Source organism: Achroia grisella, unplaced genomic scaffold (genome assembly GCF_030625045.1).
Source record: "Achroia grisella isolate CSIRO2021 unplaced genomic scaffold, CSIRO_AGI_Agris_v1 utg478, whole genome shotgun sequence".
Taxonomy (NCBI): domain Eukaryota; kingdom Metazoa; phylum Arthropoda; class Insecta; order Lepidoptera; family Pyralidae; genus Achroia; species Achroia grisella.
Genome location: NW_026712882.1, coordinates 3,486,182 through 3,744,159, shown reverse-complemented (window position 1 = coordinate 3,744,159; position 257,978 = coordinate 3,486,182). Strand labels below are relative to the sequence as shown.

The 257,978-nt window shown below is 35.4% G+C and overlaps 4 protein-coding genes, 1 long non-coding RNA gene and 3 other non-coding genes across 8 annotated transcripts; 6 read left to right on the top strand and 2 right to left on the bottom strand.

Moving 5' to 3' along the window:
• Positions 1 to 6,576: 6,576 nt before the first annotated feature.
• On the top strand, positions 6,577 to 6,648 carry Trnag-ucc (transfer RNA glycine (anticodon UCC)). The gene has a single exon. It is a non-coding gene; the product is annotated as a tRNA-Gly (tRNA).
• A 47,451-nt stretch (positions 6,649 to 54,099) lies between these two features.
• On the bottom strand, positions 54,100 to 55,596 carry LOC131845630 (uncharacterized). The gene has a single exon (XM_059194710.1). The coding sequence runs from the start codon at positions 55,594 to 55,596 to the stop codon at positions 54,100 to 54,102; it is 1,497 nt and encodes a 498-aa protein (XP_059050693.1).
• Positions 55,597 to 76,417: 20,821 nt separating this feature from the next.
• On the top strand, positions 76,418 to 80,530 carry LOC131845629 (uncharacterized protein K02A2.6-like). Its single transcript, XM_059194709.1, has 2 exons — positions 76,418 to 77,481; positions 77,737 to 80,530. Exons 1-2 carry the CDS (start codon positions 76,418 to 76,420, stop codon positions 80,528 to 80,530), a joined length of 3,858 nt encoding a protein of 1,285 aa, XP_059050692.1.
• A 16,006-nt stretch (positions 80,531 to 96,536) lies between these two features.
• On the bottom strand, positions 96,537 to 97,548 carry LOC131845596 (uncharacterized). The gene has a single exon (XM_059194673.1). The coding sequence runs from the start codon at positions 97,539 to 97,541 to the stop codon at positions 96,546 to 96,548; it is 996 nt and encodes a 331-aa protein (XP_059050656.1). The 5' UTR covers positions 97,542 to 97,548; the 3' UTR covers positions 96,537 to 96,545.
• A 26,889-nt stretch (positions 97,549 to 124,437) lies between these two features.
• Trnag-gcc (transfer RNA glycine (anticodon GCC)) lies at positions 124,438 to 124,508 on the top strand. Its single transcript has one exon. It is a non-coding gene; the product is annotated as a tRNA-Gly (tRNA).
• A 9,247-nt stretch (positions 124,509 to 133,755) lies between these two features.
• LOC131845597 (uncharacterized) lies at positions 133,756 to 221,629 on the top strand. Its single transcript, XR_009357641.1, has 3 exons — positions 133,756 to 134,205; positions 176,035 to 176,087; positions 221,601 to 221,629. It is a non-coding gene; the product is annotated as an uncharacterized LOC131845597 (long non-coding RNA).
• On the top strand, positions 143,324 to 147,989 carry LOC131845595 (uncharacterized protein K02A2.6-like). The gene is given in 2 exon segments (XM_059194672.1): positions 143,324 to 146,527; positions 146,529 to 147,989. Coding segments are annotated over 2 exon segments (4,221 nt in total). The 5' UTR covers positions 143,324 to 143,462; the 3' UTR covers positions 147,685 to 147,989.
• A 13,068-nt stretch (positions 221,630 to 234,697) lies between the features above and the next one.
• On the top strand, positions 234,698 to 234,859 carry LOC131845704 (U1 spliceosomal RNA). Its single transcript, XR_009357646.1, has one exon. It is a non-coding gene; the product is annotated as a U1 spliceosomal RNA (small nuclear RNA).
• The last annotated feature ends 23,119 nt before the right edge of the window (positions 234,860 to 257,978 follow it).

Below are 257,978 nucleotides of genomic sequence, written 5' to 3'. Positions count from 1 at the left end.
CCATCGCACCGCTCGCCATCGACAGGGAATTCATCCCCACACGCTGGAACCTAAGTGGTCTCGGACAGTGCGGTTTCAGAGGAGCTTCCTCCCGCGTACACTTAGATTGTGGAATGAACTACCTGCCGAGGTTTTCTCGAGAGATTACAGCATGGGGTTTTTCAAGATGGGTATATTAAGGTTTCTTAAGGGTCGGCAACGCGTATGTGACACCCCTGGTGTTTCAGGCGTCCATAGGCTACGGTAACCGTTTACCATCAGATGGGCCGTATGCTTGTTTGCCACCTAAGTGGTATAAAAAAAAAAAATTCTCGTTAAGGTTACCGTGAATATTTTTTTCTCAGTATATATTAAAGTTAGCTTTATTAAGAAACATATAAAATGAGCATGTCTATGTTTATTACTCTATAAGTGTATTATAATATATTTTATATATTTTTTTGTGATATTAGAACCCGTACAGAACGAACGAAACGTACGTTGTTTGGAGGTGGGATTTTATACAAACTTCCTAATTGATCCCTTCCAAAATGTCTATGGATTATTTTTTTTTTATTAAAAGCAATATAAACACATGCGAACACAGTGACAGACCATTTGGTATACAATTATTGAAAGGTATTGTAGATGAACACACGGTAATTTACGCAAATTATTTATTTACAAGCTTTTGCCCGCGGCTTCGCTCGCGTTAATTTATCCCCTTAGGGGTGGAATTTATCAAAATCCTTTCTTAGGGGATGCCTATGTCACAGTAGCTTTATGCATGCAAAGTCTCAGCCGGATTGGTTTAAAATTGATAAAGTTTCATATAAACTTTCGTCCCCTATTTTATCCCTTTGGGGGTAGAATTGATCAAAATCCTTTCTTAGCGGATGCCTACGTCATAACATCTACCTGCATGCTAAATTTCAGCCCGATCCGTCTAGTGGTTTGGGCTGTGCGTTGATAAATCACTATATCAGTCACCTTTGAGTTATATATATGTAGATTTAGGTTACCTTATATGTGGTACCATGGTGTACAATACAATACAACAAACAAATAACCGGATTGTAATTAGATTTAACCTTGTTACAGCAAAAATGACCAAATTGCACACTCGAGACCAATATTATTACATTTTTTTTATTCTTCTATGGTGGCAAATAAGCATACGGCCCATCTGATGGTAAATGGTTACCATAGCCTATGGACGCCTGAAACACCAGGGGTGTCACGTGTGCGTTGTCGACCTTAAACAGTACAATTTTCTAGAAAAAAATCAACTATAGTAAATGCTTAGAGTCAATTCAAATAGTGACATTATTAAATATTTATTTATAAAATTACATGCTCTCAGTATTACAGTACAATACCAAAGCACTCACCAAGGAATAAACATATGCAATACATACACTAATAATAATAATGATAACAATAAGATCATAAAAAAAAAAACAAAATTAAAAATTTAATAATAAAAACAGCAACTATTCAAATTACAATAATTTGTGACCGCTCTGTGAAACTCTGTGGCATATGTTTAGTAGTGACATAGCTGTAAATTAATAAACATCCTGTGGCTATATTTGAACATGTATGTTCAATAAAAATCAAAACTCATGTTATCGGTCGTTTTGAGAAGCAAACAGCGATTACATCAATCACTGTCGAGCGCCGGTTGACATAGAATATCGTGTTTATTTGTGATAATGTAATCAATAACTAGATTATCTCCTTTTCGGTTAGATTTACATGATGTTTGCTAACACGTGTAGAGGCAGGCGGCTGAAGCATGTGTTGACAGAATAGGTAATAACAATTGTATTGTTGATAGCTCCGGATTATTTGAACAGTAGTTATAGGAACAGACAGTGTCTGAATTTGTTGCAAATATACCATTAGAGATAAGAAGTTACCACGTAGCAACACTCCATTCAGGGTTATCGTTTGATTTATTTTTATAATATTAAATTACATACATAAGTACTTAATATATTAATAGTTACTAAAAAGTTAGACCTCCCCCCCACCCACAGATGGGGAAGAAGATGCTTAGTAATGTCGATTAATAGCCCCTTTCCTAGTAATGTACCATGTCAGCTTGACCTCAACGCGGTTTCCTGGTAAATTGCCATTTGCCAAGTTTCTCTCATTGCCCAAAATGATACCGGCACCCGAAAGGTGAATTCATTGAATGCTAAAAAAATCTCTCTCTCTCTCTCTCTTAGAAAGCACAAACTGGCGCATCATTACAATTTAATTAAATTTTACATTTTCTTTCGTATAACAATACCATTGCGTTCCCCCAACAGAATGCATTACAAAGAATCTCTCAAATAGTTATGGATTACAAACAGGAATTAGCATCCAAATTAAAATCCATTCTATAAATTATACAGCTACCAGAGCACGAAGAACAATATAGTTCACCCTTCGCCGTTCGGGAATAAGGAAACCAATTAAAAACGCGCACTAAACGTCATCTAACTGTTGAATATGAATGGTGAACTGGGAGACTCCACCACGCACTCGGACAGATGCGATCTGTCCGCAATTACGCCACAAAAGAATCAATTACACGCCGCGGCGCCGCAAAGCAGAAGGAAAACAATATTGCACTCACAACGGTTAGGCTCTTCAGCGTTTCCGTACCTTACCTTGCAATATGATAGTATTCAGAGTTTCTAGACTGGGCTGTTGAAATTCATTTTGCACACTAAGTTCTTGTCCATCGACGTCTTTAGCCAATACAAAATAACTTTGGTTTATAACGAAATAAGATTAAAAACTTTCACCACGTTTTTATTTTTCATGGATATATTCCAATATTGTATGAGGTGGCTGATGGAGTAAAGCACAGACTTATTGATACCAGAGAAAGGAAGATCGAAATAAATGTATTGACTAACTTGTAGTCAATATCATAAGAAGCAACTGAAGGACTAAAACATAGAAATTGAGGCCAGGAAAAGAAAGTAAAATAAAGTTCAAAGTAAAATCTACACATGTGTAATTTGCAGTAATTTAACAAATTATAACACAACTGACAATTAATAATAATAATCCTGAACAGTTAACACAGCGCCATCTAGTTCCAAGCAAAGCAGAGCTTGTATTATGCTAGACAACTGATAGATATATATCGCTTTTTATAAATACATACATAATATACATGGAAAATACTCAGACACGGTCTACACTACATGAGTTGTGATTGTAAAATATAATGTTCCATTATGTATGCAACATTTGCAAATGTTTGCAGCGTGCGAGAAATCGAACCTGCATCCATCGGAAGTAAAGAGGAGTGTTAAACCACTACACCACCGACGTCATCAATTAACTAACAGCACGTATTAGCAAATTACCATATTTATAAATAAATTTCTTAATTCTCTGGTTGTGTCTTGTACATACATAGTGCTGTCACGTCTCGCGAGTTCGGCCCTCATCTCTTTGAGGTGCAGATCAAAGCATACGCGCTTCTATTAGCCCTGATTACAGAGGCGCACTCGACGCCCCGCTACCTACAGCGTTTATATCGCGAGATAAAGTGTTGCCAACAACATATTAAAGAAAAAAAGAAAATTTTTAGCAATTTAACTAATTTATAACCGCGAAAGTTTGTGAGTATGGATAGATGGATATTTGTTACTCTTTCACGCAAAAGGTACTGAACGGATTTCGATAAAACTTTATATCACTACTTATACATCAGAATAACACATATAGGCTACAAATTTCATGAGGATGGAACTTCGGACTCAGCTAGTTGCAAATTATTTAGGTACTCTTTTGTAGTTCAAGTATTAACGAATTGAAAATGAATAGCCACTCTAAAAATATTGAAAAAGGTCTGTTTAAGTATGTAATACTATGTTATCTGTGGTTTAAGTAATTAATAATTATTTGAGTAACACTTCCAAAGACATATTGAGTAAATGATTTGTAACAAGTCGAAACTGCAAGTATAGAAGAAGTGTAGGTATAGTATATAATATAATATCTCATGAGAATTCACACAGCGTTATCTAGTTCCAAGTACTAGACAACCGATATGAATACAACGATACATTTTTTTTAAATACATACATAATATACATAGAAAACACCCAGATTTGTATAAACTATCATACTCGGCCTGGACAAGACACGCCACAGACAGAATGAAGTGGAAAATTACGCAAGAGACGTACATTCAGTAGTGGAAGAAGAGAGAGCTCATACTCATGAATACAAATGTTTGTACCGTGCTCAACAGCTAGACCACCGAGGCCGTCAATTTGTAATCATATTTGTTTACCAAATCTATATAATAATAGTAAAAATTATTAACAACAACCTTAAATAAATTTGACTCTAGTCTCCGCATTTAGTCTCGCATCTAGGCAGTTATGTGTGACCTGAGACTACTAAAGTTCCAGCCAAGCTCCTTCCAGAAGCGGAAGCATTTTGTTGTCTTCGCAGACTTTACGGAGTGACCTCACCGTTCTGAGCATTTGTGTTCATTGTGTGGCCAATGCTACGCACTCCAGGATTACGTTTTTCTGATCTGCCGCTTCCTTTTTTGGCGACGTCCTTTTGGCCTATTTTTTTCTTTTCAATTATCCTGTACAGGTGTTCCTTTGTACTTTTTTTTATTTATTTATCTATTTTTTCAGGATTACGTTAGCGGTCGTTTCTTCGGCTTCAAAGCAGCCACGACAAAGGGGACAGACCCCTTGTAGCACCTATTGTATACAAGTGTTTGTTTAGGGACAGTGGCTGCTGGATAGTTGTCCCTATTTTTATTTTAAGGTTTGACTTATTTAGGTACAGAAGGCTGTCTATTTAGATTCAGTAGGCGTTTTATCTACTGAAGGAGGTTCAAATTTACCAACGTTAGTGGTAAATTCACTAAGTAGGCAACACTGACGGGTAGTCACAAGCGTGTACCAGGACTACTAGATCCCATTGTCTCCCCGCGGTCGTCTACAGGTTAAGACGCTTTGTAGTGTCATTGCAATTTTAATTAGCTTTGATAGCGCAGCTGTACTTTGATATATTTCTTGAATGGCAATTTACAGGTTGAGACGAGCACTTCAACGTTGATGGCAAGTATGCAACAGCGAGGTACACATCTCCACTTAAATTTATTTTATCTAGCGCCCTCTTAAATTAATATTATTAAGAAAAAATCAAGAATTGGTAGATATTTAGTAAAAATCGTAAAATATTAAAAAGTTATATATATATAAGTTCTAGATTACATGTTTATCTAGCTCATGTGCTGTAACTTAAGTATCTGAAATTCTCGTGTTAGTTACTATACTCGTCCAAAACTTGACCGAAATTTATGAAACTTTATATGCATATTCAATAGGTCTGAGAATCGGTTATTACCTATTTTTCATAACCCTAATTGTTAAGGGTGACTCATCCCAAAAAATGTTTTTTTCATTTTTTCGAAAAAATATTTTTTTTTACTTTTTTTTTCAACCTTTCTTTTCTACCAATCCCAATTTTTTAATAGAGAGATTTTTATTTATATGAAAAAACTATTAATTGACACCGCATACGTTCGGTGTTAGTTATCATCATCATCTGCTTCATCCTTATCCCATTTATTTGGGGTCGGCGTAATATGTTTTTCGCTTCCATTCATCCCTGTTCGCAGTCATCGCGTTATTTACTTCCTTTCTTACCATATCATCTTTCACACAGTCCATCCATCTCTTTTTTGGCCTTCCTCTGCCCTTATAACCATCCACATTCATTTGTAACATCTTTCTTAAAATATTATCCTCGTTCCTACGCATTACATGTCCATACCATGATAGACGATTACTCTTCAACCTCTCTGACACCGGTGCCACTTTCATATAAATATGTATTCATTCTTTATCTTATCCATTCTTGTCACACCACACATCCACCTCAACATTCTCATTTCAGTTGCATACAGTCGTCTTTCATCCGTCGCCTTTCGCTGTTTCGCCGTTCGATGTTAGTTAATAGTATTATAAATATTGAAATTTGTAAATTTATTTAAAATATTATGTGTAGGTGTTTTATATACCTACTATAGTATACTAACGACCTGATATAGCTTCGTACAAGTGTACAAATTACAAATCATTGAATTTCTCTATTTTCCTGTACTATAATATGTCCCCTCCGATCGATGCCCCGTCCAATTCAAACGGGGATCGAAATTATGACGGCCTGAGCCGAGGTTCGAACCCCTAGTGGTGCCCTCAGGCTAAAATCGTATCCGTCAGGCAGGAGTTGGCCTTCAGCCGCTCCATAAGTCCTTCCGCGGGTTTGGAGTGCCATCTGCACTCGCCCCATAACGTCCGGTGAAGCTGTAAAGGCCAGCTACGGCCAACAGCATTAGAGTAGTCCGAAAAAAAAAACAATAATATGTATGTATTACATATATAAATACATACATTATTCCTCTTGCATTAAAATTCGTTGCACAATTAATTATTATTTATTATTATTATATATTATTACACTACTTTACACTACAGATAACATAATATTACAGTAACACGTAGCTATACTGTCATAATAAAGAGAATCGTATTTTCGCAATCTAGTCATGTGGCGTTGGTGGTGTAATGGTCAGCATAGTTGCCTTCCAAGCAGTTGATCCGGGTTCGATTCCCGGCCAACGCACACTTTTTGTTAATTTTTTTAATTCATATGTATATGTTTTGTATGTTTTTATATTTCAATTATGTGATTGTATTAATAAAAACAAGTTAAATTTTGACATTCTTCTTGTTTTATTTTATTTGCCATTGTTATGGGATGCGTGCTTTTTGTGCGAATGTATTTTATTACCTAAATTTTAATTACTTTTACAGACTTAGGACCCGTTTCGTTCACAGATAAGATACATAATTATGATATCTGTGATATTACATAGTTTCGATAATAATCCACACGGAAAAAATAATTAACAAAATTCTGGATTAGAAAGATTCTCGTTCTGCAGGCAATAAATCGGTATAAGTATAATTATTATTCGGTAATTAAATAAATTTGTATAGAAAAAAAAAGCATATTATTTATATCAATGCAAATCAAATAAAAAATATTTATATAATGTGCAAAATTAAGGCACTGTAGCGGTTTCTTCGAGTCACCAACAGATGGCGTTACTTGTATCCATTTGTTGTATTAAGTGAGATAATGACGCTACTCTGGTTGAATTGGATTTCGTTTTAATAAGTTCTATAGTTAAATTCTAATATATAGTTATTCATTTTAAATTGAATTGATTTTGAATAGCTTCAAATGTATATTAATAATGTAGAGAAAACATTTGCTTATTTTCTTGTTTCTTTATTTATTTATTTACTTATTGACTTCAAACTAAGCGAGCCTTACAGCTTCCCAATATGCACGCATAGGAAAAAATGTCCAAATAAATAGAACCTAAAATTAAAAAGCTTAAAAAAATATATAATATGATGACTAAAATATATTATTAAAAGGGGTCCCTATATACTGGCAGCGTTCCCTCTTTGAATAGCTAGACTAAGTCTTTGTTCAAGGTAGCTGCCAGCTCTTCGGTCTTCTGTGATGTCGACTAACTTTTCGTTATTTCTTTGAAAAGTCAAACAAAAAAAAATATATTAAAATAATAATAACCGACAATTTTACGTGTTATTTAGGAAATCCATTGCCATTCTGCCATTTATAATACAAACTCAAAGATACTAGGCCGATTTTAAAAATACTTCCGTCAGCAGGCAGGCAGATTATCTATATAATATATCTATATTATATATATTATATCTTGTGATGAGACAACATTCTGAATAAGCGGTAGATTTAAAAAAACAATTGTTGACTATTCAAAAGTGCTTATATTAAGTTTATTTGAATAAAGATTTCTATTTCTATTTCATCACAAGAAGAACGAGAAAGAGACTTGCGTGTTGCTCTTTTAAATAATTATTTTTAAGTTGAAACGTGTGAATACAAACTACCAACTAGCACTAATTTATTAGAGCAACAATCATCTAACTGGTGGAGTAACTCTGTTTAAGTTTAAGTTTAATTTAACTAAGAGTAAATCTGTTTTTTTATTCTACCGCTCATTCGGAATGCAAATTTATCACAAGAAGAATAAGTAAGAAACTTGTGTGTTGCTATTTTAAATAAATATTGATTTAATTATACTTAATTCACAACAAGGATTAGGCATGCGACAATCAACATAGAAATCACTACGTACTTAATCTCTGTTGATGAGAAGCTTTCCGAATTAGCGGTAGATTAAAATCCTTTTATAATAATACTAAGATACCTTCGAATTCACACAACCAGTAGCCACCCTATTCCGTGCACTCTCCGCGAAGGCGTAGCAATTAGGTGCAAATTGCGCGGAATCGAACCCTGTTTACCTCGAACGGAAATTGTGTGTACTGTCAATATAAGGCGACTGCGCCCTAGCGGAATATCCGCAGTCGATTCCATATTACATTTTGTGTAAGTATATTTATTTATTAGGGAGGATAGACGCACGATGATGTCATGAAAATTATTATTGAGGGGAAAATAGAAGGAAAGAGGGGGAGGGGAAGACCAAGGAATAGCCACATCGAACAAATTGAGGACAAAATGGGAGTCGTGTCGTATCAAGAATTAAAGAGCATGATGGAAGATCGCGGAAAGTGGCGAGAGCTCCACCGACAAGAGCGTAGCTCTTAAATTATGAATGAATGATTTGTATCAGTTGTCTAGTGCCTATAACATAAGCTTTAGCGAGCTTAACTCGGGTCTAGATGGCGCTGTGTAAATTGTCCTGAGATTATTACATATATATGTACAAAAAATTTAAGTCATGAATCTCGTCGCGAATGAAGTGGCAGATACAGCTAGTATATTATTAAAGAAACACCACAAACTAGGGCCAGGAAGGAAAATCCATAGACACTATAGAATGAAGTGACAATTTACAATGTGATGTTCGAAATATAAATCTTCATTATTACATAGTATAAAACAAAGTCGCTTTCGCTGTCTGTCCGTCCCTATATATGTTTATATCTTTAAAACTACGCAACGGATTTTGAAGCGGTTTTTTTAAATAAATAGAATGATTCAAGAGGAAGGTTTATATATATAATACATGTACACCCGTGCGAAGCCGGGCGAGTAGCTAGTTATAAATGTAACAGACTAACTAACTGGCTTGTATTCCAGATACGTAGAGTAAAAAACAAACTTTCATAAATCGTTTACGTACAGTTTTCACTGCATCATATTCTATATATATATGTCTAGTTGTGTGTAGAGTTCACTGGTACCCAGTATGTCTGTCTGTCTGGTTGTGGAGTGTTTGCGGCCAGGAATTAGCGTTGCATGTCGTTTAGCGTTCACGGTCTCAGCACACATATTCTGAAATATTCTTTCAGTATATTACCAATATTTTTTTTGTTCCTAACATATCACATGACGGTAGATTTGACATATCATAAGAGTCTGTAATAGACCTACATGAATAAAGATATTTTGAATTTGAATCAATATATCTAATGGTATCCTCTGAACCATACGATACAGACGTAAAATTAAATGTAAAAGTATTTAATTATAATTATTCATATCATCATGAATAATTATAATTGATTTATTTTTATCTATTTATTAAAGGAAAACCAAGGCTATTCAAGTACATCTTAAATAAAATCAATATATACATATGTCATAGTCAGCCACTGACAGGCTTTCACTAATAACAATAGACTAATTCTTAAAAAATTTACATCACTACGTACGTACGTATAATAAAATATTGTGTCGCCTAAGTTGATGATGTGTGGTCCAGCGGTTTAGCACATCGCATGTCGCGGGTTCGATTCCTCGCGCAGTACAAATTCGGTCTGGATGTTTTTAATGAATATTATATATGTATTTACAAAAAAAATGTATATAACCATTTGTATCAGTTATTTAGTACCCATAACAAAGACTCTGCTTAGCATGGGACTAGATGACGATGTGTAAATTGTCCTGCGATATTATTATTATATAAATTCCAACTGTTAGGTTAAAATAGAAGATACCCAGACTAATACAAACAATCATATTCATGAATAGTAATATTTGTGCCGTGCGAGGAATCGATCCCACGCCCATTGGTAGTAAACATAAATATATTTTTATCAAGTTACTAGCTGACTCCGCAAACGTTGTTTATATTAATTAAAATCGTTATTAAAAATGGAGGTTATGATAGAAGGGGGAAAATTTAGGGTTGTCTGTTAGGCTCATTCGGAAAGCTGTCTCATCACAAGAAGAACGAGCAAGAAACTTGCGTGTTGCTTTTTTAATAACAGATATATGCCGCAGTCTCAAGAAGCTTCCAGAATACAGCTGCGAGATGGTAGAAGTCGTGAGCGGCCGCCGCGGGCCCGACCTACATCCTTTCACTGTATTTGCTGTATCTCTGTTTGACATCGCAATCCTCAGCTGATATGACTCGAGCGTGGCTTCAATGCATAAAGACGACTTAGTATACATTTTATATTGTTAACAGATTAATTTGTTTGTTTGTTTTCTTGTCAATATGCTCCGATCAATATACGGTTGAGTGCAATGATTGCTGGCGCATCGGTCATACTCGTAAACGGGTGCTGCTTGTGAAATGATCTGTTCGGGTTACGAACACTGATCAGACTATTTGCTTTAACAATAGCATATGCTGATGGTCACTCTATTCTCGCAAATTTGAATTTAAAAATGAATCTCTATTATTGTAAACATGTACAACATTTATTTGAAAAGAATACGAGCTGAGTTTCTTGTCAGTTCTTCTCATCTCGAAATCATTCCGAACTGATGGTAGATTTGACATATCATAAGAGTCTGTAATAGACCTACATGAATAAAGATATTTTGAATTTGAATTTGAATTTGTCACTGTAATGGCGCTGTATTATTGTAAGTCAGTTCTTCTCATCTCGAAATCATTCCGAACTGACGGTAGATTTGACATATCATAAGAGTCTGTAATAGACCTACATGAATAAAGATATTTTGAATTTGATTTTGTCACTGTAATGGCGCTGTATTATTGTAAGTCAGTTCTTCTCATCTCGAAATAATTCCGAACTGACAGTAGCTTTGACAAATCATAAGAGTCTGTAATAGACCTATATGAATAAAGATATTTTGAATTTGAATTTGTCACTGTAATGGCGCTGTATTATTGTAAGTCAGTTCTTCTCATCTCGAAATCATTCCGAACTGACGGTAGATTTGACATATCATAAAAATTTGTCACTGTAATGTCGAATAGAGTACCTACTTATTAATCAGATGGACCTTTCCCCTGACAACGATTATAATCCGTTGACAGTTTCCATGGTCTAGTGGATTAGCGCACCGCCTTCTGATGAACGTGTTTGATTCCTCGCACTTACAAACATTTGTATTAATTTACAATGCACAAACGAAAAGAAATAGATGCAAATTTAAAGATACAAAAAACTTTTTTATCATCATTTCTTTGATGATGTACAGACAGGAAAAGTCTTGGGGTCTCGTCTCGTAACACGCGGGGTCAATTGCACTTACAACTCTTTCTACCAGATTAATTTTATATATATACTATGTAAATTGACATATAGCGTAGTTCCCGCAGCTAGGTGGCGCTGCAAGATACATAGGGGGTAAAAATTGAACAAGAAGGGTTGATGCTCGTGTCCAGTGGCGTGGTTTAGGAGAGGCCTATGTCCAGCAGTGGACTGCAGTGGGCTGATGATAACGATGATGTTACCCTTACTAATATTATAAATGCGAAAGTAACCCTGTCTGTCTGTCTGTCTCGCTTTCACGCAAAATTACTCAACCGATTTAAATGAAATTAATTGTCTAGACCCTGATAATGAATATAGGCTACATTTGAATGTGAATAAAGGGTTGTAACGGGTTGAAAGGGGAGATGAAAGTATGTATGGAAATTGCATTTTTGAAGCTAGAACAATGAAACTTTTAAAATCGCTTAGATTATTGATTTTATTTTTTCTTTATTTGGTCAAAGTCACTATAAAACTCAGACGAAGTCGCGGGCACAGCTAGTCATGTATATATTTAGAAAAGTATGTATTTAATTATTTGCGTCAGTTGTGTAGTTCTAGTTGTCAAGCTAAAAAGATTATGTTATGGTTAGTAACCATCCAACAAATGTTATCAATACATAGATATTTTTTTTTGTAGGCACATACGTAATATACATAGAAAACACTCAAACCAACACAAACAATCACACTCATGAATACAAATGTACCGTGCGAAGAATCAAACCCGCGATCGAAGAATAGCAGGGTGCTGAACCGCTAGATCATTGGAGCCGTAACTAATTTATATAATTTACACATATAAGTCCATTTTCCAAATTATTTAACTTCTAATTATGATTTTGTCCCATTCGGTGTTGAGACCCTTGGTCCGTGGGGTCCTAGCGCTATAAGACTTTTCAAAGAAATAACGAAAAGGTTAGTCGACATCACAGAAGACCGAAGAGCTGGCAGCTACCTCGGACAAAGAATTAGTCTAGCTATTCAAAGAGGGAACGCTGCTAGTATCTTCGGAACTTTGCCTAAAGGGACCCCTTTTAATAATATATTTTAGTTATTATATTATATTTTTAAATCTTTTTAATTTTAGGTTCTCAGTTGTACAATGAAGTTATGTAAAAAAAATTTATATATTTTATGTAATGTTTGGTTACCATATTATTGCCTTAATTATTTTAGATCTATTCGTAAATAAATAATAATTTAACTTCCTGACGTCATAAGAGATCTGTAGAATCATTTTTTATAAGTATAGAGCTATGCATGTACTGCAGAATTTTCTTTAGAATGGTGATCGGCGTTTGAGTGCAAAGAGCGTAGCTATCGAGTGCCTCAAGAGAGCTCCATGAGAGCCAATTAGTTTGTACTATATCTAGCTATGTTAAGCTAACGTCGTCTATCGTCAGGCTTTGAATTCTAATAAAATACTGAAAGCAAGACTCGTGAAATGTTAAAGCTGCTAATTAGTAATAAGAAATTTTGTAGAAATGAAAAACTGTTTTGGTACTTATATATATATACTAGCTGTTCCCGGCAAACGTTGTTTTGCCTTAAAATAAAAAAAAATTTAGGGGTGAACTACCACTAACATTTAAGGGATGAAAATAGATGTTCGCCGATTCTCAGACCTACTCAATACGCTCACAAAATTTCATGAGAATCGGTCAAGCCGTTTCGGAGGAGTATGGGAACGAAAACTGTCACACGAGAATTTTATGTATAAGATAATTACGTACAAGCATGAAGACGAAACTTGTTTGATGTTCCATGACGAAGAACAGGCCAAACAGGCTCCTATTTTATCCTATATTGAGTCTACTCAACGGTGTAGTTAGTCACTTTCCAGATCTAGACATATTTGCTTGTGATTTGCTGGAGTTACGTAGGAAGTCTCATAGTGGCAGTAGATTATTGTAGTATGGAAAAAGTTGTAGAAAAAGTTTGTATGTAGTATGGAAAATTATGATTATTATTATTTCTTGTGTACTGTATGTATTAGTAATTAGTGTTTTATAAATGTGTGTCATATATAAAGTTTGAAATTTGACGCGTTCATTATTTATACGTTTAATTAGTAAAAGTCACGGGATCTTACTACGTTTTATATTTATTTGCTGAGTTCCCAATTTCGGCAGTGCTTTAACCACCATGATCACGGGTACACTGATATCGGGAAATATCGGGAACTCAGCAAATAAATATAAAACGTGGTAAGATCCCAATATCTTCAGAAGTGGGCATATTGGGAAACTGTAAAGCTTACTTTGTGTGACGTAAATACATATAAATAAACTAAACTAACTATACATATAACCAGCAAGGTGGACCGACGATCTGGTCAAGATCGCTGGAAGGCATTGGATGCGATCAGCGCAGGACCGATCGTCGTGGAGATCTTTGGGGGAGGCCTATGTCCAGCAGTGGACGTCTTCCGGGCTGAGATGATGAACCTAATATTACCTACTAAAAATATTATATTATTATTAAATATTTTTATTACAATTAATATTACATAAGTATGTAAGTATATGTATATATTTTTGTGTATATATATATTATTGTCTATATATTTCTTTGTGACGCGTATTATTTATTATATCTACATATTTCCACCACTTCGCAATTCCTCTCAGTAACTCAAAGGTTGACTGGAAGAAATCCCTCTTCTGGGATAAGTCCGCCATTGTACGCATTTTTTTTAAGTCAATTGTGTCCTTTTATTTATAATATTATTGTACAATAAAGTATTACAAACAAACAAGTATTAAACCTATGTAATATTAATTGCGTATCCACAGTTAATTTGCAATTAACTGTGCCTCGTCATCGGAATCACTCGAAATATGACAAGCGTAGACAAGTGACTTTCAAAACAAAACAAGCAAGACAAAAACGAGTGTACGCAACAATTCGCCCTAACTACTTCAAGTTGCCTCACCACCACCGCCACCCCTACTCACCCCACTAAAAAGCCATTACCGCGCCTTTGATCTGCGCCGCGCTTTGATTCCACCGCTCCTATTGCCCTCTCATAATGTGATCTTTGGACGTCCATTGTGCAGCGCGGTGCATGGAACACCTGGCTCTCGACATGTATAATCAGATATTTTTGTCGGCCTCGGTGGTCCAGCGGTTTAGCACACCGCCTAACTTCTGGTCGCGGGTTCATTGCACGGCACAAATATTTGTATTCATGAGTACGATTGTTTGTATCGGCCTGGGTGTTTTTATGTATAGTATGTATGTATTTAGGAAAAAAAGTTTTTGTATCAGTTATCTATTATAGTACCCTACACAAGCTTTAGCTAGCTTAACTTGAGTCTATAGAATGTATTTTTCATATATATTATTAACTAGTTGTACCCGCCACTTCGTCCGCTTAGAATTTAACTTTATTTTTCTAAAATAAAAGTAGCCTTATTACATCACCTACCTGCCAAAAAAAGTCCCGTCGAAATTGGTCCAGCCATTTCAGAGATCAGCCGGAACAAACAGACAGAGAGACAGACAAAAAATATTAATATTTGTAAAAAATATTATTTTGGTGTACGTACCGTATTTATATTCATATGCATGTAGTAAAAAACGGTCGTTTTAATATTACAAACAGACACTCCAATTTGATTTATATGTATAGATATTGACATGCATATATAGTTTTCCCTATTATTCGCATCTCTGGACATCGTTCGCAGAGACCTTCGCGCCTTTTCCTCTGTCTGCAGCGCCTTTAGTCAACTGGTCAGGCGGACAGTCAACTAGTTTACCATTCGGAATATATAAAAAAATCAATCTTTTTAGTTAATTAGTTGTGTCTAATGCCATTTTGTGTTTTGTCAGTATTCTTAGCACACATACAGTCAAAACTGACAGAAAATTTCACTCATTATCAGTGTCTGGTGTAAACGTCATTCACTTATTTTAACTGCCCCTTCAGATAGTGCTGCAAAGGCAATTTGCTCACTACCAGTGATATAGTGTTTAGTTACGGAGTAAAATTGAAAAAAAATGTTTGGGATAAAGATAAAAAAGATTGCTAAGTATATTGGTTTGTACTGAAATGTCATACAAAGTACATAGCTACGATTACACATACGGCCTTTTGAAGTTGAAAGATAAAAAAGATTGCTAAGTATATTGGTTTGAACTGAAATGTCATACAAAGTACCTAGCTATGACTGCACATACGGCCTTTTGAAGTTGATACCATTGCATAGTGCATTTGTGCCAAGTGAAAATTAGTCCTCAACAGGAGTTCTCTATACTCTTTGAATTCTCTATGGTGCGGGTATCTGAAAGGCGAACAAATGTACTTGTGTGATCGCGAGCGGTTTTAACTGCTCTATACGAGCGGATTTCTAATTAACTACTCTAATTATCATGGATTTCTATTTAGAATACCAATTGGGTTATGGTTCAAATTTCTGTTTACGGACAAATGTAAATAGTTGATAATGATTAGGTACATATAGCGAGTTGTCTATTGGGAATAGCTTTCAGATATACGTACTTATATGTTAGGTATTTTGATGGCTTCAGTGGTCTAGCGGTTTAGCACATCGCTCTATTTCCCATGGTCGCGGGTTCGAGTCATCGCACGGTGTGAACATTTGCATTCATGAGTACGATTGTTTGTCTACGTCTGGGTGTTTTCTAAGTATTTATATCAATTGTTAAGTACCCATAACATAAGTTTTGACTAGATGGCGCTGTGTTAATTGTCCAGCGATATTTATTTATTATTTTTGGGGACTTTTTTGTAAGGGTTATTTTATTAGTGTGTCTTTTTTTGTAAGACTTAAAAATATTCCTATGTGGAACTTCATTCGTTAGCAGTTCTATTCTTACACTAGCTGTTACATGCGACGTCCGCTTGTTATATAATAACAAGCGGACGAATAAATGAATTTTCTAAAATAAAAGTGGCTCTAAGGTCTAAAGATAGTAGTAGTAGTACTAGTAGTAGTAGTAGTATAGTAATATAGTATAGTATCTAAAGATAGTAGTAAAGATAGTCCAAGGTACTATTCATAACATATATATTTATTGTTATTATCTTCTGTCATATAGTACCAATATTACTTTTACCTATACAAGGGTAAAATTATTCCATCTCTGATCGCCTTACCAATGTTACTTTGACTCAAATTCAAATTCAAATTCAAAATATCTTTATTCATGTAGGTCTATTACAGACTTTCATGATATGTCAAATCTCCCGTCAGTTCGGAATGATTTCGAGATGAGAAGAACTGACATGAAACTCAGCTTCTATTCTTTTCAAATAAATGTTGTACATGTTTACAATAATACAGATTCACACAGACTATTAAATTTGTTTTGACTTCCACGATGCAGACACAGTCTAGTGTAGGGTCATAGATAAAATATTACTTATATTACGTTTTAGAAATATAAGTTACTCTCACACAGACTAATAAATTTGTTTTGACTTCCACGATGCACAGTCTAGTGTGGGTAATAGATAAAATATAAATTAAGTCTCCGAAATATAAGTTACTCCAGTTATTCTTATAATCGATTATATTTACTCATCCCTAACAGTAGATTCATGTGAAATGTACAAAGGCCCGATTATAATATTTTCATGGTCCGTTTGTTTGACTTTTGTTGTAACAACGTTTTTATCTTTGAGCCTCGACTCACGAAAGGTAAACTTTGATGTGAGCAACATCTATACGTACTAATATTATAAGTGAGGAAATCTGACTGTCCGTTTGGTAATTTCTACCATTGAACGGTAAAATCGTAATAATGCTAGTAATATCCATGGACAATTCACCAACGCCATCTAGTCTCATGCCAAACTGAGTTTTTGTTATGGATACTGGACAACTGATATAAATAATTAGATATTTTTTTGTAATACATATATACATATATATAATATACATATATAACCAGACCGAAACAAACAATCATACTCGTGAATACAAATGTTTGTAGTTTATGTTGTATATTATCTTAATTAAATAATAATTTCTTTCAAGCGATTGCGGAACCATTATCTTAACATATAATTTTGTATACTATCATATATTATCTTTTATATATTTTTCTCTTTAGCATTAAGTTTATTCATTTTTACTATAAGGCGAATCATATATATATTTTTGTGTATATTTGTAGGAATATTTATGTATTTACATGTGTATATATATATATTTATTCATGTATGTTCTATAAAATATTATAATATTGTTTGCACCACCAACAACTTATCTCTGCACAACTCATGGTTGCCTGGTAGAAAATGCCATCAGGTGTCTGCCATATGTACTTTTTACCTGTGTATGACGTGCATTAAAGTTATTTAAATAAAAAAAAAAATAATGGTTTAATCGAAATAAAATGATATTATATTAAATTGCGATTGTATCACAATTGTTTGCAAGTAGATCAGGGATCACCAAATGTGACCCCTGATGAGAATTCCAAAGAGTTTATTGTTTCAAACGTTTATTGTGATTGTTTTACAAATATAATATCGATATATGGTAGACGCATACAAGGGGGTATCTTGCCAAAAATATGTATGTACCGTCTTACGAGCCTCAATGCTATGTTCGCACTGATGTGTGCCGCTTCCTCTGTTTTTTTTTTCGGACTACTCTAATGCTTTTGGCCTTTACAGCTTCACTGGACGTTAGGGGCGAGTGCAGATGGCACTCCAAACCCGCGGAAGGACTTATGGAGCGGCTGAAGGCCAACTCCTGCCTCCTCCTCTGTCCATCTGCCGTCTATATAGCGTGAACAACACTATTTAAGAATCACAAAAAGCTGGCAACATGGGTAATGAAAAAATTTGCCTTCAAGAAAAAACTATAGTTACATTTTCATGTACACTAGTGAACAAATTTCGAATAATTTTGTTATGCAGTTAGATCGTTTTTTTTAAACACAGAACAATTCACACGTCGACATATAGTGCTTAGCTAAGCAGAGGTTCTGTTACGATGATAACAAATAAACATACGGCCGATCTGATGGTAAACGGTTACCGTAGCCTTTGGACTCCTGAGACACTAGGGATGTCACGTGCGCGTTGCCAACTCTTAAGAAACTTTAATATACCGTTCTTGAAAACCCTATGCTGTAGTCTCGTGAGAAAACCTGGGCAGGTAGTTTATTCTACTATTTCTCTCTCAGAAACTGCACTGTCCGAGACCACTTAGGTTTCAGCGTGTAGGATGTCGATGGCGAGCGGTGCAATGGTTCTTATTATAATGTTTGTTAACCGTTTTAGAAGTTAAGGTTTTTGAAAGTTACAAGTGTTCTACTTTCTTTCTTGATTGGTCACCAGAATATGTTGTTGGTTCAGGAGCCAATGGTTTCTTTTTTGTAGAACAGGGGACAAATGAACTTGCGATTTGTCTGATGGTAAGTGATTACCGCGCTGCCCATGAGCATCCGCAACACCAGGGGAATTGCAAGTGCATTGCTGGCCTTTTAAGAAGGAATAAGCTCTTTTCTTGAAGGTTTCAATACTGTATCGGTTCGGAAATACCATTGCTGGAAGGTGATTCTACAATGTGGTTTTGCGTGGCAAGAAGTTTCTAGAAAACCGCACTGTGGGGGATCGCCATTCATCCAGATGATCAAGATGGTATTTTAGCAGAGATGTTATAGATATGAAATTTCGGATAGGGATAGGTTTCGGATAAATATTATTATACCGGATACGGATATAGATGGGGATACGAAAATTATTTCGGAGCATCCGGTAGTTTCGGATAATTTCGGTTTTGGATATTATGGTTTAAAGAATTTCAAAAGTAAAATACAAATAGCTAATAAAATGGTTACATAACGTGTCTCAATTAGGCTCCGCCTCTATCCGATATTGTCCGAAACTTTTATTTCGGATTCGGTTACGATTACGGATATTTTTTTATATCGGATATCCGATAGTTTAGGTTACGGTTACGGAGCTCCTTAACATCCCTGTATTTTAGTTTCTGGCGGGTGCGTCCCGCGGGCATCGTCACGGGATACACCTAGTATCGTATAATAGATGAAATGCTCAATGACACAAATCCTCGCAAAGTAGGGTTGCCAAGTACAAATTTAAGAAACCAGGTTTGAAAATTAAAAAAAACCAGGACTATCCAGTTTAAAAACAGAACGCAGTAATAGTGTTGCAATAGTATATTAATATATAGTAAAATTCAAGTAATTCATATAATCAGGTTTTTGATAAAAATATACTGTTCAAAATCAGTAATTAAGAGGCGCGCGTGTTTTAAAAACCAAGTCGCTGATAAATAACTAGTCAGGACTTCCCAGGACCCTTCAAAGGTTGGACATGTCCAGGGAAAACAGTACGGTTGGCAACCCTACCACAAAGCGTCGTCCTGAGATAACTTTCCGAGTGATCAGTCACAGAGATGAGATGAGTCCCTCATTCTTTCATCTTCGATTTTCGTTGCGAAGGTAAGGCTTTATCTGTCTATCTATATGTCATGTAGATACACAATAGCTTCGTTATTATAACAAAAATCTTTAGATTTAATACATGAAGACCTCGGTGGTTTAGTGGTTTAGCACACCACTTTACTTCCTATGGTCGCGGGTTCGATTCCCCTCACGGTACATATTTTTTGTGTATATCTATTTTCTATATATGATATGTTTTTAAAATATATATTTATAGCAGTTGTCTAGCAGTCGTAAGTAATGTTCTGCTTAGTTTGGGACTAGATGGCGCTATGTGAATTGTCCAGGGTTATTATTATTATATAAATGTAAATCAATATATAATATACATACATAGAAAACACCCAGATCGATACAAAGTCATATTCATACAAATGTTTGCACTGTGCGAGGAAACGAACCCGCGACCATCGGAAGTAAAGCAGTGAGCGCTAAACCACCGTAGAGTAACTTAATTAAGTAGTTTCAGTTAAGTTTTCCCCTTGGCCTTGGCCTTTTTTTTTTAAATAATGGGATTGCGCTTGGTCTTACCTCATCTGATGGTAAATGATGGCAAGACATAGGATGTAGCGCGCTTACCCAGAATATATCTATTCACCATAAACTTGAAGAATTCGGGGTTGTATTTCTCCTGAGCCGAGGTTCGAACCCCTAGCGGTGCCCTCAGACAAAAGTCGTATCCGTCAGGCGGGAGTTGGCCTTCAGCCGCTCCATAAGTCCTTCCGCGGGTTTGGAGTGCCATCTGCACTCGCCCCCTATCGTCCGGTGAAGCTGTAAAGGCCAGCTGCGGTCAACAGCATTAGAGTAGTCCGAAAAAAAAAGTTAAGATCATTTCTATTTACTAAATAATATAATAATAATAATCATTTATTCCGCATAACAAAGAGTACAGAGTAAAAAAGAAAACTTAAAAACTAACTTTCTAGAAACTTTTTGCCTCGCACAACCACATTGTGGAATCACCTTCCAGCAATGGTATTTCCGAACCGATACGATATTGAAACCTTCAAGAAAAGAGCTTATTCCTTTTTAAAAGGCCGACAACGTACTTGCAATTCTCTTGGTGTTGCGGGTGCTCATGGGCGGCGGTAATCACTTACCATCAGGTGAGCCGCATGCACGTTTGTCCCCTGTGTTATAAAAAAAAAAACTAATAATTCGCTATGCTGAAAACGCTTCCACTCAGCTGGTGCCGCAGCGTGTCACTACAGCGCTGATTTTCAGTGGAGCCACATGAAAAAAAAAAGAAATAGCACTCGTGATGAATTCAAATATATAAAATGAAGAATGAGTTAAATGGATGAATTATAAGTATGTGTGACAAATAGAAGAAAAATATATAAGGATAAAAAAGTGTTGATAGAAAAACTTTAGCTTGATATATTTATTTATTTAATCAATATATATGTATATATAACTACTGTATGTGAAGCGGCTGAAAAAGCCCAAATATGTAAATACAGGGGTCTAGGCTCCGAATATGATTTTGTCCCATTCGGTGTCGAGACCCTTGGTCCGTGGGGTCCTAGCGCTATAAGACTTTTCAAAGAAATAACGAAAAGGTTAGTCGACATCACAGAAGACCGAAGAGCTGGCAGCTACCTTGGACAAAGAATTAGTCTAGCCATTCAAAGAGGGAACGCTGCCAGTATCTTCGGAACGTTGCCTAAAGGGACCCCTTTTAATAATATATTTTAGTCATCATATTTTATTTTTTTTAAGCTTTTTAATTTTAGGTTCTTAGTTGTACAATTAGGTTATGTAAATACTAGTAATAAATTTATAACTACTGTATTTATCTGCCACGTTTAGGATATAGTGTTTAGTGAATAAATAAACATTACGATGTAAATCATTCATGTATAAAACGTAACACGATCAAAACATGTTTACCTGAATTTTCAAAGGGCATGAACACGTCTGAACACGTTTCCAAGTTGAAAGTTCGGCGGCAGTGTTGCCATATATGTTTTCACAAGTCCTCTAATAGGACCTTGGAAAATGAATATACATATCTTTAAGTAACTTTAAAACATTAGTAAATTACGCCGTTTTTTGTATTTGATACCTCAGATCTACGTTATTTATAAACCGATTTTAGGAATTCCTCTTCTTTTGAAAGGATTCCGATACATTTAGACTGTTTGTACGAGACATAAAAACTTCTTTGTATTTATTTTAAATTTCGAACGCGGTGCGCATTCATTTGTTTTACGAATAAAAAATATTGTTAGAGATGTAAAAATTCCATCATGGCGTTTTATTTATCTCCACAAATTTTCAACTATGATTTATACACTGTTTCTATATATATAATATCATTATAATTCAGTTATTAATTAGTTTAAAGCAGGGATGTAGGGAGCTCCGTAACCGTAACAAAAACTATCGGATATCCGATATAAAAAATATTTCGTAACCGTCACCGAATCCGAAATAAAAGTTACGGATAATATCGGATAGGGGCGGAGCCCAATTGAGACACGTCATGTAACCATTTTATTAGCTATTTGTATTTTACTTTTGAAATTCTTTAAAAAAATAATAGCCGTAACCGAAACTATCCGAAACTAACGGATAATCCGAAATAATTTCATATCCACATCCGTATCCGGTATAATAATCATTCCTATATCCGAAACCTATTATTATCCGATATTTCATATCCATAAAATCCCTGGTTAAAATATATTAAACGGGGCGGAATTTGAGCCCGCGCATATCGTAGGACGTTTTTCAACACACTTCATTTAAAATAAACTCAACTAAGCCCAAGTCAAAGGCGAGAGCGTAATATGCCGAGTGTGTTATATACGCACGTACTTATTACATCGTAGGACGTTTTTCAACACATTTTATTTAAAATAAACTCAACTAAGCCCGAGTCAAAGGCGACAGCGTAATATGCCGAGTGTGTTATATACTCACGTACATATATCGTAGGACGTTTTTCAACACACTTTATTTAAAATATACTCAACTAAGCCCGAGCCAAAGGCGAGAGCGTAATATGCCGAGTGTGTTATATACGCATGTACATATATCGTGGGACGTTTTTCAACACTCTTCATTTAAAATAAACTCAACTAAGCTCCAACCAAAGGCGAGAGCGTAATATGCCGAGTGTGTTATATACGCACGTAGATATATCGTAGGACGTTTTTCAACACACTTTATTTAAAATATACTCAACTAAGCCCGAGTCAAAAGCGAGAGCGTAATATGCCGAGTGTGTTATATACGCACGTATATCGTAGGACGTTCAACACACTTGAATTAAAATAAACTCAACCATAAAACTGTTATACACCATTGCTTTTACGCCGTTTTATATTTTCAAATCAGCGCGCTGCCTATTGGCCTACTGAGGCGGTTTTGATAAAAAAAAAAGCAAATAGCACGGTTGTGGAACCTCACTATTTGTGTTTATAACGCACCCGTGTTTTATGAACTGTATTAGTATTTTGTAAGCGCATTATCAAGTTATTTCACTCATAGCTTCACTCACTCGTGTCACTTGTCAAATATAAAGTTCCTATTGAGCTATCAAGTTCGCTTACATTTCTAAAAAATAACTAGTGTCTGTTTTACCTCCATCCCGCTCTCGAGTGTGTGGCGCTGCAGTCGCTATCGAGTTTTACAGAAATCCAATATATGTACAATCAGACCGCGGATTCTGCTTTCGAATTTTTTTTATTTTTGTAGCTGTGCCGTGGTCGAGTGGAATAAGTAGTCATGCTCACTAAAATGTTCAGACATGTGGTGGCGTGGTCAGCGGGGTCATTGGGCTCCCTAAAATATGGTCGAGCGCAGTGATGGCTAGCTCATCCGTCATACTCGTGAACGAGTGCTGCTTGTATAGGACTGGTCTGCTCTTATCACTACGCCTGATTTAATTTTATTGTATATTTATATTTGACCCAAAAAATTAGTGCTGGTTGGTAGTTTGTATTCACACGTTTCGACTTGTAAATGTAAACTTGCAAGGATTATTTAAAACAAGTTTCTTGCTCGTTCTTTTTGTGATGGGACAGCTTTCCGAACGAGTGGTAGATAAAAAACAAATTGTTATGTCTATTAAAAAGTGCTTAAATTAAATTTATTTGAATAAATGATTTTCTATTCTATTCTTTACTTTTTATAGCTCTACTGTTTTGAATATAACCGGCGAAATTAGATAGACTTTAGGAGAAAGTGTGTTGAAAATTATATAGGAGTTAACAAGTTAAGTTATATACCATTATAAAATTTTAAGTTTCCCGCTAAAATTCCATACTGATAAACTTTGTAAGGGTTGGCGTATTGTTAGTTAAATTTGTGATTATAATTTAGTTTTTTTTCTAGACCACTAGAATTCTACTAGCCTACTAAATATCTTTTACCCACCAAACGGGGTACATAATCTCCCATTTTAGTGGTAAAACTAATAAGATGACAACACTATTCAACGTTCAGCAAAAGAAAGTTTGCAGTGGAAAAACAGACATGCCCGAGCGATCTGCGCCGCTACCTCATCAGGGATTCCCTTTGCTGTTCCCTCCCCCCGCGCACCCCCGATGAGGCCCTCTCAAAAGAAACCTTACTGGCTGAATTCCTGCTTTTGAATTTGGAAAAAGAATACGTAGAACGGTTTTTGAAATGCGAATGGCGGGAAAGTCGGTCAATGATTGTCTATATCAGCCAGTCCTCGAAATAGAAATAATTTTTTTTTATATTTAACTACCTGACCCCGCATATGTTTTGCTATATAAATTAAAATCGCTATTAATAAATAGGGTTGATGATAGAAGGGTGAAAATTTAGGGTTGTATGTAGTTTTTAATGCCACATCTATATACCTATAAATAAAATTTGAGTGTATGTTTGTAATATTGAAACAACCGTTTTTTACTACATGCATATGAATATAAATACGGTACACACACCAAAATAACATTTTTTACAGCTTTTGTCTGTCTGTTGGTCTGTTTGTTCCGGCTAATCTCTGATGTGTTTGGACCGATTTTGACGGGACTTTTATTGGCAGGTAGCTGATGTAATAAGGATACTCCTTATTACAGTAACTTAGGCTACTTTTATAAAAGAAAATTAAAGTTAAATTCCTAATTTGTCATCATGACTAGCTGTGCCCGGGACTTCTTCCGCGTGGAACAGTGACCTTGGATATCTTTTAAATTATTTAGCCTAATTATAAAAAAAGTTAATCGTTCTAGTTTGAAAATTGACGAATTTCCATATAAACTTTCATCCCCTATTTTACCCCCTTAAGGGAAAAAATTCTATAAACTTTTAATGACATATTTATTTATATTTAATCAACAGCCTGAGAAATAAGTATCAAGCATCTACCTTTAAAAATGATGATACATCCATACAGCCTTTCATCTCTCATTAAAATCCACTTACAACCCGCTTTTCGCATTAAAAATAGCCTATGTCCTTTCTCAGCGCATCAGATAAACAGACAGACATATACTTTCGCATATATTATATTAAAAAACAATTAATATAATAATAATCTCAGGACAATTCACACAGCGCCATCTAGATCCAAGTTAAGCTAGCTAAAGCTAAAGTAAGATTATTAATTCCAGTCAGTAAAATGACATTTCCAGTGTTGCAGGTTTTTAGTCCCAAATAAATAGTGATGTGGTAGAATGGAGTTTTTACAAATAAAAGGTAGTCGAGATTACATTTTTTTTATTCAATATCAATTTGCCTTTATATAAATAAAAATTCTAGTATTAATTTTTCTGAATCTCTTTTTACATTTTTTCCCAGCTTTTGTAATAATGTTATAGTGAGAAATTTTAATATGCTGGTAAGGTCCATCATCATCATCATCATCATCGCGGAAGACGTCCGCTGCTGGACATAGGCCTCCCCCAAAGATCTCCACGACGATCGGTCCTGCGCTGCTCGCATCCAATGCCTTCCTGGTAAGGTCCATATTCATGTTTAATACGATATGTATTATATATTAAAAATAAAAAAAAAAAAGGTTTTGATACCTAATACAATAAAGCATGACTAAAAGTCTAAGTCTATTGATTGCTGAACATCACTATTGTCATCTATGGTCACCCTTTTTTGTATCAGTGACAGTTGCACTTGTCATTTAACTGACTGGAATTAATAATCGTACTTTAGTGTTCTGTGCATGAATTACGTTTCCGTGCGGTAAGCGATCTTATAAAATTGGATGTTGGGCTAGCAACTCGGCGAGGAGAGGTGTGAGTGGTAATAGAAATATGAAAAGGACAAAACATAACATTCTATCATTAAATATTTTATGTGTCAGGTCAATCATTTGTTTATCAAGATTATTTTGATATATGAAGAGCTAACGTTTATATAACTATGTAAGGTGATTTTATATTGTAAGTAGCTTTGACGTAGTCTAGTGTTTTGAGTAGTCATGCTCACTAAAATGTCCAGACTTGTGGCGGCGTGGTGGGCCGGGTCATTGGGCTCCCTAAAATATGGTCGAGCGCAGTGATGGCTGGCTCATCCGTCATACTCGTGAACGAGTGCTGCTTGTAGGGACTGGTCTGCTCTAATCACTATGACTGATTTCCTCTTATTAATTGTTTAACCAGTTGGTTATATATTCAATACTTTTTCTATTTGAGTATTTAATTGAATTAGTGCTAATTGGTGGTTTGTATTCACACACTTAAACTTAAAAATGTAAAGTAATAACAAAAATATTTAAAAGAGCAACACGCAAGTTTCTTGCTCGTTCTTCTTGTGATGAGACAGCTTTCCGAACGAGCGGTAGATTAAAAAATGTAATGACTATTCAAAAGTGCTTCAATGTAAGTTTATTTGAATAAATGATTTTCTATTCTATTCTATTCTTATAAACGTACCATCCTTCTATTGCTAGGCGAAACGCAGCAGTGAATCACTCTAAAGAAACACCATACAAATCGCTATCTCGCATACTATATAACAACACAACAAATCTATATGACACTTAAATTTTTCTTATTGAATAATGTAGTAAGTATAATATAATAGAATTTAACAAAAAAATTTCCAAACTTGATTTTAGATAATAAAGTTACATTTTTACCACAAACTTATTTTTTAATTAATTATTGACATTTATTTATTTCCATTTATATTTTAACGGATACAAATACATATTTTACATAGAAAATACCCAGACCGATACAAAAAATCATACTCATGAATACAAATGTTTGTGCCTCGCGAGGAATCGAACCCGCGACCATCGGAAGTAAGGCGGTGTGCTTAACCACGAAACCACTGAGGCCGTCATGAAGTATCATAAAGAATGGAAATACATGTATACATTTCTTGAAGATCGATTCCTTAAAGATTGCCTGATGTATCGTTTCAGACGTTATGCACCCCTAGTGTTAACTTCCCTCAATATTGTCTATCTCTCTTGCACTTTATAAAATGTATATCTTTATACTATTCGCTGCAAACGTCATTGCGTGGCGCATTGTCTGCTACATATCTCCGTTGAACTTTGAACTCTTGTTCTTATTGTTTTAAGAGTGGATTTGAAATGTTGCGGAATCGTGAAAAGGAAATTGGCATTTACAACAACAGTAGAAAAGCCAGTTTTCCACAGCAGAATTTGAAAATGGAATTCGAATGTGAATCGCGACCACGTTAATCTTGCAGGAAGGGGATTATCACAAGAGTTTTTATTACATATAGCATAAGGTTGCAAATAGAGTTGACATAGTATTTTATGACCGCAAAATTACAAGCTTTTTTGTACGAAACATGCCGGCAGCCGCATTCGTTGACATGTACCGGCACGCGAACGTTTTTGTTCCATTTTCAGTTTTTTAAAAATAATACCTTTTTCGTAATATGGTATTCGATTTTTGAATTTATTTGTGGAGTGAATGGTAGTCGTTAATTTTTCTTAAATAGTGCAATTTTTGTATTGTTTGTGAAAGAAAAAATTAAAAATAGTGGCCTGTTATTTGTATACGAGTTAGTTAAGTAAATTCAATTATATAACTTAAGTGTAGTCATATAATAGTGTAGTTAACCTTAAATTGAGTGTTTTATTAAATTAACTTTGTATTAACCGGATAAACAATACTAAGGTATTTATAACAAATTTATATTTTTTTCTAATACAAATTTTGCTTTATAAAGTAACTTTTCTATTGGCATGAAAATTATAGTGGTTTTTGTCTGAAAAAGGTAGCGTTGCACCGGAAGTGCGTGGGTCGTTGACCTCGGTTGCTATGGTAACAGCGGCGGTCGCCATGTGCGCCAGCCTTCGGTCCCTGTAAGGGGCTGATTGCAACAATTTGTTTTGGGGCGCTTTCAGAGGTTTCAATTTGGTTTAAGGGTAAATATTGTGTTCTATATTACGACATCATCTATACATATAAATAAAACTGTCTGTTTGTAATATCGAAATAACCTTTTTTTACTACATGCATATGAATATAAATACGGTACATACACCAAAATATATTTTTTTACAATTTTTGTCTGTCTGTCTGTTTGTTCCGGCTAATCTCTGAAATGGCTGAACCGATTTTGACGGGACTTTTTTTGGCAGGTAGCTGATGTTATAAGGAGTAACTTAGGCTACTTTTATTTTAGAAAATTAAAGTTAAATTATATCATGAAAATGTTTGTACCGTGCGAGGTTCCCGCGACCATCGGAAATAAAGCGGTGTGCTAATCGCTGGACCTCCGAGGCCGTCCATAAGTGTACAATAAAAAACCGATTTTAGAATCGTAAACAAAAATTGAAGAAAGTAATTAAAACTCAGATATAACAATATCATCCGATGTCTGCATGTTGGTTACTAATAGATGGGGTTGTCGGGGGTGTGTTCCACCCTAACGATTTATAACTTTATTATAATAATAATAAATAACTCTGGACAATTCACACAGCGCCATCTAGAGCTAAGTTAACCTAGCTAAAGCTTGTGTTATGGGTAATAGACAACTGATACAAATACATAGATTTTTTTGTAAATACATAGAAAACACCCAGGCCGGATAAAAACAATCACATGAATACAAATGGTTGCACCGTGCAAGGAACCCGCGACCATCGGAAATAAAGCGGTGTGCTAACCGCTGGACCACCGAGGCCGTCCCTAAGCGTACAATAAAAAACCGATTTTAAAATCGTAAATAAAAATTGAAGAAAGTAATTAAAATTCAGATATAACAATATCATCTGCTGCCTGCACACAGTTGGTTACAAATAGTTGGGGTTGTCGGGGAGTGTTCCACCTAGGGTTGCCAACTTTTTTTGACACAAAAGGTGGCAACCCTTGGTTTGGATAGGAAAAAAAAATTTTTTTTCAATTTTTTTTAGCATTAAAAATGTATTTTTATGCTTTCAACAAAAGAGCTTTGACAAATGTCACAACTCACAATTGACATCTAACATTTCGTTCAGTAATTATAAATCGTTAAGTAAGTACCCATAAGACCGGAGGACGCAGTGTGGGAAGGCCTCCAGCAAGGTGGACCGACGATCTGGTCAAGATTGCTGGAAGGCATTGGATGCGAGCTGCGCAGGACCGATCACCGGCCGTGGAGATCTTTGGAGGAGGCCTATGTCCAGCAGTGGACGTCTTCCGGGCTGAGATGATGATGACGACGATGAGGTACCCATAATCTCAGGACAATTCACACAGCGCCATCTAGTCCCAAGTTAAGCTATCTAAAGCTTGTGTTACGGGTACTAGATAACTGATACAAATACATAGATATTTTTGTAAATACATTATACATAGAAAACACCCAGACCGATACAAACAATCATACTCATGAATACAAATGTTTGTGCCGTGCGAGGAATCGAACCCGCGACCATCGGACGTAAAGCGGTGTGCTAGACCGCTAGACCACCGAGGTCGTCAATCGTAATGAGTATTTTATTTTACGCATCACAGTAAACGTTGAAAATAAACTATTTTTGCATACCTTATGTACTATAAAAGTATAATTACCAAAAATAAAGTAGGATACGTTATTATAAAGTATGGTTGGCAACCCTAGGGGTGTTCCACCCTAACGATTTATAACTTTATTGCACTCTATATAGTGATTGTATTATGAACTCGGTGTGAACACTGTTTACTTGTGATTTACAACGTTTATTGTGATTAACTGAGCAATAAACGGTTACCGAGTACCGTTTGGTATCTTTTATTACTCATATTAAAGGTTTACTGACATAGTGCTAGTATGTTGTAAAAAAACGGTAATTATATAAAAATGTTACGGATGTTTACTTGTAAACTTTCGTGTTTAATATACATTACTAGCTGTATTAGCTACAAAATTTAGGGTTGGACTACCCCTAACATTTAGGGGGATGAAAAATAGATGTTGCTCGATTCTCAGACCTACTCAATACGCTCACAAAACTTCATGAAAATCGGTCACGCCGTTTCGGAGGAGTATGGGAACGAAAACTGTGACACGAGAATTTTATATATAAGATTTAAATTATTAACCGGGTCTTAACACGAATAATTTTATGGCAAATAAAGGTATTTATTTCTCTCGACGTTTCGACTAGGTTGCACTAGCCGTGGTCACGAGCTGACTGGAGTAACAGCGATGTCAATGTAGATAGGTGACAGCAGTTTTTTCTTCATCTACCGTCACTAGATTGTTTAACGAAAGTTCGCAACACACAGCACTCACGGGTATATTATTGTTTTTTCTCATATATCTTTATACTTGACATAATATCAACGGGGGGCGAAAGCGATTGTTAGCATGTCAGGTTGACCTCCACGCGGTTCCCCCCGGAAACCATCTTTTTAAATTCCTGGTGAATTTGCCGTGATGGGTTAACTGACCTGACCTCATACTCATCTTATCGTCTTCCACTGGTGCCCCGCCAGCGTATACAGTTAGCGCAAGCGAGTGTACCATTCCATTATCATCCCTTAAAAAATCCACTTGTGCGGGAATTGAATCCGTAAGAAAATAAGGCAGTATGCTAAACCACTAAACAACCGAGATTTGTTTATATCTGTACTAGCGTTGCCAGACGTACCGTATTTCTTGGGACGTCCCGTATTTTAGGCTTAGTTTAAAATGTCCCGGCGGGACTGACTCTGTCCCGTATTCGAATAGTACACCGTTTTTTATTATTAAATCGATTGATCTACGCTAGACAATATTCACGCACGCAACGTTGGTACCCCTAATTTAATAAAAAGCGAGTTGAGTTTTTAATTACGATTTTAATTGTATTGATTTTTATAAATATGTTAAAACCAATAAAAATATGTTAAAACTGACTTGCTCCTCAGAAAAGTATATAAAAAAATAAAGGAATGTCACTATATAATTTTGTTTTTTATTGGTCCCGGGTAAAAAACTAAATTCCCGTATTTTTTTGCCTATTTAAGCATTTGCCCCTTATAGGCTGAAAAGAAATCTAGCAACTCTAATCTCTACATCTAATAAAATAGAGTTGATTGTTGGCTGAATCTATCTATCTTACATCTACCTTACAGTAGAGCATATATTCAACGTTCCTATACTCGCAATTGACGACCTAATGAATATATTATCAAGGACCTATCCTTGCTAATATTATAAATACGAAAGCAACTTTGTCTATCTGTCTGTCGCGCCTTAACTCGACAACTACTGAACGGATTTAAATAAAATTTGGTACGCACACACGCATAGACAGTTTAGACCCTTAGAAAGGACATAGGCTACTTTTTAGGGAAGACGAAAATGGGGTTGTAAGGGGTTGTAAGGGGTTGAAAGGGGTTGAAAGGGGATATAAAAGGTTGTACGGAAATACTGCGGTGCTACCGCTGCCTTCTCACGGGGCATGTGGGACAGCGGTGCACCGCGAGAGAGGACTGCGGCGACATGTGCTTCCGCTGCGGACAGGCCGGTCACATATTATGGTATTGCGCGGCGGCTGGTCGCGACGCTGACCACCGGATAGGCAGCGGCAAGCAATGCCGCGCTCCTAAGGTCCGTGCACCCGCGCCGGCCGGCGGAAGTGGAGGGGAGAGGATGGACACCTAGGTTGAAATCTAATCCAACCAGGACCACAGAGCGGCAGATAGGTAGGGCCATCCAAAGCTCCAAGAAGGAAAGTGCCCGAGTGGGGCGCCCGGCGTATACCCCGTGGCGCCTTGGGGTGTTCATCCTAGCTCAGGGCGGGGAAGCGGAAGAATGTTGTTCCTGCGGCCTCGCCCGTCATGGGCTGAGAGGTATACCATCAGGTTTTTAGCCGGTAGGAGTCCGGCAGTACCCATTCGCTCCCTACTAGGTCTCCATGTCGGATTTTCCTGAAAAAAGCAAAAAGGTTGTACGGAAATATCTTAATTTTTAAAACTAAATATTTGACTCTTATTTTTAGACTGTTGATTAAATATACATAAATATTTTCAAAACATTCAAAGTTTGTTAAAAAAATACTACAAGGGGAATCAAATTATGTTATTTTAGGGGATGAAAGTTTGTATGTGAAGACGTCAAACTATATGTTTTATTTATAAAAATAATTTAAAATGTTGTCAGATTGTGACCTTCACGCAGACGAAGTCTCGGCCACAGCTAGTTTACTATAATAACGTTATATTCGTAGCTGAGTGCGTTCACCCTGTATTTTCTTAGCCTTATTATTTAATGTAGCAACCCCCAATAAATCGATGGCGGGTGTCTGGCGCCGTGGTACCTATTCTGGTTTTATTGTCTAGATATATTTTACTCTTAGGGTAATTCTTTTGACGGGGGGGAAAGGGGAAAGGGGATTGTTAGTAATGTGGATTGATTATCTCATTGCTAGCAATGTACCATGTCAGGTGAGGTCAACCTGACATGGTACATACTCAAGTCTCAATTAGGCTCCGTCTCTATCCGATATTATCCGAAACTTTTATTTCGGATTCGTTTACGGTTACGATTACGGACCTCCCTAGCATCCCTGGTAGAAACCAACATGCGAGGGGTGAGGGGATTGTTAGTAATGTGGACTCATGACCCTCTTACTAGCAATGTACCATGTCAGGTTGACCTCCACGCGGTTCCCCCTGGAAACCATCGTGATACATTCTTGGTGAATTTGTCACGAGGCTAACTGACCTGACCTCATGCTCATCTTATCATCCACTGGTGCTCCGCCATCGTAAACCGTTAGCGCAGGCGAGAGCACCATTCCATTATCACCGTAAAAAAAAAATATCCTTTGACGAGTATTCATTTTATTAAATGACTAGCTGAGCCCGCGGTTTCACCTGCATGAATAGCATAGAATAGAAAATCATTTATTCAAATCTTTGTCCAAGAAGATTATAGTTTTACTGAGGTCGTGTCCTCCTGTACATCTGCATCAGAGAAGTCAGCTCTGGTTAAATCATAATAAAGATAATATTTATTTATTGCCAGAACAAATAATAGATACAAATTTGAGTTCGTACACTGTTTGTTGAACAAAAACTATAAAAAAAGGAACCTCTTAAACTACGTATAAAATAGCAACAGTAGTACCTCACACTGTGTATTCTGGACAAAAGCTGCTGACTCAGCTGATGCTGTGAGCGTAACGTTCACACGTACGCTGCACAGCGCTGATTTTCAGTCAGTCCCTCTCATTTAATGAAATATAAAAATTATGCGAGCTGCTTAACAGTCCAAGAATTGAATTGTATGTAATGTCTTGGTCCATCTGCTTCTTAATATTGTTCCACCAAGTGTCGCGTGGCCTGCTCCTACCTCTGATCAAGCTGCCCCTACCTCTGATCGAGTTGCCCATACCTCTGATCGAGCTGCCCCTACCTCTGATCGAGCTGCCCCTACCTCTGATCGAGATGCCCATACCTCTGATCGAGCTGCCCCTACCACTGATCGAGCTGCCCCTACCTCTGATCGAGATGCCCATACCTCTGATCGAGCTGCCCCTACCACTGATCGAGCTGCCCCTACCTCTGTTCGAGTTTGGAATCATGAGCACTTTTTTAACCACATCATCACAGCATCTGTGAATATGGCCATACCAGCGTAAGCGACTTTCTCTAACTTTTTCTACGATAGAAGCTACTTTGAAGGAACCTCTAATGTACTCGTTGCGGACTTTATCTAGGCGTGTCACACCACCAGACCATCTCAGCATTTTCATCTCATTCGTGTGCAGTTGTTGTTCGTGGACGATTTTCATAGTCCAGCATTCTGCTCCGTAGGTAAAGACTGGTCGCATAACTCTCTTATATACTTTCCCATTGATCGTAACGGGCACTTTATTCAAATAAACTTCATTTAAGCACTTTTGAATAGTCATAGTTATCATTCTTTTAATCTACCGCTCATTCAGAAAGCTGTCTCATCACAAGATGAACGAGCAAGAAACTTGAAAGTATAGCCTATATGTTATTTTGATATTTGAGCTATATTACTGTAAAGTTTCATCAAAATCCATTCAGTAGTTTATGCGTGAAAGAGTAGAAAAAATCCATCCATCCATACTCACAAACTTTCAGGTTTATAATATTAGTAAAATAAGGTATTTACCTCTCACTACTGACCACGGTCACGACCTGACTGCAGTAACAGCGATTTCAATGTACTTACCATAAATCTATTCGTGTTGAAACGTTTAACTATAATAGTAGTCAATGTGTTCCCTCTAATATGGTTGAGTGCAATGATGGCTGGGTTATCCGTCATACTCGTGAACGGGTGTTGCTTGTGAGGACTGATCTGTTTGGTTTAGGAACATTAGACTTTTTGCTTTCGCAATAGCATATGCTGGGTCCCACTCTATTCTCTTTTAAACATGTACAACATTTATTTGAAAAGAATACGAGTTGAGTTTCTTGTCAGTTCTTCTCATCTCGAAATCATTCCGAACGGACGGTAGATTTGACATATCATAAGAGTCTGTGATAGACCTACATGAATAAAATAAAAAAAAGTGATGCTATTGTTAGTATTGTTATATTAATTTAAAACTATTTTCTGTCTCTTAGCATTCATTTTTTAGGAATATACTTTTTTTTTTTTATAAAAGTAACTCCAATTCATGATGGTCCGTGGGTGAGATAGATGACGATGCGGTGGAGTGCGTCGAGTGACGTTCAGTGTGTGTAGGCGTGAACGCGGGGCCCGCGGGGCCCGGGGAACGTAACACCTTCGCACTCGGCGGGATTCCCGCGGGATCGATCCGCTTTCAGGGTTGCCACCTTAGAAATAGAAATAATCTTTATTCAAATAAACTTAATATAAGCACTTTTGAATAGTTACATTTTTCTTATTCTACCGCTCATTCGGAATGCACACTCATCACAAGAAGAATGAGCAAGAAACTTATGTGTTGCTTTTTTTTAATCTTTTTACTAGAATTTGTTTAAAATTAAAATATCCTTTTTCGAGTCTTTTATAGACACTTATGATAAGTAAAATCCATCAGTTTCTAATGTAAGAAGAACCGAGAGGAAGACGAGAAATTCAGCACGAAATTTTTGTATGACTGGGGATTCTTAGTAATGAGGATAGTAGCCACATTACTAGCAATATACTATATCAGGCCGACATTCGCGCGGTCTTTTCTGGAAACTTCTAATCAATTTCTGGTAAATTCGCCAAGATGGGCAAACTGACATGACTTTACGTTCATCCTATCATCCTCCACTGGTGTTCTGCCAGCGTATATCGCTGCCTCAGCTCGTGTTACATCTCCCTACGTGCGTAGCAAGGATGCCAACCTTACAAAGACTAACAAGTTATTTCTCCGTACGCCAGTTTTCACATTCAACCTTCCCTTTAGTTAGCCCTTAGTTAATGCCCCAAACTGGTCTTTCTTATAATAGTAACTTTCTATCTTAAATTAGTCCTAAGCTTAGTTTTAGTAACCCGCTCTGAGAGGCTGCTAATCTAGGTACTCGGGGATAGGCTCCGAATCCCCAAACTTTATCCCCCTACAGGGGTGTTGAAGACAGGAGTCAGTCAGCCCTACGCCCGTACCAGAGATCATCAGCAGTGTTCTTCCCCCCATCCTGGTAAGGTTGGCAACCTTACCAGGATGGGGGGATGAACAAACTGACATGACTACGCTCATCCTATCCTCCACTGGCGCTCTGCCAGCGTATATCATTAGCGTATCCGGATGCACCATTCCAATATCATCTCTGAAAAAAATCGAATTAGGTGTTATTTTTCGGAAATATATTACATTATTGTGTGTTCTTGTAAACACATGTATGCAGCGCTTACCACTTACTGTCAAGTCCTTCGACCTCTTTATCATTGCAAGTATACAAAAATAAATTACAGTGACAAATAATTGCGTGATAAAAAGCCGTTGATAGAATAGAATAGAATAGAAGAATAGAAAATCATTTATTCAAATAAACTTAATTTAAGAACTCACTCAATTTAAGATAATTAATTATGTATATAAAAATAAATGAAAAAGAAAATCAGCCAATGTATTATATAGTTTTAATAACATATTGTAACAATATTTAAATAAGTTTTCTTTTCATAACAATCAGAAAATTTATGAGGGGTTTTTTTTTATAAAGAAAGTACCTGTTACATATGATGATTCTTCTCGTGATAAATCATTGATATATGTTCATTGAAAAGTAAAGTTAATACACAAGTTTATAAAAAATGTTATATAATGTTAGAATTTGTGGCAACCCTATCCACCCCAGCTTAGTAATCGCGCCGCCTGCACCCTTTTACTTATTATAATTTTATATTAAACGGCGCAGCCCTGAGTCTTTTTATGTTATACCTCGGATAGACATTTTTAATGTGCGATCCAGTCCGCCCTGTCTGCGATATCCTCAATTTTACCCCAATGCCACGAGACGGGTTAAAATATGCGTTATTAAAATAATTTTCTTGTAATATCCAGATCACATCCCTCAGGGGTAGGTATAGGACCGATCCTTATACACAAATTTCAATTAATTAACGTAAGAAGAGAATTGTTAAGAGAAAGAAAGGGAATTATAATAATAATAATATCTCAGAACAATTTACACAGCGCCATCTAGTCCCAAGCTAAGCAGAGCTTGTGTTATGGGTACTAGACAACTGATATAAATACATGGATGCATTTTTTTTTGTAAATAAATACATATATTATACATAAAACAACCAGACCGATACAAACAATCATACTTCATCTTGAATATAAATGTTTGTACCGTGCGAGGAATCGAATCCGCGACCATCGGATAGTAAAGCGGTATGCTAAACCACTAGAACACCGTGTCTGTCAAATTGTTTTGTAAAAATAAAACTGTTAGTAATATGGTTTCTCCCAAATTTGAATTTTAATAACTGTTTATTACTGTAAACATGTACATTTATTTGAAAAGAATACGAAAGAATTGATATTTGACATTTATTTATTCAGTAACAATTTATATTGTGTTTGAAATTATACAATTTTTGCTTGTCAGTTCTTCTCATCTCGAAATCATTCCGAACTGCCGGTAGATTTGACATATCATAAGAGTCTGTAATAGACTTACGTGAATAAAGATATTTTGAATTTGAATTTGAATTATGGATTGGTGATCCCATTGCTAGCAATGCACCATGTCAGTTTAATGTCCACACGATTCCCTCTTTAAACCATCGTGATAAATCCTTGGTGAATTGGTCAGGATGGAATAACTGACCTGACCTCATGTTCATTTTATCATCCTTCACTGGTGCCTTGGCAGCGTTAATCTTTAGCGTAGGCAAGGCAGGCAGTGCATGATTCCATACATCATCATTGCCTTGTCGGCGCAGTACGTCATCCTATTCAACTGATCTCTATCGGCCGTCATATCTGAGCATACCTTCCTTTTATCTTTCATACAATAAATCTTCTGTTTGGTCGTTCTCTCCTTTTCCATCAATCTATGTTAATTATAATCTTAATAATGTATTCATAACTATACAAAAGCGAAAGTTTGTTAGCATGAATTTTTGTTACTCTTTCACACAAAAACTCCTGAACGAATTTTGATGGAACTTTACTGTAATATAGCTTATGCAGCAGAATAACACATAGACTATATTTTTATTGAAATTTAATGCGGGTGAAAACGGGGGCGGATTCCATTCTCAAAAAAAAAAATTCGTACCTTTATACTTGCAATTGTCGCTCTAAACAAACTCTTCCCCCAGGACTCGCTCGCTTTCTCCACCCCGTAGTTGGTTTTCGCAGAAACGGTGTAACATTATCCGAACAATTACGAGGTGTGAAGCTTTAAAGTAAGTGACACAGTATACCGCGCGGTCGCTGACAGGTGTCGCTGCCTCGGCTCATGTTACCTCGCCCTACGCCCGTAGCAAGGCTGCCAACCTTACAAAGACTAACAAGTTACTTCGCCGTACGTCGGTTTTCATATTCAACATTCCCTTTTATCGTGTTGTCCCTTAGCTGGTCGTTCCTATAATAGTAACTTTTTATCTTAAATTAGTCCCTTGATTAATTTAATTAACATGTCCTAAGAGACTGTTAATCTAGTTATCCGGGGGTAGGACCTGAATCCTCAAACTTTACGTGAGTAAAAACGTAGGGGGCTACGAGGGTGCTGAAGACAGAAGTCAGTCAGCCCTACGCCCCTACCAGGGGTGCCAACCTTACCAGGATTACTAAGAAAACAGAAGAATCGTATAAATATGAGATTAGTCGTTTTTGTACGAGGACGTGTGCACCCTTATACAAGGTTGTACAAATTTTGAGTTATAAAATTATATTAAAATACGATGAAGTTCAGTATATAAGACTCGGCCATACGCTAATTTTCCTATTTAACCTTCCCTCTTACCCTGCATTAAGCCTTATAATGGCCCCCGACTGGTCTTTCTTATAATAGTAATTTTCTATCTTCCAATAACTTAGTTTAAATCAGTTTTAGTCCCCCGCCCTAAGAAAGGCTGCTAATCTAGTTACCCGGAGGTTGTTGTCCCCGGAGTTGATGTCGGGGCAAAGGGGTTCGACCCGAGGTCTCGACCGCAGAAGAGGAGAGTCAGATATTACTCTCCTCTTCTGCACTCCTCGTCTCTTCTGCGCTACGCCCGTAGCAGGATGCCAACCTTACCAGGATAACAAACGATACATAAGATCTCTACAAATACGAGATAGTTCTGTACAACTCTCATGCGAGTGTGTACGAGATTTTGAAAGAAAATATAATAAAATACTATGATGTTCAGTACATAATAGTAATAATATCTCAGAACAATTTACACAGCGCTATATACATAATATATAAAGGAAACACCCAAAACAATCATCCTTATGAATGCAAATATTTGCATTGTGCTAGGAATCGAACTTGCGATCACCGAAAGCAAAGCGGCGTGCTAAACTGTTAGAAGGTCGAATAACAAAAATGCTCCTGGACAATTCAAATGGTTGCTTATTGTACGTATCATCATACATACGAGTAATGTTTTTATTATAAAAAATCAAGGATAAAATTTTATTTTCCAATTATAGAATTTAGCTCCAAAATTGTTCGACTATTGTAACCTATTCATTCCACCATCCTCCGTTTGTACGGACGGAATTTCATGATTGTCATACGCACAAAAGCAATCTATTATTTTAGAAAATATTAAAAATGTCATTCAGAAATGGCCACCCGCGCAGTTGTGTTGACCGATGCATATTTGATAGGGACGGGACGGGCGATTTTCGTTTACTATCCAATCGTAATTGCCTCACATGTGGCTCTTTGTAAATTACCATGTAAATAATCCAGTTTGTTCCGGATATTTCTGGACAAAACCGGTTTCATCCGGTACCAATTACACTAATAAGATAATTGGATTCGATTTACAGGAGCAATCTGTTTTGTTTCACTTTGCAAGTGTTTTAATTTGATGCTGCAAAGACTCCGTTTGTTCAGATTAGTATTTGTATACCTGTTTGCGATCGCAAATAAAAGAAAATAAATAAATAAAATTATTCATATCAAAAATTAAGAATTACCTTGTAAATAATCAGTTTTTTCCGGTATTTCTGGACAAAACCGGTTTCATCCGGTACCAATTACACTATTAAGATAATTGTATTCGATTTACAGGAGCAATCTGTTTTGTTTCACTTTGCAAGTGTTTTGATTTGATGCTGCAAAGACTCCGTTTGTTCAGATTAGTATTTGTATACCTGTTTGCGATGTAAAATAAAAGAAAATAAATAAATAAAATTATTCATATACAAAATTAAGAATTACCCTGTAAATAATCAGTTTGTTCCGGATATTTCTGGACAAAACCAGTTCCATCCGGTACCAATTACACTATTAAGATAATTGTATTCGATTCATCATCTACAATGAAGGATTACCTTGTAAATAATCTAGTTTGTTCCGGATATTTCTGGACAAAACCAGTTCCATCCGGTACCAATTACACTATTAAGATAATTGTATTCGATTCACCATCTACAATGAAGGATTACCATGTAAATAATCTAGTTTGTTCCGGATATTTCTGGACAAAACCGGTTTCATCCGGTAGCAATTACACTATTAAGATAATTGTATTCTATTCACCATCTACAATGAAGGATTACCTTGTAAATAATCTAGTTTGTTCCGGATATTTCTGGACAAAACCGGTTTCATCCGGTAGCAATTACACTATTAAGATAATTGTATTCGATTCACCATCTACAATGAAGGATTACCATGTAAATAATCCAGTTTGTTCCGGATATTTCTGGACGAAACCGGTTTCATCCGGTACACAAATAAGATTGTGTATTCGATTTACAGGAGTAATCTGTTTCGTTTTGCTTTGTTAGTGTTTTAATTGGATGTCACAAAGAACTCTGTTTGTTTAAATTAGTAATATGTACTATACTATGATTGTATCACATATATCACGGTGTTCTGCGAATTGTTCGGATTTATAGCAGCTGGTGAGTTTCATTCTTCCATCACAATAACCCGCCAGACACCAAAATATCCAGTGTATCAAGATGGCTTGATCCTCTGGATGAATAGCCATCTGCCACCGTAGGTTTTTCAGAAAATGTTTCCATATCACCACATTGACACACACACACAGCAGTGACATAATGTTATATTGAGACTTAAATATTGTATCTGTTTCTTCTTTTTTTTTTATATATATACTTTTTAATATACAATCGATTTGTTTACATAAAAATTTTAAATTAGTGTAAAAAGTGAAGTTATGTGTATATGTATATAGTAGATATAGAACCTTAGCTAAGTTCATTTTTGTAACTGTTTTTTTTTGCACAATAAACTTATTATTATTATTATTACATTGGAATCACCTTCCGGGAATGGTATTTCCGACTCGATAAAATAAACCCTCAAGATATGTTTCTTAAAAGGTGGGTAAAGCACTTGCAATTCCCCTGATGTTATGGGTGCTCATGAGTAGCGGTAATCACTAATCAGGTGTGCCACAAGCTAGTTAGCTTAAACAACTTATTAAATACTAGCTTTTGCACGCGGCTTCGCTCGCGTTAATTTATCTCCTTGGGGTGGAATTTATCCTTTCTTAGCGGATGCCTACGTCATAACATCTACCTGCATGCCAAATTTCAGCCCGATCCGTCCAGTGGTTTGGGCTGTGCGTTGATAGATCACTATGTCAGTCACCTTTGAGTTATATATATTTAGGTAGACTAGCTGTGCCCGCGGTTTAAATTTAATAAAAACATAGCCTATGTCTTAATTTGATGCATAAGCTATATTACTGTAAAGTTTCATCAAAATCAGTTCATTAGTTTTTGCGTGAAAGAATAACAAACATCCATAATCACAAACTTTCGCGTTTATAATATTACGAGCTACTCGCCCTGGCTTCGCACGGGTACATATATTATATAAACCTTCCTCTTGAATCACTCTATCTATTAAAATAACCACTTCAAAATCCGTTGCGTAGTTTTAAAGATTTAAGGGGGTCTTCCTATGTGATGGGTTGAAAAAATCGATTTTTTTTTTTCATAAATTGCTCCCTTAACATGTCTAGAATACGGTAGTAAAGCGATTTTAGAAAATTCGAAGTCGTTTTAAAGATACAGCAGGTAAAAGAAAGAGCGGTTCGGAGCGGTGAGTTGGCAGTTAGAGACCGGGCCTATTGTGTACCGTCGGCTTTATACCTGGCCTCCCTTTTATTAATATATTTGTTAATATATTGACTTCGGGCTGTTAAAAAGGATAAAACCAATAAAGGAATAGGAGGAAAAGGAGCAGGTAAACTTACTGATAAAGTTATCCAAGAAATTACAAAATTCTACGGATTAGCAATTCGACGCCATCCAGATTCGCTTGAAGATATGAGAAAGGAAGTTTGGGCAACGTACTATCACAAATGTTCTTCTGATGAAAACCCTCAGCATCAATTTTGTCCAGAAGGCGAAGACAGTTGGTGTAAATGGCGTAAGGCTGAAGCTAATAATGAACTGGACCAATTTCATCACGATAAACCACCTCTAATTCCGCAAGTCCAAGAAGCTATCAAACCGGTTTTCGAAGATTTATGGAAAGACACAAAACAATAACGAATCTTTGAATTCTTTGATTTGGACTTTCGCTCCTAAACATCTTCATTCTGGTCCCAAAGTTGTTGAAATTGCTAGCTACTTAGCAGTTATTATCTTTAATGAAGGTTTTCAAGGTATTTTAAAAGTTATGTCGATTATGGGATGCCCTGTTGGTCGTGAAGCCCAAGCGTATGTTGAGAAACGGGATGAAAAGCGAATCTTACGCTCTGAGCGGCGCGTAAGTGATGTCGTTAAACAAGCCAGGATTGACTCAAGAGCTGAACAATCTGCTTTAAAAGAGTTTCACGAGGAAGAGGAAGGAATACTCTATGGACCAGGCATCGCCGATTGAGAGTAAGTTGATATTTTAATAGTTTTTAACGGACTTGAAACTTTAAACGCGTTTTTCTCAAAACTGTGTTTTTCAAACTTTCCTCCATTGTATCTCAGAAACGGCTGGACCGAATTACTTGAAATTTACAGGGCACACTCAATATATGTAAACGCATGGAATGAACTATTATCAATCGAAAATTTTCAAAACTTCGATTTTTTTATAGCAAAAAACAAAAAAAAAACGCCTAATTTGCAACTTTTATTTCAAATGTCTATCAAAAATCCAATTTTTTTTATATTCATTTGATTATAGGTCATTCCGTGCTTTTAAGCCTACAAATTAAAACGCCTTTTTTTTTTTTTTTTTCAGATAAGCCGATCAGCCGGAATCGTGGAGGAAGTGGGAGCTCTTTTTTTCGAGGCGGGGGTGTTCAGAGCGCTGTAACTCTAGTTTGACTGAATATTTTTAGCTGAAATTTTATATTTATACTGTCCAAATATGTGTTAATAAATGATAAAAAACTTGAAGCTCTAAATATTTACTGGTCGTAGAAAAAAAATCCTAAAATATCCCTAAAAAACAGGCCGTCACATAGGAAGACCCCCTTAAGCACACATAGGGACAGACAGCGACAGCGACTTTATTTTATACTATGTAGTGATTAAGATATTCATATCTAAAATTAAGAATAATAATAATAATAATAAAGACATTTATTCAGCATTACAGTATTCATAGATGCTATCTATCTTATATACTATACAACTTAAAAGCTAAAAGCTAAAACATACTAGTAACGCTGAATGTGAATCACAACTATTATATTCATGGATTAATTTAAGGCGTTTTGGGAACACAAGTTGCATATAAACCACTTCACTTAATAACGTAAACAACATCGCATGAATACTAAGGACGTAATCGGATACAATAATTTATCACAACAGCCTCCCGGCGATCGTGTACCGTCAGGAGATGAATATGGCAGCTGACAGGGCCCGATATGGCAGAATACCCGCCCTTTAGGTTTAACATAATTGGCTACCTTAATCTAAGGGAGTTAGATTAAAAATTGCATAATCCGACACTGAAGTAATTATAATATTAAACCTGGACTGTACACAGTGCCATCTAGTTCTAAGTAATGCTTGTGCCATTAGCATTGGGATGGTCGTGGGTTCGATTCCTCTTAGATGTTATTAAATTAATAGTAATGTCATTTAAATTGTAAGTTATTGACAATTATTTGTGTAGGCATTTCGTGAAAGTATGGATGTTTGTTACGCTTTCACGCAAAAACTACTGAACCGATCATCATGAAATTTTGTACACATGTTCTTGGGGGTATTAGAATGAACATAGGATACTTTTTATTTAATAAACATGCGAGCAAAACCGCGGGTAAAAGCTAGTAATATTATAAACGCGAAAGTTTGTGAGTATTATTTACATTTCAGTTTGTTTCTCTTACACGCAAAGATTACTGAACGGATTTTGATGAAACTTTACAGTATTATAGGTTATACATCAAAATAACAGATAGGCTATAATTTTAAAAGATATTATGTAAATTGGGCGAAATATAATGAGAAATGTCAAGTAAGTGTGATACAGACGAAGTTAGTGTCAGATGTGTTAGGGTCAGATCGTGTATTATAATTTTACAGAGGAATGCATACTTGTATTTTAACAGTATTTTTACCCTCGTATCCGTCAGGCGGGAGTTGGCCTTCAGCCGCTCCATAAGTCCTTCCGCGGGTTTGGAGTGCCATCTGCACTCGCCCCCTAACGTCCGGTGAAGCTGTAAAAGCCAGATACGGCCAACAGCATTAGAGTAGTCCGAAAAAGAAAAGTATTTTTACGTGATCTAGCACACCGCTTTTTGATGCTCGCGGGATCGATTCCTTGTACTGTACAAATATTTATCTTTATGAGTGTGATTCTTTGTACCGGTCTGGGTGTTTTCTATGTATATTATGTACATATTTATTTTTTTATAAATATTTATATCAGTTTTTTTTATGGATGATAATGGAATGGTGCATTCGCTTGCGCTAACGGTTTACGCTGGCGGGGCACCAGTGGAGGATGTTAAGATGAGCATGAGGTCAGGTCAGTTAGTCCATTGTGATAAATTCACCAAGAATTTATCATGATGGTTTCCAGGGGGAACCGCGTGAAGGTCAACCTGATTTGATACGCCATCAGTTCACATTACTAACAATTCCCATTCCCCCCTATATACATCAGTTGTATAGTACCCATAATACAAGCTCTGCTTAGCATGGCACTGGATGGGGCTCTGTGAATTAAAAAAAAATGTAACAGGGATAGCAGCAGTGAAGGTATGTATCTATGTACGGTGGCAACCGTCGTAGTATAAAAAATGTATCATCATCATTACATATGTTAGAATTTACATCATTATTGTAGAAAAAATTCCGATATATTAAAAATATATTAAAAGAAGGTATTTTGTTTTTAGTACTAATGAAGTACCCAATGTAAGGATTATTACGAATATTGTAAATAGCGCCATCTAGTATTTATAGACCAATCTACTACACTGACTTTGGTCTATAAATACGGAGGTCGGTAGTTGAATAATCCTCTTTCGTTCCGTGAGCCGCGGCATTCAGTCGACGAGCGCAGAGCGTGCCAGTTGTGTTTTGGATATTAAAGTGAATTGTACTAGCAATGGTTTTATCCCGGTCTTAGTTGGGCCTGGGGGGAGGCTGCAAGTAGTGAAGGTGAGTGTTAATGCATTATAAAAGGGCCTTTTAAACCTACACCCATGTACACAAGTCACGGGCGCTACTTGGGGTTTCCCTTGCGGTAGCCGGCTTCAAAGCCTCAGTCGTCCGTTATAATAAGTGCACACACATAGTATAAAACAAAGTCACTGTCGCTGTCCGTCCCTACACATGCTTAAATCTTTAAAACTACGCAACAGATTTTGAACCGGTTTGTTTAATACATAGAGCGATTCAAGAGGAAGGTTTATATGTATAATACATGTACACCCGTGCGAAGCTGGTGTATATATAAAAAAATTGAGAAAAGTTTTGTTTGTAATTTTATTTTTAAATGAGCTTTCATCCCCTTCCGTTTGTCGCGTTAATTTCCTTGCAAGCCTAATTACACATAAGCTTATTTGCGCCGCGGTGCAAGGTGAGGCGGCGCGACGGTGAGGTGTCAAGTGTGACTTGTCACGAAGCCTTTTTGAATTTTTTCAAGGGTAAACTTCGTGCTTATTCGTTAAACTGACTTGTAGCTTCAGAGCTATATTTACGGTCATTTTATAAAAGTTTCTGAATTAATATAACAATATTTATAATATTTTTTTTACAGGAGGATAAAGTGACATTTAATTAAATTTTTAGAAATATTTTGTCAGTATGACCCGTAACTCTGTATTATGATACAAAAGAATTTCGAGAATATAAATAAATAAATTATAGTAATAATATATTAGGATAATCACCCCATTTTAGGGGTTTTCTAACTTTGGCTCAATCTGTCGTACTTCCGATCCCCATTTGAATTGGACGATCGCAGGTATAGAGCAAGCTGGTGCATCCCTCCATTATCATCCATACTATAGCCCTTGGCCTAGCGTGGTAGGTGCGTTCGACAGGCGGAGGTGTGAGTTGCACTTTAGGGGTTTTCTAACTTTGGCTCAATCTGTCGTGATTTTAATCCCCGTATGATTTGGACGATCGTAGGGAAAGACCAGGTAGGTGCACCCATCCATTATCATCCATACTATAGCACTTCGCCTAGCGTGGTAGGTGCATTCGACAGGCGGAGGTGTGAGTTGCACTTTAGGGCTTTTCTAACTTTGGCTCAATCTGTCGTGATTTTAATCCACGTATGATTTGGACGATCGTAGGGAAAGAGCAGGCCGGTGCACCTTTCCATTACTATCCATGCTTTGGCTCCAGGCCTAGCGTGGAAGGTGCATTGGACAGGCGGAGGTGTGAGTTGCACCTTAGGGGTTTTCTAACTTTGGCTCAATCTGTCGTGATTTTAATCCCCGTATGATTTGGACGATCGTAGGGAAAGACCAGGTAGGTGCACCCATCCATTATCATCCATATTATAGCCTTGGCCTAGCGTGGTAGGTGCATTCGACAGGCGGAGGTGTGACCAGCACCTTAGGGGTTTTCTAACTTCGGCCCAATCTGTCGTACTTTGGATTTTCGTTTGATTTGGATGATCACAGGGATAGAGCAAGCAGGTGCACCTTTCCATTACTATCTATGCTGTGGCTCCAGGCCTACCATGGTAAGTGAATTCGTCGGAGGTGTGAGTTCTTAATAGCGGTTCCGTATCAAAGAGATGCTGGATCGCAATTAAGAATCTCACAACGACATTAATTAAAGACCTCTTTCGAAATTCCAGCGCCGCGTTCGCGTCGCGTTCCTCGCAAACTAGCCTTTAGTGTTGGGGAAATTTGTTTTAATTAAGAAATTTGCGAGTTGTTGTGGAAATCGTTAATGGTCTCCTTAAGTCGTAGATTTGTGGGAACGTTTGGTAATGTTTTGAGCAAAAAGATGCGAAATTATTTATCTTAAATGTACATATTTAAGATAAATAATTTCATATCTTTTATATATTACTAGCTTTTGCCTGCGGCTTCGCTCGCGTTAATTTGTCCCCTTACGGGTGGAATTTATCAAAATTCTTTCTTAAGGGATGCCTACGTCATAGTAGTGCATGCAAAGTCTCAGCCCGATCGGTTTAAAATTGACAAAGTTTCATAAAAACTTTCATTCCTTATTTTATCCCCTTGGGGGTAGAATTAATCAAAATCCTTTCGTAGCGGATGCCTACGTTATAACATCTACTTGCATGCCAAATTTCAGCCCGATCAGTAATAGATAGAGTGATTCCAAAGGAAGGTTTATGTGTATAGTACATACTATAATTGTTGTTATAATGTAATATGTAAGTAATACATTAGTAATTGTTGTTTTAATGAATGCATATGAAAGTTACATTAAACTATACATAAAAAATTACAAAATTTGTGAATCTGTCTGTTTATTTTTGCTAATCGCTAAAACGACTGGACCGACTTTGACGGTATTTTCACTAGCAAATAGCTAATATTGTTAGGAATAACTTATATTACTTTTAGTTTACAAATTTTATTTATGGTAATGTCACGCGTACGAAGTCGTTGGTAAATAAGCTTGGTAAAGTTTATAAAAGGCACATGTAGAATATAATTTAGAAAATATAAAAATTTTAATTGACCTTACCAAGATCGAACCTAGTACCTCATTAACTCGCACAACGAGCGGCCCACGTTAATACATTGCATAATTTACGCAAATAATTTAATGTAAACGAAACAATGAAACGAATCTTATATTTTCCAATTAACTGTATAAACGCTGAGGATCCCGAATAAGCTGTGCTAATTCATAAAAATGTCCACGGCGAAACGAAGAAAAAGTCCTTTGGTCCTGTCGCCGGCTTAATTAAACAAATAATGGGCGTAATGAGGGCCAGGACAATAAGCCATTATGGCTTAAAATTGACCTCGAGCCATGCAACTTGCCTTTTTGTGGACTTTATCAGGGTGGAGTTTGTTTTATTTGTACCAGAAGAGGCTCCGCTTTGTTTTGGACGCTCTTCATTTTCTGTTATCCCAAACAGTTTGTTATTTCTTTTAATAATAATACCCCTGAACCATTTACACAGCGACATTTAGTTTCAAGGTAACTTTTTAAACATAGGGGACAAACGAGCTTGCGGCTCACCTGATGGTAAGCGATTACAGCCGCCCATGAGCACCCGCAACACCAGGGGAATTGCAAGTACGTTATCGGCCTTTTAAAAAGGAATAAGCTATTTTCCTGAAGGTTTCAATATCGTATCGGTTCGGAAATTGCGGGAAGGTGATTCCACAATGTGGTTGTTCGTGGTAAAAAGTTTCTAGAAAACTGCACTGTAGAGGACCGCTATTCATCCAGATGATCACGATGGTATTTAGTTTGTGGCGGGTGGTACTGTGGTGAGACTCAGCAGCTGGTATTAATCCGAACAATTCCTCAGAACACTCTCCGTGATATATGCGGTAGAAAATGTATAGAGATGAATGGCGTTCCTTCACGAACGCCATTCATCTCGGTCAGGATTTATTTTTTGGAATTATTAATAATTAATTTAATTTTACATGTTACTTGTTATGTTAAATTGTCCAATGCCAATTAATAATCTTCGCCAATAGTATTATTAGATTCAATTCTTTCATTATCCAATTTTAACAAGTAGGTTGTATTGGGAAGTTTCAGAAATGATACGTCGATGCAGCAGTACTTTTATTTTATTCCTTTTTCAAATTACACTCCACATAAATTGCGTCGCTGTACATTCACGTCTGGTCGTCTCGGTCGCCTCGAACAGACTGAGAGCAGCCCGCTCTCTCATTGTTCCCGGCCTATTTATCTCTATTCCTATTGGTGGCGGCATCATCGTGACGTCACCAACATCATATGACTCGCTAGGGTTCCAAATTTGAAATGTAAGTAGTTTGTGAGTATGGAAGTTTCAGAAATGATACGTCGATACAGCAGTACTTTTATTTAATTCCTTTTTCAAATTACACTCCACATAAATTACGTCACTGTACATTCACGTGTGGTCGTCTCGGTCGCCTCGAACAGACTGAGAGCAGCCCGCTCTCTCCTTGTACCCGGCCTCTTTATCTCTATTCCTATTGGTGGCGGCTTCGTCGTGACGTCACCAACATCACATGACTCGCTAGGGTTCCAAATTTGAAATGTAAGTAGTTTGTGAGTATGGAAGTTTCAGAAATGATACGTCGATGCAGCAGTACTTTTAATTTATTCCTTTTTCAAATTACACTCCACATAAATTTCGTCGCTGTACATTCACGTCCGGTCGTCTCGGTCGCCTCGAACAGACTGAGAGCAGCCCGCTCTCTCCTTGTTCCCGGCCTGTTTATCTCTATTCCTATTGGTGGCGGCATCATCGTGACGTCACCAACATCACATGACTCGCTAGGGTTCCAAATTTGAAATGTAAGTAGTTTGTGAGTATGGAAGTTTCAGAAATGATACGTCGATGCAGCAGTACTTTTATTTTATTCCTTTTTCAAATTACACTCCACATAAATTGCGTCGCTGTACATTCACGTGTGGTCGTCTCGGTCGCCTCAAACAGACTGAGAGCAGCCCGCTCTCTCCTTGTACCCGGCCTCTTTATCTCTATTCCTATTGGTGGCGGCATAATCGTGACGTCATCAACATCACGTGACTCGTTATGGTTACTACTACGTTATGGTTTTAAATTTGAAATGTAAGTAACAAATTAGTGAATTGAGTGTTCTTTATGTATTGAAGCTAACATTTATAAACAGAACTTGTGTTATGGGTACTAGACAGCTGATTTTTTTTTTTTTTTTTTCTCTTTATTTTTTTTTTTGGGATTTTTGTGCACATAATGTGACGATGACAATCCCATCGTACCTATACTAATTAACAAAAATAAACTAAAAAAACTTAATCTAATATGTTACCATCCAGAGCAATAACTTGGCTGCATCGGAAGCTGGTTCTGCCAATATTTCATGGAATACTCCTACGTCTAACCTATTTAACATTAAAGCTTGGATGGTATATTCTCTTTTATATGCGTTACGAACACATTCCATTAAAATATGATGCAGATCTTCTTCTTTTCCACAAGCTTCACAATTAGGGGATATCTTTTTTTTCATTAAATAAGCAAATTTATTTAATGGAATGTGTCCGGAACGCAGTCTATTCGCAATAACAATGTGCTGCCTATTAATCTTTGTGAGTGCGAACCATGGAATACGAGGAGGCTGGCACTGTATCGTTTTATACCATATGCCCTTTGACTTAGATCTTTCATCAAAATATTCTTTCCAGCTTTTATAGCACTTTTTTTTATACTTGCTTAGTATCTCTGAATAGTCTGGTAACACATCAATAATTACTCCTTCAGAGCAGGCTTTTTTGGCCAAAGTATCAGCCTTCTCGTTTCCCTGTAGACCCACATGAGCTGGGAGCCACTGCAATGCCAATGTCACATTTTTAATCCTAAAATTATTAATTTTATCTAAAATTTTGTATGCTGTTGATATTCCTCTATATCCGGAAGCGCATTTTAAAATATGGAATAGGGCACTTTTGCTATCCGTACATATGACAATATTACTTACATTTAAACAGTTCAGACAATATGAAAGTGCCATTGAAATTGCAATGAGTTCCGCCGTCATAATCGAGATATTGTTTTTTATTTTATACATTTCGTATGTGTTTCTATCAGGATCGTAATAGGCAGCACCAAGACCGTTGGTAGATTTTGATCCATCTGTAAAAATATATTGCCAATCACCGTATTTCGTATTTAGTTCTTTCAATACCTCATATTTTAATTGATTAATTTCATAGTCACCTTTTGAACTTTTTATACTATCTACCTCAGTTTTAATTATATTTTTAATATTAAAATTTGTAACCCATGTACTCAGAGTAAACATTTCCAGAGGATCAGATGTCGATATATTCTCTTGTATGGTTTCATTTGAGCAGATTGTCAAAAGAGGTTTTCTCTTTCTATTCCAATATCTATTGTCACATAGTTCACTGAGATTTGAAATTAGTGCAGCCGTTACTTTTGTGGTCCATGACTGAGATTTTAAACAGAATTTATATGCAAGGAACTGTCTTCTGATAAACAAAGGTGGAATACCCAGTTCACATTCCATGACATGTGTTGGTGTGGTTTTAATAAAGCCGCCTATAATCCTTAATGCTTGATTTTGAACAACATCTAATTTGGTCGTATGGCATTTAGCAGCGTTGTCATAGAGTGGGCTCGCATAATCAAACCTACTCCTAATTAATGCTATGTATAATCGTCGTAGATGTACAGGATGCATTCCCCATCCAGATCCCACTAGAACTTTAAGTAAAGTTAAAAATTTTTGTCCCTTTTCCCGGATTTCTTTAATATGCTTTCCCCATCGTAATGACTTATCTAACCATAGACCTAGATATTTAACATTTTGCGCATCCTTTAATGTTTGGTCATTGACAAGTAGTTCTAAAGTTTGTTTCTTATTGCCTCGACTAAAATAGCAGACCTTTGATTTGTTAGCTGACAATTCGAGTCCCAATTCACCTAGTATATTGGCCAATATATTCAAGCAGCTCTGGATGTTTCTTATGCTATCTAAAAAATTATATGCTGTTGCATATAGTACAAAGTCATCTGCATATTGACAGATATAAATTTGTTCCATTCTCTTACAGATTTCTATGGTAGCTATATTAAATAATAAGGGGGATAAAGGGTCTCCTTGAGGGATCCCTTTACTAGTCCATCGTATATGCATTTTACCTTCATCTTCGTCGCTTCTAATCATAAGGTGCCTTTCTTTTAATATTTCCCAGATGTAAGTACACATTTTACGCCCTACTGACAATTCGTCTAGTATATGTACTATTTTTTCTATTAAAATGTTATTATATGCTCCTTCTATATCCAAGAAACAGGCTATTGTTGGTACATTCGTAGAGAATCCAATTTGTATCTGAGTAATCAATCTGGTGAGACAATCCAAACATGATTGAGCTTTTCTAAATCCGGTAGTATTTACAGACATAATTTTGTTTTTCTCCACGAACCATTCAAGACGTTTTACAATCATTAGATGGAAAGTTTTACACAGGCAAGACACTAGTGTGATTGGTCTTAGTTGTTCTTTAGTCGCTTCATTGGATTTTGGAATTGGTATAATGAGCACGTCTCTCCATTGTGAAGGGACGGATCCTGATCGATAAATATGATTGTATATTTTTAGTAAATGTGTCTTAGCTACATCAGGTAGGTTGTAAATCATAGAATATGAGACTTGATCGGTACCTGGAGCCGTATCTTTACTCTTTAAACAATTGAATAATTCTGCAGTTGTAAAGTCAGCGTCGAGATTAGAATTAAAGCCGTTTAATACTGGTGGCGGGGGTGATACCGAATCAGGAGCTAATGTAGCTAGTAGTTTTAACTTTGCTTGTTCTGAAGAGTATGCCTTCTTTTGTTTTAAACCCTTCATCCACCTCATTTTTCGCCACATATCTGCGACTGACGTGGTATCCTGTAAACTATTGCAAAATTTTTGCCAATGCAGAGATTTTGCTCGTCTTATAAGTCGTTGCGCTTCTGAAACTTTCTGTTGCCATATAGATAGGTTTCTAGGTGTAGAATTCCGTCTTAATTGTTTCAGTGCCAATCTGCGTTCAGCTATTGCTTTAGATATTTCTGGGTTCCAGTATGATTTTGGTTCAAATTTATTTGCGGGGTCCATGCTATATTTTTTTATAGGTATCGATTTGTCAGCAGCCTCGTTGATTACTTTTAGTAGAATATCATACATATTTTGTACATTCATACCTACGTCTATATCAACTAACGTGTTATTTATTACATCTTTATATCTTACCCAATCAGCGCATTTAAAATTTCGTTTATTAATTATATTTGTTTTGTCTCTATACTTAAAGTTAATTTTAATAATCAAATGATCGCTTCCTAGGCCTTCATTAGTCACTTTCCAGTTTGAATTTATTGCGATATCTGTAGTACAGAAAGTTATATCGGGAGCTGTTTGCTGAAGGGAGCCATTAACTACTTTTACTCGTGTAGGGTTGCCGTCATTAATTGAAATATATCCATTATCAAGGGAGCTATCGAATAATTGTGTACCTCTTGTATCAGTTTTACATGACCAATTTGAATGGTGCCCATTAAAATCACCAAGTACAATTGAGTTGGTGGAGAAACATGAAAATATGCTATCCCAATCAAACTGAGAAGTACGTACAGAAGGTGGGCAATATATAGATATAATATTTTTAATAAGTTTACAATTCATTATTTTAATGTTAATAAGTTCTATGCCATTATTCGCTATATCTATTGGATTTATCATTGCTTTTATTGATTTATGACATAGCACAGCTACCCCACCGTAAGAATCATCCCTGTCTTTTCTAAAAATATTATACGCCGATATATTAAAGGCCGATTCTGGTTCTAACCAAGTTTCGCTAATCACTGCTATGTGAATTTTTTCCCTATTTAACAATAGATCAAAATCTACCAACTTAGGTCGTATACTTTGTGAATTCCATTGTAAGATATTAATATCACATTTACTATTGGTGTATCTAGCCATTATTAAACATTTTGTATATTTTATTAATGACATCTCCCTCACTGATAACACTCATAACATAACACATTATTTCTTCCACTATGCTCTTAGTACACATTATAATTTTTTCTTCACATGCTTTTTCGGATAAAATTATTTGTTGCATTTTACGCAATATCTTGATAATCATTGGAACTTTATGTTTTCTATTACTTTCCTTATCATCGTCATTGTTATTCGTTCGCGTCTCAGTGACTGTGTCATCTAATTCAACTTCCCTATTAATTGATTTTAGGTTTCTTTTATTTTTCTTCTTTTTAGGTTTATTTCCTGTCTTGTATGTTATATTTGGTGTTCTTTCATCTGTATTGTTGTCCGAGTCATTTGTTTCCTCATTAACTGTAAATTGATCAATATTAAATTCCTTCGTCATGAGTGCATCACGGTATGATCTATTTAAAGTAGAAGATATATTGTCTGGTATCGAATTAACAGTAGTGAGATTTTGTTTCCTTGTTGTTTTAAGTTTTTGTTGGGCATATAAATTGAGAGCTTGTTTGTAGATACAGTTATTTTTGCTCATTAACTTTCTAATTTCCTGTTCCTTTATAAATAGCGGACATCCTTTGTCAAGTGCCATGTGAGAGCCATTGCAGTTTATACATACAAATTGTGTAGTCTCACAGTTATCATGAGATCCTCCACATTTGGGGCATTTTACTTTATTTGTAGGACAAGCTCGTTTTACGTGGCCAAATTTCCAACATCCCGAGCATTGGGAGACTGGGAATGTATATGTTTCCACCTTGAACCGGCAGCCGTATCCATAAATATACGAGGGCAAAGATGGACTTCGGAAACAAAGACGTATTACTTCGCTGTTAACCCATTGACCCTTGTCTGTTAATCGTTTGAGCCTTCTTACAGATATAATTTCTTGTTCGCTTTCAAATAATTTAAGAATTTCGTCTTCTCCTATATCGAGGTCGATGTCTTTAACTACACCATATGTAAAATAAACTTGATTTGACCATTGGCATCTATAATTCAATTCCATAAACTTTTGACAATTTAACAACTTCTCTGCATCTTCTTTATCCTTAAAGGATATAATTAAGCGGTAAGGTCCCTTATACTTAATTCTCAATATATTAGTAATATTTTCAGACTTTAATAACTTTGCCATTCCTATTTGTTTGGGCAGTATATCTTTCGAAGATACAATAATTTCAAAGTTGTCGGTAACATTTTCTTGATTTTTGTTGTTTGACAAACTACGCAGTAATCGTTTTGGTTTTCTAGTAACGGTAATAAATCCATCTTCGTCAGCATCTTTGCTGCCGCTGCTGTCTTCCCTTAACCTTTTTTCCACTTGCCGCTGTATCTCACTATGTACTAACACGGTTTCGTCTACCTGTTCACACTCATTAGTCGCCATATCTTCGCATACGTCACTGTGAACTAACGATTGAATTGAGCTAACGCTCTGTGACCGCACGAAACTATCCATTATCACAAACACAGCTGCACCGATGCATTAGCAACCGGTATACAAAATATGTAAGTAAAATAGATAATAATCAGCGAGCTATGCGCACGTGTGCCTGTCTCAGTCGCCGGCACGGCACTGTAGACAGCTGATATAAATACTTGTTGTTACTGGCTAATGTATGGAACTGTACTTTTTATTCTAAATTTGTATTTGAATATATATATATAACTAGCTGTTTCCGCGACTTCATCCGCCTGTAATTTAACTTTATGTTTCTGAAATAAAGTTAGCCTAAGTTACTCCTTATTACAGCTACCGGCCAAAGTCCCATCAAAATCGGTCCAGCCATTTCAGAGATTAGCCGGAACAGACAGACAGACAGACAATAATTGTAAAAATGTTATTTTGGTGTATGTACCGAGATATTCATATGCAAGTAGTAAAAAATGGTTATTTCAATATTACAAACAGACACTCCAATTTTAATTATATGTATAGATAAGACGGTACAGTGTCCGACTAGTTCCCAGTCTACATAAAAAAAAAGGAATCTCAGCTATAATTTCTTGCGGGAAAATCTTGCCTTCATCCTGTTATTTGGGGTTGGATCGATAGGTAAAATTCTCTGACGTCATACCAGATCCATCGTCATACTCGTTGAATCTGATCTTAAGTGTCAAACTTAAATTATAAGTCATTACATGGTGACGCTATCACCATGTAACGACTTCAATATACGAGCTCAGTGTAAACAAGCGACAAATTGTTTTACAACCTTCAGTCGGTTTGTGTTCAAAACAACTTGATACCTCACCTTATGAATTATATTTTTATTTATTTATTTATTACATTTATTACAGCACACATCTCAACACAATAAAAACGATGCCGACAGCTGCATATAAATTATTATATAATATCTTATATAATCATTTATATGCAGCTAATAAAAACAATTCATTAAATTAGAGATGAAATCATTATATACAAAGAAAAAAAAAAATAAAAGAACAACATAGTAACAAACAAATAATAATAATAAAAAAACCAATAATAATAATAAAGTAAAAAATGCATTTCCTATCCACCACTGCGGAGCATCGCCACCGCGTCACTGTACTGATGTGTGTGTAAGGGGCCCATCTCAGCATTATGCCATGACAAAAGCCACGACGCTGATTTTCAATGGAATTCAAATGTGCATATAATATAATTAATTTAATACAATATCATATATAATAGACTACATACATAGTTTAAAGGGTATGTATACTTAAATAGAATTACTATTGTATATTTGATGTATGTATGTATTTTATTTATATTTATCTATAGCTTTATATATATTGTATGTACTAGCTTTTGCCCCCGGCTTCGCTCGCGTTATCCCCTTAGGGGTGGAATTTGTCAAAATTCTTTCTTAGGGGATGCCTACGTCATAGTAGTGCTTTATACATGCAAAGTCGCAGCCCTATCGGTTTAAAATTCATAAAGTTTCATACAAACTTTCACCCCCTATTTTATCCCTTTGGGGGTAGAATTAATCAAAATCCTTTCTTAGCGGATGCCTACGTCATAACATCTACCTGCATGGCAAATTTTAGCCCGATCCGTCCTGTGGTTTAGGCTGTGCGTTGATAGATCACTACGTCAGTCACCTTTGAGTTATATATATTTAGATGTACGTACAGCTATATCAAGCAAGTTAAAGAAAAATTGGAGTCGTGTCGTATCAACAGCTAAAAGGACTGATAGAAGATCGTGGAAGGTGGCGGGAGCTCAACCGACAAGAGCACAGCTCTTATATTATGATTGAATGAATGTATTTGTATATGTATGTTTATATGTTAAAATTTTCATAAGTATATATACACATATATATATATTAGTGGATGGATATATATTTTAGTTTACGCTGGCGGGGCAGAAGTGAATAATAATATGAACATGAGGTCAGGTCAGTTAGCCCATTGTAACAAATTCTTCAGGAATTTATCACGATGGTTTCCAGAGGAAGTGGAGGTTAATTTGACCATACATTGCTAGCAGTAGAGTTATTAGTTCTCATTACTAACAATCCCCTTCCGATCGAATATATATATATATATTTTTTTATGGATGATAATGGAATGGTGCACTCACCTGCGCTAACGGTTTACGCTGGCGGGGCTCCAGTGGAGGATGATAAGATGAGCTTGAGGTCAGGTCAGTTAGCACATCGTGACAAATTCACCGAGAACTTATCACGATGGTTTCCAGGGGGAACCGTGTGGAGGTCGACCTAACATGGTACATTCCTAGCAATGGAAGTTACTAGTTCCCATTACTAACAATTCCCTTTCCCCTATACAATATATTAGGATGGTTTTTATTCGAGTTCTTGTTTGAATAAAATCTTCTGAAAGAACATAGTTTAACTATTATGTTATCTGTGGTTTAACTCACTAATGCTTACTATCCATTTACGTGAGTATACATCAAGTGTCGCAACAATACCCTGCCACTAGTCGGTGACACTCCTGACACCGACACTGAATCAAATGATAGATCAATTACTGCCGCAGTCACGCGCGGCACGTATTTTTTATTTAGCAAAAAGATAGTCACTACAAATTGCACTTTTGTTGCAGATTAGTTCGGCCGGCGTCACAGTAACAGCGATAAAAGGTAAAGCTATGTTTAATTTATCTATTTCTCAATATTAATCTGTGTGTTTTATACTAGCAACTAGCTTTTGCCCGTGGCTTCGCTCGCGTTAAGAAGTATTATTATTAGGTATAGTTTTTGCGGCTTTAGTACCTTCATACAAATTTTCATCACGTATTTTATCGCCTTAGGGGTGGAATTTATCAAAATCCTTTCTTAGGGGATGCCTACGTCATAGTAGCTTTAAGTATGCAAAGTCTTAGCCCGATCGGTTTGAAATTGTCAAAGTTTCATACAAACTTTCATCGCCTATTTTATCCCCTTGGGAGTAGAATTAATCAAAATCCTTTCTTAGCGGATGCCTACGTCATAACATCTACCTGCATGCCAAATTTCAGCCCGATCCGTCCAGTGGTTTGGGCTGTGCGTTGATAGATCACTATGTCAGTCACCTATGAGTTATATATAAATAATTTGAAAGAATATGTGAAAGAAAGAAATAAATTATTATTATTATTATATATTTAGAAGATATGACAGAGAACTAAAGTCACTGATATAGCTCTTGGAATTTGCACATTTGTCGCAGAACCGATGGTCGCTTGAGTTAACTGAGCTAGTGGAGCCTAGAAGCTACTGGTGACCGTGAATTAACAAACGTAGCGTAGGAAACTTGTTTTGTAGACTGTATTTCAATGAAAACTGAGATAAGGCAGTGAAATTACAAGGTACGGATCCTTGTATCATGGATTCTGCGGAATGGCCACGTTTAAGAGGTATGACGAGCGGCCTTCATGACGTGATGTAGTAGTCTCCAAATATATGGTTGGAATTTTCCACATCATATCAACGCAAATAGTTAAGCTATATCCCATAACTATTTGCTATTTTGTCGAAATTTAGTAGCTCGTAGGCAGCGCGCTGATTTAAAAAAGTAAAACGCTGAGGAAGTGCCAAAATGAACAAAATATAATATGATGATTTTTCTGTTTCCTCGTTAATGTGTTGAAAAACGTTGTACAATATACGTGCATATTTAACACACTTAGCTCTATTACGCCCTCAGCTCGGACTGAAATTTCACCTCATGTGTTTTTATCATAGCGTACTTATTTTTTAACATAGGTGAGCGGGGGCACGTTGTTGCAGGGGTAGGAAGTTACACGCGTTTTTACCGGGATTTTAAACTCTTTGATGGATATAATTTGACTCATTTGTGTTGTTATAACGTCGTGCACTAGATAAAAACTATCAATGACCTGCCAAGCGCAAAGGAGCTAGGTTGTGTGCTTGTGTCTCGATTTCAACCAAGTAAGTAAAAAAATCTTTTACGAAATTTTTGATTCCTGATGTCTATATCTTTTATTTCCTCAAAATTTTTAACCTTGAACGTTCATTACATATCTACCTTGAATTTGCAATATTATTTTATTCTGATATTGATATACATTAATGATGACTTCAATTTATATTATATTGTGAAGTTGAAAGAAATGATACGTCGATGCAGCGGTACTTTATTCAAATTTCTTTTAGGAAATGATACGTTACCTGATTACCTGATATTTATTTCTCTTTCAAATTACACTCCACATAAATTGGTATTACTCAATTCCACGTCTGGTCTTCTCGGTTGGCTTGAATAGAAAAAAGGTCGCTCTTTTCTCCTTCCTCTGTGTGTAATAGTGGTGACAAGACGGTGGCACCATCAATAACTTGTGACATTACAAATTAGTCAAATCATTACTCTAAATGTATATATTAATAATAATAATAATAATAATAATAATTATTATTATTATTGATTTGAAACAATTAGATATACAAAAAACACTTTACATCACCCTTCAAAAAGCTGCCATCTTAAATACTTGTCGTACAGTCCGAAAATTTCTAGAAATCGATGAAAATGATATAACACCAGTCACACCAGGCACACAATAAGTACACACACACTCACGCATACATACACGCGCACACACACATACACACACTCTGCACTTACTTGGTTTCGGCCCGTAAGTGTGGAGAAAACCAGCAATAGCTGAGAAAAAATAAAGAATAACAATAATAATAATAATCTTAGGACAATTCACACAGCGCCATCTAGACCCAAGTTAAGCTAGCTAAAGCTTGTGTTATGGGTCCTAGACAACTGATACAAATACATAGATATATTTTTTTTTTCGTAAATACATACATATTATACATAGAAAATACCCAGACCGATACAAACAATCATACTCATGAATAATAATAATATATTGAAGCTAACAATTAAAGCATGTTACGATATAGCTTTTTTTTTGGACTACTCTAATGCTGTTGGCCGCAGCAGGCCTTAACAGCTTCAACGGACGATAGGGAGCGAGTGCAGATGGCACTCCAAACCTGCAGAAGGACTTATTGAGCGGCTGACCAACTTCCGCCTGACGGGTACGACTTTAGTATGAGGGCACCGCTTGGGGTTCGAACCTCGGCTCAGGCCGTCGTAATATATAAGACTAGTCATAATATAAAATACATAAAATAAAAAGCTATTTATTGCCTAAAATGACAAGAATGTTACATGCATTTACTAATTATTTATATAATTGAGTAACAGGACCTATACAAACCTAAAAAAAAATGTTTTGAGAATAATATCCTGCAACTTTAGCTCAGGCCGTCATTAGCTTGATTCTTTTTTGAATTGGACAGGAGATCGATCGGAGGGCATAGTATAGCTTTCAGTACGCAAAGTCTGAATTGCCCAAGGCAGGGGCGCTCAACCCCACTTCATTACGGCATGCCCTCCAAATTGCAATGCACGTGTGCTGCGTGCACAACGCTCCCCTGCCTCCACTGTCCGCTCGGTGTCACCCCGCTGTACCGCGATTTCCCCTGCCATCTTACTAGTGTCATAAGAATATTGTTTCGTTAAAGTTAGTTAGTCATAGTCATTGACATTGTTGATAATATACTTGTAACAATACCATGACACAATTTGATAATAATTATTTATGAATAGAATAGAAAATCATTTATTCAAATAAACTTACATTGAAGCACTTTTGAATAGTCATTACATTTTTTTTAATCTACCGCTCGTTCGGAAAGCTGTCATCACAAGAAGAACGAGCAAGAAACTTGCGTGTTGCTCTTTTAAATAATTTTATTATTACATTACATTTCTAAGTTTAAGTGTGTGAATACAAACCACCAATTAGCACTAATTCAATTAAATACTCAAATAGAAAAAATATTGAATATATAACCAACTGGTTAAACAATTAATAAGAGGAAATCAGTCATAGTGATTAGAGCAGACCGCTACGCTTTGATATTTCTAAAATCAATCAATTAAATCAAGAAAGCAATGAGAAAATAAAATTATAACGTTGTATGCTAATAAACTAATTATTTACTTGATATGTTGTCATCTATGAATTCGTCTATCCTGTAATAGGCTTTCTTACATAAAAATTGTTTAATATAAGATTTGAATTGCCTCTCTGTCAGATTTAATGCAGATTCTGGCAGTTTATTATAAAATCTTATGCAATTACCATAGAATGAATTACTGATTTTGTGCAGACAATCAATGACAATGGGGTGTAACTGTTGATACATATATTATATATTATTAGATATATATATGTTGTTATACAAATTAATGTAATAATAAACTCTTTATGGTACACATAGAATACAATGAATATAAATACGATACGTACACCAAAATAATATTCTTTACAATTTTTGGCTGTCTGTCTGTTTGTTCCGGCTAATCTCTGAAATGGCTGGACCGATTTTGATGGGATTTTCTTTTGGCAGGTAGCTGATGTATTATAGTAAGGAGTAATTTAGGCTACTTTTATTTTTGACAAATATCTTTTATTGAAAAAAAATTAAGTCAATTTCCACACGGATAAAGTCGCGAGTACAGCTAGTCTATCCTAATACTTTAGAGCTGAAGAGTTTGTTTGTTTCTTTGTTTGAACGCGCTAATTTCACGGAACTACTGGTTCGAATTGAAATTTTGGTTTTGTACACTATAGATACACTCATGACATACAACCATTTGCATTATGCGGGGATCCAAACCCACGACTATCGGAATGCGTGTAATAACTGACACATTTTATTCATAATTTTTATCTTTACTTTCCTTCTTCTCTTTTACTTTTCTATAGAATGTATATAATAATAGAAGAATTTGGATGTAATGGGCATGTAATGCGTAGGAATGAAGATCATATCCTAAGGACGGTGTTACATATGAATGTGGATGGTTATAAAGGTAGAGGAAGACCGAAAAAGAGATGGATGGACTGTGTGAAAGATGATATGGTGAGAAAGGGAGTAAATAACGGAATGACTGCGAACAGAGATGAATGGAAGAGAAAAACATATTACGACGACCATAGATAAATGGGATAAGGAAGAAGCAGATGATGAATAGAAGAATTTGGATATTTTCAAATTCTTCTATTATTATAGAAAAAATAACTTATAGTTAAACACTTTTGAATAGTCTTTTATTTTTTAAACTACAACTCATTCAAAAATTCTCATCACAAGACGAGCAAGAAACTTGCGTGTTGCTCTTTTAAATAATGTTGTACATTTCCAGTACAATCAAACAAGATGGAGATGGGAGGGGATAGTCATTAGAATTCTCAAAGAAAAGAACAAGTGCTGTTCAAATAATATATTCCGAGGAGTCTGAAGCATTATAATATTGACTCCGAAACGTTTCCGCGCGTCGGAGTGCTGCGTTTAAGTCGCAATTTGCATAATTTTCAGCTCTGAAACGGTCGGGTATACAATCCTGGTGCCATATCTCAGAATTCTGCGGGTTTATCTTTGTACTCGGTATAGTCGGTGATAAAAAGTGTAAATCTTAAGAATTGGTCTTGTACGTTCGTTGGCGCAGATTTTATATATTAATACGTGTGGTGCAATCGACTGACTGATATTTTTAAATTTATATATTACAACTTAGTTGTTTTGCCTTAAAATAAAAAAAAAATAGGGGTGGACTACCCCTAACATTTAGGGGGATGAAAAATAGATGTTGGCCGATTTTCGGACCTACTCAATACGCTCACAAAATTTCATGAGAATCGATCAAGCCGTTTCGGAGGAGTATGGGAACGAAAACTGTGACACGAGAATTTTATATATAAGATTACAACTGTTCTTTTTATATGTCACTAGCTACTCGCACCGGCTTCGCACGGGTGTACATGTATTATATATATATACTATTATCTTGAATCACTCTATCTATTAAAAAAACCGCATCAAAATCCGTTGCCAAAGATTTAAGCATACTTAGGGACGGACAGACAGCGACAGCGACTTTGTTGTCTTATTGTCTTATTAGTTTACATTGCATTGCAATCATATATTTTAACATTATTTGGGAAGGAAAGGGGATTGCTAGTAATGTGGATGGGTGATCTTATTACTTGCTTGCTTATTGTGATTATCCTGGAAACCATTGTAATAAATTCTAAGTGAATCTGTCAGGATGACTGACCTGACGTCATGCTCGTCTTATCATCCTCCACTGGTGCCCCGCCAGCGTAAACCGTTAGCGCAGCGGGTACACCATTCCATTGTCATCCATAAAAAAATACTGTTTAATTTTTTTATTTGATTTCTGTATGACTTTCTCAAAAATATAATAATTTCTACACCCAAAATTTCAGTTTTTTTTTATATACACTATAAGTTTTGTATAAAAATGAATTTCCTCTTCATTACGTACATGGCAGCACAATAACTAACTCTCTGGTAGCTCCCTTGTTTTTGCGGTGCGGCAATATCAAAAGTTGTCAATCAAAACTCATTCATTGGAAGGGACTGAGCCGTTGTAAGTTGATTTCCACTGAGGATTGAGGGTGTACAGAGCATCTTGTAGATACACGTAGATAGACTTACCCCATGTTATTGGAGTCATAGATAAATATAAATTCATACAGCTTCAATTATGATAAAATTAACTAAAGAGGAAACTTGTCTAGGCGATCTATTTTTCTTTTAATTAGATAGATAGATAGATAAATTCTTAAATAACAATTACAGACACAGAACATACATGAGATACAGAAAAAACACGAATTAATAAAAGAAATGTAGATGACTTTATGTGCCGCAAAAGTGAAAAGGTAGCCAACTCAGCATAATGCTACAGATAACTCTGCAGCGCTGATATTCTGTTGGCTCCTTACTTATACTATACTTATTACTAAAAAAAATTACGTAAATATTAAACTTCGAGCTCTTTATCAAAATATATAAACTTTAATAAACTGTAAATAATGTGATAAATTATGTGATTAAACTACTTATACTACATAAATACTATAACAAGTATTACACACATATTGATGTGGTGAAAGGCTCCGCGAGACTGATGATGACGAAGATGATGCAAGACAATGCTTGCGGACTAAGTTCCCATAAACAGTTAGTAATAGAGCTCCGCAGATAAATTAATTGAATTAATTAAAAGAAAAGTAGATTTATTCAATACATATAAATAAAATTGGAGTGTCTGTTTGTAATATTGAAATAACCGTTTTTTACTGCATATAGATTAAAACAATCGTCTATAGAGTAAAAACAGAGGAATAACAGCAATATGGTCAATTAATTTTTAAAACGTTTAATATTTTTTTCTATAAACAGCTAAATGCCACATCACTATTTAAGTACCACAAGCTGGCAACATAGATTATGTAAATTTTGTCTCTAAGTTAAAAAAACAATACAAGTCTAACACTATTTGAAAGATATAGTTAAAGTTTTAGTGTAACAGATTCCCGCCGACCGACACCCTACAGAGGTCCTATATCACAATTTAGTGTACCCTGCACGGAGCCCTGTGTAGCTTTATAGTTAATGACGACAAATTGACGCGTCTCAGTGATATATATGACCCCATACAATTCTTACGTTGGATGAAAACTAAGAACTAGCTTGAGTGATATATATTCATTTGTTGCGTTACATTTCATGTTTTTCAAGAGACTATAAAAGGAGGAATTTCTAAATTTTACTAATTTATTTATTTACCTCATGAGGTAAATAAATAAATTAGTAAAAACATGTTTAGGTTATAAGAACAAAAGGAGTAATTTCTAAATTTAATTGATTTAATTTAATTTATTATTTACCTCATGTTTCATATTTAGATTATAAGAACAAAAGGAGTAATGTCTAAATTTAATTGATTTAATTTTATTTATTTATTTACCTCATGTTTCATCAGGTTTTAAGTTTGAATGTTTTTTTTTATATTGATTACCGCAGAGTTTTGTTTTATCTTAATCCTTTTTGATGATTCCTATTGTATTTGAAAACTGGTGATTCTCAGGTAGTATACTTGAGATGAAATTATTTTGATTCAAATAGTTATCGCGGCGATATCCATAACATACTATATGTAGTACTTTAAATAAATTACAGTCGGAGAAAAACCCGTTTAAAAAAAGAAATAAATTTAAATTTATTCTGTTCTTTTAGTATTTACAAAATGTTTTAAGCAAACAAGTCAACTGTTGATAAACAAATAATTTATTCAAAGTATGACAGAACGGAACGGAACCTATGTTGCAGTATTTCAAAATCAAAAATAATTTATTCATGCAGGACATTTTAGCCACTTATAAACGTCGAGTTTTTTGTGTTAATATTTTTTCTCTACCGCCCAGTTCAGTATACAGATTTAATTGAGAACAACTGCCATTAAACTTGCCATCAGACAGTTCTTGAAATTTCTTTATTTACCCCCATAAGGACCACTAAATTTTGTACGTAATTTCTCAAGAAAATAGGTTAGCTATCCGCAACGCGACGAGCAAGTCGAAATACGCAATAATTTCATAAAAAAAACGTCTACAAACGCATAATTAGTGAGGACCTTGTTTAGAGGTCCGTTTGAAGTGTCTTTAATAATAATTGGAGAGTCTGCGAGTTGGAGTGTCCTCTGAAAGTAATTAAAAATATTACTCTGATTAGTTTCAAATACGATTTGGATGTTTCGAGAAGAAATAAAGAGGCTCAGAACTTATAAATTGCTCTACGATTAATTACTTTAGTAGACTGAACTCAAACTTTAAATTACTAATTACTAGCCGCGTAATTTTGTCTGCATCACACTTACTTATTGCTTATACTTATGTAATAATAAAATATACTCTTTATTGTGCACATAAAATACAATAAGTAAATCAGTAAATAAAAAATTAATTACAAAAAGCAAAAAGCTATAAGCAATTTCTTACAGACAACCTGCTAACAAGCAATAGGACTAACGTACATAGAAGAGGTAGATGGCACATACAAAACACTATAATTATTATATGAATAAGATATACATATATAGATATATATAAATAAACTTACACAAATACATGCTCACCCAACGAAAGAGGATTATTCAATTTTTTTTTTCGGACTACTCTAATGCTGTTGGCCGCAGCTAGCCTTTACAGCTTCACCGGACGATAGGGGGCGAGTGCAGATGGCACTCCAAACCCGCGGAAGGACTTATGGAGCGGCTGAAGGCCAACTCCTGCCTGACGGATACGACTTTAGTCTGAGGGCACCACTAGGGGTTCGAACCTCGGCTCAGGCCGTCGTAATTTCGATCCCCGTTTGAATTGGACGGGGGATCGATCGGAGATGGACGGGGGATTGGGGGACCTCCGTATTTACAGACCGAAGTCAGCGTAGTTGGTCGGTCTATGAATACTAGATGGCGCTATTTACAATATTTGTAATAATCTTTACATTGGGTACTTCATTAGTACTAAACACAAACTACCTTCTTTTAATATCTTTTTAAGATTTTGGGGGTTTTCTACAATATTGATGTGAAATCTAACACATGTGCTTCACAAGAGGCGGCCTTGCGCTTAAGGTAGAGTATATGCTTATAGACAGCCTGTATGTACCTATATATATATATATATAAAGGTATTTATACCAGTCTTGTACCTACAGCAGCTTTGTTTAGCTTAAGAGAAGATGGCGCTGTGTGAGTTATCCTGGATTGTTATTATGGTCCGCGAGCCAAGAACAGGTCAATTTCTTTCGGGTTTAAAATTTCTAAGTCAATTTCCCCCGGGTCTAAAACTATTGTAAAGTTAACACAACTATGAAGACTAGTGAAAGTCAGATGCGGTTCCGAGGGTAGGTTGTGGAGCACAGACGTAAAAGAGCCTCTGTCTCACTGACTATTATTATTTAAAGAGCAATAACATAATGCAATGTCAATACTGACTGTCACTGGACTGTCAGTGGTTGCGAATATTTTATAGATATCGCGTTCAATTTTTTTTAATATAAAACAAAAAAGCGAGCCGTACATTTGACGGGCTCGGTGCCCGCGGGGCGCCATCTTCGCGCGCACTACACAAGAAATACTTCGCCTCAACTGTTTCCAATTTACATAATATTTGCATTTTTATTCCAAAGACTCCTTTATTTATAAAAGTTTCTTATATTTGCGCGGACGTCTCTGTTGATGCATAATTATCACATTTGCCGAGACTTGTTGTGAGATGTATGCAAAATGAATCCCTGATTGACAATTGTTTCGTTTCATTTGCAATATTGTATTATACTATTATATTTATATTTATTCATTTATTCCTTATCAGTATAGCTATATCACTGTAAAGTTTCATCAAAATCCGTTCAGTAGTTTTTGCGTGAAAGAACAAACATCACATACTCACAAACTTTCGCGTTCATAATATTATTAAGCTAAGATTTGTGTTCACTCTATCATTATATAGTATAAAACAAAGTCGGTGTCACTGTCAGTCCGTCCCTATGTAGCATACATAAATCTTTAAAACTACGCAACGGATTTTGAAGCGGTTTTTTTTAAATATTATATGTAGATAGAATCGTATAACGATTAGCACTGTCTCTGGCCCTAAAAACCCGTCGTTGCAGTGTTGCTATATAAAAATAATATTTTAGGCCACACATGGTACAACCGCGCTTGAAATATATTTTGAACTAGGTTTTGCCCGCGGCGTCGCTCTTGTTTTTTTATCCCCTTAGGCTGGAATTTATCAAAATCCTTTCTTAGGCAGTACTATGACGTAGCATCCACGCCTACGTTATAGTAGCTTTATGCATTAAAAGTCTCAGCACAATCGGTTTAAAATTGACAAAGTTTCATATAAACTTTTATCCCCTATTTTTTAGATGGTAGAATTAATCAAAATCCTTTCTTAGCGGATGCTTACGTCATAACATCTACCTGCATGCCAATTTTCAGCCCGACCAGTCTTTTGGGCTGTGCTTTGATAGATCACTATGTCAGTCACCTTTGAGTTATATATATTTAGATTATGCATTAAAATACTTTTATGCATTAAAAAACATCACAAACACTAGTAATGTACATTAATAATGTTGAAACATAATTTAAATTAATTTTGACCATAGACCACTAGTAATAATAATAATTCTAAACAATTCACCATATGGTCACAAGGTAAGCAGAGTTTCTATTATGGGTACTAGACTGATATAAATACTTAGATATTTTTTTATAAATACATACATAATATACATAAAAGACACCCAGACCGATACAAACAACAAAAATCATGAATACAAATATTTGCACGGTGCGTGAAATCGAATCCACGACCAGAATCAGTGTGTTAACCGCTATACCACCGAGGCCGTTATAGTGTTTACTGAGATCATAAAAATTCTTATCTATCTATCTATCTTAATAATAGTACTTACAACTGAACTAAAACATTCACTAAAATTCCCACAGGTGTCACAGATAATAAAGAATAGAATAGAATAGAATAGAAAATCATTTATTCAAATAAACTTACATTGAAGCACTTTTGAATAGTCATAACATTTTTTTTTAATCTACCGCTCATTCGGAATGCTGTCTCATCACAAGAAGAACAAGCAAGAAACTTGTGTGTTGCTTTTTTAAATAATTTATTCTTACTTACAATTTAAGTTTAAGTGTGTGAATACAAAACAACAATACCTCTGTGTTGGGAAACAGCCATAAGTGTAGCAACTTATGTTAAATTGTAGACAGAACGTTTTTCACTCAGATGGCAGACGGTGGATGGCAAACAGGTGACAGTTGATGTATGACGGGTTATCCGTTTCCGCCATTTCATATGAGGAGTGAATGTATATTTTCACGCAGTGTGTTATATGGAAGTACATATATTTATACATATAAATAAAATTGGAGTGTCTGTTTGTAATATTGAAATAAATTTTTACTACAGGCATATGAATATAAATACGACGGTACATACACCAAAATAACATTTTTACCATTTTTGTCTGTCTGTCTGCTTGTTCCGGCTAATCTCCGAAATGGCTGAACCGATTTTGACGGAACTTTTATTGGCAGGTAGCTGATGTAATAAGTACAACTTAGGCTACTTTTATTTTAGAAAATGAAAGTTAAATTCCACGCGGATGAAGTCACGGGGAACAGCTAGTATATATATATATATTTAATATTTATGTTACACTACCTGATCCCACAAATGTTATTTTGCCATATAACTTAAAATTGTTATTAAAAAATAGGGGTTGGTGATAGAGGGGTGAAAATTTAGGATGGTATGTATTTTTAATACTTCGTTATAATAAATTAAAAAGTATACATTTATATCATTTCACATCATTTCATCAAAAAATAAATGTCGGGGACAACCCTTATCACTTAGGGGTATGAAAAATAGATAGTAGCCAATTGTCAGACCTACTGAATATGCGTATAAAATTTCATAATAATCGGTCAAGTTTCGGAGGAGTATGATAAATAACATTGTGACACGAGAATTTTATAACTATTGTAGCTGACCCTGCAAACGTTGTTTTGCCATATAAATTAAAATTACTGCAAAAAATAGGGGTCGGTGATAGAGGGGTGAAATTATTGAAACATACAGAAAAACCGTATAAAGGTTTTATGTATGTTTTAATGCCACATTATAATAAATTATCAAAAAATAAAATAAAAATGTAAAAGTAAAGAAAAAATGTAAATATCATTATAAGGGTGGTCCAACCCCCAAGGGTGGACTACCCCTATCACTTAGAGATATGAATAATAGAAAGTAGCCGAGTAACAGATAGTAGTAATTTTTTTACTGGAAATATTTATTACGCATAATTAAAAAAAAAAATCTGCTGTCCGCTTTATCACCATTACATAGTATAAAACAAAGTCGCTGTCGCTGTCTGTCCGTCCCTATGTATTCTTACATCTTTAAAACTACGCAACGGATTTTGACGCGGTTTTTTTTAATAGATACAGTGATTCAAGAGGAAGGTTTATATATATAATACATGTACACACGTGCGAAGTCTGAGTGGGTAGCTAGTTATAGTATAAAACAAAGTCGCTGTCGCTGTCTGTCCGTCCCTATGTATTCTTACATCTTTAAAAGTATGCAATTGGATTTTGAAGCTGTTTTTTTAACAGATAAAGTAATATATAATACATGTACACCCGTGCGAAGCCGGGGCGAGTAGCTAGTAAACTATGAGCACAGATAAGATAATTACTATAAGTGTGTGAAATTTCAAAATATTTCGTAATCCGCGCAAGTTTCGTAAAAAGGGTTACAAAGTTTTTGAGTCAAACATTAATATAAGTTTGACCTTGTCCCAGATTTTACGTATGAAGGTGTCCCATTACGGTGAAAAAGCTTAAGGCGCAAATTGAGATGGGACAGCGTAGTCCCCGGTCGACGATGCCTGCCACCCCCTGCACCCTTCATGCGAGTCATATGTTTCGACACCTCAGCATTAAGTAAGAGCTTGCGTACATTCTGCGGACAAGCGAGGTAAAAAGTCCATGTAGTTTTTTTTTTCGGACCACTCTAATGCTGTTGGCCGTAGCTGGCCTTTACAGCTTCACCGGACGTTAGGGGGCGAGTGCAGATGGCACTCCAAACCCGCGGAAGGACTTATGGAGCGGCTGAAGGCCAACTCCTGCCTGACGGACCTCGGCTCGGGCCGTCGTAATTTCGATCCCCGTTTGAATTGGACGAGGGATCGATCGGAGGGGATCCATGTAGCTTTGATCTATCTTCTATATATATTTTCGAACTACTCCAATGCTGTTGGCTGCATTGGAGGACTGTCTGTCAAGGGTTGTCCACCCCTAATATTTTATTTTTATATGTTTTGACTAAATTTATTTTTTTATTATGTATCTTTTAAATGCAACCCTATTCAACCCTAAATTTTTACCCTTCTATCATGAAGCCCTAATTTAATAGCGATTTTAATATATATAGCAAAACAACGTTTGCGAAATCAGCTAGTATATTAATAAATATAATCTTATATAGTGAACACCTAGTGGTAGAAATTCGATCGAATATTCAGTAAGACTATAGATAAATAATATTAAAAAAAACAATATTAATATCTATTCTTAATTTGACCACAGACTTCAATCTATACCTAAAATTATATAGCTGAAGAGTTTGTTTGTTTGAACGCGTAAATCTTAGGAACTACTGGTTCGAATTGAAAAAATATTTTGTGTTGGATAGTCCATTTTAAGCTATATAACATTATGCTACGACCAATAATAATAATAATAATCTCAGGACAATTCACACAGCGCCATCTAGACCCAAGTTAAGCTAGCTAGAGCTTGTGTTATGGGTCCTAGATAACTGATACATTACATAGATATTTTTTTCGTAAATACGTACATATTATACAAACACCCAGACCGATACAAACAATCACACTCATGAATACAAATGTTTGTGCCGTGCGAGGAATCGAACCTGCGACCATCGGTCGTAAAGCGGTGTGTTAGACCGCTAGACCACCGAGGTCGTCAATAGAAGGGAAGCATCAGTGAAAAATGTTGCAAAAACGGGAAAAATTATTCATTATTGAGGGCTTCCGTTGCGTGCGCTGCGTAAACGGTTCAAGTTACCCAAAAATATGAATGAAATGTTTTTGATAACCACGCGAACGAAGTCGCGGGCACAGCTAGTACACTAGCTAGTATTAAATAAAAGAACAAAAATATGAATGAAATGTTTTTGATAACCACGCGGACGAAGTCGCGGGCACAGCTAGTACACTAGCTAGTATTAAATAAAAGAACAAAAATATGAATGAAATGTTTTTGATAACCACGCGGACGAAGTCGCGGGCACAGCTAGTACACTAGCTAGTATTAAATAAAAGAGTATATATGCGTGTGTATGTATGTGGTGGTACAATAATTTGGACAATTCAAAGTTAAAACTATCTTTTATACTAGTACTCGTTTCGGTTTCGCCCGGGTGTATATGTATTATATAAATATATATAAACCTTCCTCTTGAATCACTATATCTACTAAAATAAACCGCTTCAAAATCCGTTGCGTAGTTTTAAAGATTTAACCATACATAGGGACAGACAGCGACAGCGAATTTGTTTTATACTATGTAATGATAATGTATTAATATGAACATATAAATATAATTAAAAAAAAAAAAATTAGAATGTAAAAATTTGACGTTCATAAGCGGCTAAAATGTCCTACATGAATAAATGATTTTTTAATTTGAATAATGTTAAACTTAACAAATATCTGGTTACAAACTTTTTTCCCGGAGAGTGCGTGTAACAAGTACTCCATCACAGATATTGGTGTGCTACTGCTCGCTACCATCAGCTGCGGCCACGCGGACCGACATATAGAGGTAACATATTAGCTCCGGATCTTCATTTTTTAAGAAATCTTAATTCTTGCGGTGTAAAAACTGAAAAATATCATCATCATCATCATTTCAGCCCGGAAGACGTCCACTGGTGAACAAATGCTTGCAGACTATCGGTCCTGCGCTTCTCGCATCCGACTCCTTCCAGCGATCTTGAGCAGATCGTCGGTCCACCTTGGTGGAGGCCTTCCCACGCTGCGTCTTCCGGTCCGCGGTCGCCACTCGAGGATTTTACTGTCCACCCAACGACCATCTATCCTATGAGCTATGTGCCCTGCCCGTTGCACTTCTGTTTTACAATTCTTCGGTCTATGTCGGTCACTCTGGTTCTTCTGCGGATCTCCTCATTTCTGTTTCGATCACGCAGAGAAACTCCGAGCATAGCCCTCTCCATTGCCCTCTGAGTGACTCTGAGCTTATTCATGAGGCCCATAGTTACCTTTAGCGACCATGAGTTAGCCGAGGTTTTCTCGGGAGACTACAGCATGGGGTTTTTCAAGAAGGGTACATTAAGGTTTCTTAAGAGTCAGCAACGCGCATGTGACACCCCTGGTGTTTCAGGCGTCCAAAGGCTACGGTAACCGTTTACCATCAGATGGGTCTTATGCTTGTTTGCCACCGGTTTTTTTTATAGAAACTTTTTTTTATACCACGTGTGGTGGTGGTATAAAAAAAAAGTTTCTGTGCCATAAGTCATCACATTAGTCGTAAACCCTCGTCTTGAGACACTGCGGTAATATGGACATATAAATATATCGGAGCTTCCCGAACACTTTCGGAGCCCATCCGAGTTGGATTCGACGATTGACCTCTTTCTCAAAAAATGTCGCCCCCTAATACTTCCTAATGAATCTAACTGTATGTATTTTTTTTTATGGATGATAATGGAATGATGCACCCGCCTGCGCTAACGGTTTACGCTGGCGGGGTACCAGTGGAGGATGATAAGATGAGCATGAGGTCAGGTCAGTTAGCCCATCGTGACAAATTCATCAAGAATTTATCACGATGGTTTCCAGGGGGAACCGTGTGGAGGTCAACCTGACATTGTACATTGCTAGCAATGGGAGTTACTAATTCCCATTACTAACAATCCCCTTCCCCCAAACTGTATGTATTAATAAAAATAAAACAAGTCACCTCTAATGCTCGGTGCGTGTGGCGAGTGTAGGTGTAGGTACGCGGCCGCGCTCCCTCGGGACTGCGGCGTATTGAAACTCCAGTAATATGTAAAGGTCGTAAGTACCCGCATGTATTATACGAATTTGTTTCTCGCATGTTGGATTTTTTTATTGGATGATAATGGAATGGTGCACCCACTTGCGCTATCGGTTTACGCTGGCGGGGCACCAGTGGAGGATGATAAGATGAGAATGAGGTCAGGTCAGTTAGCCCATCGTGACAAATTCACCGGGAATGTATCACGATGGTTTCCTGGGGGAACCGCGTGGAGGTCGACCTGATATGGTACATTGCTAGTAATAGGGTCATGAGTCCACATTGCTAACAATCTCCTTTCCCCCTTGCATGTTGGTTTTTTTTTGTTGATGATAATGGAATGGTGCACCCACTTGCGCTATCGGTTTACGCTGGCGGAGCACCAGTGGAGGATGATAAGATGAGCATGAGGTCAGGTCAGTTAGCCCATCGTGACAAATTCACCGGAAATGTATCACGATGGTTGCCAGGGGGAACCGCGTGGAGGTCAACCTGATATGGTACATTGCTAGTAATAGGGTCATGAGTACACATTGCTAATAATCCCCTCACCCCTCGCATGTTGGTTTCTACCAGGGATGCTAGGGAGGTCCGTAATCGTAACCGTAACCGAATCCGAAATAAAAGTTTCGGATAATATCGGATAGGGGCGGAGCCTAATTGAGACACGTTATGTAACCATTTTATTAGCTATTTGTACTTTACTTTTGAAATTCCTTAAAAATTAATATCCGTTACCAAAATTATCCGAAATGGTAAATCCGAAATAATTTCATATCCGCATTAGTATCCGTATCCGGTATAATAATCATTCGGTAGGGAAAAAAAATTCTAATGTAAAAACTTGACGTTCATTAGCGGCTAAAATGTCCTACATGAATAAATGATTTTTGAATTTGAATTCCTATATCCGAAACCTATCCGTATCCGAAATCTCATATCCATTACATCCTTGGTTGCTACTACAGAGTATATATATATTTATTTATATAAAATTTATGTACAATAGAGCAGAATTGGTTGCTACTACAGAGTATATATATATTTATTTATGTAATTTATGTACAATAGAGCAGAAATAAATCTTAATCTTCTTACATACCTATAAATAAAATTGGAGTGTCTGTTTGTAATATTGTAATTACCTTTTTTTACTACATACATTTTTTGTCTGTCTGTCTGTTTGTTCCAGCCAATCTCTGAAATGGCTGGACTGGATTTGACGGGACTTTTATTGGCAGATAGCTGATGTGATAAGCAGTAACTTAGACTATGTTTATTTTAGAAAAATAAAGTTATATTCCACGCAGACGAAGTAGCGGGAACAGCTAGTCCTTAATAATAATATTATAAACGTGAAAGTAGGGATGTTTGTTACTCTGTCACGCAAAAACTACAGAACCGAAAACACGAAATTTTGTACACATATTCTTTGTGGTATTAGAATTAACTTTTTATTTAAAAAAAAACAACATGCGAGCAAAGCCGCGGGTAAAAGCTAGTTAATATTATAAACGCGAAAGTTTGTGAGTATGGATAGATGTTTGTTCTTTCACGCAAAAACTACTGTACGGATTCTGATGAAACTTTGCAGTGATATAGCTACACCAGAATGACTATAAATTTCGCGCGATAACCGCGGGCGCAGTTAGTAAGCAAATAAATCAAAAGCAAAGAATCAATCGTTCCGTCCGAATACACAGACATACAGACATATGTTGTTTCCGCATAGTCGTAGGATCGTGTTTATCTCGTTTAATCGTAAACAAGCAATTGCAAAAGCAATCTAATTCAATATATTCGGTTCAATAGTTGGTCGTTCGAGGATCGGAGTGTGGTAGTCAACAAACTCGAGAGATACGCCCACTTTTCCTGCATTAAAAGACATACGACGGCCTCGATGGTAGCGGGTTCGATTCCTCGCACGACAACCATTTGTATTCATGAGTATGATTGTTTGTATCGGTCTGGGTGTTTTCTATGTATAATATGTATGTTTTTTTTTATAAGTATGTATATATCTGTAAGGTACATATAAAACAATAAATAAATAGGGTAGATTCTGTCAATCGTGTGTTCATCAAATAAATGTCGTTTTGGAAGTGCTCGCGTTTTAATTGCTTAAGTATCCACATATATTACATTGGCGACGAGGAAATATCGAACTTACGTGTATTTTAATAGTGAGTGAGTGCGTTAAATAAATAAATAAATAAACAATGTCGGTCGGGAAGATATCGGAATTCGATATAGAAACGGACAATTGGCGTTTATATGTGGAACGATTAGAACAATATTTTATCGTCAATAACATTAGTAGGGAAATGCAAGTACCGACGCTAGTGACAGTGATGGGGGCCAGAAGTTATGAGCTCATAGTAAACCTGTGCACCCCAGATAAACCCACAAGTAAATCATTTGATGAGTTGGCAGTGATCATGGAAAAACATTTGCAACCACGCCCAAGTATATTGGCTGAGCGTTACAAATTTCACCAAAGGAAACAAATGAAAGACGAGAAGATATCAGATTACATAGCAGAATTAAAGAAGATGTCCAGAACATGTGACTTTGGACAATGGCTGAATGAGAGTCTCCGCGATCGATTAGTATGTGGATTAGCGAGCGAAACGATAAGGCAACGGCTGTTTGCAGAAGATAAATTAGATTTTAATAAAGCATGCAGTTTAGCATGGAGTATGGAGGCAGCGGAGAAAGATGCGGCCTTGACTGAAGGGCATAGCGGGTCAAAAATGATGTCAGCGGAGTGTCAGAAGATAACGGAGGTGAACGGGGGTGAACGAGGATCGTATAAGACTACAGCTGAAGCAGGCAACTGGCCGGGGCGGCCGGGTCGGCCGGGTCGGCTGGTTCGGCCGGGTCACAGCCAGAGCGGGAGCAGGGGCACGGCGCGCGCGGCTGTCGCGGCCGTGGCAGACAGGCGGGGCTGGCGACGACAGTGTCAAGCATGTGGCGGCGATCACGAAGCGGCTACTTGCAGATTTGTCCGTTATGTTTGTCGGGTATGCAACAAGGCGGGACACTTACGACGAGTTTGTCCGTTACTGAATAATGGACACAACTACATCGAGGAGGCCGTGGAAACTAAGAGCTATGACAGGAACGAGGTACTGACTATTAATCAGTTATCATTAGATCATTTCCCACCAATTTATGTGACATTGAGTATTCAAAACAAAAGTATACAAATGGAATGTGACACAGGTAGTGCCGTGTCATGCATAAGTTACGAAACATACCTAAAATATTTTAGTGAGATAAGGTTAGAAAAATGTAATTTATTATTAAGATATTATACAGGTGAAACAATACGACCGGCGGGTGTCATAAAACCACTCGTTGAATATAAAAATAGAAAAAAATATTTAAATTTATATGTAATTTATAAGGGTAAAACTGTTTTATTGGGCAGACAATGGATAATACATTTAGGCATAACCATACCACCACCCGATAATGGTTACAATATACACAACGTATCTTGCAATAATTTTAATTATAGTCAATTTACTTCCAGATACAGTGAAGTGTTTGCAGACGAATTGGGTCGCTTTACTGGTGGTAGGGTGAGCATACATTTGCGCGAGGGGGCGCGGCCGGTGTTTATGCGAGCGCGGCCGCTCGCATACGCGCTGCGCGAGCCTGTGGAGCGCGCGCTGGAGCAGCTAGTGAGCGATGGCGTGCTCACTCCTGTCGACCGCTCCGACTGGGCTACGCCCATCGTGCCAGTGGTCAAGAAAGATGGTAACATCAGAATATGCGCTGATTACAAATTAACTTTAAATAAAGTGTTGGATGTCGATCGTTACCCTTTGCCTAGAGTGGAGGATTTACTCGCGCGGTTACATGGTGGGGAATATTTTTCAAAAATAGATTTATCTCAAGCCTATGCGCAGTTTGTACTGGATGATACTTGTAATTGCACAGTGATTAATACGCATAAAGGCCTGTTTCGATATAATCGATTAGTGTATGGTCTCGCGTCTAGTCCGGGAATATTTCAAAGGAAGTTAGAACAATTGTTTGGGCATATACCATTTGTAGGGGTATTCCTGGATGATATTATTATTAGTGGTAGGGATAGTCACTCACACTTTGAAAATCTGTGCAAAGTTTTCGAGATATTGAAATCTAGTGGTCTTAAAGTAAAAAAAGAAAAATGCAGTTTTTTTGCTGAATCAGTTACTTATTTAGGATATGTTGTCTCAAAAAAGGGAGTTCATACTTGTCCTGACAAGGTCAAAGCTATAACGAACACCCCGGCACCCACAAACGTAAGCGAATTACGATCACTCTTAGGTATGGTAATGTATTACGGTAAATTTGTTAGGAATATAAGTTTCATTTTAGCTCCGTTATATGAGTTATTACGGTCAGGGGTTCGATTCGTATGGACGGAAAATTGTGATAAGGCTTTTCGGGAGGTAAAGCGGTTATTAATATCGAGTGAAGTATTAGTGCATTATTCGCCTGATTTGCCTTTAATCTTAACGACGGATGCAAGTAGTTTAGGTGTCGGCGCGGTCATTACACACACGACACAGCATGGAGAACGCCCCATAGCTTATGCATCGCGCTCGCTAACAAAAGCCGAGCGGGCATATTCACAAATTGAGCGAGAGGCTCTGGCTATTATCTATGGTGTAAAGAAGTTTCACCAATACTTATATGGTAGGCATTTCACCTTGAGAACCGATCATAAACCATTAACTTCAATATTTGGTAGCAAGGCGGGCATACCAATCATGGCTGCAAGTCGTATGCAACGATGGGGGGTGTTACTGTCCGGGTATACTTACAGTATAGAATATGTACCATCCGCTAAAAATAACGCGGATGCTCTGTCGCGGCTACCACTCTGTTATAGTGAAGTTAGTCCGGTCAACGAAATTACCTATTTGAATTTTGTAGAAAATTTCTTACCCGTAACTCATAACGACGTTAGGAAGGCGACGGCCGCTGACACTATATCGAGTCGACTTCTAATATATACTCAAGCAGGGTGGCCAAACCAATGTACGGATGAAACATTAAAGTCGTACTTTGTAAGACGTAATGAAATTTATTGTGAAAACAACTGTCTAATGTGGGGATATAGAATAATAATTCCTATGTCGTTGCGGCCACAAATACTTCAACAATTACACAGTAGTCACATGGGCATTGTAAAAACTAAATCATGGGCTCGTAGTTATGTATGGTGGCCAAATATTGATGCTGACATTGAGCAGTTGTGTCGTAGTTGTTCAACATGTGCACTCGAGATGCCAATGCCCCAGAGGGCGCCACCACAATCGTGGCCATACATACCCCAGCCGTGGTCACGATTACATATAGATTTTTTAGGACCATTGCATGGACTAACGTATTTTGTTGTGATAGATTCGACATCTAAATGGCTAGAAGTCTTTCAAATGACACGCACAACAGCCGGAGCGGTAGTAAAAACACTAAGAGAATTGTTTGCTAGGTTTGGGTTACCCGTAGAAATTGTGTCTGATCAGGGACCACCATTTACCAGTAGTGAGTTCAAAAACTTCCTTGCAACTAATGGTATATTTCAAAGATATTCACCGGCATATCACCCTGCCTCTAACGGGGCCGCAGAGAATTCTGTTAAATTATGTAAAAACGTCATTAGAAAGGCAATTATTGACAAAACGGATATAGATACAGCGTTACAAACATTTCTTTTAACATATAGAAATACAATACACGGAACTACAGGGGTGACACCGGCTCAAATTTTGCAAAGACGTTCATTACGTTCTAGGTTAGATTTATTAAGATGCGAGAGAGCGGTAACCGATTCTGTTAGGGTGCAACAACGTCATCAAACCGATTATGCAGGAGGTAAATTACGACACTTTGAACCAGGTGATCCTATTTGGTTTAGGGATTATAGAAACCAACAAAAATGGGAAAAGGGTTCTGTAGTAAGTAATTCTGATTCACGTCGTATGTCGGTCAGAGAAAGTAACGGTCGACAACACACAAAACACATAGATCAGATCCGACGTAGATCACGTATGTCTGATGTTCCTTGTTCGTTGGAAGAGGAGAACACTAAAGAGAGCAACAACAGCAATTCTGCCACTAATATAAAGGTAGCAGACAGTACAGAAACAGTGCTAAATGACGAAGGAGGTGGAATAGACAGTAGTGAGCATGGGGTGGCGCAGCAGCCGAAAGAAATTGAAGGTTCACCCTTGAATTCCAGGCATTTACCAAATCCACTACTTCCACCACTAGTACAGCGACCCAAAAGAGTGCGCAAACCAGTTCAAAGATTTAATTTCGATCCAGAATAATACTTGTAGTCCATTCTTACATATTAATTACTTAGGTTAAGTTATCTAATATTTAATATTGTTGTCTTGTATTTTTAAGTAATAGCCATATTATTATATATTTTATTGAAACTGTTAATTAAGGGTGGAGGTGTAAGGTACATATAAAACAATAAATAAATAGGGTAGATTCTGTCAATCGTGTGTTCATCAAATAAATGTCGTTTTGGAAGTGCTCGCGTTTTAATTGCTTAAGTATCCACATATATTACAATATCTATGTAATTGTATCAGTCATTTAGTACCCATAACACAAGCTTTAGCTAGCTTAACTTGGGTCTAGATGGTACTCAACAAACTCGAGAGATACGCCCACTTTTCCTCCATTAAAAGACTTTGTAAATAATGTGTTTTGTTTCGACAGCCTCGGTGGTCTAGTGGTTGAGCACACTGCCTTCCTGCTGATGGTTACAGATTCGATTCCTCGCACAGCACAAACTTTTGTATTCATAAATATGATTGTTCGTGGCGGTCTGGGTGTTTTCTATGTATAATATTTTGTTTACGAAAAAAAATATCTACTTATTTGTATCAGTTGTCTAATACCTACCCATAATACTAGCTTTAACTGTAAGCTTATGAATACAAATTTCTACCATGAGAGGAATCGAACCCGCTACCATCTGTAATAAAGCGGTGTGCAAAACCGCTAGACTACTGAGGCCGTCAAGCTAGTAATGTATAATATATAATATAGATACATCATAATAAAAACATTAATTCCGTATACACATAATTTATACTCTATACATATAAATAAAATTGGAGTGTCTGCTTGTAATATTGAAATAACCGTTTTGCATATGAATATAAATACGGTGCATACACCAAAATAACATTTGTTTACAATTTTTGTCTGTCTGTTAGTACTTGCTAATTTCTGAAATAACTGGACCGATTTTGACGGGACTCTTATTGGCAGGTAGCTAAAGTAATAAGGAGTAACTTAGGCTGCTTTTATTTTAGAAAAATAAAGTAAAATTCCACGCGGACGAACTCGCGGACGCAGCTAGTAAGTAATAAATATTAAAACTACTGTAATTTGTCACAGATACAGCAGAAAATAGATAACAAATACGCAAGAAGTGCTGTTAAACAGCATAACTTCGTTGTGGTGGGCGTGGTTGATAAAAACGTAGTCGGCTACAATACGACTGTTGCCATTCTACCATGATTTATATCCGCGACTTTCATAGGACCGTAGGAATGTCCCGACACAGGCAAATGCGAGTTAACACTCGATACTTTTATTATATATATAATTATATATATATATATATATATTTTATTTATTAGGTCTACAAAACTGTATGTATTACATAGTACATAACTTAATACACATAAAACAAACTATTTAAGTAACACATCCTTCTAGATGTAGACACAGCATGCATAACTTAATTTTTACACACACAAAATGACACTATACAATAATAATTTGCATTAATAGAGAATTATGTTATGAAGCTTTCTTGTATTTCAAGAAAATTACAATTTAATGTCCGTTTAATATTACTGACTGATGCACCGAAAATATCAAATATGTGTCTGACATTATTATAATTCTCACACATTCGATATACCGGGGAGTATTTGCCATAGTTAGTTCTACACTTGGGGAGATTAAAAGTTTTTCTATTGAGCAGTCTGCTACATGATCGTGGAACTACTATACCAATATTTTGTAGAATATCAGGGCAATCGACTATTCCGTGTAAGATTTTATATAAAAGTACCAATTCAGATGTTTCCCGACGTCTTGAAAGGGATATAATTTGAATATTAATTCAAATTTAAAATATCTTTATTCATGTAGGTCTATTACAGACTCTTATGATATGTCAAATCTACCGGCAGTTCGGAATACTTCGAGATGAGAACTGACAAGAAATTCAGCTCGTATTTTTTTTAAATAAATGTTGTACATATTTTCAGTAATACAGATTCATTTAAATTCTAATTTGGGAGAATAGAGTGACCACCAGCATATGCTATCGCAAAGAACAAAAAAGCTACTCGCCCCGGCTTCGCACGGGCGTACATGTATTATATATAAACCTTCCTCTTGAATCCAAAAACCGCTTCAAAATCCGTTGCGTAGTTTTAAAGACTTAAGCATACATAGAGACGGACAGACAAAGACAGCGACTTTGTTTTATACTATGTAATGATGATAAGTATCGATATCTTGCAGGTATGAGAACATCCCTAGTCCTCAGTGGCGACTCGCGATAAATAAATATAAAGTTGGGACATTTATGGCCGGCCACAGATACAAACTGTCCGCATTATTTATCATTCCCGTGCAATTTATAAATTTCCACAGTGAAGGAGCACTTTTGTCATCCACCTACGCATTCTTTTGTAGAAAACGACGAATATTTGCCGTAGGGAGGAGCCAGAAGTCCACTGAATAGGCGTGTGTTCATGTGATGAATCATAAATGTATGAAATAGTTGTGTGTATGAATATAGACCAATACTGTTCGGTTTATGTCTAACTTCTAATTTATTTAACTTATATCACACTAGCTTTTGTCCGCGGCTGCGCTCTTGTTATTTTATACCCTTAGGGGTGGAATTTAACAGGATTCTGTTAAATTCCACCCCTAAAATAACACGAGCGAAGGGGATTCTTAGGAATTGCCTACGTCATAGTAGCTTTATGTATGCAAAGTCTCAGTCCGATCGGTTTAAAATTGACAAAGTTTCATACAAACTTTCACCCCCTATTTCATCCCCTTGGGGGTAGAATTAATCAAAATCCTTTCTTAGGGGATGCCTACATCATGTATATAATTATATATTATTACATTATAATTATACATTATATAATTTTTTAATTTTTACTCCCTGCAAATTTACCTATAAATTCCTAGATGCAAAACTCAAACAGACGACCCCTAAAGGTGGATCTAGGAGCATTTTTCTCAATTACCCATTATCAGACTAACTTAGTCACAATAGATAGATTGTGTTAATTAGAATGATTCTATTGTGAGTTAGGATATAAATCCTTTTGAAATAAAAAGAATAATTTTGAAAATCGCTCCACGATTGATGGAGAATACGTTGAAAATCCACAAAAAAATCATAGTCATTGAAAATAGAGTCTCATCCTTATTTAGTGTAGGGCCATAGATAAGAAGTTATGTAAACCGAAATGTAAGTTATTCTTACTCTTATTCTTCTTCAATTCAATTCAATTCATTTATTGGAACATGTTTACATAATGGTTCTAAAACTATTTTTAACTATTATTCAAAACATGCCCTGCCGTTTCCAGTGTGTAAAAAATGACAATAGTACTTAAAGTTATTATTATTCTTATAATTATTCTTATTCCTTTTTAAGTCGGTTAAACATGTATTTACAACGTGTGAACCTCACTATTTCTCTCATCAGTACATTTCCAGTTTGGTTCAGATGAAATTTATAGTTTTTCATTTTTAATAAATTATGTAAAGCGCCAGTCGTCGCAACTGTTGAACTGTGAAAAGGTTTTCTGTCTGTTCACGGAACTCTATTAAATCAATGAGACGCTCAAATTACTCGTCTCCATTGCCATGCAAAATTACTTACATATTTTAACCACCACTAAACCGGCATAGTAACTCTATTCCATTAGAATAGAGTTCATTTTCCAGCGCGTCGATAGAACGCTGCAATTTTCCAGGAAAACTAAGTGTGTATCCAAAAGACCAAAAAGTTTACTGCATTCAATTTAGTCTTTAACGCGAAGTGTTAAAGATAATTTTGCGATGACGCGATACATTGGTCAGGTCAGAAACGGGAGGCTTTGTGTCGTGGTCAGCAAACTCAGCAATAAGAGGAAATGGCGTCATCTGCCGGCCGCAGCCGACTTCCGGTCGGGCTGCGTGAAATTTTGATCAGCAATATAATGCATTATTATTAGAGTGTATTTTTTTCGTCTGTGAAATGGAAATTAGGCAGTATGGCGGGCGCTCTGCGGCCCGGGGAATATTTTATTGAAATGAGATGAAATTTGCTTCATTACGGTTCCAAGTATGATTCCAGATATTAAACAATCTGCATTATTATTGTGCATTACAAAGTGAGCATATTAAACTTTATTTTATTTATTTCTTTTTAAATTTAGGGACTTTGTACCACTAAGTACATGCCAGTCCCATTGTACCCTAAAACTAATCACTCCATTACCTCACCAGTGAACGAATTGCCTTAGCCGCATCGGCTAAAACAGTTTGTATAGCAACAACGTCTAATATATTTATTCTATGATATTAAAGTGTTCAAAAATGTAGGTACGTATGTTATATACGTATGTTAAAAAATAATAAAAAGAGGGTATGCCTCTTTTTATTATTTTTTCCCTATCATAACATGGACTGTTGCAAACACCGTACCAGCCGACGCGCGCGCGACGGTCCTAACCTAAAATTAATAACGAGTGATAAAACTAAAACTGCCTAACAAGTGATACAGTGCTATTACCTACCCTGGACTCTGATACGTGCTGGAGATCATCAAAATCCTCGTCGTATCGAAATGTACGACTGACTTTATATCCCTCACACGCTTCTACATTTTTTCCCTAACATATAGTAATTGTAGCCGACATGCGTCGCGACTTCAAACCGGACCTGTAAAATAAAACGTTAAAATATTAATAAAAATAAACACATAACAATATATAGAAATAACTATACAAATACCATCCTGATCATCTGGATGAATGGCGGTCTTCCACATGTGCGGTTTACTAGAAACTTTTTGCCTCGCACAACCACATTGTGGAATCACCTCCAGCAATGGTATTTCCGAACCGATACTATATTGAAACCTTCAAGAAAGAGCTTATTCCTTTTTAAAAGGCCGACAAAGTACTTGCAATTCCCCTGGTGTTGCGGGTGCTCATGGGCGGCGGTAATCACTTACCATCAGGTGAGCCGCATACTCGTTTGTCCCCTGTGTTATAAAAAAAAAACAAATATATAAATGATTACTTACCTTTTAATCTTATATAACGTATATTGTTTGTTTGTAGGGTGTGTCTATAAAATCTGTATATTACTTACCTGTATACCTACTTATTTGGTAATTCAATTGATCCCACCGCGTGTTCGTAGATAGCAACCCCTATGCAGTTATCACATCCCTCGCACGCAAACACGTCCACTATCCTCACGCTATATATGGCCAAGCGACACGGACAGCTGTAAACTTCGATCATTGTTTCATTCCTGAGTCTTTCACCACTCCACGCTTATCTGCATCGGCTTCAGTAATGTAGTGTAATATGGATTCTCGTTTCTGCATTTAGTCTCTCGTCTGGCCGTTGTTCGTGTAGAGCCGAGACTGCTGACGTAGTCAAGCTTCTCCCAGAAGCGCAGAAGCCTCTTGGAGTCTTCCCGTGACGGCATTTATGCGTTGCTATTCTGAAGTTACTCATAAGTTTTAAAACCACTAGTTATGATGACGATTTAGGCTCTGATGCCGGCCACTGATGGTTCAGGGAGAGCACCCCAAGTAGTGCCTGAGACTTCTGACATGGGTGTAGGTTTAAAGGGCCCTTTTAGAATGCATTACTCACCTTCACTACTTGTGGTATCCTCTCAGTCCCAATTAATAAACCCCACAATACCTACAATATTTACAATTACCTGTCTCTTATTTGTTTTTATAATAATATAAACACTTCAACCTTTTCGCTCCAAACTACCGTTACGTCAGTTCCATCCATCAGTCTACTTGTCAATGTCACAAAGATTACTTAGGCTCTGGCTTCTGCGGTAGAATGTGAATGTACTTCCCGTGGCATACTGACTTGGCGTACCGAGGAACACCCTGGTCCCCCGAATCTATGAAGATTTTCGCCACGATAAAAAAAACGTTTCCCTGTGGTCGGAATACTTTGATGAAAGATCCCTATCCAAAGGTATCTGGTATAAAACAATCCAGCCCAATCTCCTTCGCATTCCCTGGTTTGAACATTCTAATATGAGTAGACAAGATATTGTTTTGGCACTAAGACTTCGCTCTGGACACTTTCCTTTAAATAGTTTTGCATTTTTAATGAGAAAATCTATAACTCCAAATTGTACAGTATGTGGAAAAATTGAAGATGTCTATCATATTATTATGGAATGCGCACGGAACGAGACCAAAAGGGGCGAATTGTTACCTTGTATTCGAAATGGTATCGGCCTCTGCAACAGTATTCTCAATAACCCAATAACAGAAGAGGCCATCAAAATGATTAATATAGTCAAATTTGGCATTAACGAGAGAAATATATAATAATTTAAATATTTTGTACTGTTGCACCGATGGGGGTGGCATATTATCCGGAATAAACCCTCAATATTTAATAGATTAAAAAAAAAAACGTTTCCGTTTCAGGTTACTCTGAATACCTTCGATAAAGGAACATGATTATTGACTTTATCGTCTTTAACTAATGGTGTTTCATACGATAGTTAACATAAGAATAACATCTTAATGGTATTCCTCTTACCCTATGATTTATTGCCTATTCTAAATAATGGAAATACAGTTCACAAAGCAAGTTGCTTGGTGAATTTGACTCTAAAATAGCAAGGGGTGAAAGTGGCGCCGTCTCACTTAATTCGATTTGTTAACGGTGTTTCCATTACTGGAGAGTTAGTCAGAAATATAAATTGGTATGTAAAGTGTTGCTTAAATTTGAACTCAATGCCTTCGGGTTTAAGTCGGAGCAGTAAACCAACTAGTCCACGAGTCTCTATCTACTGAACATACAATGTTTAACTTTGTAACAATGCAAGATGATACAATTAAAAATATTAACAGCGAGTCAAGAATAATTCCTTGACTGAAATACTTCTTGGAATAATTCTTAGTAAAAAACGAACGAAGTCGAGGAAGTGTATTGTTAGGGTCGCTCGTTCATTTCATTTACTTGCATTTTGTAATTTACTAACATATACTGTACTAGTTGACTCGCGTAACTTCGTCTGCAAATTCAAATTAAAAAATAATTTATTTATGTAGGACATTTTAGCCGCTTATGAACTTCATGTTTTTTACATTATAATTTTTATTTTTTTTTCTCCACCGTCCAGTTCGGTATATTTATTCAATCGAGAAGAATTGGTAAGAAACTCAATTGAATTACTTTTTATTTTTACCAGTTTATTTACAATGTATATTTATATAGGTGTCTATGTCTAACATTAAATGAAAATCAAATGCATGAACAACTATTGCCATGCACGCTCGTCATTCAAGTAATCGTTTAGTGAGTAATAGGCTTTGCTTTGCATCGTACTTACTTGCCTTTTTACAAAATATCTTTATAAATTGTAGCCTATGTTTTATTCTGATGTATAAACTATATTAATGTACAGTTTTATCAAAATCCGTTACGTAGTTTTTGCGTGAAAGAGTAACAAACATCATCCATCCATCCATAGCCACAAACTTTTGCGTTTATAATATTAGTGTTATTATTATAATATCGATTACGGTTTTAATATATTGTTTAGTGTCAAATATAGATTGCCGTAATTGTAAAAAAATATTAATGCATACAATTCGGCGGCGTGGTGGGCCGGGTCATTGGGCTCCCTAAAATATGGTCGAGCGCAGTGATGGCTGGCTCATCCGTCATACTCGTCAACGAGTGCTGCTTGTAGGGACCGGTCTGCTCTTATCACTGACGACTGATTTAATCTTATTGTATATTTATATTTGACCCAAAAAATCAGTGCTGGTTGGTAGTTTGTATTCACACGTTTCGACTTGTAAATATAAACTTACAAGGATTATTTAAAAGAGCAACACACAAGTTTCTTGATTGTTCTTCTTGTGATGACACAGCTTTCCGAACGAGTGGTAGATAAATAAAATTGTTATGTGTTATAAAACTGCTTAAATTAAGTTTATTTTAACTAATGCTTTTCTATTCTATTCTGCAAACGAATGTGTTATTTATTTCAGATTTATTTATTTTCCATGTAAAAAAATATATAATTCTATAGTAAATATTAACATTGATCATTTAAATAAATTTAAATTTGATTTTGGGAAAATAATATTAATAAAAGAAATTTGACGTTCTTAAGCGGCTAAAATGTCCTACATGAATAAATCATCTTTGATTGGATCTGATTTATAAATTGTCAACCCTATAGGAGTAGCAGTAAGCTGGAGTGAGTGGCTAATCGAATCACTCAGGTGCACGCCTCGGCTGTTACGCTGGCCCCGAGCCCCGAGCGAAGTCAGAGGCGGAAAATAAGCAAGGGGAACGATTGACCTGTGAAATAAAAGACAACAATGTGTACTCAATTGTTACATCACTTTACATATCAGAATTGCTTTATTCGTGTATCTGAAGCATTGGAGGATGTAAGGCTGAGGATGCGTGTGGGTCGAGAATAACAATTGTTTTTTTACTATTTGATGGAGTTATACTATTTTGTTTAGTTCAGCTACAATTATTATGTGTGAGATCACAAATATTCAGTGTGGAAACTTGACTACTGTTACGACCTTCTGTAATAGTTATCAAATTCCGACCGTTATTGAGTCTACACCTATATTGCGATATATACAATACAATACAATGATGTCATATAAATTACTAATCGTTTCCCATGACATCGTCTGCGTGAAATTAATATAAATAAATTTTAAAGTATAAGTAGCCTAACTACTTATAACATTGGCTAACTGAAAGTGAAAGTTCCATCAAAATAGGTCGTCAGCCATCTCAAAAATTGTAAAAAATGTTAATTTGTTGCATGTCATATTTATATTCATATGCATGTAGTAAAAAACGGTTATTTCAATATTACACTCCAATTTTATTTATATGTACAGATGTATAGATATCACCTAGTAACAGTATTTTTCAGTACACAACTGAAAACAAAACGAAGACTACCGTACGTTCCAGTATCGCTTTGTGAAATCGACATCCCTTGTTTACATTATTCTCTTTCAACAAATCGATTTCAAATATAAAATCTAGAAAGGGAATAAAGAAATGCGTATGTAATATCGGAGCGTACGGTCCATCGGTGGCGGAGCGTGAAGAAATACGCGGAGGAATACGGTCGCTGGATTGGTTGTACCTTTGCAAATATTGGAGTAGTCCTGCGCCAGACTCGTCCGTTAGTATGAGATATTTTGCAGCACTATTTCATTTTATGAAACACTTTTTAAAAAGAAAAAAAAAATATATTTTTAAGAATTTTAGTACAGCACTACTATACTACTACTAATTTTAGTACAGTGCTGTACTAAAATATAAATTCAAATTCAAATTCAAAAATCATTTATTCATATAGGACATTTTAGCCGCTTATGAACGTCAAATTTTTACATTATAATTTTATTTTTTCCCTACCGTCCAGTTCGGTATAAAGATCCAATTGAGAAGAACTGGCAAGAAACTCAATTGAATTACTTTTTTTTTTAAAGCCAGTTTATTTACAATGTATTTTTATATAGGTGTCTATGTCTAAGATTAAATGAAAATTCAGTGCATGAACAACTATTGCCATGCACACTCGTCATTCAAGTAATAGTTTAGTGAGTAATAGGCTTTCCTCAGTAAATATGATTTAACAGATGTTTTGAATTTATTTAAGGGTAATTCCAACATATCCTATATATAATATCCATATATATAAGATTTTTTTTATGTATACAAATTCAAAAAACATATATTCATGTAGGACATTTTATCCGCTTATGAACGTCAAATAGTAATAATAATATCTCAGGACAATTCACACAGCGCCATTTAGTCCTAAGCTAAGCAGAGCTTGTGTTATGGGTACTAGACAACTGATATAAATACATGGATACATTTTTTTTTCTAAATAAATACATATTTTATATAGAAAACACATATACCGATACAAACAATCATACTCATGAATACAAATGTTTGTACCGTGCGAGGAATCGAACTCACGACCATCGGATAGTAAAGCGGTGCCAGTCAGATAAGTCGCTAGACCACTGCTGTCAAAGTTTTACATTACAATTTTAATTTTTTCCCTACCGTCCAGTTCGTTATATAGATCCAATTGAGAAGAACTGGCAAGAAACTCAATTGAATTACTTTTTTTTTTAAAGCCAGTTTATTTACAATGTATTTTTATATAGGTGTCTATGTCTAACATTAAATGAAAATCCAGTGCATGAACAACTATTGCCATGCACAACTTTAATATTAATAATAAACTTAGACAATTCACACAGCGTCATCTAGTCCTAAGATTAGCAGAGCTTGTATTATGAGTACCAGACAACTGATATAAATAAATAGATAAGTTTTTTTGTAAACATATTAGAGTCGAGGTTCGAACCCAGACTACACTCGTATCCGTCAGGCGGGAGTTGGCCTTCAGCCGCTCCAACTTACCTTCCTTGAACAGCAGGAAGGACTTAGCTTCCTTGGTTTGGAGTGCCATCTGCACTCGCCCTCTATCGTCCAGTGAAGCTGTAAAGGCCAGCTGCGGCCAACAGTATTAGAGTAGTCTGAAAAAAACATAATATATCATATGTCGCTTCTCAGGTACCTCAAGTTTCCAATATACGATTTGTAAGGTTATAACGTGGGTATGCATACACATCTGTAATATCACGCACTACGATCGTCTATCAGTAACACGGTCAATATTTGAGGGGTTCCAAACATATTACTAGTGCCGTGACTTCGTACCCTTTTAACCTTTTCGTTTGTAAACGTAATTCCGTAAAATAAACATTAAATTTTAACTGAAACTTAATAATGGGTTATTGAAAACCGGTCCATAATACACTATGTACTTTCTGAGAGAAGAGAAGAAAATAAAATTCGAATTCTCTGTGCATTTTTGCGCGTTAACCTCAGAAAGTACATAGTGTATTATGGACCGTTTTTCTATAACCTTTCTTTCTTTTGAATTCGATAAAATTATAAAAATTTACATTCATATCTATGTATATAAATAAATTTGGAGTGTCCGTTTGTAATATTGAAATAACCGTTTCTTACTACATGCATATGAATATAAATACGGTGCATACACCAAAATAATATTATTTACAATTTTTTATCTGTCATTTCGTGTTTGTTTTTTATATTGTAACATTGTTGAAAAGCACTAAATAAATATTTTTTCTTTCTTTCTTTCTTCTGATAACCACGCAAACGAAGTCGTGGGCACAGCTAGTGTTAAATATTTTGGTATAGATTATCCAAGTTGTAACGAATTCTACGGCCAGTTTTGGCACTATTTTGCAACGTACACAGTATAAAAAGGATAGTGTGTATATAAATAAATAAATAAAAAAAAGTCCGCCGGTTAAGGGTTAAATCTGACGTTAATTATGTAATGAAGGGTTACCGTTAAATGAGAGTAGGTACGCTATAATTAACTCACTTAATCATGTCCTCAGCATGAGAGAGATAGAAATACGATAGTCGGTATGTGCGAAAAGGATGTCAAATATGACTGGAATATGAGATTATACTGGTCTGTGTGATGAGGGTAAAGCCAGTATCTTCTAGAGAGTTTCCACGAAATTCATACTAACATTGTAAATATGGATTATCTGTCTGTTTTGACCTTATTATGCGAACACTGATTAGATTTTTTGATTTTTTTATATAGCATATGCTGGTGGTCACTCTATTCTCCCAAATTTGAATTTAAATGAAATAGTATTATAGGTAAATATGTACAACATTAAAAAAAAATACGAGCTGAGTTTCTTGTCAGTTCCTCGCATCTCGAAATCATTAGGAACTGACGGTAGATTTGTCATATCATAAGAGTCTGTAAAAGACCTACATGAATAAAGATATTTTGAATTTGAATTTGAATTTATTGACCTGTGTTTTTAAGTCTGTTTTTAAATTAATAAAATTTATTATTATATATATATTATTTATTTATTTATTTAACTGCAATGGACACAATATATTTATTTATTTATTTATTTATTTATTAGAAAACCAACAGCTTACAATCTAATACATTAATCAACAGTACATATCTTGAGAAAGCCAATAACAGGTTTTCAGTGAATTAGCAAAAGAAAATAAAACAGAACGTGGCAAACAGAATAAGGATTAATTTAAAAGTACAAATCAAATATTATAAATTTCACAATATATAAAACTAATAGAACAATTTTAAGAATAACTTTAAGAATTACAAATATTATAATAGTATCTGAATTAGATACTATTTATTTATATTATTAGTCACTTGTGTGTGTGTGTTTCTGTAAGAAAGAAAGTGTGTGCATGTGTATAATTAAAGTGTATGAAGATAACTATAAGTTGTGATTCAGAATATGAATGAGTTTCGTTTTATATGTGTTTTTAGAATAATATCTAAAGGGGTCTACGTCTTTAAAGTATTTATTATACGTCGACATTATACGAGAAAATATAGAATTTTTAGCATAGTTAGTGTGGGCAAGCGGTACCGAGAATAATGGTGTTCCACGTACACGACGGCGGGGAACAGAGAATGCAATAGTATTGAGGATCCGTGGGCTATCAATGTTTCCCATGATAATATCATATAGAAAAGAGGCATCCAAAAGTTTACGACGCAAGTCTAATGTTAATAATTTATAACTTTTACATCCTTCCTCATAATTTGTGAAAGTCTTTTGTTTAAAGTTAAGGTATTTAATAAATCGCCATTGTACCTGCTCCATGCGGTCTTTATAAATTTGATACTGTGGTGACCATATGCAACTCGCATACTCTAGTGTACTACGTACATATGCAAAATATACAGATTTCAGGCATTGTATGTTTTTAAAATATCGGCATACACGCTTCACAAAACCTAAGCTCTTGAGCGCCTTAGCTACAACAATGTCTATATGTTTGTCCATTAAAAATTTGCTGTCAAAATATATACCAAGATCACGTATATGTAAATATATATAGGTATATGTAAATATTAAAGGAGTTTTACGTCTTGTAAAACTGATAATTTGACATTTATCATGACTTACAGTAATATTATTTTTTTTGTAATAATTACTCAAAGAATTTAAGTCATTTTGTAATTTGTAACAATCAGAGACACTGCTTATAACACGGTAAATTTTTTTATCATCGGCATATAATAAATATTCCGTATCAGCAAAGCTTAAGTAAATATCATAAAGATAAGCATTATAAAACAGAGGCCCTAAATGCGATCCCTGGGGAACTCCGGAGGGAACGTCAACAAAATTAGATCGAAAACCACCTATTACAACAGCCTGAGACCTGTTCGACAAATAGGAAATTACCCATCGAAGGAGATCCCCATTTATACCCAATATATTTAATTTTTTTAATAAAGTTTCATGATGTACGCGATCGAAAGCTTTTTCAAAGTCTGTATAAATTACATCCACCTGTCCCCCTCTCTCCATATTGTTTAACACATAAGATGAAAAAATAGCCAAATTAGTAATGGTCGATTTAGATTTTAGAAAACCATGTTGGTTATCTGTGATGCTGTTACTGATAGTGGGATAGATTGCCGCATATACAATTTTTTCTGCCACTTTGCTAAAAGCATTTAAGATGGATATAGGTCTGTAGTTTTCAATCCTGGTCCTGGCACCCTTTTTGTGGATTGGAACAATAAGTGCTTGCTTCCAAATTGAAGGAAATGAACCCTCACTTAATGACCTATTATAAATAATGGTAAGCGGCCGTGTCAGTGATTTTGCACACTTTACAATGAAGTATGGATGAACCCCATCGCTACCTGCGCCTTTTCTAGTATCTAATTTAGATATAAGATAAAAAACTTCAGCCTCGGTTACCTGCACAGATTGGATATATCCTGTGTCTCCACATAGAGGTGAAGGTAAATCATTATTTATACTATTGGTTTGGGTTGGTTGGTTAATAAAAACACTGTGAAAGAAGTTATTAAATCCATTTAGAATAGATTCACCATCTGAGTAAGTACCAGAGATCGAGTTAAAAGTTTGTGGATACGAATCATTTAATCTTTTTGATTTAATATAAGACCATAGTTTTTTTGGGTTTTCTATGATTTGTTCCTGTATTAAATTAATGTAATTATTTAAACATTCCTTCTCTTTTAAGTGAAACCTTTTTCTAAGCAATGAGAATTCGTCATAATCTCTTAAGTTATTGGTTTTCTTCCATCGCTTGTGCACCTTTGTTTTATCCTTTAAAATATGTATCAGAGATTTGTTGTACCATATAGGATACCGATTGTTGTTTTTAGTATATGTTGGGATAAATTTATTAATATTTTCATAGATTATATCGTAAAAATGCGAGTAGCCTCTTCAACGGTACCATTTTTCAAAATACTATTCCAATCTTTATCTGATAAAGAGAAATTAATTTTTTCGTAATCACCCTTAAAAAATTTATACTTGGGTAAAATATTTTCTTTAAAGGATTTTGTTACAAGATCGAGACTATCAATGTGTAGGACTGGGTGAAATGTATCTTCTCGTACTAAAGGATAATCACATTTTTCTATTTCAATACAAAAGTTAGAAAATACCAGATCCAATACATTGCCATGAGAATTGCTAATGATATTGTGTTGTTTGAGACCACACAATGTCGTTTCGTTTATTAATTTAATACCTACTTCTTGAATTTCAATAGCACCTTTTTTTAAAAAAGAAGGTCCGTCGCAGTGCCATTCAATATTTGACAAATTAAAATCCCCTACCAATAACACTCGGTCATTACTAAAATTTGTACAAAGATTGTTTACTGTATGTAGAATATTATCAATATCACGAGATTGATTCGGGAGGCCACCCGGGATATATGTTCCTCCTATGTGCAAGTTAAATGATGTGTGACAATTGTCATAAACAATACTTCGAGAGGGTATCGTCAACCAAACTGACTCTGTAGGTGAGATAGACCACTCGGGACGCGGAATGGCACACAAGTTACGCATAGTACAGATCATGACTCCCCCGCCAGTGGCTTTACCCGTAAGTGTGCGATTCCGATCACACCGATATACATCATAACGGTCGTCACAAAGTTCTGCATTAAAAATTCCGTCACATAACCAGGTTTCCGTTATGATAATGATATCATAATTATTTGTTAAAATATTTCGAAAAAAATCTGACGTTTTAGTGCGTAAACCGCGCGCATTTTGATAATAAATTTTTAAATAATTTAAGTCACTGAATTGTACAAACAATAATTACCATCGTAGTTATGCTTAATACCTGATACGAAACGTAATTATCTAAAATACTGTTTTTATTTGCATAACCATACTGCAATATAAAACAATTCCCTAAGTCAATACCATTGCATATTTTATTCATTTTTATACACTTAATATCAAACTTGTTATAATTAATGCGCGCGGATATATATATTATGTTAAATAAAAGAATAATTTTGGCGGTGTTTATAATATTGCTGTCAATGTCGGGTAGACAAGCGTTTTTTAGTGTCGACTCACGCTCATTTGTATTATACGAGTGGAATAGCACGATCGATTCACCAAAGTTAAATGTACAACAGCACAGTTTAAAATAATTATTTCACTAACCATAAGATAAAATATAGTGTACTTTATGTAGGTTTTAAAAGCTGATAATAATATTAAGATATATTAGATTATACTCCAGTATTAGGGCAGAGTTTTTAGAATGAATTAGTTTTACGAATGTTGTATTTATTATTGTGTTTTCAATAACGTACTCCAAAAATAAACAAGAGAAATAGAATTGTAGTGTGATAAATGTATTGTAATGTGTGTGTGTTTGTATATGTTTGTAGTTTGTGTGGATTAATAGTCTTGTAGAAAATAGTATGAATAGAACAAGATGTAGACTGACAGTTAGCGTTTCGAGATATTGTATTAATATAGTATTAATGATGACATGAACCTTCGTGACTGAAAAACAGATACACTGTTGTTTTTGGTAGAAAAATAAAGAAGTTGTAATACAAAGCAGTAACAAAAATGTTTCTAACGGATTTTTGATATGTCGCAATCGTTTTTTATTAAAATAGCTGGTGAAGTTTCGTTTCGTCTCACGAAAATCTGACAGTTTTTTACCCACACATATTTAAATAATTTTGTTTTAGCTATATCTTTTACCTTTTTAAGTAGTAATTTATTATTACTGGTCAGATGTTCGTTGACGTAGATCCGACGATCTTCGCCTGGAATACCCACATCCTTGGTCTTTATTCCATGACATTTTCGTAAACCAGAGATGATGTTGTCTTTATGCAGCCGAGATTTTAATTTTATTACAATTACCCTGGGTCGCCCTTGAATGATTTGTCTTGGTTGAATGCGATTTCCATGTTCTATGCAATCTCTGGTGATGACAACGCCTGCGTGATGTGCAATTTTAATAGTGAGATCTATTAGGCATTCATTTTTAGCTTCAGGCACGCCGATAATTTCTAAGTTATGAATCCTTTCCCTTTGATGGTATATATTTAATTCACCTTTTAGTTGATCAACCTGTGTATTTAAATTCTGTACCTTGTTGTCAGTTGTAAGCAGGATTTTATTTGTAGATTCCAAATCACATATGCTTTTTTGTAAATCAGAGTGAGAACTAGATTGAAATTCCATACTATTCTTTAAATCTAGAATATCTTTGACTACTTCAGTTTGGCGTACCTGTAAATTGGAGATTGTTGACTCGAGTTTGTCGTAGTTTTTGCGCAGTTTATTTAATTCCTCCTGCATATCCAATGTACGTGTAGATAATGTGTCCAGTTCACATCTTATCACTGTATCTATTTTGCTATTAATACTTGAAATCCCTCTATCTATATCAGCTTTCCATGAGTTGATCTTCTCAAAAAGTCTTTCTGAGAGTTTTTCTATTTGTTCGCATGCAGAATCTTCCGGTTGTTTTCTTTTTCGTGATGGATATCTCTGCATATTTTCTGTAGTTAAGTCTGGGTTCGATGAACATTTCGTGGGAGTTCTCTGTAGCGACATAGTAGTATTTTCACTGTATACTTAAGCTTTCACTATTATTTTGGACTTGTAATAATTTTTCTTCCTTAGATTCTAAATTTATTAAGTAAACAGTTATAAATTTTAATTTTAAATTTCGGTATTGCTAATGACACGTCTGTTCGCCCCGAGCGTAGACTTATATTGTTCTTATTTGTTTTTATTTATATAAACAGAGAATAATTGTTGGTGCTGCAAATATACTAAATGATGAACAAAATGCAATAAAATATATACAGAAATCAAAACACAATATATACTCTGATATACAATCATAAATTACATAAATATATACATACCTATATCTATATATGTAAATAAAATTGGAGTGTCTGTTTGTAATATTGAAATAACCATTTTTTACTACACGCACATGAATATAAATACACCAAAATAACATTTATTACAATTTTTGTCTGTCTGTCTGTCTGTTTGTTCCGGCTAATCTCTGAAATTCTCTGAAAACCAAGATTTCCGGTTGCTGGTAATATGTAATTGAATTAACTTTTGGAATTGGGTTAATAAATATTTTTGAACCAATTGTACATGTAGCCCTAACTCCCAAACGACGGAACTAACTTTATACATACTCTTAAGACTAAGTTTTTATGCCTGTTCTTTGCTCTATTCAAGCTGAAATTTTACAGCTATACGTCAACTTCTCACACTGAAAGACAGCTCGTAAACCAAGATGTTGTATAAAACATGTTTTACGGTAGGCAAACTGTATATTTAATATTATTTTATACTAGCTGACCTGTGCAACTTCGTCTGCAGTTTTTTTTCCCCACCTTTTGCAATATTTTTCATTGCAGATCCGCTCCTATTGGTCTTACCGTAATGTTATATAGCTTAAAGCTTTCCTCGAAAAATGGACTATCCAACACAAAAATATTTTTTCAATTCGAACCAGTAGTTCCTGAGATTATCGCGTTCAAAACAAACAAACTCTTCAGTTTTATAATCGGTACATATAGATAAAATTGAAGTGTCTGTTTGTAATATTGAAATAACTGTTTTTATTATATACATATGCATGTAGTACATGCATATGAAGATACGGTACATACACCAAAATAACATTTTTTACAATTTTTGTCTGTCTGCCTGTTTGTTCCGGCCAATCTCTGAAATGGCTCGACCGATTTTGGCGGGACTTTTTTTTGGCAGCTGATGTAATAAGGAGTAACTTAGGCTACTTTAATTTTAAAAAAAATAATTTATTTTAGAAAAATAAAGTCAAATTTCACGCGGACGAAGTCACGAGTACTGCTAGTATTAAGTGTAGTTGACAAACATAAAGATAGACATAGGTCTATCTTTAGCATAGCATAGTGCATACCCTTCATGCAGCTTCACGATCATTCGAGCAATTAACAGAGTGCATTAGATGCATTTGGGTGCCATCGTTTTAGACTCCAAGGGGCTACGCCCGGAGGCTGGGGGCGGACGGTAACTCATTTATACTCAGAATGGCTACGCGTTCAGCTGATTCAATTTGAAACGTTTTATTGAGTGTAAATTGCTTTAGACAGCACCTCGTCTTTGTTGAAACGAACGTACCGACTGTACCACTACATTGCACCTGAACACTGCACTGACTGTTGCATAGTGCAGTAGGGATGGGACAAAATTATCGACTACAAAAACAATGTATGTAATCATATATAGCTAATTTTACCTAAATGCCGTCTGCACAAAATCAGTAATTCATTCTACGGCAATTGCGTAAGATTTTATAATAAACTGCCAGAAGCTGCCACTAAATCTGACAGAGAGGCAATTCAAATCTTATATTAAACAATTTTTGTGTAAGAAAGCCTATTACAGGATAGACGAATTCATAGATGACAACATATCAAGTAAATAATTAGTTTATTAGCATACAACGTTATAATTTATTTTTCTCCTTGCTTTCTTGATTTAATTATTTTAGAAATATGAAAGCGTAGCGGTTTTTGTATTGATTGCCGCATGCATTCTTATGTAAAATGCGAATACTATAACTATCAGATGGCAATTATAAGTAACTTTGACGTGGTCTGGTGTTTTGAGTAGTCATGCTCACTAAAATGTCCAGACTTGTGGCGGCGTGGTCGGCCGGGTCATTGGGCTCCCAAAATATGGTCGAGCGCAGTGATGGCTAGCTCATCCGTCATACTCGTGAACGGGTGCTGCTTGTAGGGACTGGTCTGCTCTAATCACTATGATTGATATCCTCTTATTAATTTGTTAACCAGTTGTTAATATATTCAATATTTTTTCTATTTGGGTATTTAATTGAATTAGTGCTAATTGGTGGTTTGTATTACACACTTAAACTTAAAAATGTAAAGTAATACCAAAATTATTTAGAAGAGCAACACGCAAGTTTCTTACTCGTTCTTCTTGTGATGAGACAGCTTTCCGAGCGGTAGATTAAAAAAAATGTAATGACTATTCAAAAGTGCTTCAATGTAAGTTTATTTGAATAAATGATTTTCTATTCTATTCTATTCTATATCTAGATGAGATTTTATATCAAATCAAATTAAATCATTTATTCGCAGAATACAGTACTTATAGGTGTATACAATATTAAATATAATGTTCAGTATATTCAGCCTGCATACAGGCGTGTAAATTTTAAAATATAACTAGATACTCGCCCCTTCTGCGCACGTGTGTACATGTTTTATTCTTTAACGGTAACTGTACTTTATTTGTGTGTTCTGTGGATACATCGCTACTTGTGGGTATGTTATTCTATTTGCTTGTACTTTATACCTACAACTGAAACACTATCACGTTACTTTTTGTACACGATTTGTTAAAATTGGATAATGAAAAATTTAATCTAGTAATACGTAATTGGCGAAGTGTATTAATAGCATTGGACAATTTAATATAACAAGTAACATGTAAAATTACACCGTTAATCTTTAGTTGACTAGTTTGTTACTTACATTTCAAATTTGGAACCATAGCGAGTCACGTGATGTTGGTGACGTCACGACGATGCCGCCACCAATAGGAATAGAGATAAAGAGGCCGGGAACAAGGAGAGAGCGGGCTGCTCTCAGTCTGTTCGAGGCGACCGAGACTACCACACGTGAATGTACAGCGACGTAATTTATGTGGAGTGTAATTTGAAAAAGGAATAAAATAAAAGTACTGCTGCATCGACGTATCATTTCTGAAACTTCCCAATACAACCTACATGTTAAAATTGGATAATGAAAGAATTGAATCTAATAATACTATTGGCGAAGATTATTAATTGGCATTGGACAATTTAACATAACAAGTAACATGTAAAATTACACCATTAATCTTCCTAAAATAAACTTTCCTATAGTGAATGTAATGAAACACCGCGAGTGTGAACAACAACTACTTTATTACTGTAGTACCCATATATATATTTACTTTATAATTACCATAGATATCTTCCCCCAAATTATATAAAACAAACAATGTACTCAAGTTTAAACATATATAAATTTAAGCATATATAGAGACGGATATCGACAGCGACTTTGTTTTATAATACGCACTGATAATGAGTGGTAATACTATTATGTACAAAGCCTTTGCGAAAGGATGTATAGGACAAATTAGGGCATCATCAGTATTGTATGTTAGTTTTAGTGAATGTTATCGAGAACACAAATTGACTAGTAACAAATCAGACATAAAACTTGTTAGAAGCATCCCCTCACGCCACACTCTATCGAACAGCCATAAAACGTTTTATGTACTCTATTATTGGGGGATTATGGTTCATTGTGCGAATATAAACTTTATATGGCCGGTATAAAGTTCATATTGTGGCAGGACGTGCTGTGTAAAAATATTTGAACTGATAATTTAATTATTATGGTTCTTTTATAGGGACATTTATATATATAAATAAAATTGGAGTGTCTGTTTGTAATATTGAAATAACTGTTTTTTACTACATGCATATGAATATAAATACGGTACATATACCAAAATTTTTTTTTTTACAATTTTTGTCTGTCTGTCTGTTTGTTCCGGCTAATCTCTGAAATGGCTGGACCGATTTTAACGGAACTTTCATTTGGCAGGTAGCTGATGTAATAAGGAGTAATTTAGGCTACTTTTATTTTAGAAAAATAAAGTTAAATTCCACGCGGACGAAGTCGTGGTGAACAGCTAGTATAACAATAAGATCACAGCGCCGTCTAGTCCCAAGCTAAGCAGGTGTTATGGGCATTAAATAACTGATACAAATAAACATACACATTTATTTTTCGAAATATATATACATAACATAATCTCATGCCAAAAGAAAGCTCAAGCTCAACGCTTAAAGAAGGTTTCTATACACTAGCTGTGCCCGCGTTTTGGTCCGCGTGAAATTTATAGCCTAGTTATTCTGATGAATAAGCTATATTACTGTACAGTTTCATCAAAATCCGTTCTGTAGCTTTTGCGTGAAAGACTAACAAACATCCATCATCTATACTCACAAACTTTCGCGTTTATAATTTTGAAAGAAAGAAAGAAAGAAAATTGTTTAATTGGTACACTGAAAATAATTTTTTAAATTAAATTTACATTTTATATTAATAATTAGAGTACCAACTAGGTCTCCGCTCAGCATATGTCGTGACAGGGTGCCACGACGCTGGTTTTCAGCGGACACCTTATATACAATAAATATAATAAAATAATAATAATAATAATAATTTTAGTAAGACTATTATTACTTAAACATAAATATAAATTAAAGTATAAAAAATACCCAGACCGATACAAACAATCATACTCATGAATACAAATACACCCTGAGAGGAATCGAACCCGCGACCATCGGAAGTAAGACGGTGTGTTAACCACTATACCATCGAGGTCATAAGTAATATTGACACAAGTTAATGAGTACGTACGTGACTTCTACAGATGAAGCTTATAGAACTAAATTGTTCTCCAATGACTCAGCAAAGTGAGATATGGGGTTGTTGTAATGGGGTTTAGGGTTCGTCGTGCATCATTTGTAACTACTTGACTGTTGGGGTGTGAGTGATTAGTACGTACGAAATTTCATTAGACGTTAGAGAGCAAAAGTACGACAAGTTTTAAAATCTTGTATGACAATTATATTAAGTAATTAAAGTATGAAATTTTATATACTTACTGTCTTATTACAAAAAGATAAATCTGGTCTAGAACTAGTAATAAACAATTGACCAAAGTATTATAGTATACTTATTACAAAAAGCAGTTAATCTCTAAACCGGGACTCGTCTCTGGTCTAAAATTAGACCTGCGATGCCTCTAGTTTAACAGTGGTCTAAATGCAAAAAGTTAAATTCCATTATTAAATATTGTATTGTAAGTTGTTGTTTTTTGAAAAAAGGCTTAACTAAATTAAAAATATATTAACGAAATGTATTAAAGGCTAATTTGTACAATTAACTTTAAATATTTTTAGTTGATAATAATAAAAATATATAAAAGACGTCATTTGTTATTTTATTCACTCTTTTGACTTTGAAATAGTCACCATTTGAATCGATCCAATAAAAGTATCTCACCGTTCCTTTTCTCCGTAACTCCATCCTTACTTGTAATTTAAAACAGATTTTTAGCCTAATAGTACGTTAATAAATACTATATATTAATGAAATAGTTATAATGAAGACGTAGATAATTACAAATATTTTTTGTTTTTACTTTGTACATTTATCTTTGAAGTAATTTTATTTTTGATCATTTCAGTTTTCTTGTAAAATGGAACGCAATTGTACGCTGACAGACATGGGTGACTGATTTCTGTATATTATCTGTGGGGAATATATAATGAACGATTAAACTGTAGTACTAAGTAGTCTTCTGTTAGATCTGGATTCATAATAATGTTAGGTTTATTCCAAGTATTAACATTAGGCATTGTTTAAACCTCGCCCATTTAGACCACGTTTTGTCCGAGTTTTAATAGACTTTTTGTGATAAGACAAGGACACAGTACTTAAAAAATAGTTTTCTAAATACATTAAATTAATAAAAAAACAAACATTACAAATTACCACGCATTTGACACAAACATATAGCGCGTGATACCTCTGCGTATTCCAAGCGAACACAGCCTATGGTAACCGTTGACCGTCAGATGGGTCATATGCTTGCTTGCCAACATAGTATATTTCCCCTCCGATCGATCCCCCGTCCAATTCAAACGGGTATCGAAATTACGACGGCCTGAGCCGAGGTACGAACCCCTAGTGGTGCCCTCAGACTAAATCGTATCCGTCAGGCAGGAGTTGGCCTTCAGCCGCTCCATAAGTCGTAAGTAATGTTGGTTTGGAGTGCCATCTGTACTCGCCCTCTATCGTCTGGTGAAGCTGTAAAGGCCAGCTGCTGCCAACATCATTAGAGTAGCCCGAAAAAAAAATTGAATAAACCTCTTTCGTTGGGTGACCCACGGCATTCACTCGACGAGCGCAGGGGTGCCGGTTGTGTTTTGGATACTAAATCGAATTGTATTAGAAATGGGTTTATCTCGGTCTTAGTTGGGCCTGGAGGGAAGCTGCAAGTAGTGAAGGTGAGTGTTAATGCATTCTAAAAGGGCCTTTTAAACCTACACCCGTGTCACAAGTCACGGGCGCTACTTGGGGTTTCCCTTGCGGTAGCCGGCTTCAAAGCCTAAGTCCTCATCTTTTATCAGTTCTCCTTACACAAACTTAAAATCTAATTCAACTTTCAAACACAGTACTGTTAAAAAGCATTTAAACATCTGCATGATATCGGCCAACAGATCGGACAACAAGTCGTCTCTCTAGATACTACAAGTCTACAACAAACTTAAGATGGCGTTAAGTTACAGAGATTATTTAAATTAGTTGATGTCCACAAAGACTAGTTTTTAAATCTTCAAAGCTCGAGTTAAACGAGTCGTGAGCTTATTTTAAATTTAAATACACTCAGATCTTACAATGGACTCTGTTTAATATGCAATTGTACAGTTGGCTTCAAAATATCTGCTGCATTTTGAACTTTCTGCCATGTTTAAAAGGATGGAATCTTAGTTTATTAATGTAACTATTGTTACACTTGACTTTCTCTGCTTTTTGTGATAAAAAATACTTCATGTCCATTATCGTTGTATGACTTATCTTCACGCTAAATTTGATTAAGGTCACTATTGTGATTTAATTGTGAATATAAATAACTAATAGATATTAACAGAGCGCCATCTAGTCCCATGGTAAGCAGAGCTTGTGTTATGTGTACTAGACAACTGATTGTTATTTTTTTGTACATATACATTACGTTCATGAATTAATAATATATTGTTTATATGTTTTCTTTTTAATTTATCGGTGTAAATAGAGTATATATTCTATCTTATGTCTATTTTTCATTAGATAAATTTAAAATCTATCATCATTAACTATAATTCAAAATATACATGTGCGAAAACAGGAATTTCATATAATATTATTATATATCATATCTTATTACCTACTTTATGAGTGTACTAGCTTTTATCCGCGGCTTTGCTCGCGTTAAGTTATCCCGTAAGGGGTGTAACTTATCAAAATCCTTTCTTAGGGGATGCCTACGTCATAGTAGCTTTATGCATGCAAAGTCTCAGCCCGATCAGTTTTAAATTGACAAAGTTTCATATAAACTTTCATCCCCTATTTTATCCCCTTGGGGGTAGAATTAATCAAAATCCTTTCTTAGCATTACGCATCCCTACGTACGTTCATAACATCTACCTGTATGCCAAATTTCAGCCCGATCCGTCCTGTGGTTTGGGCTGTGCGTAGATAGATCACTATGTCAGTCACCTTTGAGTTATATATATTTAGATATTTGTGTTTTACAAAAAAAGATATTTTTTTTATTTTAAAATGCAATATCGTGTTTTTTTTATAATTATTTGTAAGTATTACAATATAACATGCTGATACGCGAAAACTCTACGAGGTTTACCTGTCTACCATTACAGTACTTATAGGTTATCTAAACAATAATTCAATAGAACATAATAAAAAAAAGCCTAGCCAAGCCCGGTCGCCCAGGTACTTAATCATAATTACGGCGCCTGGAAATAAGGCCCATTATGAGAAGGATACAGATTAAATTCGATAAGCGATCGCATCATTTCTCATTTCCAGTGCTCTTAATTTAATTAATAATTCTACCAGCAAATGAAACGTAAAAATCCACGCGGGTAGTTGCAACAAACTTGTAGTTATTGTGAATGGTTAGTGAATTGAAAGTGTGAAAACTGATTCGGTTGGGCGGCGAGGTGCGAATTGAAGAGAATATCGCTCGGATATCGCTTGTATCTAGGTTTTATTACAAAAAATAAAGTATATTTTTATGACGACCTCGGTGGTCTAGCGGTCTAGCACACCGCTCTAAGATCGATGGTCGCGGGATCGATTCCTCGCACGGCACAAACATTTGTATTCATGAGTATGATTGTTTGTATCAATCTAGGTATTTTCTACGTATAGAATAGAAAAGAATAGAAAATCATTTATTCAAATAAACTTACATTGAAGCACTTTTGAATAGTCATTACATTTTTTTTAATCTACCGCTCGTTCGGAAAGTTGTCTCATCACAAGAAGAACGAGCAAGAAACTTGCGTGTTGCTCTTTTAAATAATTCTATTATTACTTTACATTTTTAAGTTTAAGTGTGTGAATACAAACCACCAATTAGCAGTAATTCAATTAAATACTCAAATAGAAAAAATATTGAATATATAACCAACTGGTTAAACAATTAATAAGAGGAAATCAGTCATCGTGATTAGAGCAGACCAGTCCCTACAAGCAGCACCCGTTCACGAGTATGACGGATGAGCCAGCCATCACTGCGCTCGACATATGATAATATGTATGTAATTTGTATCAGTTATCTAGTACCCATAACACAAGCTTTGCTAGCTTAACTTGGGTCTAGATGGCGCTGTGTGAATTGTCCTGAGATTATTATTATTATTATACATGATCCCTATTTAGTAACATCGAGATTCATACCCGGAGATATATCTGCTCTCGTTCTGCCACACCGGTGTATACGATTCAATAAGGATTTCACACCATTCCCTATTGAATATTTTCATACGGTTATCGAGATACGCAATCAAATCTTTTTTCGTATCAATCCCTGATATGTTTGTTTTTATTGATGTTTACCGGATACCGATCTATGAATACGTTATGAAAAAAAATCCTTCAAAACCTATAAAAAAATATCTACTTTAGGGATTATACATAATAATGATATCCCTAGACAATTAACACAGCGTCATCTAGTCTCCAGCTAAACAGACCTTGTGTTATGGGCACTATGTTAGATTTTTTTGTAAATACGTAAATAAAAACAATAAAATATCTCAGAACAATGCACACAGCGCCATCTAGTCCCAAGCTACAACTCATAAAATACACAGATTTTTTTTGTAAATACATACATAACGTATATAGAAAACATCCAGACCGATACAAACAATCATACTCATGAATACAAATGTTTGCAGCGTGTGCGCAAAAAAGTAATTTAATTGAGTTTCTTGCCAGTTCTTGGATCTTTATACAGAACTGGACGGTAGGGAAAAAATTAAAATTATAATGTAAAAAATTTGACGTTCATAAGCGGCTAAAATGTCCTACATGAATAAATGATTAATACCAGCTGCTGAGTTTCACCACCGTACCACCCGCCAGAAACTGAAATACCATCCTGATCATCTGGATGAATGGCGGTCTTCCATAGTACAGTTTTCTAGAAACTTTTTGCCTCGCACATCCACGTTGTAAAATCACCTTCCAGCAATGGTATTTCCGAACCGATACGATATTGAAACCTTCAAGAAAAGAGCTTATTCCTTTTTAAAAGGCCGACAACGTACTTGCTATTCCCCTGGTGTTGCGGGTGCTCATGGGCGGCGGTAATCGCTTACCATCAGGTGAGCCGCATGGTCGTTTGTCCCCTGTGTTATAAAAAAAAAAAATTAAATTTGAAATTTCTGCGGAATCGAACCCGTGACCATCGGAAGTAAAGCGGTGTGCTAAACCGCTAGACCACCGAGTCCTTCATGAACTATAAACTATGTTGTATTCCTCTAAATTTTTGTAATCTTATATTAAGCAGTTTATTCCACATTGAGTGCTAGGATAATTTCTTGAGAGAAACTATGCGACGCAGTTCAGCAATTCATAGAACCACCCGCCTAGTTCTCCAACTCAATCGTGAATTTTGAACTTGTGCGCTAGTGAATCTAGAAAACTATAGAATTCTATTGCCAGTAAAATTTCATAAGTCAAAGTTTTGAATGTTGTTTAATGGTATTTTGGTATGTAAAATAAATTATGAAAATGTACATTTTTACCCTTCTAGCATGAATCCCAATTTTTTTATAGCAATTTTAATTTATATAACAAAACAACGTTTACCTAGTCAGCTAGTCATTATTATAAATTCAAATTTGATTTTGATGTAAATTCATTTATGTGAAACAAATTTTTTTCACATACGCCATCTAGTCCCAAGCTAAGCAGAGCTTGTATTATGGGTACTAGATAACTGATAAATACATGAATACATTTTTTTTGTAAATAAATACAATTCATAGAAAACACCCAGATCGATACCAACAATCATACTTTGTACCGTGCGAGGAATCGAACCCACGACCATCGGATAGTAAAGCGGTGTGCTAACCCACTAGACCACCGAGGCTGTCAAAATTGATTACATGATACCGATGATGCATGCAGGTGTGCACGGAACTATCCCCTTATCGTTGGCCGAGGGGCGGGGGTGCGGATATCAGTTCCCCGATTGTCAATACGCACAGTATAATTTGATTTCTGTTTGCTTGTTCAACACTAACGGTGTAACTTCAGAATAGATCAGAAATTCACGTTCCAAGAACTCTCTGAATGCTTGCTAGTATTATAAATGCGAAAGTGACTCTGTCTGTTTGTCGCACTTTCGCGTCGAAACTACTGAACCGATTTAAATTAAATTTGGTAAGCAGATAGTCTATAGTCTAAGAAAGGACGTAGGCTTTATGTACGAGATATAAAAACTTCTTTGTATTTATGTTAAATTTCGAACGCGCATCGCATTCATTTGTTTTAAGAATAAAAATATTGTTAGAGATGTGAAAATTCCATCATGGCGTTTCATTTATCTCCACACATTTTTAACTATGATTTATACACTATGTTTTAATGCGAAAAAAGGGTTGTAAGGTGGAATGGAGCGATGAAGGGTTGTATAAAAGTATCGTCATTTTTAAAGATGGAAACTTATTTCCAGGTTGTTCATTAAATATAAATAAATATGATTGAGTTTATATGTATTGGAGAAAAATATTATTAAAGAAAACAACACGTATTGGTAGACATTAGACAGCCTCGGTGGTCTAGTGGTTTAGCACACCGCTTTTCTATCCGATGGTCGTGGGTTCGATTCCTCGCACGGTACAAAGTATCATTGTTTGTATCGGTTGTGTGTAACAAACCGACAGATAGACAGACAAAAATTGTAAATAATATTATTTAGGTGTATGTACCATATTTATATTCATATGCAAATAGTAAAAAACGGCTATTTCAATATTACAAACAGACACTCTAATTTTATTTATATGTGAGAGATGTATAGACTATGTACATAGATAGGGACAGACAGCGACAATGACTATTTTATACTATGCAATGACGTAACAAACGATAGCAAAACCACAAACCTGCAATTACAGGAACTAATTCAATAAAAACACCATTTGGACAGTACTTAGGTTTTACAATACGTCGAGTATATTTTAACTCGAAAACCGCTTTTGGGTAGTCACTTCAATTCCAACTGCAATCATGGGGTGTAAACACTAAACCAATCGTGTCCCTGCAATCCCGATCCGTGATTGAATCCCACGGGATCCTATGTGCTACGGGATTTTCTAATTCTCAATTCAAGACGACGCAATGACATTTTTACCACCGTTTGGGCTATATATTTATTGATAGACATGATTTAATGAAACATCCTAATATTACAAATGCGAAAGTAAGTTTGTTTGTTATACTTTATGTCTTCATCAATCAATATAACCGACTAGCTGTGCCTGCAACTACGTCCGAGAGGAAATCAGACCTAGATCGAATAAAAAAAAATCTAATCCAAAAAACTATAAAAAAAAGTGTTTAAACAGTAGTAGCAATTCTGAAGTTTGAACATTATACTGCGAGCAGTATAATTTGAACATTATACTGCTCACAGTATAACTACCCTAAATTTTCGCACTTTTATCACCAACCCCTATTTTTATATAGCGTTATTGATTTATATGGCAAAACAACGTTAACCGGGACAGCTAGTCTTACATATAAAATTCTCGATTCACAGTTTTCGTTCCCATACTCCTCCGAAACGGCTTGACCGATTCTCATGAAATTTTGTGAGCGTATTGAGTAGGTCTGAGAATCGGCCAATATCTATTTTTCATCCCCCTAAATTTTAGGGGTAGTCCACCCCTAATTTTTTTTTAATTTTAAGGCAAAACAACGTTTGTCGGGACAGCTAGTATATCTATAATAATATCTAGAATAAGAAATTCAGCTCTTATTCCTTTCATAAGAACATGTTTTTATAAGCAGTAGCTAGCTTCTCCGTCTATAGCGTAGTATTGCATCTCAATACGTCGATGTAGCACGTGATCCGGCCGCAGGGTACAATCAATCAGCCGGGTAGCCGACAGACACTCAACTTGTGTGGATTAGTCTACCCCTCTGCTTGCCATATTTGCAGATATCTAGTTTTGTACCAGGGATGTTATGGATATGAAATTTCGGATACGGATAAGTTTCGGATATAGAATAATTTCTATTGCATATTTCTATTTCTATTTACAATTGCAAGAATAGAAATTTATTGCGTAACTTAACTTCAAAAAACCTTTGACTTATTTAATTTTGAGGCGGAATGGAGTTTGCGGGGTCAGTTAGTACCTATATGGTATATATACTACCAGACCCGGCCACGCGTTGCTGTGGTTAAGGTTCTTGAATAAAATAATAATGCGAGTATAAATTGAGATGTAAGACATTAGACTGTCGTCAAACGGTACTTAGGTAAAACTAGTTTGTTGATATTACGTAAGCTTTTATTAGTGTAATTACCTACTTTTTTAAAAATGTTAATTTAATAGAATAGAAAATCATTTATTCAAATAAACTTACATTGAAGCACTTTTAAATAGTCATAACAATTTTTTTTATCTACCGCTCATTCGGAAATCTGTCTCATCACAAGAAAAACGAGCAAGAAACTTGTGTGTTGCTCTTTTAAATAATCCTTATAAGTTTACATTTACAAGTCGAAACGTGTGAATACAAACTACCAACCAGCACAAATTTTTTTGGGTCAAATATATTAAATCAGTCGTAGTGATAAGAGCAGACCAGTCCCTACAAGGCACTCGTTCACGAGTATGACGGATGAGATTGGACGAAGAAAAAATATAAGTATCAGCAGATCAGGCACATCATTAGCTCCATCCCTATTGCACCTCAACATGCCAGTAGCCGAGTGGGCCCGCAGGCATCAATCAATCACGCGGAACCCGGGACTGTCGGATCCCGCCCGGATTAACAGGCCCTCGCGCCCGCCTCTACCTACATTGTTAATCACATTATTGGCTTATGAGCTTAGAGAACTGTCCTTTTTTGGAGTTATTCAGACCTCAAACAACTGTTGGCATATATGTATAGAAATGTTGACCTTGACTTGAATCCTTTAAATTGCGAAGAGATTTAAGCGCATTAATTCTGTAGGTATCTAATCTTTACATAGTACTAGCTCTCCCGGAAAACGTTGTTTTGCCATAATAATAATAATAATAATCTCCTCTCCTTAAGAGGGGAGATGAGAATTTTTGGGAAAAAAAAAATAATAATAATAAACTCTTTATTGTGCACATAGAAGAAATACAATAAGAAAAAAAAATAGAAAATTATGAACAAAAGGCGGTCTTATCGCTATAAGCAATTCTTACAGACAACCTGCAAGACAGGACATACACAGAAGAGGTAGATGGCACACACAAGACACTATAATTATCAAACTAATTAATAGACATACATATATTCAACATACTAACACCATATAAATTAATAACGCTATAAAAAAATAGGAGTTGATGATAGAAGGGTGAAAATTTAGGATTGTATGTATTTTTGTATGTTCTATCATAAAAAAAAAGAAACTCTAAATTTTGTCTAAAAAATAAAAAAAAATATTTAGGGGTGGACTACCCCTAACATTTAGGGGGATGAAAAATAGATGTTGGCCGATTCTCAGACCTACTCAATACGCTCACAAAATTTCATGAGAATCGGTCAAACCGTTTCGGAGGAGTATGGGAACGAAAACTGACACGAGAATTTTATATATAAGATAAAATTAAGTTGTCCCCGCTGTTTGTTCGCTCAGAACTTGTAAACTACGCAACAGTGGTAGTCACTCTATTCTTCCAAAATTAAAAATCTGTATTATTGTAAACATGTACAATATTTATTTGAAAAGAATACGAGCTGAGTTTCTTGTCAGTTCTCATCTCGAAATCATTCCGAACTGACGGTAGATTTGACATATCATAAGAGTCTGTAATAGACCTACATGAATAAAGATATTTTGATTTTTTTTATAAAATCTTCTTCTAATAATCTTACTCATTCTTGGCTGAATCTGAAAAACGCTCATCCTAACGCATAAAGTTACTTCTATTATATTTCTAACTATATTAATAATGTTCTATTGAGTATTCCTGCCAATAAACTCATCGATATCTCTTCTCAAATCTATTAAAATCTCATAATCACATTGAATTGAAGCAAGCAATACACACTCTATTTGCATAAACTTCTGTATTATAAAAACTTTATGACGGCTGTATAATATTTTTTTATTCACAGCAGCAGGCACTATAAGTCGGTAATGACACATAATGATATTTAGGTATATATAATTTATAATATATTGGAAATAATTCTTAATATAATTGTTATACAATCTAACTAGCTACTCACCCCGGCTTCGGCCGGGTGTACATGTTTTATACTTATAAACCTCTTGAATCACTCTGTCTATTGAAAAATTGAAGCTTCAAAATCCGTTGCGTAGTTTTAAAGATTTAAGCATACATAAGGACGGAGAGACAGCGACAGTTTTGTTTTATAATATGTAATGATTATGTCTGATCAAAAAAAGCAACTTTTTAAACAAAAAAAACTACTTTGTACAACGGTTTGTTGCCAGCGATGACCTACAGCACAGAGACGTATTCGCTAACTTTGGGCCTCATGAACAAGCTCAGAGTCACTCAGGTGGCAATGAAGAGGGCTATGCTCGGAGTTTTTCTGCGTGATCAAATCAGAAATGAGGAGATACGCAGAAGAACCAGAGTGACCGACATAGTCCGAAGAATTGCGACACTGAAGTGGCAATGGGCAGGGTATATAGCTCGTAGGATAGATGGCTGTTGGGGCAATAAAGTCCTCGAGTGGCGATCACGGATCGGAAGACGCAGCGTGGGAAGGCCTCCAGCAAGGTGGATCGACGATCTGGTCAAGATCGCTGGAAGGCATTGTAAGCGAGCAGCGCAGGACCGATCCTCGTGGAGATATTTGGGGGAGGCCTATGTCCAGCAGTGGACGTCTTCCCGGCTGCGATGATGATGATGATGATGATGATGGTTGTACAAATAAAGCATTATTATTATCATTGAAGCGAGCAATACATACTCTATTTAAATAAACTACTGTACTAAAAAACTTTATGTCGGCTGTATAATGTTTTTTTTTGCAAGCACAGTACGCCGGTAATGATACATGATGCTCCATTATGCCGGTTTAATCACGACGTCAAGTCCGCACCTCAGGTCGCACTTGAACACCCTTTCAAACGCCTCTGTTAAAAATTAAAGTGGCGAGGGAATAAAAACATTCAGCGCCGCCGCCCGCTGCCGCCGCCACGGAGCACAATGGCGGAAACTCATTTTGTTATGTTTCGTTTCCTTTATAAATGCGGTATGTGGGTAATTCATTATATTTCTGTCTGGGAAAATGGAAAATTGTTTCTATTTTCATTTGTAACATGAACTTTACAGTATGAACGAGTGAGTATGACGTGTAACGATTTTGAAAACTTGAAGTTCTTGTTTTGTTTGTATAATAATATATTATTTATGTTTTACGAGAAATTTAACTTAACACGTATTCAAAAATGTAACGCTCATTTTAAAATTGGTTATCTTATTGTTGTTTCTTTTCCAAGTCTTCTAACGCTGTTGGCCGCTGCTGGAATTTACACCTTCACTGACCTAGAGGGATGTATATGGCACTCCAAACCCGCGGAAAAACTTATGGAGCGGCTGAAGGCCAACTCCTACCAACAGATACGAGTTTAGTCTGAGGACACTGCTAGGGGTTCAGGGGGCGAGTGTAGATGGCACTCCAAACCGTCGGAAGGAATTATAGAGCGACTGAAGGCCAACTCCTGCCTGACGGATACGACTTTAGTTTAAGGACACCGCTAGGGTTTCGAACCTCGGTTACCCTCGGTTACCTCGGTTAAACTCGTCGTAATGATCCCGTTTTGGATCGGACGGGCGATTGATCGGAGCGGAAAATCTGATGGTTGCTCGGTCCTGTAATGACGCTATCTTTAATGGACCAGTGGTAGAGTAACATCTTGTGAATGTTTGTTAAACTATATTTAAATTGATGAAAATATTTCTAGCAACAAGCAAATTGTTGCTAGAAATAGTAGCAATAAACAACGACGTGTGAATGTAGACGAATATGGCTGACCATAATTGTATTTACCATCTATCTGCTGCTCTAAAATTTACCAATGATTGCAGCGTTTGTAACCCATTTAAATATCGATAAAACTTAATAAAACATGGTAAGATCTTGTATTTTTCTTAATTTTCCGTATAAATATAGACCGCGTCAAATTTAAAAAATATACTTTTTATTCAAGTACCCGTAACTGAAAATAGGTACGGCTCTACAGTTCAAAGACATAGAAATTCCCTGTATTTTGGTCATGCATTTGAATGTATTGTTCTCGTCTGGCTCGTAACAAATCATCCCAGTCGACGCCTCTGTAACAAATAGCATAGTGTTAATTTATAGTAGCTATGCACGGCACGCGACACCTCGTGCCCCATCACGGCCAGGGTCGTCTTTCACCTATTAGAGGCCCTGGGCACATTACGATAAGGGGCCCCTAGGACCATAGTGATGAAGCACTATTTTGTTTGAATAGAGAAAGAACGTACACGTGCAAAGTTTTAGCTTTATTTTTATATGTTTACAGATACATTAGATATAATGAATAGACAATGTAAATAAAATAATGTAATCCACACTAAATATATGGGGATGCCCTACCTTCAAAACAAAACGGGCAAAAATTTTAAAAAGTCGTTATATGAGGGGTTCAAGTTTTTGCTAGACATTTATAAAAAAATTACCATAGTCGGTAAGCATTTGTTAAGACTGGTTTTCAGGCGAGAGTAGAGTAGCTATTGGTTATCGTTTGGTAATGGAGTAGGGACTAGTCTAAACTAGAGGGCCGCAAACCATCGCAGGGCCCTGGGCACGTGCTCAGTGGGGAAGAGGGGCCTGATTACGGCCCGCCGCTCCTCTGTTTATGGGGCGCTTTATGTATGGTTTATGGGGATATTATGGTTGGTTAAGTATCTGAAGCCGAGAATAGTCAGGTTCATTAAGTTGCAATAAAGTTCAAATTAGGTATTATGTGGAATGTTGCTGTTACTCTTTTAGCTATCTCTTTAGCAACATCAAAATTTTAGCTATAGTTTAAATTAGGTATTATGTGGAATGTTACTGCTACTCTTTCAGCTATCTCTTTAGCAACATCAAAATTTTAGCTATAGTTTAAATTAGGTATTATGTGGAATGTTGCTGTTACTCTTTTAGCTATTTCTTTAGCAACATCAAAATTTTAGCTATAGTTTAAATTAGGTATTATGTGGAATGTTGCTGTTACTCTTTTAGCTATCTCTTTAGCAACATCAAAATTTTAAATATAGTTTAAATTAGGTATTATGTGGAATGTTGCTGTTACTCTTTTAGCTATCTCTTTAGCAACATCAAAATTTTAGCTATAGTTTAAATTAGGTATTATGTGGAATGTTGCTGTTACTCTTTTAGCTATTTCTTTAGCGACATCAAAATTTTAGCTATAGTTTAAATTAGGTATTATGTGGAATGTTGCTGTTACTCTTTTAGCTATCTCTTTAGCAACATCAAAATTTTAGCTATAGTTTAAATTAGGTATTATGTGGAATGTAGCTGTTACTCTTTTAGCTATCTCTTTAGCAACATCAAAATTTTAGCTATAGTTTAAATTAGGTATTATGTGGAATGTTGCTGTTACTCTTTTATCTATCTCTTTAGAAACATCAAAATTTTAGCTATAGTTTAAATTAGGTATTATATGGAATGTTTCTGTTACTCTTTTAGCTATCTCTTTAGCAACATCAAAATTTTAAATATAGTTTAAATTAGGTATTATGTGGAATGTTGCTGTTACTCTTTTAGCTATCTCTTTAGCAACATCAAAATTTTAGCTATAGTTTAAATTAGGTATTATGTGGAATGTTGCTGTTACTCTTTTAGCTATTTCTTTAGCAACATCAAAATTTTAGCTATAGTTTAAATTAGGTATTATGTGGAATGTTGCTGTTACTCTTTCAGTTATCTCTTTAGCAACATCAAAATTTTAGCTAAAGTTTAAATTAGGTATTATGTGGAATGTTGCTGTTACTCTTTTAGCTATCTCTTTAGCAACATCAAAATTTTAGCTATAGTTTAAATTAGGTATTATGTGGAATGTTGCTGTTACTCTTTTAGCTATTTCTTTAGCAACATCAAAATTTTAGCTATAGTTTAAATTAGGTATTATGTGGAATGTTGCTGTTACTCTTTTAGCTATCTCTTTAGCAACATCAAAATTTTAAATATAGTTTAAATTAGGTATTATGTGGAATGTTGCTGTTACTCTTTTAGCTATCTCTTTAGCAACATCAAAATTTTAGCTATAGTTTAAATTAGGTATTATGTGGAATGTTGCTGTTACTCTTTTAGCTATTTCTTTAGCGACATCAAAATTTTAGCTATAGTTTAAATTAGGTATTATGTGGAATGTTGCTGTTACTCTTTCAGTTATCTCTTTAGCAACATCAAAATTTTAGCTAAAGTTCAAAATAAGTATGTGAAATTCTCTTTCAGCTAGATAGCTGATATAAAAAGATTTTTAGCGATATAATTTTAGATTTAAGTATTATTAAGAGAGAATAACCTATAGTTTTTTTTATGGACGATAACGGAATGATGCACCAGTCTGTGCTAACGGTTTACCCTGGAGAAGCACCAGTGGAGGATAATAAAATGAGCATCAAATCAGGTTAACCTTTCTTGATAAATGGCAATTTACCACAATGGTTTCCAGGGGGAGCCGCGTGGGGTCAAACTGACATAATACATCGCTAGTAATGTATTTTCCCAGTAGTTTGAGGTGACATTTATTCTTTTACAGGGTTATACTTACAACATTTGATTCTGTAAATTTTTAAACTTGGGGATATATTGGAATTCTGCTCTAAGATGCATTCGATCCACTGGAGTGTAAGGAGTCTGTCGGGAGATTGAACAACGATTGGCTTACGGAGATGGAAATATGAATCGATTTGCAGAAATATTTCTACCTACTTCTATTTTGTTATAACAATAATAAAATAAAAGGGGAGCAATTGGGAAAAGTTTAAGAGTAATCATGAGTGAAGAGAATATTTTGAAGATATTGTTATATATGACAGTGAATTTAATGCTATTTACATTGGTATAAGTCACGCTTTTATTTTTATATTATTATAAAAAAATTATTAAATATTAGATGTGCCCGATGTGTTATTGAAATCAAATCAAAAATCATTTATTCAAGAAGGACATTTTAGCCACTTATGAACGTTAAGTTTTTGTTTCATATTCTTTTCTCTACCGTCTAGTTTCTTACCGTGTAGTACCGACAGATTCTATTGACAAGAACTGGCAAGAAACTCAACTGAATTCTTTTTTTTATACAGTTTATTGTGTAATTATGTGTATAGGTGTCTATGTATAGCATTGTATGAAAATCCCGTGCATGAAAATATATATGCATATTCTATTGTATCTATATTATTGTAAAATTTCGTCAGTAGTTTTCGCGTGAAAGAGTAACAAACATCCATACTCACAAACTTCCGCGTTTCTAATACACATCACACTTACTCGATATTTATCATTATATAACCGTTTACCATCAGATGGACCGTATGCTTGTTTGCCACCTACGTGGTATAATATATATATTTCGCCCATTTTACATTATATCTTTTTAAATTATAGCCTATGTATTATTCTAATGTATAAGCTATATTATTGTAAAGTTTCATAAAAATCCGTTCAGTAGTTTTCGCGTGAAAGAGCAACAAACATCCATCCATCCAAACTCACAAACCACCGCGTTTCTAATACTAACTGACCCGCGCAAATACGTCAGTATCACACTTACTCGACATTTCAATATTCATAGTTTCGTCAAGGGGTACGGTAGACTTAATCGAAATCTTATATGAATAACAAAACATAAAAAAATATTGATTTCGAGCCGACAACATATACCCGCAAAATTCGGATTATGGAGTCTTTCGTTAAATTCTAATGACACTGACTAACAAACCGCAGTCGCCATGTTTTCATTTCACTAGCCAACTTTCCGTTTCATATTAGCTCTTAGATACGCCTCGCCAACCAGCACATCGGGTTCGTTCGCGCCAAAAAAGTATCCCTCACAAAGATCTGTGACTACAGAAATATCTACCCATATTTCATCCGAGCGAAGCCGTTTTTTCATCTAGTATTATATTTCGCCCATTTTACATAATAACTTTTTAAATTATAGCATATATGTCATTCTGATGTATAAGCTATATTACTGTAAAGTTTCATCAAAATCCGTTCAGTAGTTTTCGCGTGAAAAGGTAACAAACATCCATCCAAACTTACAAACTTCCGTGTTTAATATTAGTAAGTCAATACAAATAAATCAGCATTTATTTGCATTTGTATTAGTGAGTACGTGACGAAATTATTGTATTAACAATTAATCGCTTTATTTATCTGTATTAATAATATCGATGCTTCCAAATATTGATACATTTAATTATAATACTAATCAAATAGAGTCCATACAACAACGGCTCGATACAAGCCCGGCCAGTCGTTGTCTAAATACAACGGACTATGCCAGGGCTCTCAAACTTATTCGTATTATGACGTCCTTGGGACTTTGCAAATTATTTGCGACGTCCCTCAACCGGGCTGGTTTGAGGTACCAAAAATACTTCTTGCATATAGATCTATTACAGACTCTTATGATATGTGAAATCTACCGTCAGTTCGGAATGATTTCGAGACGAGAAGAACTGACAAGAAACTCTGGTCGTATCAAATAAGGCCAAATACCTCAAATCAAATCACAAATGTTTAATTTAGCATTTAGTTTAACATGCAGAAATGGAAAAAAATTTTGAAATCAAATTAGGGAGAATGACCACCAATTCAGTATAATTATAATTTTGATAAAAGCATATATAAATTAAATAACAAACGAAGGGAAGCTCGTATTCTTTTCAAATAAGGTTTTACATGTTTACAATAATACAGATTCATTTTTAAATTCGAATTTGGGACTTAACAATTTTAGTATTTTTTTATATTTTTTAGTATTTGACATTTATAATTCAAATTCAAAATATCTTTATTCATGTAGGTCTATTACAGACTGTTATGATATGTCAAATCTACGGTCAGTTCGGAATGGTTTCGAGATGAGAAGAACTGATAAGAAACTCTACTCGTAATTTTTATTAGAACGTTAGTACGAAATCAAAACATAAGCACAAAAAACAATATGTAACTGGTTGGTAAATGTGAAGGGTGTGCTTAAGAAACCGCGGCTCCAGTTTAAACATTGCTACTCTCATTTTTTTTTCTAAATCTATGTTTGACCTGTACTTGTTCTTAATTATTGCAACTGCAGAAAAACAATGTCGCATCGACACGCGACGTCCTGTGGCGTCGTGACGCACAGTTTGAGAAGTCCTGTACTATGCACTATGGTCGAAACTAAGCACAGTCGCGTCCACAAACAAAACACTGCATCCTGCTGCATCATTTCCCAACGCTCAATACGCTGTGTAAACAAGTGCGATCCCGGGATCCCGTGCGAGCGAGCATCTGCTCAGGATCCCGGGATTAGAGCGGGACGCGTGCCCCGTAATCCCACTAGGAGATGCACAAGTAGGATTATGTAAAGTTCAGTTGGAAATTAATAGTTCATCCTTACTTAGGAATGTTTTTGAATGTTTATACAATGTTTATTAAGGCTCTTGTGAGGAGAAATATTTTTTTATAGCATAGGGGACAAACGAGCATGCGGCTCACCTGATGGTAAGTGATTATCGCCGCCCATGAGCACCCGCAACACCAGGGGAATTGCAAGTACGTTGTCGGCCTTTTAAAAAGGAATAAGCTCTTTTCTTGAAGGTTTCAATATCGTATCGGTTCGGAAATACCATTGCTGGAATGGATTCCACAATGTGGTTGTGCGTGGCAAAAAGTTTCTAGAAAACCGCACTGTGGAGGACCGCCATTCATCCAGATGGTCAGGATGGTATTTTAGTTTCTGGCGGGTGGTACGGTGGTGAAACTCAGCAGCTGGTATTAATCCGAACAATTACTCAGAACACTCCCCGTGATATATGCTGTAGAAAATGCACAGAGATGCAATATCTCGCCACAAAGTCAATAGGCCGAGTCTGTCACATAGACGTTGATTACCAATGATTCTGGCTGGTCGATTCTGTAGCTGGTATTGTGGGGAGCACTACAATACCAGCTACTTCCATTTGCCCAGAGATGAGAACAGTATTCCATATGCGGCAGTGAGCACCCACAACACCAGAGGAATTGCAAATGCGTTGCCGGCCCTTTAAGTCCTAAGCTATTTTCTTGAAGGATTCAATATCATTTGGATTGCTGGAAGGTAATTGTGTACAAGTTGTATGTTTCAAAATGAATTTTCTCTTTGGTTTATTCAGATTTATCATATAAAATTATTGTATCATATTTAATTCCTAATTGACCAAACCTGGTAAGTATAAATGAAATAGTCAATATAATAAGAAAGTCATATATATCATACATATTATACGTGAGGACTTTTAAAAGAAAATCTTGAAAGGAAAAATAGAGAAGACAAAAAGCCGGGGAGACGTAAAAATAATTATGTATATGTTTTAAAAAAATGAATATGTTGTATTCATTTTTTTAATTTTTTTGTATTCAATTTTTTTTTTCAAACCTCTGACACGAGAACTTTATATAATATAAAAACTATGGAACGGATTTTTATGAAAGTTTACAGTAATAATAATAATAATAATAATAATATCTCAGGACAATTCACACAGCGCCATCTAGTCCCAAGCTAAGCAGAGCTTGTGTTATGGGTAACAACTGATAACTGATATAAATACAAGGATATATATTTTTTTTGTAAATAAATACATATTATACCGACCGATACAAACAATCATACTCATGAATACAAATGTTTGTACCGTGCGAGGAATCGAACCCACGACCATCGGATAGTAAAGCGGTGTGCTAAACCACTAGACCACCGAGGCTGTCGCATGTAGCTTGTACATGAGAATCACACATAGGCTATATTTTAAATTAAAATTTATCGCTGGCAAAACCTATATTAAACTAGCTGTAACGGCAAACGTTCTTTTGCCTTAAAATAAAAAAAAAGTTTGGTGTGGACTACCCTAAACCCCTAACATTTACGGGGATGAAAAATAGATGTTGGCCGATTCTCAGACCTACTCAATACGCTCACAAAATTTCATGAGAATCGGTCAAGCCGTTTCGGAGGAGTATGGGAACGAAAACTGTGACACGAGAATTTTATATATAAGATATTTCTGGTAAAACGTACGGGTTATCTGCTAAGGATATTCAACAAATCGATAGCTAAGTAAACGATAGATTATAATTATCTCGCGCGTGGCTTATCAGCAATCGGCCTGCGCCGAGACGCTGGTGCGGCGCCGAGACGCAGCTTCCGTCAGCTTGCGCCGCGCCGCAACATCCGTTTGTTCCTCGTACCCACTCGCAGTCACCAGCTATGTTAACTACAGGGCTGAACCAAATAGCCCTAAGTTAATATTTATTAATATTTATTGCAATATAATTAAAAAAAACTAACATTCTCAATAATAACGAAGAAAGAATTATCCGTGAAAGTACTAGGAGAAAAGATCTGCAATCCCAAATGATTCCTAAATTCACAATAGTTACACACAGTACGAAATATCAATCTGTAAAATTGTTTAATAATTTACCAATACATCTAAAAACTGTTTATAGTTTCACATTGTTTAAGTCCAGATTGAGGTCATATTTATTGAATAAGTGTTACTATTCCGTAGATGACTATTATAATGATGGACATACAGACTTATGAGGACCTACTGCACTATGCTGGCTGACATACCTAGATTTAATATTTAAGTTGCTATTAGGTTGTTGACAAAAATTTACTGTAATGTTGCAATTATGTTATCCTACACAATTTGTATTGTTTTGGATGAATAAATAAAAAATAAATAAATAATATCTTCACATAAGGCAACCTCTCCCACACTTGGCTAAGGCTCGTGTGAGTGGACTTCGTCCGCGTGAAATTTAACTTTATTTTTCTAAAATAAAAGTAGCCTAAGTTACTCATTACATCAGCTGCCTGTCAAAAAAAGTCCCGTCAAAATCGGTCCAGCCATTTCAGAGATTTGCCGGAACAAACAGACAGACAGACAGACACTCAAATATTGTAAAAAATGTTATTTTGGTGTATGTACCGTATGCATGTAGTAAAAAACGGTTATTTCTATATTACAAACAGACACTCCAATTTTATTTAGATAAACTATCTTTCTAAGTGGTTGTGTCAGCCCTGTATCCACGGATATCCGGCAAGCGTGAACGCCTGCTCAGCTAACTGAGATGCGGAACTGATGACGACTGCCGATATCACATGCGAATTGAGAACTTAACTATTAATAATAGAATAGAAAATAATTTATTTATTTATTTATAATTCTTTATTGCACCAATATTAAATACAGATACATAAAATCTTATATATAAAATTCTCGTGTCACAGTTTTCGTTCCCATACTCCTCCGAAACGGCTTCACCGATTCTCATGAAATTTTGTGAGCGTATTGAGTAGGTCTGAGAATTGGCCAACATCTATAGAAAATCATTTATTCAAATATCTATTTTTCATCCCCCTAAATGTTAGGGGTAGTCCATCCCTATTGTTTTTTTTATTTTAAGGCAAAACAACGTTTGCCGGGATAGCTAGTATATATATATAGGTATCATATTTGTATATATTTATGTTATATATTATTGTATCTCTTAAGTTTATATATATATATTGTATATATATTTTTGTTCTGTTTATATTTTGTTGCATTTTGTTTATGTTTATAATTTTGCACCGCCAACAATTATTCTCTGCACCACCTATGGTTGCCTGGTAGAAAATGCCGCATGGTGTTAAGTCCGCCAAATGTACTATACTATATATTATATTGTGTGCATTAAGGTTAAATAAATAAATATATATATAACAATATATAAAAGAAAGAAGAAAGTACAGAAGGCAGTCTTATCGCTAACGCAATCTCTTATTCTAATCATTTATTCAAATTAATTTAAGCACTTTTGAATAGTCATAGTGTTTGTGATGTTTGCTCTGGTGCAATGGACACAATTGCTATGGGCATAAAATTCCTTCTTCAATGAATTTTGCATTTTAAAGATTATAAAAAAATAATATATTGTGCGAATAGAAGCATGGCATTGATATTTTATATTATGAAAAAATAGGCTACGTGACGTCGAATCTTATTGTCGAATTGGAACGACTCAGCGGTCACCCATCCATCCGCGAGTCCCTGCCTCTTGCTCATTCGCAGGTTACCCGCGATTGACCGATTAATTAACGTTTGTTTGACTGATGCGCAGACACATAGTTGTCATTTTTTATCTACCGCTCATTCGGAAAGCTGTCTCATCACAACGAGCGAGAAACTTGCGTGTTGCTCTTTTAAATAATCATTGTAAGTTTACATTTACAATTCGATACGCGTGAATACAAACCACCAACTAGCACTAATTAATCAGATACTCTCTCTGCACTTATATTTAATCTTTCTTTACACTCATGGTTGCCTGGTATAGTGCCGCGTGGCCTCGGTGGTGTAGCGGTGTTAACGCACCGTTTTACCGAAGATCGCGAGTTCGATTCCTCGCACGATGCAAAGATTTGTATTCATGAGTATGTTGTCTGTATCGGTCTAGGTGTTTTCTATGTATATTATGAATGTATTTATAAAAAAAAATATCTATGTATTTATATTAGTTGTGTAATACCCATAAAACATTTTATGTACATTTTATTTTTGTGCATTGATGATAAATATATTCTGGTTACAAACTTTAACTCGAAATGTTCTTACTATTTTGCCTACCAAACTATATTTATTCACTTACTGTTGACAGAACACGAAATAATTCTTAGCAATAAAACATTATTAATAACTATATATACATATATTAATAAGCTACAGTGATAAAATATTAGATCAAGTTTATAAATCGTAATTTCGATAAACATTCCGTCAGCATCGGTGGTTCAGTGGTAGAATGCTCGCCTGCCACGCGGGCGGCCCGGGTTCGATTCCCGGCCGATGCAGTTTCATTTTTATTATTTGTAATTTTATTTATTGTTTTTTTACTATTATTTTATTATCTGTAATAGTAATATTATATATGTAAGGAGAAAGCATTTATTTTATTTTCTTTATATCGTAGTAGCTGTTTAAGTTTTCTGGTAAAACGACAATGTAATTTTTAAATTTACGTAAATATTATTTTAATATTACATAGTGAAAGTAAAATGTATTTTTTTTACTAAGTTTTAAATAATTTATTATATATATATATATATATATATATATTATATAATAATTTATAGTAATATAACACGGATAAGGTTATAAAAAATATATTCACTGCGCCTGATATTTTTGAATAGCAACATTAATTATAACTTCGTTTTTGCATTCATTAAACTGTAAGATAATTTAAATACACCAGTAAATAATAAACATTGTATACAATCGCAGAGTTCAAATCCTGTTATTACTGTAAAGCTTCTGCATCAGTGGCTCTCAAACTGTTGTCCGCGGAAAATTCATAGTCCTTAGGATCCAAAATATACTTTGTGACATATTAAAAATGTCAATACCTATATATTATAAATAATTTGGTATTAAAATCGAATGTAGTTATTTAAATGAAAAGATAATCACCGTATGGTATGCTTGATTTTGAAAAGACTATTGTTACTGGAGCAGGAACACAACTACTATTTTAATAAAACCAAATACTAGTAAAAATGTGTATTCTTCCCAAAAGTGAGAAGTGAGAAGTAACAAAACAATATTAGTTAGGCAAAAGTGACGTATAAAAAATTGATATATAAAGATTATAAAAGGAATGGTAAACAAGCTACCAGTAACAACTATTATGGTAAATTATTGAATTAAGATATAAAATATTGAGGTAAACTGGAGAAGCTACGTAACAACGCTTCATTTGAAAACTTCTATTAAAAACTTCCTCTGTACCAAATCGCAGTAGGAGCCTAAGAATTAAAATAAATCCTTTAAAAATTAAATATACGTTAAAAAAAACTGTGAAACAAATAAAAGGGGGAAAAAAACAAAAAAGATATTCGTATAATTTTTAAGTCAATGAACAAAGCAAATAAGCTTATAAATTGGCGGAAATAAGTGAGTCAGAGATTATTTTTACAGCTTATTTAATAATAATAATAATATACATTTATTTTGCAAAAAAGTGTTAACATTAGCATACATTATATGAATTTGGCAGTATATATACATGTAAGCACACGTACATATATATATATATATATATATATATATACACAGCCACTCCAACATAGCAAAATAATAATTAAAAACCAATACCCTACTAAGAAATATTTGCTAAAAATTTCTTTCCAAATTAAATAAAAACAGTTTGGGAACCACTGCCCTTCACGGACATAATAGATTGTGCGGCAAATCCGCAAGGCGCGACGGTAAGTGGCGTTTAATTAAAAATATGTCAGTTCGGCCGACAGAAGGGATTGTGTGTGTGAGGGGGGGTCAGGGGTGGTATAGGGGGAGGGATGGTGATAGCCATCTTGATCCAGAATTGTGGTCTTCGGTCAATTAAAGTCTCGAAACGGAGAGCCACCGGCAACGATGTAGAACGTTCATTAAAATGATAATGTCTTCAACCGACTGTTCAGGAAGGAGGTGGCCGATTTTTTTTGCCATAATAATTTCTTTTTTTACAACATAAAATAGAATAGAAAATCATTTATTCAAATAAAATTAATTTAAGCACTTTTGAATAGTCAACAATTTTTTTTTAATCTACCGCTTATTTGGAAAGCTGTCTCATCACAAGAAGAATAAGCAAGAAACTTGTGTGTTGCACTTTTAAACAATCCTTGTAAGTTCACATTTTACAAGTCGAAACGTGTGAATACAAACTACCAACCAGCTCTCATTTATTTAGGCTCAAATATAAAACAACAATAAGATTAAATCAGTTGTAGTGATAAGAGCAGATCAGTCCCTACAAGCAGCACTCGTTCACGAGTATGACGGATATATGTTCCTAATTTATAAAAGGGATTGTTAGCAATGTGGACTAACAACCCCATTGATAGGAATGTACCATGTCAGGTTGACCTCCACGCGGTTCACCCTGGAAACCATCGTAATAAATTTCTGGTGAAATTATCACGATAGGCTAACTGACCTGACCTCATGCTCATCTTATCCTCCGTGTCGATAGCGCAAACCTCTTCAATCACTCTATCTGTTAAAAAAACCGCTTCAAAATCTGTTGCGTAGTTTTAAAGATTTAAGCATACATAGTGACGGACAGACAGCGACAACGAAATATTTTATCTATGTAATGATATATATATATTCTATTCTAAAACATATGGCATATCTATATGTATTTGTACTGTCTTCTGTTACAATAAGGTTTAATCTTCGGATGTAGCAATGTAACATAATTAATCATAGCAACAGTGGACCTACCCATGTATGATTAGGGGTTGCAGTACCGGTCCAGTTCTTATTTTATTACCGATTTACCGATACTAGTTCCAATCGCTTATTTAAAGTAAAGTAACTCTCTTTTGTAAAGTAATTGTATTTAGTATTCCTATGCCATTTTTTTTTCTCTAGTCCATTCCTGCGCATCTAATTTTGTAAAAGGATATATTATTATATGTTCTTACGGACTTTTTTTTATTAGCAATTTAAACGAGAACTTGCCTCGTACATATTTATTGCGTAACTATAACCGTTTATACATCGTTCACGGAAGCACACAAGTTGAATATTTTTTGCGACATTTTCTTTTGCTGTTCCGCACTATTGGACGCTGATAATATTCGGGAATAATACACCTTTCTATCAGCGAAAGAATTTTTAAAATCGGATCTGCAGAACCGGAGATTACCGCGAACAAACAAACGTACAAACTTTATCTCTTTAATATAAGCTACTCACCCCGGCTTCGCACAGGTGTATATATATTGTACATATAAACCTTCCTATTGAATCACTCTATCTATTAAAAAAAACCACTTCAAAATCCGTTGCGTAGTTTTAAAGACCATCTGCGTTGTTTGTTTTTGCGCCTGATAATAAAACAAAAAATGTCGTGTATCACAAGTTACTTAAACGAAGAGCAACCTATGTACTAAAATACAGAAATAATTATGAATGATTAATGTAGGTAATTTTTTTTGTATTTTTTCCAATAAAAAAAAATCTGCTTATTTATTGCCATTAAGGCGGAACAAAGTTCGCCGGGTCAGCTAGTAAATAAATAAATACACCATGTAAAAAAAATTGTGTATAAAATAATAAAAAAAATCTTTATTCACCAATTGCATACATGAGGTACAGAAAAAAATAAATGGAGAAATAAAAGTAATTGAGGTGGCTTTATGTGTCGCAAAGGTGAATAGGCAGCCATCTCAGAATAAAGCTACAGATAAATCTGCAGCGCTGATATTCTGTTGACTCAACAATATATAGTTATCTTCTATATATAAATGAATTGCCCTCAACGTCAGGTTACTCTTGGTCCTTCATTTGATTTGACATCGAGTATTAGATACCGGTACTCACGAAATTTTACTAGAACCAGTTCCAAAAATAACAGGGAACTGTTATTTTTGGAACAGGTAAGTATCTGCAAGCCCTAAGCACTTAGGTGCACAACAATTGAGTTTTAGGGTATGAATTGAAACAATACGAATGTCTTGGTGCCAGGGGACCCTTGGGGGCCCTATTGTTAATGTCTGCAACACCGTTATATGGATTACTAGAAGTGCTTTATTGGTGGACCGTTTTGTTATGGGTAAATAATCCGCAACATTGTCATATAAACGCTAGAAGTGCTATTCGAAGTCAGTTTTTTTAATGAATAAATATTGAAACACATAATTTGACAGTTGCTCTAATCATCGTTACACAAATAAGAAATAATCTAAATAAAATTGGAGTGTCTGTTTGTAATATTGAAATAACCATTTTTTACTACATGCATATGAATATAAATACGGTACATACACCAAAATAACATTTTTTACAGTTTTTGTCTGTCTGCCTGTTTGTCTGTCTGCTCCGGCTGTTCTCTGAAATGGCTGGACCGATTTTGACGAGACTTTTTTTGGCAGGTAGCTGATGTAATAAGGAGTAACTTAGGCCACTTTTATTTTAGAAAAATAAAGTTAGATTCCACGCGGACGATGTCGCGGGAACAGCTAGTATTATTATAAGAGCACCATAGATCTATAATGAGATACAATTGAGTTAACAGATTAAAATTATTTTTCTGATCGATGTGTATGTATGTATTATATATATATATATACTGATTTTATAATTTATAAGTAATATTTTCACATTTGAATATTTGACAGATTCAAATATTCATTGATATATATAATAACATTTTTTTGGAAGTAATTTTTTTAGGTTACGTATAAATATTTTTTCTTTTAAATAGTTTTCAAATCTTCCGGTAGTTTGTTCTATATTTAAAAAAAATACAAATGCTTAGTGTAAATGTCGTTACGGCTGTTATACCAGATGGGGTAGTCAGAGGCATTGTCAGCGACCGATATGCAATATCAGTAGCTGACAATCCCCAATGCAACTCTTGACTTGCCCATATTTCCCTCGGTATATTTTGAATCCAACATGATACAAGGCGAGCTTACCGCCGTCTCTCGGATTTTTTTTTGTTTGATTGATGTTTCCTTCAATCCTTCAAAGATATAAATTGACTGTGGTTTTTTGTTTCGGTTAGATTTGAACTTCTTGCTGATTAGAGAAACGTTGTTTATAGACAATAAACAAACATACATAACAAACATACAGATAGATTTTTTTTATTTTATTATTATTTCGACGTCTCGAATTTGTCGCACTTGCTAGTGCAACTTCAAGTTCAAATTCAAAATATCTTTATTCATGTAGGTCTATTACAGACTCTTATGATATGTCAAATCTACCGTCAGTTCGGAATGATATCGAGATGAGAAGAACTGACAAGAAACTCAGCTCTCATTCTTTTCAAATAATAGTGGAACATGTTTATAATAATACATAGTAATTAAAATTCAAATTTGGGAGAATAGAGTGACCACCAGCATATGCTATCGCAAAGAACAAAAAATTTAATCAGTGTTCACAACCTGAACAGACCAGTCCCCACAAGCAGCACCCGTTCACGAGTATGACGGACGAGCCAGCCGTCATTGCACTCAACCATATTTGAGGGAGCACATCGACCCGGCCCACCACGCCGCCACAAGTTTGAACTTTATAGCGAGCATGACTGTTTCAGGTTACTCCACTACGTCAATTATATCATTACAGCATAGGCTGTACCGATCACAGTTTACACCCATTACAATATAAAATTCACATGGTTACAGTAGGATATTATTATTTTTTTTTTTTATTGGGTTGTTTGGGCTATTGTCAGATGTGTAGCACCTGTAGCACTGCGACCTACATAGATCTATTGTGCTCGCCCTTTTCAGAGTTCGCTACCTAGACCCGTCAGGGACAAGAATTGAAGGATATTCTTAGGAGCGATCGTTTTTATCTCCTCGGGAAAGAGTGTAAACTTTCCAAAGGAGATATTTCGTTTATGCATGAGTGGGCTACAACCACAAAGGATGTGAAGCGGCGTTTCCTCTTCAGTTTGGCAGAATCTGCAGATACTTGTCGTGCATAGGCCTAGCTTAGCCATATGCTTGTTCAATTTGCAGTGTCCTGTGAGGGCCCTAGTCATCATGCATATGTTGTTTTTACTCAATTGCAGTAATCTATTGGAGTATTTGGTCGAGAAGCCCGATATTAGGTCTTTTGAATGTATTAATCCTGGCATTTCTTGCCAGTGATTCAGTGCTTCTCGTTTGGTTATTAATTTGAGATGTCCCAGTTTTAGGCAACGAGGCACACCACAGAAGGGTTCGGGGCCCAGTTGGACGGTTTTTGCCCCTAACTTTGCCAGATGGTCGGCATTCTCATTGCCTACAGTAGGACAACTAGTAGAAACGTCGAGAGATGTAAATTACATAAACATTTATTTACCATAAATATATTCGTGTTAAAACGCGTTTAACTAAAGTTATATTTTTAGGTTATGTATAAATATTTTATATTTTTTTTATAGTTTTCAAATCTACCATTAGTTTGTTATATATTTTATCGATAAACGTCATTATCGCCACCTGCTAATTACTGTAATATCTATACCATTACAACTCGTAATCATCACGGAATGGGGTATAAAAATTTTATATTCACCATAAAACCGAGGCGAGGGGCTCGTCTGTCTGTCGGCGAGATTGCACGTACTAAACTACAAGGGGACAAATTGACTTAAAATGCATTTACGACTCACGAGGGTTATAATTGTGACCAAACATTTTTATAGAGAGGAATATTACTTCCTGGTCGTAAATCGATTTGTTCAGTGTTTAGTTAAGGGTAGAAAACTACTTTACACGTGGGGATGACACGCCCCTATGTTGTATATGAGGAAATCTAAATATATATATGTAACTCAAAGGTGACTGACATACTGATCTATCAACGCATAGCCTAAATCACAGGACGGATCGGGCTGAAATTTGGCATGCCGGTAAATGTTATGACGTAGGCATCTGCTAAGAAAGGATTTTGATTAATTCTACCCCCAAGGGTATAAAATAGGGGATGAAAGTTTGTATGAAACTTTGTCAATTTTTGCATGCATAAAGCACTACTATGACGTAAGTATCCCCTAAGAAAGGATTTTGATAAATTCCACCCCTAAGTCCCCTTAGGGGTGGAATTTATCAAAATTAATAAATTTCCGCGAGCGAAGCTGCGGGCAAAAGCTGGTTAATTTATATGTTTTTTAACGATATGAAGCGAACAAATAAAAATAAGGTTTATTATGTTGTAATAAAGATTATTTTATTGCAAGGGGAATTGGAAGTGCGTTGTTGGACTTTTAAGAAGTAATAAGCTTATTTTTTAAAGGTTTCAATATCGTAGCTTCGGAAATACCACTGGAAAGTGATTTCAGTCGCGGCAAAAAGGCACGAGAACTGAAATAAAATTTTAATTTTCATTAACAGATAAACAAAAATATATCTATTTTCAAATAGATCTATTTTCTTGTTCTCTGAATGAGTTCACGAAGATCGCGTTATTTATTATAAGGTACAATTAATTTAAAAAATAATGTTTGCTGCACTATTGTATTAGGCTAAGACCTGTAAAAATAGATGTAAGTGTGGAAAATAAATAAATAAATAAATATTTAAAAATAATAACAAAAATATATTTACGAATAAAATATATTTATTCGTAAATAAAGAAAGATAAGATAAAGAAAGGAAGGCAGAACAAGATAAAATTATATAAAATACACGTTAATTATAACAGATAAACAAAAATATATTTACGAACAAGATAAAATTATATAATAACAATTACATGAATACATAAATACGAATGCAGACAAGATGACAGAACACACTGTCTTTTTAAATATTCAAACTTACTTCGTCTGCCATACTAGCCAGCGATTCTAGTCATCGACTGCGAACCTCGTTCTAATAATAATACACATCATCCTCCTCGTTCTAATAATAGAATAAAATAGAAAATCATTTATTCAAATAAACTTACATTGAAGCACTTTTGAATAGTCATTACATTTTTTAATCTACCGCTCGTTCGGAAAGCTGTCTCATCACAAGAAGAACGAGCAAGAAACTTGCGTGTTGCTCTTTTAAATAATTTTATTATTACTTTACATTTTTAAGTTTAAGTGTGTGAATACAAACCACCAATTAGCACTAATTCAATTAAATACTCAAATAGAAAAAATATTGAATATATAACCAACTGGTTAAACAATTAACAAGAGGAAATCAGTCATAGTGATTAGAGCAGACCAGTCCCTACAAGCAGCACCCGTTCACGAGTATGACGGATGAGCCAGCCATCACTGCGCTCGACCATATTTTAGGGAGCCCAATAAACCGGCCCACCACGCCGCCACAAGTCTGGACATTTTAGTGAGCATGACTACTCAAAACACTAGACTACGTCAAAGCTACTTACAATTGCATATAATAATAATAATCGTCATAATAATAATATACACACACGCACTCACACGCATGCACAGATGTGCACACACAAACACACTGCACTTACTTGGTTCCGGCCCGTAAGTGTGGAGAAAACCAGCAAAAGCTGAGAAAATGCGACAATAGTCTAAATAATAATAATAATAATACCTTGGTCAGTATGACCCGTAACTCTAAACTACAACACCGAAGAAATTTGAGAATACAAATTGTAAGAAAAAAAAAACTTATTTATTGCCAGAACAAAAAATACATATATATGTACATAAAATTGAGTTAGTACACTGTTTGTTAAACAAGAACTATAAAAAATAGAGTTTAATAAAACTACGTACAAAATAGCAACAGTAGTACCTCACACTGCGTATTCTGGCCAAAAGCTGCTGACTCAGCTGATGCTGTGAGGGTAACGTTCACACGTACGCTGCACGGCGCTGATTTTCAGTCAGTCCCTCTCATTTAATGAAATATAAAATGCGAGCTGCTTATACAGTCCAGGAATTAATCATTTTTACAAACACAACATAGAAAAATCAAATAAATATATATATATGTAGATGAAATATCGCATTGCAAAATAAATAAATAGGATGTGTAACTAGGTGAGAAGAACATACGTAAGATATATATGTATAAAATTCTCGTGTCACAGTTTTCGTTCCCATACTCCTCCGAAACGGCTTGACCGATTCTCATGAAATTTTGTGAGCGTATTGAGTAGGTCAGAGAATCGCCCAACATCTATTTTTCATCCCCCTAAATGTTAGGGGTAGTCCACTCCAAATTTTTTATTTTTTAGGCAAAATTTTTAGTTTCTATTTTTTTATGATAAAACATACAAAAATACATACAATCCAAAATTTCACCCTTCTGTCATGAACCCCTATTTTTTATAGCGTTATTAATTTATATGGCAAAACAACGTTTGCCGGGACAGCTAGTATATATATAATATTATCTGTAGCAATTTTCCCTTTCCACTAAATATCGTCAGCTTGTTTTTTATTCCCAGCAGGATAACCAAACAGCTTCTTTGAAGCAAAATCTAGTTAATAGCATTAGTGAGTATGCTAATTACAAAGCTGCTCTCTGTACATATATACTATGTACATAATACGCGGTTTAAAGCGAACGGAGGCTTGCGTGCCGCTCATTCGCCGCCCACCGTTTGCGGGGACTGCCCGCCCTGGGATACGTTTCAGGATAACATTGCGAACTAAACGATCGAGCGCGCGAATTATACTACTACTTACTAAGTTATTTACTTATAAATTTACCGTTTAATGTAGTGAAACCATAATTATATTAAAGCAACTACGGATCATAGTTGAAGCAGTAAATTTAAGATCTAATAATAATAAAAAATAGTAGGTAACAGTTAAAAATAACTATCAAGTTAAACAATCGTTAAGCAGTAGTTCGGAGTTAACGTTGTTTACGCGGCGTGTATGTCGATGGACTTATGGCTCGGGTGTTGACCTGAAATGGACTTTATTGTCAGGCCTATGGAGTGTTTATTGGCGCGTGTGCGAACGGCTGAGAAGGTGTCGGTACATGTAAATATTTACTATAGTTAGAGCGAGGAACGCGAGCGTCGAATCGAGTCGCGGTAACTGAGGTAAGTCGTCTATAAGCATAATTTTTAACTGTACCAACGCTAGAATCAGATTGTGACTTTGAACCTAATCTTCTGGGACCTCTATCTCAGCTCATTGCAAACTTGAAAATCTACTTTCAATTTATTACTGGGCTACATCAGATTATTTAATTATTTAAATGTAAAGTTATAACGATTATTTAAAAGAGCAACTCGCAAGTTTCTTGCTCGTTCTTCTTGTGATGATACTGCTTTCCGAATGAGTAGAAGATTAAAAGAAGGATAGCTATGACTGTTCAAGATGCATAAATTAAGTTTATTTGAATAAAGAATTCTATCTATTAAAAGCTTGAGTAAAGCCTATTGTTCACTAAACGATTACTTAAATGCCAAACGTACAGGGCAATAGTCGTTTTTGCTTGGGATTTTCATTTAATGTTAGATACAGAATCCTATATAAGTACATAATGTAAATAAACTATCTTTAAACAAAAGAAATTCAGTCGAGTTTCTTGCCAATTCTTCTCAATTGATTCTGTATACTGGACGGTACAGAAAATAATACAAAAACTTAACGTTCATAAGCGGCTAAAATGTCCTACATAAATGATTTCTGATTTTATTTGATTGGTGATAAAATTAAATACACTGAAATTGTAGAGTATGACATATGTATAGGTATTACATAGTATAAAACAAAGTCGCTGTCGCTGTCCGACCCTATGTATGCTTAAATCTTTAAAACTACGCAACGGATTTTGAAGCGTATTTTTTTAATAGATAGAGTGATTCTGGAGGAAGGTTTATATTTATAATACATGTACACCCGCGCGTAGCTGGGGCGAGTAGCTAGTATATACATAAAAACGTCATAAAAATATCTAAATAAAATAAAAACCTCTTTTATTCTATTGTTTACAGCACAACATAAAAACGTCACATATTGTTTAATTTAACAATATGTATCTCAGTTTGACATTATTATCAGTGATACTCGTTTGGATCCTATTCTGTAATAAAATATAAATAATCTTTATTCAAATAAACACAATCACTATGACTAATTTGCTCTTATTAATTGTTTAACCGGTTGGTTATATATTCAATATTTTTTCTATTTAAGTGTGTAATTGAATTGGTGCTAATTGGTGGTTTGTATTCACACACTTAAACTTAAAAATGTAAAGTAAGAATAAAATTATTTAGAAGAGCAACACGCAAGTTTCTCGCTCGTTCACCTTATGATGAGACAGCTTTCCGAATGAGCAGTAGATTAAAAAAAAATGGGATGATTATTCAAAAGTGCTTCAATGTAAGTTTATTTGAATAAATGATTTTCTATTCTATTGAATACAAGCACTTTTGAATAAGCATATTTTTTACTCACTAATTGGGAACGCAGACTTATCACAAGAAGAATGAGCAATAAACTTGCGTGTTGCTCTTTTGAAAAAATATTATTTTAAATAAATAATTACACAATAACAAGTAAGAGGCATGCGATAATCAATATAGAAAATCGCTACGCACTAATTCTTCTGTAAACATATTAATATAAAGAAAATACATATTTAATTGTAAACAGCAGGTAAAACACCTCTGTGATCAAATTGAGACTTTGACCAAAGTCTACTGGGACTTCCATCTCACTTAGTAGCGATCTTAGAAGTTTGCTTTTGAGCTTTATTACTGTAGTACTGTAGATGTATTTTTTAAAGTTTGACCGGTGGGATAGTGCACTGAAGTTGCAGGGCAAGAAGGCATAAAAATTTCATATAAGAACGTCGTTATTTATTTATTTTATTTATAAACTCTTTATTGCACCAATAGAATTAATACATAAGAATTATACAGAAAAGAGATATGGAAGTACAAAAGGCGGTCTTATCGCTAGAAGCAATCTCTTCCAGACAACCTTTAGGTAGAGAAAATACAACAAAAGTGGTAGGTGGCGCATGAATAGAATGGAAGAATATATATATAAAGGTAATAATAGGGATAGGATAATAATACCAATAAATATTAGAAAATATATATCCTCGGTAGTGTTCGTTTTTTTTTTAACACAGGGGACAAACGAGCATGCGGCTCACCTGATGGTAAGCAACACCAGGGGAGTTGCAAGTACGTTCATATACACTGGCTGTTAATTTACTTTCCATTAGTTAATTTTTTTACCTACTCTCTAACTGAAATTTATACAAATAATAAAAACTGAAGTGATATTTTAAATTAACAGCTTACCAATAAACACTAACTGAAAATTTACGGTACTTGCTCGTAGATAAAAAAATAATTATAAACAATTTTGCCTGTCTGTATGTTCTTACTACTTAATGGCTGGACCGATTTTGATAGTACTTTCACTGACAGATATCTAATATTATATTGAGTAATTTAATTTACTATTATTTTACGTTACGTACCAATATTATATTTTTGCCTACTCTGTAACTGAAATCTTTACAATTAATTAATACTGATGTGTAAGAAATTTCAAACACTTTTCATACATGCTTATAGAAGTATACGGTACTTACATTAAAAATTAATTATAAACAATTTTGTCTGTCTGTTTATTCTTGCTAATCTTTCTAACGGCTGGACCGATTTTAATAGGACTTTCACTCACAGTTAGCTAATGTTATAAAGAGTAATTTAAGCTAATATTATAGTATTTAAATATAAAAATTAGGTAAAAATATAAAAGCTAGTAAATTAACAATTGAGCAATGATACAGAAACGAAGTTATACATAGGCCTCGGTGGTCTAGCGGTTTAGCACACCTTACTTCCGATGGTCGCGGGTTCGATTCCTCGCGGCAATATTGTATCCATGTGTATGATTGTTTGTATCGGTCTGGATATTTTCTATATATAATATGTATGTATTTAGGAAAGAAAATCTATATATTTATCAGTTATCTAGTACTCATAACATAAGCTCTATCTAATTTAACTTGGGACTAAATAGCGCTGTGAGAATTGTCCTGAGATTACAATCACGTGATTTGTCTGAATCATGAAACAGTGGCTGAAAACCCAAAATTGCTACCGTAATCAGTATGCAGGGGTGATAAGCACAGTAACGAGCAGGGCGGCTCGCAGCGGTCACGTGTGGCCGCTCGGTTCCTGAATACCATTACCTCATGAGTTCATGTCGCATATTAAGTATTTTACTGCATTCACACCCTACTACGAGCATTTCCTACCCGCTATATATTCCTCACAAGAAGAACGAGCAAGAAACTTGTGTATTGCCCTTTTGAAATACTTTAAATCTATACATAATAATAATAATAATAATAATCTTAGGACAATTCACACAGCGCCATTTAAGCCCAAGTTAAGTTAGCTAAAGCTTGTGTTATGGGTACTAGATAACTGATACATAGATATTTTTTTTTGTAAATACATACATATTATTTATAGAAAACACCCAGACCGATACAAATAATCATACTCATGAATACAAATGTTTGTGCCGTGCGAGGAATCGAACCCGCGACCATCGGTCGTAAAGCGGTGTGCTAGACCGCTGGACCACCGAGGTCGTCTATACATATAAATAAAATTGGAATTTCTGTTTGTAATATTGAAATAATCGGTTATTTACTACATGCATATGAATATAAATACGGGACATACACCAAAATAACATTTTTTAAAATTTTTGTCTGTTTGTGGGTTGGTCTGTTTGTTCCGGCTAATCTCTGAAATGGCTGGACGGATTTTGACGGAACTTTTTTTGGCAGGTTGCTGATGTAATAAGTAGTAACTTAGTATTTGAATACAGATAATTTCTATTTCTAATTTTTGTCTGCTTATAGGGACTAGTCTGCTCTTATCACTACGCCTGATTTAATCTTATTGTACATTTATATTTGACCCTAATAATTTTGTGCTTGGTTGTTTGTAGTTTGTATTCACACGTTTCGACTTGTAAATGTAAACTTACAATGATTATTTAAAAGAGCAACACACAAGTTTCTTGCTCGTTCTTCTTATGATGAGACAGATTTCCGAACGTGCGGTAGAAAAAAATGTATGACTATTCAAAAGTGCTTAATGCTTAAATTAAGTTTATTTGATTAAAGGATTTTCTATAACTATATTATATATTATTATAACCCCGGATTCTTCAAGTATGGGGAATAGATATCTTCAGGGTAAGCGCGCTAAATCCTAGGTCTTGCCATCATTTACTATCAGATGAGGTAAAACCACGCGCAATCCCATTATTAATAAAAAAAAACCTGGATAGTAATGGAACGACATCGTACGAGGGCGGCGTTACTCGTGCTCGCCGCCCGCCCACGCTCTAGTGTGCTCGAGACGAGTGCTTGTAAAACTCGTCAAAGCTACCGTTTTACCACAACTATGCTACGGATACCTCTCGTTGGCTACCTGGTATTCCAGCGTCCTGAAATGCTGACCTTGTGTTAATTTCTTGGTCAAATATCAAACACCATTAGTGCCTTAATTGAGTAACATAGATCTTGTTCTTCTAGTTCCCATTAATTTTAAATTTCAGAAGATTTAAATCCATATTAATGTGTATATAAAATTATATAGAATAGAATAGAATAGAAAATCATTTATTCAAATAAACTTACATTGAAGCACTTTTGAATAGTCATTACATTTTTTTTAATCTACCGCTCGTTCGGAAAGCTGTCTCATCACAAGAAGAACGAGCGAGATACTTGCGTGTTGCTCTTTTAAATAATTTTATTGTTACTTTACATTTTTAAGTTTAAGTGTGTGAATACAAACCACCAATTAGCACTAATTCAATTAAATACTCAAATAGAAAAAATATTGAATATATAACCAACTGGTTAAACAATTAATAAGAGGAAATCAGTCATAGTGATTAGAGCAGACCAGTCCCTACAAGCAGCACCCGTTCACGAGTATGACGGATGAGCCAGCCATCAGTGCGCTCGACCATATTTTAGGGAGCCCAATGACCCGGCCCACCACGCCGCCACAAGTCTGGACATTTTAGTGAGCATGACTACTCAAAACACCAGACCACGTTAAAGCTACTCACAATTGCCATCTGATAGTTATAGTATTCACATTTTATATAAGAATGCATGCGGCAATCAATACAAAAACCGCTACGCTTTCATATTTCTAAAATCAATCAATTAAATCAAGAAAGCAATGAGAAAATAAAATTATAACGTTGTATGCTAATAAACTAATTATTACTATAATTAATGAATATATAAATAAAATTGGAGTGTCTGTTTATAATATTGAAATAACCGTTTTTACTACATGCATATGAATATAAATACGGTACATACACCAAAATAATATTTTTTACAATTTTTGTCTGTCTGTCTGTTTGTTCCGGCTAATCTCTGAAATGGCTGGACCGATTTTGATGGGACTTTTTTTGGCAGGTAACTGATGTAATAAGGAGTAACTTAGGCTACTTTTATTTTAGAAAATTAAAGTTAAACTGCACGCGGAAGAAGTCGCGGGAACAGTTAGTTAATTAAGAAAATAGAAGTCGATACTTCTATTTTATTAATTAACTTACAGTCTTTTCACGAAACTAACTACATATGTTAGATTATAATAGTTTCGATAATAAATATACAGACTTGTGTAGTAGATATAATTATAACTAGCTTTTGCCCGCGGCTTCGCTCGTGTTAATTTATCCCCTTAGGGGTTTAATTTATCAAAATACTTTCTTAGGGGATGCCTACGTCTTAGTAGCTTTATGCATGCGAAGTCTCAGCCCGATCGGTTTAAAATTGACAAAGTTTCATACAAACTTTCATCCCCTATTTTATCCCTTTGGGAGTAGAATTAATCAAAATCCAAAGCGGATGCCTACGTCATAACATCTACCTGCATGCCAAATTTCAGCCCGATCCGTCCAGTGGTTTGAGCTGTGCGTTGATAGATCACTATGTCAGTCACCAAAGTTGACTGACGTAGTGCTCTTTCAAAGTTATATATACTTAGATAATGTAATATTAACATGAGCCTATGTGTTGATTAGTAATGAATTGTTTAATTACAAATAGAAGCAATGCTATTGATATTGAGAGAGTTAGTTTTATAATTTTTATTAAAATAGTGAGGGTACAAAACTGATCTGTAAACGATATTTAGAGGTAATTATTCATTCTTGTCTTGGCTACAGTTCTGTTAAGACGTACCAATGAAGTATTATGAATATAAAGTACGTTTTCATTTCTGGTAATAGCTAGAAAAACTCATTTAGCTATTACATAGACTTCGCTTAAAAATAAATACAGAAAATGGAATAGAAAAAGTACCCGTTTCCACTTTTTTTCAACTGAAATAACGGAACTGAGCTTTGTTAATTAATACGATTAAATATTTTTTTACTACGATATGACTTGATTCTCTAGTGATGTAAACATCAAGAAATAATTCCTATGAAAGATCTATCTCAGCTCTAGTATGAAATTTTAATATTTTCAAGGAATTGAGTATATTGATAGGAACAGTTAAGTAAAGTAAAATATGTTTATTATTTATACATGTAAATAAAACTGAAGTACGGCTGTACTAATGGTTTCGCTGGCGGGGCACCGCCCCCGTCCAATTCAAACGGGGATCGAAATTACGACGGCCTGAGCCGAGGTTCGAACCCCTACGGGTGCCCTCAGACTAAAGTCGTATCCGTCAGGCAGGAGTTGTCCTTCAGCCGCTCTATAAGTCCTTCCGCGGGTTTGGAGTGTAATCTGAACTCGCCCCCTATCGTCCGGTGAAGCTGTAAAGGCCAGCTGCGGCCAACAGCATTAGAGTAGTCCGAAAAAAAAATGTTGTATCTGTACCTGTATTTGAAAACGACCAATAAACCTTATATACACGTGTGTAGTGTTTTGGTTTATGACCTTGTGGTTTTAACAATAGCACATATACAATATATCATTAGCGAATTAAAAAAAATTAATCAGACATAAACAAAAACCTGATTACTATCTATTTAAATCTTAACAGCTATAAACGTATTTATTGTGGTTTTCTTACTTGTAATTTCTTTTAGGCTATAGGGGTCTATTATATTTAACATAGAAAGTGGGATTTGACAGAGACCTTGAAACTAGCAAGTGACTGAACTGTTCCATAACCTGACAGCCTGGACAGAAAGTGATTTAGAATAGAAGGAAGTGGAATGATAGCGATATCTGAGAAGGAGGTTGATAACTACACGACGGATAGCTACTGTTCTCACTGAGAAATGTTCATCTTATCTTCACTGGTGCCCAGTAAGAGGAAACCGCTAGCGCAGGCGGGTGCACCATTCCATTGTCATCCATAAAAAAAAAATTCACCAATCAATTGCGAAAGATTTGCAAAACTTACGTCCAAATTGGGATTCCGTGGGTGGACCAATCACGCGGTATTGTGTTGGCAGAGCCTCGCGCAATTAAATTACACACTGGGTTCCGTACGCGAGCAGAATGCGTAAATGTAGTGGCGGTTGATTTGATGGTATTTATTGGCTATTTACGCGAACTGATGGGTATTTCTTGTTATTGTTATGGGGTAGTAACAAAGCTATCCTAGTAACAGTATAATGAATATCTTAACCGATAATTAATAGAAGAAATAACGTATCTAAAGGTGATACATATTAAGAAAGAAAATATATATTCACTAGTTTTTGCCCGCGGCTTCGCTCGCGTTAATTTATCCCCTTAGGGGTGGAATTTATCAAAATCATTTCTTAGGGAATGCCTACGTCATAGTATGTATATAAAGTCTCAGCCCGATCGGTTTAAAATTGACAAAGTTTCATTCAAACTTTCATCCCCTGTTTTATCCCCTTGGGGGTAGAATTAATCAAAATCCTTTCTTAGCGGATGCCTACGTCATAACATCTACCTGCATGCCAAATTTCAGCCCGATCCGTCCAGTGGTTTGGGCTGTGCGTTGATAAATCACTATGTTAGTCACCTTTGAGTTATATATATGTAGATATAGATAGCGATTATTACCGATGATCGCAGCTTCGATTCCTTGAACTGTACAAATATTTGTATTCAGTAGTACGTTTGTTTGTGTTGGTCTGGATGTTTTCTGTCTATAGGTCTCTGTCTATGTATGTATTTAAAAAAAAAATATGAAGATATAACTATATTGTCGACCTCGGTGGTCTAGTGGTTGCTGCTTTACGTCCGATGGTCGCGGGTTCGAATCCTCGCACGGCACTACCGTTTGTATTCATGAGTATGATTGTTTGTGTCGGTCTGGGTGTTTTCTGTGTATAATAAGTATGTATTTATTTTTTTTATTTTTAACACAAGTCTAGATGGCGCTGTCAATTGTCTTACGATATTATTATTATTTTTATAAAAATAAACAACTTCGGCCTGACTAGATAACTAATGCCCTCTGTGGTCTAGTACACCGCTTTACTGCCGATGATCGCGGCTTCGATTCCTTGCAACATTTGCATCCATGAGTTTTAGTTATTTTTGTCGGTCGGTTTTTTTTGCGTATATGTATATATATGTTTGTTTTAAATAATATATCTGTATTTTTAACAGTTGATTTATTAATAAGCACTTTTGAATAGTCATAGTCTCCAAAGTTAAACAGAACTTATGTTATGGACAACTGATATAAATACATAGATTTTTTTTTCATAAATACATACATATTATACATAGAAAACACCCAGACCGATACAATCATATGAATACAAATATTTGTACCGAGCGAGGAATAGAACCAGCGAGCATCAGAAGTAAAACGGAGTGTTAAACCGCTAGACCACTGAGTCCGTCAAACTAGATATACTTTATTTGTAACACACAAGCAAAGACATAATATATTAAGGGACACATGTATCGTTACAATAAGGCGGTCTTATTGCTGAAAGCAATCAAACTATTGTATGTATGTTTGTGTTATTAAATCCATTTATTATCAAACATGACACATTTAATCATGTAATTTATAATACATTGACATAAACCCAAACATCTGTTGCAAACCTGTTTTATATGGAACTAATTTCTAATGCTGTTAATATAAAGTTTATATTCCATTGATGTATGAGAAATAAAACTGGTAAATTTCGAGTCAGACTCGCTTAGATAGGGTTCTGAACAATGTTAGGTATGTTGGTACACCTGTGTGGCTGCGCCCACCATCAAGCTGTCTTATAATAAAGCAGTGCGATACGAACCCGTGTACGTTTCACTTGTCTTCACTACGCATATCTAACATTGGCGACGAGGTACCCACATATTGGCGGAATAAAAAGCAAAATGGCGACAACGCAGTTTGGTATTTTAAGTTGTTTCGACCACAATGTACAGACGTGGAAGACATATAAAAGTCGTTTACTACAATATTTTATTGCGAACGACATCAATGGACATACAGATGCCACGGGTAAGAAGAGGAAGGCCATTCTTCTTAGCGCACTCACCGAAGGCACGTACAAGCTGGCATCAGACCTAGCACTACCAAAAGACATTGGAGAGGTACCGTATGAAGAGATTCTGACGTTTCTGGATGACCATTTCACGCCAAAACGTATTGGATTTGGAGAACGCCACAACTTCTACACAGCTACGCAGCTACCCGGCGAATCCCATACACAGTGGGCAGCGAGATTGCGAGGACTGACAGCTCACTGCGGTTTTCTCAACGTGGAAGAGATGTTACGCGATAAATTTATCATGGGTATGCGTCCAGGATTCGAAAAGGAAAAGATATACACACAATATCTGTCGGCCCTCACATTAGCAAAGGCCGTGGAACTAGCAGAGAACCTGCAGTGTGCCCGAGTGGCAGCCGCAGTCAGTGCGAGTAGTCTGGCAGCGTCCAGGGACGTCCTACCGGCTGACAGTCATATAAATCAGATTACAAAAACCAGAAATAACTCAAATACGGGTAAAGTGAAGTGCAGTGTCTGTGGTTACACAAATCATAAATCGTCCGAATGCAAATTTGCTAATTATCAGTGTAAAAAGTGTCACAAAAAAGGCCACTTGCGTAAAATGTGTTCAAAAGTGAATTACGTAGACGTGGATGGCGGTGACAAGAGTGATGATGATGGTAAGTTGTATCATATCCGATCATTAAGGGGAGAACCCATGGTGGTGATAATATTTATTAATAGCTTGCCATTCAAATTTGAAATTGATAGCGGTTCGGCAGTGACGGTGATTTCAGAATTTTATTATAATTTACATTTTAAAAATGTGCCGTTATCAAACGCTCGTAAACAATTGTCGACATATAACGGTAAAAAAATTGTATGTTTAGGAATATTACGGTTACCAGTAAATTATAAAACTCAAACACACGAACTGGACGTGCACGTGGTACGGGATGGTGGTCCACCGCTGTTAGGCAGAGATTTTATATCCCTATTTAAATTAGAGTTGAGCCCAGTAAATTTTTGTAACAAAATAGATTTATCCGTTAATCAGTTGCAACAACAATACCCCAAGCTATTTTCGGACAGCTTAGGTACATTTAATAAATACAAAATTAAGTTATTGCTGAAAGAGGGTTCTAACCCTATATTTTTTAAGTCTCGTCCCATAGCTTTTGCATTACGAGACAAAATAGGGGAGGAAATTGATAGGTTAGTCAATTTAGGTATTCTAGTACCTGTAGAATACAGCGAGTATGCTTCACCGATAGTACCCGTCTTAAAGCGAAATGGTTCAGTTAGATTATGTGTGGACTACTCGGTAAGTCTTAATAAACAGTTATTAGTGGAACAGTACCCTCTTCCTACCATCAGTGAATTATTTTCAAAGCTGCACGGTGGAGTACAGTTCACAAAATTAGATTTATCTATGGCCTACAATCAGTTTTTGTTAGATGATGATTCACAAAGCTTAACGTGTATCAATACACACCGCGGCCTATATAAATATACTCGCCTGGTATTCGGTTTAGCAAGCGCGCCGGCTATTTTCCAACGTGCAATCGAAGGGGTGCTGGCAGGCATGGACGGAGTCATCTCTATGCTCGATGACATTCTCATAACGGGAAAGGACAGGGCAGAGCATTTAAATAATTTAAATACGGTCCTAGAACGTCTGCAAAATGTAGGATTAACGTTACAGAAAGAAAAGTGTCAATTTTTTATGGACGAAATCCAATACCTTGGCTACATAATTACCAAGGATGGCCTTAAAAAGTCACCAGATAAAATTAAAGCTATGGTGGAGGCTCCAGTTCCCACTAATGTTAACCAACTACAGTCATTTTTGGGGCTTATTAACTACTATAGGAATTTTGTACCTAATGCATCGAGTATACTTAACCCCTTATATGCACTATTAAAAAAGGGTTGTAAATGGGACTGGACCATACAACATGACATCGCTTTTAAATCAATAAAAAAGGCACTGACGTCAGAACAAACTCTAGCGCACTTCGATCCACACGCAAAATTGATATTAACGGTAGATGCGTCACCCAGTGGCTTAGGAGCAATTCTGTCACAAATTGCAGCGGACGGGATCGAAAGACCTATTTCATTTGCGTCGCGCACTCTAAACGCCGCCGAGAAACGATACGCACAAATCCAAAAGGAGGCAACGGCCATTATCTTCGGTGTGCGGCGTTACCATCAATATTTATATGGTAGATCTGTACCGTTTATAATAAGAACGGATCATAAGCCCTTAATTTCGATATTTGGACCATACAAAGGCATACCGGAAGTAACAGCGAACAGGTTGCAACGGTATGCGTTGTTTCTTAGTGGTTATTGTTATATTATAGAATATATACGTAGCGCTGATAACAGCGCAGACTACCTGTCTCGGGCGACCGTACCTGGCCCCGTCCCCCACCCGCCGGTGCTCCCGCCTCTGTCGTCCGCGCCTAGTAATATTAAGTGCGCGTGCACCGAACAGTGTATCTCTAACGAATGCGACGAGTTAACATGCGATAAGGCGACGTATATTTGTTTTACTACGGACGGCAGTATACCAATAACTCTGTCTAAGTTGCGAGAAGAGACTATGAAAGATGCAATTTTGAATCGAGTATTAAAATATATACAAAATGGATGGCCAGCTAAAATTAATGATATACGTCTCAAACCGTTTCACCTTTGTAGATTACAATTATCGTTAGAAAATGGGTGTATTATGAGAGGTCATAAGGTCGTCATTCCGGAGAGTTTATACACGATTATTTTAAATGAATTGCATTCTTCTCATTTAGGTATAGTCAAAACTAAGGCCGAGGCGCGGTCACGATTTTGGTTTCCAGGAATCGATCAAGCATTGGAAAGAATGATAGGATCATGCGATATATGCATTCAGTTACGGCCGTCCCCCCGCGCGCACCCCCTCCTGCTGGGAATATCCATTTTCGCCTTTTGATAGGATACACATCGACTATTTAGGTCCAATAAAAGGTTGTACGTATTTAGTAGTAGTAGACGCCCACACGAAATGGGTTGAAGTGTACAATATGAACACTAATACGACGTCCAGCGCAGTGATCGAAAAATTATGCGATTTTATGTCGAGGTATGGAGTACCAAAAACGCTAGCGAGTGATAACGGTACTGCTTTTTGTTCTCACGACTTTGAAAGCTTTTGTATTTCCAACGGAATATCACACGTCACATCGCCGGTATACCACCCTGCGAGCAATGGGCAAGCTGAAAGCTTCGTCAAAGTAGTGAAAAAGGGAATTAAATCATGTCTTTTGTCACGTTGTAATGTAAGAGAAACAAAGATTAAATTACTAAAATATCTCATGGATTACCGTAACTCCGTACACACCACCACGGGTTTATCGCCCGCTCAAATGGTATTTGGCCGTAAGTTAAGATCGCGACTAGATTTGATTAATCCAACATCATCATCACCCTCGTCACCGACCGTATCTAATCATGTACAAAATAAACAGTGTACGCAAATTAAGTTACACGCGAAAACTAAAACGAGGGATTTTAACAAAAATGATAGTGTGATGTATAAAAAATATACAAATAAAAATTGTTTTACATGGTGTAAGGGCATAATAGTTAAACGATTGGGTAAAGTGTTGTATATAATACAAGATACATATAGCCTAGAATGTGTCAAAAGACACAAAAATCAATTGTTATTATATAAAGGGAGTAGTAACAACCATGAGCAAAGTACAGATGGAAGTACGTACTTACCTAGTCCTCTGCCGTTGCCGCCGTCATCACTGCCGCGGCCCCGATTGACGCTGCACCAGTCGTCTCCTCCACCTGCAATGACGTCATCGCTGCCGTCAACGCCTGTCCCCGTGTCACCGCAAGCAACGGGTTCCGATCCGTTATCACCTACCTTATTGCACCCGGAACAATTGGCATTATCGTACGAGTCGCCAGACTGGAGTTGCCGGGCCCGAGAGAGAAGAGCAGAAATTTATGAACCAAATGATTCGGCGCATTCAGAAGACTCTGCAGTGAATGATAGGTTGGGAACACAGTCAGATGATGATGACTTTCAGGAAGCGGAAAATATATGATGAATATTAAATACCCTGACGGTCAAACCATGAACGGCTTATTAATATATATATATATATATATGTATGCATATACAACACCTTAGATATGCTCTTGAGTTAGTTGAACTAGTTCCACAATAATTACAAAATGTACAACTATTGTTAAAACTTTGATTTTCTTAATATTGTTTTTGTTTTTTTTATGGGTTTTGTAATAAGGGGAGGGATGTTAGGTATGTTGGTACACCTGTGTGGCTGCGCCCACCATCAAGCTGTCTTATAATAAAGCAGTGCGATACGAACCCGTGTACGTTTCACTTGTCTTCACTACGCATATCTAACAAACAATTAAATAGATAGATAATAAAATCATCTAATGTTAATATAACTTAATTGTACAACTAAGAACCTAAAATTAAAAAGCTTAAAAATATAATATAATAACTAAAATATTAAAGTATTAAAGTATTAAAAGGGGTCCCTTTAGGCAACGTTCCGAAGATACTGGCAGCGTTCCCTCTTTGAATAGCTAGACTAATTTTTTGTCCAAGGTAGCTGCCAGCTCTTCGGTCTTCTGTGATGTCGACTAACCTTTTCATTATTTCTTGGAAAGTCTTATAGCGCTAGGACCCCATGGACTAAGGGTCTCCGAATGGGACAAAATCATATTCGGAGCCTAGACCCCTGTATTTAGATCCTTTGGCCAGCTTCAGCCACTTCACATGCCGCACCAGCTCTGTTGTTGGTTCCATGTAGATGGGATGGGGCCAGCGTGTCTGAACAGGTTGCATCCCATACCAGCACCCGGCCCATCTTCTATTGAATCAAACTCATACCGTCCGGTCTCTTACCATCGTCTCTAGCAATACCAGTCGGCTCAAGTAGACTTGGCACGTTGACGGCGGCAAGGGACCGGCGTATGATATCGTTAAGTGCGGCGTATCTCGAGACACGGCCTGCACTTTTTTGCTGTCCTGTCCTAGTTTGTCGACATCACTGCCACAAGGACATTTGTGAGGAGCGCAGACAGGAACCCCAAGCCGTAGACAGGTTGCTATTCGGAGTGTGTCAGGCTCAAGAAATGTTCCTGTATTTTTTTTTTATAACACAGGGGACAAACTAGCATGCGGCTCACCTGATGGTAAGTGATTACCGCCGCCCATGAGCACCCGCAACACCAGGGGAATTGCAAGTACGTTATCGGTCTTTTAAAAAGGAATAAGCTCTTTTCTTGAAGGTTTCAATATCGTATCGGTTCGGAAATACCATTGCTGGAAGGTGATTCCATAATGTGGTTCCATAGTGTGGTTTGTGCGAGGCAGAAAGTTTCTAGAAAACTAGTAAAACTAGAAAACTAGTTGTAGATAGATAATACCTATAAAGAATGGAGTCTTGTTATTAAATTAATTATGTATTTAAATTATATAATTTTATTGGTGTATAAATGAAATATACATATGAAATGAAATGAAATTAATATTTATTGCTTAAAAATGTGGTACATATGTGGTTTTTAAGGTCTTTTAGTTTCACATATTTTGTCATTTCCGACATGCAACAGACAAAACAAATGTCAATATTGATTGTTCTTATAATTAAAGAGCCATTATTTATATGTCAATTACTTATTAATTAAATATTTATAAATTATACATATCTAATACAATTATACATATCAAATATTGGATTACTAGCTGTCCCGGCAAACTTTGTTTTGCCATGTAAATTAATAACGCTATAAAAAAATAGGGGTTGATGATAGAAGGGTGAAAATATAGGATTGTATGTATTTTTATATGTTGTATCATAAAAAAATAGAAACTAAAAATTTTGTCTAAAAAATAAAAATTTAGGGGTAGTCTACCCCTAACATTTAGGGGGATGAAAAATAGATGTTGGCCGATTCTCAGACCTACTCAATACGCTCACAAAATTTCATGGGAATCGGTCAAGCCGTTTCGGAGGAGTAAGGGAACGAAAACCGTGACACGAGAATTTTATATATAATATAAGATTTTGGTACGGAATATTAAAAAAAAAAATACGTTTCTTGTCAGATCTTCTCATATCGAAATCATTCCGAACTGACGGTAGATTTGACATATCATAACAGTCTGTAACAGATCTACATGAATAAAGATATTTTGAATTTGTTTGCATATATAAACTTGATATCATAATATTGAGTAGTTCTGTAGTATAACAATGACATACGGACTGACATAAAGATTTTGTATTTCATTTTCGAGTCAACCAACCCTAAAACGCTATATTTATTTATCGCAAATCACACGCGAAGTAACAAATGTGCGAATTTTATCATTGTCACAAATGATCCCACTTACTCAACCGTTGGCTAATTGAATTCGTACTTTATTCTCTGTACTATGAGTTCGAAATTGCCTGCGCCGTTACTTCTGCTGTGTGACAGCTGATGATTGAGAGGATTTAGCCGTGCAGATGTTGCCATTGAGAATATTCATGTATCATATTGCCATATTGAGCGCCAGTGATGGATCACAACGCTGTCCGAATGGCATAATATTACTTCACTCATTTATAAAGTTTCGACTTACCCGGAATATGTTTTAATTTTTCTTTTATTTATACGGCCCGTCGTATGGTATATCGTAGCCTATGGATGCATGAAATACCAGGGGTCTCACGTGCGCTTTGCCGACCCTTAAGAAACCTTTACATATATATTTTATATATATTATTTTTAATATACTCTTCTTTTTTACTGTATGCTCTTTTTATAGCTTAACTAGCTGTTCCCGTGACTTCGTCCGCGTGGAATTTAACTTTATTTTTCTAAATTAAAAGTAGCCTAAATTACTCTTTATTATATCAGCTACCTGCCAAAAAAATTCCCGTCAAAATAGGTCCAACCATTTCAGAGATTACTCAGAACAAACAGACAGACAGACAGTAGTTTTCTATGTATAATATGAATGTATTTACAAAAAAAAAAAAACTATGTGTATATATCAGTTATCTAGTACCCATAACACAAGCTCTAGCTAGCTTAACTTGGGTCTAGATGGCGCTGCGTGAATTGTCCTGAGATTATTATTTATTTATTATTAATATTATGCATCTTCATTCATGCAAACGCTCTCTTTAGAAATTCAGAAATAAGTCAAATCGCACACTAAAGGGACAAAAACTTTATTAAAGAAAGACGAAGCCGTCGAAATGAACTTATTATAATATAAATCGAAAATTCTCCATGACTGACGGGTGTATATTCACGCTGGCAATTAAAAGGGGTGGCCAGCGAGGGTGGAGCTGTCATCCATCACGGCGGATTAAAGGGGACACTATTATTATTAGCAACCGCCGATAACCGGTTTAATCTGGCTTTTGTACGGCAATTTTCGCGAGTGACAACAGCCCGAATATGATATTGTGACGGAAATTTACGGCGGGCGATATTGACGTGACGTGACAGTGTCAACGTGACTATGTGTGACTTGTAAGTATTTACACTCTTACATACAAAATAAAATCATAATCATTTTTTTTTTATTAAGTATTTTACGGCCCTGGAAATCATCTTTCAGCCGAACAATTACATTCTGCAAATACAAATCAGCTGTTAATTACTAGGCACATCTATAGCCTCCTTATAGTATTGAGATGTCTCCACCGTGCGGGGAATTCATTTTTATATATATAGACTAGCTCCCCACCCCGGCTTTCGCTTCTTATGTACGTGTATTATATTTATAAATCTTGCTCTTGAATCACTCTATCTGTTAAAAAAATCGCTTCAAACTCCGTTGCGTGGTTTTAAAGATTTAAGCATACATAGGGACGGACAGACAGCGACAGCGACTTTGTGTTATACTATGTAATGATATAGATAGACTTAGAGCTGTTTTAGCGATATTCATGAACAGCAATTCATTTATATATAGATAGTTTAGTTTAGTTTCATTTATTGACCAATGTAAAAAACATCTTTACATATATGGCAGTCATAATATACAATAATGATATTTATAAAATTTAATTTTGATTATATATAATTAAATTGATATTATTAAATAAAATAAAATATATAAATTACGTACACAGTAAACGGTATAACTAATTACCATACGTCATAATAGAGTTTAAAGATCATATCATACGGTATAATTATATAATTATATTTTGATTCATATATTATATATGCCAAGAGCATATGCTATATGAGCATATATTTGTACTTTATATCTTACGTCAGCATCGCTATTCCACAGATCTGTGTCGCCATCTGTTACTTACTCCTTAGATATCCTAAACAAAGCGGAGTAAAGATGATTCGATCATTATTTAGGGGTATAAAAAATAGATAACCGATTTTCAGACCTTGTGAATATGCACAGAAAATTTCTTAAAAATCTGTCAAACCATTTCGGAAGAGTAAGGTATCTAACATTGTGACACGAGAATTTTATATATAAGATATAATATATCAAGAGCATATGCTATATGAACATATTTACTATATTTCCTAGGTCAGCATCGTCATTCCACAGATCTATGGCGTACTGTACATATATATATTTGTATAATATAACCAGCTGTCACGGAAAACGTTGTTTTGCCTTAAAATAAAAAAAAAATTAGGGGTGGACTACCCCTAACATTTAGAGGGATGAAAAATAGATGTTGGCCGATTCTCAGACCTACTCAATACGCTCACAAAATTTCATGAGAATCGGTCAAGCCGTTTCGGAGGAATATGGGAACGAAAACTGTGACACGAAAATTTTATATATATAGATATAAATCATATTTACTGAACAAAGCCTCACTAAACGATTACTTGAATGACGAGCGTGCATGGCAATAGTTGTTCATGCACTGGATTTTCATTTAATGTTAAACATAGACACCTATATAAATATACATTGTAAATAAACTGGTTTTAAATAAAAATGTAATTCAATTGAGTTTCTTGCCAGTTCTTTTCATTTGGATCTATATACCGAACTGGACGGTAGGGAAAAAATTAAAATTATAATGTAAAAATTTGATTTTCTTAATCAGCTAAAATGTCCTACATGAATAAATGATTTTTGTTTACATAACAATTGCTACCGACCCCACAGATCCACGCCATCTGTTCCTTACTCCTTAATTATTCCTTAGATATCCTAACGAGAGTGGAGTAAAAGTGATTCGATCACTTTATTACCATCCTTATTCGTTTCTAAGTATTTCACTGTGGATTCCAACGGGAATTAAGCTCAAAAGTTCAAATTTAATATTATATCAGCTAATATTTTTCTGAATCTTGAAATTACGCTTAAGCATTTCTGTTCGATTTTAATTTATCACATGAAACGGTCAAGGACGAGGTTTCTTTTTATTTAAGTAGTATTAGATGGCGGTCTCGATAGTCTAGCGGTTTAGCACTTCCGATGGTCGCGGGTTCGCTTCCTCGCACGGTACAAACATTTGTATTAATAGTAGAGTATGATTGTTTGTATCAGACTGGATGTTTTCTATGTATATTATGTATGTATTTACATAGATATATATATGTGTAAGTATTTTTATCAGTTATCTAGTAGTTATAATACAGGCTCTGCTTATCTTGGGACTAGATGGCGCTGTGTGAATTGCTCAGGCCTTTTATTAATATGAATGGCAGGTTAATTTGCTTATTATGAGCAGAAGCTAGGTCGAGTCTAAATGTTCTTTACCGTAATCCAACGTAGTTGTGACACTGAATGAATTCCTTATTTGAAATTTGCAAGAACTACAGGCAAGGTTAAGAAAAGGTTCTGGTAAGGCAACCATAAACGGTAAACGGGTGCTATTGGGGACTGGTCTTTTCGGATGTCCGCTGACTATACATTCCTTATTTCCTTTTGACAAAATTGAAATAGCATATGTTTTGTGGTCACTAAATGACTGAACTCTAGTTGAAATTAAAAATGAATATGTATTTTTGTAAACACGTACAACCTCATTTGAAAAGGATAATTGCTTAGTTTCTTGTCCGTCCTTAGATTGAAAGCTCTTCGAATTGACTGTAGATTTGATATATCATAGAGATGTAATAGACCTACATATATAAAGATATTTTTATATACATTTCTTAGTATAAATAAGTCGTTATTTTAAGGTAAATTATTAATACAGTAATCTCTCTCTTTTCCTAGTTATATATCCCACATGGTGGTGGAGTCAGCTTTCCTTACTTTTGTCCGCTACTTAATCTTGTCCGGACATCGACCTCATGACGTCATGACGTCACTCTATCATGTCCCTAGCAACATCTTCCCATCCCTTCCTTGGTCTGCCTCTGCCCCTTCGACCAGGAATAGAAAGTTGCAGCGCCAGGGTTCCGACGTAATTAGGCGGCTTTCTCTTCACGTGTCCATACCATCGCAGTCTTTCCTGCATTTTTTAAAGGACTTCCTCGTACGTTTTCGTTGCGGATTTTATCGAGTCTGGTTATACCGCACATCCACCTCAGTATCTTCATTTCAGCAACTTGGACTTGGTATGCACGTTCTTATATTCTAATACAGTAATAATAATAATAATAATCTTCTTATTACTTTACTATTAAGTAAGTAATCATGACCTTTGTTAAAAAGGCTTTAAAATATATATATGTAATATAGATGTTTTAATGTAACGGGAAGATAGCGAAACTTCTTGTCATAACAGAAAAGATTATCGTTATCAGACGATTTAACAATAAAAAAAATGTTAATTGAAATTCAATTGAACAGGAACGAGTTGGTAATTTCTTTTCCCAAAGACCGTTCAAACTAAAAGTTGCTAATCTATTTAAACGTTAATGAGTTCTTTTACGAACCTCACCGTATAGCTTTGTCGTGTTACATTTCCTACTGAGCATCCAGGATTAGTGCTAAACCTGTACCATCCGATGAAGCGAGTCCTGGCTGAAATTGCTTCATCGACGGGGGCCTTTAAAACACTTTGTAATTTCCGCTCAACGCTAGGGTTGCTACGAGTTATCTTGTGAGTATTAAGTTTCTTTTTGTTCGTTGTATCTCCGCCATCAGTAATTGAATTATAAACGGGTTGGTTGGTAAATAGATATGCAAGTCTGCAGTCCAGTCCAGTACTTGTTAAATTTTCATTTAATGTATCATGTCCTCTCGTTCATTATTATGTAGTATATGTATGCATTGGCGTGTAAGTTTATTTATTTATGTTTATCTATAATTGTATAATAAATAGAGTGTTTAGTGCGCTACCTACCTTCTCTCTTTATGTAAATACTCTCTGTTAACACCGGGTTGTATGTAAGAGATTGCTGATAGCGATAAGACCACATTTTGCAAACATTTATTTTCATTGTTTTGTACTTACTGTCCTATGTTTATGTATGCGCAATAAAGAGTTATTATTATTACTAATGTTAGACATAGACACCTATAAATATACATTGTAATTACACTGGCTTAAAAAAAAAATCTATTGGTTTCTTGCCAGTTCTTCTCAACTGGATTGGATCTATATACTGAACTGGACGGTAGGGAAAAAATTATAATATAAAAAATTTGACTGAATTGTTTATATTATAAATTGAGCGGCTAAAATGTCCTACATTAATAAATGATTTTTGAATTTGAATTTAAATTTGAATTGAATGAGCATTAATACGATGGAAAATATTTTTTTTTGTTGATGATAATGGAATGGTGCACCCGCCTGCGCTAACGGTCTACACTGGAGGGGCAACAGTGGAGAATGATAAGATGAACATGAGGTCAGGTCAGTTAGCCCATCGTGACAAATTCACCAAGAATTTATCACGATGGTTTCCAGGGTGGGATGGGTTCCATAATATATATGTATATACGAAAAAAATTATCTGTGTATTTGTATCGGTTATCTAGTACCCATAACACAAGCTCTAGCTAGCTTAACTTGGGTCTAGATGGCTCTGTGTGAATTGTCCTGAGATTATTGTTATTATATCAAATATCTCCTCTTTGCTTAGGAATTTTAATTTTGTTTTTCGAAAACCGTAATCCATATGTTTTTTGCATCTTTGGTTTTTTCTTTGCGTCACTCAGTTTACAAAATTAAAAACTTAAAATATCGCGTTATTTACGAGTACGAGTTCCGCCGTGGCAGCAATGCTGCAGAAACGGCTCGAAGGATTAATATGTGTATGACGGTGGTGTCGCAAAAGAAAACACAGTGCGTTTTTGACTCCAATGTTTTCGTTCTTGAAGTTTGGATAACTCCTTGCAAGACAAAAAAATCAACTCCGATGGGGCAGTCCAAAGCGCCTTCAAAGATTTTATTGATGGACTACCTATGAGATGGCAAAAATGCATAAATAGCAAAGTAACTCTGGCTGTCTGTCTGTCTGTCTCGCTATCCCGTCAAAACTACAGAACTCATTTGAATGGCATTTGGTACACAGATAGTCTAGGCACTGAGAAAGGACATAGACTGCTTTTTAATGCAAAAAACAACCCCTTACGACCCGTAAGGGGTTGAACGGGTAGATGAAAGTTTGTATAGAAGTATCGTCATTTTTAAAGCTAGAAGCGTGAAACTTATTGTTTAGGCTGTTGATTAACTATAAATATAAATAAAATTATCCAGGTCAGTATAAAACGCGGACGTAGTCACGGGTACAGCTAGTATTATATTAAAAAAAACGACATTAAGTTACTCCCTTACAAAACACCAATTTCATATGTTCGGACCTAATATTAGCAGGTTGGCAGCCCTACTCGCCAGCACGCCTGTTGTTTCCACTCCCCTCGAAGAAATCGTTTCCAAGATGAAATTATTAATGGAGAAAATATTTTCAGATTTAAAGAAGCGCGAGTGATGTTTGCATTGATTTAATTGCCCCCATCCAATCCAAAGGAAACAAAGCACGGCCTTGTTTTTTTTATTGGAGGAAAATGCGCGGGCCGTAACAGTATTGGTATTCTTTAAGAGATCAACTCATCTCACTCATCGCTTCACTGAACGCACTCGTATCACTTGTCCAATATAAAGTTCCTACTGAGCCATCGAGTTTGACTATATTTGGAAAAAAATCACTAGTGCCTGTTTTACCTCCATCCAGCTATCGAGCATGTGGCGCTGTTGTCGCTATCGACTTATAAAACCTGTTGATGGCGCGACTATATCTCATTCATTCATTTAAGAGCTGTGCTCTTGTCGGTGGAGCTATATCTAGTATGTGTTAATTATAAATATAGTATTTGTATAATTAAATAGTACTTTTAGTATAAAAATAATGTAGCAAATAGGTTATATATTTCACAATGATTGTCTGTAGAATGCAAATGTTGTTTACGTAATTTAGTTCTGAAATAAACACTAGATGGCGTTGTTAGATTTCTAAAACTCGATATTATTTCGTTTTCTATATTGATATACACGATTGTAAATTTTTATTATTCAGCCCCCTCCGATCGATCCCCCGTCCAATTCAAACGGGGATCGATATTACGACAGCCTGAGCCAAGGTTCGAACCCCTAGTGGTGCCCTCAGTCCGTCAGGCAGGAGTTGGCCTTCAGCTGTTCCATAAGTCCTTCCTTTGGTTTGGAGTGCCATCTGCACTCGCCCCCTAAAGTCCGGTAAAGCTGTAAAGGCCAGCTGCGGCCAACAGCATAAGAGTAGTCCAAAAAAAAAATATTATTCAGTATTTTGTAACATTTTTTTTTATATCATGATACACTTTCCCTCATATGTGGTGTTTCATTTCGAGGTATTTGGGTTGTCTGAATAACGCGGCGCGGATGTCTTCAAAACCAATGTACAATCTCACTTCTGATTTCGCTTTCGAATTCGTAAGTGATGCTTACAGAATACCTCTATTATGGATATCGATTGTATTGTAACAGTAGATTAAAATAAAGTGTAATGACTATTTTTGCAAATGTCAAAAGTGCTTCAATATAGGTTTATTTGAACAAATTATTTTCTATTCTATTCTATTGGAACTTTATTCTTAAATTTACATCTAGTCGTTGTTAATAAAATACATTATAACTAGAATTGTATATTTATTTAGAAAGATATAAAGAAAGAAAATAAGTTTATTTCGTACACATAACAATAACAAACAATATTTTTAAATTTTAAATTACATACTGGATTATACCAATTAGATAGTACCAAATAGGTCTCCACTTAGCATAGGTCGTGTCGGGGTGCCACGACGCTGGTATTCTGCCACGACGCTGGTATTCTGCCACGACGCTGGTATTCTGCCACGACGCTGATATTCTGCCACGACGCTGGTATTCTGCCACGACGCTGATACTCTGCCACGACGCTGGTATTCTGCCACGACGCTGATACTCTGCCACGACGCTGGTATTCTGCCAGGACGCTGGTATTCTATATATATATGTGTTTTTTGTCTTCTATTGTTCGTTGAATTTCCGCTGTTGTGAGTGTTTTACCTGTTATATACATACTAGCTGTGGCCGTGAATTCGTCCGCGTGGAATTGTGACCTAGAACAAATAAATAAAAAATATTTAATAATGTAAACCAAAAAAGTATCATCGCTCTAGCTTTAAAAATGACGATACTTTTCAACCCCTTACAACACTTTGTTCGCATTAAGAAGTAGCCTATGTCCTTTCTCTGGGTCTGGCTATCTGTGTACTAAATTTCATTTAAATCGGTTCAGCAGTTTTGGCGTGAAAGCACGAGAGATAGAAATAGTTCGGTTTTATAATATTAGTAAGAAGATTAGTACATATTTTACTTTTATAATTCACGATATATATTTATAATGCAGATTTCTTTAAATTGAAAAAACCGTTTTTACAAACTGATTAATATAAAAAAACAATATACTTCAAGTGAAGTTTACCATAATAGTTTATTGATAATCGAACCCAATTAAAACAATAAAGTATCGTTTGATTAAATTGGTTTAGTTAATTTTTGTCTGTGAGACATTATTGTGGTTCTAATGTATTGTAATAATAATTTTAAATAAAATAATGTGATAATAATGTAATATAAATATTATTGTAAGATTTTACACGCCGAAAACGGCAGGGCTTGTTTGAAACTATTATAATCTTAAGACCATTATGTACACATGTTCCAGTAAATAAATTGAATTGAATTGAATTGAATCTATTACGTTGCTGCTGTAAAAAATTTTCTTGTATTATCTTTTTATGTACAGCAGTTACACTTAACTTATACACAAGCTACATTATTCGCATTGAATTTATAATTTTTTTTTTATTTAAAAAAATAACAAAAAAAATCGCTGACTGCGTTCCGAATTAGTAGTAGAATAAAAGATCGTATTAAGTTTATTTGAAGAAAGATTATTTCTATATCTGTAATTATTATAAATATGTAAATCTATAGTTAAATCTTTTTGCTTTCTTTGCTTAAAAAGCTACTAAATTAAAGAAAGAAAGAAGAAAAGAAAGACAATTGTTTATTTGGTACACTGAAAATAATTTTTAAAATTTAATTAACATTTTTATATTAATAATTACAGTACCAACTAGGTCTCCGCTCAGCATATGTCGTGACGGGGTGCCACCACGCTACCTTCATATACAATAAACATAATAAAATAATAATAATAATACACATACATACATAAATCCAGGCGGACAACACAGAGTAAACATTTACGACATACTACCATATATAAATAAACATCAAACATAACTACACACTGAAACATAAAATAAAATAAATGTATAATAGTCACTTGTTTTAGTTGTGTTTATTTTTGTAGAAGGCAATGCAAATTTAAGCACCGAAGCAGTTTTTATTTTATCTGTGTTGTTAAGAAAACAATCTTAATTTTTAATTCGCTTTTCCTCCTAAAACGTGTAGAAACTTAAACGATAATTCTCAAAAGTTACACAAGGTGGATCGCCGTTAAAGCAAACAAGATTAATTTTAGTCTATGGAGAGAAAAAATATTCCCAACCTACCTCTACGCTCTCGTCGCCATTATTAAATTCTCAACGGGATAATTCCTAATTTGTACCGCAAATTTTGCATCCGCCATCCGGATATTTTCCGCAGAATCTTATTTCTGCGTGCATCCGTTAGCTTTTTTATCGTGGCACGCAGCAACACAAAATGGCTGTGCTTCATTTTTAAACCGGCCGCAAAAAAGGATAGAGGCACCTCTAAATTATTCACACATCCTTATTCGGGAGGAGCTGGGAAAAAGTGAAATCGTGGCATATTTTGCGCGGCGGGTACACCCTCGCTGACTCTCCCGCCCTCGCGCTATGACAAACGACCGTGTCCCGCCCGCGTGCAGCTTGTATTATTCTTTTAGTGGGAATTACACTGAAAACCGAAGTTTCCGTTATGATTTTGGTAAACGTAAATAACATTTATGTTTAGAAATAAATTATTTTTATTTTTATATAACTTCAATGCACAAAATACCAAGGTAAAAGTACATATAGCGGTCTTAACGCCTTACGGCATTTTCTACCAGTCAACCACAGGTTGTGATAATCGTTCATATTATTTGCCTTTTTTGGTTTACATTATTGAATATTTTTTCTTTGTTTGGTCGAGGTCACTATAACACGCGGACGAAGTCGCGGGCACAGCTAGTAGTTGAATACAATTATTTTAGATGGAGTAGCCAGAATTGTTAATTTTACACATCGCAACACTGACAGGACCACAATTTGCTCGGTATACTTGTTTTCCCTATTCATCGTTTGGTTAACGGTGTTTCCATTACCGAAAAATAAATCGGAAATATAAATTGTTACATTTTTTTCTATCTTCCACTTTTGAATTAATGATCTTTTTGGAGTGAATCAGAGTAATAAAACACTTTTACCGCAGTCATTGGGGAGTCTAAAATTCTATCGGCTTAAAATATATGACATCCAGTGGAAAGATTCGCAGACACCGTCTGAAGACTGACTCATTGGAAAAGCATCATTAATTTAAAAGAAGACGATGACCTCGATGGTCTAGCTGCCTAACATACCGCGAATTGGCAAACGTAGTGCAGGACGCCCCGCAGCTAGGTGGAGCGACGACATACGTAGGGTTGCGGGTAGTAACTGGATGAGAAGGGCTGAAGATCGTGCCCAGTGGCGTGCCTTGGGAGAGGCCTATGTCCAGCAGTGGACTGCAGTGGGCTGATGATGATGATGATGTATTGAACTCCCACACCAGAGGTCATCGTTCTTTCTAGGACATTTCATTTCATTTTCAAGGGACGTTGACATACATTTTTTATCGCTATAATAATATTTTTCTGTCACAAAATCTTTTGTATGGATTATTGTAATCTGGAGCTTCTTATATATTCGAAGAAGTCGTAAACTTAACTTTCAGAGGTTTTATTATTTCATGTTGTATATGAAGATATACCTATTAGTGGTTTAGCTTTAAGTCCGACGGTCGCTGGTTCGATTCCTCGCATGGAACAAACATTTGTATTCATGAGTATGATTGTTTGTATCGGTCTGGGTGTTTTCTATGTATAGTATGTATGTATTTACGAAAAAAAAGATAACTATGTATTTGTATCTAGTACCCATAAAACAAGCTGTAGCTAACTTGGGTCTAGATGGCGCTGTGTGAATTGTCCTGAGATTATTAATATTATTATTTAAAAAGGAAACAAACCATCAGAAAGAAAAAGGGCCATCAGATTGCCAATTATGCAGCATTCAAACGGAAAAAAAAGTAAATGTTATACTTTTATACATACATAGATATACAGATTTTGTTAGAATAGAATAGAAATAGAATAGAAAATCATTTATTCAAATAAACTTAATTTAAGCGCTTTCGAATAGTCATTACAATTTTTTTATCTACCGCTCGTTCGGAAAGAGCATGCAAGAAACTTGTGTGTTGCTCTTTTAAATAATCCTTGTAAGTTTACATTTACGAGTCGAAACGTGTGAATACAAACTACCAACCTACACAAATTTTTTTGGGGCAAATATAAATATACAATAAGATTAAATCAGTCGTAGTGATAAGCAGACCACTCCCTACAAGTACTTCGTTCACGAGTATGACGGATGAGCCAGCCATCACTGCGCTCGACCATATTTTAGGGAGCCCAATGTCCCGGCCCACCACGCCGCCACATGTCTGGACATTTTAGTGAGCATGACTACTCATTCCACTCGACCACATCACAGCTACTTAAAATTACTATATGGTAGTTACAGTATTCGCACTTTACATGAGGATGCATGCGGCAATCAATACAAAAGCCGCTACGCTATCATATATCAAGAAAGCAATATGAAAAAGAAATTATAACGTTGTCCGCAAATAAACTTATACTTGCTAGATATTGCTATATATAAATTCATCTATCCCATAATAGGTTTTTTCACATAACATTGTTATTTAACATTTTACAGAACAGAAGGCTCATTTGGTTCCAAATCTAACGTTTTGATCTGAAATAAGATGCTGGCTACTGAGTTATAATATCCACAGATCTGTTTTCAAACAAACCAGCGATCTCTAGACAGTGTTAAATTGATCATACATTGTTATTGTACCGTTACCACTCCTTTCGGTTCCGGGTACGAAGGTACAGTTATTAATGATGGCAGCAACGGAATCTTAAGTGAAAACCGATGGAGCGGGAATGAATTCACGATTTCCTACAATGGATTCCGGGTGGAGATGGATCCGGGTTTTTGAGCCACGATGAGAGGGTATAATAGCCATTTGAAATTACCCGTGAACAAATATCTGTTTCGCTCATCCCCATTTCGTTGGCCGAAGAATTGAGACTAGTTACAAACCGCGTAGCGTATACAAACAGACAACGTAGCTTTGTATATAAAATGATGTTTCAATTTACCTATAAACTAGCTTTTGCCGCGGGCTTCGCTCGCGTTAATTTAACCCCTTAGGGGTGGAATTTATCAAAATCCTTTCTTAGAGGATGCTTATGTCATAGTAGCTTTATGCAAAGTCTCAAGCCCGATCGGTTTAAAATTGACAAAGTTTCATACAATTTTTCATCCCCTATTTTATCCCACTGGGGGTAGAATTATTCAAAATCCTTTCTTAGCGGATGCCTACGTCATAACATCTACCTGCATACCAAATTTCAGCCCGATCCGTCCAGTGGTTTGGGCTTTGCGTTGACAGATCACTATGTCAGTCAGTCACTTATGAGTTATATATTAATAGCTAAATGGGTTTTTCTAGCTATTACCAGAAATGAAAATGTATTTTATATTCGTAATACTTTATTGGTACGTCTTAACAGAACCTTGGCCAAGACAAGAATGAATAATTACCTCTAAATATCGTTTACAGATCAGTTTTGTACCCTCACTATTTTAATAAAAATTATAAAACTAACTCGGTCGATATCAATAACATTACTTCTATTTGTAATTAAACAATTCATTATTAATCAGCACATATGATCATGTCAATATTCCATTATTATAAATATATCTGCTATACAACTCTGTATATTTATTATCGTAACTGTTATAATCTAACAATATATATTTAGATGAAGATAATAAAAAATACACAAAAATAAGTTTTTATCTGTATTTCTGTCCTTATATACAAACTCATTTAAAAAGAATAAGAGCTGAGTTTCTTTCTGTCAGTTCTTAGTTCCAAAGCACTCCGAACTGACGATAGATTTGACGTATAAGAGTCTGTAATAGACCTACATGAATAAATATATTACACATACAGACTTTTAGGAATACCTAAAAAACTATTATATACATAGAAAACACCAATACTAACAATCATACTCATGAATACAAAAGTTTTATGCTGTGCGAGGAACCGAACCCGCAACCATCGGACGTAAAGCGGTGTGCTAGACCGCTAGACCGTGAAGTCGTCAAATTATATTTTGAAAAAATCGACTTTAGGTACAACCCTTACAAAACGCCAATTTTATATGTTAGGACCTAATTATAAAACATGGTTCAAAATAAGAAAATGTTACAGTAAAGTGTATGTTACCATTAAAACTATACTGAATCCTTACTACCCCGTAAGAATGGTAATTAAATAAAAGCTTTAATTATACTGCTACATAATATACCAGACGTACATACACCCGTAGTGGCACCGCAGCGAGCGGGCAGGCTCCTTGATTTACGGTCCTAAATACATACCCGAGAAATTATTCCAGGATCGTGATTTACTAGTCACGCGTTTTTACCTGCATTATTAAAACTATTCGTAAGCGAAAACGATCCTTATTGCATTGTGTTAAGGTTAGAAATGTATGATGTTCCCGTATTTTCAACACGTTCATTTTGTAATTGCATAGGCAAGTCGTATTCGCAGCTACTAAGCGTATGTTTATATATGTAGTTGACTAGTCGACTTGACCTGACTTCGATTCTGTATGTTTTTTTGTATGACATAGTTTCTGGTTTCCGATTACATTCATCTTAATCCTCACATTTTTTTTTATTTTTCGGACTACTCTAATGATGTTGGCCGTAGCTGGCCTTTACAGCTTCACCGGACGTTATGGGGCGAGTGCAGATGGCACTCCAAACCCGCGGAAGGACTTATGGAGCGGCTGAAGGACAACTCCTGCCGGACGGATACGACTTTAGTCTGAGGGCACCACTAGGGGTTCGAACCTCGGCTCAGACCGTCGTAATTTCGATCCCCGTTTGAATTGGACGGGGGATCGATCGGAGGGGCAAAGTCGCTGTCGCTGTCTGTCCGTCTCTATGTATGATTAATTCTTTAAAACTACGCAACGGATTTTGAAGCGGTTTTTTTAGTAGATAGAGTGATTCAAGAGGAAGGTTTATATGTATAATACATGTACACCCGAGCGAAGTCGGGGTGGGTAGCTAGTAATATTATAAACGTTTGTAAGTATGGATGTTTGTTGTTGAACGGATTTTGATGAAACTTTTCAGTAATATAGCTTATAAATCAGAATAACATATACAAATTTCACGCGGAAGAAATCGCGGGCTCAACTAATCTATTATAAATCCCGAACTTACAATATTCCTGAAAACATGCACTAGCCATTCCACCTTGATACGTCTGTATATTTACAGCCATTAATCGTATCACCGCTGTCAGGGGAGAAATGCCGCGGGCGCGTGTCTGGGCGGTCGCGCGATCGATTCCCGACGATACAGCGGCATACAGCTCATGTGAATCGGCGTTGAAATTATTTTACTGGGGAAGACTTTGTCTAAAGTTGTCTTAGTAGTGTCTAAATCTTATTTATTAACTTTAATGCACATAAACATGTGTACATATGGCGGACTTAACTCCTTGCGGCGTTATCTACCAGGCAACCATGAGTGGTGCAGAGAATTGTTGGCGATGCACTAATATAAGTAAATGAGAAATGTCAAAAAATAAAAATATATAAATATAAAGCAAGATATTTATATATAAATATAAAGGTAAATGTTATATATAAACAAATACATAATGATACGATAATAAAATTATAAATACAAACTCAAATTGAAAGTAAGAAAAAAAAGAAAATGTAAAGAAAACTATAGGGAAATAACAGAAAAATAAGGAGAAGGACAGTCTAAAATAAATCTATTTCGTTCTTACAATGATGCTTTAAAAGGTCATCTACAGCCAATTGTATTCGAAGAACCGATGCTCCCTGGAGTAGACATGTTCTAGAGTGGAGACAGCGAACTGGTAAACGTAGCTAGGTGGGGCGACGACGAAGAATTGCGGGTAACAACTAGAAGAGAAGGGCTGAAGATCGTGCTCTCTGGTGTGCCTTGGGAGAGGCCTATGTCCAGCAGTGGACTGCAGTTGGCTGATGATGATGAATTCATATTTAAATGCCAGTTTATTTACATCTTATGCTTACATAGGTGTGTATGTAAATAAAAATCCCGTGCATCTAACTATTGCCATGCTTGTTTGTCATTTAAGTAATCACGTAGTGAGTAATAAATATCATCATCATCGTAACCTGGAAGACGTCCACTGCTGGACATAGGCCTCCCTCAAAGATCTCCACGGCGATCGGTCCTGCGCTGCTCGCATCCAATGCCTTCCAGCGATCTTGACCAGATCGTCCGTCCACCTTGCTGGAGGCCTTCCCACGCTGCGTCTTCCGGTCCGCGGCCGCCACTCGAGGACTTTATTGCCCCAACGGCCATCTGTCCTACGAGTTATGTGCCCTGCGCATTTCCACTTCAGTGTCGCAATTCTTCGGGCTATGACGGTCGCTCTGGTTCTTCTGCTGATCTCCTCATTTCTGATTCACACAGAGAAACTCTGAGCGTAGCCGTCTATTGCCCTCTGAGTGACTTTGAGCTTGTTCATGAGGCCCATAGGAATATGAGTTAATCATATTTTAATATATTATACATTTGGTTATTTCACTCTCATCTGTTAATACGCATCTCTAGATACAATCAAGTATTACAATTCCGCAATATTCATCGTTAAATGAATTTTACATACTCAATAAATATTAATATTTTCTTTCTTTCTGCTACACAGTCGTAGCTCCGCTACGCTCTCGTAGTAACGTAGCCGAAAAACCTTCGTGTGTTAGTTAAGTTAGTAAGATATGTTAGGACGGCACTAATCTTGTTACTGTTAACTCTAGAATCTAGATTTTTATAGTTAGTAATTAGTTAAAAATTACATAATTATTATTATCATTACATAGTACAAAACAAAGTCGCTGTCGCTGTCTATCCGTCACTATGTATGCTTAAATCTTTAAAACTACACAACGGAATTTGAAGCGGTTTTTTATTAGATAGAGTGTTTCAAGAGGAAGGTTTATATGTATAGTGCTAGTAATATATATATTTGACTTTGACCACAATTGAAATGTAATGAATTATTTGCTAAAGAAGTTATTAAAAGAAAGTCAATCGAGTGGCCTAATTTCTGTAATAAATATGGTAGTGTCTCAATTATTGCTTTTAATATTACTAAATAATCACGGTTATATAAATTATACGGGTTATTTTTTAACTTTACCTTGGACAGTAATTAACATTTTTTATTTTTATGACGGAACAGTTCCAAAATCTTACAAGCGCTGATAAATATTCAGTCAATTAAGTGCCTTATTATCTGTTATAATATTTCAGAAATATTGTCTAGAATATCTGCCCATCAACCGCCTTCTGTTCTTACCTGATGGTTAGCTGGTAGAAAATGCCATGTGGCATTAAGCACGCCAAATTGTGCAATCTTTAAAAGTGCAATAAAGAATAAATAAAATAAATAAATGTTCAATTGTTCTTAAAAATTTAAATATTTATTTAAATACACTTTCTTATTTTTGTAAATTTTATAACGGGACCGTTTCAAAATCATGCCAGCACCATACAGAATATATGTACATGTTTTTTACTTGTTGGTGTTTCAGTGACTAGGTTTATTTTCTATTATATAGTCTTACTACAAAATTGCCGTACACACTATACGTCATTCCACACTACGTTGATATTCTAGAAAGATCTACGACCCTCATAAAGTGCCTCATTAAAACATTATCTCTTGAGTACCTCAAGGCACCCACCTGGGACCTATCCTACGCACATTTTAATAAGGCCGTAATGACGCCTACAGTTCGAGATGGGTATTAAAATCATACGGTTGTATTGTTATTGGAAATTGAAAATGGCAGGCAGGTATTTCGATGTGCCTATAAATAGTTCGTTCGCTTCTTTGTTTCATTCCAGAAGCTTCGCCAAGTTCGGTTCCAAGACTAGTTTCGATCAGGGTTGCCAAACAGAGTTTTATTTTGTTAGTATGTCTTAAACGTTGATGACGTGTGCCTGACTCCCAAGCGTCCGTAGGCTATGGTAACCGTTTACCATCAGATGGGTTGCTTGTTTACCACTGTTTAGTATAAAAATTATAATAATACTCAAAAAAATACTATGCCGATTTAAAAAATCCTCATCTATAAATAGCTACATTACGAATTAGTAATGTAGGCTGTACGCGAACTGTGGTGTGGGAAAATAACTGTAGTAATCAATAAGGAAATGGAAGTCGACAACCCTGTTTTCGATTGCGCTCCTCACGGGCTCAGCGCTTTTTTGTTTTCTATTTGTTTTAGTTGCAGACGAGTTCTTATTGTTAAAATTAATGATATCCTGTTTCTTTTATTGGATTTAGTGCCGGCAGTTGAGGAAAACGTATAAGTAGCAACTCGTTTTACTGTTGCAAACTTCTGAACACCGTTTGTTAATTAAATCTTTACTAAAATTATAAAGGTATTATTTGATTGTTTGTATGTTTGAGCTATGCTCGGAGTTTCTATGCGTGATCGAAATCACGAATCAGAAATGAGGAGATCCGCAGAAGAACAAGAGAGACCGAAATAGCTAGAAGAATTGCGAATCTGAAGTAGCAATGGGCAGGGCACATAGCTCTTAGGAATCTGTCCTACGAGTTATGTGCCCTGCCCATTGCCATTAGGGCATTGGCCGTTGAGGTAATAAAGTCCTCGAGTGGCGACCATAGACGGGAAGACGCAGCGTCGGAAGGCCTCCACCAAGGTGGACCGACGATCTGGTCAAGATCGCTGGAAGGCGATGGATGCGAGAAGCGCATGACCGATCGTCGTGGAGATCTTTGGGGGAGGCTTTTGTCCGGCAGTGGACGTCTTCCAGGCTGAGATGATGATGATGTTTGAGTTAAACCTTAAAACAATTTAGAAATTACAGGATAAAAGGCATGATTTTTATTGGATTTAGTATCGGCAGTTGAGGAAAACGCATAAGTAGCAACTCGTTTCACTGTTGCAAACTTCTGATCACCGTTTGTTAATTAAGTCTTTGGTGATATTATAAAGGTATTATTTGATTGTTTGTATGTTTGTGAAGGATAAACCCTAAAACGATTTAGAAATTATAGGATAAAAGGCATGACATCATGATATTACTTTGGACATGAGTGTAATAATAATAATCTCAGGACAATTCACACAGCGCCATCTAGACCCAAGTTAGCTAGCTACAGCTTGTTTTATGGATACTAGATATCTAATACAAATACATAGATATTTTTTTCGTAAATGCATACATATTATACATAGAACACCCAGACTAATACAAACAATCATAATCATGAATACAAATGTTTGTACCGTGCGAGGAATCGAACCAGCGGCCGTCGAACTTACAGCTAAACCACTAACGACCGAGGTCCTTAATATAGGTATATCTTCATATACAACATGAAATAATAAAACCTCTGAAAGTTAAGTTTACGACTTCTTCGAATATATAAGAAGCTCCAGATTACAATAATCCATACAAAAGATTTAGTGACAGAAAAATATTATTATAGCTATAAAAAATGTATGTCAAAGTCCCTTGAAAATGAAATGAAATGTTTCTTCAGAAAGAACGATGACCTCTGGTATGGGAGTTCAATTAGTTTAAAGTAATTTAAATTAATGTTAAAATGGACTCATTTAGAATTTAGCAACGGTAGACTCATCTGTCTCGTGGATACAAATATAATATTAATATTTTATTGTTTGTTAATTTATTTCCACTCATGTGCAGCCTATTTTTTAGTAACAGTCTTTTCTAAGGTTGTCTAGAACAGATTGTGTTAGTATCGTCGATTATGTTCTTTTATTTATAACTAGCTACACCCGCGACTACGTCCGCGTGGTATTTAACTTTATTTTTCTAAAATAAATGTAGCCTAAGTTACTCCTTATTACATCAGCAACCTACCAAAAAAAGTCCCGTCAAAATCGGTCCAGCCATTTTAAAGATGACAGACAAGAATTATAAAAAAATATTTTGGTGTATGTACCGTATTTATATTCATATGCATGTAGTAAAAAATGGTTATTTCAATATTACACACAGACACTCCAATTTTATATATATATATATATATGTATAGACTTCTATTGTACATACAATAAATTATTACAAACAAATATGCATTGTATGTAAGCTCTCGGACAATTCTACAATCGTAAGACGGAAAAATGTAAAGCTTGGCAAAGCAATCAATCAGGGTGCACTCTTACCACTTTGCGGGGACACCGCACGAATATCTAATTTTGTTTGTCACCCCCAAACCAACCCCCGGTACCTGAAGGCTACCGCGCAAGCGTCAAACACCCTAAATCCTGGCGGACGTTTTGATGGATCACCCTTAATGACAAGCACTGAAGGGGCAACGGAGGGCTGCCAAATGTTATCGATATTTGGTATCGATAACATTTCATTGTTATTACTGGAAATTGGCTAGATAACATCAAATCGTTAGAATTCATGAGGGGACTGAAATGAGAATGAAAGTTTAATTTTCTTTTCATTTCACTAAAATTATATACAAGAATGGAATTTTAATTTTCTTTATTTCACTAAAATTATATACTGCAAGTGTGAGAATTAGATGAAGATTTATTGTTAAATGATGAAAGAGTTTTTTTTTATAAATTTACGACTATAATATTGTATATTTTATAAATTGAATTTTTTTTTTTGTACAATGGTATAAATTAATTTCCTTGTAAAAATTAACCCTCTGAAGAATGAAACAAAAAAAGTAGAAAATATTGATTATGCGAAAACTATAGATTTCCAGTGAATTTATACTATTATTATAAAACTTTTTAATTATCGAAGTCATTGTTTAAATATATTTAAGCAGAGGATGATATAATCGCCCTCAATTTAATCATTTTTAAATACACACGTCAAAAGGAACGTGTGATGTTTAGAAATAATTAATATTCTTAGGTAAGATAAACCTGAGAATGCCCTGTTGATAAACATAGCTAACCTAGAAGATTATTTTTTTATTTACCTACATAATAATAATAATAATAATACTGGACAATTCACACAGGGCCACCTAGACCCAAGCTAACTAAAGCTTCTTATGGATACTAGACAACTGATATTTCGATACATTTTTTTTAAATACACACATAATATACAATCATACTCATGAATATTGTCATATTCCGAGAAATCGAATTTGCGACTTCGGAAAGTGAGGTGGTATATTAACCGCCAGAATCAAAGATCAACGTGGCCTGCAAAGTAATTGTTAATAGTAAAGTTTTGTTTCATAGAAAGTCTATTTGACTAAATATTAGTCTATTTTACTTTAATAGAAGATTGTGGCGAAATATGTGAAAATAAATAACATATATTCAAAAGAGCAACGCACAAGTTTTTTACTCATTCTTCTTGTGATGAGTCTACGGTCCGAATGAGTAATAGAATAAAAAAAAACTATTCAAAAGTGCTAGTATTCAGTTTATTGGAATCAAGATTGTTTCTTTGCCTATCAAGTCCTTAATTATCAAAACTGTTTCAAGTGTAAAAGTCACTGTATCTTCATAATGTTATATTACTAACATATAAAATTATTTACGCAAGGTAAATTATCGATATCGGTAAAACAAACAACTTTCCCATCTCTCGACTAGCATGCGCCCTCGCTGCATGAACAGCACTCGGTACAATTGTATTAGACATTAGCAATTCGACCGATGTATTTATTGTGCTAGCTCTGTGTACATTTGTTTTTTATATTCTATCGATATGCAACTTACAACACTAGCAATCCTTTAATATCAAAACATACTTCATCTTCGTATTAAATTGTTTTGTTAAAATACAATATTATTTACTGCAAACTAAATACCTTATCATTACATAGTATAAAACAAAGTCACTGTCGCTGTCTGTCCGTCCCTATGTATGCTTAATCTTTAAAACTACGCAACGGATTTTGACGCGGTTTTTTTTAAATAGATAGAGTGATTCAATAGGAAGGTTCATATGTACAATACATGTACACCCGGGCGAAGCCGGGACGTGTAACTAGTTACATAGTATAAAACAAAGTCGCGATCACTGTCTGTCCGTCTCTATGTATGCTTAAATCTTTAAATCTACGCGACGGATTTTGGAGCAGTTTTTTTTAATAGATAGAGTGATTCTAGAGGATAATTATATATGTAATACACGTACACCCGGGCGAAGCCGGGGCGAGTAGCTAGTAAAATATAATATAACAACTAAAATATATTATTAAAAGGAGTCCTTTTAGGCAACGTTCCATTGATACTGGCAGTGTTCCCTCTTTGAATGGCTAGACGAATTCTTTGTCCGAGGTAGCTGCCAGCTCTTCAGTCTCCTGTGATATAGACTAACCTTTTTATTATTTCCTTAAAAAGTTTATAGTTTCTATTTAACTTTTCACGGATGTTGTAGTACAGGTTTTTCTATAGTATAGGGGGCAAACGAGCTTGCAGCTCACCTGATGGTAAGTGATTACCGCCGCCCATGAGCACCTGCAACACCAGACGAATTGCAAGTACGTTACTGCGCTTTAATAACAAATCGATAGAAAAATTAATATGTATTATTGTAAACATGTATAACATTTATTTGAAAAGAATACGAGCTGAGTTTCTTGTCAGTTCTTCTCATCTCGAAATCATTCCAAACTGACGGTAGATTTGACATATCATAAGCCTGTAATAGACCTACATGAAAAAAGATATTTTGAATTTGAATTTGAAATTGTTTTCTTGAAGGTGTGATTACCATATTTTGTACATAGGCGACGGTTACCGTTTACTATCAAGTGAGCCGTTTGTTTGTCATTTCAACTATATATAATGACGACTCGTTAAAATCTATATCGGCAAATTTATAAATTTAATATATATAAGTATATTCTAATTTGTTCTATTTTTCAAAATAGAGCTGTGCCCTTTTTTTGAATTATTTTAGTAGAAAAATTAGGAATATTTACAGATGGCAACACTAATCTGATAGCAACATCTGCAATTAAACTGATGTGTATATTTCGTGTCGTGGATCATTATTGCTTTGGTACAAAACGATGTAATGATACGGTATCACTTATTATTTATTCAGAATAATAGGACCGGAGGGTGTTGAACTTGCCTTCAGACTGCTCCAACGTGGATCGATGAAGGCGTTTGAAAGGAGTCTATCAGTTCCATCATTTAACACAGTTATAGCACTTTCCGTTTTATATTAAATAACTAGCTGTGCTCACGGTTGCACACGCCTGAAATTTAGCTTTTGGCAACTTCGTCTGCATCAGAAAGAAAGAAAGAAAGAAAGAAAGAAAGAAAGAAAGAAAGAAAGAAAGAAAGAAAGAAAGAAAGAAAGAAAGAAAGAAAGAAAGAAAGAAAGAAAGAAAGAAAGAAAGAAAGAAAGAAAGAAAGAAAGAAAGAAAGAAAGAAAGAAAGAAAGAAAGAAAGAAAGAAAGAAAGAAAGAAAGAAAGAAAGAAAGAAAGAAAGAAAGAAAGAAAGAAAGAAAGAAAGAAAGAAAGAAAGAAAGAAAGAAAGAAAGAAAGAAAGAAAAATATTTTATTCAGTGCAATGTAAAAAATAAAATAAAATCACACCTGACATTTATTATATTTCGCCAAATTTACATAATGTATTTTTCAATTATAGCCTATGTGTTATTCTGATGTATAAGGTATATTATAGTAAAGTTTCATTAAAAGCCATTCAGTAGTTTTTGCGTGAAAGACTAACAAACATTCATTCATAGTCACTAACTTTCGCATTTATAATATTAGTAGGTTCTAGGTGCTGAAAATGAATGTGGATGGTTATAAGGGCAGAGAAAGGCCGAAAAAGAGATGGACTGTGTGAAAGATGATATGGTAAGAAAGGAAGTAAATGACGAGATGACTGCGAACAGGGATGAATGGAAGAGAAAAACATATTACGACGACCACGAATAAATGGGATAAGGAAGAAGTAGATGATGATAGGAGCTAAAAATGATTATGAAAGTATATTACAAAAATTAAAAAATCATTTATTCATGTAGGTCATTTTAGCCACTTATGAACGTTAAATTTTTTATATTATAATTTTTTCCCTACCGTCCATCTCAGTATATGATTAAATGGAGAAGAACCGGGCAGGAAACTCAATTGATTTTTTTTTAAAGCCAGTTAATATATAATGTATATTTATATAGGTGTCTATGTCTAACATTAAATGAAAATCCAGTGCATGAACAACTATTGCCATGCACGCTCGTCATTCAAGTAATCGTTTAGTGAGTAATAGACTTTGCTCAGTAAATATGATTTGACAGTTGTTTTGAATTTATTTAAAGGTAATTCCAGAATTTCATTCTATCTTATTGTAAATTTTTATATCTATTCCCTTAAAAGACCTATTGTATTTTTTAAAACGATACTTGGGGACAGCAAGTTTGTCTTTAAATCTAGTATTAATATTATGAATATTGCTGTTTTTTGGATATAGGTGTATATAAATTGAGAAGTAATATTGAGAATATTTATATAGTACTCTAGGTATATAGAAATTGGGCTATTATTATGAAAGTTTCATGAATTCTATGAATGTACACAGGAGCTCATAAAGTGGCTACAAATTGTACAAATTAGTAGGCACTGGTCCCTCGTTAATTACTAATTACAAGAGGGAGATAATAGGCGGGGTGATGCTGCGGCTTTGTTCTTATATGCGTATTGTCCCCTTTGTAGAGCTTCCACGTATATACTAAACTAATTTTGTAAACAGGGCCCGACTATGGCGCACTTGTATAAAAGTAATAATAATAATCGTGAAAAACCAGTATAAGCTGTTAAAATTAAGAATAATAATAGTAATATATTTAACTCCACATAAACATTAATTATCTAAATATATATAACTCAAAGGTGACTGACTGACTGACATAGCGATCTACCAACACGGATAAAATAGGGGATGAAAGTTTTTATGAAACTTTGTCAATTTTAAACCGATCGGGCTGAGACTTTCCATGCATAAAGCTACTATGACGTAGGCATCCCCTAAGAAAGGATTTTGTTAAATTCCACCTCTAAGGAGATAAAATAGGGGATGAAAGTTTATATGAAACATTGTTAATTTTAAACCGATCGGGCTGAGACTTTGCATGCATAAAGCTACTATGACGTAGGCATACCCTAAGAAAGGATTTTGGTAAATTCCTCCCCTAAGGAGATAAAATAGGGGATGAAAGTTTATATGAAACATTGTTAATTTTAAACCGATCGGGCTGAGACTTTGCATGCATAAAGCTACTATGACGTAGGCATCCCCTAAGAAAGGATTTTGTTAAATTCCACCTCTAAGGAGATAAAATAGGGGATGAAAGTTTTTATGAAACTTTGTCAATTTTAAACCGATCGGGCTGAGACTTTCCATGCATAAAGCTACTATGACGTAGGCATCCCTTAAGAAAGGATTTTGTTAAATTCCACCTCTAAGGAGATAAAATAGGGGATGAAAGTTTATATGAAACATTGTCAATTTTAAACCGATCGGGCTGAGACTTTGCATGCATAAAGCTACTATGACGTAGGCATACCCTAAGAAAGGATTTTGGTAAATTCCACCTCTAAGGGGATAAAATAGGAGATGAAAGTTTGTATATATCTTCTTAGATTTTCGACTGATTGAACTGAAATTAATGATTGGAGATACTATGATGAAGACGCTCGCTTAAATTTAAATTTTTTATTTTATTTATACGTAACAAAAACGGCCTCGGTAGTCAAGTGGTGTAGCACACCGCCTTACTTCCGATGGTCGTGGGTTTGATTCCTCGCACGGCACAAACATTTGTATTCATGAGTGTGACACGGGTGTAAATTTAAAAGGCTCTTTTAGAATGCATTAACACTCACCTTCACTACTTGCAGCTTCCCCCCAGGCCCAACTAGACCGGGATAAACCCATTTCTAATACAATTCACTTTAGTCTCCAAAACACAACCGGCGCGCCCTGCGCTTGTAGACTGAATGCCGCGGCTCACCCAACGAAAGAGCATTATTCAACTACCGACCTCCGTATTTATAGACCGAAGTCAGTCTAGTAGGTCGGTCTATAAATACTAGATGGCGCTATTTACAATATTTGTTATAATCTTTACATTGGATACTTCATTAGTACTAAACACAAACTACCTTCTTTTAATATCATTTTAAAATATCGGAGTTTTCTACAATATTGATGTGAACTCTAACACTTATGAATAAAAAATATATAGATGCATGTATAAAAATAAGGATTGAACAATTATTTATAGCAGAAAACACTAACTACTAACACCTGCTCTACCCCAAGCAAAGCCGGGACACCAGTGTAAAGTGGCAGACAGACTGATTTCAATTAATTGCATTTTTGGATGTAAAAAATAATTATTTTATGTTTATTTTTAATTATGGTAAATTAAGTTTAATTATATGTACATTTTATTTGCTCTTTTTTTTTTCGTTTGTTGTTTATATTGTATTTTTTACATTGCACTGAGTAAAATATTTTTCTTTCTTTCTTTCAAATTAGAAAATGTTTGGAAAAAAACTAAGTTTCTTTTTTACTTTTTCAGGTGACTACGAAAAACGCATACAGCAAGAACTGCTTCTTCGTCATTATATAGTGGTAAGTTTTGTAATTGAATTATTTATGTATAAATATACTTATGGTCGAACACTTCGAGTACGTTATGGTTTAAATGTTTACTACCCAGCATACACCCCAGAAGTCGTAAGTTCTAATCGTGGCGACAAAAATTTTTTTTGTTAGGAGCTATAGTTTGTATCTCCTCAGGATGGAGTGTAAACTTTCCAAAGGAGATATTACGTTTATGCATGAGTGGGCTACAACTAGAGAATACGATACCGATTAGTGATTTTAATCCCGGGATTTCTTGATTACTGAAAGATTATCTTTCAGTAGTTTAGCTAGAGGATTTCTCAGTTCCGGATCCCGGAGTCCGTCCCGGGATCAATTTCGGAATGCAGTGGCAATGAAAAGTCGTTAAATTATTTTCAATCATTCTATTTTTATTTTGGTAATAGGTGATAGTTTCATTCTAATTGCTTCTAATTTCATAGAAGACTAGTATTTGTAGTCTACAAATTGTAATACATATTTGTCACATAAAATCCCGAGATTTCGACCAGGATCCCGGGATCCCGAAACCGGAAAATCCTCTAGCTACAACCACATAGGTTCTCTATATATACAGTCAGCTCGTGACCACGGCTAGTGCAACCTAGTCGAAACGTCGAGAGAGGTAAATACCTTTATTTGCCATAAAATTTGTTCGTGTTAAGACCCGGTTAATAACATAAATAATGTATATAACCACGAAAGTTTAAAAATAACTATAGGTTCTCTAGTTTCCCATTACAATTACATAAAAAAAATGTAACATTTTTGGACCAATGTGGCCCACACCTCAGCAAGTGGTAAAACAAACAGACAGACATAAAACAGCGGACGGATGTCGTGGCGTCATTTGCGCGGGCGCATCGTATAAATCGTTCGACGCGCGCATTTCGCTGTCAGCGCGCGCGCAGCGAAGTTAACGTGTCACAGGTTCAGTGCTGACTAAACAAACACGATGTGATTTATTTTAACTTATATATACACTATCGCAGTTAATAAACAAGTTTTTACTTCACAAATGAATCGTAACACATGGTACTTAAGGTTTAATAAATATAAAAAATACCTTTTATTAATCATTTATTATCATTACATAGTATAAAACAAAGTCGCTGTCGCTGTCTGTCCGTCCCTATATACATATGTTTAAATCTTCAAAACTACGCAACAGTTTTTGAAGCGGTTTTTTTTAATAAATAGTGATTCAAGAGGAAGGTAGATATATAAAATACATGTACACCCAGGCGAAGCCAGGGCGAGTAGCTAGTTTATTAATATAAGAATGGAATAGAAATTTCTAAGTAATTTCTAATTCTAAGAAATTTCTAAGTAGAATACAATTTTCATGAGTAAGTTTAGTTAAATAAAGAATTTAACTAACTCATGTACACAAATGTTTATGTAGACTATGCGAGGAATCGAACCCTCGATCATCGGAGTGCTAAACCGCTGTACCACCGGGACGTCTAAATAAAGAGGGACTTTGGATAATATGTTATAATACTATATTAAACAGATATTAAATATTATTTTCATCTTGGGAATAGAATTTTTGTTTTATATTATTTGACATAAATATAGTATATATTACTATAAGTTGTAGTATATAGTTACTATACCATTTCGCGTGGCCATACAATCAAGTGACGGATGCAAATGTGTACACAAAACAAATTTACTGCAACTCGTGCGCATCTCAACACATCGGCATACGACGTGGGTGGCCTCTCAGCATTCGTCCTGTGTTAATTTTGCAACATTGTCATTTGCTATAAGAAAACTGTTACATTGTTGAGATACGGTTAAAGAACTAATTTTTAAGAACTAACAATAAGACAATATATAATTATATATATGTCAAATCTAAATATATATAACTCAAAGGTGACTGACGTAGTGATCTATTAACGCGCAGCCCAAACCACTGGACGGATCGGGCTGAAATTTGGTGTGCAGGTAGACGTTATGACGTAGGCATCCGCTAAGAAAGGATTTTGATTAATTCTACCCCCAAGGGGATAAAATAGGGGATGATAGTTTGTATGAAACTTTGTCACTATTAAACCGATCGGGCTGTGACTTCGCATGCATAAAGCTACTAAGACGTAGGCATCTCCTAAGAAAGGATTTTGATAAATTCCACCCCTAAGGGGATAAATTACCGCGAGCGAAGCCGCGGGCAAAAGCTAGTAAGTAAGTAGTTTTAATAGATAGAGTGATTCTAGAGGAAGGTTTATATGTATAATACATGTACACCTGTTAAAAGCCGGGGCTGGTAACTAGTAAAAAATAAATGAATAAAAATTGATCAGAAAATAAAAAAATGTTAGCGGTGGACACCCCTAAGTGATACTTAAGGGTGTGAAAAATAGATAGTAGTCGATTCTCAGACCTACAGAATATGCATATAAAATTTCATAAATATCAATCAAGCTGTTTCGGAGGAGTATGGTAACTGACAGTGTGACACGAGAACTTTATATATAAGATACAAAGTAGACAAAGTTGCGGGCTAAAACTAGTATTTAGTGAATGGTAAACGACTCGAAACTATCGGATATTCAAATAAGAACATGTGCGTAATTAAGTTAGTTTGTACCCTTAAAGGGTCACATTGAGAAAACTTGTAAATTAATACTATGGGCTGCATCAGGACTTGCGGTCTCTTGGAGTATCCTCTGCTGATTTGTACCTACTCATAGTTTAACTATTATTTACCTAAAATACACTTTATAAAAAGTCATCTTGCTGCGGTTTTTCTTTATGGATAGTAATGGTACGGTTGACTTGCCTGCGCTAACGGGGCACCAGTGGAGGATGATAAGATGAGCATTAGGTCAGGTTAATTAGCCCATCATGAGATATCCGTCAGGAATTTATCATGATGGTTTCCAGGAACCACGTGGAGGTCAACTTGACACAGTACATGCGGTTTTTTTAATGAATGGTAATGGAATGCTGCATCGCTTGCACTATTGCAGTGTTGGAGGAAAGGTGAGCATGAGGTCAGGTCAGTTAGCTCATCATGACATGAATATGTCATGATGGGCTAATAATCCCAGTGCTAACAATGTACGCAGTTCCCCCTGGAAACTATTCATCAGGAATTTAACAGGATGGTTTCCAGAGGGAAAACAATGTACGCAAACTGACCTCATGCTCATCTTATCATCCACCACTGGTGCCCCGCCAGCGTAAACCGTTAATGTAGCACCATTCCATTATCATCCATTAAAAAAACCGCATGTACTGTGTCAGGTTGACCTCCACGTGGCCAGGGGGAACCGCTTTGCTAGCAATAGGGTCAACAGACCTCATTACTAACAATCCTTTCCCCCCCCCCCTCCCCATCCTGCTGCAGATAAAATAGGGTTATGAGGAGTAGGATAACCTCATCTTTTGTTGCGTTTTTCGTTTAGACAGTATACACACACTCGCGACCATGTCCGTGTGGAAATTTAATTTAATTTTCTAAATTAAAACCAGCCTAAGTCACTCCTTATTACATTAGGTACCTGCCAAAAAAGTCCCGTCAAAGTCGGTCCAGCCATTTCAGAGATTAGCCGGTACAAACAGACAAACAGACAAAAATTTTATAAAATGTTATTTTGGTATATGTACCATATTTATATACATATGCGTGTAGTAAAAAACGGTGAAATAACCGTTTTATATTTTTATATAGAATACAAACAGACACTCCAATTTTGTATATATGTATAGATGCACAACAAGGACGTATTATATGTAGTGGCGTAAGACCAAAATGTGTGCTCAATCACGATATGATGGTAGGTAATCCCTTACCGCCGACATTGACCATACAGAGAGAAACCGCGGCCCGTATTCATAGTCCACTACCTAAAACTTCTATTCACTTATTTAATTAAGTCTCGTATTCGTGAATTACTACACATCCCAAAGAAAGAAAGTAGCGGACGCTTAATAAATAAATATAATATCTTAGTAATATTATAAACGCAAAAGTTTGTAAGTATGGATGGATGTTTGTTACCCTTTAACGCAAAAACTACTGAACGGATTTTGATGAAACTTTACAGTAATATAGCTTATACATTAGAATAATATATACATGTAGGCTATAAGTTACACGCGGATGAAACCGCGGACACAGCTAGTATTTTAAATAATATTGGTTAATATTATTAAATGCGTATAAATATATAGCGATATATAATATATAGCATATATACAAATAAATAAAATTTAAGTGTCTGTTTGTAATTTTAAATTAGCAGCTTTTCACTAAATGCATATGAAAGTATATACGGTAATTACATAAAAAGATATTTTTTTTTATCTGTTTTTGTTCTTAATACAAGTTTCCGAAACGACTGGACCAATTTTTACAGGACTTTCAATCAAATGTTTATACGGTACTTGCAACAAAAAAAGTATTTTTATATTTTATGTCTGTCTATTTGTTCTTGCTGATCTTGGAAACGACTGGATCGATTTTTACAGAACCTTCAATCGCAGATAGCTAATGTTATAAGGAGCAATTAGGGTAATTTTATTTTAGAAATTTAATTTATTAATTTTAGAATAGAATAGATTAGAATAGAAAATCATTTATTCAAATAAACTTACCTTGAAGCACTTTTGAATAGTCATTACTTTATTTTAATCTACCGCTCATTCGGAAAGCTGTCTCATCACAAGAAGAACGAGCTTGAAATTTGCGTGTTGCTCTTTTAAATAATTTTATTATTTCTTTACATTTTTAAGTTTAAGGGGGTCTTCCTATGTGACGGCCTGTTTTTTAGGGATATTTTAGGATTTTTTTTTCTACGACCAGTAAATATTTAGAGCTTCAAGTTTTTTATCATTTATTAACACATATTTGGACAGTATAAATATAAAATTTCAGCTAAAAATATTCAGTCAAACTAGAGTTACAGCGCTCTGAACACCCCCGCCTCGAAAAAAAGAGCTCCCACTTCCTCCACGATTCCGGCTGATCGGCTTATCTGAAAAAAAAAAAAACGGCGTTTTAATTTGTAGGCTTAAAAGCACGGAATGACCTATAATCAAATTAATATAAAAAAAATTGGATTTTTGATAGACATTTGAAATAAAAGTTGCAAATTAGGCGTTTTTTTTTTGTTTTTTGCTATAAAAAAATCGAAGATTTGAAAATTTTCGATTGATAATAGTTCATTCCATGCGTTTACATATATTGAGTGTGCCCTGTAAATTTCAAGTAATTCGGTCCAGCCGTTTCTGAGATACAATGGAGGAAAGTTTGAAAAACACAGTTTTGAGAAAAACGCGTTTAAAGTTTCAAGTCCGTTAAAAACTATTAAAATATCAACTTACTCTCAATCGGCGATGCCTGGTCCATAGAGTATTCCTTCCTCTTCCTCGTGAAACTCTTTTAAAGCAGATTGTTCAGCTCTTGAGTCAATCCTGGCTTGTTTAACGACATCACTTACGCGCCGCTCAGAGCGTAAGATTCGCTTTTCATCCCGTTTCTCAACATACGCTTGGGCTTCACGACCAACAGGGCATCCCATAATCGACATAACTTTTAAAATACCTTGAAAACCTTCATTAAAGATAATAACTGCTAAGTAGCTAGCAATTTCAACAACTTTGGGACCAGAATGAAGATGTTTAGGAGCGAAAGTCCAAATCAAAGAATTCAAAGATTCGTTATTGTTTTGTGTCTCTGCTCCTAAACAACGAATTAATAATTCGTCTTTCGATAAATCTTCGAAAACCGGTTTGATAGCTTCTTGGACTTGCGGAATTAGAGGTGGTTTATCGTGATGAAATTGGTCCAGTTCATTATTAGCTTCAGCCTTACGCCATTTACACCAACTGTCTTCGCCTTCTGGACAAAATTGATGCTGAGGGTTTTCATCAGAAGAACATTTGTGATAGTACGTTGCTCAAACTTCCTTTCTCATATCTTCAAAAATAATTTGTAGCTGTTGCTCTCTTCGAAGTTCAACCAAGACTAAAATAACTTCGGTAAAATATTATAACAATAGAAATTTCTGTTTAAGTCTGTAGAAACGTGTCTAAACTTGTATAAACAAATATATTAATAAAAGGGAGGCCAGGTATAAAGCCGACGGTACACAATAGGCCCGGTCTCTAACTGCCAACTCACCGCTCTTTCTTTTACCTGCTGTATCTTTAAAACGACTTCGAATTTTCTAAAATCGCTTTACTACCGTATTCTAGACATGTAAAGGGAGCAATTTATGAAAAAAAAAAAATCGATTTTTTCAACCCATCACATAGGAAGACCCCCTTAAGTGTGTGAATACAAACCACCATAAATATAAATAGAGGTATCAAGTGACGGGGTTTAAGAAAACGTCATTCCTCTTACTATAAAATAATATAAGAGTGCCTAACTATAAAAATATAATAAACGTTTAGGTGGATATAACAATCAAATTTGAAGAATGTAAATTAACAGTAACATATTTAGTGGAGTGTATACTAAGCTATTAAGTCCATGATTCTATTTTAATTATTTTCAACAAGGGTGATGTAGTTTGGAGTAGCAATTTTCATGTGCGTGTTCACGAAAACTTGTAATTCTGTCAGTTGTTCACAACCTATTGTACAAAGTTTGCTTATTTTAGAACTAGATGGCGCTGCACCATATGCCCAGTGTTATTTATTTTATTTATTAAAAGAACGAGATCTATTTTTGAATTTATACAAATTTTGTGATATTTGTTTTTGTTTACAACCTATTGCACAAAATTTGCTACTTTGGAGCTAGATGGCAATGTGTTTTATGTTCAGTGTTGTTTAATTTATTTATTGAAACAACGAGATCTCTTTTTGATTTTATACAAATTTTGTAAAATTTGTTTTTGTTTACAACCTATTGCACAAAATTTGCTTATTTTAGAACTAGATGGCGCTATAACTTATGTCCAGTGTTGTTTATTTTATTTATTGAAACAACGAAATCTCTTGTTGATTCTATATAAATTATGTAGAATTTGTTTTTATATATTTTAAAGTTTAATGAATTTGTTTTGTAATTCAACTAAATATATCTGTTTTAATTTAATGAAATATAACCGGACTATAGATAGGATAGCGGAGGTGCGCACACGCATCTCGTAACACGATACACGTGGAGCACCGCACTCCTCTATACAACAACACTACTCTGTTATACCTACAAGACGACCTCTTAATCAACTATCTGTATTATTTACTATACACCATGGTACTTGGCCAATTATATGATCACTATTGGTACTGGGCGACCACGCCTAAAATTGATCATCATCATCATTGCAGCCCGGAAGACGTCCACTGCTGGACATAAGCCTCCCCCAAAGATCTCCACTACGATCGGTCCTGCGCTGCTCGCATCCAATGCCTTCCAGCGATCTTAACCAGATCGTCGGTCCACCTTGCTGGAGGCCTTCCCACGCTGCGTCTTCCGAAAGACGTCGATGATAAAATTCATCACTAAAACTTATAATTATTTTAACATTCAGTGAGACTAGACAATAATGTTAAAGACTATATTAATCTGAACTATTGAGTTTAGATTTACCACAGACTTTAACAATAAATAAGTCATAACAATTAATCTGTCTAAGTCAAATACATTTTTCTTTATTAATTTACTAGCTACTCGCCCCGGCTTCGCACGGGTGTACATGTATTATATATATAAGCCTTCCCCTAGAAACCCTCTATCTATTAAAAAACTGCTTCAAAATCCGTTGCGTAGTTTTAAAGATTTAAGCATACATAGGTACGGACAGACAGCGACAGCGACTTTGTTTTATACTATGTAATGATTGTATTTTTTATACGTATAAATTTAAATAAATATTAGTATTCTGCACTTCTCTATATAAACTATAAGTGTGCGAAATTTCATACTTCTCAGTCTGCGAAATTTTCGCAAAAAATTTTTGCTTCCCGTATCTTATTAATATCATAAACGCGAAAGTTTGTGAGTATGGATGTTTGTTACTCTTTCACGCAAAAACTACTGAACGGATTCTGATGAAACTTTACAGCAATATACCATATATAGGTTTTTAATTACTGAGTTTTTTTAAGGACTGTATACTTTATATTTTATTTTTAGTTATAAGAGAAACTAAGGTCCCTGATTGTAATGACATATATTTAAAATTGACAATAAAAAAGGAACAAAGTATAAAATATTTAAAATATATTTATAAAAAAATATAATTATCATATACTGAGGTGCGTTATGTACATAGGCTATAGACCAGAATAATATATAGGCTATAAATTTAATGCGAGTTAAACCGCGGACAGAACAAAATTCAAAATAAATTTATTACGTATATATATATATGGAATATGGAATATATCCCTTTTAACCTTTGATGTATCCCACTCTGTTCGTATTGGGTATGGTGGGATATAATTAATTACGAGTACGTAGGTAATTGGCTATTGTCTTATACATATTTAAAGTGTTTCGGAGTCAAATCACCAATTCTCTGGTTTGATCATTTTTAGGGTACCAGATAATATCTGGGGCGGCGACGAAGGCCCCAGTTGCTAGCGGTACCTCGCGGAAGAACTAATTTATTAAACAAAGCGCTCATGACACTCGCACTGGCCACTCTCAATAAAAAAGCAGAAAGAACGGATTTGTTTATGTGTAGTCTGTGTGAATTCACAAGAACAACATTGTATGTTATATTAACGAACATGTATAATATAGAATTAGATACACTATTGTATTGGGCTTAGGCCTGTAATAATAGTTGTGTAAGTAAATAAATAAATAAATAAACTTATAAATTTACATAATGAATTATGTATAGATTTACTTTAAGCTTATACATCATCATCATCATCATCATCGCAGCCCGGAAGATGTCCACTGCTGGACATAGTCCTCCCCCAAAGATCTCCACGACGATCGGTCCTGCGCTGCTCGCATCCAATGCCTTCCAGCGATCTTGACCAGATTGTCGGTCCACCTTGCTGGAGGCCTTCCCACGCTGCGTCTTCCGGTCCGTGGTCGCCACTCGAGGACTTTACTGCCCCAACGGCCATCTGTCCTACGAGCTATGTGCCCTGCCCATTGCCACTTCAGAGTCGCAATTCTTCGGGCTATGTCGGTCACTCTGGTTCTTCTGCGGATCTCCTCATTTCTAATTCGATCACGCAGAGTAACTCCGAGCATAGCCCTCTCTATTGCCCTCTGAGTGACTCTGAGCTTGTTGATGGGGCCCATAGTTAGCGACCACGTCTCTGTTCCATAAGCTTATACATATGTGCCATAATTTTAATGCGTGTTAAACCGCGGGCAGAACTAATATTAATATGTATACATTTACAAAACGAATTGTGTTTAACAATAGTGCGATTAGTCGAAGTTTCGAGCTCTTATTTTTTAAACTTGACCTCCCTCCTCTTTCCTAAATAATGTCAAGACACTAATTAATTTACCAAGTCCGTAAAACCAGGAGCCGCATGTTATTTTTATAAATTGAAACACATAATAATTTGTCCCCGAAGCGTTAGGCGAACGTATCGAGTAAGATGTTCGTAACCACACACAAATAAAAGAAGTGAAGTGCTGGTAAAATTGTATGACTACACACTATAGTGATGTTACATAATTATATCGATATTTTACCAATAACTACATTAGCATGCAAGTTATTTATTTGTATTACAGACATATATACCGGGTGTAAGGGATAGGTTGGCAAAAATTGAAACTGTGAATTCAGACCATTATTCTGAACGGAAAACTAGTGGAAATTCTTACCGGAAATTCTTGTTTTTTCTTTTAAAATCATGTGAATCATTATATTATGTAATAATATAAAGAAATAATAATATTTCATAGCGAAATAATATAAAATACCGTAAAACATCAATGTAATTCGATTAATAATCCTTCCCCGCGCTGATCAGTTCTGAACTGACGTGTCACCGCGATACTTCTCGTTGAAAATCACATTGCGCGCAATACATTGCGCGGCGTCAAAATTAAGAATCGTTAATTATATGGCTGTGGTGCATTTCTGGTGAGAAAATACTTTGCTATTTGATTCAGACCATTCATCTGAATCAGCTGTTTCCGTTTTGGCCTTACACACAGTATAGATTAAAAAGATATATATACTATAACGTTTAAACTTGTGGCGGCGTGGTGGGTCGAGTCAATGTGCTCCTTTTAATATGGTTGAGTGCTATGATGGCTGGCTCATCCATCATACTCGTGAACGGGTGCTGCTTGTGGGATTTGAATGGGAGGTGGGAGATCTAGCGGTATAGACATTCTAGTTTTTATTGTATAAGTTCATATATATTGTATAAGTTTCTTGCATGATACAAACGTTTAACAATATTTGATTGATTCCGTGTTGTGTTGATGCCGTGTCTGTGTTGTAATCATGAGAAGAACTAAAAAACTAAAACTTCAGTTAAATTTCCATGTCAGTCATATTTCAATCAGTCATTACTGTAACTTTGTCAACATTTAGTTTATTATGCATTAGTCATTAAACGTATGTTAAACGTATGTATATGTAAGTAATATTTAAATTACGTATTAATTAGAAAAATTCAATTGAAAATAGAAACTGTTATAAAAAGGACACTCCGTATTTTGGCTATTTTAAAACAAGAAAGTAATTGTATTACTTGATTTAATGTTATTGTTTTTAAAAAAATATACACTCTAGATTCTCCACTAAACTCTACTACAAATTAGGTCATTCTTGAGCAAAGGTGAGTAAGTTTGATATTACATTGCTTATGTTTGGAGTGTCCGGAGCGTGGGTGACGCTCTTTCTATGCGAAATCGTATTTCTCCTTATTTTTCAATTATATATTTTATTTTCAAAAGTACAGTCCACTACCAATTTATATTTCTTCTTCACACGAAGGATTCGTAATACTACACTTTTAGAGGATATACAATTTTTAGAAATTCTTTATTGATATAAACTTAATTCTAAGCACTTTTGAATAGTCATACATATTTTTTTTATCGAGTACGATACCATATACCAGAGGTTCCCAAACTTTTTTGTGTCGTAGACCCCTTGGCATATTTTTAGGTTTTGGGTAGACCACTCATTCTTATCTGGTATTGATGTTTTGTAAATTTCTAACTGAAGTAAAGTTTAGTGTTAAAAACATAAAGTAAAAACAACAAGATGACCACTGTCCTAGACCCCTGGGGGTCGGTATAGACCACTTTAGGAATCACTGCCATATATTATATCTGTTGCAAAAATAAACACTCGATAAAAGTATCGATGCGATCCCATCACTAGTGCAGGAGATAACGTCGACGCCAGCTACCTGCGCGCGCGCAGCTAAGCACCCACTCAGTGTCGCCAGTCCGTCGCGCAAACGCACTTCACTTGCTTTTTTCATACATCTCGCCACTTCACTCGATTTTTTCATACATCTCGTATCTAAAAACGTTACAGGTTGGTTTCTGATATCCAGATAAATAATGGAAGATTTTTCAGCAAAAAAAAATGACAAGTCTCGCAACGTGGTTCTTCCGTTACATAAGTATTATATAAAATAATAATAATATATATTAATATATACTTATTGTATGAGATTTTCAAGAAGTTTGATTATCTATTGGAATAATAATAATGACCCAGGACAATTCACACAGCGCCATCTATTCCCAAGTTAAGCTGAGCATGTGTTATGGGTACTAAATAAAAGATATTTTTTTTTTAAATTGTAATTGTAAATTTAATTACATAATTAATTGTAAATACATAATAATATAATATTATAAGGATTAAATTAGGTGACGGTTGCCAGTTGCCATCAACTTGCCATTCATGTAACATTAAAACAATTTTTTTTTAAAAAGCTTTCAATTTTTTTCTGCATCCCTTAGCAAATAACTATTAAAACTGCCGATACCCAGACGCCATTATCTAATCCGAGGCACGCAGAACCATTCGTTGAATGCAGAGTGGTATCGCGTCGCGTCGCCTGTCCTGTCCAAGGATGCCAACCGTACAAAATGTTTTATCTTATTTATTTATTTATTTAACTTGCACTTGCAATGCACAATAATATATAGTATAGTACATTTGGCGGACTTAACACCATGCGGCATTTTCTACCAGGCAACCATAGGTGGTACAGAGAATAATTGTTGGCGGTGCAAAATTATAAACAATGCTCTTCAGTTTTTTTATAGTATATAGGACGAAGGAGCTTGCTTCTCACTTGATGGTAAGTGATTACTGTAGTGTATTATGTGAGTAGTTTGCTGTTTATGTATTCAATATTACCCTCAACTGTCAATAAAGTAATATTCATCTTACAAGCTTGTATTTCACTACATGTTGGCAGCGGTGGGATATATATGGGTAGTTAACTATTAATGTTATTTTAAAATATGGCTACTACATATATTTGTAAAGCATATGTTGGTACCTTAGCACCTTAAATACCTACTCATTGTGTAACTAGCATCCATGTATCTTATACTTCCTAAGGGGAAAGATGTAGTGTATTATGTGAGTAGTTTGCTGTTTATGTTTTCAATATTACCCTCAACTGTCAATAAAGTAGTATTCATCTTACAAGCTTGTATTTCACTACAATTACTACCGTCATTGAGCACCCGCAATACCAAAGAAATTGCAAGTGCGTTTCCGGCCTTTTAAGAAGGCAAAAGCTCAAATGCTGGAAGGTGTGCCTTTTAAGAAGGAAAAAGCTCAAAATCTGGTTGTGGTCTGGTTGTTGTGGTTTACTAAAATACCAATCTGTTCATAGATTGGTAAAAATATATTCTTAATCTCATACAAGTTTGTACGTTTATATGAATAGGTATAACATTTTACTAATAAGATACCAAAGAATGTACTGGATTTACCTTTAGATATATAAATTTAAAACATCTGTTAAATCATATATATTGAGTATAGTGTATTAGTTGTTAATACACGAGATATACCAGCTACATCCATTTGACCACATTCAGAACCGAGCAGCCAGAATCATTGGTAATCAACGTCTATGTGACAGACTCGACCCATTGGCTTAGCGGCGAGATATTGCATCTCTGTGCATTTTCTACCGCATACATCACGGAGAGTGTTCTGAGGAACTGTTCGGATTAATACCAACTGCTGAGTTTCACTACCGTACCACCCGCCACAAACTAAAATACCATCCTGATCATCTGGATGAATGGCGGTCCTCCACAGTGCGGTTTTCTAGAAACTTTTTGCCACGCACAACCACATTGTGGAATCACCTTCCAGTAATGGTATTTCCGAACCGATACGATATTGAAACCTTCAAGAAAAGAGCTTATTCCTTTTTAAAAGGCCGACAACGTACTTGCTATTCCCCTGGTGTTGCGGGTGCACATGGGCGGCGGTAATCACTTACCATCAGGTGAGCCGCATGCTCGTTTGTCCCATGTGTTATAAAAAAAAAAACTTTTTGTTTTGAACCAATGTTCATACGAGATCTTATTATCTGAAAGTTGGCAGCCCTGGTCGGGTCGTGTTCGCACACAGGGTTGTAAATCATCGTTATCGCGGCGCATAAAAAATTATGAACCACTGATATGAGTGTATTCGAGATGTTCATTCAATCTTTATGTTTATTTAACTGCTTCTGACTAATTTTGTCTTGGGAACAAACTTGACAAATGGCTACGAATTGTTTGGTGTCGTTATTACTGTAAAACATAATACAATTTTTTTATTATACATTTTTTTAAGACAATTGTGTCCTTTTATTTATAATATTATTGTACAATAAAGTATTACAAACAAACAAACAATTGTCACTTACACTTTTTTAAAGAATCAAATATCCTCACCGTTGCTTCTCAATACGAAAATATCACGTATGCCAGGAAATGTGTGACGGCGTGGTGGGCCGGGTCATTGGGCTCCCAAAAATATGGTCGAACGCAGTGATGGCTGGCTCATCCGTCCGTTATCATCCGTCATACTCGTTAACGAGTGCTGCTTGTAGAGACTGATCTGCTCTTATCACTACGACTGATTTAATCTTATTGTGTATTTATATTTGACCCTAATAAATTAGTGCTAGTTGGTAGTTTGTATTCACACGTTTCGACTTGTAAAATGTGAACTTACAAGGATTATTTAAAAGAGCAACACTCAAGTTTCTTGCTCGTTCTTCTTGTGATGAGACAGCTTTCCGAATGAGCGGTAGATTAAAAAAAATTATATTACTATTAAAGTGCTTAAATTAAGTTTATTTGAATAAATGATTTTCTATTCTATTCTATTCTAATAAATTGACAGTTTTAAAAAAGTAGGTGATTACACTAATAAAAGCTTACGTAATATCAACAAACTAGTTTTACCTAAGTACCGTTTGACGACAGGTTAGTCTAATGTCTTACATCTCAATTTATAGTCGCAATATTATTTTATTCAAGAACCTTAGCCACAGCAACGCGTGGCCGGGTCTGCTAGTATATATACCATATAGGTACTAACTGACCCCGCAAACTCCATCCCGCCTCAAAATTCAATATGTCAAAGGTTTTTTGAAGTTAAGTTACGCAATAAATTTCTGAGCACACCCTGTTTGTCAGGTATCAACAGTTTGTATGAGAAAATAAAATTGTTTTTACTATTTTACATGCAATTTCTTCATATTTTATCATTGTTTAAATCTTCCCTGGTCTTCCATGAATATTTCAAGACTAAAATTAGCCAAATCGGTACAGCCGTTCTCGAGTTTTAACGAGACTAACGAACAGCAATTCATTTTTATATATAATAATAATAATAATAAAAGAAAAAGAGAAAGTATCTCGACCTGGCTCACGAGGTGACCGAAATGTGGGGGGTGATGTCCACCGAAATCATTCCAATCGTTATGTCGGTGAACGGTCTTATCCCAACCAGTCTGGAACAACATCTCAGACGGTTGGGATTCCGGGGCGGCTCACTCCCGGGAAAGATGCAGAAAGCGGTGCTGTTAGATTCTGCCCGCATTGTACGCCGGTTTCTCTCCCTGGGGCCCTGAACTCCGACCGACTGTGCTTCTGCCGGGGGTATGTTGCCATCTCCTCTCCTTAAGAGGGGAGATGAGAATTTTTGGAAAAAAAAAAAAATCTCAGGACAATTCACACAGCGCCATCTAGACCCAAGTTAAGCTAGCTAAAGCTTGTGTTATGGGTACTACATAACTGATACATATACATAGATAATTTTTTTTGTAAATACAATCTATAGAAAACACCCAGACCGACACAAACAATCATACTCATAAATACAAACGTTTATGCCGTGCGAGGAATCGAACCCTCGATAATCGGTTGTAAAGCGGTCAGACCGCCAGACCACCGAGGTCGTCATATATACATATAATGCCTAGATATATAGATAGTACACATAATCTGAGTACAGGCAATAAATTACGGAAAGGCTCAAACAGAGTTCAGTCTTTTAATATAAACAGGCGGCCTTTTACGGCCATAATGGGAGCTTTTCAGGAACGGTCTCTTGCTGTTTTTGCCAAATTTGCCGTCCCTAACGACCGGCAGAATTAACAATCACTCAAATCGAGTGCCTTAAGTGCTTCGCCTTTAGTTTCTATTGTGAGGCAGTACGTCTTTGTTGCTATTTCTGGATTAATAGGGGTTTTTTTATGTAAATGGAATAGCAAAGAAGCTGATTTATCTTAGCTTGTACGACAGACATTATGGCAACAGACATACTTAATGTAACTGTAACTATATTTTTTTTTTATAACACAGGTGACAAACGAGCATGCGGCTCACCTGATGGTAAATGATTACCGCCGCCCATGAGCACCCGCAACACCAGGGGAATTTCAAGTACGTTGTCGGCCTTTTAAAAAGGAGTAAGCTCTTTTCTTGAAGGTTTCAATATCGTATCGGTTCGGAAATACCATTGCTGGAAGGTGATTCCACAATGTGGTTGTGCGAGGCAGAAAGTTTCTAGAAAACCGTACTGTGGAAGACCGCCATTCATCCAGATGATCAGGATGGTATTTCAGTTTCTGGCGGGTGGTACGGTGGTGAAACTCAGCAGCTAGTATTAATCCGAACAATTAAAATTAAATATATAATATATTGTCTCATCTCATCTCAGGACAATTCACACAGCGCCATCTAGACCTAAGTTAAGCTAGCTAAAGCTTGTGTTATGGGTACTAGATAGCTACATATATATAGATTTTTTTTGTGAATACGTACATATTATATATATAAAACACACAGACCGATACAAACAATCGTGCTCGTGAATACAAATGTTTGTGCCGTGCGAGGAATTGAACCCGCGACCATCGGTTGTAAAGCGGTGTGCTAGACCGCTAGACCACCGAGGTCGTCATTGTGTATTCAATATTTTTTCTATTTGATTATTTAATTGAATTAGTGCTAATCGGTAGTTTGTATTCACACAGTTAAACTTAAATTGTAAAGTAAGAATGAAATTATTTAAAAGAGCAACACACAAGTTTCTTGTTCGTTCTTCTTGTGATGAGATAGCTTTCCGAATGAGCGTTAAAAAAAATGTGATGACTGTTCAAAAGTGCTTCAATGTAAGTTTATTTTAATAAATGATTCTATTCTATATTAGCTAGACACCCCAGTTTTGCATGGATGTACATACATATAAATATTCCTCTTGAACACTCTATCTATTGATAAACTCAGTTGAATAGTTTAAAAGATATAACCGTACAGATAGCGGAAGCGATTTCATTTTATATTATATAAAGATATAAATATATAGAATTGAAGTGTATGTTTGTAACACGGTAATTATATAAAAAAATTAACGATTGTTTTGTTTGCCTGTTGTTATCATCATGGTATTCACTTACCATCAGGTGAGCCGCAAGCGCGTTTGTCCCCTATGCTTATAAAACACATCATCGTGTAACGCCCATGCACCGTACCAGCCATATGTTCTAATTCTAAAGGACTAAAGTGTATTGCCTCTATACTATGTAAGTTTCCACTTATATGAAAACAACATGATTATGTTCATTCCATTTCTAATTTTAAAGTGTTAATAATAAAGACAAAGTTGCAACGGACGTGTCGCATTGGCTGCATATTGACAACTAATGTGCATGATAAAGTCCTCTAATGTCGCCGGCCATGTCTATTTACTAACAATTTATGTCCAATCGAAACTGCGAGCGATTTGCGACGACACGACAATAATGGGTGGTCCAAGTCATAAGATGACGCGGCGTCAAACTCCTTGACTTTTTTCATTCTATCAGTATAACCTATATTTCAAAATTTACTAAAATCTCATCATCTCTCCCTGGAATTGAGTGATAATTAGTAAATCACGGGATCTTACCACCTTTATACTGTACGGCAATCAAAGTGTACAACAATCTTCCAAGAGAAATTAAAGAAATGGGATCTCATACGTTATTCAAACGCAAACTAAAGAATTGGCTGTCACTTGGTAATTTTTACAGTATCCAAGAATATTTGAGTGGCACAAGCGCCTTCACGTAATTTGCATGCCTGTATGGTAAATATTGCTGATCAATGGATTTCATGTGGCATCGTATTAATTATAATACTGTACCAAATATTTCGCAAATAAATTATTTCATTTCATTTATAATATATATTTTATTGAGTTCTCGATATTTCAGCAGTATTTCAACCGCCTTGATCACGGGTAAACTGAAGCGGGTAAATGGTAAATAAATCTCTTATCGGCAGACATATATGTCTATCTTCACACGTCTTCGTTAGTTGCTACTATTGAAAATTGCTCGATATGCATCTCGGCAAACTATACTTACAGTATCTTCACGTATACTTAATACACTTTCTGAGCGCGTTTTATGTTAAACCAATCACTGGATTCCAGGCATTAGAGAGTCTAGAATCTTCTCGATTGATTTTTTTATATTTCTCTATTTCAATCGGGAACTCAATAGAAACAAAACGTGGTAAGATCCCGTGATTTACTATTTGTACTTATAAATAATAACCGCGTCAAATTTAAAACAGTACATAATTGAGTTACATCTAAATTTTCTCAGGTTCTCATCCAATATGTAGTACATGAGGACACAGTTACCTAGATCCTTCAATGTAATAATTGTAATTGATTATGGTTAACAAGACAAACTAAATATTGTCTACTAAGCACTGCCATGTCTAAACTATGTCATCCCACCTTACATTTTACTATTGTTATCTAAATATTTATAAATCAAAGGTGACTGACATAGTGATCTATCAACGCACAGCCCAAACCACTGGACGGATCGTGCTGAAATTTGGCATGCAGGTAGATGTTATGATGTAGGCATCCGCTAAGAAAGGATTTTGATTAATTCTACCCCTAAAGGAATAGAATAGGGGATGAAAGTTTATATGAAACTTTGTCAATTTTAAACCGATCGGACTGAGACTTTGCATGCATAAAGCTGCTATGACGTAGGCCTAAGAAAGGATTTTGATAAATTCCACCCCTAAGGGGATAAATTAACGCGAGCGAAGCCGCGGGCAAAAGCTAGTTTAGTACATAAAATCGATATTTTATGTAGATTTTGTCGGTTCACTATCATTTGTTAGACATCTGACTAATATTGTCTCAATCGACAACATCGTCCAACATTACTGTCCTGTAACTGAATTTTGTCTATTTTTCTGAGATATCCGAACACTCCCGATGGAATGGGCATATTTCTGAGCGTGTTCTGTGAGCACATGAAATGCATCACAGACATCACTTTATCATATGACTTCAGATGCACATATGTATATAGTTTGTCACATATACATATATCTTTATATATATAAAAATTACGTGTCACGTTGTTTCTCCGCGATGAACTCCTAAACTACTGAACCGATTGCAAATTTGATTTGCACATTGTGTGCAATTTGATCCAAGTTGAAAGATAGGATAGCTTACATCTCAATTTATAGTCGCAATTTTATTGCAAATTATTCAATATAAACAAACCTTAGCCACAGCAACGCATGGCCGGGTCCGCTAGTATATATATACATCTTATATATAAAATCTCGTGTCACAGTTTTCGTTCCCATACTCCTCCGAAACGGCTTGACCGATTCTCATGAAGTTTTGTGAGCGTATTGAGAGGTCTGAGAATCGGTTACCATCTATTTTTCATACCCCTGAATGTTAGGGGTAGTCCACTCCAAATTTTTTTTTTTATTTTAAGGCCAAACCACGTTTGCCGGGACAGCTAGTTTAATATAAAGTTTACTTTAACGAGAAAATGTCTTGTACGAGAGTACATGCATGTTATATGCATGTACTCTCGTACAAGAAATTTTAAATATATATATATAGTTTTTAAATATTAAAAGTATTCCTAAATTACACCCGCCTGTGACTTGTACCATCAAATAAAATATTGTCGCCTCGTTTTGTTCTTTTTACGTAATGTCGTGTCAGACCATAAAATCCGAAACAAAATATACAGGACACCTAACCAACAAACTGTTGTGCTTATGAAAAACTGTGCAAACTTCGAATTACAACCTTATCTCTTTGCAATAAGAGTTGCAAGAAAATGATATAATTTTTTTAGTACTTGTTTCACCGAAGCGTTAAATGAACAAGATATTGAAATTTAGTCGTTATTTACACTGCTTTTGTCATATAATTTATTGTTGGAAATTCGATATTCCGCTTGAGATAAATTCAATACGGTCTCTTATTGTGGTAATTTTGGAGAGAGATATTTTTGGTATATAATTGTTCTATACAATACTACTTTATTATTTGGACCTTCTAATGTGGAATGAGTGTTCATGCTCACTATAATGTCCAGACATGTGGCGGCGTGGTGGGCCGGGTCACGGGCTCCCTAAAGTATGGTCGAACGCAGTGATGGCTGGCTCATCCGTCGTACTCGTGAACGAGTGCTGCTTGTCGGACTGGTCTGCTCTTATCACTATGACTGATTTAATCTTATTGTATATTTATATTTGACCCTAATAAATTAATGCTGGTTGGTAGTTTGCATTCACATGTTTCGACTTGTAAATTAAATTATGATTATTTAAAAGAGCAACACACAAGTTTCTTGCTCGTTCTTCTTGTGATGTGACAGCTTTCCGAACGAGCGGTAGATAAAAAAATTGTTATGACTATTCAAAAGTGCTTAAATTAAGTTTATTTTAATAAATGATTTTCTATTCTATTCTAAGGATTCTCTGTAGAATAATAGAATTTGTTACCTAGTATTTAATTAATTATTAAAACTCAAAATTGTTTCTAGAATATCATTATCATTACATAGTATAAAACAAAGTCGCTGTCTGTCCGTATGTATGTATGCATAAATCTTTAAAACTACGCAACGGATTTTGAAGCGCTTATTTTTAATAGATAGAGTGATTCAAGAGGAAGGTTTATATATATAATACATGTACACCCGTGCGAAGTCTGAGTGGGTAGCTAGTTCTAGTATAAAACAAAGTCGCTGTCGCTGTCTGTCCCTATGTATGCATAAATCTTTAAAACTACGCATCGGATTTTGAAGCGGTTTTTTAATAGATAGAGTGATTCAAGAGGAAGGTTTATATGTATAATACATGTACACCCGTGCGAAGCCGAGGTGGGTAGCAAGTAACTGGTCGAAACATAAATCGTTAAGATACAATGTTACATTGAGAAAATCTTTAAAAGTTTGGAATTAGAATTACAGACGTGATGTGATGTTATGCTACGCTAACACAGTCTACAAAGAAGCCGAGAAAATCCGCAGTGTCAGCACAGAAGTGATGAGCTCTGCAATTAGCTTTAGATACGCGTTTCTATATGATGACGTTAGTATAACAAAGTAGCTGTACGATGTAATATGTTGTAGGTACTAAGTACCTATACATATAAGTAAAACTAGCTTTTGTTCTTGGCTTCGCTCGCGTTAATGTATCCCCTTAGCGGTGGAATTTATCAAAATCCTTTTATAAGGGGATGTCTACGTCATAGTAGCTTTCGGCATGCAAAGTCTCAGCCCGATCGGTTTAAAATTGACAAAGTTTCGTACAAACTTTCATCCCCTATTTTATCACCTTGGGGGTAGAATTAATCGAAATCCATTCTTAGCGGATGCCTACGGCATAACATCTACCTGCATGCCAAATTTCAGCCCGATCCGTCCAGTGGTTTGGGCTGTGCGTTGATAGATCACTATGTCAGTCAGTCACTTTTGAGTTATATATATTTAGATTGAAGTGTCTCTTTGAAATATTGAAATAACCGTTTTTTATTGAAATAACATGATTTACAATTTTTGTCTGTCTATTTGTTCCGGCTAATCTCTGAAATGGCTGAAACGATTTTGACGGGACACGACCACTCTGTGAAGAGTGTACGACTAAAGAAATAGAAATAATGTTTGTTTAAATAAACTCAATACAAGCACATTTGAATAGTCATATTTTTTTCTCATTCGGAAAGCAGACTCATCAGAAGAATGAGCAATAAACTTGTGTGTTGCTGTTTTGAATAGATGTTTTTTTATAATATAAATAATTACCCAATAACAAGTAAGAGGCATGCGATAATCAATATAGAAACCGCTACGCAGCGCTCAGCGCTATGAATGTAAGTTTTACAGTATATATATAGAAAACACTTAGACCGATACAAACAATCATACTCATGAATACAAATGTCGTGCGAGGAATCGAACCTGTGACCATCAGAAGTAAGGCGGTGTGCTAAACCACTAACCCACCGAGGTCGTCAGGCAACACGTCCTATGTCTTTTTTAAGACAATATTTATGGTAAATATACATATAAGGCAATGAAGAAACTTATAATATCACTTAAAGATGTAGTCTTCTTTCTTAAAGAAAGAAAAGGTCATATTAAATTCAGAAGATTATTATATAATAACATAAATCATGGAAAAACTGTAATTACTCAGCCTGTTACAGTGGTTGGTCTATAGAGCTGTTGTTCTATGTACCGGAAGTGGCCGCGTCGGAAGCCAGGGTCTGGCGGAAGCACACCTCGTTTCCTGTATCTACAGCGCATTCAACTGTAAATGTAGTTTTATCTGTATACCATATTATCATTGCTGCGTATCTTAAATTATTCCATTTAATATATATTTCATTTACTTTATTTCATTTGTTGAATTTTAAATGTTTTTTTATTACGAAATTACGTCAGCTTGAGCCGAGGTTCGAACCCCTAGCGGTGTCCTCAGACTAAAGTCATATCCGTTAGGCAAGAGTTGTTCTTCAACCGCTCCAGCTGGAGTGCCGTCTACACTCGCCCTCTACCGTCCGGTGAAGCTGTAGAAGCCAGCTGCGGCCAACAGTATTGTCGAATCTGAGACTACAAAACCTTGTGATAAAACAAAATATTCTTACTACGTCCAGGAGAGTGTGGCGCGAGACACTTTAAGCGGATTTATATTCTGAGCGCCATCTCAGCGCTAGCAAAGAAATATTGGCAAGTTGTAAAGGTAAAGTCCCTGATAAAATTGGGAATCCCAATTTGTTGAGCGACGGACGATTTGTCGTACCCGCGTATATATATATGAATGAGGCTGTGAAAAATAACGGTATCGCTGGTGAAAAATTGCTGGCAAGCAACGAGTTATGCCGGCCAGTTGGTGTCTGAAAAGAAATTCTTGATATCTCTTGCGTTACCACACGCTGGCCAGACAGCTTGGTATACGTTTTAGTTACTTTCCTCTTACACAAGTATATTAATGTTTTATAAAATAATAAAAATTTATAATAATAACCTAGAACACAGAATTCACACAGCGCCATCTAGTTCCAAGTCAAGCAGAACTTTTGTTATAGGTAATAGACAACTGAAATAAAAACTTTTTTTTTTAGAAAGATACATAATGTAGATAAAAAACACACTTACCACATACATGATACAAATATATATTTTTAATGTAGTAGATATATACATAATGTCGTTAAACGATTTCCTGATTTGGACATATTTACATGTGACTTGTTGAATTTTAGCAGAATGGCAATAGATTTCCTAAATAACACATAAAATTTTCGGGTGTTATTGTTTTATTATAAATATATATTTTTTTGTAATTATTAATATTTCATATTTTGTAGTTTTTCCTAAGCGAGCATATTGGGAAGCTGTTAGGCTCGCTTAGTTTGATGTTAATAATAATAATAATAATAATAATCTCAGGACAATTCACACAGAACCATCTAGACCCAAGTTAAGCTAAGCTAGAGCTTGTGTTATGGGTACTAGACAACTGATACATATACATAGATATTTATTTTTTTTGTATAATCATACATAGAAAACACCCAGACCGATACAAACAATCATACTCATGAATACAAATGTTTGTGCCGTGCGAGGAATCGAACCCGCGACCATCGGCCGTAAAGCGGTGTGCTTGACCGCTAGACCACCGAGGTCGTCAAAAATAAATAAATAATATTCGAGTACTTAGGAAACACCCAGACAAATGCAAACGATCATAGAAATACAAATGTTTGTACTGTACGAGGAATGAACCCGTGACCATTGCAAGTTAGGCGGTATCTAAACCGCTAGATCACAGAGTTCAGTTTGTTTGTGTTGTCATCTCTTATGATACCTTCATTTCATATGAAGCTACGACACATCATATAACTCCCATACTACATAGAATATTAGTTAGTAAGAAAATCAATCAAGTCAAAATGAGGATGAACCTGCAACCATCTGAAGTAAGGGGTTGTGCTAAACTACTAAACCACCGGGGTCATCTAATTGTAATCCTTAACACAGAGACAAACGTATTATTACATCATCATCATAATTTCATCCCAGAAGACGTCCACTGCTGAACAGGCCTCCTCCAAAAATCTCCGACAATCGGTCCTGCGCTGCTCGCAACCAACGTCTCTTTAACTCCTCGTGTCTTTTATTATATGTGAAGATATTTATATGTTATGTTTTCGTTGGTGAAGTAACATCTCCGAAAGCCAATTACTCAATGTAAACGTGCCGATCTAACTTACCCAGTCCCAGGATATATAAGTTACCTCTGGATCCCCTAAACATGGCTTAAAATCTACGAATCCCGGGCTCGACGCGGCTCGGACGTGACCCGACCGGTCTTGATTTATTCCCGGGACGTACGCCTCAAATAACCACCTAATAATAATCAGACACGGCAATATTTAAATATAATCTATATTAAAAAACTAACCTTTGCCCGCTGCTTCGCTCGCGTTAATTTATCTCCTTAGAGGTGGAATTTATCAAAATCCTTTCTTAGGGGATGCTTAAGTCTTAGTAGATTTATGCATGCAAAGTCTCAACCCGATCGGTTTAAAATTGACAAAGTTTCATACAAACTTTCATCCCCTATTTTATTCTTTTGGGGGTAGAATTAATCAAAATCCTTTCTTAGCGGATGTCTACGTCATAACATCTACCTGCATGCCAAATTTCAGCCCGATCCGTCTAGTAGTTTGGGCTGTGCGTTGATAGATCACTATGTCAGTCAGTCACCTTTGCGTTATACATATATATATTTATATATATAATGACCAGCAACTACGTCCGATTGGAATTAAACTTATTTATAAAAATAATAACAATTTTGAAATTAAAGTTGCCAAAGTTACTCCTTATGACATTAGCTACATGCAAGTGAAAGTCCCGTCAAAATCGGTCCAACCGTTTTAGAGATTAGCAAGAACAACAGACAGAAGATAATTTGTATTTACATAAATATATACGATATGTCACTATCGTATACACTTTCATATGAATTTCAGTTTAATTTATTTATTTGTACAAGTACCTATATAAATATATATTTTTTTTTAACGAGTGATAATGGAATGGTGCACTCGATTGCGCTAAGGGGATGATAACATGAGCTTGAGATCAGGTCAGTTTCACCAGGAATTTATCATGCTGGTTTCCAGGTGGAGTTTTCCGAATGAGCGGTAGAATATAAAAACTTGACTATTTAAAAGTGGTTATATTAAGTTTATTTGAATAAAAATTATTTCTATTTCTAGCACAATAGATCTATGTAGGTCGCAGTGCTACAGGTCCAAGCACCTAACAATAGCCCAAAAATAAAATAGTAACCTTAAACTGAGAATAATGTACGCGCTAACTTATAAAGTCTCACGTACCGTATCTATGCCGTCATAAGTCTATGGTATTAGGGTGCCGACCCAAGAGCTGGCGAGCATCTCCCACCTGTATTAATGAACCCCTATCGGTGGTCGCACACGCCTCAATTACATTGGATTTTTCCTTACAACACCCTGCGCCTAAGGCTACATATTCATCCGGTGTTTTGCGTTCTCAGCTGTATCACAGTTTCCTTTGCCGCATCTATGACGAATATTTTTTTTTATTCAGTGCTTGGCGGGAAAATGCTCTATTGGCGATATTACGGCTGGCAACGGCAGTGAAATAGGGTAATATAAATAAAATTACTTACCAAACTTATAGTGATGTAGACTTATAGTGGTAGAATATATGACACAATGTAGCAAAACAATATAATAAAAAATATATATCAAAAATTGTATAAAAAAATATATGGTTTAAAAATAAAAAAGAGGTCTGTCGCCAATATGGCACGCCCCGGTGCAGAGCACCAATCTACAGTGGCGACTGTGCGCAGTTTTGGGTGCCCTGCTCTAGGAGTAAGGACACCATTTTGCGCACTGGTATATTACCCTATTTCACTGCCGTTGCCAGCCGTAAGAGGCAACATTTGGAGTGAAATATTTTTTTATTCAACTGTGCATTCAATGTTTTTTACAGTGGAATTTCATAAATAAATGTTAAAACCATAAACCAAAACACTACACTCGTGTATACAAAGTTTATTTGTCGGTTTCAAATGTTAGGTAGAAAAAATGTTTTTTTATTTTTCGGACTACTCTAATGCTGTTGGCCGCAGCTGGCCTTTACAGCTTCACTGGACGATAGGGGGCGAGTGCAGATGGCACTCCAAACCCGCGGAAGGACTTATGGAATGGCTGAAGGCCATCTCCCGTTTGTCCGATACGACTTTTTTACTCCCACTCTATGAAAGATATATTTCGTTTTTGTCTCTTTTATTGATATTCCAAGTATATATTATTTTAAATATATAACTCAAAGGTGACTGACTGACGGATTTTGATGAAACTTCACAATAATATAGCTTATATTCAAGCTAGTAAGCTATAATTTAAAAAGTAATATCTTTTTTCTGTTTCTAAGTTATATGTAAATTGGGCGAAATCTAAATATATATAACTCAAAGGTGACTGACATAGTGATCTATCAACGTACAGCCCAAACCACTGGACGGATCTGGCTGAAATTTGCCATGCAGGTAGATATTGTGACGTAGGCATCCTCTAAGAAAGGATTTTGATTAATTCTACCCCCAACGGGATAAAATAGGGGATGAAAGTTTGAATGACACTTTGTCAATTTTAAACCGATCGGGCTGAGACTTTGCATGCATAAAGCTACTATGACGTAGGCATCCCCTAAGAAAGGATTTTGATAAATTCCATCTCTAAGGGGATATATGAACGCGAGCGAAGCCGCGGGCAAAAGCTAGTTCTAAGTATATTTTTTTTATGTAACGGCTATGGATGCAATTCCTTTAGAACCCTATATTTGACAAGTTCTTAGTATTTTATCTGATTTCCCGATATGTTACAGACTTATAAGTTTTTAATGACGCACGTAAAGATGGCACTTTGGTAAAATGTTCTCTTTTCAAGTATAAATCATAAGAAATCAAATTTATTTTAATTTAAACATATGTGAATAAGTGATTTTAAAATTTAACTTTGGACTTGAATTAATATTGTCTTTGTATTTAATAAATTTTATTTACTAAACCGTATTCGACGACCTCGGTGGTCTAGCGGTTTAGCATACCGCTTTAAGTCCGATGGGCGCGGGTTCGAGTCCTCGTAGGGCACAAACATTTATATTAATGAGTATGATTGTTTGTATCGGCCTGCGTATTTTCTATTTGTAATATGTGTGTATTTACGAAAAAAATATGTCTACGTATTTGTAACAGTTATCTAGTACCCATACCACAAGCTTTAGCTAGCGTAACTTGGGTCTAGATGACGCTGTCAATTGTCCTAAGATTATTATTATTATACTATACTTTTCCTAACAAATCTACGTACCTGAACAAACGCACGCATTTATTCCGAACAGGCAAAAATCCAAACAAAACTGAAACCATCTCGAACATCACGGTTGGTTGTCTCTGAAGTGAAAGAAAAAATCTGAAATGTTTATGTATTCAGGCCAAGGTGGGCACAGTTAAAACGTGGAAATATGGAGCGATAAGTATGCATTCAGAATGCTGAGCGGCTTGTTCAGGCACCCACTAACTTGAGAATAACATTGGCAGGGGTGCCAACTGTAAAAAGTCTCGGCACGGTTGAGTACAGCTCAGTGTTAGCTTCAATAACTAAATTTACCGATTTGAGTAATTTGTAATTTCAATCGATATTGGAGGCGCCAGCGTCGTGCCCTCACGAATACTCATAAGATATACAACTGGGAAGATGACTATCCCCAGTCCAGTTGAAATGGGGATCGAAATATTGACGGCCCAATCCAAAGTGCTCTCAGACTAAAATCGTATCTCTCAGATAGTAGATGGCCTTCAAATGTGTCATTCTGCTGTAAGTGTGTCATTCCGCAGGAAGCTGTTCATCTTCGGGCAGCAGTATTAGAATTGTTCGAAAATAAAACAAAAAGTTTGGTATTCTGTACAAGCAGCCGAGATTACCAAACGTGGAATAGAATTATCATAAGTGTGTATTTAGTAATGATATAATATTGATATAGAAACCAATATTGCTGCATCGACGTACTATTTCTAAAATTCCCAATATGAGTCAGACTGACATATCTCTGCAGCGTAGCAACTTGCTTTGTAAGTTGTATTTCATGTAAAGGGCAATATTCGGGCATCGTTGGCTCGCCGGAGTCCGCGAGCAATGCTGCGGGGCGAGGCTAGAAGGGGGTGCGAAGGGGGTGCTCAATATTATATCTCATTCGCTGAATTTCAATATTTTAATTATTATACGAAGTTACAGTCCATATTCAAGTTTTAATTTAAAAATCGTTAGTGTAGGACCTTACAGGTAGGCAATGAATTTAAAAGATATAAAACAAGGTATGTTAATTTTCTGGAATAGCAACACATGATATCATGCCAACATGACATCGATGTTTGTGATGCTGATCATGAGCTTACTTCCTTTCCAGTTATATAAAAAGAGAAGCATCGTATAGGTCGGATACAAGAACAATAATAGTAAATTTACATAAAAAGACCCAACTAAATTAAGAATGACCCCGTGTAGTTCTTACATAAAACTATGTAACTCCCATGTCAGTTCCATACAAATATTTAACAAAGTATGCAGATAATTAGAAAGGAGCCTTTAAATAGATTTAAAATAGAACCACACAAACGTGTCGTAGAAAAATTCTTTTATTCTTTGCGAGAATTGATATAACATTTAATATTCTCATTATTATTTTGTAAATCATTGGGAAAAATTGTAATACTCATTGCTCCTGATTATAAGGCGAACATTTATAGCCTATTTTATGGTAAGATCTATACCGTAAAGAAAACACTATTCAAGAAAATAAATGATCTATCTACGTATCCATGCTAGAGAAGAAAATTGAGGCAATAAATGAAATTTTTAGTTCCTCAGAACTTAAAAGTTTTAAATTTGGCAACCCTAACTTTGGTTATTCTTTGGGTGAATCCACAGTAAGGAGTGTCGCTACAATAATTGGTTTATTGCGATTTACAGCTGAATTTCTTTCAGTTTGTACCATTTGAAGAGCGAATACAAATTTTACTATAAGATCTACACTGTAAAGAAAACAATGTTCAAGCAAATAAATGATCTATCTACGTGTCCAGGTTAGAGAAACAAATTGAGGCAGTAAATGAGAATTTTAGATCTTCAGAAGTTAAAAGTTAAGTTCGACAACCCTGACTTTGGTTATTCTTTGTGTGAATCCACACTAAGGAGTGTCGCTACAATAATTGGTTTATTGCGATTTACAGCTGAATTTCTTTCAGTTTGTACCAATTGAAGAGCGAATATAAAGTATTTAAATACTTTTTTGATCAAAGAATACGTTTTAGAATGTTTGAGTGTTGTATAAAAATTTTCAAGTCTCATTACTTCGTTAGTAAATGTAAATTATTATTGTTTAGTATTCCTACGCCTTTTTTATTTCTCTAATCTATTTCTGCGCTATCTACAACTTTCTGTCTTTTCTCCTCTACCCAAAGGTCGTCTGGAAGACATTGCTTAAGCGATAAAACCGCCTTTTGTACCTTTTTACTTATTAGCTTTTGCCCGCAGCTTCGCTCGCGTTAATTTATCCCCAAGGGGTGGAATATATCAAAATCCTTTCTTAGGGGAAGCCTACGTCATAGCTTTATGCATGCAAAGTCTCAGCCCGATCGGTTTAAAATTGACAAAGTTTCATGCAAACTTTCATCCCCTATTTTATCCCATTGGGAGTAGAATTAATCAAAATCCTTTCTTAACGGATGCCTGCGTTGTAACATCTACCTGCATGCCAAATTTCAGCCCGATCCGTCCAGTGGTTTGGGGTGTGCGTTGATAGATCACTATGTCAGTCACCTTTGAGTTATATATATTATATTTAGATTATTTGTTTGTTCTTTGTATAATTGTTATTCTTTCTAGTGCAATAAAGTGTTAATAAATAAATACTTTATAGAAAAAGTTTCTTTTGCTTGCATTTATATCTTTATATCTGCGTTTAATTTGAACGGGTTGAGTTATAATTTCGTAGATTTTATAATCAATCATTACGTCTACAGGTATTGTCACATTTAATAGAATTTATTCTCTAATTCTTGACACAATTTATTGAGAGAGGAGTGAAATATTCCAGCATTAAACATTCCAGCTAAGTACAACCGTGAAAAAGCTATGAAAATCTCATAAAAAATTATCCTTCTACCAGAAAGAAACGGGCCAAAACTAGTGTACATTCCACTATCTTCTATGTCTAAAGATAAGAAAACATTAGTAACGGCAGCGGTTGGCGCCCGAATAATACATCGACAGGACTCAATGAGCTGAGAGGGTCTCCACCGGAGGGACCGGGAGGGCTGGATGACGGGTACACATTGTACAGCGATAAGGACCTCTATTTCCTTATATTATCTATAGTGCCTTCACATGTCTATAATATGCCTAGTTTTTCGGGCAGAGTACAGAGCATTGAGATTCTGTGTTTTAATCTTTTGTCGTAATTTATTTACAATAAAGTGCCACAGTTACTTACTGCTTGCATTATTTTGTGTTGTGTATCTATTTGTTGCATGTTGTTATGATATATGTGTAGGTGTATATACTGTTTATATATAAATTTTACAATAAAATACCAAAGGATATATTGGAATTACCCTTAAATTCAAAACATCTGTTAAATCATATTTACTGAGCAAGGCCTATTACTCACTAAACGATTACTTGAATGACGAGCGTGCATGGCAATAGTTTTCGTGTTCGGGATTTTCATTTAATGTTAGACATAGACACCAATATAAATACCTATGCATTCTAAATAAACTGGCTTTTTTAAAAAAAGTACTTCAATTGAGTTTCTTGCCAGTTCTTCTCAATTGGATCTATATACCGAACTGGACGGTAGGGAAAAAAATTATAATGTAAAAACTTGACGTTCATAAGCGGCTAAAATGTCCTACATGAATAAATGATTTTTGAATTTGAATTTATATGTAATATGTAATGTTATTGTCATTATTATTATTACGAGTAGTTCCTGAGATTAACATTATCATCATCATCATCGCAGCCCGGAAGATGTCCACTGCTGGACATAGGCCTCCCCCAAAGATCTCCACGACGATCGGTCCTGCGCTGCTCGCATCCAATGCCTTCCAGCGATCTTGACCAGATCGTCGGTCCACCTTGCTGGAGGCCTTCCCACGCTGCGTCTTCCGGTCCGTGGTCGCCACTCGAGGACTTTACTGTCCCAACGGCCATCTGTCCTACGAGCTATGTGCCCTGCCCATTGCCACTTCAGAGTCGCAATTCTTCGGGCTATGTCGGTCACTCTGACTCCTGAGATTAACGCGTTCAAACAAATAAACTCGCCAGCTATGTAATATTAGTATAGATATGTAATATTATATTATCTGTGGTATAGATGACAAAAAGGTCCTTTGCACGCACGTTTAAAGAACGCGGAAATGCAAGAGCTGGTCGCGCGCTCGATTTTTCTCCTTTTATTAGTCTACTATGACGACTTCGGTGGTCTAGCGGTCTAGCACACTGCTTTACGTCCGATGGTCGCGGGTTCAATTCCTCGCACGGCACACACATTTGTATTCGTGAGTATGATTGTTTGTATCCGTCTGGGTGTTTTCTATGTATATTTATATGTATGTATTTACGAAAAAAAATTGTCTATGTACTATTAGTTATCTAGTACCCGTAACACAAGCTTTAGCTAACTTAACTTGGGACTAGATGGCGCTGTGTGAATTGTCCTGAGATTATTATTATTACTATATATATGTTCTTCCAAATCCAATAACATAATTCTATTCCCGAATAAGATGTAGAAAAGTTAGAAGTTTCATGCGTTTCGTCCCAGCGTCCAGGCGACCCGGGCATAGTAATGTCGGCATTATCCGGCTCGCAAAGGAATTTACCGGCCACCTGTAAGCTCCGGCGCTCCGGTTAAATTTTCATACGGAACAAGGAGTTAGGTGGAGTGTTTGTGCATTTTTTAACAGTTGGGAGGATGCTCTGGACCGTTTTCCTGCGGGAATTGTTTGTATATATTTTTTTCTATTTAAACTAAAGTTTCTGTTTAAATTATATTAGGTATATTTCAGTCTATTACAAAATTCATATTACCTGTCAAATGTGTACTAAGAAATTAATTTAAAAAAGTTATTCAATGTAAAAAAAAATATAAAATTATGTAATGATTTTTTTTATACTACATCTGTGGTACTACTATGGTGGCAAACAAGCATACGGCCCATCTGAAAGTAAAATATATTTATGACATTTCTTCAAAATCATTTTGTAGTTAAATTAACTATTGAATTTCAACGCACTTACGAGTATAAGGTAGAAATAAGGCATCGAGCCTTAATAATGTTTTCGTTGTACCTACGAGTATAAGAAATAAGGTTCCTTACCTTATTTCTTATACTCGTAGGTACATCTTAATAAACTTTTAAACGATTTGTTCACATTGATGTGTTTCACGGCCGTTATCCCAAACAGGGTAGTCAGATGCTCTGTCACTCGTCTATCGTTAGTATTTCGATTATTTATATAATTATACTTTTTTTTTGGTAGTTGGGTATCTGCTATTAATACTGGTACTATAAGCAGGTGAGTTGTTGGTAGTAGGCGTGGGAGGATCTCTATCCTTTGACAAGGTCCCCATGTTTCAGGTACCTAGAAATCTTTCATCCAGCTCAAGGATATTTGATCTTTTTAATCTTTTTGCTGGGTTGTTGGCTAGAAGCTTTAGAAGAATAAACCTTTCTCTAGAATCACTCTATCTATTTAAAAAAATCGCTTCAAAATCCGTTGCGTAGTTTTACACAATTTTTAACATATTTCTTTTATGACACACAGCTTTAAACTAACTAGGTGAAGCCGAAGTAGGACATAATGCTATATCAATGTTTCAATGGAGATATAGTCAGAAGTATAAAATGACATAAAAAGTTTTTTTGTGACATGTAGATTTGAACTAACGACCCTTAAGGCCGGAGTAAGCCACAACGCTTCTCAGTAAAACCCTTTGCATTTCAGATAAGTTTCAAAATTATTTATATAGTATTTTGTACATGCATCGAACCCGCAACCTGATGTGCTAAACCACTAAACCACCGAGTTCCTCAATTCATCTTCATTTCATAAATGGAATGGAACAACTTTCAGAACATACAATAAACATATTGATACTCGAATTTCAATAACACTACACCTGAATCCCCCTTCGAGAGACCACTTACAGGTGGCTCTTAAACATTACGACCGGACGACCGGGTGCGCCGGATAATAAAACCATTTGCACGCGCACATCCGGCCAGATCCGGATCTCAGGTGAAATGCCCTTTATATGCCATGGATGGCCTTTTTCCCGGTGATTCTGAGGTCTCCAATTTATGAACATTATAGTTTTACGAGTTCTTACCTCATCTATACATATAAATAAAATTGGTGTGTCTGTTTGTAATATTGAAATAACCGTTTTTTACTACATGCATATGAATATAAATACGGTGCATACACCAAAATATTTTTTTTACAATTTTTGTGTCTGTCTGTTTGTTCCGGCTAATCTCTGAAATGGCTGGACCGATTTTGACGGGACTTATATATGTTTGTGCCGTGCGAGGTATCGAACCCGCAACCATTGGAAGTAAGGTGTGCTAAACCGCTGGACTAACAGCAGCTATAAACCTTTATAAAAACCCAAAGTAAGTGATAGTACTCGTATACATAGGTGAACATTATCTCGCACAATAAACCTCGTATACGAGCCGGTTTCCAATCGCAACAGCGTCGCGACTCCATCGATTCGTGGATTAACTTGACATTATCCCGAAAGGGGTGCGTATAAAACCCGTTCTGGACCCATTCTGAGCCCATTCCGGGGACGTGGGATCTCTTTATTTTCTGTTAATGCGCACTGAATAAGCTGTTAAATCAATGATGCGAGTTGATGGCTCTGTACAGGTTACATTCAAGATTTCTTCAAATATTTCAGAATTAGAAATAGAAATAATCTTTATTCAAATAAACTCATTACAAGCACTTTTGAATAGTCATATTTTGATTGTACCACTCATTCGGAATGCAGATTCATCACAAGAAGAATGAGCAAGAAACTTGTGTGTTGCTCTTTTTAAGAGATGTTTTTTTATATAAATAACTAGATGTCCCGGCAAACGTTGTTTTGCCTTAAAATAAAAAAAATTAGGGGTGGACTACCCCTAACATTTAGGGGGATGAAAAATAGATGTTGGCCGATTCTCAGACCTACTCAATACGCTCACAAAATTTCATGAGAATCGGTCAAGCCGTTACGGAGGAGTATAGGAACGAAAACTGTGACACGAGAATTTTATATATAAGATTACAGTACAACAAGTAAGAGGCATGCGATAATCAACATAGAAATCGCTACGCACTCAGATTTCATTTATTCAGATACCTTGTTCGTGTACCTTTTCTTTTTATTTATTTATTTTATATAGATTAACGGTGGAATTTTACATGTTACTTGTTATATTAAATTGTCCAATGCCAATTAATAATCTCAGCTAATAGTATTACTAGATAAAAGTTTTCATTGTCCAATTTTAACAAATCCAAGTAATCACGTGACAGTGTTTTAGTTGTATCCTGTGGAAAAATCTATTTATAAGCGCTATTCGTACCTACCTAGAGGATTTGATCCCGATCGAAATATCGATCTCGAAAATCCCGGGATTTTATGTAACAAATCCCGGGATTTTCGGGATTAACAAAATTTTTTACTAATTAATAAATTTAGTGATTTCGCATGAAACAAAACGAACTTAATTTCTGTTTAACATTTATCGGCCATCTTGGATAATCAGGTGATTGATTGAATTAGTTTACGACGGCGCGGCGTTGTGTGTAAACTGAAAATCAACGCTGCAGCACAAGCTGAGTGGAGCTCAGCTCATAGCGAAACATTAGTTTTTAAGATTTCTATATTAATACTCTGTACTGTGATGCTGAATAAACGATTATTATTATTATAAATAATTTCGTCTTCACGGCAATCTGAGAAATTTTATTTACCTAAAATTAATTACAATAATAATTACATTAATACATACAATAAAAAAAAAACAGATAAAAAAAAAAACACCTAAAAGTTAATTGCTATGATTGTCCCGTTTCGTACCCGGCTTAAAGGTTCCCATAACGCTCGCAGCATTTCCACGTTGAATTGCTAGGGAAATCCAAAAAAATCCAAAAAAAAAAAAACGGGCCGCAAGCCGCGGGCCGCGCGTTGCTCATCCCTGGTGTAGACGTTTAAAAATACATACCAATCTAATCAGTTTGCATTAATAAACGAGACATCGAGATGTGGACTCGTTAATTAGTTCCATGTTGTGTTGCACAGCGTCTTATGTCCAATTAATTAATTAAGAAACACGATGAAATGACGCCTCGCTGCTGGTGTACGAATGCGTCGAGTCGGAATGGTCAGTGCATAAAATTGCGGTTCTGGAGATCAGGAGCGTTTTGAACTGACTGTATGAAAAGCTACGAGGTTTTAACTATATTATCGGTATTCAAAAATATAAAAAAAAAATACATTTCTTCATGGGATAATTGTATGTGTATGTATGTATGTAGGTACGTACGTGTATGTAGTATGTATATATTTATATATGTATAATTATTTATTCATATTATGTATTATAGTTTATAAGTATATTCGCATATGTATTTATATTTAATCATATTATTTAGTAGTGCCAGTCAGAATATGAGTTAAAAGCAGAAAATGGCGTTATTATTGATAATAAAGAACTAGTTGCTCAAACTTTTGATAATTTCTTTTCAACAATACCTCTCAAAGCTACGGAAAATTTAAATTCATCACCTAGTTTAGCTGAAACATTATTAAAAAATACCATAAATCCTTGCGTTCATGACTTTACTTTTCATCATATCAGTTGCTCCTGTGTAATAAAAACGTTCAACGCTCTCAATCTAAAAGGAACTGAGGATATCTGGGGTATGTCAGTTAGAGTAATGAAAACTGTAATAAGTGAAGTTGCTTCACATTTGACTGAAATATTTAATATGAGCATTGATCAAGGTATTTTTCCAGATCTAATGAAAGTGAGTAAAATAATACCGCTATTTAAATCCGGTGACAAAAACAATATATCAAATTTTAGACCTATCTCAATTTTACCAGTATTTAGTAAGATTTTTGAAAAGATACTACTTACACAAATGTTAGCTCATTTTAATACACATGATTTATTTCATAAACAGCAATTCGGATTTATGAGTGGACGGTCTACTACTGATGCAGGCATTAACTTAATACAAAGTATTTTCGGTGCCTGGGAAGATTCACAGGATGCCATTGGTGTCTTCTGTGATCTCCCTAAAGCGTTTGATTGCGTTGGCCATAGGATAGATATTATTACGCAAACTAGAACATTATGGAATTAGAGAAAAGTCCTCAGAACTCATTGGATCATATTTGCGCGATAGAATTCAAGTGGTAGACATTAAAGGAAGTAAGTCCAAGGGGTCATTTATAAAAATGGGTGTACCCCAGGGTTCTATACTTGGCCCATTTCTTTTTCTTGTTTACATAAACGACTTACCATACCAGTTTCAAAACATACTTGACATAGTATTGTTTGCTGATGACACATCACTTATTTTCAAAGTGAAAAGAAATACAAAGGATTTTAATAATATAAATATTGCTCTTGAGGATGTTCTAAACTGGTTTACATCAAATAATCTAGCGCTTAATTCAATGAAAACAAAATGTGTTAAATTCTCTTTACCAAATGTAAAACAAGTAACGACAACTGTTAGTCTGAATCATCATGTTTTGGACTTTGTTGATGAGACTTCGTTTCTTGGTATTGTAATAGATAATAAATTGCAGTGGGGTCCACATATATTCACATTAGCCAAAAGACTAAGCTCGGCTGCTTTTGCTATCAGAAAAATTAGACAGTTGACTGATACTGCAACAGCGAAACTAGTGTATTTTAGTTACTTCCATAGTATAATGTCGTATGGTATTATATTGTGGGGAAGAGCGGCTGACGTAGAATCAATTTTTATATTACAAAAAAGAGCAATTCGTTCAATATATAATTTACCGTGTCGCGAATCTCTTAGAGAACGCTTTAAAGAAACAGGTATCCTTACTGTTCCCTCTCAATATATATATGAAAATATTATGTACGTACGCAAAAACTTAAATTTATTTCCAAAAAATAGTCACTTACACGCTTATAATACAAGGAATAAAAATAAATTAAATATGCCTAGTTATCGTCTCAAAAAAGTAAGTACATCTTTCATGGGACATTGTATACGTTTTTATAATAAATTGCCAGATAGTGTTTTAAATTTAAGTGAAGGCAAATTTAAGATACATGTAAAAAAAACACTTTGCTCTAAAGCTTATTATAAAATAAACGACTACTTAAATGACTACAATGTGTGGACTTAATTACAATTTTAACTTTTGTCATGAGCCATATAATTTTTCCCATTGACATGGATAATGTAATAACATTAAAGAAACTTATTATAAATGATTTTTTATAATTTGTAATGACATATTGTAAATTAAATAATGTAAATTTAATATTGTAATGGGTGAAAACTGTGATCGGTACAGCCTATGCTGTAAATAATATAATTGACGTAGTGGAGTAACCTGAAACAGTCATGCTCGCTATAAAGTTCAAACTTGTGGCGGCGTGGTGGGCCGGGTCGATGTGCTCCCTCAAATATGGTTGAGTACAATGATGGCTGGCTCATACGTCATACTCGTGAACGGGTGCTACTTGTGGGGACTGGTCTGTTTAGGTTGTGAACACTGATTAAATTTTTTGTTCTTTGCGATAGCATATGCTGGAGGTCACTCTATTCTCCCAAATTTGAATTTTAAAAACTATATTTATTATAAACATGTTCCACTATTATTTGAAAAAAATACGAGCTGAGTTTCTTGTCAGTTCTTCTCATCTCGATATCATTCCGAACTGACGGTAGATTTGACATATCATAAGAGTCTGTAATAGACCTACATGAATAAAGATATTTTGAATTTGAATTTGAATTTGAATTAAAGTGATCTTCTTATTATTTTATTTTTTTTAGATTTCAATTTCAATTTCTTAATGCACTGTCTACATCTCTGTTTACCCAATGGTTGACTGGGAGAAAATGCCTCAATGTGTTAACTCCGCCATGTGTACCTTTATTTATGTATTTGTGCATTAAAGTTTTAATAAATAAATAAATAAATTTTTCAAACCACCATATCATTAATAATAATAATAATAATGACCCCGAACAATTCACACAACGCCGTCTAGTCCCAAGCTAAGCAGAGCTTGTGTTATGGCTACTAGACAACTGATATAAATACATGGATGCATTTTTTTTTAGATACGTATTATACATAGAAAATACCCAGACCTATGAACACAATCATACTCATGAATACAAATGTGTGTGAATCGAACCCACGGCCTTCGGATAGTAGAGCGGTATGCTAAACCACCATACCACCGATGTCCACTACAGAACAGAGCCCGAAAAATCCCCACATTGATCGGTCCTGCGCTGCTCGCAACCAACGCCTTCCAAAGATCTTGACCAGATCGTCGTCCACCTTGTCGGAGGCCTTCCCACGCTGCGTCTTGCGGCGGTCGCCACTCGAGGACTTTACTGCCCCAACGACCATCTCACCGCAATTCTTGCTGGCATGCTGGCAAATAGGAAATCGAAACATCATCATCATCTTCTTCATCCTCTGCTCTTCCTATTTGCGAGGCGCCATGCATTTCGCTGGCAGGCATCGCGAGAAATTCAACTGAATTTTAAATTAAAATTCAAGTAAAAAAATCAACGTAATATTTTTATTAATTTTTTTTTAATTTTCATTGTTTTTATAGTTTATTTACATTATATACTTATATAGGTGTCTATGTCTAACATTAGATGAAAATCCCGTGCATGAACGACTATTACCATGCACGTTTGTCATTTATCGGTTACATACGTTATCATGTTATTTGATAATTATTTGTTGAAGCATTGCATTCGACATTGACATCAACATTTACAGTAAGCATGTTGGTTGGTAGTTAAATTCACAGCAGATTAATTATAGACCCTATTGGACACAGCAAGTAGAAGAGAAGAGAAGACGAGTTTATTGTTATGTTACTAATATTATAAATGCGAAAGTGTGATTATTGTTAGATGTTTGTTACTCTTTCACGCAAAAACTACATAACTGATATTGATAAAACTTCAGTAATACAGTATAAGAAATCAGGTGGCAATTTGTTGGTTTGCACTTAGATTGTGGAATGAACTTCCTGCCGAGGTTTTCCCACGAGACTACAGCATTGGGTTTTTCATTAAGGTTTCTTAAGGGTCGGCAACGCGCAAGTGCTACCCCTGGTGTTTCAGGCGTTCATAGCCTACGGTAACCATTTACCATCAGAGGGGCCGTATGCTTGCCACCGTCGTAGTATAAAAAAAAATTGGTTAATCATTCAAAGTTCCTGTTTGTTCTAACTCCACCTAACTAACTTTCTGAACCGATTACCCCTTTTTTAGAAGAAGGGTAGTCGTTTCATTCCTTTCCTCTATCTATCATTACACTAAAATTATACAAAATAGTAGAACATATAATACTTAAAATGGTTTTAGAAAAAAACATAATTAATTAGCATTTCCTTGTAGATATTGTATCATTATTACATTTTTATATTATAAATAAGTTATGAAATAAACACGAATATCTCTAATCTAACTAATTGTAAGATGGCGCTGTATAGTCAGTACAATACTTGATAGTTTCCTTTTTCCTTTTTGCACAGGTAGTATAATTATCAAAATCGTATAAAGAAAATCAAATTCAGATAATTATTACAAATTCTTAATGTGGTCGTACCATCTTAATTTGATACTCTCTCAGACATAAGGCGTATGCATGTCGGTTAAGGAAGAGTAACCTGATAGTACAAGACGTGACACCCCGATAGCGTTACTCCGGAGCTGGGGTATATCAGTTCAAATTGGAAATATTTGGTGTCTAAATGCGCAAATGAAAATAGAAAGTGGAAAGTGGATTGTATTTGATTTTAAAGATGAAAGAAGGTACAAGGAGGTACAAGGTATCTGGATTACTCGGTGTCTTCTCCTCCGGCCGGCCGTGCTCTCTTTCTTGGACGATGCTGCACCAGCGCACTATGACACTTCACAAACACAAGTATTGTCTTTAAGCAAATCTACGTAATTACTTCGCGTGACTTCGTCCGCGTGGAATTTCACTTTATTTTTCTAAAATAAAAGTAGCCTAAGTTACTCCTTATTACATCAGTTACCTACCAAAAAAATTCTGTCAAAATCGGTCCAGCCATTTCAGAGATTAGCTGGAACAAACAGACAGACAGACAAAAATTGTAAAAAATGTTATTTTTGTGTATGTGCCGTGTTTATATTTAAATGGATGTAGTAAAAAACGGTTATTTCAATATTACAAGCAGATACTCCAATTTTATTTATATGTATAGATTTGTACATTAAAGTAAATAAATGAATAATATGTGTTTATAACGTAGGCATCCACGAAGAAAGGATTTTGATTAATTCTACCCCCAAAGGGAATAAAATAGGGGATGAAAGTTTGTATGAAACTTTGTCAATTTTAAACCAATCGGGCTGAGACTTAGCATGCATAAAGCTACTATGACGTAGGCATCCCCTAAGAAAGGATTTTAATGAATTCCACCCCTAAGGGGATAAATTAACGCGAGCGAAGCCGCGGGCAAAACCTAGTTATATGTATAAACCTTCCTCTAGAATCACTCTCTCTATTAAAAACAACCGCTTCAAAATCCGTTGCCTAGTTTTAAGCATACATAGGGACATCAGGCCAGCCGTATGTTTATTAAATCCGATGTAACTATAAAGGGAAAATTAAATCTGTCTTAACAAAAATCTCAATAAACACCGACCGTTATTAGACACGTCAGAATGGACACGGTTGTTGGATGGGACAGACAGAGAGACAGATAGACAGACAGGCGCGCGTCCAATTAGTCGCGAGACACGACACCGGCTGCCGTTCTGTTCCATTTTGTTGTAGCGTTCAGTTAATTTGCTTGGTATTATTTAAACGAGGAGCGTTATTAAACATTCTTTGGATCAGTTAATTTCTTCTTAGTTTTTTTTGTTGATTTTTTTTAGTTACATAGTTCCTGTTGCTACCAATATTATGTATCCCATCAAAAACATAAATGTGAAATGATAGCCAAGTTCAATATTCTGATATATGCCTTGATTGTTGTCTTCAACAGCAAAAGAAGTGAGATATATTTATATATGCCAAGTTCAATGGTCAGTCCTGAAATTTATTTATAACACTATAAAATGTCATTTCTACCTTATAACTTAGTATAATATATTGTAGCCTAATGTCTGATTTGGCTAGTTCTCATATACCAATTATTTATATATTATATTACTTATTGTTGTAGTAATAAGAAAAAAGACTAGGTAAACGGAGAAAATATATTAATATAGACTACTGACAATTAGGAATAGAATGAAGGAATTGAAGTATCAAAATAAAAACAAGAATTTAATATAAAAGAACTATAAATTCAAATACAATAGAACATAAAACTTTTCTTCAGTTACAACACTTGCTATGTCTAGTTACTACTTATAATAAAATAGGAACCAACAAGTAACAGGTTTAGAACTTGCGAAGGCTATAGTATAATTCGTACACACGGTGCTGCTCGCCAGATCTCTTACTTGAACTTGGCTTTGTCACGCCTCCGCGTGTCTAGATCTGACATTTTATTTGTGTATAGGTAAAACGAAATATATTCAGAAAGACTATTGACAACAGAACGAAGTATCAAACAGGAATCATAATCATTACATAGTATAAAACAAAGTCGGTGTCGCTATCTGTCCGTCCCTATGTGTGCTTAAATCTTTAAAACTACGCAACGGATTTTGTAGCAGTTTTTTTTAATAGATAGAGTGATTCAAGAGAAAGGTTTCTATGTATAACACATGTACATCCGGGCAAAGTTAGGGCGACTAGCTAGTTGTATATAAAATTATGTATAACACGGGATTATGCCATTATGTGTTTTGTTATTAATTAAGTATACGTTTATTATATTTATACTAGCTGTCCCGGCAGACGTTGTTTTGCCATATGAATTAATAACGCTATAAAAAAATGGGGGTTGATGACAGAAGGGTGAAAATTTAGGATTGTATGTATTTTTGTATGTTGTATCATAAAAAAATAGAAACAAAAACTTTTGTCTAAAAAAAATATTTAGGGGTGGACTACCCCTAACATTTAGGGGGATGAAAAACAGATGTTGGCCGATTCTCAGACCTACTCAATACGCTCACAAAATTTCATGAGAATCGGTCAAGCCGTTTCGGAGGAGTATGGGAACGAAAACTGTGACACGAGAATTTTATATATAAGATACTTCTTGTTGCTTTTCTTTTATTGCATATTCAACTCTATATAAAAGTACCAAAACTACCCACCCCGGCTTCGCACAGGTGTACATTTATTATATATATAAACCAACCTCTAGAATCACTGTAACTATTGCCCAAAACTGAATTAAAATCCGTTGCGTAGTTTAAAAGATCTAAGCGAACAGACAGCGGAAATAACTTCATTTTATACTATCTCAATAATACTGTTTTAAACAGTAGCCTATGTCTTATTCTGATATAAGCTATATTACTGCAAAGTTTCATCAAAATCTGTTCAGTAGTTTTTGTGTGAAAGAGTAACAAACATTCATACTTACAAACTATGGCGTTTATAATATTATTAATATATACGTATAATTAGTAAAAATCACGGGATCTTACCACGTTTTATATTTATTTGCTGAGTTCCCGATATTTCGATATTTTCCGTTTAATTAAATAAAAACAAAAAACGCGATCGAAAAGTGTATCTAGACACGCGGCAGCGTGTCAAGCCGAGTTTCAAGTAAACTGGCTTGCAGCACCGTGTGTATATTTACACGAACCATTTGGAGCCACTTTTGACCCCCTCATAACTCAAAAACTCTATCACACAAACCTGTCAAATTTGGTTCATATATTGAGACTTGCGAGATAAATATGTGTTCCAAATTTCATAAACATATCTCAAACGGTTATTTAGATATTAATGTCCAAAAATCGTCATTTTTATCACTGATCAACTATAGATCAAAATTATAACCCACTTCCAGATGACCTAGGAAGTTCAAATTTGGCATGCAGATAGGTAATTAGGTGAATATAAAGGAAAAAATCTGAAACTGGTAAATTGTTATCATTTTACTACAATTTTTCACTTTAATTGATTATATTTCAACTTATACTGGACGAATACTAAAATTCTATGAAAACGTCGATAGCCACCAATTGACATTGATCCCTGGCGAAAAATGTCATCTTGTACTGGACGGAAAGTAATATTGTATGAAAACGTCGATCATTACCAATTTACGTTGACCCCTTCACATCAGTGTCGATAACTAGCAAACTTCAAATATTGCATTGAGCGATAAACACTAGTTGCTATAATTTAGATTCTGTCTAAAATATACTCGTACTTATAACTAGGAGTATAGTCGAATTTCGTATTTATTATGTTATTAACTGAGATTTGGTATTAATTATTATTTCAATATTTAGCGCACATCGATATTGTAAAATCATTATTTTTATAAATAATTATTAAATAATAGACATTTCGGTATAGGGCGCCGCGGCGGCGCCGTGTGGGAGCGGTGCGATAAAACGTTGACGCGAACCTGTCCGAGCGAATGGCAGCCGCCCTCATATGTCTCAATGTTTTGTTTCTCGATATCTAACCTATAAGGTTGCGATTTATGCTACGAAATTTATAGCTTTCTTAAATTATACTTATATATTTGTGGTTATATTATTATTACATTATTTTAGTAAATACGTATGGTATAGACAATAGTTTAAACCAAAAATTAATAACAATTTTAGTATAGTTATAAGTAGGAATGTATAGTTAACTCGAGAATGAGAACTCATTGGTAACAAATTGTTTTCTTGAGAATTCAATAGATAACAGTCAATTTGTTACATAATCGTCTTTACGAACTATAACGTGTCAATACGAAGTTTCAGATATTAAATAATGTATATGTTGAAAGAGAACAATTCCGTATTTGCTTAACATATGCTATTACTATCTACAAATCACAAGGCCTTAGTTTTGGCAGTCCTCTTCTCAACATAGGCTCCTCCATATTTAATAAAGGGCAGGTTTACGTTGGACTCTCCAGAGTTAAAACCTTAGATGGGGTACGTCTTAACAATTTAGATCCAAGTCACGAGAGCTCTATTGTAGAGTACAACCATCTGTGGACGTTATACCGCCCCGATTTGCCCAAAAATTCCTGATACTGAATTGGCTTTGGACTTCAACATTTAAAAGTTACAAGAAAATATAGAAAATAACACAAAAAAAAGACAATTATACCCCGTAAATATACGAAAATACAGTAATTTATCAAAAATAATTTGGTATTAATTTAGTTATAAATACGTACCTCGTATAATTTATGTACAAAAAGTAATGATATCCCATCAAAAACATAAATGTGAAATGATAGCCGAGTTTAATATTATGATATATGCCTTGATTGTTGACTTCTACGACAAAAGAGATGAGATCTAAATGGGTGCCAAGTTCAATGGTCTGTCCTGAAATGTATTTATAACAATATAAAATATCATTTCTTCTTATAACTTAGGATAATATACTGTAGCCTAAGGTCTAACTTGGCTAGTTTTCATATACGAAATATACTGTAGCCTTCGCAAGTTCTAAACATGTTACTTGTCGGTTCCTATTTTAATATTAATAGTAACTAGCAATCGAAAGTAATAATTGGTATATGAGAACTGGCCAAGTTAGACCTTAGGCTACAGTATATTATCCTAAGTTATAAGAAGAAATGATATTTTATATTGTTATAAATACATTTCAGGACAGACCATTGAACTTGGCACCCATTTAGATCTCATCTCTTTTGTCGTTGAAGTCAACAATCAAGGCATATATTATCATAATATTAAACTCGGCTATCATTTCACATTTATGTTTTTGATGGGATTAAATGTACGTAAAGATACTGTGAGTACAGTTTGCCGAGATGAATATCGAGCGAGTTCCAGTAGTAGCAACAAACGAAGACGTGTGAAGGTAGACGCATATGTCTGACCATAAAAAGATTTTACTCACCATCTACCCGCTGTATCTTCAGTTTACCCGTGATCATGGTGGTTGAAACACTGCCGAAATATTGGGAACTCAGCAAATAAATATAAAACGTGGTAAGATCCGGTGATTTTTACTAATTATACGTATATATTAATAATATTATAAACGCCATAGTTTGTAAGTATGAATGTTTGTTACTCTTTCACACAAAAACTATTGAACAGATTTTGATGAAACTTTGCAGTAATATAGCTTATATCAGAATAAGACAGGCTACTGTATTATCAATTAAAAACAATTTTGTGATTTCATGTCGTAATACCTTGTAATAAATACGTGTTTTGTTTGTTACAGATCCTACATTAGTAGACAGACACGTTCAGGTATGTTTGTAACTTTATTTTAAGATATATTTAATCATAATTCAAACGAGCAAAGCCAGTGGCTACAATTAGTGAATACAGATAATATGATCAGTCAATTAATATTAATATTACTTTAGGGAACTTTACAGTTATATAGCTATCACGTAGGCAATATTTTATATAGAGTATTGAGTATATGAGTGCGTAGTGATTTGTATGTTAATTATCGCATGCCTCTTACTTGATATAATTACAGTAATTATTTATGTACAAAACATCAATAATTATTTGAAAAGAATACGAGATTCCCTTCGTTATTTAATTTATATATGTTGTATATGTATATATATGTTGTATACTGTATGAAGCGGAGGTATCAAATGTATCTGATGAGTGAGAGGTGCTGAGGGTTTTAATGAGGAAAAAACGGAGATTAAATAAAATGCGACTACTATGACAGCGATATATAATAGAAAGTAACAATAAAGAATATGTCAAAGAATATTATTATAAAATTTAAAAATAGTATAAAAACCTATCAAGGAGTTCGTTACACTGTAATTATTTAAATAAAAAAAAACATCTATTAAAAAGAGCAACACACAAGTTTCTTGCTCATTCTTCTTGTGACGAATCTGCATTCCGAATGAGTGGTAGAATCAAAATATGACTATTCAAAAGTGCTTGTAATGAGTTTATTTGAATAAAGATTATTTCTATTGGAATTTAACGCGAGTGAAACCGCGAGCACAGCTAGTGTAAAAATATAGCTATTGTAATCGTATTATGAGGCTTATAAAATACTTTTTTTTACGATATTCGACTTTTATATGGATATATAAAGTAGTGGTGACAAACGTAAACCCGTTTTATTGGACAGTGAAAAAGTTCCGGCCGCAACTGAATGGTAGTTTTTCAAAGCTACAACATCTCGCTATTTGAATTATAACAGGGACGGGTTCAGGGGCGATGAGGGCGCGAAATATATTAAAACAATAGGTTAAGGTTGGTTTGAAAAGATTGCTTTTAGTAATAAGGCCGCCTTATTGTAACGATACATGTGTCCTTCGTTATATTGTTTGTGATTCTTCTTTACTGTATGTTGCAAATAAAGTATATTCTATCTATATATCTATCTATATTCTAACAATATTGTAAACAGAAGAGAGATATAATTTTTTTTAAATATTTATCAGCTTACCAGAAATGGACTTGACAAATTTATACAATGTTATTAAGATAAGATTATAAACTAACTGACGCGCGCAACTACGTCTGCAATACGCTTACTTGACAATTATCATTATACTAGCTTCTGCCCGCGGCTTCGCTCGCGTTAATTTATCGCCTCAGGGGTGGAAGATGCCTATGTCATAGTAGCTTTATACATGCAAAGTCTCAATCCGATCAGTTTAAAATTGACAACGTTTCATACAAAATTTCATCCCCTATTTTATCCCCTTAGGAGTGGAATTTATCAAAATTCTTTCTTAGGGGATGTTTACGTCATAGTAGCTTTATGCATGCAAAGTCTCAGCCCGATCGGTTTAAAATTGACAAAGTTTCATACAAACTCATCACCAATTTTATCCCCTTAGGGGTGGAATTTATCAAAATTCTTTCTTAGAGGATGCCTACGTCATAACATCTACCTGCATGCCAAATTTCAGCTCGATCCGTCCAGTGGTTTGGACTGTGCGTTGATAGATCACTACGTCAGCCATCTTTGAGTTATATATATTTAGATTTCGCCCAATTTACATATAACTTAGAAACAAGATAACAGAAAAAAAATATTACTTTTTAAATTATAGCCTACTAGCTTGAAATTTATAGCCTATGTGTTATTTTGACGTATATGCTATATTATTGTAAAGTTTCATCAAAATCCGTTCAGTAGTTTTTGCGTGAAAGAGTAACAAACATCTCTTCAACCATCTATAGGTACTTACAAACTTTTGCGTTGATAATCTTACTAAATAGCTGACCCGCTTCTGGCCGTCTGCATCACATTTACTTGATATTTATGACTATATTTCGCCCAATTTACATAATATCTCTTTAAATTATAGCCTACATATTATTCTGATGTATAAGCTATATTATTGTAAAGTTTCATCAAAATTCGTTCAGTAGTTTTTGCGTGAAAGAGTCACAAACATCCATCCATCAATTCTCATGAACTTTCGCGTTGATAGTATACCAAATGTCGATAATATTGTAACTGGCTCAGTTGCGTCAGTGGCTAAAGTATTCAAAGTAGGGAATCGAGTTTGGTAGGTATGTCTTTATTTCCTTTGTCTTTGACTTGCAGGCGGTTGCGAATAATATTATAAAAGAGTTCGGTAAACATTGTAGATAGAGGTTATGATCGTAGCCCCGGGTCATATCTGCCTCAAAGGACTCTTGAGCAGTCCAACACAGAAATGCTTCTGGCGTCATGTGAACCTTTGGGCTATAGGTACGGGATGGAGCGATTTTTTTAAATAAGGATATACTTTTTCCCTTTTATCTCATATATAAAATTCTCGTGTCACAGTTTTCGTTCCCATACTCCTCCGAAACGGCTTGACCGATTCTCATGAAAATTTGTGAGCGTATTGTGTAGGTCTGAGAATCGGCCAACATCTATTTTTCATCCCCCTAAATGTTAGGGGTAGTCCACCGCTAATTTTTTTTTATTTTAAGGCAAAACAACGTTTACCGGGACAGCTAGTCTTATATATAAAATTCTCGTGTCACAATATTAGTTACCATACTCCTCCCAAACGGCTTGATCGATTTTTATGAAATTTTATATGCATATTCAGTAGTTCTGAGAATCGGCTACTATCTATTTTTCATACCCCTAAATGGTAAGGGATATCCACCACCATTAGGGGGTTCGAACCTCGGCTCATGCCGTCGTAATATCAATGCCCGTTTTGAATTAGACGGGGGATCGATCGGATTGGTTTATTGGTTTATTGGTTTATTATTAATAATTATCAAAAGACTACTCAAAAAGAAATCTTACTAGCGAGATGTAGAAAAATGTATAAAACTAAACAACGCCATCTAGTAGAACACTTAAGAACTAAAACAAAGAAATGTTATCTCGTTCGACTGTACATATAATAACAATAATATATTCATTACTTACTTGCCCATTTTGTTAGTATGACAATTTACTTACAGTTAATAGTACGTACAGACTCAAATTACATACACAATACCGCCAATCACCGCTGTACAATTCCATTGAAAATTGCACAGCATTAGTCTAACAATATATTTAAATACGCAAGTAATGTTAATTGAACACCTCACCCTCGGAACTGAAGCCGGCCCTGCTTCACCGAACTATCGACAAAGCATCCCATTTGTCACGACTACTACAAGGGACATATTTTACAAAGTTCGTCCGCAACTCCAGTGTTGGGCCCGGTTGATATTTGATACGCATATAAGTTGGTAAACTTCAGCTTATTTTCATGTCATGTTACGAAGTCTCAACTTCGTATATAGATATAATAGAATAGATAATCATTTATTCAAATAAACTTAATTTAAGCACTTTTGAATAGTCAACATATTTTTAAATCTATCGCTTATTCGGAAAGCTGTCTCATCACAAGAAGAATAAGCAAGAATCTTGTGTGTTGCTCTTTTAAACAATCCTTGTAAGTTCACATTTTACAAGTCGAAACGTGTGAATACAAACTACCAACCAGCACTAATTTATTTAGGCTCAAATATAAAAATACAATAAGATTAAATCAGTCGTAGTGATAAGAGCAGACCAGTCCCTACAAGCAGCTAGATAGATAAATATATTGTAAAAATATTGTGTGAATCTCAACAAGTTGCGTGGATGTATTCGTTGTAGATAATTATAAAAACGCCAAATTGTAAATTAAATCGTAATCTAAATAGATATAACTCAAAGGCTGACTGATATAGTGGTCTATCAACGCACAGTCCAAACCACTGGACGGATCGGGCTGAAATTTGGCATGCAAGTAGATGTTATGACGTAGGCATCCGCTAAGAAAGGATTTTGATTAATTCTACCCCCAAGGGGATAAAATAGGTGATGAAAGTATGTATGAAACTTTGTCAATTTGTCTCTGGGCTGTCTGTCCGTCCCTATGTATGCTTAAATCTTTAAAACTACGCAACGGATTTTGATGCGGTTTTTATTAATAGATAGAGTGATTCAAGAGGAAGGTTTATATGTATAATACATGTACACCCATGCGAAGCCGGGGCGAGTAGCTAGTAACATATATAGAAAACACCCAGACCGATACAAACAATCATACTTATGAATACAAATGTTTGTGCCGTGCGAGGAATCGAACCCTCCACCATCGTAAAGCGGTGTGCTAAATCGCTAGACCACCGAGGCCGTTAAATAATGTCTGTATGCAGTAAATATAAAACATATGACTGTTTAACTCCAAATTTTATTTATGTCACAATTTGGTTGACCAAAGCGAGTCGTTCCTATCATAATAATCGTAAACTATTCATTTTATACACGCATATTGGCTATTGAACGATGCCAAACCGATCACAATATGTCCTAAATATCACAAACATAAATCTAATCTGAAATAACCTCTATTACCTAAAGCATAAAGCTTATTACATGTTGTGAAACGCGCCTAAACAGGGGTCAAACGTTCACATCACATAAATAAAGATGTAATTCTCATTGCTGTCTGTTCCTATAAAGCGAGTCGCAATGATATTGTCTTGGCCTACTAACTCTGACCTTTACTATTGTCTCTATTTGTAAATTAGGTAGCTATTTGTGCCAGTAACGCCCTCGCGGAACTGTTCCCATGGGAATTTCAAAGTAGGAAAATAATAACTTGTTGTTTTGTTACTTCAAACATAAGGAAATTTTATTTAAAAAAAGTTAAAAACTTTTAGACTTTATGGATATTTATTACAATTTTAATCTACTATACAGTTAAGCAGGTCGAAGTCCAATTCAAACGGGGATCGAAATTACGACGGCCTGAACCGAGATTCGTAACCCTAGCGGTGCCCTTAGACTAAAGTCGTATGTTTCAGGCAGAAATTTTAGCTCACCTTGTGACCATCTCCGATCGATTCCCCGTCCATTTCGAACGGGGACCTAAATTACGACGGTCTGAACTTAGGTTCGAACTCCTAGCGGTGCCTTCAGACTAAAGTCGTATACGTCAGGCAGAAATTTTATCTCACCTTGTGACTCTCCGATCGATTCCCCGTCTATTTCAAACGGGGATCGAAATTACGACGGTCTGAACTTAGGTTCGAACTCCTAGCGGTGCCTTCAGACTAAAGTCGTATACGTCAGGCAGAAATTTTATCTCACCTTGTGACTCTCCGATCGATTCCCCGTCCATTTCGAACGGGGAGCGAAATTACGACGGTCTTAGCTTAAGTTCGAACTCCTAGTGGTGCCTTCAGACAAAGTCGTAGGCGTCAGGCAGAAATTTTATATCACCTTGTGACCACCTCCGATCGATTCCCCGTCCATTTCGAATGGGAATCGAAATTACGACGGTCTGAGCTTAAGTTCGAACTCCTAGCGGTGCCTTCAGAATAGAATAGAATAGAATAAAAAATCATTTATTCAAATAAACTTACATTGGAGCACTTTTGAATAGTCATTCACGTCACACAATCAGTCACACAAGAAGAACGAGCAAGAAACTTGCGTGTTGTTTTTTTGAAATAATTTTATTATTACTTTACATTTTAAAGTTTAAGTGTGTGAATACAAACCACCAATTAGCACTAATTCAATTAAATACTTAAAAAGAAAAAATATTGAATACATAACCACTCCTAGCGGTGCCTTCAGACTGAAGTCGTAGGCGTCAGGCAGAAATTTTATATCACCTTGTGACCACCTCCGATCGATTACCCGTCCATTTCGAATGGGAATCGAAATTACGAGGGTCTGAGCCAAGGTTCGAAATCTTAGCGTACAGCCTTAGCCTTCAGACTAAAGTCGTATCCGTCAGCCGGGAGTTGGCCTTCAGCGGTTCTATAAGTGGTTCTATAAGGCTCTACAAGGCAGGCCAACAACATTGGAACAGTTCGAAAAAAATGGTATTTCAGTTATTAAGAACTGGTAGGGTACTCAACTGGTATATTATCCTTAAGATTAAACCTTTATATAAAATTCTCGTGTCTCAATGTTAGTTACCATACTTCTCTGAAATGGCTTGACCGATTTTTATGAAATTTTATACGCATATTTAGTAAGGTCTGAGAATCTAGCTATTTCTTTTTCATACCCCTAAATAAAGATTGTCCACCTCTAACATTTTTTTGACAATTTTTTCTTTATAATGTATCATAAAAAATATGTACAACTCCAAGTCTTAACCTTTCTATCATCAACCCCCATTTTTAATAGCAATTTAGTTTATATAGCAAAACAACATTTGCGGGGTCAGCTAGCAATATCTTATATATAAAATTCTCGTGTCACAGTTTTCGTTCCCATACTCCTCCGAAACGGCTTGACCGATTCTCATGAAATTTTGTGAGCGTATTAAGTAGGTCTGAGAATCGGCCGACATCTATTTTTCATCCCCCTAAATGTTGGGGTAGTCCACCCCTAATTTTTATTTTTTTATTTTTATACAAAATTTTTAGTTCTATATTTTTATGATACAACATACAAAATACATACAATCCTAAATTTTCACCCTTCTATCATCAACCCCTATTTTTTATAGCGTTATTTATATGGCAAAACAACGTTTGTCGGGACAGATAGTATATAGTATATATATATATTAAGATAATTAACATACATGCAATCTAAATTCTGAACGAGCCATAGATTTATCTTATCACAAAAATCTGTTTACTGTTACCTATATAACAAAAAAAGATGTTTCAACTCAATTTAATACAACATACTCTACTTATGAGTCTGAAAGTAACGCGTAATAAATTCTGAGGGTAGTCTGTAAAGGATGTGACGATTGCAGCCTATATCCCACCTTTTCATTCGTATAATATTTGAGTGAAACAAAGATATTTGCAGAGACTGCTATCACGTAGTAGATCTGAGGCCCTTGATAGTCTTGTGTTGTACGTGAACGAACTAGATCGGTAGAGCCCTCCTACAGATGAACTGATAAATTAGTTCGCAGACAATCCGCTCTTTAGTTCATTAGTACGTTTGATAACTAGTAAAAAATAACGTAAAAAAAATATACCAGTCAGGTTTCTTATTCTTGACTGAAATAACTAGCTAAACTGAACTATATGGATAGTGATAAAAATTCTGATTCGCAGGTGGAGAGGTCCTGTATGAATAAATATTTTTAATTTAAAAAGCGAGAACTTAATCGGGGTACACTACTTGAAGCCTAAAGAAATGATGTTTTCTCGTGTTTTTAGGAGCTAAAAAAGGGAGCACGTATAGGTCCATATAAGGTCCAGCCGTTGGCCATTCTCGATATCTAGTCGGGAACAAGTGATTTTAAACCATAGTTCCCAAACTTGTCCGAGTAGACCAACAAAGAAAAAGTCTGGGAATTACTGAGTTAAAAGAACGAACTAGTTCACAGAACAGCGGCGAACTAAAAGATCCCAGTCACGAACTATGTACAAGACTTGGACCTTAGCACAAAAAATCGCTAGTAAATATGAAATTTGGCATAGAAATTGATACGACAGCGACGCCGCCTGCCAGTAATAGATCCGGACGTTTCGTGAAAATTCAATTTGGACACATTTCAGCGACATGACAGCTGACGCCGGTCCCGTAATATCGGGTTATGTACCAAAATGTATTTTGTGTTGTTGATGCTATCGAATTTGATTTCTATTAGGATCAATCAAATGCCGTGTTACAGCAACGAAAATGTTGTTACGGCGCAATTTTGAATACCAATTGTTGGGTTTACAACGTACCTACACAAATAAATTTCTTGTCAGTTCTTCTGCTGCTGCTTCTTCTTTGGTTGAAGTGGATATAGTTATATATTTATTACAGGAAAACCAATGCTATTTAAGTATATCTTCTATACATATAAATAGAATTGGAGTGTCTGTTTGTAACATTATTAAATAACCGTTTTTTACTACATGCATATGAATGTATATACGGTACATATACCAAAATATCATTTTTTACAATTTTTGTCTGTCTGTCTGTTTGTTCCGGCTAATCATAGAAATGGCTGGACCGATTTTGACGGGACTTTTATTGGCGAGTAGCAGATGTAATAAGGAGTAACTTAGGCTACTTTTATTTTAGAAAAACAAAGTGAAATTCCACGCGGACGAAGTCGCGGTTACAGCTAGTCTAAAATATAAACATGAACAGCAAACTTTGTAATAACTTTTGAATTTTCTCATATCACAGCTTAGGGCCGGTATATAACGTCTAATATTGGTAGTGGAGTGTGGCACCTTTGACACGGCGCACCGACACTAACGAAGAGAGGTAATGCAATCAGCAATCAAGCCTGGTGGCCAGGTAGCCGGCAGATGCCGCCAGTTAGCAATTATAAGGTTATACAAACTGACGTACAGACTGTCCTATTATGTCTGATGTCAAATTGAAGCCAATATTGTTTATGTCAGGTTTGGGATTTTAGTCGTCTAATTATAGTAACTCTGTCTGTCTGTCGGGCTTTGGCGCCAAAACTACTAAAGCGATTTAAAGGAAATTTGAGAAAGGACACAGGCTATTTTAGTGCGAAAAAGGATGTAAGGGATGAAAGGGGAGATGAAAGGTTGTTGATGAAATTTTTTAGGGTTTTGATTAACTAAAATTAAATATGACATTTTCGAAGAAGTTTGTAAAGTATTTACCCTTAAGGGGGTGAAATAAAATAGGGGATGAACTTTTGTATGGAAATTCGTAATTTTTTAAGCTTACAATGTGTTTGGGGTAGATTATTAATTATTTTTCTTAAATTGGTCAAAGTCACTATTCCACACAAATGCGTAGGAACGAGGATAATATTTGAAGAAAGTTGTTACAAATGAATGTGGATGGTTATAAGGGCAGAGGAAGGCCAAAAAAGAGATGGATGGACTGTGTGAAAGATGATATGGTAAGAAAGGAAGTAAATAACGCGATGACTGCGAACAGGGATGAATGGAAACGAAAAACATATTACGCCGACCCCAAATAAATGGGATAAGGATGAAGCAGATGATGATGACTATTCCACACGAAGTCGCGGCCACAAACACATCTTTTTGAATGAGCGGTAGATTAAAAAAGAATAGTAATATCTGAACATCGCTTTTATGTAAATTAATTTGAATAAAGTATTTTCTATTCTGTTATTTTCTTATAACTCCTTATATATTCCAATAATTCTACATGAAATTACAATGCTTCCAAATACAATTCTTACTCATACACACACAAACACTCGCGGACTAACAAATACATATACAGACATCTGTAATTTTTATTATTGTATATATATTTATTTTTCTATCATATATTACCAGTATTCATTAATATTTTATAAACGCAAAATTATTATATACACTCTGATCGCCGTACCAATGTAACGTTAACTGTCAAACTTGCTTTGATTCCCACAATACAGGCATAGCCTAGTCATAGTTATAATGTTACTTAAGTTATATATGAAATAATATTATTCTTATATATTGTCGTGGCAATGCTTGACGTATGGATGTCAAACATGGAAATTCACCGCTAAAGCTACAAATAGAATCAACGTATGTCAAAGAGGACTAGAGAGAAGCATGCTTAATATTAAAAAATCAGACAAAATAAGACACACCAGGATTAGAGGGATAACTAAAGCAATTAACGCTAAGAGTTATGCAAAGAAGCTCAAATGGAAATGGGCAGGACATATCGCGAGAGTAACAGACCAGAGATGGACAACGCAAGTAACTTTGTGGAGTGGCTCAAACTGGACATTAGTAGCACAAAACAGAGACAAATTGACATCTTTGGAGGAGGCCTTTACCCAAAATGGGGTTCTTGATAGCTAAATATATGTAAATATATAAATACATATTAGTAACAAATAGATTAATAATAATAAATACATATAGTAAATAATAATAATAATAATAATTCTTGAATAATTATAAATTAACAAATAGTAATAAATATATATTTCTAAGTTACTAACACCATAAATTTGTAATAAGCAAGAAATAAAAAGGCTTTTTTAATTTTTAATTTAATTTAATTTTAATATTGTCGTGAGATTTCATTCCTAATTGCATGTATTAGAGACGAATGAAACAACATGTTCCCTACCGTCCTGGTGGACTTTGTCCTGAACATTATTCTCACAATTATTCTATTTGGACAACGGTGAACTGTCAGCAATCACGATCAGTTGTGATGGATCACTACGCTTGTTAGCACACGGCTTGCTTCGCGTATTACAATAAATTTATAATAATACTTACGAGTATATTTGACGAGCTCTATCGTTGGTTTATGTTTTTTTTTCCTTTCCTTTCTTCCCGGATGTCAATTTCCAGGTTTTCTACTTTTTAGGGACTATTCTAATCTAGACACGCGGTAGCGTGTCAAGCCGAGTTTCAAGTAACTGGCGAGCAGCACCGTGTGTATATTTACACGAACCATTTGTAGCCACTTTTGACCCCCTCATAACTCAAAAACTCTTTCACATAAACCTGTCGAATTTGGTTCATATATTGTGACTTGCGAGATAAATATGTGTTCCAAATTTCATATACATATCTCAAACGGTTATTTAGATATTAACGTCGAAATATCGTCATTTTTATCACTGATCAACTATAGATCAAAATTATAACCCACTTCCAGATGACCTAGGAAGTTCAAATTTGGCATGCAGATAGGTAATTAGTTGAATATAAAGGAAAAAATTTCATATACGAAATATACTGTAGCCTTCGCAAGTTCTAAACATTTACAACAGTTACTTGTCGGTTCCTATTTTATTATTAGTAGTAACTAGCAATCGAAAGTAATAATTAGTATATGAGAACTGGCCAAGTTAGACCTGTAGCCTTACAGTATATTATCCTAAGTTATAAGAAGAAATGATATTATATATTGTTATAAATACATTTCAGGACATACCATTGAACTTGGCACCCATTTAGATCTCACCTCTTTTGTCGTAGAAGTCAACAATCAAGGCATATATCATAATATTAAACTCGGCTATCATTTCACATTTATGTTTTTGATACTTATGTTTTTGATTTTGAATTAATATATATCCTATATATTAATTCCACAGTTTACATTTTCGGTCTTATTGTAATACATTCTTTTATCTTCTTACTTTCTAACTTATTGCTATTTTACCTATTTTCTCTTTACATTTCCTTATCCTCTATTCCTATTTCTATTCTATTTGCTATTCTTACTTTACACTTGTTCTATTTTAACCGACTGTATAGTCACTATACATCGTAAAGTATGCCTACTTGCTATTGGTCTTTGCTACTTTTTCTATTATTTTTCTGCTGCTCTATGAATTTTTTCCTATTTTTCCGATTTCTTACTATTTCTAATCCTATTTCTATTTCTGTTTCCATTCGTTCTGCTCCAAAGCGAGTGCACTGTGATATTATGTGCTGTATAGTTTGTGGTGTTAACTGGTTTATTGTTTAGCACATGGGTTTACTTCCGACATTCGCTGGTTTGAGATTATAGAATACAAGAAAACTTTAAATATATTTATATCAAAAGAATTTCTCAACAATTATGTTATATTCCAGTAGTTTAGTTTTTTTAACGATTTAATATAATAATTTGTATAAAAATTTAACAAATAAATTAAGTTCTAAGTTTAATGAAATTTATTTACAAATGATATTTCTTTATTTATAAATAAATAGGTTACGAAAAAATTACCGTTTTAGTGAACTGTTTAATCAGTCGTAGCCGTACTCGTATAGGGAAATGACGTATGTTTACCACAGATAATGCAGGTCAGTCAAAAAAAAATAACGTAACATATATACATAGCAAACTTTAGTATAAATATTTTATTTGGCGTCGTAACTCCAACAGTGTTACACTAAACAATTTCTCATTTTATTCATTCATCATAACTGTTTGGCATGCGTGTAATATTTATGAATGCGCGTGCGCAGTGCCCTGTACTCAACTTGCCAGAAAAAAGATTAAAATGTCTTATAAAACTTGTAAAAAAGCTTATAAAATTGAATTATAATAATGTTTTTGTAGAAAATATCTAACTTAAATTTCATAGCGCTGACAATGTTATCTGATTGAACAGAGATTGAGTGCGTAGCGGCTTCTATGCTGATTGTCGCATGCCTAATCCTTGTTAATATAAATCTACTTAAAACAACATTTATTTAAAAGAGCAACATACAAGTTTCATGCTTATTCACCTTGTGAGTGAATCTTCATGAGTCTGCGTTCCGACAGAGCGGTAGAATAAAAAAAATGTGACTTTCCAAAAGTGCTTATATTAAGTTTATTTGAATAAAGATTATTTCTACTTCTATTTCATTCCCCATAAATAGATCACATAATGACCAGTCTCGACAGTTGTCGATTAAACATCAGTTCAACGCAACCCTTGACCTGTCCACATTTCGCTCGATATACGTATACTATTTTAATGGGACGCTTTGAAAGCGATTGTTAGTAATTATATTGTCATCTTATTCAATAAACATCTACAACTATCAATCTCTTAAATTCACAAGCAATATTCAAAATCAAATTCAAAAATCATTTATTCATGTAGGACATTTTAGCCGCTTATGAACGTCAAGTTTTTACATTATAATTCTTTTCCCTACCGTCCAGTTCGGTATATAGATCCAATTGAGAAGAACTGGCAAGAAACTCAATTGAATTACTTTTTTTTAAAGACAGTTTATTTACAATTCATAGGTATATATAGGTGTCTATGTCTAACATTAAATAAAAATCCCGAACATGAAAACTATTGCCATGTACGCTCGTCATACTGGCTTTTTATTTAAAGAGATTACCAAAAATCATCACTAGATGTCGCTGTCAAATTTCTAAAACGCGCTATTAAGATTTTTTCTCCTCAAATGACCTTCTCAAAGCGAGTATTTGAAATCATACTTACCTGGCGTAGGGGACACCGTGATCACAAAGGCGGTTCCCCCAGGGTGAGACCCACCATTGCACTGCGGTCGGGTTGACCCCTGCGATTATCCCTAATGTGGATAACTCGGACGCGTAATTTTTGGTAGTGGGGACTGCGTACGCGCTGCCCCCTCTAAAATATCAGTATATTAAAAAAATATTTCAGTAATATTTTCACAATAGACAACTGTGTGACGTTCTTTTTTTAAAATTGATTATTATTTTAGGGTTTATAATTGTATTTTTTTTAATCGATTAAAAGAACAAAGGCAAAAGTGTACTCCCATTCATGTAGGGTGATGCCAATCTTTTTTTTTAATTGCATCATTTTCTTAGAATAATAAATTTACTATTAAAACAATTAAAAATAATTATTATTTTATGTTAATAATGATCTTTTCCACAAACCTACCGTTTGGCGCTCTTGCTTGATGGGCCTTGTTGTCTTTTCGTTTTGACATTTGTATGAATGAAAATATTAAATTAATTTTTCGTGTTACTGGCAGCTTGTCTGCCATTCTTTTTATAAACATTGTTTTTTTGATATCTGTTTTTATATGTCACTTTTGACTAACTCTTGTTACTTTCTCTTCGCTGTGAGCCCTTTTGGGAAATATACATACTTTTTACTATTATTTGATTTTTATTAAAATAGTAGTTGTGTTCCCGCTCTAGTCACAATTAGTATTTTTTGAATATTAATCTAAATATATATAACTCAAAGGTAACTGACTGACTGACTGACTGACTGACATAGTGATCTATCAACGACAGCCCAAACCACTGGACGGATCGGGCTGAAATTTAGCATGCAGGTAGATGTTATAATGTAGGGATGCCTACATCATAACATCTACCTAAGAAAGGATTTTGATTCATTCTACCCCCAAGGGGATAAAATAAGGGATGAATCTTTGTCAATTTTAAACTGATCGGGCTGAGATTTTGCATGCATAAGCTACTATGACGTAGGCATCCCCTAAGATAGGATTTTGATAAATTACACCCCTAAGGGGATAAATTAACGCGAGCGAAGCCGCGGGCAAAAGCTAGTTATATTATAATGTTATACTTTTATTTAATAATTTATCAATGTTTCAATAATCAATTATTTTTTCACTTCCTTTAGTTTTAAAAATAATAATGATCCAACAGTAAGGACAAATAAAGAAACAAATTTCAATTAAAAAGTATTACTTAACTATTTATAATTTGTTATGGATAATAAAATGTGTCAATTTATATGGGCATTCTACCCTACAAATTGACACTTTTTTTTGTCGGCCATTATCGAACCCCTGACCTTTCGGTGTAAATCCCGGTAGTAATCCATGACGTTCTCAATAATAAATAATACTGTATTGTCAATATTCTAGAACATTCCCCTGTCCTAACACGAGAAGCGAATTTGATGAAGTCCACTCAATGTTTATGTTTAACATTGCCTCGCTGGTTATTCCACACCTCTCTGCAACGCTCCAATCAACAACAACCTCACTATGATAATAACCAATCGCATGCAATAATCAACTCTATCTCTATACCTACTGAGTTATAATTCCCTCAACTGTAATCACAATCAGAGACAAATTTACTAATAATAAACTACAATCGAAAATCAATCGTATGTATGTAGATTGTAAATTGAAATTGGTTTGGTGTATTGTATGTGTAATGAACTGACTGGCCAGTGTTTGACAGGTTTATCGAGAGATGTAAAATGGACCAGTGCACTGACTCGTTAGATTGTTCTGTATTTAAATGCATTCAATTGGATTTTTTTAATACTAACTGACAGACCCGGCATTGCTCTGGGGTACTCATGGAGAAAATTAGACCAATTTCATTCAAAATATTCATTCATGTAGGTCTATTAATGTTAGATATATCAACTCTATGTACTAGTAAAAGTATGTATTATAATAAAATAACAACTATATAGCATTAATTTAACTATGTCTCTAACACAATTCATTTTAGCAATTAAAATACAACCAGCACATCCTATGCTCAAAGACCGAATGCCGCGGCCGCAGCTGGCCTTTACAGCTTCACCGGACGTTATGGGGCGAGTGCAGATGGTACTCCAAACCCGCGGTAGAACTTATGGAGCGGCCGAAGGCCAACTCCTGCCTGACGGATACGATTTTAGTCTGAGGGCACCACTAGGGGTTCGAACCTCGGCTCAGGCCGTCGTAATTTCGATCCCCGTTTGAATTGGACGGGGGATCGATCGGAGGGGGTGCCGCGGCCTACAAAAACCCTCCCTTTTATACAGAGAAGATATGAGTGGGGATTATGAAACTACCTTCTTTTAATATAAAATATCAGATTTTTCGACAATATCGATGTGAACCCTAACAATAATAAGTTTTATTTTTTTAAATTTAGAATAATTTTATTTAATTTTATGTTTATGATATATATTTATATTTATTTATTAATTCATAACAATAATTATTGTGTCGAATTTCAAAGTACAAAATTAAATAATCTAGATCTAAAGTAACAATGTCAAAATAATAATAATAATAATGCTGCTGTAGATCAATTCGGAAATTATTATTGGTATAATTATTATTATTTTGCCCTCAGACTAAAGTCGTATCCGTCAGGCGGGAATTGGCCTTCAGTCGCCCCATAAGTCCTTCCGGGTTTGGAGTGCCATCTGTACTCGGTGAAGCTGTACTGTACTGCTGTCGCCACGTATCATAATACACGCCGCCGACTGTACACCACAATAAATCATACACAATTTAAATTTTCATATTTTTAATAACGGCCTCGGTTGTCTAGCGGTAAATGTCACCGCTTTCCTTCCGATGGTGGCGGGTTCGATTCCACGCACGCCACAAACATTTGTATGAGTACGATTGTTTGTATCAGCCTGGGTGTTTTCTATGTATAATATGTATGTAATTAGGAAAAAAAAATCTATGTACTTGTATCTATGTCCATAAAAAAAAACATATTTTAATAGCCCTGTAATACTCGTAAGGAGTCGCCTCGTCCGGCCCTGATGTATCATGCGGAAGTGATCTGTCACCCGGACACGGGACACCATAATGGCTAACGAGCACAGATTCACAATTTAATATTAATTTAATATACGTGTTATATGATATTATCTGTGCTCTCGTTAATTAAATAATTTGTATGAAAGATGTTTATTTAAGGTGTGTAAGACCCACTTAAGGCCATTAATCTGCAGATATTGTCAAACAGAAGAGGAAACGCCACTGCACATCCTATGTAGTTGTCCTCTCATGCAAAAACGAAATATCTCCTTTGGAAAGTATACACTATATCCTGAGGAGATAAAAATCATCGCTCCTAAGAATATCCTTCAATTGTTGGCCCTGACGGGTCTAGGTAGCGGACTTTGAATAAGGGCGAGCACAATAGATCTGTACAGGTCGCAGTTTTACAGGTAATAGCACCTGATAAAAGCCCATCCCCCAATAAAAGAACAGACCTACCTAATGTATGGAAAACATTGCTTATTTTATAGTCCAAATAGCCTAAATACAGTTTCCTATAACAAACGAGCTTGCGGCTCACCTGATGGTAAGTGATTACCGCCGCCCATGAGCACCCGCAACACCCGAGGAATTGCAAGTGTGTTGCCGGCCGTTTAAAAAGGAAAGTCCCCGCCTGTCTTTTCTTGAAGGTTTCAATATCGTATCGGTTCAGAAATACCATTGCTGGAAGGTGGTTCCACAATGTGGTTGTGCGTGTCAAAAAGTTTACAGGAAAATAACACGATAGAGGACCGCCATTCATTCAGATGTTCAGAACAATAATCTTATATATAAAATTCTCGTGTCACAGTTTTCGTTCCCATACTCCTCCGAAACGGCTTGATCGATTCTCATGAATTTTTGTGAGCGTATTGAGTAGGTCTGAGAATCGGCTAACATCTATTTTTCATCCCTCTAAATGTTAGGGGTAGTCCACCCCTAATTTTTTTTTTATTTTCTTCTCATCTTATATATAAAATTTTCGTGTCACAATGTTAGTTACATACTCCTCCGAAACGGCTTGACCGATATTTATGAAATTTTATATGCATATTCAGTAGGTCTGAGAATCGGCTATTATCTATTTTTCATACCCCTAAGTGATAAGGGATGTCCACCCCTAACATATTTTTAAAATTTGGGACAACATTTTATATTTTTAATATTTTTATAATATGACTTTAAAAATAGATACATACAACCCTAAATTTTCAGTCTTCTACTACCAACCCCTATTTTTTTTATAGCGATTTTAATTTATATGACGAAACGACGTTTGCGGGATCAGCTAGATTTTTTGTAAATACATACATATAATGCATAGAAAACACCCAGACCGATACAAACAATCATACTCACTAATTCTAATGTTTGTATCGACCGAGGAATCGAACCCGCGACCATCAGTAAAGCGATGTGTTATACCGCTGGACCACCGAGGCCGTCTATTACGATAACAATGGTGTCATATCATTACCAATTTGAATTAAGATCGATCACTCTGTCCGCAGGAAACTGAGCTGTTCACTGCGCATGCGCATCGATCCATCACAGCCCTTACATTACCAATGAACTGTCTAATTTACTATTGTTACGAATTAATATGTCCCCAATTGCTATATGTAGGTATTGCGCAAGATTGTATTTGACCAATGAAGACTAGAAGTACATTTATTTTTTGACGACCTCGGTAGTGTAGCGGTTTAGCACACCGCCTTACTTCCAATGGTCGCGGGTTCGATTCCTCGCACGGCACAAACATTTGTATTCATGAGTATGGTCTGGGTGTTTTCTATGTATGTATGATATATATGTATTTACAAAAAAATAACTATGTACTTGTATCAGTAGTCTAGTATCCATAACTAGATGCTTTAACTAGATTATCTTGGGTCTAAATAGCGCTGTGTGAATTGTCCAAAAAAAAATTATTTATTTAACTTTAATGCACACAATACAATATATAAGTACAGTACATTTGGCGGACTTAACACCATGCGGCATTTTCTACCAGGCAACCATAGGTGGTGCAGAGAATAATTGTTGGCGGTGCAAATATAATAAATGATAAACAAAATGCAACAAAATATATATATCTATAGTAATTGTATATGTATATATATATATATATAACTTTTATTAATGTTTATTTTATTTATTATTGTATATCTTATTATAATTATAATATAATTAGAACTTTATTTAATATGTTGAATTTTAAATGTTTTATTTTTCTCAACTTTTGGACATTTCCACATAATAGTGTTAATTGCACAGGTGTTACCTACTCACCACTAGCTATGCCACATTGTTGGGTTGACTGGTAGAGATCTCTCTCAGAGATAGGTCCACCTTTGCTCAATTTGTATATGTTTAAGATTAGAACTGTATTTAAAAGTGCCATAAAATAAACAGGGGTTGCTTATAAAACGTAATTTTGAAAAGTAATTAAAAAACAATTGCTTATAAAAGTGCAATATTAAAAATACATAAATAATAAATTACCCTTGATAATTCACACAGCGCCATCTAGTCCCAAGCTAAGCAGAGCTTGTGTTATGGGTATTAGACAACTGATACAAACAATTTTAAATACTTCATCCTTACATAGTATAAAACAAAGTCGCTGTCGCTGTCTGTCCGTCCTTATGTATGCTTAAATCTTTAAAACTACGCAACGGATTTTGAAGCGGTTTTGTTAAACAGATAAAATGATTCTAAAGGAAGGTTTACATATACCTAAACCTAAATGCCGTCTGCACAAAGTCAGTAATTCATTCTATGGTAATTGTGTAAGATTTTAGAAGTAACTGCCAGAATCTGCACTAAATTTGACAGAGAGGCAATTCAAATCTTATATTAAACAATTTTTGTGTAAGAAAGCCTATTACAGGATAGACGAATTCATAGACGACAACATATCAAGTAAATAATTAGTTTATTAGCATACAACGTTATAATTTAATTTTCTCATTGCTTTCTTGATTTAATTGATTGATTTTAGAAATATGAAAGCGTAGCGGTTTTTGTATTGATTGCCGCATGCATTCTTATGTGAAATGTGAATCTATAACTATCAGATGGCAATTGTGAGTAGCTATGACGTGGTCTGGTGTTTTGAGTAGTCATGCTCACTAAAATGTCCAGACTTGTGGCGGCGTGGTGGGCTGGGTCATTGGGCTCCCTAAAATATGGTCGAACGTGGTGGCTGGCTCATCCGTCATACTCGTGAACGGGCGCTGCTTGTGTGGACTGGTCTGCTCTAATCACTACGACTTATTTTCTCTTATTAATTGTTTAACCAGTTGTTGTGTATTGAATGTTTTTTCTATTTTATTATTTCATTCAATTAGTGCTAATCGGTAGTTTGTATTCACACACTTAAACTTAAATTGTAAGTAAGAATAAATTATTTAAAAGAGCAACACACAAGTTTCTTGCTTGTTCTTCTTGTGATGAGACGGCATTCCGAATGAGCGGTAGATTAAAAAAAAATTTTATATAGATTTTCTATTCTATTCTATATATATATAACTAGTTTTTACCCGCGAATAATAATAATAATAATACATGTAGCTACGTGCGAGAAGCTAGTAATATATATAGAAAATACCCAGACCGATACAAACAATCATACTCACAAATACAAATGTTTGTACCGTGCGAGGAATCGAATCCGCGACCATCGGACGTAAAGCGGTGTGCTAGACCACCGAGGCCGTCAAGAATGAATTCATAACATAATTATTGAAATCGAAATTGTAAATTATTACCGATTTGCGTTTATTTATTTATATTCGAACTGAACTCGTACTGGCTGGCACACGACGTTTGGCAGCCGAATGCGCCCGCGCATGCGTTTACATACAAAATAAGATTTGTTCATCTTCGTTCCTACTCTAAATAAACTTTACATATACCAAACACAATTAACTTTATACTCTCTAACTATACATGTTTAAAGCACATTTTTCTTTGACACAATTTGAAAAGATTACAGTAACATATTCTTGAATGATATTTGAATTTCGAATTTATTCTTTTTTTTATTTGTAATTATGATATTCCGCCTCGGGAATCACTTCATAAATCCTGCAGATGCAAACGATTAACGACTTTACGGTAAGGTTTTTAAGATGACTTTGGAATGCAGGTGTTGGTTTGTTTGTTAAAGCAGCTCATATCGCAGGAGCGGATGCTGTGGCGAGGGTAGACGTAAATTTAGAATAGAATGTATTGAACGGATGCGAGTATAAGGTGTAACGTTGCAACTTAGCCTTTGTTTTGTATTACACTAATATTATCTGTGGAACAGTCGATATAATCGAAGTCCCGTCACTTGCCGCCTCGGTCTGAGTGTTTTCTATGCATATTATGTACAAGCTGTACAGGCGACATCGTCCGCGGGGAATTTAACTCTATTTTTCTAAAATAAAAGTAGCCTAAGTTACTCCTTCATCAGCTACCTGCCAATAAAAGTCCCGTCAAAATCGCTCCAGTTGGAGATTGGCCGGAACAAACAGACAGACAGACCGACATTGGTGTATGTATCGTATTTATATTCATATGAATGTAGTATAAAACGGTTATTTCAATATTACAAACAGACACTCCAATTTTATTTATATGTATAAAGTATAGATGTACAAAAATAATCTAACTATTTAAATCAGTTGTCTAGTAGGTACTCATAATACAAGCTCTGCTTAGCTCGGGACTAGATGGCGCTGTGTCAATTGTCAAAGTTTTTTTATTATTTACTTACTAAGAAAGAAATATTTTTCGTTTGAAACTGTATCTATTATTTTTTAATATTACAGTTTTATCAGCTATTGTTTTTTTAATTGATTTTAAAAAAATACTGTTTATAAGCAATCACCGTCTATAAAATATTAATTATTAATATTTTGTGTAAATTAAAAAAATAAAATAAATATATGAATAAAAATTATTTATTTATCTGTATATGTAAAGGAAGATTATGATTGCATTATGTTATTACATTGTTCTGGATGACGCACCTTTTCGCCGCGTACTCCCACCCGTAAACGAGTGTCAACAAAGTGCTTTTACAAGCTTATGAATACTTATTCTAGCGTTTTTATGATTTATACCATAAATTCTGCACGCCTGAGATTTTTTTAATGGATTATAATGGAACTTGCTACTCGCCCCGGCTTTGCCCGGATGTACACGTATTATACATATAAACCTTCTTCTTCAATCACTCTATCTATAAAAAAAACCGCTTCAAAATCCGCTGCGTAGTTTTATAGATTTAAGCATACATAGAGAGAACTATAATTGATTAGTTACTTTTAAACTTTGGTGTTTAATGTACATTATTTAAATTATTAACCGGGCCTTAACAAGAAACGTCGAGAGAGGTAAATACCTTTATTTGCCATAAAATTATTCGTGTTAAGACCCGGTTAATAATTTAAATAAGCTAGAATTGAGTTTACAAAAATCAATAGAAAATAAAGAGACATTTTCAGAGTTCTCCAAAATAACAGTTAGATTTTTTTTACAAAAACAAGTAGCAAATAAAGTGACATATTCAGGGTTCCAGTAACAGTTTGTTTTTTTTTACTAATTTCAGTAAATTCAAATTCAAATTCAAAATATATTTATTCATGTAGGTCTATTACAGACTCTTATGATATGTCAAATCTATCGTCAGTTCGGAGAAATTTCGAGATGAGAAGAACTGACAAGGAACTCAGCTCGTATTTTTTTCAAATGTTGTACATGTATAAAATAAAGAAACATTTTCAGAGCACCCCAGAATAGTTTGTGACACATTGTCGTAAAACGGTGCCGTGTTAATCTCACAATAAGTACAATCGGACACTGATCGTAAATATGCGTCCTGACTAATATTAATTGCGCACGCGCAACTCCGATGGCGGCGCTGAAAGATTCAGCGCATTATATGGTTAATTTTACATCAAGCAAAATTAAATAGTTCACTAAATTGTACACATTTTAGCGGTATATAAAAAAACTAGCTTTTGCGCGCGGCTTCGCTCGCGTAATTTGTCCCCTTAGGGGTGGAATTTATCAAAAACCTTTCTTAGGGGATGACTACGTCATAGTAGATTTATGTATACAAAGTCTCAGATCGGATTAAAATTGACGAAGTTTAATATAAACTTTCATCCCCTATTTTATCCCCTTGGGGGTAGAATTAATCAAAATCCTTTCTTAGCGGAAGCCTACGTCATAACATCTACCTGCATGCCAAATTTCAGCCCGATCCGTCCAGTGGTTTGGGCTGTGCGTTGATAGATCACTAGTTGAAATAATGTATTAAGTAAATTATTACTATGATTATAAATTTCAATTTATGAACGAAGTTATTATTATTTATTAGTCATTTTACATGCAACTTAACGTAACTTAACTTAACGTTGAACAACAAAATACTATTTATAATGAAATGAAATACGAATAACTTCATTGTTGCATTCTCTCGAATTGTACATACATAAAGATCTCCTCTCACGCCGCACCAACATTACAATGACAGAACGCTTCTTATTAATTTTGGCAGCGATTCAAAATCACAATGCGACCACTCCCAAACTCTGATTGTATCATTCCGCGGATGTTAAATATAATCCTGGAGTTCCGTACCCGGGATTTGTGGGTGACAGACCGATGATGAATAAAGTGTCGGGGCGTGAGTGTGTCGCCTTTATGTCCCTCAATGCGATTTAATGTCACGCAAAAAATGGCTGCTGCCGCGACTTGCGACGCGTATCCATTGTTACACGGTTTTTTTAAAGCATTAATAATAATAATAATAATAATTATTATTATTATTATTATTATTATTATTAATAATAATAATATCGTGCTATACTCACTGATAAGACTATTCATTACAACAGACCAGACATAATACTACAAGATAAAGTAAATAAAAAAACCTACCTCATAGATATTGCAGTTCCTAATACCCACAATCTCCAGAAGACAATTGCTGAAAAAATAAACAAATATGCAGAGCTAAAGGAAGAAGTAACAAGAATTTGGAAACAGGAAAAGTTTATATAATACCCATAGTCCTCTCATCTACAGGTATCATACCCAAACACCTACATCATAGCCTGAAACAATTAGATATACAAAAAACACTTTATATTACCCTTCAAAAAGCTGCCATCTTAAATACTTGTCGTACAGTCCGAAAATTTCTAGAAATTGATGAAAATGATATAACACCAGTCACACCAGGCACACAATAAGTACACACACACTCACACATACATACACGCGCACACACACATACACACACTCTGCACTTACTTGGTTTCGGCCCGTAAGTGTGGAGAAAACCAGCAATAGCTGAGAAAAAATAAAGAATAACAATAATAATCTCAGGACAATTCATACATCGCCATTTAGTCCCAAGTTAAGCTAGCTGAAGCTTGTGTTATGGGTACTAGATAACTGATACAAATACATAGATACATATTTTTCTTAAATACATATATATTATACATAGAAAACATCCAGACCAATACAAACAATCATGCTTATGAATACAAATGTTTGTGCCGTGCGAGGAATCGAACCCGCGACCAACGGAAGTAAGACAGTGTGCTAAACCGGTGCACCACCGAGGCCGTCAAAAGCAAGTCATAGGATCGTATTTAAAACTTGTGCACGATGTAGAGTCTAGACTGAAATTGGTGTATTTTGATTATATTGATTTACAATACCAATTATGTTTTTTTTTTACTTGGAATGAACGCAGTATATTTTGGTTTATTAATTTATACATTATGAGCGAGGCAAATATTTGTACCCGTTCCGAGGATTACCACTTATAAGCGGGGCAGGCACTAGAACTCCTTCTTCATATTGTCGTTTAAAAGCAGAAAGGTATTAGTACCCGTTTAAAATAAGTAATTTTAAGTGACACAAGGGAAAAATATATATACATATAATATACATATTTAATAATAATAATAATAATCGATATCGTGGTGATGGATCGGGCACTTTCGAGGGTGTTTTTGGTGGACATCACCATACCGCATGACGAGAACCTCGTGAAAGCCGACACTGAGAAAAAGAGAAAATATCTCGACCTGGCTCACGAGGTGACCGAAATGTGGAGGGTAGTGTCCACCGAAATCATTCCAATCGTTATGTCGGTGAACGGTCTTATCCCAACCAGTCTGGAACAACATCTCAGACGGTTGGTATTCCGGGGCGGCTCACTCCCGGGAAAGATGCAGAAAGCGGTGCTCTTAGATTCTGCCCGCATTGTACGCCGGTTTCTCTCCCTGGGGCCCTGAACCCCGGCCGACTGTGCTTCTGCCTGGGGTATGTTACCATCTCCTCTCTTTAAGAGGGGAGATCATCATTGCCTTGCCTTTATCCCATTATTTGGGGTCGGCGCAGTATGTCATTCTCTTCCACTGCTCTCTATCAGTCGTCATATCTAAACATACTCTTCTTTTATTCATATCATCTTTCACACAATCCATCCATCTTTTCTTAGGGCGTCCCCTCCCTTTACATCCATCTACATTCATATTATACACTTTCCATAAGACATGAAAATGAATATTTGGAAAAAAAAAAATAATAATAAAACTCTTTATTGTGCATAAACGAAACAAATAATTACAAAAAAGAAATAAAAAAAAAGAAAGATATTGAGGACATGTTTCCTAGGTAGTAAACTGTATATGTAATATACGAAAAAGGTGAAATAAATATATCTATTAAACACAAAGACAATTACTTACAGAGAATTTACAATGTACTAAATATATATGAAATGGCTGGACCGATTTTGACGGAATTTTTTTCGGCAGGTAGCTGATGTAATAAGGAGTAACTTAGGCTACTTTTATTTTAGAAAAATGAAGCAATGTTGCAAAATTCCAAGCGGACGAAGTCGCACGTACAACTAGTCTAAAATAAACAAAGATATAAATATACATACTTTTATTCATTTCTACGCCAATTACAAGATAAAGCTAACATTGATTTCGTCCGTCATTCGTAGATATGTAATTCACTCAATTTCTCGTAACGTACAATGGAAACGTACACTTTTAACAAAGAAAAATACTTGAACAGTGCCGTTTAAGGGTTCTTGAATAACGTCTAATTCGCCAATTGTTTGTCAATACTGTTCGTCACAATATTGTGGTACACTATTGTACAGGACAGACCCGAGGCAGCTCAGATGACGCATGCACAACCAGGGTTGAAAGTTTTACATGTTATCTTAATCTTAATATTATATACGCGAAAGTTGTGTTTATTACTCTGTTGTGCAAAAACTACTGAACATATTTTGATGAAACTTTGCAGTAATATAGCTTATACATCAGAATAGCAACATATTTTGATGAAACTTTGCAGTAATATAGATTATACATCAGAATAGCATATAGGTATATATTATATTGAAATTTAACGCGCGTGACACCGCGGGCACAGCTAGTTACTCGTAATATAATAAATGCGAAAGTTTGTTAGTATGGATGGATGTTTGTTACTCTTTCACGCAAAAAGTACTGAACAGATTTTAATGAAACTTTACAATAATATAGCTTATACATCAGAATAATCAAGCCGCGGACACAGTTAGTAATATCAAAATACAATCACTTTAAACTCCCACGACATTATACAGACATAAATAATTTTTAATTATGTTTTAAGTTTTTTTTTATTTATTTATTTAACTTCAATGCACACAATTCATAATATATACTTAAACGGGTTTTAAAACGAATAATGTTATGGTAAATAAAGGAATTTACCTCTCTCGACGCGACGTTTCGACTAAATTCGGGAGGTCCGTTGCTACTACGTGGGCCGGTGCTGGCAGGGAGCCGGTCAAATTCCTCAAGCAATCATATATGTTAAAATAATGTCAAATATGTCAAGAAAAATTCTGAGCACGAGTCACGAGCTGACTGAAAAAACTATCCGTGTTAAAACCCGTTTAACTATAATAATAATGTGTACTAAACGCTAAAGATTAAAAATAAGTGAAGTAACATAATATTTTCCTATGGTAATATTAACGTGGGAACGCGCAGCTGGCAACCCTATTTGAAAATAATCGCTACATCTAAAACCGTTGGGTGATTTGTTCATTTAATTGAGCGTGAACTCACTCGCTCGCTGAAATGTACAATTCGCTCACCAGATTCCGGAGCTGATGCTTTAAAATAGCCACTTTATGCAAATCATATTCATTCATTTGTGTTTTCAAGTATTACAGGGAATGATGTAAAAAAATTAATAATAACATTTGGCTATTTAATTAATTTAAATTGTTTATTTAAATCAATTTATTTTTCTTAAACTACGTTCGTAGCAACAAGTATACAGCCCATCTGAGGGTAAACGGTTACCGTAGCCTATAGACACCTATTCTTACATTGCATATACATAATAATATAATTGTATATGCAATGTAAGAATTCATAATGTAACAATACAACACAATGTAATGTAAACTAAACTAGTAAACTGTGAAGTTAGTAGTAGTGTAAGATTTATATAATTGTATATGCATATTGGTAAATGTAACTGGCTCCCTAGGAAAAGAAAAAAGAATTCTATAAACAAAACAAAAATATATATATAGAAGCCTAGGAGCACAGACTAACACTTCTGAAGAAACAGGAAAACCAAAAAAAAATCCTAATAAAGATAGGTGACACTGCATGTTGTCAACTCACCCGGCCCGCCAGCGGTGGTTCTGGGCCGGACGGATAAGGTCTGCCTCGGTACCACTGTTAGGCAAATTATAACATCTCGGCTGGAGGCTCCTCTGGAGTTGTACAAAAGTGGAAATTAAAGAAATATAATAATATTAAAGTAAATTTAAAAAGGCACGGACGAATATGTCTGTGGAAACTTGTATTTAATTAAAAAAAAAAAGCCTATAGAGACCTGAAATACCAGAAATGTCACGTACGTGTTGTCGATACTTAAGAAACATCACAATTTCTTGTGGTGCTGCTGCGCTGTGCTGCCCCCATGCTGTAGGCAGGCATTTTTCTCGGCAGGTATTTTTACCACTTTCTTTATAATTTTTAACGACTAAACGACGAAATAATAAAATTTGTCATAAAGATTGCGACATTGAGAATTGTATTACTAGGACAGTCATAGGCTATATTTAACATTATAACATAACCTGGTAAGGATGAAAAGGGAGTCGAAGTCGCGGCGAAATGCCAGTTATTTACAAAAAATAAGTTTTTCCAATTGAACCTTTGTGCTTATAACTCGGGGTGGTCATCTAATCAGCTCCCAAATTATAGCGTTATTGAGGGAGACTTTTGAAGAAACTTAGTTACATTGAAAGATACTTTTTTGTAAGAGATTCACAGTAACTTAATTATATTGAAATATACTATTTTGTGAGAGACTTGAAGAAATGTAGTTGTATTGTAAGATACTTTTTTGTAAAAGACTTGAAAAAACTTAGTTATATTGAAAGTAATTATTTTGTAAGAGGCTTAATTACTTAATTACAAAAATACTTTTTAAGAGATTAAGCATATAATTGTACGGCCCCATCCAAGATGGCTGCCAGCTTATCCTCCATTCGCGTCATATAAAAAACGATATCTATATTGTGACACAATTTCGCTAATCACCGTCTAAACGAAGTTACCGAATACCCATCAGTTGAATGCCAAAACTCCTGAAACCGTAACAAACTTAAACAGAACATTGAAATCCCTACAATTCGCTAATGTATGTTAAATACGGCAAAATATATTACCATACAGTCACCACGGAACCCTCCGTCCCGACTTAGCCCTCTCTAATCGCATCATCAAAGTTAACTGCTAAATCTACACACGTATCTACCTACATATTATACATATATATTATGCTAAATTAATCAGACAGCTGCCTGCTAAACATACACGAAAATTTGTTTGTTAATTCAGCTCGTGACCACGGCTAGTTCAACCTAGTCAAAACATGGAGAGGTAAATACCATATTTACCATACAATTATTTATGGTAAAACCCGTTTACCTATATATAAGTTTTGACGGCTCTGTTTTTATTTTTAGGAAAGAAATAATACTACCTTATAATTACAATTTAAATAATGTTATTATACATACATATGTAAAGGTGCTAAAATAGCCAACATTAACACACACAATTTTAGTCGCGTATTTAAAAAAAAAGTTTATTTAAAACTTTACTTGTAATTTAAGAAGAACAACGTACTGGCCAGTCACGTTATATTAAAAAAGGAATTGTGGTAAGTGACAAGGATTTCCCTAGCCTTGCTTTTCAATTGTTTTTGAAAGAAAATATGTTACATTAACAATTAATAATCTGAAATCTGATGAATGTCTGATTAAATACGTTTTCCTAAAGAGCTTTTGTTAAAAAAGAGGAATCAAATATTACATCTATGTTATGAGATTGTTTTTTTAATCTATACATATAATGGAGTCTCTTTTTGTAATATTGAAATAACCTGTTTTTACTACATTCATATGAATATAATACATGCACCAAAATAACATTTATTACAATTTTTGTCTGTCTGTCAGTCTGTTTGTTCCGGCTAATCTCTGAAATGGCTGAAACCTATTTTGACGGGACTTTTTTGGCAGGTAGCTGTTGTAATAAGGAGTAACTTAAGCTACTTTTATTATAGAAAAATAAAGTTAAGATCCACACGGACGTCGTCGCGTGTACAGCTAGTATATATAATTATATAGGAAACACCCGGCCGGACCAAAACAAACAATTATACTCAGTTAGCATCCTTTAAGAAATCGAACCCGCGACATTCGTCAGTAAAACGGCGTACTAACCTCTAAACCATCGAGGCCATCAAGATAAATATGATGTCTAAGTACTTACACTAATTTTAGGTAATTATTAAGCACGTGCTCGAAATGTACCCAAAATCCCGCTGTAATTGCGTTAATGTCACTTAAGTGCGCACTCGCCGTGTTTAGGTACGTTTTAATTCATTTAAAATCTCCTCGACACTTTAAAATTCATGCATCCCTTTTGAGTCAACTTTCTATAACTCTGTCCAATTTTTGGCCCTATTTAACCTTACGAACTGTTCATTTTAATTTTTATTACCTTCCTTTACATGAAACATTCGTTCACGCGCGATTTAGCGCGAAAATGACAGTTTTTTTTTCGGACTATTCTTTCTTTTATAACGTAGGAGAGAAAGCAGCGCTTGCTGGCTTGTCCCTCACCTGATGGTAAGTGATTACCGCCGCCCATGAGCACCCGCAACACCAAGAGAATTGCAAGTGCGTTGTCGGCCTTTTAAAAAGACATAACCTCTTTTCTTGAAGGTTTCGAAGGTTTCCGCCTGGTGGTCAATCTGTCAATTAGTTTACTAATTGACTAACGCTTTACTTCCAATGGTACCGGGATCGATTCCTCGCACAATACAATTGTATTTGTGAGTACGTACCACGGTCGTTACCATGTGCCTCTTATCCTGTAATTTTACTGCCTCATGTCAAAACATATCTTACAAATTAAACAATTTCACGACTGAAATACCTCCAACTACATATACGAATGTTCACAATAGCTCAGGCTCATATCGTATCGGTTCGGAAATACCATTGCTGGAAAGGGATTCCACAATGTTTAGCACACCGCTTTACTATCCGATGGTCGTGGGTTCGATTCCTCGCATGGTACAAACATTTGTATTCATGAGTATGATTGTTTGTATCGGTCTAGGTGTTTTTTATGTATAATATGTATTTATTTACAAAAAAATGTATCCGTGTATTTATATCAGTTGTCTAGTACACATAATACAAGCTCTGGTTAGCTTGGGACTAGATGGCGCTGTGTGAATTGTCCTGAGATATTATTATTATTAATGTGGTTGTGTGGAGCAAAAAGTTTCTAGAAAACCACACAGTGGAGGACCGTCATTCATCCAGATTAGGGTTCATTCCCGGGAATTCTCGGTTCGAGAATTCCCGGGAAATTCATGGGTTTTGTTCCCGGGAAATCAAGCTCGAGAAAAGTCGAGAACTCGAGAAATCATGTACCTATATAGATATTAAATTGCCCTTTGTTTTGTTGCGTGGCGGCGCAATAATTTAAGATATTAACGTTTTTGTTTTCTTTCATGTTATTTTTTTATTTTGTAGTAACTATTTTTGTTTACGTTGTTTTTATTTTCTAAATAAGCAGCCAAAAATGGTGCTGTCATTATAAATATATAATATGTCATTATAAATAAGTCTAATTATAAGAACAATTAGGTCCTGAAAAATTTTAATTGGCGTTTTGTAAGGGAATAACCTGAAGTATTTTTTTTTCAAAATATAATATATTTATTTAATCTAGGTACATAGGTACCATTTCTATTTATGCACTTTTGCCTTTTGTTTTTGCACTTTGGACTGCCCCATCGGAGTTTAATTTTTTCCCCTTGCAAGAAGTTATTAAAATTACTTAGTAAATTTTGAAAAAAATGGTAATCTGTTGGAGCAAGGTCCGGGAAGTACGGTGGTTGTCTTAGACATTCCAACTGAAGCTCTTCTAATTTGGTAACTGTCTGTTGTGCAGTATGTGGTCAAGCGTTCTTGGCGTTTGACCAGCCTCGGTTGTTTAACAGCTAACTTTTCCATCATGGTTTCTCAATTGCTGACAATACACATTGCCGAAGTGAACAACACCGGAAATAGTCCACCAAACGTTCACAAGTAACATTTTTTGAGCCAATTTTCGCTTGGGGCAGGATTTGGTTGGTTCGCCAGGGTTTAGCCATTGCAATGAGCGTTTCCGATTATCGTACAAGATCCACTTTCCATCACAGGAAATGATTTTATTTAAAATCCCTTCATTATTATGCCGGTTGACTAATGTAACGCAGCAAGCTACGCGCGTTTGTCGATTTACTCCATTGAATTCTTGAGGGACCCACTTTTCAAGCTTTTTCACCTTCAGTGGACTCGAAATTACAATGGGGGCCCCATATTTCAAAATTGGCCAATAGACTCAGTTCAGCTGCATATGCAATTAGAAGAATTAGGCAATTAACAGACGTGGCGACGGCTAAACTTGTATACTTTAGTTATTTCCATAGCATTATGTCATATGGTATACTACTGTGGGGTAAAGCAGCCGATATAAATACTATATTTATTTTACAAAAGAGAGCCATACGTTCTATTTATGGTATGGGTTCAAGAGAGTCATTACGTCAGTGTTTTAAAGACTCAAATATCCTCACCGTTACTTCACAATACATTTATGAGAATATCATGTATACACGGAAGAATTTAGACAGTTTTAGAAAACTTAAAGACTGTACAAATAGAAACTTACGCAATAAAAATAAGCTAATTTTACCTAAATGCCGCCTGCACAAAGTCAGTAATTCATTCTATGGTAATTGCGTAAGATTTTATAATAAACTGCCAGAATCTGCACTAAATCTGACAGAGAGGCAATTCAAATCTTATATTAAACAATTTTTATGTAAGAAAGCCTATTACAGGATAGACGAATTCATAGAAGACAACATATCAAGTAAATAATTAGTTTATTAGCATACAACGTTATAATTTGTTTATCTCATTGCTTTCTTGATTCAATTATTTTAGAAATATGAAAGCGTAGCGGGTTTTGTATTAATTGCCGCATGCATTCTTATGTGAAATGTGAATACTATAAACATCAGATGGCAATTGTGAGTAGCTATGACGTGGTCTGGTGTTTTGAGTAGTCATGCTCACTAAAATGTCCAGACTTGTGGCGGCGTGGTGGGCCGGGTCATTGGGCTCCCTAAAATATGGTCGAGCGCAGTGATGGCTGGCTCATCCGTCATACTCGTGAACGGGTGCTGCTTGTAGGGACTGGTCTGCTCTAATCACTATGACTGATTTCCTCTTATTAATTGTTTAACCAGTTGGTTATGTATTCAATATTTTTTTCTTTTTGAGTATTTAATTGAATTAGTGCTAATCGGTGGTTTGTATTCACACACTTAAACTTAAATTGTATGTAAGAATAAATTATTTAAAAGAGCAACACACAAGTTTCTTGCTTGTTCTTCTTGTGATGAGACAGCATTCCGAATGAGCGGTAGATTAAAAAAAAAAAATGTTATGACTATTCAAAAGTGATTCAATGTAAGTTTATTTGAATAAATGATTTTCTATTCTATTCTATTCTATTCTATTCTTCCCAATTTGCTAAAGGATTAAAACAGTTTTGTCACTAACACCGCAGCCTGCAGCTAACTCGGACGGGTTTGCGATGGATCCGCTTCCACAATAGCCTTCAATTCTTCATTATCAACCTTGGATTCCGGCCGCCCACCGAGATTGCTTTGCATTTTTTTTTCGGACTACTCTGATGGTGTTGGCCGTAGCTGGCCTTTACAGCTTCACCGGACGTTAGGAGGCGAGTGCAGATGGTACTCCAAACCCGCGGAAGGACTTATGGAGCGGCTGAAGGCCAACTCCTGCCTGACGGATACGACTTTAGTCTGAGGGCACCACTAGGGGTTCGGCGCCGGTGTGGAGCGCACAGGCGCCCGGTATGCGCGATATTGTGTGTTTGAGGTCGTCGTCTTCGCCGGTGAGGACGGTGTCGTGTGTATGTGTAAAAGTGTGGTCGGAGTAGAACGGGTGGGCCCGTGGAGAGGTTACCTGCCGTTATGGGGTCGTCGGAGTCAATGAGAACGTGCCTCGGGCGACGTTGTCGCGTATGTCTGATATTACTCCTTGGTGCGTAGTTGACCGCACTGACTATAAGCGGGTTAGGGTGGGATTGGGCAGAGTCGAAGTAGCGTCGGGACGCTTCCTTCATAAACTGCTTGATGGAGGGCAGATTAAGATCGCGGTGGAGGTCTACGCTGCGAACGAACCACGGCGCACCGGTGGCTCGACGCAGAAACCTATTCTGTATGATTTGTAGTCGGTTGATTAAACAGTAGGGTATGTGGGCGAATACGAGACTAGCGTAAGTCATGATGGGAAGGATGCAAGCCTTGTATAGTGTCAGCTTGTTGCGAAGCGACATTTTACTGTGCTTGTTAATAAAAGGATAGAGTCGCCCTAGTATAAAGGCGGCTCGGTCGCGGACATGCTTGATGTGAGGACGAAACGTTAGTTTCCTATCTAGGATGACGCCGAGGTATTTCGTTTTCGAAACCCACGGGATGTTTTGGCCGAATAGTTCGATCGGGTGATTCATAGAGTCGAATTCCCTGCTAAAGTACACTGCTGCACTTTTTTCGGGATTGACTTCTATGCGCCACCGACGGAACCATTCGCCCAGTATCGTTACGGCTTTCTGAAGCCGTCTGTCTATTGTCGCACGGGACTTGGCGGATGTAAAGAGAGCCGTGTCATCGGCAAACAGCGATATTTCGACTTTTAAGTCGGAGAATTTAGGGATGTCGTTGGTGTACAACGAGTAGATGAGTGACCCAAAGTGAATAGCGGAATAAATTTGGAAAAGGAATTCCTAAAAAAGAGGAGATATTTGAGATCAAAGTGGCCAGTACGACAAAACGCCAATTTCATATGTAAGGACCTAATATTATTTCTCTATTTAAAAAAAAATAATTTATTCATAATATTAATGTTTTTAAATATACTCAATAAAAGTTTAATTTGATACTTTTATTTGAGAGGAAAATCACTGAATTTTTGACGTTATTGGAACCAAATAATATGAGAAAACGTACGTAAATGTAAATTTCTCGACAACCCGAGAAGACCCGAGAAATTGACCTCGAGAATTCTCGAGACCCGAGAAATTGAAAAGCTCGAGAAATCATGAACCCTAATCCAGATGTTCAGCATGGTATTTTAGTTTCTAGCAGGTGGTTTAGTAGAGAAACTCAGCAGCTGGTAGTAATCGGAATAATTCCTCAGAACAATGTATAATGCTGTTGGCCACAGCTGGCCTTTACAGCTTCCCCTGACGATAGATACAGCGATACAGCTATAAATACGAGCTGAGTTTCTTATCAGTTCTTCTCATCTCGATATCATTCCGAACTGATGGTAGATTTAACATATCATAAGAGTCTGTAATAGACCTACATGAATAAAGATATTTTGAATTTGAATTTGAATTTGAATAGGGGGCGAGTGCAGATGGCACTCCAAACCCGCGTAAGGACTTAGGCGGCTGAAGGCCAACTCCCGCCTGACGGATCCGACTTTAGTCTGAGGGCACCGCTAGGGGTTCGAACCTAGAGGCCGTTAATAACCTCAAATCCTCGTTTGAATTGGACGGGGGATCGAACGTAGGGGAAAGGGAAAGTGATCGCGCCCAATCGTGAGTGATTGCATTTTACTATTCCTTGCATTCGCTTTTCGCGCGTGATCACGCATATATTTCATGTCATTATACTTCCTTTTAAAATTTCCTTTTTTAGTCCACTAATTTTATTTTCTAAAGATAAGTTTAAAAATTATAAATTATCAAGAGCGGTATAATTATATCTTTGCTTCATAGTTAGATATCCGCCATTTTGCAATAATAATTAAATCTTACAAAAAGGCGCTATTTCTCCCAATGAAATGACAAACGTGCATGGCAATAGTAGTCCATGCACATACAATAAAAATAAATAAATAAACCTGGTTTTTAAAAAAAAGAATGACTGTTGAATAATGTTGCCAATGTTTCTAAATCGAATCTGTATACTGAACTGGACGGTAGGGGAAAAATATTAGAACAAAGAAATTTACATTCATAAGCGGCTAAACTGTCCTACATGAATAAATGATTTATGATTAGACTGATTTAGAAAGCGTATTCTATTTACCATTTTCCATTTAGTGCGTAGCGATTTCTATGTTGATTATCGCATGCCTCTTATCTACTTGTTATACTGTAATTATTTATATAAATAAACATCTATTAAAAAGAGCAACACACAAGTTTCTTGCTCATTCTTCTTGTGATGAATCTGCATTCCAAATCAAAATATGACTATTCAAAAGTGCTTGTAATGAGTTTATTTGAATAAAGATTATTTCTATTTCTATTTCATTTATCAGTTTCAGTTATAGAAAAAAAAGTTTTTTACAGTTTATAATATTATTTTTGACATACGACACAGTTTGCAGTAAAGCTCTGCTTGCAAGACAACAAGTCAGCGTCTTGAAGCTGCCACAAATGATTCACATGGCAAATGATACGTTTTGCTGTAAAACGCTGTCATAAATCAGCCGCGATGTAACCCGGCCCGGAACTGCTGTGTTTACGACGCGGTTGCGACCGCCGCGCTGTCAATGCGCCGTTGTGCAGGATGCGGTTAACGCCCCTAGTTAACGGCTAAACTAGACAGAACATACTGTCACTCTGTGAGGAGAACACGTGTGATGCTAGCTTTTCGGACTACTCTAATATTGTTGGCCGCCCAGCAGTTCGCGCGGAAGGACTTATGGAGCGGCTGAATACCAACTCCCGCCTGATGGCTACATCTTCACGCAGCTGGCCTTTACAGCTTCACCGGACCATAGGGGGCGAGTGCAGATGGCACTCGCGCGGAAGGACTTTTGGAGCGGCTGAATACCAACTCCCGCCTGATGGCTACATCTTCACGCAGCTGGCCTTTACAGCTTCACCGGACTATAGGGAGCGAGTGCAGATGGTACTCGGGCGGAAGGACTTATAGAGCGGCTGAATACCAACTCCCGCCTGATGGCTACATCTTCACGCAGCTGGCCTTACAGCTTCACCGGACCATAGGGGGCGAGTGCAGATGGCACTCGCGCGGAAGGACTTATGGAGCGGCTGAAGGCCAGATCCCGCCTGATGGCTCCGACTTTACGCGGCTGGCCTTTACAGCTTCACCGGACCATAGGGGGCGAGTGCAGATGGCACTCGCGCGGAAGGACTTATGGAGCGGCTGAAGGCCAACTCCCGCCTGATGGCTCCGACTTTACGCGGCTGGCCTTACAGCTTCACCGGACCATAGGGGCGAGTGCAGATGTCGCTCGTGTGGAAGGACTTATGGAGCGGCTGAATACCAACTCCCGCCTGATGGCTACATCTTCACGCAGCTGGCCTTTACAGCTTCACCGGACCATAGGGGGCGAGTGCAGATGTCACTCGCGTGGAAGGACTAATGGGGCGGCTGAAGGCCAACTCCCGCCTGATGGCTACGACTTTACGCGGCTGGCCTTTACAGCTTCACCGGACCATAGGGGGCGAGTGCAGATGGCACTCCAAATCCG

Coding starts and splice junctions, on each gene's coding strand:
- LOC131845596 (XM_059194673.1), bottom strand. CDS start 97,541: ATGTCGCTACAGAGAACTCCCACGAAATGTTCATCGAACCCAGACTTA.
- LOC131845630 (XM_059194710.1), bottom strand. CDS start 55,596: ATGGATAGTTTCGTGCGGTCACAGAGCGTTAGCTCAATTCAATCGTTA.
- LOC131845629 (XM_059194709.1), top strand. CDS start 76,418: ATGTCGGTCGGGAAGATATCGGAATTCGATATAGAAACGGACAATTGG. Junction 77,482..77,736: donor AAATATTTTAGTGAGATAAG/GTTAGAAAAATG, acceptor ATTTACTTCCAG/ATACAGTGAAGTGTTTGCAG.